Genomic DNA, 240160 nt, shown 5'->3' on the forward strand with positions numbered 1-240160 from the left:
GGAGACACTCATGTTAAATAACTCCAATTTGGAACTAGCACATGCAGCGTTTGTACAGCAACTGAAAAACTCCTCCCGTGATGTAGCAGGATGCCAGGGCACACACAGTGTGTTCAGTGGTCTGCTTGTTCTTAGCCTGAATGCTTGAAAGCCAAGGCCTCCCTAAAGAAACCCATTGGAGAACTGGAATTACAGCGCTGTTTGTAGCTCTAGCATCTTTTTATGTATTCAGGCTTGCAGGTCAGGTCATCATTAGCACAAGGCTCTGAGGTACATGGTGGGATTGTTGGGGTGTCTTGTGCAGGGCCAGGAATTGGACTCGATCCTTGTCGGTCCCTTCCATCTCTGGGTATTCTGTGATTCTGGGTGATAATTACATCTCCTGCCCGCAATCAAAGAGAGCTGGTGTGTGCACGTGGCATGGCCAGGACCCCGTGTGTTCTGCAGCTCCATTAGTGATATCAGTTTAAAAAGCAAACAATATGTACAAGGAAAAAGTGGCTTTGTTGTATAAATAGGTGGCTGAACGCTGGGCCATTGCCAGGCACTCTAAATTTACTCTTTTTACGGCTTCTTTCATTTGATTCAGTACTTTGTGTTTATTTTTATCGGTTCAGAGGAACCTGGCCTGGGTTTTTGGTTCAAAGGGGCACGATGTTTTCTTTTCGCATTTATTTAAGGTATTGCGCAGCACAGGGTCAACAGTGAGTTTGTCAAGACAAAGGCTATGCCAAATAACTTTGGCCTGATCTGCTCTGAAAGTAAGAAACGAGTAGGGAAATTAGAATCATAGGACTATGAAGGTTGGATTATGAAGGTTCGAAGAGGCCTTTAAGATCATCAAGTCCAACTGTCAACCCAGCAGCTGTAAGCCCTAAAGCACTAAAATGATATCACCCGGTGCCAGGTCCAGACGCCTCGTGAACACCTCCGGGGATGGTGACTCCACCACCTCCCTGGGCAGCCTATTCCAGTGCCTGACCACCCGATTGTCCCGGGCACGGTGGTGCAAATTCGTGCCGCCTGAATTTCGGTATTTCTTGATAAGAACAAAGCAGCAGCAGCAGCCAGCTGCCACCGCAGCCCTCGGTTTGCCCCGGGGCAGCCGCCCGAGCCCCCGGGCAGGCGGCGGGTCGGTCGGGGCTCGCTCGAACGGGGCGGCTCCGGCAGCAGCGTCTCTGGCGGCTCCCGGGCCCCCGGGAAGCGCAGCCCCCGGGCCGGGCGGTCCCCGAGCGCGGTCCCCGTGCCCGTCCGCCCGCGGGTGACGTGGTGCCCCGGCCGGGCGGTCCCCGCGCCCGCCCCGCCCGCCGCGGGGAGCGCCGGACGCGCCGGTCCGGAGGCAGCGCCGAGCGGGCGGAGCGGCCCCGCGGTGCAGCCATGGAGCGGCTCCGCCGCCGCCTCCTCCTCCTCCTCAGCCCGGCCGTGCTATTGTTGCTGCTGCTGCCGCCGAGGCCCGCGGTGAGTCCGGGCCCGCCGGGCCGGGGGAGGGCAGGGGCGGCCGGGGCACGGGGAGGGCCGGGGAGCGGGGCCGGGGGATCCTGCCGGGATTAACGAAGGATGGCCGTGGGTGCTGAGCCAACAGACCGCCCGGGTCACTGCCGGTAGTGCCGAGTGCTCCTGTGTGCGGGGTGAGGGGCTGCAGCCCCACAGCCTCATCCTGCCCCAGAGCCTGACCCAGCCCCACAGCTGTGTACCCGCAGCTGTGTCCTACCTTGCCACCCGTTGTGTCGTTATGGTACAAGTGTCCTAGTCTGAACATATATCTCATAATCCTCGAAATATAAAAATACAAGTAATTTCCCACAAAGTAGTTGGAAAAAGTAGTACAGAGAAACTTTTGAAACAGTAGTACAAAGAAACTTTTAAGAACTGAACCTATGTAGATTGGTATAGGAACCAGGGAGATGTTAGAAGGTCTTTGCTCTGCCTCTTTGTAATTAATGGGGCTTGTTTTCTTTCTGAAAAAAAACCCAACATTGTATATATATTGATAACCAAATGCAAATGATGGGTTACAGGCCCAGTCATGGCATTTTGGTTGCTCTGTTTCCAGAGCAAACGCAACAATGTGCATTAAATTTACATGTGGTTGGTTGGGATCCAAACCAGGCCACAGTTTTGAATTCAAAGGTGAAAGACAAAGTGCACGAGTCACTGCCCTACGAAACCTCTTAAGAAATAACCAGGTTGGTTGTAAGGTATTGCAATAGGTGGAGCAATAAAAGTGCATGAAATAGGGAAACTGGTGCAAAGCAGATGGAATGCTGAGCAGATTATTTTTACAGAGGTAATAATTTTAAACAGTGTACTTTACAGTGGGTGCTGTCTGTTGTGTGTGTACTGAGATGGAAAGCTAAGTTCAAAAATTCACTTCTGAAAGGTGCTCTTGTTTGCAAGTGCTCCAGATCAGGAGACAATGAAAAAGGCCACCTGGCATTTACTGTTTTCATTGTACTCGAATGTAGCAGAGGAAAGTTTGAGGTTCTGTTCTTTGACGGATTGTTCATTGTTACCTGAAAATACTGGAGTAAGATAGATATGGGGTTGTAGTTCGGGTTAAGCAAAGCTGAAGGCTTTGTTTTTCACCTGGGATATAATAGCTCCACTCCCCTTCTTTAAAAGTAAAGTAAACACATTAGCAGTGAAGCTGTGTAACATACCTACTGTTGTTACTTTGTTAGGAAACTGAAAAAAATTAAATGCAGGCTGTCAACAAAAATTACTTTAGAATCTTTATTGTACAGTGCTAATGTGTTTGTCTTAGTCTGGACTGTGAGGTTGAACTGAGGTCTCTCCAGATTTGGGCTTCAGATTTTGCAGGGAAAACAATGATTTTTAACTCTTGAATTTTTAAAAACAGTACTCAGTAAAAACAGTAATAAGTATTTTTAAATACTAAAAATACTTTTCAAATCAACAGATATTAATAAATTTTGTATATTTTTACTTGCACAGTCACAAAAAAATAGACTCATACCCTGGTAGAATTCAGCCCTTTTTCCTCTTGATTTCTCTCTCCCCTTGGTCTCCCTGCCCTGCCACCTCAACTTAATATCTGATCTCAGGTTCTCCATTTCTATTTCTTTTCTTGGCTCTCTCCCTGCTCTTTTTGCTCTGCCAGCTGTAGATTCTCACTGTGACTTCAAAGTTGAAATCTATTGCCCAACTCCAGTCCCTTTTCAGAACTAGTTTTAATTTCTGTGAACTCAGTCCCAGTCATCTCACCTGTGATTAACCCGTTTAACAGTGAAGGCTTATTTAAAACTATTCTTGTCGCTTGAGTAATAAATTCCCATGGAAAAGACTGGCATACAGTCCTTGGTGTTGAGGTAATGTAAAAACACCAGACTGCCTAAAGACTTTGCAGGTTGTTTTCTTTAGATTTCTTCTAAGAGTAGTGGTGGTGATCTGCTGCTCTGTATTTTCCTTGTCTGATAATTGTACTGTTGGTTACCTGACATCCACATTATGGAAGGGTGAAATCTCAGATACAGCAGTGAGAAATGCAGTAGAGCTGTCAGTAAATAACAGCCACCATCTATATAATACACTAATGATTTACAGCTCCCTTTACATTGAAAAGAACCTTGTTGTTGTGAGCCCTGGACCTTCCAAACTGTGCCTGTTTCTGTTTTAAGGTGGAGTCAGTGCAACTGGAAAATAACAACCTCTCTGGGATTAAAGTGGCATTTGGAACACGAGCCTGTCCCTCCTGCAGCCGGTGGGACAGGTTTCAGTGCTGGGTTTGTGTGCAGGCAGCACCTGACACGGGAAAATCCCCACCTCAGCCAGGTGTGTTTCCTTCTGGAAAGTTCTTTATCTCAGCACGAGGTGTTTGCCCAGGGAACTGATAGGTGTGAAACCCGGTGAAGGTTTACAGAGGACATGTTCAAGCACTGTGTTAACTAACACTGATGTGTTTTATCTGAGTTGCAGGTCTCCTTGGCTGCTCAAAAAAATAGTCTAATAGGGTCTGGGGATTTTTGAGGGTGGGGGATGTAAATTTGTCTTGCACATTTAAAATTAGCGTGGACAGCTCTGGCCTGGAGTGTAAATGATGTTTATAACTCTGCCCTTGGATTGCTGGTGTTCTTGTGGCTATTGATAAGTTTGGGTTTTACAGAGAGAATCAAGGGTGAAAGCTCATCTGGGAGGAGAGGACAGTTGGGGTGACCTCTTGTAGCCTTCAGTTTTTCCTGTTGCAGTAGGAGTGGGTGTATGAATGAGAACCCCCTGAACTGAACTGGGTTACAGCCTGATGAGAAATAGCTAATTGGAATGTAGTCTAAGATTAAAAGATCTGTACAATCGATTTAGCTTTCCAAAGAAGATAAAGTGTATTTTTGTCAGCTCTCTTTCATATATTAACTTCATTATTAGTTATGCTGGAAAACTCCCCCCAGTAGTTTTCTGAATTTCACAAAGACTTTCTTCATGGCCTGGTTTTATTATGCACAGGGAGTTTTAGGCTTTAGCCTGGCAGTGTAATGAGATAGCTGTCAAAACCAGGGTAATGAATCAGAGGCTATCTGGGATGAATATGCCAAGTGCTCGCAGTGTGTGCTAATGTCTAAAAATATTTTGCTTTGTGTCCTTGTTGGTTTTAGTTGTGGCTCCAGTAGCATAAATTATGGTGTAGGCCTTTTGGTATTGGGAGGAAAGTGTCTGGTGCTGTTAATGCTGAAGTTGGTTTAATGGTTTTTAGTAAAGTGCAAGTGTACAGCCTGATGAATATTAAGCTAATTATGGAGTGAGGAATATAGGGTTTTTTCCCTTGAGTGATTGTATATCTTGTCAATATTTTGGTTTGGTAAGCCAGGCATTGCCAAAGAAATCCTGAAGCTGTAAGTTAAGTTAGCAAACCATCTATCCTTTATCATCCATCAGCCCAGCACATTAAGTTTGGTGCATATGTGTTGCTACTTCAGACTTATAAAAGAGAAAATTATTTCCCTGGTAACACATGGCACCGATTTATTCACTGGTGGGCACTCAGTTACTTCTTTGAGGTCAGTACCAGTTCTTGCAGTCAGCACACACCATCAGAGTGTCACCGGGAAGCCTTTTCCTGTTCCTTGTTCATACTTGAGGAACCTCTTGTGGTGTCACCCCCAGAGCAAAACACATTTCTGGGTTGCAGAGCTGTGACCTCAAGGAACAGAGTGCCCTGGTTTTGTGTCTGCTCGTCCCCCTGACTGCAGCGGGGCTCGTGCCTGCGTGGTGACCTGCATTTCTGAGTGCTGGCTTTAACCAGATGAATTAATGGGGCAAGTTATTGCTGGGGGGGGATCTGTTTGCTTCGAAGACAATAAAACAAACTGGGGCATTGCTTTGCCAGCCCTTAGAAAAGTTGGTGCTGTGGGGGTGAAGGAAGATGTTATCACCTGGACACTGAACTGCACCACACACACCAGAACTTGTTCTACAGCTTTCACTGACCTGCCTTTGACTCCACGGGTCCTTCAGAATTGTTTTGAGTAATTTTGTTACTTGGCTTTCTAAAATGTTTTATCTAAAGATATGATGGATCTTGACTGAGAGCAAGGTTCTTATGCAAGGGTTGACAAGTATTTATAAAGTGCATTTCTATTAGACAATATCTTTCAATTCTAGCTTAAAAATTCTATTTTCTGTTTAGTCCCAAATTTTAGGTTGGTATGGATTATTAGCAGTCAGCACTTTAGAGCTTTTAGAGCTTTTGTCAAATTTAAATCCAATGGGAGCTTGAAAATTTGTCTTTTGAATGAAATTATTAAAAATTAATTCTAAAGCAGTCCCCAAGTAATTTCAAAATATTGTAAACCCTTTGCTTAACACGGCTGTTGATGTGGAAGATTGTTGTGAGTACAGACTGCCAAGGCAGTAGAAGCTCTCCCTGAATTCCAGAGAAGGCAGTTGTTAAAATAGACCTTATTGCACTTTCAGATGAAATGAAAGAAGAACCAAACCAGGTTTTCATTCTGTCTCATTTTCTTTGTTCACTAAATTATTTTTGCTTAGTTGTTTCATGTCTTGACATATTTTTCTTGTATTCAGTTGTTGCGTCTTCTCAGACATAAAATTGTAATGTGAAATAAAAATTTCTTTCAGGAACTTGCATTGCAACACAAGAGTTGAGACCCCACCCCTGCAGGGAGGGAGGACAGGATCTCTGATACCACTTTGTATAAAGAGTCTGTCTCAGGCCTGAGACTATGATTTTTGTGGTGGACAATGTTCTTACACACACAAAAATGAAAACAAGTTTGGCTTGTACATACAGGGTTTTATAATTTCCATAGCTTTTCATAACAGTGCTAATCCTAGGCTTTAATTAATCAATTAACCAATTAATTATAAAGCTTTGTGTTCAAAATAAAATCTGTTGGGTATTTGCAACCTTGATACCACAGTCTCCAGCCACTGATAAAAGTCACAAATAAAATCAGGAGAAAGTGGTTTTTTATTTCTGAGTCTGGGTGAAACACATGTAATTATTTAAATAATCTGTTCATTTTTATGGCCATTGTTTGATACAATTTGAAAGAATAAAACCTTTTTTCCATACTAATTCCCTAGCCTTCTCCAAGTGACTGCTGCAGACATTGGTCAAAATAAATGAGTGATATTGCATTGCAAAGTCTACAGTCATTGGTTTTTTTTAAATTTAGGTCATAAGCTTCAGCAGTGTCAGTGTGTTACTGAGCTGGGTGATCTCACTGCATGGTATCATGTGCTTTGAACAGTAGGAGTGAAAGGAAGGGTTTTAATGCATAGTATTTTATGTATTTCACCTGGGTTTAAATACAGCTTTAGAAGTAAGGAAGACCTAATGAAATTTGCCCTGTGTTCAGTCTTTCACCCACAGGAGATGATATCTGTGACACTCAGGGTTGCAGTGACCACATCAATGTGACTTTGATGGTTGAATAGAAGAAAGCCCTTGAGAAGCAGTAAAACTTAAACACAGAGCTCTGGGGGAGGTGAGGGAAAGCACTGGAAATTCGATGTATTTTAAAGGGAAACGATGCACACGTGTGGCAGAACCTTTCTGTGCCTCCTGCTGGTTTCACTGCCAGTGAGACTCCTCGGGCAGGGAGCAGAGCTGAGCCCAGGGCAGGTGGTTTCCCTGCCTTGGTGGACCTCCTGGCTCTTCCAGGGACCATTCCCTTCAGTCCTGCTGTCCCAGGAAAGGTTCACATCTCCCTGCTGTCCATGGAGCGATGTCAGGCACCGTGGGGTGGGAGGTGGGAGTGGTGCTTTTCCCCCACACCAAGGATCTTACTTAAAACAAAGCTTAAAAAAGCTGTTGTGATTTCATGATCTCAGTCATATCTGAGAACTCTCTGGGTCGTTCTGCCCGTGGCAACACTCAGGTGTTCATCTGGTTTTCAACAGGAACTTGCATGATTGGCTTCATCCCTCATGGTTTTCTTTCTTTGTAGTTCAGTTTGTAAGTGACTGAGGGAAGCACAGAAGTTTTCCTACTCAGAATGCAGAGTGTGCAGAGGAACCCTTGGCATGTTCTTACTTTCTGTTCGGTCCCAAATCCTACCAACCTTCTCAAATGTCACTAATCTGGAGCACAATACTGGCTACTGATGTTTTGATGAGAGTTTCAGAGCCCACATATAATTCCATCATTTCTGTAGCCTTGATGCCACAATAAATAGATATTCAAATGTTAAATCTACACATCTGCAGCAAGTAGTGTTCCATGTGCTACATGTTCCTGATGTGTGATACCCAACCACAATCATGGTGGTTATTTTAGAGATTACTTTTTGTGGAGATGACACACTTTTATTTCTCACTAAGAAGACAGGAAGAGAACATGCTTTGTGAAGAATATGCTGATTCTGTAAGATAAGAAGATAAAAGATAACACTTGTGCAGAGAATAAGGAGTAGCCTAGAAAAACAATCTTAGTCTCTATAAAGAGAAAATGGGGTGAATTTGCTCTGTGTGGTATTTTATTTGCAACTGAACTTCAATACTAGTCATTACATTCTGGGTCAAATTCCCACCTGCAATTTAAAGGAACTTCAATAATTTCAGTTTCTTGTCTTTAACAGCTGTATTTTCTTTTTGCCCTTGTTCTTACATCCAGTCAGGTCATTAAGCTTGAGAGATACTCTTTGTTCAGTTCTGCTTTGTAACATCTTGAGCTGCATATTTTGTTGGGCAGCATGAGAGGAACTGGTACTCACTGTCACTGTTTGAACAAAGTTTAATCCCAGTGCAGCTGTAAATATTTTATCTAAGTGCAGATGACTGGTCAGCCTGCATAATTTAACAATGTCAGGTAATGAAAATTATATTTATGTGTTAAGACACTTCTCCCATTTTTTCTGCAGTTATTCCTGATCTGTGGTTTGTGTAGTGTTGATTCATACTTTCATTTTTTTCTGCACTGTGTGTTTTACAATTGTCTGTTCCAGCTGATTATGACTGGAAAGAAACATGTGCAATATTTATAGGTGCAGCCTGAACATTGGGTAGTTATTACTGTGTTATATTATCCTTCTGGCTTTGTGCTTTACCTGAAAGTCTAATGCTTTACTTGAATTACACTAAAATGTATAGTTTTTCAAAGAAAGTTACTCTTATGTCCATGCATTTTCATTTAGCAATTAAGTATTTTGCTTTGCAGTAATTCTAACACAACCAATAATTGTTTTTTTACCATTTGAGTCATCAAAGATGTTGTTCATGATGTAAAATGAATACACTTTTGTTTCATGTGGTAGGTTAAGAATTATATTTAACTGTGAAACTTCTGAACTGTGGCAGGTGGCACGTTTGCAGATGAGCAATGCAGATACAGCCCAAAAATGACAAGTTACTTGAGTGAAAACTTGAGACTTGGGAAGTGGAAATTGGTAATTCTTAGAGTGTATGGGATCATCTTTAGTTAGGAAGAGAAGATAGGCATTAAATTAACATGTTTGTTCTGCTTTGTGTGATGAGACACCTTGCACTTGGCCTTGCTGTTCCCACAAGAACTGCACAGTTCTGAGTCCTCAATGTTTGTGTGATGCCCTTTTAATAAAATTCCACGCTCTGCAGTATCCAGGTCAAAAGCTGTTTGGGCTGGAGAAGGACAGGCAGCACCAAACTGTTCCATATCCCATAAATCCAGAGTGACATGTCCCAGGGTTAGAATGTCAAGTTGAGGTTTGAACCCTCAGCCTGCTGCTCTCTCAGGGGTGTCTGTGGATGTGTTCACACCCATGGACTTCCCTAAACAGTGTTATTTACTCTCTTCTGCAGAAATACAGTGTTGGGAGACATGAGGTGCAAAACTGCAGATGGAGGTGGAGTTAAAGCACGTCCCACTTTGTTTCTAGGGGAACTGAACACAGTAAGATCCACAGTGCTGACAGCAAACTAAACCAAACCAAACCAAACATCACCAAATTCAAAAAAAGTTGTTCAGTCTGTGCACTTAAAAGAAGGGAAGTTGTAGCCCATGTGCTGTTTGACAGTTATGAGTAAACTCTGTAGTAAATAATTACATTCAGCATCTGGGTTTTTGTTTTGCAGAACACCAACTCAGTAACTGTGCCAGAAACACTGCTGTTTGTCTCAACCCTGGATGGCAGTTTGCATGCTGTGAGCAAGAGGACAGGAGCCATCAAATGGACTTTAAAAGAAGGTGAGCAAGAGGTGTCCTGATGCCCTCAATAGCAGTAATAACAGACAAATTAATTGGCAATTCCAACAGTTGGAAATTGGAATTGGTAAATACTTTCTTTTCTTTCTTAATTTTACTCTTGTTCCAGAATTAAGCTACAGTGTTTCTGGAGTCATGTTCACCTTCATAATTTCACTTGCAGATATTTTCCAGGTTTGTGTGTGGTTTTTTTAGGTTTGTGGGGTTTTTTGTTTGTTTGTTTTTCCCCCCAGAATGTTTAAGCTGTAGTGGTATAATTGGTAGGTAACATGTTTTATGGGAATGAGCACAATAGATGTGTCAGCTTGTGGAGCTGATGGCAAAGGGATTGCATGATCCTGCCTCTGGAATACCCTGCATTCACTGCTACAGTGCAAATCTGTAAACCTTGGGGATTTTTCCTATAACAGATGTTTAGGAACAGCACAGATTTTTAAATAAAAGAATTGCACTTGTGTAAAGAAATTTAACATTGCTCAGTGACTGGAATGGATTTTGTAATTTTTGTTACTGAGCAGAGCTGTCTTCATGAAAAATTTGGTAGTTAATACATATTTGGTTTAGTGGGACTCATGACATATGGCAGAGATGATAGCAGCACTTTCTCTTCACTTCTGAAATAAATTAGATAGAAGGTCAAATGCAAGGAGTCAGTGATTGCATCATTCTGTCCTCTATTTTTAAACCTGCTCTGGGTTCAGCAGGTGAGCTGAAATGGTGGGAAATGGACTGTGCATATCTGATGTCTGCAGTACAAACCACCTGCTGTTCTTTGTGAAGCCACTCATATTGGAAAGCAAATCCAGCAGACAAAAAGTTAACCTCTTAAATGAGCAAAGAGGGCTTTTGTAGCTCCTCTTGGAGTAAAAAGGGGGTGAGCAAGTATTTTCTTGAAGGATCCTGGTTAATAGGTGTGATGACATTTTCTCCCCTGTCTCCTGTTTAAATTTAGACCCCTCCTTTCCCTGACCAACCTTGCTAAGGCAAGTTATCCCTCTCCTGCTTTGTTGTTGCTAGAGGCTACTGCAGTGCTAAGAAAAACTCATTCCACTGACACAAACATACCCTGCTTAGTCCTGGCCTAGAAAGGTGCCACAACTGGCATTAGTTTGCAGTTTTGAGGAAGGAATGATCCCACTTTGGTAACGACAAGGATCAACGAGGATCCTTGTCAGTGTGTTGCTCAAGGAACTTCCCTTGTTTAAAAAAAAAAAAAAGTTACAAAACTCTAGTTGGTACAGTAGAACTGCCAGACTGGATTATCCACTTTTATAGCACTCCTTGTGTTCTCTCTGTTGCTAACTATGAATTATTCTGCAACTTATGTACGTGAAGGGTGTTCACTTGATTTTTGGAAAGCACTTATTGCCCATTACTTTATTTCTGTGCAACAGAGCAACACACAAGGGTCAATGAAAAAAAAATTAGTGGTAGCTGTCATTGTTCCAAGATGCCTCCTGAGTTAACTTAGCTAAGTGGACATGGAACAAGGGCCTGTACATATAAATTGGTAAATTAATTTTTAATGGGAGGGGTTTTATTTATTTTTGCAAAACTTGCTCTGATTCTGCATGTGTGGTCGCTCTGTGGGTGGGAAGCCCAACAGCTGGAAACAAATAATTCATGAAAGTCCTCACCAACTTTCTGTGCTAAATCCCTGGAGAGATTTAATAGTGCAGGATTCAGTATTAATATTAGTGTGTGATACAGTTGCTGAGTGCACCCTCTCTGTCACCAATATCTGGCAGTGTTGCAGAGAATTACCAGTAGGAAGCTGCCTGCACTGCAGTGTTCTTGCAGCTGCCATTTTACCCTGATTACCAGAAAAATGAACCATGTGTTGTAGCTCACGTTTGAGGAGGTCACCTGAAGTGCTGCATTGGCATCCACCAGGAAGGGAACATTTTATTACTGCACTTAAGCAGCAAGGTATTTAACAAAGGGCAATTCAGGTACATTTTATTTTCATTGGGGGAAGAAACCAAGGCACTGTTCATTATCGGGCAGTGCTTAAACAAACATGAAAATCTTGCCCTGTGTGGCTTGTTTTAATTTAGTGCTGAAGCTTATCTTAGGTATGCAGAGTAAATGAGCCAGTGCTTATCACCACAATAACGGGTTTGGGTTTCCTGCCTTCACTTAGTGCTGGCAAGAAAGGCACTTGGAGTACTTGTGCTCCCCATGAAGCAAAAAATGGGTCACTTGGGAATAGGACTTTCCACTGAAATAAGGTGTGTCCCTTGTTGAGGGTGCTCAGTACTTTCATTTCCTCTATTGGCTTTGATGGGTCCTGCTCTCTGACAGCTCTCAGGATTTTTCAGTGACCAGGTAACTGCTGCTGCTCATTCCCTGGGCCTTGGAAAGCTGGAATATGGTTGGAAAGATTATAGAAAGAACTCACACCTTGTGTTGAAGGCACTCGTTGGAAAGGGCATTGAAAAACTGTGGCACATTTCAGGTCTGAGACTAAAAAGGCTTTTGGTGCCACCTCTGACCCACACAAGGAGCTGTCAGTGCCAGGTGACAGTGGGACAGGCTCCTGCAGGCTCCCTTGTTTTCTGCACTTGCCTCTAGCAAGATCCTTAGTGAACATCCTCAGTAAGGTTCCTCAGGAGGAAATATCTTCCCCAAAACTGCTGGAAATGAAACAACCTCTGTCATTTCCTATAGACCTCTTTGGAAGCCCTGTTGGCAAGGCAGAATCAGGAGAATGCTCTGGTGTCAGGCTTCATGTTCACAGTTCTGATTTCGGTGTGAGCTTTAAGAGTGTTTAGAGAGTCCTGTTCCCTCACATCTTTGTAAAACTCATCCTGTACGTCTCTGTTAACTCAAGGGCTTAGTTTAATGAATAGCATATTGAACTGGAGATGTTAAAGATGCAGTTGTTCTAAACTGTGCTCCTGGACAGGCTGTTTCTCTGTTCTGAGAGTCACTTCTGTGTGTCCTTCTGTACTGTTCAGAGATCTCTTTTCATTCAGCAGCTCCTTAAAAACTTTTCCTTTTACAACTGATTCAAAGTATTTTGCCAGAAGAATATATAATATATACAGATTTGGATCTAGATTTAGAATCAGCAGAAATTTTGTTACGACTTTCAGTTCTCTGTAGTAATCAAAAATTGATGGCCCACAATCAATTTAGAAGGTTTGGATTTCCAGTACCTTACTTATAACTTGTGGACTTCAGTGAACTCTGTGATAAGATAAAGATAGAAAGACTTTATCTATTAATGGGATGCCACATGTAGATTTTAAAAGGGAAAGTCTGAGATCTGTAGGTCCTGCTTTTGTAACAGTGGTTTTTCCCAGGCAAGAAGGAATATCTTTGTAAATAGTTAGCCCAAATATATGGAAATAGCATAATTGCAAATTAGTAAGGATTGTCAAAGCAAAACAACTGTAGGACAGGATGGTTTTCAGGAATTTCCAGAGCGTAGTTTGTACCTCTAACCTCATTTGCTGTGATTGCAACAGCAGGGAAGGCTGACATGGTTTGAAGTTGGCCCGTTAGCCCAAACCTTATGGTGTGGCCTCAGGCCAGGAAACCGTTTTTTCCAGCTCATTCCAACTCACTGTTTCAGAATCTCCCACTTCTCCTTTTGAGTCACTGGGCACGTTACAGTGATGAAAACAGGCAACTTTGTCTTGTACGTTAAAGAACACTCAGATTTTGGTCAAAGGACGAATTTTATCTCATCATCTCTTTGTGAAATATGGAGAAAAGTCAAATGCATTATATTTAGCAGTATGGGTATAGTTTCAGAAATTGTATATTTGGCTTTTTTCCATATATGTATGCAAAGTGTGGGTTAGAACAACCTGAAACGTGCTCTGCCCACTCACAAATATATTCTGGCCATGATGCAACCAAAACTTGACTGGGACATCTGCTGCTGCCAGGTGAAAACCTTCATTCTGGGGAAGTGTAACAATAATAATTTACCAAATATCTGCACAGTCATTATGTTACCAGGTTCCTAAGAACTGCTTGTAAATAAACTTTTGGAGTTCTAAAATAAATCTTTATAATCTAGGATCAATGTTGTTTTGGCATCTTTGTTTTCTTAGTCGAGAAGGTGGAAAGGTTTTCAGACAGGATTTCATACCAAAATCCATCTGTAGGACATTGCAAGAAGTTGGCTTTTCTGCTGCTACAGGGAATGGAAGCTTGAGGGAGAGAGAAATGCATTTTTATCAGAGTTTTATCATATTTTCTTTGGAAAGCTTTTGTTCTGATGCCGAATAGTTAGTGCTTTGTTCAGGGGTTATCACCCTGCTGGTGGCGTTGGAACAGATGGGGCTGTTGCAGTGACTGTACCTAATTACAGGGAACTGCAGTTCAGGGAAATTTTGAAAGCAGGATGACGTGGTTGCAGTCCCAGCATGTCAACACTTGAGTGGGCAGCAGCTGGAGAGGAGACCAGGCCTCACTCTGACTTTTGCAAGAACTCTGGGTTTGACCCGTTGTGGAGCAGAGGGTGACTTCAGTTCCAGCTCATCCTTTTACTGCTCTGTATTCAGGCATATAAAAACTATTGCAAAACCTGGCAGCAATTAATTAAACTCAAGATTCTCTTTTTATCTCAGAGCGAGTTCTTATTTCAAAACAAACTCTGACATAGGGTTGGAACACAGCCCAACCCACATGAAAGTGAACGTGAAGGGCTCATTGTCTGTCTCAAAGGATCTTTGCAGAGCTACGACCTGAGTTCAGGATCATAAAAGTGTTAAGAAAATGAGAAAATTTGCTTCACCCCAGTAACAAAAAATGTAGAGAAGTGGCTCTCCAAGGTCTTTCCAGGTGGAAGGTGCTAGTGAGAGAATTCCTTTCACTTCAGCAAATGAACCCTCCCTGGGTTTGTGTTCACTCCTCGTGAACAGCCCCATGTGATGGAAACGAATCAGATACCAGTAAATGCTTTCTGACAGTTCTTACACGACAGCCAGTGCTGCAGGAAGCCATCACAATAATCAGTATTTTGGTTCCTGTGCTAAAAAAATTCCTGCTGCTTTGTAATAATTTCTTAATCTGTTCCATCTCCCTCTTCTTTATCATTGCTCGTAAATCAGATTTCAGTTACTAAGAAAACAAGGAAAAGCAGGATTTTTTTCACTTCTGGTGAAGCACATGATGGTACTAAAGAGAAGTTCAAGGACTTTCTCATGAGAAAGATGCTTCTGTACACACTGAACAGCTTGGGATTTGCCACAAGGCTTTCCTTCATGTCACCTGATATCCAACAGTGCTCCAGAAAAACACACTGGAGGAGTTGAAGAGACATTCATGAGATTTCTGGCATCTTTTATTAGAGGAGACATTGGTTGATGAAATTGGAAATTGTTATAAGTGACATTTTTCCAATACGTTTCAGAAAGATAAGCTTGGGGGTAAGAGATTAATGCAAGTAAATACTGCACATGTGTGTGTGTGTGTTCTTTCACTTTTGTGGTACTATGTGCTCGATAAAACTATGCCAAAATTCTCAGATCTCTGAGATAACTGGAGCAGAGTGGAGCACTTTTTTTGGTAGATAAAAATAGATTGCTCAGTTTTAGAAAATTAAGTGAAAACAAATTATTAGTCCCAAAATGCTTTAGTGTGTTATTATTTTTCAGTGTATTTTTGAGGCAGACAGGGAACTGTAGGAAAGTATTATGAACCAGGCTGTCCTGCAAATGTCATGGACAAACCATCAGTTCCTAGAAATCATAATCTGCCTTTTGAAATTTCCTGTAATTGTTCAGGTTTTCCTGAGCATTCTTTGGAGAAACCCCTGGAATACTGATGAGCTTGAGGAACCCACACTCCTCCTGCTGAGGAGTGAGTTGTGTCAGGGCAGTAACAGAGCAGTGAGGGAGTTTGGGGCTGGATTCACATGGTAGTAGTTTTATACTGTAATTCCATAGAACAACTTCACCCCACCATTTCATTCCGAGAATAAGCAGTCCTTTTATTAAAATGAAAAGTTTCTGAAGTTAATTCCAACAAGAAACTATTTTCTTGTGTTTTGCTGACAAGAAGGTGTTCGAGTGCTCAAGTTCATCCACTTTGTATGATGGTCAGCAAATGCTTCTTTCTTACCTGCTTTTCTTTAGTAACAGAGACATGGATATCATAAAGCTTGTGGAATACTTGGAGCAAACACTGAGAAATAATTGACATTAAGTTTGGAGTGTGGAGTGTCTCTCCCAGCACATCCTGAAACCACTTTCTTCACACAAGGGATAGAAATGAATTGCTTGATGTAGTTAATGGAGTAAAGGTCTGACTAAGCAGCGTGGTCTGTAGAGACACAGAGAGAGCACTGAGTCACTGCTTTGTTTGAATGTTAATTATTCTTAGGGCCTTTGATGTGTGCTTGGGTTCTCAATTAATTCAATGGAGTTTATTTTGACACCTTGGAGAATGTACCTGGAGTGTTTTATAGGCTTAAAGAGAAAAAAATTACATCCATGTAGTTATGTTTTGAACAAAGCTGCTTTGAAAGAGTTTGCTGTTGTAAACAGAAATCAGTGAAGTAAGAATAATTGTACTGTTATCCCTCATAACTTGCTTTCTGTCTCTGATATTCTGTGTATATCTTTGGGTGAGTGCTATTTTCAGCTGTGCTGCAGCCAGGGATCTGCCTGGCTGGGGGGTTCTTACGTGTTTTTAATCTGTTCTGTAAAACCAGGACGTTGTTCTAGGTATTACCATCAAACCCAGCAGCTGCTGTGGGGCAGAGTGGGACAGACTTTGTAAGTCCTGTGTCATGGACCCTGAATTTCTTGTTCTTGTCTTGCTTAGCTCTGCAAATATCCCAGTGCTCTCTGGCTGCCCAGAATCTGTGCCAGTTTCCCAGTCAAAGGCTCTCAAAACATAGCTGTTTTTGTTCTTATTTCCCTCCTGTTGCATCATGATGTTTGCATGGAGACAGAAGGGGTGAAAAAACAGTGTTTGCCTGATCTTTCATCCTCTTACTCAGGCTTATTCCAGTGTAAGGGTTTGATTTTCCCTGTGGAAGTGCAGATACTTTGAGGATTGCTTCCTCTGGCCTTCTGAGGTACTGCCAATAGGCCCATTTCTCTTGGGAATTGCAGAGTATGTCTTATAAATCAGGGTATTTCTGTGGTGTTGGCATCATGACTCAGGATTTGCTAAGGTCTCAGATATTTTGAGGTGTATATTGTGGGTAAAGCTGAGCAATGACTTTCAGGAGGCTTAAAATTCCTCAGGTGCTTTGTAGTTTCCCGTTTTCTGAACCGAGTTCCAGGAGCACAGAGGTGACACTTCCAAACTGGGCATCAGCCTTTCAAAGAGGAGCAAGGTGTGCCAGTCTTGCCTTAACCCTGTACCTGGTGAGTTCAAGGATTGAATGGCCACTGTTATGACCTTTTCTTTTTCTGTGTGTGCAGATCCTGTGCTCCAGGTGCCGATACATGTGGAGGAGTAAGTGTTCCCTTTATCTCGTTTGCTGCTTGTTTGATTTTCACTGAGGTCTTAAGGTTTGGTTTATTTTGAACCCAGACAATCCGTGTTCTAGAGAAGTTGCCAACTTTGCAGCAGTCAATCTGAGGTGGTTTGGGAGCAGATACAGAAAGGATAGAATTAACTACCTGTAATAGCTAAGAGGAAACATGGTGTCTGCAGCCTGTTCTCTGGAGCCCTTGCTCAGTTTGGGGATCAGGGTGGTGACTGTGCCACAACTGAGAGCTGTGAAATGAGAAACAGCTCGGGAGGGACTCTGGGTTTGTACTTACTCCCCTCAAATAAAGACTAAAAATAGTGAAGCACAGGAAACCAACCACCACCACCACGACCAGAATCTGCAAATAGCACCCTCAAGCTGTAAATTCAGAGTGGTGCCTCCAGCAGTCTCACATTTAGCTTCTAGCTAAAATCCAGGTTTGGGGCTTTAACTTTATGCCTGTGAAGTCAGTGGTGACATCCTTTCTTTTGTGTGGTTTGGTTTTGATCATAGAACCTTAGACATCAGGGTTTGGGTTTATTTGTGTAGTTTGGGAGGGTTTGCCTTTATCTCTCAAATTTACTTAGTTCTGGCAACTCTTTTCTTGTTTCTTGCCTTCCTTATGCTTTCTGGGATTTTTTATTTGGTTTGGTTTTAATTCTGTGGCATTTTAAGAGCATATAAATCTTGTTTAAAAGCTTTCACTCAAGTCATTGCCTGCTGTGTTTGGGTCTTTGAATTTTCAAATGCATTAGTAATCTTAGATTATATCAGTTCTGCAGCTTCTTTATATTTTTAAATTTTCACATTAATAAATGAAACTCCAAAAACTGCATAATAAAAAGTAAAAAATTTAACATTGGATGAACTTGTCTGTAAAGCCAGTACTGACCACAGTTTCTTTCCTGTTCTCTGAGAAGCACAGTACAGTTTATCATTTATAATTGCTGCTTAAATCCCAGGCCAGCGTTCCTCCCGGACCCCAATGATGGCAGTTTGTACACACTCGGGGGCAAGAACAGTGAAGGCCTGACTGTGAGTATTTCAGTTCTCTGCTGGGAAGTGCCCCAGTCAGCCCCTCACCTCTGCAGAATGAAAACACACTGATTTTATTAGAGCAGAATGGGATGGTCAGGAAATGATTTCTGCTTGAAAATACCAACACCACGTCTTGTCCACTCCTGCAACTTTCCTGTAACTTGCTAAAATAAAATCGAGGTGGTATTATCCAAATGTTGAATAATCTCTGTGTGATTTGATGGGAAAGGTGTACCCAAAATAATACCAGATGTGTCACTCTCACCCAAATGCCTCATTTTCTAAAGCCATTTGCCAGAGGCAGGATTAATGTCTGTGCTGTGCTGACTCCTTTAGAAGGTGCCTTTGAAGATCCAGTAAGCAGACAAAAGTGCTGAACCTTTCAGAGTAGTCCCCAGTCCCTGTAGCCCACAACTGCTGGCAAATGTTTGACTTTTGTTTTTAAACTTTGTGGTGACACTCAGATAAAATGTTTGGCTTCCCACAGGTTTTTTTCTCTGGCAGCTGGATGATTTCCCTTCAGAACTTCAGTGTTGTTAAACATTTTAGTAAATATTTATTTACTCCCCATTTCCCCCACCTCCCAGAACAGCCAGAACAGAACTTGCAAAATGATTCCTGGTACCTTTCCTGGGTGAATCCAGGGAGCAGCAATCTCTTTGAATCTATTCCATTATTCTGATAATCTCTCTTTTTGAATTACAGTAATTTCTGCTTAAAATCCCTATTATAAAATAGTTGGAGATTCCTCTTCCCTGTCCCAACAGTTCCTTTTAGTTCCTGCTGAGTCCAAGGGGGAAGCATTTTATGCTCATTGTTGGTGAGGATTTAAACCACCCAGACAGTGTTGGTGCTGATGGGAGACCTTGGACCCCCAGTCTTGGCTCCAGGCAGCTCCTCCCTTCTCCCTGCATTTCTCCTGCTGTGAATTCCCCAGGACAGAATTCCCTCTGCTCTGGGTTTGCAGGGCTTTGACCTGACACTTTGAGTTCTCTGGTACTGCAATAATACAACCAACCAATAAAAACCTGTCACCCTTTTCTGTGAACAAGTGTGAGGACTGTCACATCAATGTGAAGAAGCTTTTATTGTTTGTTTGTTTTTCCTCTAGAAACTTCCATTTACTATCCCAGAGCTGGTGCAGGCATCTCCCTGTCGCAGTTCTGATGGGATCCTGTACATGGGTGAGCTCACATTTTATCTCCTTTAGACTGTAAGATGTTCAGTGACTACAAAATGTGGAGAATCCCAGACAGGGAAATAGGAAATAGGCTTTATTTTGGGTAGTAATTATGATTTTTCATAAGCCTTTCTGATGACAAAAAAATCTGATTAATACAGAATTCAATTACCCTTTGAAGATTAAAACCCAACTGCTTTTCCTGAAGGAGAAAACAGCTTTTCTAAGCAGTGAATAGCCTGTATGGGGATTTTTGTTTGTTTTTTATGTGACTTCTACTTAAAGTCTTCTTACAATAATAAATGACATTGACTGCCAGACAGTTAGAATTAAATAGAAATCCCATTGCCACACAGTCAGACATCCTCCTTTATCTGAGGCACAGTCACTTCATTTGTGCTACAAATGATAACATTTTGGCTCTCTGCCCTGACTCATTTTAATTGCAGATGGATTTGGGAGGAGAAGAGGAGAAAGAAGGACAGTTATTACTTATCACAACAGTAAAATATGTGAAGATCAGGATGAATTTAGCATTGTTTTTGTGAAATCTCCTAAAGGCCCAGTCTTACTTCTGCTTCTCCACTTTGGTGCCTTTCCAGTAAAGGAGTGAAAAATGTGTAAACATGTGTTGGTGTCAAAGACATTCTTAAGCTTGTGGGTGACGGATTCTTGCGTGGGATCTTTGGTTACAATCCTTAATCAATCTGAAAGGTGACCCTCACTTTTTTTTTTCCACCTACTGTCCTTCAGTATGAGCCCTTCAGTCTCCTCTGTGAGCTCGTGGGATCTGCACTCAGAGCTCTCTTAGATTTTATCAGTGTGAAAAATCATTCAGCCAAGTACTTCCTGTTCTAAATGCTGTATTTGGGTTTTTTTTTCATCAATATTTGGGATTGACCAGTGATGAAGCTAAGCCTGACTATGAGAAACTGTTTTATTAAAAACACTTCATTTGTGCTAAGTTCATGAGGCTGCTAAAGAAAAAAGAAGACTGAAAAGCTGGATGGAAGTGCAGTTTTTCCAACTGAATGGTAACATGGCTAAAATTATGATTTCAGGTAAAAAGCAGGATATTTGGTACGTGGTTGACCTCATGACTGGGGAGAAACAGCAGACCTTGACTTCCTCCTTCACAGAAAGTCTTTGCCCGTCAACATCCCTCCTGTATCTGGGCAGAACAGGTCATATGCTTTTTTTTCCTGTAGCTTATAAGAAAATTGTGTTTGTTAAAGTTTAGGCTTATAACAAATGACCTGATGTTCAGGTTCAAGTTTTTTTCTTAGGAAAGCTTCTGTAAATTATGATTTTAGACTGTACACAGAAGAATTGGTAATAGATGGAGCATATCCACTGACATTGCAAGTGTGTGCAGTAACTGTTGGAGTTACACCAACACCATGGAGGTGCTGACTGGGAAAAAGGAATAAGTGTTGCAGACTTGTTCTTTAACCCCTCTATCGGTGTGTTCCTTGAGTGAGATAGTGTTGGGAAAATGCAGTGAGAGAGCAGTGGGGGTGTGTGTGGTGACTGAGGAGTGGCTCAGATTTGAGGTGATTGATTCTGTTCTCTCATAGGTTTTTTTGCTTCACAGACTGTATATTTTTTAACAGAGTACACCATCACCATGTACGACACCAAGAAGAAGGAGCTGCGATGGAATGCCACCTATTTTGACTATGCAGCTACTCTGCCTGATGAAGACATAAAATACAGTAAGAATTTGATTGCTGTCTCCCCCTGCACTGGGGTTTTGTGTATAGGCAGAAATATTCTGATTTTTTCTGTAATTAACCGGTGAGACTATCTGTCTGATTTCTGTGCAGTTCATCTTCTGCCAGTTTTTATCCTTCACATACTGCAATATCTCACCCCTCTTAGGTGGCTCCAGGTTAAGTGAATCTAAGAAGGTGCAGCTCTTGAAGGGGTTTCCTTAAAATGTAGTGAGGAATGGCAGGAGAGGCAGCAGAGCTGAGCTGTGCTGCCCCTGACTGCGGGAGCAGCGGAGCGCTGTGCTCTGGGACGGCAGCTGAGCTGCTGTCGGCCCCCTCTGACAAATGCTCTCTGATGAGCTGCTCTGCCAGGGAAGGTTCCTGTTAACCTGAGGCATAACTGTTCTGTTGTTGAAGCTGCAGCAGTCCAGGTGCCCTGTGTGTGTGTGTTGCAGAGATGTCCCACTTCGTGTCCAACGGGGACGGGCTGGTGGTGACGGTGGACAGCGAGTCCGGGGACGTGCTGTGGATCCAGAACTACGCCTCCCCCGTGGTGGCCTTTTACATCTGGCAGAGGGAGGGGCTGAGGAAGGTCCTGCACACCAACGTGGGCATCGAGACCCTGCGCTACCTGACCTTCATGTCCGGGGAGGTGGGACACATCACCAAGTGGAAATACCCCTTCCCAAAGGAAACGGAGACCAAGAGCAAGCTGACGTGAGTGTGAAATTCCCGTTGTTCTCACTGGCCATGTGTCACTAAAACCTTGTCTACACACAAGTCAAGGGTTGTGCTCCAAGTTGCAACACAGTGAAAAGAATACATAAAATCAGCTCTAGTTCTTCAGCTGCTATGTCATATAATACTTGATGTGTTACTGTATAAAGTCTGAGACCAAACCAAAAAACTTATCAGAAACTTAGGTTATACACACATAAGTGTATATTCCTAAGTTTTATCAGATGTTCTCTGTTGAGTAGTTTCTCATAATGCGGAATTAAATTGTTTTTCCTAACGTGAAGCCTTTGACATTATAAAAATGGTGCACAACATTTTGGGAAATGCCAGTTATTGAAAAATACAGAACTAGGACATGAGTTACATCAAGTGAGTAAGTGCTGGGAGTGATGAACTAACAATGCTTTCATAATCAGAAAGAATGCCTTCATAGTTCAGCAATACCTCAAACAGTTTTACAGATCCTGGCTTTTCAGGACAACAAATCCTGATGATTTGGGAAAGCCATGCACTTGTTCTGCAGGATTGTGCTGCCCAGGTTTTAGCTAAGATGGTAAAACATCCATTTGCCTGTTGCTAACCCTGCCTGTCTCTCCCCAGCCCAACCCTGTACGTGGGGAAATACTCCACCAGCCTGTACGCGTCGCCCTCCATGGTGCACGAGGGGGTCACTGTCGTGGTGAGTTGGGTGGGCTTGGAAAAAGGGTTGAAATGGAAACACACATAAAAACATATTAAACTAAAAAGGAAAATAAACCACTGAAGACTGTACATCTACAGAAATGTGGGGTTATTGCAGATTGCTATCGAGAAATGCATAGCAAATTCAGTGTGTCCTGAAACAATTGTCAGCGAGCCCGAGGACACATGGCCATGCTTCAGGAATCATTTCAATGCGGCAGAGCAGGAACTGCCAGGCAGGCTCAGCAGGAGAGGACCTGAGGTTACTGCTCTTGGTGGTGCTTTGTGGTTCTTGTTAAAATTGCTGATTTGTTCATCAAAGTGACTCCCCACAGAGAGGAAACTGCATCATAGTTTTGTTTTTCTCACTGTGGCTGAAGAGGTAGGAAATACAGATCCTGTTTAGGAAAAAAAGTAGGGGGAGTAATCTCATCTCCCAGGCAACATATCCCTGAGGAGGTCCAATGTCCAAGGCTGTGGAAGCAGCTGCTGAGGGCAGAGTGGCCGTGTTTGCTCACGGTGACGGTGCTGCCAGTAATCTCTGCCTGCCCCCCCATTTGACCTCCATTTTTTTATTTTGCTGCCTATTTAAATAGTCCAAGGTCACAGGAGCAATAACTGTAACCATAATTTCTCCCCAGCCCCGAGGCAGTGCCATACCCCTGCTGGAGGGGCCAAAAACAGAGGGAGTCACCATCGAGGACAAGGGCGAGTGTGTCATCACCCCCAGCACGGATGTGAAGTTCTCGGGGAGGCTGAAGGACAAGCACAAGCTCAACTACTGGAACGACTGGCTGTTGATAGGTGTGGGAGGCCCTGCCTGGCCTTAATTACCCAGTTCTAGCCATAGTTTCTAATTCATCCTCATTTGCATATGAATTAATGTGTTTAAGTATCCACTGGTCACTGTTTTTCCCAAGGCTCCTGTGACTCAGTGACAGGGTGAAGAGGGCTTAGCTCTGTGTATGGAAAGTTGTTTGTTGTTTGTTTGCCCCCTCCCTCAGAGAGGGGCACAGGTTATTTATTATTTACTGTAAATACTGTATTCTTACTTTCATTCTCACCATATGGATCAGATGGTCATGTGTTCCCCATTTTATAAATGGATTAAAACACAGAAGCTGAAGAATATTAAGTCTCAGCCTGTCTTGTGAGTCCCAAATCTCCAAATTTTGGAATTGACTTTTCATGGTATCTATAGTTTTGCTTCCAAAATGAGGAACTGTCTGAAGTTCAGTTTTTAGTGATGCCTACATGATGTAGGAGCTCTGCTCAGTGTGCAGCTTTCAGCTTCTTTAAGTGCCACCTTTCTCTTCCCATGATCCCTTTCCTTGTTAATACTCTCACTCCTGCAGTACAACAGGCACTTCCTTAGTTTGTATTCCTGTGCAGCCCTCTGTGCTGAGGGACCTCTGCCCTCCATTTTCCCTTTTCCTCTCCTGCATCTTATTTTGTGGTGTTCTGAAACCTTTTGTAAATCAGCTTTATATCTGCTCTTCAGCAAAGATGTTGAAATCAAGGATATCTTTCCTAAAAAAAGGACAACTTTCAACATTTGTATTTTATTTAAAGGGCACCATGAAACACCATTATCTGCCCCTACAAAGATCCTGGAGAAATTCCCAAGCAACTTACCTAAGAGGCCTGAAAATGTGATTCCAGCTGACTCTGAGAAAGCCACTATTGAAGAGGTTTGTGATTAATAATTATATGAGAATAATATATTATATATATGTGACAATAAGATAATATATAATAGTTATATGAGAATAATTATCTTACTGGGTGGTAAAAGAATATAAAGGAGTAGAAGTTGGGGAAGGACATGGAAAGGAAGCTGTATGGAATTACTTCACATTTTTTGTGTCAGATTTCCATGTCCTCAGCACACAGAATCACTGGTGTATGCTGTGTCATTCCTTATTTCACAATTAAGGCTTTCAGCTGCTTTTTTTTCCCCCACATGCAGGGATGACTTCACTTTGACTTTGGCAGGTTTAGAAATGACTAAAAATGATGTGGCAGAAAGGCCGGATGTACTGAGCTAACAGAGCTTTCTTGGCCTCAGGTCATTGGCATCGTGGAAGGTTCCTCCACAGAAGGGCCTCCTGCTGCCCCCCAGGACATCGAGGAGGCTCCTGCCCGGCCCCTCCCGCGGCCGGAGGCTCCGGTGGACTCCATGCTGAAGGACATGGCCACCATCATCCTCAGCACCTTCCTGCTCGTGGGCTGGATGGCTTTTATCATCACCTACCCCATGGTAATGCTGACCTGGCTTCCTGTGCTTTTGCGTGGGGGGAGAGTCAGTAACACTGGACAGCCAAGAAGTGATACAGGAGTTAGTTACCCACTCCAGGGATTTTCCCTCCTCCCAGATGTGCACTGGGGAGCAAAGGCTACAAATCTGACTTAATAGTGATTTCTTTGAGCCAACTCTGGAGAGCTTTCTTCTTTCATCTACCAGTTGTGGTTCTTGTAGGTGTTACTCTTTTTAGATAAGATCTTAACACCATTTGCTTCACTCCTCTCTTCCTCACCTGAACCAGTCAGGTTTTCCAGGTTTTGGATCCAAGCCTTTATCCTTGTTTAAAGACACCTGGCCAACCTAGTAGCAGCTTTTGCCATAATAACCAACCCCTGGGATTTCTCAGCTTGGCAATGGAAGTTCAGAATGAGATTGAAACCCTGTGTGAATGTTCCCCAGCCTGCAGGGCTGGCAGGGACGCGGCAGGAGAGTTTTGCTCCCACCTTTCAGATGCAGCTCCCCAGTAGCTGTAGGGCTCCCCTGTGTGACCTGACTGTGCAGTCTTCACTGAGGTCTCTCTCACAGAGTGTCCATCACCAGCAGCAGAGGCAGCATCAGCTGGAGGAGAAGATCCAGCTCTTGCAGCAGCAGAAGCTGCCCTTTGGTGCCCCCAGTGACCTCACCCCCGAGGCGGATTTCCTGGACACGTCGTATGGGCGCACGGAGAGCTCAGCTGGCAGCACCCCAAACCTGTCCCCACGGGCCTCCAACCACTCTGCCTATTCCAGCATCTCCACATCCGACGGCGGGAGCTGCCTCTCCACTGAGCAAGAGGAGGGAGGTAAGGCTGACCCCGTGGGGTTTGTTGTGTCTCTGTTTCCCCAGTCTGTGCTGATACACTGAAGTAGTTACTGGTGATATTTTGTAGCTCAGCAAATGAAAAGAACCCATCCTCCTCATCCAGCCTGACCCTCTGCACACCCCAGGGCACTGACCCTGTGCAGGATTATTTGCATTACACAAATAGCTGAGAGGTTGTGCTGCCCATGGCAGTGTGTTCCTATAACCTGTAGCCATTCCAAGGAGAGGGGCATTTAAATAAAAACACATATTATGGTGATTAACTGGAATCAAGGACTAAGAATTGCACACACTGCCTGCCTTCGTGCCTGGTCTGCCTGTGCACTCACTTGTCCCCTCAAAGGCTGTTCAGGGGAACTGCTACTAAATCCACTTCCATAACTGTCAGTCAGCATTTCCTAAATTCAACATCTATAAACTTTTACAAAGAGCTTGGCTGCTGAGAACCACTCATCTCTCACTGCCCTGAGCCATCATCTTTGCAGACCCTCTGTCAGGTGTTGTGTGTGTGTTTTGACTCTCAGTGTGGGATCATTTGGTCAACAGAGTATTTCCCTCCTCAGGGTGAGTGCCAGTGTGGAGATGCTCATTTGCTTTCATTATCTATGTGTTAAATTTAAACATGAGCAAAGAGACTTTTCCAGACTGGCCCCAAAGGCTGTGCAGTTGTAAAAGGCTGCCTTGCCCCATCCTAAACCGGTCCTTGTTCCTCTTTTCTTGTTCAGATGAAGATGCAAACCGAGTGATGGTTGGCAAGATTTCCTTTAACCCCAAAGATGTACTGGGACACGGAGCTGAAGGGACAATTGTTTACAGGTAGAAGAGAATGTGTGCACTGAACAGACCAATGAATGTTGTGTTTGCATTAGGCCCTTTTAATTTATTTTTTATAAATGCCCTCACATACCTAATGTGAACAGAAGTGAAACTTTCTGCATGTGTCTGGAGTATTTTCACGCATTTTCTTCAGCAGCAAAAACTTTTACTGTACTTCCCTAAGAAGTGTTTAGTGCCCAGACATCCCTGATTCCTCTGGCCACGCTTTGTGCACAGTGTGAAGGTTGGTGTGGTTTCCCTCGCTGCCTGCAGGGGCACCTTTGACAACCGCGATGTGGCAGTGAAGAGGATCCTCCCCGAGTGCTTCAGCTTCGCAGACCGGGAGGTGCAGCTGCTGCGGGAGTCGGACGAGCACCCGAACGTGATCCGGTACTTCTGCACGGAGCGGGACCGGCAGTTCCAGTACATCGCCATCGAGCTCTGCGCGGCCACGCTGCAGGAGGTGACACGGGGAACTGCTCCCTGCAAGGCCCTCACTGCCCTCCAGCTTCAGCTGCTGAATGCCTGACACAGGGATGTTCCAGTTACTGCCACGTCACCTCTGTGACAATTCCACATTCCTGGGACAGGGGTGTTTTCAGACCATCAGGAAGACACCCCTAACCCTGGACTGATTTAAGGACAGACACTGTTGTCTTTTGATTTTTTTCTAGTCATTCTCCCCCTCCTACCACCCAGACTTTTGAAAGCTCTCTGCCCTTGTTGGTGGAGCACAGTGCTCTACAGAATTCTAGCCCTGAAATGACACTTAGAGATCAGCACCTTCAGCCAAAACAAAGCTCTTTTCCCTGTGTTACCAGCTGGCACAACGTACCCAGTTGAACCTTTCTGGGGGGGTGAAGTGCATGGATTTACCATTTATGCAGCTGCTGAGCAGTGTTGGGGCTGACTCTGCTTGTTCTCTGTTGCAGTACGTGGAGCAAAAGGCCTTCAGCCACCATGGCTTACAGCCCATCACTGTCCTGCAGCAGACGACGTCTGGGCTGGCGTACCTGCACTCCCTGAGCATTGGTGAGAGCCTCTCCTGGCAGGGCTGCATGAGGGGGACGTTCTCTGCACTGGAAAAAGAAGAGAAACTGCTCTGGTTCTGCTCTACCCATCTGGCCTAGTGGCAGGTGGCCCTGCCCATGGCAGGGGGGTTGGAATGAGATGGTCTTTAAAGGTCCCTTGAAACCCAAACCATTCTGTGATTTGACGCCAGCCTTGTCCCTGTAAGATTCTGCTGCCCTGGAGCACTGAAGCTAGTCCTTACTGTTAGTGCAGGGGGCTGCATTTCTTGGATAGAAGTCATATAGAATATGAGGACTAGTGGTGATGGAATAAAAAAGTGATGACAATCCTTTAAGTCAGCACTTCAGTTCAGCCCTGGGAAAGGTTCACTGAAAGAGATGCAAATATTGGGAGTGCCTGAGTGGTAAATGGGTGTTTGTAACAGTCCACAGGGACCTGAAGCCCCACAACATCCTGATCTCGATGCCCAATGCCCACGGGAAGGTCAAGGCCATGATTTCAGACTTTGGGCTGTGCAAGAAGCTGGCGGTGGGTCGGCACAGCTTCAGCCGCCGCTCGGGCGTGCCGGGCACCGAGGGCTGGATTGCTCCAGAGATGCTGAGTGAGGACTGCAAAGAGAACCCTGTAAGTCCTCACCCTTCCCCAGGAGCAACCCAGACCCTGCAATGCACAGGACTTGGTGCTTGGGCCTTCAGGCTCCCTTGCAGCTCAGTGTGCCATTCTGGAAATTTCCTTCTGCTCCGAGATGCAAAATAACCACCCTGTGATGATCAGAGTCTTCAGGGGGAAAAATATGTCCTTGCTCTTAAACGTTGTTTCTTTGCAGACCTACACCGTGGACATCTTCTCAGCTGGCTGTGTCTTCTATTACGTGGTGTCAGAAGGTGGCCACCCCTTTGGCAAGTCCCTGCAGCGACAAGCCAACATCCTGCTGGGAGCATACAGCCTGGAGGCCCTGGATGCAGGGAGACATGGTAAGGACATACCACAGAGATCAGGGAGTGTCCCACGGTGTTAAGTGCCAACAGAAATGAAAGAAATATGGCTCACAGGATTCCCAGCCTGGCAGCAGTGACAGTTTACTCCTCAGGTACTCCTGAAGTAAAGGACCTAAAGTTCTCATTTACAGTACCCCACAGCATCTCTGGGATACACATTTGGAATTCTGTGAAGTTATTTCCTGTAGTTAAAGGGTAGGAAGGAGCTGCACTGTGATATTCTTAGTCTCTGAGTCAACCCTTCTGCCTTCCTGCTGTTGCCCAGCATGTCTCTGAGGGCACGCCTGAGCTAGCAGGGCAGGAGGAAGTGGAGACCATGATGAATTTGTGAAGTTCAAAATACTGTAAAAGTACAAAATGCTACATTTCCCCACAGCCTAAGAGTGTAGGAAAAATGAAATAAAACCAAAGAAGTACCATAAATTTCCCTGCACCCTTTTCCTTGCAGAAGACATAGTTGCTCGTGATTTAATTGAGCAGATGATAAACATGGACCCTCAGAAACGGCCGTCTGCCAGCTGTGTGCTCAAACACCCCTTCTTCTGGAGTTTAGAGAAACAGCTCCAGTTCTTTCAGGTTTGTGGTGACCTTTTCTCTCCTTGAGTTCTCAGGACTCCTGCAGACTTTGTTCAAGTCTTGAATTCAGAAGCCACAGCCTTTCTGTGAGGAGTGAAGAGCCAAGCTGTAATACCTGGGAGTAGCTCCTAAGGAATTGGCTTAGTCACAGAGTCAAGGAGGTTGGAAAAGACCTTTGAGATCGAGTCCAACCTTTTACCCAGTACCACCTTTCTAGGAGGCCAAAACACGCTGTTATCAACTTCCCTTGGTGTGAGGAAGGTCTCCAGCAGTACAGGACTGAGGACATGGCCAGGGGGGTTTCAGGAACAGCAGTGAATATGCACTAAGTCCTGATCTGGGGTGGGAACTGGCTGAGGACCTGAGGCTTTATCTTCTCTGTGCTAAAAAGGCTTTGGCAGATGGTGAAACAAATCATCTCAGAAACTTCTGCATCCTATTCCCAAGCACTGTCAAGGAGTGAAGTGTAATTCTAACTTCATTACCAGGATAGGCTGTAATTGGCCAGAAGCAGCAATTTGAAATTGTTGTGAAAAACTCAGAAATAAAACTAGAAATAACCTGACTGTCTCCTCCAGGATGTCAGTGACCGGATAGAGAAAGAATCTTTAGATGGTCCAATAGTCAAGCAATTAGAAAGAGGTGGAAGAGAAGTGGTGAAAATGGACTGGAGAGAGCACATCACTGTTCCTCTTCAGACAGGTAATGGGCAGTGTTTTAACGAGGGGAAGGGAGTTAGATGCTGTTCCCAGTTTGCTGGGATGGGAAAGTAAGGATAACACTGTCTCTGTTTTGGCACATGACCTCGACTTGTCAGTAAAGTATTTCTTCAAACTCAAGTCCATGTTTATGTACTGAAACAGCCCTACAAGGATCTGTGGTGTGGGGACACACCCCAGCAGCTAAAACTGCATCACAGCACAAGAAGAAATCGTGTCATTTCTCTTGCAGATCTTCGAAAATTCAGATCGTATAAGGGAGGCTCAGTACGGGACCTTCTGAGGGCCATGAGAAATAAGGTAAAGGACTCCTTTCCCTCAGCACCACACCCCCCTGCTTGGTGCCAGCCTGTGCCATCCCTTGGTTTAGGCCCTGAGCTCCTTCACGACAGAATAGGAGGTTTCCTTGTCCAGGAAGACCAACAGCTCTACTTACAAGAGGCTCCTTGTACATAAACTGAGCTTTCCCATCTTCTCTTTTCCTCCCCAGAAGCACCATTACAGGGAACTGCCTCCCGAAGTGCAGGAGACCCTGGGCTCCATCCCAGAGGACTTTGTGTGTTACTTCACAGCTCGGTTCCCTCGCCTGCTCCTGCACACCTACCACGCCATGCACATCTGCTGCCAGGAGAGACTGTTCCAGCATTACTACCCCGAGGACTCTGCAGAGCTCAGCCTTGCAGGAGACACTGTTTGAGGACAGGGATGGAGCTTTCTTCTCTGGGACCAACATTCCAAGCACAGGCCTACCTTTAGCAGGGAAAAGTGGGATCAAAGAGCTGAATTCTCTCTCTTTGAAGAAACCAAGCTTCCAAAAAGTGCCTTGTCCCTCTGCCTGCACTGGATCAGGAGGTGGTGGGAGCCCAAGGAGCGAGAGGTAAAGTGGTGAACCCTGGGGATGGAGTTGTACTCCAGGGCAGTGTTCCAGACTGTGGAAGTGGAGAGCAAAAGCTGGATAAAACCATCACCCAACATCCCTGTACTGTATGTGATTTTGTAACTTATGTGTTTTACTACAAACAGAAAAAAAAATCAAAATACAGCGATTGAAATCATAATTACCGAGGACTGGGAACTGCAAAAGGAGCCCTTTGGTTGTAGCAAATCATCCAAACCTGCCATTGCACTGCTGCCCAGTGAGGTATTGGGCACACCAGTGATTGCAAAGGGAATCATCGCTCATCAGCCAAAACCAGTAGGAAAGAACCACTGCTGGTTAATCTGTACTGCCCCAGAAAATTAGTCCCTCGTACTTGAGCAGATACAACGAACTTCTAAAAAATACTGACTTGAAAAATCAGTTCAAGGTTTACCTTCATGGAAAACAAGCCTCACTGTTTAATATCAACCAGTATTCACAGAAGAGCTTGACCAGCCCTCGACTGAAATCACAGGGTCAGAACAGCCCTGCACAAGCCCGTGCAGGAAGCACAGCCCTGGCAGCCCAGAGCTGCTCGTGGTTCATCAGCTGTCCCTCAGCAGCAGGAAAACGCTGCCGAAACGGAGCCAGAGGTGAGAGAGGCCTGGGGAAAAGGAGCTAAAGAGGAAACAAGGAGAGCTGTCAGGAGCAGAGAAACCAGGGCAGTGCTCAAGGGGTGCCATGGAGCTCTTTGTGTGGGCTGGTGATTCCATGCCTGGCAGCCTGGGTGTGTAAGGATGCAGTATTTCTTTTCACTGGCCCTGAAGTTGTGACAAAGCATCATGTGTGCAAAGGATGAAGAAATGCTGAGTTCTGTAATGTAACTGGGGTGTTCTTTTACTATGTATTTATTTAAGGTATTTATATTTATTTAATTTTTACTACAAAGTGGTATCAAATACAAGTGGCACAGGTATGAAACATGCCAAATCAATCTTAATTGGGTTTGTGTTTGTATTTAATCACCTCATAGCAACTGGAAGAGGAAAGTGATACTGCATCTTTCAATGAACTAATTAAAGGAGAAATTACAGAGTGGGAATTTGTATGACTGTGCCATTGTGTCTTAAACTAATAAATTATTGCCAGTAATGTGTACGATTGGGTGCATAAAGCTACTTTAAAGGAAGCTTTTTTCCTAGTTTTATAATGTATGAGAGCAATTTACCTAAGATGCCAAACTGTGCAGGTTACATGTTTCTAAAGCTTGAAAAAAAATAATGGTAATTTTACCTAAGAAGATTCAAAGCCTATTTCATATTTTTGTACTTCTCATGTAAAGTTCTTTTATAAATCTACTAAATAAAGACTTGTACTCAGATTAAAACCCCACACCTCTTAGTGACAACGTGTGTCTGGGGTCTGCTGCCAGAACTGGGCTGGGGGCAGCGAGCAGGGAAGAGGCTCCTGCCTGAGCAGCCTGTCCTGCCTCCCTGGAAAACAGGCACATGCCTGATTTTTGAGTCTGCTCCAACCACTGCCTACCTGCTAATCCCAGATGGGGCTCCAGTGCAGGAACCACACCGAGCTGCTGGGGTGGTGAGCACTGAGCCTCCTGGAGGGCCTGGGGCACCTCACTGTGTTACTGTGACAGGCCCCAGGCACCATCACCTCCTGGAGGCTGAGGCAGGTGAGCAGGTAAGATAAAATGGCTGCAAGAATTTGCACTGCTGTGCAGTCCAGAGATAGCCATTAATTTTTTTGGTGCAACTGAGCTGGTGATCACGTGTTTTCCAGGAAGAAGAAAGCTGGCAAGACAAGGTTGTCTGCCACACACACCCTGACACGTACATGGCAGTGGGGCTCAGCTTGCTGTGCAAAGGTAGTACCACCCAGTAGCACCACCCTGCTCAGAACGGGGTGGAGACTTAGGGGCTCATCAGGACTCTCTCAAAAGTAGTTCCTTTTTTTATTCCTGGCCATCAAACCCACAGGAGCCCTGCAGAATACACACAGTGCTGGAATTGCTGCCCGTGCAGCTGAGACAGGCCCCCCGAGCCTGACACTGCAGCTTGGAGCACCTTCCCTCCCTCCTGTGGAGACATCCCGTTACCCGCGGGCTCTGCCAGGTAAGCCTCCAGCCCTCCCTGTGCCCAGGGGTCCTGCGGGGGATGGGGTATTCCCAGCCTGGCAGGTTACCTTCCCGGGAGCAGGCTTTAGGAAAAGCAAGGCTGTCCCTCCAGTGCCCCCAGCCCAGCTTTGCCCCCGACATCCCGCAGGGGTAAGAGCTGCTCGGCAGCACCAAGTGGGACTGTCGGAGCAGCTCAAGGAGGTGGGCACAGAGCCCTCTGCCCCTCGACACCTGCAGCTACATCCCCTCCCTGCCCGCCCAAGCCCCGCTGGAGCACACATGGGCTGCAGGGACCACGAACCCACCGCCGCCCCCGGCTGCTCTTAAACCCGGGGGGGGTCAGGGGCCCGCGGGCCCCTCAGTCCTGCCCCCCCTCCACTCCAGTTTCGATTCCCCGACAAGTTTCGTTTTCGATCCCTGACGTCGCTGTCACAGTGTCGCTGTGGCACAGAGACAGGCAGGGGAAGGGGGGGAGGATTCACCACAAGCCCCGCCCCGGGAGGTGACCAGAGGAACTAAAAGACCCGTATTTCAGGGACACTTTTTGCCCTCTTTCTCGGGGAAGGCTGCACCAAGTATCAATGGAAATGTCTCCCACCATTTTCCCAACCAGCCTGTTCACGCTGACTGAGAGGGATCCCCTCACACCCACAGCACACCAAGGCAGTCCAGTAACAGCCTCCCCTCAGAGCCACCTGCCCACACCAGAGCCTCTGCAGGGCTGACCAGGTGTTGACAGGCTAAATGTGACTTTTTTCTAGCATCCCTTATTCTACCAGACCCAAACCAGCACCTTCTGCCGCACTCACCTCGTGCCAGGCCGCGGTCCCAGGTTCCCTCAGTTACACCTCTGCAGACGAGTGTTGCTTGCACAGCACCGTGCACTGCCTTTGTGCTGCTCCTGCTGCCCCTCCAGAGCTGTGAGTGGCACTGCTGTAGCACCGTGAGCTGCAGGCAGGGAGCTGGCACAGCTCCTGCACCCGCTGAGCCAGCAGAGCTGAGGTTTCACACTGTGAGAGAAGGAACACCACCACCACCCCCCACCCTTGGCTGTGACCTGTGCTCGTGGGTGGCTGTGGCTGACGTGTGAATGTCCCGTGCTGGGATGCTGAGCAGGTGTATTTATCCCATTCCTCCAGCAGTACAGAGCCAGCTGTCACTGCTGTCCCTCTCTGAACCCCTGGCAATGGAGGTGAAGTCTCGGGTGAGGACACCGCACTGAACAGAAACCCTTCTGCTGGGTCAGGCACTGAGCTGAACTGCTTCATGGAAGTTTTGGTGAGCACCAGAACATGTGGAAAAAAGAGGGAGAGGGGGAGACTGTACCAGGAAAAAAAGGGAGTATGAGGGAACAAAAGGTAGGGAAAGGGAGAGTGAGAAAAAGTGCTAGAAAGCAAGGGATGGAACCTGGGGGATGCAGGGCCTCCTCTTTTCCAGTATCCAACAGAAGGAGCTGTCAGAAGGGCTCAGCTGGCAGCACAAGTTTCTCCAGCAGTTCCCATTTCTTTCACACCCACGTGTGTCAGGAGCACCAACAGCTGCCTTCCCACAGAACAGCTGTACAGAGGCAGTACAGCTGGCAAGGCCAGGCTTCCAGAGATACAGAAATGACCTGGGACCAAAAAAGAGGGGAGAAGACTGGGAGAACAAAGTCAGCTTGAACTAACACAGGAATGTTAACTGTAAATCTGAAGACAGTTATTTTTTCCCTCTCTAGGGTTTTGTGCATTAACAGCAGGATTTCCCTCACCCAAGACAATGGGTAAGTATTGCTTTCAGAAAAATTTGTACTTTATATGTAGCTATTTGTTTTTTAATATCTGCATTTTAAGGATTCATCTCTAGTGGGGAACTAATCAGTACTCTTAACATCATCTTAGGGTTTGTACTTTAACAGAAAATAATCAGCCTCAAGTGGGTAAATGATCTGCCCAAACCTCTCCAGTTAGACAATCCAGCCCTGTCAGTTCCCATAACCTTATCACATCATTCCTTCCCTGCAAAACATTTGGGTTATTTCCATGACTCCCCATCAGGATCACTTCCAAACCTCTTTCATAGTTTCCTGCTTTGCTGATTTATTAGTCTTGTACCATTGCCTAGGACTGCTGCTGATTAAGGTTAAGGATACTTTGTCATCAGAGCTGACAATCTTGAGAAGTTGAGATGTGCTCTCTCACTGACTGGTAGAAAGAAAACAATCTAGCATTCAGTGTGGCCAGTTCTGCCTTGTCAAGCACGTTGACATGTTTTTAGTTTATATTTCTAATACATAATTTCAACTTCTAGATTACCAAACATTACCTGTGAATGACTGGGATGAGAACCATGTCAAATGCTGGCTGGAATCTACTGGAATCAAGAAAGAGTATGTAGAAAAACTATACACAGAGGAAGTGACAGGTCCAGCACTAATGGAACTGGATGAGTCTTTCCTCAAAGACATGGGTATGAAGGGAGGCCAAATCCAGATCTTAATCCGCAAGAGAAATGAACTTAGGCAGCTCCAGGGCAATGCCCAGCAAGCCAAGAATTCCAGCAGCAAAGTGCCGGACAGAGGGGAGGCACAAAGAGCCCCGGTGAGTCCCAGCACTGCCCCTGCTCAGAGCACGGCTGGGGGAGGCAGCTCTGGGGCCACAGGAACAACCAGCACTGCCAACACAGCTCCTGCCTCTGGCAAGAGGCAAAGGAGGCGTGACAAGGCCCAGCTTCAGAGCCCTGAAGAGGTCCTGGAGCTCAGAAACTGCCGACCCTTTAGAAGTCAGGATGCTGACTTCAAGTACGTGAAAGACACAGTTCTTGCTCCAGAATCAGGAGTCACTGATTTAATCATTCCTTGCCATGAATACAAGTCTTTGGCCACTGCTGCAGAACTGAACAAAGAGCAACTGCAGTCAAAGTTTGCCTCTGAAGTGATCAGATTTGCTTCAGCCTGCATGAACATTCGAACAAACGGCACCATCCATTTTGGTGTCATGGACAGTGTTGAGGACAAGGGTTGGAAACACGGACAGATCGTTGGCATAAAGGTCAAAAAGCGAGAAGACTATGTTGATGCACTGGATTTATATATAGAAAAATGCTTTTGTGATAATTTACAGGAAACTGCAAGGAAATGCATTCACCCACCTGTTTTTGTTGAAGTGATTTCAAAAGACCCTCAGGAACAAAGGTTTGTGGTGGAGGTTGACATTGAACCAACATACACCTTAGTAAAGAAGAGCTGTTTTGAAGTGTGTTTGCCCAAATACAACGAAAGCAGCCACAAGGTGATCCTGACCAAAGAGCCAGCTCTCTACCAGAGAGTAGGAGCCAAGTCTGAACCTGTGCAGCGCAACAAACTCACTGCCTTTATTCAGGCTGTGCCAGACAGGGATGCTCAGAGAGAAAAAGCTGAGCTCTCCAGCACACAAGTGCACACAGAAATACCTCAAGATTTAGGAAGAAAGTTATCAATCCTGTTAAATGATGGCAAAAGCTATATGGATGATTCCCTGCGGTACATCCTTGTCACAAACAGATGTGAGCAGGATAATCTGAACTATATCAACTTTCTAATGCACCTGAACATTTTCTGTGTCTTTGACTTTGATGAACATTCCAATGTGTCAGGGCTGTGCAGCAAGTACAAAGAGCACCATGAAGCAAGTTCTTACTTTTTACAGGATTTTTTCAATGAAATTAAGACCGATACCCCTCCCTCTCAGAAGCTGTTTGATCAGACCAGCTGGATATTCTGCAATGGGCGCAGTGACTTCCTCGGGGATGAAAAACCTTGTGATGAAAACACATGGATTAGAACGAAAAAAAAATACCTTAAGAAAGTAATTACTTGTATCTGTGAGGAAATCCTGCCACAGAGGTCTTTCATTGTGCTTTTCCTATTGCTATCACCAGTGCAAAAACCACTTGTGGACACTTTTCAGGAATTCTATACAGAGATGAATGGCATGGAGTACATCATTTGCATTGCAGAGTCCAGAGAAAATTATGGAAGGTGGGCTAATCTGGCTCAGGCATCCTGCAGCATTGAGACACTGGAACAACGCAGTGTTGTGGGCATGAAACTCAGTCACATCGATGCCACTGTCCAGGCAATGCTGCCTTCCACAGCTCAGCCCAGACACCTGCCCGTGTCCACTGGAGGGGTGTGTATACTCCCCTCGAGGGAAGAAGAGAAACTCTACTCCCTTGAAATCCTTTGTGCTGACCAATGTGATGATATCAAACCAAACCACTGGACTGAAAAACAAATACAAGAAATAGAACAAAATTTTTACCGAGGGAGAAAAATCATCTGGGAAAACTTGTGGCTTGCTGATAAAAGGCTCTGTGGGGACATCATTGAACGGGAAGCGTGCAAGGACGCCAGCAAACTCCTGGATGGTATTTTACGAGGCACTGTCCTGAACTACCCTGTGGCCAAACTAAAGATATTTCACCACCCTGGAAGCGGTGGAAGCACAATAGCACGGCAAGTTCTGTGGAAAAGCAGAAAGCACTTCAGATGTGCTGTTATCAAGACCTTATATCCACCTTCAACTGTTTGTAACCACGTGCTTGCACTTAGAGATTATGAAGAAAGAGAAATCACTCACTGTTTTCCTGTGCTCCTCCTGATCGAAGATTACGATGATGAGTACTTTGAAGAACTACAGACTGTGTTATTGGAGGCTGCAGCAACCAGGAAAATGAACACCCCCAGACCTTACTTCATCCTCATATGCTGCAGACGATGCAATGACCCTGAAAGTCTCTGCAAGGCTTCTCCACTGGACACAGTCGCTGTCACTCACAAGCTGACAGAGTCTGAGAAAAGTCTGTTCAACACCAAACTTGAGAAACTGAAGCAGAAAGATGTCAAGCCAGAATTCATACTTACATTTGTCCTGATGTGCGAGGAGTTCAACGCCACGTACGTGTCAGACTTGGTAGCACACACACTGCACGGCATAGACCTTCACTCCCGGGACACCTGCCTGATGCGTTACGTGGCTTTGCTCAATTGCTACGTACCCAATTCCTATGTTTCCCTGTCACACTGTGAGGCCTTTCTGGGACTGGGGGCATATACAGAGAGAACATCAAGAGTATATGATTTCAAACATCGCTTGAGTGAACAAGCGAGAATGATTTTTATCGAGCTAAGGGAAAGTACCAGTTATATTTCATCTGTTCGGATAATACACTGCCTGGTTGCCAAAGAAATTCTCCATCAGCTTTCAGGAAATGAATCTCAAAGTCAACTTGCAATGAATCTTATTCAGGAAAAGACACTGTTTGAAAACAGATTTGGACGAGAAGAATTCATAAAGTTTATCAAACATCTCTTTATTCGACGAGATAAAAGAAGCAGGGGTGACAACACCGACACGCTCTTCTCCCCATTCATTGAACACGTCTGCGAAGCTGAAGACTGTGAAAAAGCTATTGCTGTTTTAAAAGCTGCATATGAACTCCTTGGAAAAGATCCTTTTTTTGCCCAGCAGCTTGCCAGGCTAAATTACATCAATGAAAAATTCGAAGACGCAAAACATTGGGCAGAGGTTGCAAAAGGTCATTTGCCAGATGATTCTTTTATTTTAGATACAGAAGGTCAAGTCTACAGGAAATGGTTTAATTTCACTGTGGATAAAATGACAGAGGAGGACACCCCTGAAATGGTCATTGAGAAGATACAGATTGCTCTTAAAGCTATGAAATGCTTCAGGGCTGCACAACAGGCTGCGAAAGCAGAACGTGAAATTATGAACAACGCTGGCTTTCACGGAGAAGTAGAAGTAGGTTGTCGACTCCTCCGGTTCCTGTCCACAGTCCCTGTATTCCGCAGAAGTCCAGAGGGGGAATACACTGAGCTTGTGAAGTACCTCACCACAGATTACATTCCTGAAGAGATAAAAAGAACATGGGGGAGGCTTCACTCCCGCCTGAAGGGCTTGCGCCAGAACCTGTACAATGCTCTGGAATGGATCTCAGAAGAACTAAGTTATTTCCAGACAGATAAAAACCAAGACAAGGATGATGAAAGTGATGAAAAGGAAGAACAAATTTATAATCCTAGAAAATGGCTGAAAAGACAGTCTGAGGTATATGCTAAATACTTCATTTCAGCATCACTTATTGAGGAGAGCAACAACGGCCCTGAAACCGAGCTGATCAGAAGCATGAGCATTTACAAGAATGGTGGAGGAAATGTCACCAACATCCTGTCGTTCTTAACAGATAAGAAAGAGAGCAGGTCAGCTGAAAAGCTAGAAAGGATCCTCAGTTTGTATCCAGACAACCCACTGAGGGACAGGTTGGAGGACAATGACCTGATCAATTATATTTTGTGCCACATCACCTTAGCCTGCTTAGCACCAGGATCAGCCAAACTTCTTCCACTGCAAACTCTTCGTGAGCTCAGTACAAGATTCTTCAAAGCAAAAAGACCATTTCCAGCAAGTGCCTATTTTTTGCTCACCTTGCTGTACTGGCCAGATGAGGCATTGGACAAAGATCATAATCCAGACAAAGATGAAATTCTAACTTCAGCCCTTCAAACCCTGAAACGTTTATATGACATCAAGATGAAAGATGTCCCTACCAGGAAGAGAAGAATCTACACCCATTTTTTTCTAGGAAAGGGTTATGGCCTAAGTAAGATTGTGCAGAAAGCTAAAATTGATAAATTAATTACAGGGCCCTTAGATGAGAGAAGAATGAAGTGGCTACATGGAACTGTGTGGAATATTCCCAGGATTCGTGACAGTCTCAAAAGAGTTTCTGGCTGGACAGAGGACAGGAATTTGTTTATATATGGCCACAAAAAGAAGCTCCCCATCCTGGCACTCCATCGTGAATCAGTGCCCCTTGGAAATGAAAATGTGACCTTTTATTTAGGCTTTTCATTTAATGGGCTTGTTGCTTTCAATATTGAGGTTGAAAACGATGCAGCCTGCAGCAGAACCTAAGGGGTGTAGCACTGTAACAACAGGCACTGTGCTCTGAGAACATACAGCACTGGAAGTGTCTGCCCTGGCTGAGCACCAGGGAGCAAGAAACCCACAATTAACTCCTTGAAACCTACTAGGAAAGTGTACCTTGAGACAAGCCTTTGACAGTTCTGGAGTCACAGAAAGCAAGATTTCAACCTTAAGACAGCAAGAATTGCTGCCAAAGACTCACTATTTCTCTTCCCCCAATATCTGGAGAACTGAGCTCTGGAATAAAACAGGTCTAGTGGGATCCCTTTTTTCTCAGCTCACATATTAGGATTTTAAGTTAATTTCTGGGTGGTCTTGATCAGTAACAGAATTTGTCCAGTGTAACATTTTTCTTCCTGAATCAGCAGCAGAGAAGTGAACTCACACCACACCCAGTGCTCTGGCTGTAACACACTCCCCTCACTGATACTGCCATGGATGAAGTGAGCCACCCATCAACTGCAAAGCCAACACCCAGCAGAGAAGCATTTTTAAAACAGACTTTGCAAACATCAGATATGATAAAAAACCAGGCCTCAAATTTTATCTGACTCCACTGCTTCTCTGGGTAAATATTACCTTATTAGATCTATCTGTACCTGGGGTGGGGTGCAGACACACAAGCAGTGAAGACGTGGATGACATAAAAGATTATTTGTAAGCACTGTTATGAGTCCATAGTCCAAACAATTCCTGCACTTGGTGAAATGTTTTTGCATTATCATCCAAGAAATGTATAGAGTACAAGTCTTAAATTTATACCCATTCTTTGAGAAATGCAAGGGAGTTTGTTTTTTAGCACTGTTTACAACGATCGTGTCACATTCAGTTTCTAATAATAAAGCTGTCTGATATGGCTGGAGTTTGGTATTGTTTGACAGAAGATATTGTGACTACAATTGCCAGAAAATCTGTCATATAACTTTTTTTATCTAATAAACATCCTTTATGAAGAATTACCATATCTACATGAGCTTTATTACCCTACCTGAAGATGTAGTTCTAACAGTAGCAAGGTATGATTTGCTTTTCCAACTTCAGACAAGATCTGGGCTCAGTCAAAAACTGTAAAAGGAATTGCAAGTCACTGTGAATTCAGAAGAAACAGGATGAAAACAAAGATTATTATCTAGTCCAAGCCTTCATCTTCTGGCCTCAGGGAGCAGAAACAATTGGCAGGAGCAAGAGAGCTGGAGGGCCAGAGAAAGCCCCCTCTGCCCCCCAGCCCTGATGCAGGAGACAGGGGTATGTTTGAAAATTTAGTTAGGCCAAGGCAGCTTTCCTAGTCTAGAATGGGGCATAAGGATGGCTTCAACCCAGAGCAGAAACAGGACATGCAAACTTACTGAAAAGCTGCTTAACAGATACACAACCTGCTCAAATGCTGTAGCAGAAGCACAGGTTTTGTTTACAAAAAGAAACTTACTATGATGAAAAATTAACACCAGCTTGCGTCTTGTACCTTGTTTCCTGCCTGCACACACTTAACTCTACTCTGCAGGTAGCAAAGCTTTGCTCTGTAGCCCCACCACTGAGATGCTCGAGTCTCTCCTTTGAGGAAGAAAAGACTTAGAGAAGTCTTTTCAAATATACCCATTTCTACCTCAAAGAAACTGAAAGCTTGGATGCAAACTCTTTACCTCACCCCCCACAGCCCACAGAAAAAACAAGATGTAAAGTCTAAACTTACAGATGAACTCTTGGGGTCCCACGTTGCACACACCAGTTGCAGAGGCTCCCAGGGCAGCAGGCACAGACCCCTCCTTCCCAGTCACATTCTCACTGGGAGGGCTTTAACCAGCCACACACCACCCCCCTTGCTCCAGCCAGCTTTTAGGACAAAGCAGTTCCCATCTTCCAAATGCCCCCTCAGATTTCCCTGGAGCCAAAAGGGCCAGAGGACAAAAAGAGCTTGTGCAGAGCAGCATCTTCCCTGAAGGCTCCTCTAACTCAGTGCTCATCACACATCCCCCGTTCAAAATGCCATCAATTGTTCCAGGCAGCATTAAAATATGGATTGATCTTCCTTTTAACACTCTCCTAGAAATTAATCTGTGAGTAGAGTGGTAGCTAAATGAGCCCAAACTAGCCCAGCCCAGCAATCCACTACACAAGGTACAAGGACACACACATTCCAAGCTACCTCATCTCTCCAGGGTTTTGCTAGGAAAGGGTTTAGAACAGAGCATCTCACAGAACACCTGCTCCACCAGCTGTTATGAAAAAAACACTGTTGCAAACTTTTCCTCCACATTCTCCCAACTCTTCCAACTTCAGTAGTCGAATTCCTTGTAAAGTCTGCTCAGCAAGACAGCAAACCAACAGCAAAAGGAAGTTACAGTTAAGAAGTCAGGATTCTCTTGCTTATCTCCATTTTGTTTAAAGATAACACTCACATAAGTGAGTCTTTGCAGCTTACACACATTTAAAAAGCTGGTATCAGGTTATTCACATGATAACATTTTTTGCAATAATACCTTACATAGGTTTGCAAGAGAAAAAATACCACACAGAAACAGTGGTTCACTTCTTTTAATCAGACACTGTTACAAAGTGGTTACACATTACAGATATGTGCAATGATCCATTGCTGAAGCACACAGTTCATAGAAGGTTCCCAGTGGATGCAAATATTTGCTCCATGTTTTCTTTGAATCTTCTTTGTAAACTGAATGCTATAAAATTAAGCTAGTTATGTTACTATTTGCATGCATTAAAGTGATGCACATACTTACCAGTCTCTCACTTTGTCCAATTAAATTCAACATCAGTATTTTGCCACCACCTGTCTTTTGAAAAAGATCAGTAATCCCAGCCCTTTCACACCACTTACACGAAAGCAGTATCAAGTGACAGAAAAAACCTTCACAACACATTCATTTCTGTGGCTGTACTGCTACTGAGAGGGGACAACTCACTCACGTGCTCTATGAAGGTACTAAAACCAGCTTGGAGTTTGCTCAGTTTGGGTTCACTGCACAGTGTCCAGAAACCCTGAAGGAGCAATTGGGAGTCAGCAAGAAGTCTAAGGAAACAGTGGGAAATGCCAACCTCTTCCATATATACTGTACCAGAACTGGGGAAGAAGAGTGCTGAACCACTTGAGACTGGACATCCCAGAGATGATGTTCCACCAGAGGCCTAGCAGGACCTACCCTGGACAGATGCACTTGGTTTTGGTTAAGACAGTCTGGAACACACTGTACCCGTTAGTTATCCCCATGGACTGCCAGGCTGGGGTACCAGCAGTGCAGGTGGCACCCAAGCACTGTGAAAACCAGGACTTCATGAGGTACCTGAGCAGCCAAGAGCCATCAGTTCCTCACCCCAGCTCAGTACTTAGCACTGAACTAGGGTCACCCCCAGAGGTTACAAGAAAGGTGGATACATCCTGTCACCAGGAGAAGGGCCTCACAGCAAGGGATCCCTACTGCTCACACACACCTGCCACCAAGGTGAAGCAAATACAGGTAAAGCTAAGTCAGAAATTTCACTATATAGGACTGCCCTATTTTTTTCCTGCTAGGGAGAAGCATCTGTGCAACATTAGTTTTGCAGACAAAGCAGTTTAGTGTGAAGTACTGAGAACTGGTGTAAAGAAGATGCCAGAGATGGGCTGCAAGTGTAACTCCCGTGAGCCTGGGAAGACACAATCCCCTTGAAAGTGTGTGTGGTGGTCTGAATTCTGCAGCACTGTGTAAGATTCCAGAATTCTAAAATAAACAGTATCACTGCAAGTGGTAAGACACTCATAAACCCACTCCAGCCCCTCCAGATGAGCTGCACAACTGAAGTGTCTGTTCAGCTCCCACTTTACTCTGACCCTCCCAGTACCTACTGCCCATGGAATTATCCACCTACAATGTCAAAAGTCCCTCAGAGTGTGATAACATGGCCTTAAAAAGTGAATTAAAGCACAGATCTACAGTCCATCCAGCTGTGGATCTATGCTTGGTGCTACAGCACAGAAAAAGTTTTTATCTTCTGTGCTGATATGTAGAAATGAGATACATAAAGTCTAAATAAAAATAGATGGATGCAGCCATTCTGGAGAAAGGTGCATATTCTATCCCATCACAAAGAACCTCTCCTGTTTTCTTTTAAGGTGTAAAATATTCTATAAAATAAAAATAAAATGCCAGAATATCTGAGAATATGGGATAGGGCAGAAGTAAAATAGAGGCACAGCAGTAACTCTGGAGTAAGATAAAACAGCTGGACAAAACCACATTTGTAGGTAGCCTCTGAAGTGCTGCAATGGACTAACAAAAATAATGATTAAAAAAGGCAGAGAAGAACAAGTTCCTGGCTCACAGGCCTAGCAAAGTAAAAATCTGTTGGTAGGAAATGGTAATTAGTAATAGCTAAAGAAAATCCAAGGATTACATTACTGCTATGGAGTTTACAAACAGAAATGCTTAATCCCCAACACAACAAACACAGGATCCTGTTGGTTTGCTGATAAAAAACAGCCTCATCGATAAAGGCATGTTACTGAAGTGATTTCAAAACTTTCCAGTAACATCAAAGGGTATTTGTTAAGGTTCTGTATTAAATTTTCCTTTAAGGTGCTTACAGGTATTTATTACCTGCCCACAAGCACAGTTAAATCCATTATAGATCTTCCAAAAAAAAAAAAAAAATCTAGATGTTCACTTACTACTGAAATCAGTAGTAGATAACAATCACAGTTCAGAGACCAAAATTCCCCTCATGTATTTAAGTGGTATCATTTGAACAAATTAATTCAAATAGGAACATCAGGTACTTACAGATTAAACTAACCTGTACTGGCAGTGCTGTGGAATTTTTCTTCTCTACCAGTAAGTAGCAAATGCTGAAATTCTGCTGCTAGTTAACAGAAACACAAATTGTATTAAACCAAGGTGTTTAACCCATAATTTAGTTTTTTATTTAAAAAAAAAAAAAAAAAAGAAAAAGCTGCCAAACTTCAATTATTGCAATTTGTTGCTTAAGAAAAGCATATGAAGTAAAGGCGACTATAAAATTCTTTTCAATTTGCCCTTACTCTTCTGGTATTTTTTCATACATAACCCATAAATTTAACAAGGTCATCCTATTGCCTACCACAAACATAAAGTACAATACTTACATTGCCAGGTTCCTTCATTTAAGTCTCATAAAGTGTGTTTTCTTATTCTGGACTTTACAAATGAAAGAGCAAAATGTATTTTCTTCCACTTAGATTTATGAGAAAGAAGCTAAAGAATTCAGTGCAAGTAACTCAATGAAAAAAGAGAAAGAAAAAAAGCTCTGCATGATACCCTGAACTCAAAGCTTTATGTAATTTTTAAGTTGGGAGACAGTGAAATAGCTTCCCCTGGTTGTATTGCACTAATTTCTGGTAATTCAAAATTACTGTCACCAAAAAACAGCTATTCATATTGGCTACTAAGGGCAGCAGCAGCTGAAATTCTACACAGCACCCCCACCCCCTTCTGAATAGCACCTGGGAACACGGTTAAGATTTAGACAAAATTCAAGGACAAAAAATTGAGATATCAGAAGCTTGTATCCCTTCTAAGGCAGTTAGACCTTGTTTAGCTGCCAACAAGAGAATTTTTAAGGAAGCTTTCAAGCTCTCAAAGTTTGTGCTTTCTCACTTTCAGTTAAGATGATACTGGCATTAAAATTCTGTTTTCTTAAAAAACCTTAAGTTCAAGACTGTATTTCTGGAGAAGTTAAATTCCCTGCCACTAAAACAGCCGTGTTGCTGACTGCAAACAAGCCCCTAAGAATGTCAGAGGTTCCTGAAAGCTTGTTCAGAAGGTGCCAGTGCCTCACTACTCACAGCAGGGACCAGGTATATAAATATAAATACCAACCCTCCAGCTATTTGCACCAGGGTCAGTCAGAACTGCCTCCCAGGATGCCCAGAACAAATCCCAAGGATAACCCCCTGGATCCTGCAGTCAGGACAGGACATGGCTGAGGCTCCAGTGCCCAGCTCCCTTGGGGCACAAAACTAAAGTAAAACTGCATTTCCTCCAGCCCAGCCTTCCCAGGAATGTGGGCTCTGCCAACCAAGGCTGCCCAGAGCTGCTGCTCACAGTGTGCAAGGAAACCCCACGTGTTCCTCAGGACCTCCAAAAGAATGTTATCACATTACACTGTAGAATCACCTGAATTCATCCTGATCCCTTCAACAGCTGCCCCAAAACCTCCCTTCCTCTGAACAACCTCCCCAGCCCAGCTACTGCAGACAATGTGGGAGTCACCAGCACTGCATTCCTACAGAACCCAGGCACTGTTTCACTGCTCTGAGTATTTTGATGGCAAGCACAGATTTTTTTGGAGTCCCTCATGTGTGGTGTGTACTTTATTTACCACATCTCCCATTCACTTCTCTTGTTTAACATGGGTGCAAATTTACCCAGTTTAGCAGAGTATCAGTAACTCCTGCCCCTTGAGTAAAAGTCATGTACTTCTACTTAAGCTTAAAAACCCCTGAACTCTGAGACCTACCTCTGTTAATATCTATAAAAGTCACTAAAATATTGCCATAATTAGAATATTCACAAACAGTGAGATGTACAACTTCGTGATACACAAGCTGCTGTAATACTGGAATGCAAGGAGGAGGAACACACTTCATCCCTCAAAATAAAACTACAAGTTATTTTAACTATCCCCCTTAGATCCACACGAGGAGGCAGGGAGGAAAATATCACTAAGGAAACGTCACAAAAAGAGCAAGACATGAACCATTTACACCAGATGAGACTTTTAGGAGTCATTTCAAAGAGATGAGAGGCCAGCTGGTCTAACAGCTGAGGAGATACTCCCAGCAAAAAGCACTTTATGCCACCCTGGGGACTACAAGGACAGCAGCACTTGCACATGTCACTTAAGGACAAAACACAAAGCAAAGGAAAGTCATTATTGCTGCCAATTTAAGGACAAACATCAGTCTGTGGTAACATCAGAATAACTCCAATGCCATCTGCCAATGCTACCAACTCCCAAAGAGGGAAGAAACAGGACCTGTCCCATCCAGTCCTTCAGTGACTTACAGAAAGGACAGGAATGCCCAGGGGAAGTGAAGGGGGTGAACTACCCACCAGAAACCACAAGCAGTGTTTGCAGTGGAGCAGGAAAATCCAGTCAGAAAACCTTTAATTCATACAGTAAAGCCCCACAGAACTGTCTTAATGTCAAATGCATCATTCAAAAGCAGGTAGTGTGAAATTAAACTGGAATTGCTTAAAAGCACCTTTAAGGAAAAAAATCCCACAGCAACGTGGTGCTGAAAAAATGTCATATTTTGCTCACAAAACATGCCAAAACACAAAGAAATGGTTCATTTGCTCTGAAGGATTAGTATACAGAGGTTAAACAATGACACAGTGAAAACACGAACTGCATTTTGGAGAACTGATTTGACATGTTCATGGGAAAAAAATTAACTTCAACAAAACCAGATAAAAGCAATCTCCCTGAACTGGGAAACTTTCAGCTCTCACCAGGGTATCAATTTATAAGGCATAACCCCAGTGTGGATCTAAGTGGGTACTTCACTGGACACAAGACAGCACATGTATCTGAATTTTAGCTTTGTGGGCTTGATGACAGGTTGAACATGAGGAGCTGGATAAAGTCCACCTAGTGCTGCATCAGTCTTAAATGGAAACTGGGAAAAAAGTTCAGGATCAGGCATTTGAAATTTGCCTATTTTTCGAGTCTCCACAAGATTCAGATACTTAAAGTAAGAAGTACAACCCACACTATTATTTTGGGTTAAACAGTTTCCTTAGACATTGTAGGGAAATAAGAATAAACCAAATACTCCTGTAAACTAAGAAAGTGAAACAAATCCTAGTTGAAGAGTTGTTCTCATCTTCACTGTTATTGGGAGAGCACCACAATGAGAATTAGAAAAGCAAGGCCATGCTCAGTAACCATTTTGGAACAGTCAAGAGGACAATTTTCCAGCCAGACTGGGTGACTTGGAGGGGCCTTTTCCAGGAAAAATGCAAAGGGCAGAGTACAAGCAAAGAAGGGCACAACAGGAATGTGCAATCACTCTTCTAAGTTAAGAATTACAACTCTGTCCTTGAATTCAAATTACTGAAAATCCCACTGGGGGCCATTATTTAGCAAATTCTTGAAGAAATGAGACAGAGTGTATGCTCATCAAAAACTACCATAAATTCTGAAAACCTTAAAAAAAATTTTAAACTAGACTCCTACATTTACTTTCTATTTCATTGTTGATAGGCTGCAAGACCTCCTTGGACAAAACCTGTTCTTCTGAAGCTGAAGCTGTCTTTAAGCAACCTCAAGCTTCAATGTATCTGCACCAGAGTGAGCAGCTTTTCCTTCACAAAGGGTACAATTTTTTGCTAGTCACTGTGTGAGAGAAGGAACTTCAAATAAGCATAACTAAGCAAATTTTGAATATGCAACAGAATTTCACAAAGTTTCAAAAAAACTGCTGTGACTTTCACTATTGTTGCAACAGTCAAAATACTGTTGAGTTTGGTGTATTGGAGAGGTTGAGGAAAAGGTTCTTCCAGAAACCCCAGAAGAAAAATCTGCAGCTTCCACTTCTCACTCTTCTATTCTGTGTTACCAACTTGGATCAAACCTCAGGTTCCTCCCAGGGCTCTACATTAATATTTGCTGAGGTGCAGCTCACGTATGCAGCAGGATTAACATCTCAACCTTCTGCAAAGAAACTGTTCTGGAATTTGGGCTACACAGTTTGGTGCCTATAAATGTCACCTGCTGGGCAAAACCTATTTTAAGCACTTCAACAGATACATCTCCCCAGAAGAGGAAACATTAGTACTTGGTATTTACATGCCACTAATTCAGAGACTACACAAAGTCAACACTACCAACCCCCAAAACAAATACAGCACAAATGCAATGCAGGGAAAGGTGGGGAGGGGCAGTGTGGCTGAAGGACCCCCTGAGCAGCCTCCAAGGAAATGCATTCCAAGAGAAAAGGTACCCAAACATCTTAAACAGCCTCCCTCCCCCTAAGACTCTTAAAATCACAATGATAATAAAAAGATAAATATTAATATAGAGCCCATCTACCAAAAGAGAATAAAAAACCTAAATTAAAATAAATTTAGGGGCCTTCACCAAACTTGCTGCAAGTTTGGGGACATAAATATCCAACAGCCATAAAGCTGTGAAAGCCCCCAGAATGAATAAAATAAATCCCACTTGCCTCAGACTGAACAGGGCAACACTGAGACTCTGCCTCAGCCTGTCCTATGGCAGGGCTATAGGAAGAAGAAAAATTTAAATTTTAGAAAAAACATGACCCAATTAAGTGAAAGACATGCATTCAAAAGTTAACAAAATTCCAGTGATCAAGCAAACAAAAGAAAATTACTGCAATAGCACCTCTTTGGTTAGGACCAAACAGTATTTTTTGAACTTGGTAGCTATTTCTGAATTGGACAGTTTGTTTTGCTTTGTATCTTGATCAATGGAACGTCAGTCAGTTCTCTTGGGGCATTTTTCCCATAACTGATAGTACTTACTGTACTAGTTCATGAAAAGTAAAGATTCCATCAGCCACTGGAAATGTTCACCCTTGTCTTTGTGTTTATGTAGAAACTAGACCAGTACAATTATTAAGACATTCACTATTAAGTGCCATCAGTTCCCATTTTAAATTGCAGCCCCAGCTCATGGACTGGTGTATCAGTCTCAATTTAACTGAAGGTCATAATGCCCTTCTTGCTGTTCCTACAACTAATGTAATCTTGGTATTTTATTTTTTTATCTTGTATGCAGAATTCTTTGATTCCTGTAAAATAACTGTGGGTTATAGATCCCCTTCAATTTTATCCAAGTTCTAATAAGTTACACAGTTCTGTGTAAGTGCTGTTCAAGAGCTCCACACATTAAACCAATGGCAGAAACCACAGAAGGCAGATGCAGCTGAATGTGTTTCTAGAAGCTTGTTTATATTCTCCTTTGCATGCACAGAGTGAGGAATTGTTATCCACTGTTATTACATATTCAGCCCAGCCTCAAATTTATTATCACCACCTAAAATCTCATCTGTGGAAAAAAAAAATAATCCAGAAGTTTCAGAAGAAATTTTTAGTCCACATAAGCCAGCTAAATGGTCAGTATTTTACTGGTTTGCCAAAGGCAGGAAGCCATTCTAAAGGCAGCATGAAAGTCACATCAAGTCTTCTGAAAAACTAGCCCAGGCTTTTTCAAGGTTCTCTCATGCCAGTCTCATCCCTTTTGCCCTAAAGGTCAGCTGCTCATAACAATATTATGAGACCATGCATAAAATAATTTAGAACCTTTCAAACAAGTTTTAAATGCCATAAATTCTGGCATGTTTTTTGCTAAACATTTTCCCGCCTCTGTCTGAGATTTTCTTGTAGTGTTATTTTTTTGTATTCAACATTTGCACTACACTGCAGTTCCAAGACTGGTCAAAATGCCCTTGCAAGTGTTAACTTTACTGTAAGATCTGCCGTGGCATATTTAGGCAACGACTGAAAAACAAAGCTTCTGCCTATGTAATTACAGGAGCAGAGTCCTGCAGCAGCACAAGAGATGCTTTTCTGTGATCATAAAGGCTTCTGTCATCTCTTTCCAGGGAGACATGAACTCCAGCAGAAGCCTGTTCCCATGGCTGTGTTACATGTGGGATTTTGCTGGCACAGTGCTGTTGGTTACACTTGGTACTGTAAACCAAGCCTTAGTCTTGACACAAGCCACTATTACATTCCAAGTAGTTTTCGGAACTCTTTTTGGGTAAATGCACCATAAATCCAACTCTCTGAACATTAAGAAGCAGTATCCAAAGAAATGAGGGCAGGGACCAGCAGACAACACAGGCACCGAAATACCTGCCTGTTTACAGAGGAGTCACACGAGAGACAAGAGTAACTAAAGGCAGCCACATCACAGCTCTTATAGCACAGGAATGACAGGAGCAGGAAAGGGAGTATCCACGTGGAAATCATGGAAAAAATTGTTCACCTGCTTCTATGTGAGTACCAATGAAAAATATGTGGCAGTACTTACTTGAGGGATTATCACAACATTACAACTAAGGAAAGCTCAATCTCAAAATGCATCCAAGCTTTAAGTCTATGCAGTATTAGCTACCAAACGGTACCATTACAAGAACAATGAGACATTCACTGTTTTAAAAGAGGGAAATTCTTAATTAATACAACTTGCAGAATATGCTGAGTTAACAGTACATGCAGTAAGGTTTGATCCCAGGAGGAGGAGGGGTCTGAAAACAACATACAGAAAGTTATGGAAAGACACCGAACGAAGAAGGGATTTACTCGACTGGGGCAGGAGGGCAAAGCATCCTTACAGCAGCAATATGATCTCCAGAAAAAGCAAGAAGTTCTACAGTTTTACAAGCAGTAGTTAAGATCACTTCATAAAGTACGAATTTTATGTGTAGTATTACAAAATGGATAAATATAAGACATTGTAATAATCTCTCCATTGTTGTGTAATTATCCTTATTAGGTAAACAGAAGAAAACCAGAGTATAAAAGCATTGCCTCAGCAAAACAGTTTTATCTGTTAGACTTATGTGTAAAGCAAGATGAAGAGCTAACAAAAGATCTGACATCAAGGCCCACTCAGCACATTTGCAAGCCAAATACTGCACATCTGACAGGTGATCAGCAGATACCAGTGATCAGAGAGGACTGCTTCTCAACAGAGGCTTGGAGTTATGGTCTTACAACTGCTAAACACTTCAGAGAAAGTGCCTGGCAATTCTTAATGGTTAAAATAAGGCCATTCAGCTGTAATTAGACTGCACTGGATGCTCTTGTGCTTTTAGGAGACATTCTGTGACCCCAGGTCAGAAGCTGAGACCATGTAGTGCTTTAGCTGTACTGTATTTTTGCACTTTTAAGAGACAGTACAAAGCCACAGGAAGTACTTACGTGCAGCTAAAAAACCCCAAGACTTGCAAGAAACAGAGCCATAATGCTCAGTAATATAATTTAAAAAAAATCCATCTACAAAAACATCTGTGAACAGTGACACAAAAATGCTGACAGTCTTTCTAACCTACCCTAAAAGAAGAGTTATCCCCATCAATTAAATTGCACAGATAAGGCTTGAGGCTGGAACATGTATTTAAAGTTGACCTGCAAATGAAAAAATTCACCACTCATTTTGTTTCCTCCTGTGATAAAGAGGCCAGAGAAGCTCTCGCTGCCCTCCCCTCCAAAAAGTCTCTCTCTGCATTCTCACTTTCAGCAGGAATATAGCACAGCAACACAGTGATGTCAGATACTCAGAGAACTACAATCTTGACAGGAATTTATGACTCTGCTCTTATAAACAGATAAATGACTAATTCATAGGGAAAAGCCTCTCTGATAAAAAGGTCTCTTACTCCAGACACTTTCACTGAATGGCTCAAGAAAGCAGCTCAGTCAACATCTCATCACACAACAGACGGTTACAGATAGTTCATGAAACTCTGAACAGTTAAAAATACAGCGTATAACACATTCCTCTTGCCTGCTCTGCCTCTTTCACACACTAATAAGGTCAAGCTACTATTTCTCTTTTGCAGGTCAACTTCAATACATCAACTGGGAGTCACTCACCCATGTGACATGCACCTGAGCTTCTAGAAAGATGAACCTGAAAGACTCCTGCAATTCCTATGCACTTGCACATTGAGAGGGGTCAGCTGAAGAGTGAACTAACAGGACACACCTGGCATGAGGATGTGTCTTAGAGCACTTTCACATCCTACAAGTAAGTGCCAGGACTAGAAATCAGTTAAAATTTATTGAGGACAAGAAAGCACAAATAAAGAAACATATGCATTAAGAGAAGTTACAACCAGAGTTAGGATGTGCCTCCTGCAGCCTCAGTTTTGAGGAGTCTGTTAATAAGTGTACAGGTCTTTGTCTACTCAGATGTACAGCTAGAGGAGTGACTTTTTAGAACAAGGAATTCAGATTTTATCAAAACAGCACCTATAACTGTGTTCATTACACCAATGGCTACCACAGCATGCATCTGTACAAACCTTTCAGGCAGTTGTCCACAGCTGGTCACGAATAAAAAGGCATATAAATTTTTCTCCTCTTTTATTACAATGAAGTTTATAACAGTACAGAAAAGTCACATGACCTCAGCGGGTCAGTTTACTTAAACCCTGAAACAGGAGCAACTCTAAATACATTAAATATTGTTACAAGTTCAGACTTTAATGTACAAGTAGTTGGGAGTAGTTACAGCCCTCACCAAACTATGTTGGGGACATGAAGTCCAACAGCACTTGAAGTGCTGTGAAGGCATCATTTCACAAAGAGCAACGTAACATCACAGAACTTGCCTTTAAGGTGGTATGTTCATGTAATTCCAGCGCCTTCACAATTTAACGAACCATATTTACTATACTTCACTTCTAAAAACCTAGATGAAACATGAAAAAGAAGCCATACAGTATAAATTGCAACATCAGGAAAAGTTCCTGTTATTATTCCAAATAATTTTTCCCATGTAAAATAAGAATGTCCAATAGCTCCTTGCATGTGGGAAGGTACTTATATTTTTAAAGTCACAATGAAGCCTTAATTGACGGAAGCTCTGCTATATTAACAGCACAAGATGAGAAAAGGTTTAATCTCCAAACCTATTAGAGCGTGAGTAGGAGCGTCAGTAGCGGCCACCTTGCGACATTACGGGGGGTCTCATTCCCATGGGAGGTCGAGGAGGTCCACTTTGGTACGGGGGCACCATCGGAGGTCCCTGACCGTATGGAGGCATGGCCCCAGGAAGATATCCTGGCATGCCCTGGTGATGAGCACCATACTGACCTATAAACAGAACATTTAAGATGCAAAGAATAATTTTTTTTATTTTTTTTTAAATAACGAGAAGTTGCCTTTTGTGAAAAGCTTCACCCCTCCCTGCCAGAATAGGCCACTTCAAAGTTTTAAAAAGGTTTATAGCAAAGACAAAGCTTTTCAGGAAAAGAAAGCTGGGAAACTTGTGATTACCATGAGGTGGCATGGGAGGTCTCATTCCTTGTTGCTGTGGAGGAATTCCTGGCTGTGGTGGCATCATACCTCCAATTGGTCCAACTGGTGGATTACCCAGGGCAGCCTGTCCTGGCCGAGGCAGATTGCGCTGGTACTTGGGCAACTGAGCCCTTCGCTCTTCCTAAAACCAGAACACACAACCACAGCAGTGTGTTAAAACTCTCCAAAAGCAAAGGAAAGAGAGGTTCAACAAAGCAGATTACAGGTACTAAACTATTTTTAACCACCTTACAAATTCAGAGACTACCAGTAACATTATACAGGAGCACCTGGATTTTCCCCTTTCCTGCAGTTACTGCATTAATATCAGCCAACGGAGCATTTTGCACACAACACAAATTCTGCCCCTCCCCAGCTCAACAAAGCCTTTTTCTCTTAAGCTCAGACAAAAAAGCTGAACACAAATCTAAAGATACCTGACCTGAAATTAAGGTTCATTTGTTTTATCCATAAATTCCATTTTCTGACAGCACCAAAACCACTTCAAACTGTTCAGTCTCTTGTTCTACACTACCTGTATGTATTAAACTTCAAGCTTAAGTCACATTGCAGGAAAAGTCCATAATTTGGACTTTTTGGGTTGAGTGATTTCCCATCACCAACAAAGCTAAGGCACAGAACTGCAGCAAGAGCACTGCCATATGCCAGTCATCTCAGTTACATTAATTCTGCACAGTTTGCACTCTCACCATTATTAAAATACACATAATACAGAGCGCAGAAGAAATTCCATTTAATCAGCCATACCAGCACAAATTGCATTTTTCAGTGAAACAATGAAAACATTTTAACTTACCAGTGATATATCCTCATCTGGATGGATCAACTTACTGGTTGCACTGGTTGTGGTGAGGGTAGCAGGCTTACTTGTTATAGATGTGGCTGGTTTAGCTGCAGTACTGTTGGTGGTGCTAGTGGTTGAGGCTGTGGACTGTGTGTAAGCAGGGAATGTAGGTTTTGGGGGTTCTGTTGTCGTTGCAGGTGTAGAATTCAAAGGTTTGAAATCAGTACCAACTGGCCCTGGCACAGCTGCTGCAGCCTGTGGAACACAGGGACAGGTCAATATTTGTATCTCAAAGCACAAGCAAACTTAAATAATGATGTCTCTTAGAGCTCTGAAACCTTCCAGTGAGATACATAATTATAACAAGCTTGACAAAAGTAAAGTTCAGCCTTATTGCATACTAGAGCAACTGAAAACAAACCAAAATAAACCCCAGGATATACACATATACACACACACATTGGAAAGTCTAAAATTTGCAGGTCAAAAGCCACAACTAGACAAAAGGAACAAACAAAAAAACCCCAAAACCCCACTATCAAAACCTTTATCTGAAATACTGAATTTGGTAGATGTCTGAATCTTTCCTGAACCACTGTTTTGTAAAGAGCTCTAAGTATAAATTCATTGTTCTCTCACTAATTAACATACTTTAGCAACCATTAGTTCAGAGTACAGCTCAAACTGTTAGTTTTCATTAAAATTTAGTAGTTAAGTAATATTTTAATCCAATATTTAAGAAAGCTCTATTGTGTCAGGGCTTTGAAGTGTTCTCTGCATAAAAACACTGAAGCATTGTCACAAAGTACTATGTCTATCTACAGAACTTTAATCTCATTTGAGAGTGAAGAATCAGCAGAAGCAGATATGAGGTTCACTACAGATTCCAGCAATCCACCTTTCCTACTTTTTTCTTTAAAAAACCCTGCAAATGTCTGCTTTACAAAGCTGTCTCATAAGACATAGCAATCTCCAAAGCAAGCCTTAGTTATGAGAGAATGCTTTTGTTTCTAGTCACTGTGTATTTACAATTATCTGAACCTCCCAATCAAAACAAAAAAAAAATCTAACATTTTGCACATAATGCAAACAAAAAATTCCCTACACATTGTGATGTACCATATTAAACAACATAAACTAAAAAGCCTTAACCATGCATCAAGCTAACCACTGCCCACTAAAATGCATTTAACTGCTTTCATGCTTTTTTAACCCTTTAGAACCAGGATGTAACATTCTTTCACACTAAAATCGGGCACTTTGACAAGCTTATTTCTAGTAAGATACAACTCCCAATCAAGGACTCTGCGGTTTTACCAGCTAAACATAATCAGGAAGGTAACAGAAGTGATCTGAAGATGTTTAGTCAATTTTAGATTTCACAGAACGGTCCAAAGGGTTAAGTTGCAAAGCAATTTGTTTTGAACTGTGACTTCCTGCGTACTTGTGCTGTGCTAGGAAACAGAGCGTTAGAGGACGCTGACAGACTTTCTGAATTGGAGGAAGCTGCACTTGAGCTTGTGACAGGTGTCCCCATCTGTAGCATAAAAGAAAGGAAACAGTGAAAAGTCTCCAAACAAATGGGTGGAAAGTATCCACATGAAAGGATTTCTTATGCTAAACCCTTTCTTATTAAAGGACTGGGCTTTTGTAAACAAGTATACCCTGCAGAAGTCCAAAATGCAAATAATACACTATGAAGGTTTCTGCAACATACTTGAAAGCAAGTAAAGACTTCAGGAGTTACACACAAGTGCATTCAAAGGGAAGAGGTCACAAGCCACAATCAATCCCCACTTCCCTCCCCAACACATTCAAATGAATTTTTTACTACCCTAACTTACTCCTAAACTTTCTGAAGTAAAGAACCTCCTAACTCAGGCAGTGTTTAAGCAGTTTAACAAGATGAGAGAATAAATCAGTCTATCAATTGGCAGAGAGCCCATTATGAGAACAGCTGAGAACAAGTCATGCCAAGACTCGTCATTTGTAAATCTCAGGTAGAGTTCTGTGCAATCAGACTCCTGGGGCTGACTAACACATCCCTTCACCCACCCAGAGCACCTTTATAAACAACAAACTAAAGGCATTACACAAAGAAGTGTTTTGCCTACTCCTCTCTTGCCCACATGCTTACAGAATTGTTTGGTTTCACAGCTGATGCAAGACAAAGAATCTCTTACAATTCACTCAAGCACTACACTGAATTAAACTTCAAAATCAACCCAAGCAAGAAACCAGTCATTTCTGGGGCCTCCTCAGTAATAAACAGCCACTGCTGACACTGTGGCAGTTTGATGGATATAAGAGCAGCTATTCCAGACTCTGGGATCCCTTACCTGCCCCGCACTTGGGAAGAGTGGTTTAGTGACTGGAGGCTGCGGGGTGGGTGCTGTTGCAGCAGGAGCTGGAGGCCGGTTAAGGATGCCTGGAGCTGTGACAGGCTGTGCTTGTGTCATTGGGGGCATGCCAGGCCGTGGCCCCACGGGGGGAGGCATACCTGCAACCACAAAGCATTGCCAACGGATCAGGCTCCAGGGGGAAAGAGTATTCCTTTAGAGAATTCTGCTCACAGCGTTCCTCAGAACCATCTCCCACAAGGAAGATGTATTTCTAAGGCAACAGTAAAACAAAACATGACACAGGGTAACGTCAGCAAACACCAAGCAGTAACACAGGCAGTAACCTCCAACCCTTCAGAGCAGTACTGAAATAAGTCACTTTTTTACTAAAGCTTCCATAATGAAGTTTATGCTCTCATTAAACCAATGCAATTAATGCAGTAACTGTTTCCAACACACTGTGCCCACCCTGCCACGAGTGTGGATGAGACTGGTACAAAATCCAAGAGCCTCAGCCCTTATGAACAGCACCAGGACTGTGACAAACACCGTCAGTGCTGCTGGGGGGCTTCAGCACAGTGACTTTTTGTAGTCTGTCATCCCAAAACCTGCACTTGGCATGCATGGGGCTCTAGGAGAGGGTCAGGTGGGAAGTTAACAGCTCCCAGGGGTTCCATCAAGCAAACCAGCAAATCTCAGCTCATTACCACACAGCTGCTGCTCAGGTGGAACACCCTGAGAACTCAAGGCTGCTCGAGAGCTGCACAAGCTCAAGAGACATCTCTTCCAGCTATGGTAAGAGACCAAAATTGCAGTTAAGTTTCTTCAAACAGAAGGCTCATTAGTTGGGTAAATCACCAGCATTATTCCTCACATTCCACATTTTCAATCATTACTATTTTCCAGCTGCAGCCACAGACATTAAAAAAAAGGGATGAGGCAACACAACAGTCAGAGGATATGCAATAAGAAAACTATATTCTATTTTTCACTTTAACAACAGAGTAAAACTCAAATAATTATTTATAATAAAAAGCCATAAATCAACCACCTCTGCACAAGAGTGGCTTCTGTGGCAATCAAACCACATCAAGGTGGTGGCACTTATATAAATCCTATAGCTTAGTGAAAATAAATAAATATAACTCTCACCATAGTACGAGTTCGACAACCCTGACCTACCTGGTGGCATACCAGGCATAAGAGGTGGGATTCCTGGCCCAGGAGGCATCATTCCACCCATTGGCATCATCCTATTAAACAGAAAACGAACACTGGTATGAACACTCGTGATAAACTGTTAAGACAATTGGTACATACCTGTATTAGACAAAAAAATCATGATAAATAATTCCAAGAAGCTCCCAACAGAGGCAATTCAAAACCAGCTGACTCCACAAGAAAAAAAAACCAAGAAACCCAACACCCAAAACCCCAAGAAAATTTGAACTTTAATTTCTTAAGATTTCACTTCCACTATTATGAAATTTCCAGAACTGGTGTCCCTCTTGAAATTTATTTCAGGCTCCCAGTTGCAGCAAAGTGTTCCAAGAACACTCAGGAAGTCTGAATGTAGGAAAACAGCCAGTTCAAATCACCCTTCAATCACTGTACATCTGCTGCTACTCCTCTGACACCACAAGTGAATGGCAGAGAACCCACATGTGTGCAACTATCCACAAAATATTGATAAAAGCAGAGGGTAAGAAAGCTGCTGGAGTTTCAATTACAGTAAATAATCCACATACTAATGATAAGGTGGATTTTTTTTTTAATATGACAAGTTCTCATTATAATATATCTTTCTCCATATTCAAAAGGGCTTTTCCCTAGATGAATATGTGTGATTGCTTTACAGGGAACAAACCAAGTGTAGCTTTAATTTGCTTAATTTTTTGCAGATGCTCGAAGCCAGATAAGGGAAACAAAATAAGGGAACACTCATTACTTTAGTGAGCAAGACAAACAGATGTGCAGCAACACCCCAAAAGCCCACTAAGAAGCAGTTTGTTTGTATGACAGTCAAGACACCTTCACCACTTGTGTTTCAGGATCAAAATAAATCACCATGAGGAGGTGAGCACTCATTCTGCAAAGCCTGAGTTCTATTCCCAACTCCTCTGCCACTGCTAAAGGGAACACCCAGTGCAGGAGCAGGAATGGCTGCAAACACAGCACCATTACCCCTTTTTGGGGTGATGGTCAGAGGAAGCAAAGTCAGTCCTGACACACACATCAGACACAAAAAAGTGCTGGGTGCTCCCTGCCTGCTGCCCCTAGAAAGGGAACTTCCCAAGGAACTGCAGAGACAGTGCTAGAAATATTGTCAAACTAAAAACAAAGTTGCTTTCTGTGTCCTAATTCCTCTTTCCTCATTTTTAGACACAGGACAATCACGTTAAGTAAGTAAAACTTTAGATTAAAATGAGTAAAAAGATAGTGCAACCTCTGCTCCCCAATGGAAATGCAGGGAAGGTTTGGCAAATCCAGTTGTGTTTTTACTGGGTGATGTAACAGTCACCTGACATTAACAAGGAGTTTAGTCAGGACTAAGCACCAGAAAACCTGATTAAATTCTGTTTAGTTTCCACTCAGAAAAGCTAAAGTCATGATGAGCATCCACACCACATTCGACTATGACATGATTTTTAAATTCAAAGATTGTTAAATCAATATTTATGCCCAAAAGACAACAACCTTCCACCTCAGTGAACTTTAAAACTTAAAAACTGAGTTCCTGCAGTATGTTCTGCAGTGTAAAGGACTGAGCACATCGAGCTCTACTCTGGTTCAAGAGACCCCTAAGGGTCTATTTTGTTAATATTATGTAGAGCACATGTCATACATAGTTTTGTAATATTTAGATAAAGCATAAAAACATATTATACAACAACAAAACCTAACTAGACATTTCCCCCAAATTCTCAGGCAATATTCAGAGGTTTTCAGTAAGACAATTTCAAGCTTATCAAAAACATGACATAAAATGGCATAATGAATGTACCTAGAATTACATTAATGAGATGCTTACATGTTTCCACCACAAAATGACTGCATGTATTTTCTCTGTTGATGTAATCTGTGAAAATTTATGACAAAATCAAAAATCTAACTGTGAATTTTCAAAACACATTGTGATAGGGTACGGTGTCAACCCCAAACAAGCATAAAAAACCAACACCTTTTGCCCAAAATACAAGAAAAATATAAACTATCCAGTATCTTTTTCCTGTAAGGTTGATGACTGATAAGCAGATGCACAACATATGTGCAGTGCACAAGGGAAGTGGCTCACAGAAGGCTCTAAACCAACACAGCAAAACTTTAAATTAATATACTACTATTTAATGAAGTTAAAAGAAAGGCAACATACTTTACACATAAACTCACAGCTTGGCCATATTTTACATGTTGGTTTACAGCCATCCAGTTCTCTAGTTAGTCTTAATATTTAGGTCACAGAGTTTACAATTTCCTAAACACATTTTTTTAATTAGCTTTACTTCTTCTGTGACGGTTTGAAATGCACAGTATTTATATGTAATATCAAGTCTTCCTTGCTACTCACCCAGGTGGCATTCCAGGCATAACTGGAGGCATTCCAGGCATCATAGGTGGAACACCTGCCATTAATGGTGGAATACCTTGAAAGAAAAATACATTTTCAGCAACTCTGACAATATACAGTTGCTAGGAAATGGCATCTAATAAATGTGGACTGGATAACTGCTTTACAGGAAGCTCTAAAAGGTTGCTTTTGAAATAACGTTGCTTACAAATAACACAATATAAAACACCTGCAAATCTGACTTGGATTTGTTGCTCTCAGTCCTGCAAGACTCCAAATTTTCTTAGTGGTCTCCAAAGAACACACCTTATTGCAAGGAGAAGAGACCATTTTTCACTCACTGAGCAAAATTCTTTCCTCACCATATTTGTGGCCTGTGTATAAACTGCCTGTTCTGTGTGAGCAGTCTCTACATACACAACAGCCTTTCTGCCCTGTTTCCAAAACCCCACAGACAAACATCTCTGGCAGATATCTCTTCGAAGCACTAAGCTGTCTTACTACCACATGCCTTCAATCTACACACCAGCTTTAGGTATCTTAATCTACTCCATGAAGGATATGCAGGGGAAGGACACAGAATGGGGGAACAAAATGAAGAAACTGCTTATCTGCACCTCACAGAACTATTTCGTGACCTCCCAGCCCCAGTGTTAAAAGGGCAGATTATTACTCAGCACACCAGCAGCAATTTGTGTAATTTCTACCCAGCTTTTCACACCCTCTCACCTGGAGGCATCCCTGGAGCACCTGGCACAGGAGGCAAACCCGGCTGTGCCATTGGGGGAATGTACCCCTGCTGTGGCTGAACTTGCTGGGGTTGAAATGAAGTTGAAGCCGCAGACTCGTCATCTTCATACTCATCAGAATCATCCTGTTGTTTCTTTTTCTGGCTCTCTGCAGACAGGACAGTGGATGGTCAGACAGAATGCAAATCACATTCTATGAAATTAACTTTATCTGGGGTGTTCTGGTTGGAACAAAACCAGTAAAATTCCCATCTGGAGCTGCCATTAGAGAACGTGTTAAAGCCAACCCTCACTGTGTCCACGGCTGAGCAAGGACCAGAGCAGGGAAATAACACTTAACCAACCACATTGCACCTTACCCTGAGTTTTTTGTTCAAGTAACCTCCTCCGTTCCTCCATATCTTTTTCTGGAATGCCCTCCATCCCATAGATTTCCAGTTCAATGTCTGTTCTTCCGGGAATAGCATTTGGAACAGCATCTATTGTTTCCTTATGTACCTAAAGAAAAAGAAAACCAAACAAATGCTGCTGACCACAATTCAGGTTCAATTCTCTGTATTCTTCGGCCAGTTTCAAGATAAAAAAGGAACATTCTTAATGGGAATAATCTCTCTGGCCAAGCATATCCTTGATTGTGCTTCCTAATCTCTGGTAACTACTATTAGCTCTAAAACCACTTTACAGACTTGTCTTAGAACAAGAAGACAACACAACTCCTTCACTCGTCCTCCAGAACTGAGGGCAGAGATCTCTGCTGCACAGTGTCCATCTGACTGCTGACACAGCAGGACTCCTGTGCTGGAAACAGGCCATTGCTGCCTTTTTTGCATCAGTCTTTAAGACCTGGAAGCCCCAAACGCCACCTTTTTAAGGTCACTATCCATTCAAATTTTAGATACTCTTAGAAAAAGCCCATATAAATCTAAGACTCCTTACCTGCATGCAATGTATAGCTAAACCAGGTCCTGTATACAGTTTCTTATGACATATATGGCATTTAAAGTGCTTTGCTTTCTGATGCTGTATAAGGATTTTTTCATCGTCAAAATCCCTATTACAATACCTATAGAAGACTGTTAAGGAAACATTTAACCCTGAAAGTGACCTCCTAGACAAAATCAACATAATTAGCACCAGGGTGATTTTTGCTGAAGTAAAAGACACAGGAAGCATCTCTGAGCATTCAAAGAGTAACAAATATTTCATGTATGTCTGAAATCACCACCCTCATGTGATCCAGTATTTCCCTCATCAGATAGGTATAAAACTGTGTGCAATAAGAATAATTTGATTCCATGTCCTTTGTCACATGGTTTTCAAGTCCTACTTCTTTTTAAGTGGACTCGTTCTTTCTCTTCAAGGGCGCAGATTAAAATGAAGTTGCAAAAGCATTAAAGGAGAAACAGACTGGAAAGCAGAAAAACGGAAGCCATGATAAAGACTCAAAGTGTCTCTTTAGTAACAAGTACCGATAACTAATAAACATAAAAGAGAACAAAGGTCTTAGTTAAAAATTCCTCTCCTAGCCAGCTATCAATTCTTCTGACACTGCATAATTTGCTGCAGTCATTAAAGAATTCTCTGCTTTTAAACAAAAGTATTTTAAACAAGGAACTTTCTGGATATCTATGTAACCGAAGAGGCAAAACTGCATTTCCTTCCTGCAGGTCAGCACTGGGATTTCAGCAAACACTCCACACACATCTTCCTCGGCAAGACAAATACACGTTTGCAATTCGTTATTAACACAATGTTAACATTGTTAACACAAAGTGTCTCTTGCTTCCGCCAAAACGTGAAATACATTAACATCTACAGAAGCATTCCAACATAAAATGGCAAAATATCTCAGAGGAGCTTGTAAATTCCTTTATTAAACAATCCTAGATTGGGCAGAAACATCTGAGAGAGAAAAAAGGTAAATTTGTAACCACTCCCCAATAGACAGCAGATTCTGAAGGAGGGACCGAAGAAAAACCCACCGGTATTTCAGGACACTGAGAAATTCCACCTGACGGTGATGCAGCAATTACGAATTTGAAAGCCTTCCCGGCCACAAAAAAAGAAAAAAAAAAAGGCAAAAAAAAAAAAGAAGTTTCCAAAAACTCTCTTTTAATCACATTCCCCTCCTTTAATAGCTGTGTATATTAGGAGTAGGATTTTCTCGCTAAAGACCGGGGGTTAAAGACCGTTTTCTTTTTTCCCCACGACGCCGGCAACCCCGCGGGCCCGGCCCGGCTTCACGGAGCGAGTGTGAGGCCGCGGCCTAGGCAGGAGCGGCCCTGAGAAGAAAAAGGGCACGGACCGGGGCCCATCCCGAGCAGCACTGGGATGGAACAGCGCCGAGCACCGAGACAAACCGTAACGGGGGTGAGGAGAGGGGGGAGCCCTGTCCCGGGGCAGGCCGAGGCCGAACGGCGACCGCGCCAGGCCGCTCCCCTCCCCCACCCAGCTCCCCGCACCCGCCGCGTCTCACACACAAGGATACCAGCACCAAGGCTTCAGCTGCTTCTTCTTCTTACGTCCCATGGCTGTGGTAGCGACCCCGAGCTACAGAGCAGGAGAGCCGAGCGCTCCCTCAGAACCGCAGCGCCCGCGCGACCGCCCCGGACCGAGCGAGGAGGTACAAAATGGCGGCCGCGCTCCCTCAGGCGCCACCGCCTCCGCGCTCCCAGCGTGCACCGCGCCGGGAGGGAGGGGAGGGGGGAGTGCCCACGTGACGCGCGCGCGGCCCCCTCGGGCTGTCCCGTGTCCCCTCACGGCGCCGCCGCCATTTTGTCTGGTGGAGGCTGGGCGTGCGCGGCCTGAGGCACTGACATGTGTCATAGAGTTATAGAGTCACAGGATGGTTGGGGTTGGGAGGGACCTTAAAGAGCATCTCGTTCCACCCCCTTGCCGTGAGCAGGGACACATTCTATTAGACCAGGTTGCTCAGAGCTCCATCCAGCTCACCACCCTCACAGCAAAGAACTTCCTCCTAAGATCTAATCTAAACTGTTTCTCGTCTTCATATTTAGTGGTGCAGAGAAACTGTGTTTTCCCTACGAAATCTGACAGGGCAAGAAGCCGGTGTTGCTTAGACTGTGCTGTGCAGTGCTGTGGTGCCAGCTGTGTCCATGTTACGTACGGGCTGCTGACAGTGAGGCCATGGGGTGTGGGGGAGCCTGGCCCTCTGAGAACACAATAAAACCAACTGAAACGTGTTGAGTTGTCACCCTCCTCAGCTTCCTGTGCCTGGCCAGGCTGGTCCCTCTGTTACACTGGCAACCCAATGCGGGGTGTGTCTGTGTTATCCCCACAGCTCTCCAGCTCCGGGCCGGTCCACTGGCTGCTTAGAATGTAATCACGGAATCACTGAGCTTGGAAAACACTTGTAAGATCATCAGGTCCAACCATCAGCCTCGTCCAAGGCTTTGCGGTGGCCCTGCTGCAGTTGGGGGTCAGAGCTGCTCCCCACGAGGCTTATCTGCAACACAAGGGAGGCTGTGGAGTCTCTGCCTCAGGAGACATTCCAAACCCACCTGGACACGTTCCTGTGTCACCTGCTGCAGGTGACCCTGCCTGGGCAGGGGGTTGGACTGGATGATCTCCAGAGGTCCCACCCAACCTGAATGATCCTGTGGTTCTGTAACTGCCGGGAGCTAACAAATGTGTTGCTTTAACACAGAAAGAGGTATTTCGGAGGCAGAGCTTTTTAAAACAGATAGCACGGCTAATCCTGTCAAATGCCCCATAGCAAGGTGTTGGAACGAGATCATCTTTAAGGTCTCTTTCAACCCAAACCATTCTATGATTCTGTGATTCTATGAAACTTGATTTGAGCGGGTCCTGCCGTTAGGTCAGTGAAGGATCGCCTGTACCGACACGGGCCCCGCGGGGTCTGTACTGCACTGTCCTGCACGCTGCGCAAACAGGAGCCGCGGCAGCCGGAGCCGTTCCAGCCTTGGTGAAACGCTGGGGCTCGGCGGGATCAGGATTCGGCCCGTGGCTCCTCCAGCGGCCCCGAACGCTCCTCCCAGCGCCGGGCCCGGGGCGGGCCCAGCGGGGCGGGTTCACCGCGCACCCACCGCGCCTCGGCGGCTCCGGGGCGGCTCCGCGGGGACAGGCGGGGCTCGGGGCTCGGGCCGCGATGCTGCCGGCGCTGCCGGACGGCGATGAGCGGGAGCTGGAGAGCAGCGAGGAGGGCGGCGGCGCGGGCGAGGAGCGGCGGCCGGAGCGGCACGGCAGCACCTACCACGGCCTCTACGGCTACCGCAGGTGAGGCGGCGGGTCCCCGTGGGGAGGCCGCCCCAGGCCTCGGCTGTTCCCAGCTCCCTGAATCCCCTGTGTTTTTTCCCCTCTTCCCTCTCCCGGATGAGATTCTTTCCCTCCCATAATGCACCGATTCCGTGCTGCTGCTTTGACTCGCCCTCGGGCCGTACCTTTCCCTATCGCGGTCCCTGTTCCGTGTCACGGGTGTAAAAATCAATCCTGGGAATCCCTTGGCTTTCAGGTCCGCGCAGGGAGCGGCCGGCGGGGATGGCGGGGCCGGGGCACACACCCCCTCCACCGAGGACTTCAGGTAAAGCCGACCTGCAGAATCACCTGCAACACGCTTTGAAGTCTCTGCCGAATTGCTGTCAGGTCATTGTTAGGTCCATTGCAGTGCTTTCAAAGCTCAAACCCCTGTGAAAGCAGACTGGAGTCCCCTGAGTGCTTCTTCTGGAATACCTGAGGAATGAACACAACTGCATAGCTCAAATAGTGTATTAAACATAAGTTACCATCTCTGAGTTTGAACTCTCTTTTCTTTGCTACTTCATATTTCTGTATTGACTTAGGTCTTTGTATAGGTAACAGATAACAAAAATTTATTCATTTTCAGTGGACATGTTTCCATAAGCTCTGTATCACAACTAGGAAAACATGGGAAGAAAGAGCTGCTGGGAAGGTCAGCATGAGCTGACACCATAACTCCAGAGTGCTGGGGAGGGGACAAATCACTGACTGCTCCTGATGGGCCACAAGTCAGAGACCTGTCAGCTGTCACCAGAGAGAGATCACAGGGGTCCCCCTGCTAGAGGCAGGTTCTGTACTTGGTGAAACAAAACGGTAACATTTGACTTTTGCTAACAATTTCTTCTTGTTTGTAAAGCCTCACCTTGCTGGACACGAACTTACCAGCTGAAGCGGAGACAGAACTGCGCGGTTTTATCGCCAAGCGCCTCACTAAGGGAGCCCTGTTTGAAGGGATGGGCAGTGTAGCCTCGGTGGGGCTCAGGTAAAATATTTAAGATTATTTGTGGATGAGAAGCTGTAGGGAACATTGGCAGCACTGCACATCTTGCCTGTCTGCTGCTGCTCTTTGGTCTAATCCTGGTTCCATGTTCTCAGTTTACTGCTGCTGTTAATAACAGCCTTACACAAAGGCACTTTCCTTTTTTATGTAGCTTCGAGAAATATATGGCAGTAAATAATTTAAAACAGTCCATGTGTTTATGATTATTTCCTTTTAAACTACTCTAATCACACCACAGAGGAAAAAAGAAGGTCTAAGAGCTTTATATACGACCATAGGAGCCACCAGTGCTAGTGGGTGAAAATTCTCTCAGAAATCATGTATGTCTGCTTTTTGCACCTATTTATTGTGATGTATCTGGAACAAAATAATTTTTTTCTTTTTTTTTTTTTCACAGCATACCAGAAAGCAAAGTTGGTTGTTACTACTGTCGTTTCCAACAAGAAAATCTTCTAGAAATGGGGACACTGGAATCGGACACCAATGCTCCAGAATATGTGGTCTGTTTCTTAGGTGGCTCAGAGAAAGGTCTGGAACTATATCCTTACCTCTGACTTCCTTTACATGGTGTGGAGAGGGAGATGATGTAAAAATTATCCTGTCGTTTTGTCTGTTTCTACCTGAAATCAGCTCGTTTGTGCACACCTTCCAGTAACTGAAAATGTCAGTGACAGCCATACACTGAAAGGGAAAAATGCAGGTCTTAACTGATGCACCTTATTTTCCTTAAGAAGATACTTTCAGACTTGAGCTGGACAAATACATTCAAAGTCTGAAGATAAACCTTGATTTGGAGGTAAGGCCTAACTCTTTCTTTAAGTGGTGAAAATGAGTATTTACCCAAATTAATTGCTAAGACAATCGGGAAGATTTAGTCTATAGAGCCAAAATAGGTGTTTTAAGTAGCAGTAAAACACTGTGAGAGATACTTGATTCACTGTAGTGACAATGAATGTCTAAAGTCCTCTCAACCACACAAGTCAAAAGGAAGAAAAAAGAGAAAGGAGAGATATTTTTTGTGCTAGTCATGAATCTCTTAAAGGTTACTTACAGTTAGATTTGGAGAGAAGAATGACTAATAAAAGATAATGGTCTACAAGGAAATCATTGATGTCCACCTCGATTCTTACCCCTTCTGAATGTTAAGGAAGGATTTTTTGTGGGTTTCTCGTCACATTTTTCTAGTGGAAACTCTTCCTCTTAAGTCTCTTTGTCATCCAGTCTGCTGTTGCATGGTCTTTGCTCAATATATACCATAATATTTCAGTTCTGGCTGTTCCTTAAAATGCAAAGCCTTTCATTGCTGATAAAGTCCGGCTTTAAATGTCAAACTCATTATTTTAGTTCTCTGTGGTTTAGGATTAAGAAGGCTCTGACATCCAAATATCTTAGGTTGAGTAGATTATTAATAGGCTTCTATTTGTGTAGAAATCTAATTTGTAGTTAAAGCTTTAACGTTTCAACCTGTCACAGCAAAAGAACTTGGAGAGCTGTGTGAGCCCCTACTTGAGGAGCTGGTTTGAGGATGCCATCTGCCCCATCCAGAGGGTGGTGCAGCTCTTCCAGGACAAACTGGCCTCTCTGTTACATGCTGTAAGTGTATTTAAAACTGGGTAACTAAAAAACCTTCAGAAGGCACCTCAGTGACTCCAACATAGTTAAAATGTTTCCAGCATTTGCTTTCCCAGCAGGAGGAAATGAAGAGCAGCTTTTTTCTTCTTTTTTTTTTTTTTCCCCTTTTAATTCAGCACAAGTACCTTTTCCCTCCTTTATTGCTAAGGAAACACATAACAATTTCTTCCATTAATTATTATAGTTAACTCATGTAAAATTACCTAACAGTGCCCACGTTGAAATTAGAATAAGAAAATTAGAAATAGCCTGAGCAGGCTGTCCCTGGTATAATTCCCCTGAACAAAAAGGGGTGTTATATTGTGTATGTGCCTCCTGTAATTCACTGGAAACAGAAAAGAAACTAATCCTAGCTCTAATCCCTGAGATTGAGGAGGCTTTGGATGGAATAGCTAACAGAGTGTAACTGCTGAATTTCTTCTGAGTGCAAAACCTGCTGCAATAACTAGAACATGGAGTACTGCCTTGAAAAGAACAATTTTTAAAGTACCACATTATGTATTTATTGCTCATAACTGCAATATAGCAACAGCAGTAATAGCAACGTTGCATCCAGCTTTTTTCTTTGTTTGTGTTCAGGCTTTGAGTTATACTCCTGTAGAAGTGAAAAATGCAGATGAAAGAACAGAAAAGGACATCAGCAGGTAAAGATACTTTGGGACCAAGGAACCTGTGAGTAACTTGGCTTCTGTGTGTGACAGCCTCCTCCCTGCTGTCCAGGAGCTGTAAAGAATCAAGCAGTTCACAAGAGCTCTCTGTGCCAGGTTCCTGGCAGCTGCCAGCCTGCAAGGACTGGTCCAGGAAGGCACAATGACCTCCCTGTGCATTGCCATGACCGAGGAACAGCACAAGTCCCTGGTTATAGACTGCAGTGCAGCTCAGCCCCAGTTACACAATGCAGGTGAGATCACAGCTGGGAATGCTTCGTGTGCCTCCCTGGGATCCTGCAGCTGCTGGGCATGGCAGAGGCTGTTGAGGATATTCAGAAACTTGTAGGCTCCTGCCCAGAAAGTTGGGATTCTGGCTGGAAACTACAACACCTGTCCTAGGAAGTACCAGGGTGGTTTGTTACCCCAGACACTGGAACTCTGGGTTGAAAATGCTTGATAATAACACCCATCATTCATCCCTATGAAAATACAATTCAGGGAATCTGCAAAACTTATTATTCCTGTTGTGATTTTAACAAATGCTGTGAAAAAGGGATTCAACAATCAGAGTGTCATGTAATCACTGTAGCTGTGTTAGCTTTTCTCTTCCACATATACTGTTTTTCCTTAAAACTTATTTCCTGGCCCAGGTATACGACTATCAGTTGTTACATGAGAGGGATTAAACCAGGTGAATGCAGCTGTATATTTCTGTGGAGCTCATTTACTCTTCTCCATGTTCCTGAACATGTAACAGGGAGCAACAGATTCTGTGAGGACTGGATGCAGGCTTTTGTGAACGGTGCAGAAGGTGGCAATCCATTTCTCTTCCGGCAGATTTTGGAAAACTTCAAACTGAAGGTACATGTTCATATATGTTAAAGACTTGAAGAAGACATGGGGGTTGCTGAGGGAGCAAATACTCTTCTTGCAGCAAAAAAAAGTTGCAGGTTATTTACAGTGTCTGTATGTCATTAACTGAGTAACCCTGAGGTTTAATTTGAGGCCTGGCTTACTGCAGTTGACCCCTATAAAGCAGTAGGGAAGTTTCCTCAGTGAATGTTCCAAAGGTGTTTTCTCATCTAAAATAAAACCCACCTTTTCTTTTTTTCTCCTTTCTTTAAATCCTGTTAATCTGAGCTGTGCACACACAGTATGGTGTAACTGGTGACACGGGTTCAGTAGTTAACACTTCTTAGGTGAGCTGCCAAGTTGTGTCCACAGTAACAGTGGTTATATACATCAGGGACAGTATTCCATGCTTACATTACTCTTGAGTAGTAACACAAAATTGCTATTGGAAATGCTTTTGCTTCTCCTGCTATTCATCCTTCATTTCCCACATGGTCATGTGTTTTCTTTCCACACAGAAGGATAAGAATATGCTCTGCTTGCTCTTTTAGGCCATCCAGGACATTAACAACCTGAAGAGGTTTATCCGCCAGGCTGAGATGAACCACTATGCCCTGTTCAAGTGCTACCTGTTCCTGAAGAACTGTGGCAGTGGAGACATCCTCCTGAAGATTGTCAAAGTGGAGCATGCAGAGATGCCAGAAGCCAGGAATGTAGTGACCGTCCTCGAGGAATTCATGAGAGAAACAGCGGTGGCTTAAAATTACCTTACGTATAAATCATTCATTTCTTCTGTGAAGCTATTGCAGAATTTTTAATTTATATTTAAAAGTATTACCCAAGTCAAACTTAAGTTGCAGCTTCACCTGCCTTTTGTCTTTTTCAGATGAAACTTTTTAATGTGTAAATATCAGATCATACAAACTCCGGCATAGTTTTTAGTGCTTACCAGATTGTCCAACTGACTTGCTCCTCTTGTGAGGAAATCATGATGTTTGTTTTTTACAGTCACTACATGAAAGAAAACCCAAACCCAAATCCCTTACCTGGCAAGCATTTCAGTGTTTTTAATATTTTAAATGTCTTCAAAATTATCATGTGTAATCATTAGGATCTGGCTACTTTGTTTTAATAAAGGAGCACAAACATCTGGATAGATTATAGTAAATGAATTAATCAGATTATATAAGAGAACATAGGTAACAAGTCTGTAGCTACTTTGTGCATTCTGCTTTCAAACTGACTATTCTGTCTCTGGATAAACAAGTCATTAAATGGTATGAGACAGAGCTGCCTAAAGACTGAACAGTTTCAGTGACACAGGACAGGCATCTGAAGTTCCCAAGCTATTTGATGAATCCCTTCTTTCTTAGTTTGTGGTGTGATCAGCACCTTTGTATGTTCTTAGTACCCATTTTGCTAACTGTAAATCATCATATGTTTTTTAATTAGGAAGAATTAAATCTGAAAATTTTATAGATTAAATATTAACTTTAAATTAGATGAAACTTCTTCAGAATTGAAGTAAATTAAGTTCCCAGGTTCAGACTTTAAAATATTTTGTTGTATTTCAGCAATGAATTCTTTCCCACGTCATAGGACAGGTGGGCAGCAGAATACCTGAAGGAAATCTTTGGCTACAGCTGGAATCCAAACTCACAAGGTCTCTGAGAGACCTCCTAAATGAGAATGATTTCTGCAAACCTGATAACAGCAAAACTCCTGTGGTTTCCCTTTGCAGCAGAAGGTGTTGGGAGAAGTCTCCCTGAAACAGTGACTGTGATGAACATGGTTCAGTGTGACTGTTGTGCCTCTGCTCTGTACTGTGATGACAGAAGTTTGGTGCTTTCCTGTGACACCACTGTGTGAAATAAAGTTTACAATAAACTCAAATCCTTAGTAGTGTGCCTGTAAATTGCAAATGAGTGTTGTCCTTGATGTCTTCTGTGTAAAACCCGTTATCACACAATGCAGAGGAGCTGCAAGTGTCATTCACAGCTCAGTGCTCAAAAGATAAGTGGGATGTGAAGAACAGGTAGCAAGAAAAATGACAGGTGCTCGTAGGCAGTGAGACTTCTTGTGTTACCTGAAAAACACCAACAAAACCCACCTCACCTTCTTGCTGGAAGTCCTCAGGTAATGAACAGAGAGATTGAAGTGTCTCCAGAGAGCTGCCAGGAAGAGCTGAGTCCCACACATAGCAGCAGTGATCTCCTCCCTTAGGAATAATACATCTAACAGGAGCTGCTGCTGGTCACATCTTCATCCCTGGAAGTTACACTTTAACCCACAAAATCCCAACAACAACATAAAATATTTTTCAAAATAAGCCTCCTGCTTTCACATTGGAACTTTCTGGATATGTTGTTTCCACTGTCGGTTCAAGAGACCAGAATGTGTTGGCTCTCAGATTTAAAGACACTCAATAGAGACTGATGTTAAAAGGGCACAACCCTCCTCCCCAATAACAACATTTAAACAGTTTCATGTTCTTGGTTGTCACCTTCCCTGCAGTGCTGAGGTCACTGCTGCACTGCAGTGGCAGCTGCCAAAACCTGGGACAAGACCTGAATTTCCATGCAAGTCCCAAGCTGGTTCTGCATCCTCATTATGTCCCAAAAGAAGTGAAGCTGCACTTTACTCTCCCCTTTATCTCCTAGACAGACATAAAAACGAGTTACCAATGTCATAGTTAGAAGATTCCATTGCAGAGCTCCAAACCAATTGCTTTTTTGTTAAATAATGTGTTAACTACAGACAAACTGACAAAACCGTCCTTGTAAGTTTTTTCTTGGTTGTTTTTTGGCACGTGATACAGAACAACTTAATTTTATTAAAAAAGAAAAGAAAAACGAAAGAGAAAACAAATAAACAAAAAAAACCACCAAAAAAAAAATTTAATGGATTCTGCACCCAAATAATATTGTTACAACAAAAATATACAGAATGTACACAATACAAAAATATTTGGAGACGTACCATAGCATCTTACCTTGCAAGTATCACTTTGTTTTACTAGCCCTTCACGGGAAAGTATCATTTGTTCAGTATTTTAAGGCAGAAAATCACTTAGTTTAGTGCTTTGTGTTTAACACTCAGATGTGTTGTTAACATTAGCAGTGTAAGCAAAAGAAAAGCTGCATAAATCTGGCTTTATTTGCAAACTAAACAGACACTGTGGGGGAGTCAGGAGAGAGTCAGTGACAACGTGTCTATCAAGCTCACTGAAAATAAGGTACTTTTGCTACTTAAGTCAGGCCTAGGGAATATTTTGTGCTCCTGTTGTAAAGTACCCTGAAACATAAATTTTCTGTACTCCTACTGGCATTTCAGAAATACCTCATTAGAAAGCTTTTTCCAATTAAAAGCCAATGATTAATGGTGACATTAAAAATACATTTACCCTTAAACAAGCTTGTTTCCTGTCTTAAGTATGATTCTTTTTTTATAGAGTGCAGAATGCACTGTTTTCCTTCATAACCAGCTCTTGGCATCAGTGATTGCAGGAGGAACCTCTGAGTTCTGTCCCAGAGCACTGCAGAGCAGCCACCTCTGTGAGGAAACAGGAGAGCAGCAGCATTCAGAGGTGCTGGCCTGGCTGCTCCAGGGCCCAGCTTGGCCCCAGAGGTGGCTGGTGTTGAAGTGCACCCACATTCTCCAGTTCCACTTTGGGTAAAGCCAGAGGATGGGGTTTCCAAAGTAATTGAGCTGAGCTGGAATCTGTGTAAACAGACTTTGAGCTCTTTACTCACTGAAGAATGTGTGAAAGTCCTGCCCACGGGAGATGCTGGGAGATGAAATATTGGCACAGAGCAGTAGCTGCCTCGAGGTCAGCACAGAGTCAGGTTAGTGCCAGCTGTAAAGTGTCAGGTTCATCCTTCCTAGCCCAGCTCAAACTGAAATGGTCTGATCTGATCTGAAACACATAGGCAGTGTAATCCATCAGAAGGAGCAAGGTCTTGGGATGCAGAATCCCCAAGCTTTATTTCTAGTAACAATTTCTTCAGCCTCCCCCTTCCCTGTTGATAACATACTTCCCACTGCCAAAGGAGCAAGTAGTGAAAAATCACAATATGCCATGTAAGTGCTAAGATTCCTCCTCGACTGATGGGGGAACAGTGACACAAGATGTTGTCTTAAAAACTCAGCAAACGTAAATTCATCAGCATATGTACAACTGCTACACCTCACTCAGAGACTGTTTCTGGTAACCTCCCTCCTCTCCCGTCACTGCACTACAACTCTCTCCCTCCTCCTTCCTGTGTTATCACCCTGTGCAAAATTAATCTTTACCTGTGGGAATAAAAGGTGCCATTTGGACTTTGATCTACCTGGTTCTCCTCCTTCCTCCTCCTGCTCCCCACGGCTGCCTGAGCCCCTTCTCCCGCCTGTCCTGGGGAAGGCAGGAGCCGGGTCCCGTCCTAGGGAAGGCAGGAGCTGGCTCCCGTCCTGGGGAAGAGGCAGGAGCCGGATCCCGTCCTAGGGAAGGCAGGAGCTGGCTCCCGTCCTGCCTCCGCGCTGCCGCCAGGTGTCCCTGGAAGCTCCACATCCCGCACTCCCGGCTCCCGGGTACCGCACTGCTCCTGCCCCATCCCGCTGGACCTGCAATGTGCTCTCTGCAAGGGAATCCCTGCACAGAAATGGCTGATTTTTTTTTAGGTGTTGTGTCCTCACTCAGGGACGCAGCACAAAATAACTCCCTCTCAGGTGCCCTGTTCAAACCTGTCCGTGGGTGACACTCCTGCTCTGGCACTGCACAGCCGGGAGGGTCAATAAAGTCACATTTTATGTGACTGATGTAAAATCCTGGCAGCAGCTGAAATAAAACCACAGGAATCACCAAAAACAGTCCCTCGGAGGACACTCCTTCAGGAACACGTTGCTGACTGGGAGAAGTTGGAACCACAAATGAGCAGGATGGGGAATATTCCGGCTCTGACACAAGCCAGCAGCTCCAAGGACATCTGGAGGTAACAGGAAAGCCTGGCTGCTCTCAGCTCTGTGGTGCTGCAGCACTGTGGCACTCCAGGGTGTGTGAGAAAACAACATAACCAGAACTCACAGTACTCTGTAGAAACATTACAAGTTTTCATACTGTAATTTTAGTGATTAAAAGAAATAATTACAAAAGCTTAAGCACTTGGTGCTGCTCCTGACTCCGTGGGCTGATCGATTCCCAGCAGACAACCTGCTCCATGTATGGGGGGAGATTTCAGCTCTGATGAGCAGGAATGTGAGAGGGTTTCATTGCTTCACTCCCAATAAATCTAGTACTGCTTTAAAGTCTGGCCTTTCTGGTCCCCAGGGCTGTTTGTAGACTTGCTCAGGCAGGGAATGGGGAGACAGAATGGAAGTCAGGAAGATGAACAACAGTTTAAAAGAACAAGTCATAGGCTCAACCTCAGAGCTGTTTTCAACCAGTTCATGTAGACTCCATTAATCTATGGATAAAGGACCAGAGAGGGGGGTCTGCATTACTCTGTTCAGCTCCTTCCCACTCCTGAGCAGACCAAAGGCATGTTGGCCATGCTCAGGCTGATGAAGAAACCGGTGGCTCTTGAATCTGCATCTTGCTCCTTCACTCCAGAGCACACGTTGGCAGGCACAGAAACCCTCACTGGGGAGAATCTGATGGGCATTAAGTAGCTTTCAGCTGAGAAACCAAAAATAAAAGCCAATTGGTGCATATTGTACTCTGGTAAATTACAGGCAAAATAGCTTGGAGTGGCTTTTTTTGCAATTGGAATTTTCTACCAACATTTTAAAAGTTTCCCTAAAACTTCAGGGGAACTCCCCATCCTGGTCACCTCTGTTTAAAGGCATCTTTGATGAGAAAGGCTTAGCAACAGGTGAGGGAAGGAATGTCCTCCTTACTTGTTAACCATGTCTCTGCCAGCACTCTCCCTGCTCTCCTGCTCCCCTGCAGCTCCACAAGGAGATGATCTCTGCTACAGCACTCCCTGGGCCAGCACCTGGAACAATCCATGGGAACTCTCGTGACTGCTTCCATCTGGATCTGAACTGCAGAGGGAACAGGGCACAGGGAACCTGAACAGAGCTCTGACCCTTCTCTCTTCCTCTTGCTCCTGGGTCTGAGGGCCCACAAGCATTGCACTGGCCATGCAGAACAACAAAGGTGCTGTCACCCTCAGAAATCCCATTTCTGTGCACAAGGGTGCCAAAATTGTTTCTTTTCAGGTAAGGCTTTTTTCACTTATTTTCTCCCCCCTCCCTTTCCCCGAGGCAACAGAAGTTTTTTTCCAGTGCATTCTGTGGGAGCAGAACGTCACCCCTCAAACCAGAGTTATTTTTCCCACAGGAGGCAAAGAAGGGGGCAGCTGAGAAGCACTTGTGAATATCCCCTCTAGAAGGATAGACCCCTACCAGCTTGTGGTATCATATGGCAGCACAGATAACACAACTGAGAGAATAAAGCCCACGACACAGAGACATTTTGCTACACAACTACCACAGTGCCTGTGAGATGTGCTGTGGAAGGCTCAGGGGGCTGTGCCTGGGCACCAGCAGGGAAAGGGAAAAAAGGAAAAGAGGAGCTTGTCTGGAGAGACTCTTCTGGCTGCTTTATCCAGACCATCCAATAGATGGGTAAAGGGGAGAGAAAAGGAGGGCACCCACATTCCTGGACTGTGGTTTGGCAGCTCTCTTAAGTGACAAGCAAGTTAAGCACCTTACAGACAGGAGTACCTGTAGGCACTGCTCGTGCCACAGATGTTCCCCTGTGGTCCCCAGGTCCCTGCAGGCAACTGTGTGGACTGTGCCACAGCCCAGTCACACTGCCTGGACCTGGCCTTGGCCAACGTTAAAGAAAAAGGCATCATTGCAACTAACTCTTGTTTGGAGCTCCTGAACATCCATTGCCTCAGGAAGAGGCACCCTCAAAATGCAGCAGTCACCTTAAAACCAGTTCTATCTGTTTGACAATGATCACTGTAGCACCATAACACCATTTTCACTTCTGTGGGAAACCAGTGCTGCACACAACCTGATTTAACTCCACTGCCTTCAGTGGGCCTGGCCCCAAATGGACTGTATGGCTGCAAAGGCTGGATAGTTCCCACCCTGGGCTGCTGTAGGTGATCCTGGTCCCACTTTTCTAGGAAGAACCTGCTGGAAGAGTTGAGATCCTTGCTAGGAGCTCACTGCAAGGCCAGGTGTTAGGTCAGCGTGGCCAGAAATACAGTGAGAAAAAAACAGCACCTGATTGTCCTCTGATAAACCCACAAATGAACATTTGCCCTCCTTTTCTTCATCCCTCAAAAAAGAAACCCCAGCCACACCCTCTTGCCACAGTAGGCTGGGGAGGGGGGGACTAATTAATTAAAATCAGGTGAAACATGCACAGTAGAAGTCACCTCTGCCTGGGTGTCCACAACACTCTAAAGATTCCCAATGTTTATAGTGCAATTTCATTTGACCTGTGGTTGAAGCCCAGTCTCCATCACTTTGTGTGAGCAAGTTCTGCTGATTCCTTTGAAAGTTGTGCAAGACAAGTTTCACCACAGGCTAAAATACCTTCAGAACCATTCAAGTAATTAGACAGTGGCACTGGTATGGCTGAACAGTCAGATGTGTCCATAGAGACCAGACTCAAGCTGCCCTGTGAGTACCATGTGAGTCTCTAATTAGTAAATGTCTGCTCTTTTTCCCTTTTAGTGTCCAGTAACAGTGAGGAGATTCACTCTGCAATTGGCCCTAATTCCAGCACTGACCTGGAAAATACAGATATCTCCTACAGAACGTTGATGTGTGCCAGCAGTCCAGGCAGTGAGTGCCCAGGGGCAGGGCACAAACCACAGGGCACGGCCAGCCAGGACTGCAGAACCTGCTGGGTTTGTGGACAAACTGATCAGCCCCTTCTTTCATGAGATCCTTAAGCATCTCCTCCAGCACACGCTTGTGTTGAGAAGAATCATCCTCCCCTAAGTTAAACACAAAAATAGATCCTCCATCTCCATTCATGCCACACAGCTGACAGATGATTTCCGCTCTCCAGTTCTCTGTCCCGTGGTTTCAGGGAGGGGGAGGTAGCTTTAGATCCAGCAGGCTGTAGGCAAAAATGTTCCAGAAGATGGCAAACAAGACAAAAATGACATAAATAGAAAGGAAGATCCACCATAAAGTCTGATCTTGGAGTCTCTGCTCATAGTTCCTCAGGATGACGACTCCCAGGGTGATTCCCACCATGACCCCTCCCAGGTGGGCCATGAAGCTGGGGTGGGGGCACGGCGGGTACGCCGAGGGGTGGAACCGCAGCCACACGGCTCTGCCGAATTCAAAGCTCACTGGAACAAGGAAGGAAAGATAAATTAATTGTCTGTCCCTTCTTGAGTCCATCTGGCAGGCAGCACTGAGTCCCCAGAGAGACAGAGAGGGAGAAATTGCGTGGCATGGTGAGCTCAGGGAAGCTGGGAAGCCTGAGCTGTGTCAGGACTGTGGTGCACAGACACGGGGTCTCCCCAGTGCTTGGTAAGTGGGAGTGTAGACAGGTGGGGGAATATTCACCTCCCAAAACTTATACCAAAACCATAAAAAAAAATGAGTTGGAATTTGAAGACAGCTGCCTGTGATGAACACATGGCTTAGTTTGTTGTGCCACCCTGGGGATATGGCCAGAAGATAATTCATTAGTGTGTGGATAATGCTGCTGCCACCCCAGATAGGAAGAGCCCCAGGAAACCCAAGTATTCTCATTACAAAAGCATTGCTTGTTTTAGGAATCCCAGGAGAAGGTGTTTAAGTCCCACATCTCCACAAACACAAGCTGGCTGATGACAAACCCTCGTTCACAAACCATGGTGTTGAAAGCCAAAATCTGCAGTTGGGAGCAATGTGGTTTGTGCTGCCAGAGGGTCCAGCTGCAAGTTCCTACCAAAACTGCTGCAAAGTCAAACTCCCTGAATCAGCATGAGCTGTTATGACAAGGACTAGCAAAGCAGGAGTCCTGCATGCCAAGGCCTGGGTGATACTCACTACAGATCAAGGCGACAGCCATGCGCAGCAGCTTGAACTGGCACTTCATCCCGGACCAGTTCTGGAAGAGAGACAAGGAAAACAAAGTGGTGCTGCATCCAAACCTGGCTGTTACACTCGGATCTATTCTCTCCACCCACCACTCCACACACAGATCTGTCAGTCCCAGAGGCCATGGCCATAAAGGATATTTGAAATTCTGCAGCTCAGACCTTTAGCTGAGCATACAGAAATAATAAAGACCTCAGTAAAAGCATATCAAGTAAACACTGCCGTAAGAAAGCCTGGATTCAGCCTCCTCTCTCTTCAGACTTGGTCATTAATCAATATAGTAGAAGAAGAATCTCTGAATGAGAATGTGATGGTTTCAGTCTAGGCCTTCCTGGAAACCAGCTTGTAACCAGGAAGGAACTGGGAAGGTGACCAAGGAAGTATTCCATGCTATTCCTTTACGTAACCTAGGGTATAAATAAGGCTTTGATAAGAGAGTTCGCTCTCTTCCTTTCCGGCGAGGTTCGAGAACGGCGGGTCCCTGTTTTGGTCTGGTTTATCTGGAGCCGAGGCCTACAGTGACTACCGTTATCTGCCACGCGTGAGGGGAGAGCCTTGGGCCGTGTCTAGCCATCCTGCCTGTTCGAAGGGAAGTGGTGAGATTTTTGCTAGCTTGCCTTCGGTCGGCTGGTTGGCTTGTTCGGTCCTTGCCCCTTTTTGTCCTTCTCCCTTCCCCTTCCCCCCCCCCCCCCCCCCCCCCCCCTTCTGTGTGTGGTATTCTCCTTTTGTGTATCTGTCTCATATGTAATATATATATATATATATATATTTGCTATAGCTTTGGCTGCTTGGTTTTTTTTTTTTTTTCCCTTTTCCCTCTCTGGGAGGCGGGTCCTTGTTGTCGAGTTTCGGGGACTTGGCGGGAAGCCAGCTCGAAACTTGCACAACATTTTTGGTGTCAGAAGTGGGATATTTTGGTTAAGTTTGGCTTGTTTTGATAAACGTTTTTCCAGGAAGACAGCCAAGCTCGGTGTTGTTTTGCAAAACCAATCTATTGTTTTGGGAACAGGTCTGGGAACACTGCCAGAGTCTGGGAAAGCAGCCAAGGAAACTTTGTTTATATAAACAAAGGTTTGTTTTGGGATCAAGAAGAAATAATAACAAAAAACAATGGCTATTTCATTAATTTGTCTTATAATTCTAGCCACCTTTACACCTGTGTTAGGCTACCGTATAGGGAGACGTCCAGACCTTGAGGATGGATGGAACGAGTTGCTTCCATCCTTTAATTTTGACATCGAAGGTTTGGTAAAGGAAATCCCCATGGTTAAAATCGGCTCTAATTACTATATAAATCTTATTGCAACAGTACTGTCATTGATAAAGGTACTGGAAGTGCTACTTAAACTTGGAAGAATGGGGTTCCGTTGCCTTCCCTCTTGTAGGAAAGATCACACCTCAAAGGGACTCGCTGGAACTTTGGAAAGGGCTGCAGACAGGCCAGTCCCCGGGTGGCATGGAGCTTGGGAAGATTTCGGTAGATTAGTAGGACATGTGTCACCCCCCATTAATTGGGAGTTCACACCAGAACAAATGTTTGATTCTGGTGAGATGACCCACTGTTTGGCAGAAGGGTGTTTTTCCTACAAAGATCCGAATATGCAATTCTCCGCTTTGTGCTGGGGCCTGGCTAATGCTTATCGAGCTGCCATAGACCACCTTCAAAGGGTTAAGGTCGACACAGAAACCCAAACCACGCCACTTGAAACCAGTGATGTCCCTATTAGGTCCACAGAAGTTGGGGTCCAAACACAACTTGAAGTCAATGCCATTTCTACTAAGCCCACTAGAACTGGGACTCAAGCTAAGAACCGGAAGGTCATCATTGCCCCTGTGAAGAAGAAGAAGACGTGGGTAAGAGAGATCAAGGAACTTACAGACTCATCTCCCCAACCAGAACGCACAGAAGAAAGAGAAGAAGAAGAAGAAGAAGAAGGAACAGAAGAACCTATCCAATTCACTCAAGATGTAGTGGACGAAGGAGCGGCAGCAATGGGAGAAGGAGCAACAGCAAGTGATGAAGGCGCGACTGCGAGAGAGGAAGTAGTGGTTGTGACTGAGGAAGGAGCGATTGGAAGAGAAGAAGCAGGTACCAGAGAGGAAGAAACGGTTACACGGGAAGGAGCACGTCCAAGAGAACTAGGGGCACGCCCAAAGGAATACAGAACAGCATCAAGAGAAAAGAAAGCAACAGTACAAACGGCCGGTGGTATATTGTCGCTTGATGATTTATATCCTGACTACACATTCAGTGTTACAAAAGACGCAAAGAAGGAGCCAAAGCATCCCCCTCAATTGGAGGGGGAATTATCCCTACCCCTCCAGACCCAACCTTCTCTTGGAGGTGTGAATGATTGGAGGAAGAGGCCCTTATCTCACCACGTGAAAGATTACTCACTACCTCCACCCGCTGGGTATCGCGAACGACGCAGGAGTCCATCCCCACAGCGTGAATGGCATAGAAGTCCATCTCCACGGTGTGAACGACGCAGAAGTCCATCTCCGTGGCGCGAACGGCGTAGGAGTCCATCCCCACGGCATGAACGACGTAGAAGTCCATCTCCGCGGCGTGAACGGCGTAGGAGTCCATCCCCACGGTATGAACGGCATAGGAAACCATCTCCGCGGCGTGAACAATATAGAAGCTTATCCCCACGGCATGCTCAGTCTCCACCTCCACATGAGAGATATAGGGAGGAAGTGGGAGCAGTCCCACGTAGGAGTGGAAGAGTAAAGAGAGAGGTGGAAAAGATTCTACGTGGGAGAGATGGACAAGAAATTATGCGAGAAAGCGAAATTACACAATCACTGACCACAAGAGAGCTTCGAGATTTACGGAGAGATTATATGCGCTTGCCTGGTGAAGAAGTCCTCACCTGGCTGGTGCGATGCTGGGACAAGGGAGCTGATAGTCATGTAATTGAAGGTGATGAAGCACGACAGTTGGGATCCATTGCTCGAGACCCTGTGATAGAGCAAGAAATGGGGAGGGAGAAAATGGCGTCCAGTCTTTGGCTCCGAATACTCCACGCGGTGAGAGTGAAATACCCATTTAAGGAGTCCCTGAAGAGTTCTTCAAGAAGGTGGAGGACTGCGGAAGAAGGCATCCAATACCTACGGGAATTGGCCATGCTGGAGATCATCTATTCTGATCCAGATTATTATGATATCCAAGTTCCTGAGAATGTTCCCTGCACGCAACCAATGTGGAAAAAGGTAATTCAAGGTGCCCCTAAACCATATGTTTCCTGCTTGATACCCGTATATAATCCAAAGATGGAGGAACCAAGCGTGGACACTATGTGTGCTTGGATAAGAACCATCGAGGAAAATATGGAAGACTCCTTCAATCCCCTGTACCGACGCACCTATGATAGGGAAAGAACGGAGAGAGATTATGAATATTCCAGATATGAGGACGACCTTAGAGACAGAGAGGACAGAAGGTATAGAGATTACCAAGAAAGGCCAATGGGAAGATCACGGCGGGACCGACAAAGACGACCTCGGCCTAGACCTCGATCCTGGTCTCGATCTTGCTCACGATCCCTGTCATTCACACGTCGAAGGAAAGAGAACTCTAAGCGTGGGTCACGTAACCAACTATGGGCATACCTTCGTAGTAAAGGAGAAAACATGAAGAAGTGGGATGGTGAACCCACTTCTAAGCTTGAAGCTAGAGTGAGGGAGCTGAAGCGAAAGAAGACTGACAAGAAAGTTGTCTATGTAGTAGATGGAGATTTCTTAGAAGAGAAACTGCGATCGCCGAAACACGAGAAGATGGAGGTCCACTTCGACAATGGCAAAAAGTCTAAGAAGTCAAAGTCAAACTCTGACGACGAATGCTCTGATCAAGACCAGTAGAGGGGCCCTGCCTTCTGCCAGGAGAAGGAGAGGGACCAAGAAGATAACCGGGTTTACTGGGCTGTGTGGGTCCGATGGCCTGGCACATCGGATCCTCAGAGATACCAGGCCTTGATAGATACTGGAGCCCAGTGTACTGTAATGCCTTCGGAGTATAAGAGTACCGAGACTGTTACTATTTCTGGAGTGACAGGAGGGTCTCAAGAATTGTCAGTAGTAGAGGCGGACATGAGCTTGACGGGAGACCAATGGGAAAAGCGTCCCATTGTGACGGGGCCAGAAGCCCCTTGCATCCTTGGTATGGACTACCTAAGAAGAGGATACTTCAAGGACCCGAAAGGGTACCGGTGGGCTTTTGGTGTAGCCACGGTGATTGAAGAGGGGTCCAAGCAATTGTCTGCCCTTCCTGGCCTTTCAGAAGACCCTTCCATTGTAGGATTACTACGAGTTAAAGATCAAGAAGTGCCAATAGCCACAACAACTGTACACAGACGACAGTATCGGACAAACCGAGATGCTGTGATCCCTATCCACAAAATGATCCGAAAGTTGGAGAGCCAAGGGGTGGTCAGCAGAACCCATTCACCCTTCAACAGCCCCATCTGGCCTGTGCGTAAATCCGATGGAGAGTGGAGACTGACTGTGGACTATCGTGGCTTAAATGAAGTTACGCCACCGTTGAGTGCTGCCGTGCCAGATATGTTGGAGCTCCAATATGAGTTGGAGTCCAAGACAGCAAAGTGGTACGCCACCATCGACATAGCCAACGCGTTTTTCTCCATTCCTTTAGCGGCAGAGTGCAGGCCACAGTTTGCTTTCACCTGGAGGGGCGTTCAATACACCTGGAATCGACTGCCCCAGGGGTGGAAACACAGTCCAACCATCTGCCATGGACTGATCCAGGTCACACTAGAGAAGGGTAAGGCTCCCGAACACATCCAGTACATCGATGACATCATTGTATGGGGGGATACAGCAGAAGAAGTTTTCAAAAAAGGACAGACGATCATCCAGATTCTCCTCGAGGCTGGTTTCGCTATCAAGAAGAGCAAAGTCAAGGGACCTGCCCGAGAGATCCAATTCCTAGGGGTGAAATGGCAAGATGGACGACGCCAGATACCAACAGACATAATCAACAAGATTGTAGCAATGGCTCCCCCCACAAACAAGAAAGAAACCCAAGCTTTTCTGGGAGCCATAGGCTTCTGGAGGATGCATATCCCAGAATACAGTCAGATTGTGAGCCCTCTTTACTTTGTGACCCGTAAAAAGAACAATTTCCAGTGGGGTCCTGAGCAACAACAAGCTTTCAGGCAGATCAAGCAAGAAATTGCACATGCCGTGGCTCTTGGACCAGTTAGAATGGGACCAGATGTAAAGAATGTGCTCTACTCTGCAGCTGGAGATAAAGGTCCCTCCTGGAGCCTCTGGCAAAAGGTGCCTGGCGAGACGCGAGGGCGACCACTGGGTTTCTGGAGCCGAAGCTACAGAGGTTCTGAGGCCAATTACACCCCTGTGGAAAAGGAAATCTTAGCGGCGTATGAAGGTATACGAGCAGCTTCAGAGGTAATTGGTACCGAAGCACAGCTCTTCCTGGCACCCCAGATGGGACAGAAATCACAGGAGAAATATTTAAATTCCTCCTTTCTCATTTGCACAACATTTGCAAGCAGAAAAAGAGATCAAATTTTGAGGAACTCAGAAGTATGACTGCACCATTATTATTATTCAGTGACTAAATGAAATTTCTCCCATTGAAAGCAGTCTGAGATCCCAAGATAATCAGGTCTCTTGTGAAAACCTCCCTGTTCATCACGCTGAAGAAATAATGATTTAAAAAAATACTTGTAAACTCTTCAGCCTAACTTTAATGGCACCCAGTGACTTCTCAGCCTGCTGAAGAAATATTTTGCAATATGTATTACATATATTCAAGGTTGATGTGGGATCTGTCTGTAAATCACTTCTGGGGCTGCAAAAATGCAATCTCTACAAAATAAGTAACTCATTTTCTCTCTCTCCACAGAGAAACCTAACCCAGTCAGAAAGCTCTGAGCTCATGCTGATTAATACTGTGCTGCTTCCTTCAGCTTTCATTTCCAGGTAGCTGCTTTGAATTCCTCCCCTCACTCTTTTCCTTGGGGTGACATGCTTTATTGCCTCCCCCTGTTGGTTATTTTGTGTATTTAATTCCAGTAATATTTCTTTTTACAAGCAGGAATGTTCCTATTTCCTTTCACTGTCAGGAGGCTCAGGGGAACAGAGGCTTCAAGAGACCCTCTCCAGACCAGCCCCTCCTCTCCCAGCACCCAAAGCACCTGTGCCAGGCAGTGCTTTGCCAGCAAACAGCCACAGTGTCCTTCAGCATCACATCTAGACAAGAAGTGAGCAAAGACAGAGCAGAGGGAGAAAGAAAAGCAAAAAAAACCCCTCCACCAGAACTGGAAAGGCAACAAAAGTAATTTCAGATGATAAGAGAGGCAGTGGATAATGGGGAAATATAGATGCTAAGGCTGCAATTGCTAAATAAATTTGGAGGAGGCCAATGAGCAGTGAAATCACAGACCACTTTGTGATGTTTGAAGAAGTCTGGGAAGGTAACTGCTGAAGACTTTCCACACACCTCTGGCAGAGCCTCTTCCTCTAAAGCAACCTTTGTTCCTGTGAATTGTAGTGTTAAAACCCCTGTGTCTGCATTCCCACCCTGGGAGGCAGAGGAAGCTCCCTCCTGCTTCTGTTGGCACCGTGGCAGGGAGCACAAATCATACTAAAAATAGCTGTGTCTAAGGAGGCAATTCCCCAGCAGAAACCCTGTGGTACAGGGTAGCCCCTCTCCTCCACTCCCTGCCTCTGCCAGCCCTCAAGTGTCCCAATTTGGACACCAGCCCCAGCTCATTCATGCTCTGAAAAGCTCGAAGATGGCAAAGGAGACCAGTTCTGCTCAGGAAATCACTCATTTCCCTGCTTCCAGCTGCTCCAAAGCCTGTCTGGAGCAGCACCATTGTGGGGCACAGCTGGAGCCTGCTGACTGCACTGCACACAAGCTTTAAGTACAAGGTTTTCTTTTAGGCTCGACTCCAGGACCACCACACACTCACATGTTTGCCAGCACCCATCCAACAGACCTTCTTTCTCTGCTGCAGCCAAACCATGTTATCTTCCCACTCAGAGCCAGGGGAGAAGGATTATCATCATTTTTATGGTTATTCTGCTCTGGCATTGTTGGCACAGGACAGACATGCACCCCTGTGGCACCACACACAGTCCTCTCTCAGCGAAGCCCTTTTTGCCAGTGTCAGCTGAGGAGACCCCCAGGCAGATGAGCTGGGCTCTGCCACCACCTAGGGAGGGCTGGGGTGGAGCTCCTGCTTCCAGCTTTAGAAGAATGATGCTGCTGCTGTTTACTGACCTTTGTGAAGTATTTCATTAGGTGAAACAGCCAAAAGAGGCATCACTAGATCACCCAGGGTTCAGCTCCAGGCTGGGTTTTACAAATGGAGATAAGGGACATTCTGCACACGAGTCCACTGAGCACTAAATTTCACTAGATACCCACTAAAATTACACAGCCCATGCAGACAGAAACACGTCTGCACCTTCTGCAGAGCCAGGCAGCTCCTTCTCCTCAAACACTTGGCAGCCCTTGCAAGGATAGCTGATAGCCTGGAGAACACTGGTAAGTCTTGGATTACCAGCACCTTTGGCTTCTCCTGGCGAGCTGCCAATCCTCAGGGGACCGAGCCACCAGCCCCAGTGTCACATTCCCATTGCAGGAGCACACCACTGAGACAAGACTTAACTCTGAATGACCAACAGCTGAGCCAGGCCTTATTTCCAAGCCCTTTGGGCCACCTGGCTCACTTTGGAGAGGTCAGACAGTCCTTCTGGTACTCACCATCACTATATTGGCCAAGTGAGCGGAGACAAGAGCATACACACCTCCAGAGGAGCCCACCACCGGCGCCCTCATGTCAGCCACTGACACTGCCAGGGACCCTGCAGAAAGAACAAGGGTTTGGGACAACTGCCAGCCAAAAAAACACACCCTCTCCTCCCCCACATCCCTGCTACTGCCTGGTTGTGCTAATTGCTGCAGGTCAGTAATACAGAAAGAGAAAGAGGGGGGAATCGATTGGCTTGTGGAGCCAACCCAGTCCTGTAGAACTGCCAAGACAGTGAGTGATTGATTCCTCTGCACCTACTTTAAAAGCAGCCAAGCAAGGCAGCAAAGTATCTTTAGACCTGTGCTACAAAAAGGCATTTATACCCTGACTGAAATAACAAGGAAGCAGGAGGCAGACAAATGTCTGTGTCCTGTTTCTCACCTGAAGATAAAATAGAAGGAGCTCCCATGTTGGCAAGACAAATATTTGCACGGGGAGAAGGAACTCTGGACTTGTAACTTAGCATAGGCGTCTGATCAAAGCACAGCTTGTTACTTGTAAAACTTCAGAGTAAAACCAGCTAAAAATATCCTGGATGGGGGTAGGAGACACATGACAGCAAAGTGACAGGTCAATCACATAAAGGCACCACTGGTAACAGTGCACCCAAACACAGACGCTGCTTCTCCTTATCCCAGCTGGAGGCTTGGATCTGCTCAAAGCTCCTTTCATTGCCAAATTTGAGAGTAATTTCAGAGCTAGAGAGACAAAGGCAGATTTGGTGTCACAAGACAGGGATAATGAAGATCTTTTTGATGAGCAGGAACAGGAAAAAGACACTCTGGTAAATCTTGAGAGAGTCCTCAGTAGTACATAATCTAACAAACTTCTGTGCTGATTGCTCAGCTGATTCTGGGTCAAGAAAGTGCTGAGGTTCCACCAGGCAACTGTGCTGACAGCTCCCTCCTTCACTGTATGGCCCTGAGACTCCTCAGCTCCTCAACACTGCCATTAAGGAAAATGTTAATGAGGAATAAAGGAAGGAGTAATGAGAACTTGCAGTTAAGTCTTCAGACACTGCACTGAGACTCAATTTCAGCTTCAACGTGTCTTCTTAGTCATGTCAGACAGATGAGAAAAAACCCATAAAATTGTGGCCCATGTCTACATTTTACTGTTTATTCCTGACTGTTTAGGAGCTGACTGATCCTTATATTGCCACATCCTCATCATGAGTATATCTACTTCTCTCTCTCCTGGCACATATCAAAGAATTAAGTACGTTTCACAACTGGCTAACAACTCCAATGGGTATCAAGGGATGCTTTTCTGCCTGGCACTGTCTGGTCTCATTTGTAGTTCCATTCTGCAGCAAGAAAGGAAGTTTTCCCTTTCCATTTGGCACTTTCTTCTAGAATTTATAGGTCATAAGGTGGGAAAGGCAAGCCCATGGCCTCAGGAAGGTGAGAGGCAGCTGGAAACTCCCAGTGCTCCCCTGGGCTCAACTGCAGCAGGTTCAGCGTTCCCCTGCCTCCCTCACCTGGCACAGGTGAGTGTATTTACACACACCAGTGAATCTCCAGGCTTTGGTGGATGTATCTATGCAGAAAAGCTGGGAAGTTGCAAATTGGGAACCACTTCAGTGAGTGCTTTTTAAAATCACAGTCCAGGGACAGTGGAGCTGGTCTGCTAATTCCTTTCTCTGCATTAAATAGTGTGGTGTTTGTACCGGGCCTCGTCCTGTGTCCTAGTCCAATTACTCTTTCCACAGTCTCTCTCCTGGAATGTAGGATTTATTAGTACCCAACACAGTCCATTTTACAAAGGCTTTATCTGCTCATTATGGAAAAAAAATAATTACGTAGCTGAGAAAATACACCCAACCAAACACCATAAATCTGGAACTGAGGCAGTCAGTCATTGTCTGAGTTCCACTGTGAAGCTTCTGGTTGTTCTCACACCCTCCTCCTGTTTTAATTAGATGTTGATCTATTGTCAGCTAACTTCCATCACCTCCAAACTGCTGGAAATTCCAAACATAAATAAAAGCAATACAGCACAAGCTGAAAATCAATCAAATCCTGTGGCTTCACGATCAGATGAATTTTCCAGACTGCTGTGCACTGCTCACAACCTACAACCAAATACTTCCTGCTTACTCAGGCTGTAGAAAGCTGATAGGACAAATGGAGGCAGATCTGGCACAGGACCAGCATCACCTCCACATTCAGCAAGACCATCTAAAATAAGGCTATTTTAAAGTAGCAGGTTGTTGGTGCTTTTTTAGGAGGTCTCCTAAACACAGAGCCTGTGGCTGGATAGAAATAGATGTCCAGCTGTACCATACTTCCCACTTCCAGCCCCCAGAAGGATTTCGATGCCCAGAAGATCAGTGACTGCTCTTCTCCTGATCCCAAACGTCACAAAACATTTCTCCTACACCAAAGTCAGCACAGGCCATTTTCAGCTGCTTCTCCACCCGGGGCATCCAGAGGTGGCACCTACCTGCCACAACTCCTGCGACGTACACGAAGCTGATCCTCGCCGCTCCGTGCACCATCTCCAGGGGAACCCCGACCAGGAGCTGAAGGACAACGTTGAGTCCAAGGTGTTCTATCCTGCAGCAAGGAAAAACAACAGCTGTCCTCTCTTCCAACTCTTTGTCTGCCCTTGAGGCAGAGATGTCTTGGAAAGAACAATCAAACAGCACCTGCTTCATGTAAGTAGATTGTAATCCTGGGAAAAACAATGGCTCCTGAAAAACTCAGGCCCAGAGCTCGGATTTTTCTTCCCTCCTTGCTGCTTTTATCTTTTTCACATCCACCCAGATCCTTTCAGCCAAAGACCTCATAGAATGTTTGGTTCTTAGTCAGAATTTTTTTTCTTTTTTTCTTTGTTTGAAGGAGTTAAATGACTTGTCAAAAAAAAGCAGCAAGATGGTAGCAGAGCCTGGAACAGAAGGGAGAAATGTGACCTGCTCTTCTCCTCTCCCCTCCTAATGACAGAGCCTTTCCCTGCACATCACAGTGCCATGATGTGGAGGGGGTGTTAAGTCAAGAATGAGGTGAGTCTGGAAGTTCCAAGGCAGTTGAACCATAATGCTGCTTAACAGTGTGTGCTGTTTGACTCTTTTCCGTGCCTAATTCCATGTGATCCTGGTCAGAATGGGAAGCACAGGGTGTTCTGATCTCTGGTCGGGGCCAGGTGTATTCACTGAAACTCTCTCTTCACCTACCCTTGTTCCCAGTACTGTCCATAGCAAAACTCCTGCTGAACACTAGGGGAAGAGCTGAGAGAACTCTTGGAGAACCCCCCCCGTCCCACTGTGCAGAGCCACCCGCAGCCTGGGGGCAGAGTGGGACAGCTCAGATGTGCACGTTGGGTAACGGCTCCAGTGCAGCAGCTTTGGCCTGAGCTGAATCAATAGTTTCAAAGCAAGTTCTTTGGTGCTCTAATCAATACAACTTAACAAAACTGTCCTGCCACTTTTCAAAGCTCTAAAAAAATATTTTCCGTCTGCAGGATCTTCCAGTGAGGTAAAAACAGCACCAGGGTCCTGAACAGGGTCCTCAACACCAAGGTAGTGCCTGAGATTTTGCCTGGGCTCACAGGGCTGTGACATCCCACTGGAGCCAGAGTATCCTGCTTTTTGTGTGGAGAGTACCTGAGTCTGCTCACAAAGCAGGTGGATCTAAATGACACAGTGGTACCTTAACACAGAAGGCCAATGTCTTTTGGGGAAAAAGAAAGCAAGGTAGCTAATGCTTTGATAACCTACGTCCCATTTTGCACAAGAAAAGGGTGGCTCACAGGCAGCCACCAGCAGTCTTTGGTTTAAGTTGTATGCATTTCCACTGTTTTGGTCTTTTTTTCATGTTACCATAGCAATTTCCCATATACATCAGGGAAAAACACTGCTGGTGAGATGCAGTAATGACAGAACAGTCTCACAAATGAGATTTTAAAGTTGGACCGGAAAAAACTGCTAGAAATGATACTGCAGGAAACAGTCCTTTCCTGACATCTTAATATTTTTGTTTGCATTGAATTTCTCTCCAAAGATAAATTTCTCTCCTGCACGAGACACTCAGCACTGCAATTTGTCATCATGGAAGCTGCTGCATGGAGCTGAGTTCTTTCACTCCCTTCCTCAAGGCTTTGGAAGCCACTGGACATGGTCATACTCTGGCACTTGTTCTGGTCCTGCATGTTCACAGAACTCAGGAATTGGATTAGGAACAACCAGCAAAGGTCAGACTGAGATCACAGAGAAGAGTCAAAGCATCCCAGTGCCCTTTCCCAGAGGGGAGGGCAGAAGCCTTGGCTGGCACACAACATCATGAGGTGCCACCTGACATTCTCACACAAAGCCCTGGGCCTGATTTTTCAAAGGAAGCTTTTGTAAGAGCTCAGCAAAGTTTATCCTGGACTCTAAAGAGACTGCTCTGATTCACAGCTGTTCTTAAAAGACTTCCCAGGAGCAATCCCATTCACTTCTCTTCCCCATCATGATAAGAGCTTTGAAGGCTCCACAGTCAATAAGAACCCATAAAATATAATTACCCTTTGCCAGTGCTGAATGTGTCATTCTTGAAATGACAATTTCATTGATTTATTAAAGACTTTCTCCTTCCCTGGGACCAAACAAATGGGACTGAGCATCAATGCAAGTCATTAGTTATGGCAGTGATACAAATGTGTGGGCTTCAGATAATCAACGTCTGCTTTTCATGAAAGCAGAAGGGCAGAATTTACAACTTTGCCTTTTCAGCCTTGGACAAAGCTGCCTCCACCAGGACCAACACACAGCCTGTACATTTTTGGAATCTTTCTAGAGGCACAGCCAGCCAAGCCTTAGCAACTGCTGCCTTCCCCAACACCTTCTGGCTGCCACTGGCTCTTCAAAAAAAGACCCAGTGCACTAAATTAAGGAGCAGTCCACATTTCCATTTAAAAGTCTCAGCTGGAAGCAGGATAACAATGGACCCATGGCATTGTGTTATCCTCCCGTTTGAAAGCGAGAGGAGAATGATGGGCATCCACTAAAAACATTATTACCTTTCCAAGATTTATTGTTTTTCCTCCCGAGAAAGGAGCTTCACACACAGAAGTCAGCAATAAAGGAACATTTAGCTTAACTCCACACACTGCAGATAAATCACAGGGTTTATTGCTCCAGGGGGACTCTCCATTGTTTTTCAGGCTGTGTAGCTAAAGGATTTGGAATCCATCAGCACAAGGAGTCCTCTGCTCAACACCTTCCCTGCTGCTCCACTCTGGGCCAGCCACAGGGGTGACATAAACCTGGGAGTGTGTGACACAAACCTGGGAGTGTGAGCAATGCCAGAGTCCTGCCTGCTCCAGGCAAGGGTCACCTGGCACAGCTGAGGGAAGCAGGACACAAAACCTGTCCCTGTGCAGGTGCTTCTCTGCAAACAGATCCCAAAGCAACCTGTGGTCGTGTGAGTGATGCAGTGAAACACCACCAGCAGCAGCAGAAAGCCCAAATACAAATCAACATTAGCTAAAATCACGTGTTCTTTCCTTTTCCAAGCCCAGTTTTCCCCCTATCCTCAGCAATGGAAATTCCCACTTCTCATGTTACAAAACCAGCCCCGTGTCTAAGCCCTGCAGTCTCCTCTTGCACATTGAAACCTGTGTCCAGTGCATTCCTTGGAGGGACTCAACACACCCAGTACAGATTTTGCCACGTTCAGAAGTTTCTTCTAAAAACTTTTTCCTACTCTGGAGTGGAATCTGTTCTGTCCTGTGATTTTTATCCAGAGATCTGGGGCACATTTTGTGCTTCAGGGCAATTACACCCCAAGGCAGTTATTCCATGGCAGAGAAGAGACATCAGCATGTCTTCCATCAGAAACATGGAAAAAGAAAAAGATCAGCTTGATCTTTCATAGAAGAACATTGACTGATGGGAAAGGCTTTCTATTTAAGAACAAAGGGTCCTTATGCAGTTTCAAACTCTAAACTACTGCTGAAAGGCTTGTTGCTGTAATTTTTTCAATGACAGAATTAAAGAAAATTGCAATTATCTGCCAGGAATGTGTGAAGATAATGATCTGAGAAACTGCTCTGAGGGGGTAGAGTGTTTTGTACAGGGATGAACTTTCCTGTGGCACTCACTCATCACCATGGCATCAGAAACATCACGCAGCTAAGTCTGTTGGAATTTTGGGAGGGCTAGAAGAGAGTTAGGATCCCATGCCTTGTATTCTTTTCCCAAGTCTGCTGCATATGAATGTAGGAGGAGTCATTTTACTGTGCACCTTTTGCATTTTGCATGAGATGGACCTTTCTCTGTCCATGTGGTCAGTGGATTGGCAGCTCTTTGGGAACACTGGTGTTTGTACAGTGTGGACCAACTGGGAGCTCAGTCTTGGCTTCCAGGCATTACCTCAGTCCCTGCAGGAGGGACATTCCTGAGTGATGACATATCACAGGCACATCTAAGTGACTTTTCCAACCCCAGCTAGGCAGTCTAGCAAGAACACATCCTTGGAGTCTTTAAATACCAGTCCAGCATCCTTGCAGACTTGTCCTACCACCTGCACAGCTCCTTTAGTGGGACACTGGGCTTGGGCCTGGTGAGTTTTGGGAAGTGTACAGCACGATGGTGCCAGCACTGCTGGGGAGAAGAGTAACATCTCTGAAGTTCCTTGTGTTGCCTTCTCCCTTCAGAGAGCTGCAAAGGGTTGCCCCCCATGGCTCAACACTCCACAACAGCTCCAGATTTTTACACACAATTTAGAATTGATTTTTAAAAATTTATTTCTGAGCTGATTCTGTCACTTCCTCCTCCTCCTCCTCCCTCTCTCTGGGGAACCTGGCCTGTGGGGAATCTCCAGTTTGTCAGTACTCACCCTGCATGCATGAATATGTAGGTTAGGTACCTCCAAGCCTGAGCACGGAGCTGGGGATGGTACAGCAGTGCATTCTTCAGGTACAAGGGGTGGCTGACTTGCAGCACAAATCTGTCTAATACCACTCCATTGTAAAGAAAAAAGGCAACCTAGAAGAGCAGAGCGATTCCTTGGTGAGCAAATGCCTTTTCTCACTGAAAAGCACTTTGTAGCTCAAAATCATTGAGAAATAAGTTGCATATGCAATAATTTTTCTCTCATTTGACAGCACCACATAGCATGAAAGTTCCTCATTTTGAGGAACCTGCAACACATTGAGATAACTCTATATATGGCCTCCTGTAATACACCAGCCACTGAGTCAGGAACTCAGCACCCTGCTGATCAGGCCCACGTTATATCCTCCTCTCTCCAGCACATTATTCAGCATGCTGAGATCTCATCTGGGCAATGGATGAGCAGGTCAGAATATTTAACCCAGTTTCTCTCCCCTCCTCTTTCTCTCCGTTCACGTAATAGAGGCAGCCATACAAAAATTTGTCTTCCAATTCCATTACTGAAATACCAGTTTCCTTAGAACTGTCCAGTTTTCACTCCTCAGAAAGTTTTGCTGTAGTTTCCCAAGTTCTGTCATACACAAGTTGTTTCAATGACAGGATCACAGCTCTACTTACACACACCCCGACAGGGAACCGAAGTGGCCACGAGCTTCATGTTTGTCCTTGCCGGGATCTAAATGAGTCCCACTCTAACCCTTGTTTGTGCCCCAGCAGAGCCTTTGGCAGCGTGGGGAGGGTTCCCAGAGGTTTCTGGGGTACTTGCCTCCACAATAGTGATGGTGATCATGAACCAGGGCGGGGGGCAGCAGGTGTAGCTGTCGTAGTACCACTTGCGGTCGATCTCCCGCGGCAGAGTCTCGTAGGCCACGTGCCGGATCAGCCTCTGCGAGAGGCTCAGCCCCGTCTCCTCCAGCAGGGCCTTGCTGCACAGCCTCCTGTTCCCCTGCAGGATGGCCTGGCGGAAACTGTTCGACCTCTTGTTGCTCATCTGGGTCAGAAAGAAAAGGAAGAAGCCATGAGGGCAAAGCAAGGCCTGGCACAACCACCCCGAGAGAACAGCGCCGGTTTGGCAGCAGAGAGACCCCACCAGGGTCTTTAGGAACTGAGCCGCAGGATGATCCTGGGTGATCAGTGGGGTGCAAGGAAAACCAGTACCAGGGGCTGCCATGATGATGCCAATAAATGAGGTCAGGGCACAACAGAGGCTGTTGATGCACCTGGCTGAGCTCCCTGGCCTGTTCTCCAGCCTTCACCATCAGTTATCACGATCCACATTCCTGTGTCCTCCATCCCTGCTCAATCTCACTTCCCTGCACTTGTCATCTCTTGGGGCAGAAAGTTTCTCTAGTGTAGCAGCAGGTACATTCACAGCACCTCTAATCCTCGTGGCAGGAGTTGGCTCTGGGCAAAGAAAATCATCTCTTTGTGTAGAACAAAACTGCACAAGCAACAGCAACAAAACAATAAATTAATCCTGTGTACAGGCTATCTTAGCTCCTGTAAGCCTGGAAGTCTTTACAAGGCTTCTTTTAAAAGTCATCCTCAGAGGGGGCAGGTTCTGAGATGGAGCAGGCTCACAGCTAATTGGTATATACATTATCATCTTACATGCATAGATTTAGCTGTCTATCTTTTTGAGCACACACTTTCCCAATTTGGATGCATAATTAAAGCAACTGCATTTGCAAATTAGGCAGATGGAATTTTATGCCGAGCCTGCTGGGGGCGGGGAACAAACCAGGTCTGAAAGAGCTTGCTCCAAGATTTGGATAATTGCTAATTAGCCCTGATGTCAAACAAACCTCCTGCATTACAGTCACTGTCTGTACTGGCTGAATCTTTGGCAGGAAGCTCCAAAGGCTCAGTGTGCACACAGACCTCTGCAGAGGGACCTTTTACAGTAAACAGGCAGCAAAGCAAACATGACAGCCTGGTCCTTCTTCTGAGAGAACTGCTAAATGCTCTCAGCAGCATCTCCAGCCTCCCAGAACTGAAGAAGAGATGACACTCACACCACTGCCTCCCAGTTGTCTTGGATCACGCTGGTTCCAGCTGATATCCCAAAGCCAGCAAAGCCCAGTGCCCAGTCAGATGGGGAATTGCTCCAAGCTGGACCAAGCTGCTTAAAACACAGTAATCACTGCAGGGAACCACCTCCTGTTAATCAGTGCAGGAAGGCCAGGGGCCATCTAAGGTGATGGCACTGCACCCACTCTCCCAGCAGCTTCCCATCCCTCCTCAGCTTCAGTTTGCAGCCTGTCCCTCCCATAGGAACACTGACAGGGAACTGATGTTCTTAATTTTTTAAAAACTTGGGAAAAATTTGTTGTTGTTGCTGTTCTCTTTGAGTGAGAAGATGGTTTACCCTAATGACTCTCTCCTTTTCTCTCTCTTTCCTTCGCTCATTCAGAAAACAGTTATAAAACAACATTTCTGGCAAAAGAAGCAGAAAAGGCAAAGAAGGAAAAAAGAAGGTCCACAAAGATCTTTCTTCCAGTCTTCTCAAGTCTATCACCCAAAAGCTTTTATTTAAAATTGGGGAAGATGAGGGGCAAATGAAGATGGTGACCTTCTGTTGCATTAAGAAAGGCCACTTATATTGAAAGACAATGTTGTCACAGAGAAACACCCACCAAGTGTAAGGCTTTCCTTAGATGTGTGAGATGCTTTTTGGTAGGTAACAGAGGTTTCAAAGGTACCTTTAGCCACCTGGTGAGCTCACTGTGTCTGCAGAAGAAAGCTTCACTCCAGGTCAGTTCTGAGCAGCCTGTGGGAGCTGTTCTGTGAGTGCTCCCTCACACAGTTCATTCTGTTCTCTCTGCCTTTGCTCCTCTTGTGGACAAGAATAAATCCAGACTGAAACTATAAACTGGCCTGAAGATACCAGACAGTTGACTGAAGCTGCTGATGTGCTTATTCTAATCACAGTGACATGTGTGATTTCCTGCCTTCCACCGAACAGTCAGTGCTTTTCCCTGCTGCAGCATTCAGTGGAAAATATAATTGTTTCCAAGGAAAAATCATTGTTGCAGCTCAGCATCCAGAAGTGCTGACCACCCTCAGCAGATCATCCCTACAGAGACTGCCAAGAGAGATGGGCAGGGAACTGCAAAGGCTGCTGATGTTCATGTCTGTGCTGAGCTCTTAACAACAATTTCCGTGTGTCTGTCGAGCAGAGGATCCAACACAGGCACTGCTGAACCCTCTGTTATTGCTGAGCAGACACAAAGGGACTGGCTCAGTTCAGTCACCTGGACTCAGCACTGCCCTGTCACCCCAGTGACCTCTCTGCAGTCCTGCTGACGAGCCCAGACAACAGCCAGGGCACTGCAAATTCATCAGCATGGTGTTTCTGAAGGTGTTCCTCAACATACTAAAAACAAATCAGGAGGGAAAGGTCTTCTTAGCTTTAAGAGCAAAATACTGCAGGATCGCTGTGGAAGTCACACCTTAGGTGAACAAAGCCTCTGGCTCCCCTGGGGAGGTGGGAATCTGGACCTCCCAACACTCAGTGACTTGCCCAAGGTTGTAAACTGGAGTTAGAATCCAAGTTGCACAATTTATCTGATCACTAGGCTGTACTGCTTTCAAGCCCTTCTGTTCAGCACAAAGCTCTGCCTTCCTCCTTCCAGAGAGGAAAAGAAACCACAGGATCTTCCACACCCCACATAGAAGCTGACATGAGAGCTGACTGCCAGGGCTCAAGGAAGCACCACAGTCCTGGCCCTACTCACAGAACCCCATCCCTTGGTACCAAATGAGGAGGAGATGGGCATGAGGAGAGACAAGAGGATTAAGTCACTACTGCTGCTCTCACCAGCTCTTAATCAGAAGCCTGTTTTGTTCCTCAGACTGACTTTGGAAGACTCAAGTCTTCCTAAACCGAGTCTCGCATATGGTCACAATTTGCTGACTTGATTTTGGAATTACATAATATTGGTATTTATGAGCCAAGTACTTAATCATCAGCTGAAAGAACACTGGGCCCATTGTTGGCCTGCACATTACTGCAGCTCCAGAAGCCCATGGCAGCCCATCCCACTTCTCTTCATGCAACTGGTCTGTGACTTCTGTAATGAGTGTGATGATAAAGCTGCAAGCAGATGGGCACAGCAAACTGTGTGTGGAGAGCGAAGGTAGAAGTGAGGAAACAACACATTCCCTCAGTCCTTCAGGCCTGCAAAATGTTATTATGCAGAGAGAAACTTCCCTTGCAGAACAGCCAAGCTGACCTGACTGGTGCCCAGGAGCTGCCACCTCTGCCCTTTGGCATTACCATAACCAAACAAAGCCAGGCTTAGAGCTCCAGCTCCACTCAAAGGCTGGGTTTGGTACCTCTGTCCAAAAGGAAAATATTTTCCTACATAGACCCAAATCCGTCTTCAACACTGAAAACATCAAAACTTAGGATGAGTCCTCGCTGTCTAATGTGGGACAGCACCAAACTTTGGGAAGGTGCAAAGTCTGGAATGGGGCTGGGCTAATCTGCAGCCTGCAATGGGAGCTGTCCATTCCCTCGGGCAGCCCAGCTCCTCTGTGTTCCTTGGCCACCTGTACTGCTGTGGCTCCCTCAGATAATCAGGCAGCATTTCCCCCATCTCCAGTTTCACAGCTTGTGTGGGGCACAGGACCCTTTTATGGCTTTCTTCAGCCTCCCTCAGGAGGTTTTGAAAAACCTGGATTTCTGCCCATTACGTATTGCACCTCTGAGGCTGGTCTGGAGCTATTTTTAAACACACCCAGCTCTGTGACAGGCCTTGCATTCAGCTCTGATCCTCCAAGACACAGAACACTAAATCAGAAGTTAGCACAAGCTTTTTAAAAGCCTCTGCCAGCTCCAGTTTTATAATCCACTTCACTTACAAATTCAACCTCTCCAATCAATTTTGCTTTCAAGATTCACATTTATTTCCTTCCCTCACTCCTCACTTCTACAAAATGCTAATGTGGGCAGAGCTGGCTTTTCCCAAAGCTCGTAGCTCAGCATCAAGTTCATCTGTCACAGATGTTCACATCCTCTGAGTCAACCTGGTGGCACTTTCCCAAACAATATCAACTGGGGAAAAAAGCAAATACCAACATCCTGATTTGGTCTGACCAAGCAGTGGTTACTCAAAAAAAAAGAGGCAGAAGAGACCTGCTCAGCAGCCTGTAGCACAAGACACCCTTCCACTAACACCTAATCATGTTCCAGCCTCTTCCATGAAGTAAGAAACTCCTGCAAAGATCCTCCTCTCGCCTTCTCTGGTGGCCAACAGACCTGCTCATCTGTCACTCATGAGGGGGAAGAGCAGAGGCTGCAGATTCCTTGCTGCCCTCTCCAGTTTTATTTCTTCACTTGAAGAGGCAGGATTTGCAGCCTGGCAGCACACTGAGCAAGTCAGAGGGAATCACAAAAACTAAGGGAAATCTTTCTCTGAAGGGTACAGTGTGCTGCCACCAGAACAGTTTGGATTAGGGTGACCTGAGTACTGTTACACAGTGCTACAAAAATGAGTGCTGATCACTGAAAATGAGGTAGAATCAGCCTGTCCCTAGGAGCCAGCAAGGCCAGGGAAAGCAAAGTGGGTGGTAACACTTGATCTGGAAAACAAAGGCTGTACATTTAATTAGCTAATACATTTTGTGCATTACTGAGGTGCTACATCAGCTTCAAGTTACTACAAAGCTACAGCTCCACATTTCTGTTGGAAGCAGCAGTGTTTTCTTTTTCCCAAGTCACATGAACTCTGTCTCAGAGCTTACTGCTGACTTCTTTAGCTCCATTCCAGTTCACAGGGTGTTCCGTGGAGTAGTCCAGGAGTGCCAACAGCAACTGCTGTTCAGCAAGGATCCAGCAAATAACATCTCAGCTGTAATTCCCTCCTGGCTTGTCTCCTCTCTAGAAGCAGCAAAGTTGGTTAAACACCTTGGTCCATTGTCTCCTCCTGTGGCCTGTGCTGCTCACAGCCAGAATGTTCTCTGTGCATTTTTAGTGTCTCTCTCCCAGACAGCAAAGAGGCACGAGATGCCCCCACTTGGACAGGAAACACTTTGTTATTCTGCACTGTCTCAGACACAGGATAAGAAGCCCCATCTGAAGCTGCTTTGTGCTGTTCTTGCAAGTCTCAGTGCAGAAACAGAAATGGGTATGATTGCAGCATTGTGTTTTACAACTACATGAGATGAATTTCATACATACAGAGGAGCAGGAATTTCCAATGAGTTGCCTATCTGATTTTTTTCAGGCTTTTCTGTTTGCAGATCACACCAGGAGCCTTCAGCTTCCCTGAATTTATTCATTACTCAATTTATTTCCAGAGTGATTTCCAGGGTCTATTCTCATATTGCAAAACTTCCAATTTCAGAGATTTAAGGTGTTTGCCTGAGCTGAGAGCAAGCACATGTGTGGACGTCCTTATTAAGGTCAGGAGTCCTATAATAACATTTTTTGTGCATCTAGAAGTTCACAAAGCATTTTGACATCCGAGGATAACAGAGCTTTGCTCAATAACAGTCCTTTAGCTGGGGATCACAGTGTTTGAGGGAGCAGGCAGAGTTCTTGGTGCTCATGACAATGCTGGAGAAAAGGAGATCAAGCACAAACATGCACCTAAACACCACCATACAGAGTTTCCAGGACTGACAGCTGTGAAGTGAAGGAAATCCCTAATTACACAGGGATTCTGGGTCAACTGTGCTGTTGCTTTCCATCAGGAAGTTTGAAAGGCAGGGAAAAGAGAAGGAGCCCTAAAAAAGTTTGGATGTTGGGAATCAATAGAAAGTAGAGGAGAAGTGAGGTGTCATTTGTAAGTAGTTTAATGTTCTGGCATTTGCATTGCTTATTGATTGGAAAGTGCAAAAAATGCAGACAAGGATGGAGGGGCTGATGACAGGAAAATCAATGGCTTCTTTACAGGAGTCATTCAATAGCAGTGAAGGAAATTTGCCATTTTGCAGAAATCCATCAGGTGGGTGTGAGCTGGCAGGATCCCCTATTCCCAAAGGAGCAGGATGTATAAGCATTTCACTCCCACCTGCCTCTCATCAGCTCATGCTGCTCCCGAGCCCAGTGGAGCAAGGAGAGAGGAAAAGGCTCCTGAGCCTGGTGCCAGTGTGTTGGCTGGCCCTGGACCACCATTTCTGCAAAATAAATGAGATGATATCTCATCCTGCTACCCAAGTGCAGTGCAGCCCAAGTAGTGAATGCCTGCATGGGACTTTGAATATCCCAAACTGTAGAACAAGCAGCTGTTGCTCTAAATACACTGCTGAGTACCACGGACCACACTGTTTGTTATGCTGGAGCTGAGGAAAACCTCACACCACTGTGATCTCTTTAATAGCTGCTGCATTTCTTCTACTGTGTCCCCAGGCAAGGGGCTACCAAGACAGCCTGGTTAGATACAGCAGGTCTGGGATTGCATCACTGTCACCTTGACAATGCCCGTGGCCTGACAGAGGCTGTGACCTGGATCCTTCAATGCTGGGCCCTGTAATCATACTTTTCTGATTGATGTGAAGTCAGGACATACGGAAGACACTTTCTTTCTAAACCCAAAGCACATGCATGAGTGACCACGACAAAGGAAGGGATCAAATCCCCACGCTGAGTGCAGCAACACACAGAGCAAATGACTACACTCTGCATCCAGAACACATCCAGCTTTCCAGTGAGACCTTAGGGACATCAGCTTCCATTGCTCAGTGACTTTGTCTCACCCAGGTTTGTCTCACTGCTGCACTAAAGCTGCTGGGACTCAGGTGTGCAAAGGCAAAGCCCCTGACTGGCCACTGCTCAAGACATCTTGCAAACAACATTTCTAGGCCATTCTGGACATCTGACAACACATGTCTACATTTGTGTTGACTCAACAAACTGCCTTGACAAGAAAGGGAGCCATCCCTTCACTAATTGACTCATTAGTAGAGATAGAGAGGCATCCAGATCATGACTCATGCAGTCTGAGGCGTCTCACCTGGGATAAAATGAACGTGACCTAGAAACAATTCCTCCCTGCTGCTGTTGATGCCTAGAGCAGTGCAATGTGATTCCACCCAGCACGTCAACACAACGTTATCTATACATTTTTGTCTGGAAGTGCTGAAATCTCTAGATAAAACAGGAGACATCCAGACTGACAGACGTCTGCTCGCAAACAAATGGCTCCTTGTTGCACCTAACAAGTGATATTGAGAGCAAAAGCCTCTACACCAGCAGCAGACATCGCTTCATGATCTTCTTACAATAGCTCCCACAGTCCCTTCCCATGCAAGTTTGTTTCCCTGGAAAAATCAGCAGCAACTCAGCTCTTAGCTTAAGAGTTCAGTCACCACTGAATGTTTCAGCAAGTCCAAGCAGAATGTGGTGCAGGCACACAGCAAACACTGGTGTTGATAGAGGGAGGGAGAGAGTCTGTCCCTGCACAGCCCCTGTTTGCAGCAGAGCAGGGGCTGACAGGCCCTGCCAGCCACACACTCACCAGGTTGACGAAGTCCTGGTAGCAGATCCTGCCCTCAGAGTTGCTGTCAGCCAGGGCCAGCAGCACCTCCAGCTTGTGGGGGTCCAGCTCCGAGCCGTGTCTCTGGAGGAGGGAGCGGAACTTCTCAGTGCTGATGTAGCCAGTGTTGTCAGGATCGAACTGGGACAGGAGGGGAAAGGGCCACAGTTAACCACTCCATGTTACACACACCTCCTGTGCATCCATCACCTGCTGCAGACCCCCAGGGGCTGCTCCAGGCTTTGGTGACACTGCCCTGCAGAGAGGGGTGAGCACAGGCACCATCGTCCACACCACCATCCCATCCCATCCCATCTCCACCCAAGTTTCAGCTACGTCCACTCCCTTCACCTTCCTTCCCTCTGCATCATCATTTCTCCTGTCTGTTTTTTACATCCCTCTCTATCTGGACTATCAAACAAACCAGAGATGCAGTCTGTGAGATAAAACATACTGAAAATGGTTTTACTCCTCTATTTCCTAACACGATTGCACCACATGAATATGCCACCCCTCCTCAAGCCCTTTCTGTGCTCAGTGTTTTTGACAGTCACCTTTCCAGATCACCTCTACAGATGCCATCACAATGGCAAGTGCTTTCACTGCTGAAGAGCTATTTTAAGATGTTTTGGAGGGAAAGTCTTTGGACAGGGAGCAAAGCAGGTGAGCATTATGTCAAACTAAAAATGACAAGGCAGCCACATGCCATTTTGAGAATGTAAACCAGAGTCCTTAGAAGGAAAGTCCCAGGTGAGGTCTGGAGGGACTCCCACTCTGACCAAAACCATCACTGTTTTCCCTCAGACTAAGTGGTTAATCTCCTAAAAATGCCACTGACTGAAGGGAGACACCTTTACAAGGCTGTCCAAACTGAGGGTGTTCAGCAGCCTCCGGCCATGCTGAGCTCCCCAGGGCCCTCTGTGAGGGGCTGCCGGCTCGCAGGGCACAGCCATGGCAAAGCCAGTGCTGGCACCACACCGAGCATGTTTCTTTGGTGCTTGGAAAACTGCTGCAAGCTGCCAGGCCAGCCCTCACTAGCCCTGTGCAGTCTGATCTCCACCAGCTCCCTGTTGCTGGGAGATTTGCCTTTGATTTCCCAAACTTGGCTGTGAGGACCCTGGTGCTCAGTGGCCTCCTTTTGTAGATAATGATATCAAGCTTGTTGGCTGGACTGAATGGCTGTCAGGGGGCAGGGTGGTCAGGAGGGAGTCTTTTCATGGAAACATTTGAGACATAATAGGGCCTTGGCAGAGCCAAAAAGGTCCCAACAATCCAGGCTCTTTCCTAATGGAGAACAAAAGCTGAGCAGGCGCCGGGCCCTCGATCAGACACTGCCTTGGCACGGGAGGAGGTGGGCAGGAGGAGGTGGCAGAGGGTGCAGCCTGCCAGCAGCAGGGCTGGCACCGGGAGCAGAACAGCTCTAAAACAGACCAGCCTCAGCCATGGGCAGCTTGTTTAGAGGATGCAGTGCCCGTGTGTGAGGATCTGGCTCCATCTCCTCCTGGCCCCAGCACCTTTGTGCTGCTGCTCCCGGGCACTCTGCTGGGCTGAGGAGGAGGTGTCTGACCTGAGGAGGGGAGATCACAGCTCCTGCTGGAGTAGGGCTGTCTGCCTTTTGGCAAAGCAGCAGCCCCTCTGTGAGGAACCTGGGGATTACACAAAGTGAGATAAACCAAGTGACCTGTGCACAGTCAGAGCTGGGCACTCTCCCCTGCTCTCTGCCAAAGGTTGTCCTGCCCTTGTGAAGTGTCCTGGATGCACCTCCCTGACAGCTGGCACCCAGAGCCAAAGGTGGATTTCATCAGCTGTTTACTGTTAAACAAGGGCTTAATAATAATCCCTGGAGAAGTTTAGCTCCCCTACTCTGGCCTACTCTGATGTTTTGAGTTAACAGACCAAACTCTAAAACTAAGCCCAGAAGTCAGGGCCTCTGCACTCAGGCTCAGCTCTGTTGCTTTTTGGCTCCTGCTGGGACTCCCAAGCCAGCCAAAATTTGCAGTGCCCAATCCCAGAGACACATCCCCAGGAAATACAGGATCATTAGCATAATACCTGAGGTGACCTTTCTCAGGGGGAATTTGCAGAAGCTGGGAGATGAGTCATTCAGTGAATGGATCTAAGACCTGCAATCCCATAAATACTGCTTCTTTGTTTCCTGCAAACATCTGACCTAACCAACATCTTATTTAACTGCACCACTTTATCTTAACATTTAAGGTGTCAGAACTTCTCTTGTCTAGGACAAAACCATTTGCTCCTTGAGGGTTTAAATCCCTCTCTACTTTGAGGGCCAGGGTCAGTGACTGAAGTGTGGGACTGTCTCCGTGCCCTGTGCTCACTGCTGGACTTTGCAGGAAAGACCAAACCACAGCCACAGGGAAGGTGGCTGTTCCTTCAAAGGCCAGAGGAGATACTGAGCTGGAGCACACAGGTCCCCAGAGCACAAAAGAGCTGCTCAGATCACAAACCACTTTTCCTAGACTTTGTTCTGCTTTAAAGCCTTCCAAAAAGAAAAATTTTGTAACCAAGAACAAGAATTACACAACTGCTTCAGAGCTTCAAACCAGCCCACAAAGGCACACTAATGACTCCAGACTCACTAGTGCTACAGCAGACAGATCCTGTCACTCAGGATGTCACTGTCACTGGCTGCTGGCTTTCCAAAGGCACAGTGAAGCCTGTTTGGTGGCCACAGATGAGCCTCTGCTCCAAGGATGCTTCTTTCTCATACCAGCAGGCCCCAGCATTCCTCCTCCAGCTCAGGTCTTGCTGCTTGTCCCACCCAAACCAAAGCAGTGGCAGAAGGCAGCTGGTGTTTTCAGTAGTGCAAACAGCCTAGGGAGCCTGCTCTTCTCTTCCACAATATTATGTATAATTATTTGTTGGCATTATGTTAATGATACTAATTATAAACAGGTTTGAAGTAAAACAGTGGATCTGAACAGCATGAAAGAGTAAGAGGGGAACAATAAACAACTGACATCCGAAATAAAAGGCCTCAGAGCAGGGCCAGAGCATGGCTTCCACAACCTGGAGCAGAACATTCTACTCTAAGACCCACCTGCAAAGGAGTTCTCTTATCTATGTTTAAACAATTTTTTAACCATATAACAATTCTTTTAGGACATAAAAATCTCATCTCTCACCACAGAGCTCAAAATCCACAACACTTTAAACTGCCTCAAACCCTGTTTCTGATATCAGCTGGCCACAAAAATCAAGGGGTTGAGCTGCTCCTGTGGATCCTGTGTCCACACACACAGCAAATCACCAATGTGCTGAGTTGGAAGGGACCCACAAGGATCATTGGGTCCAGCTCCTGGCTCTGCACAGGACCATCCCCAACAGCCACACCACGTGCCTGAGAGCATTGTGCAAATGCTTTTTGAACTCAGACAGGCCTGGTGCTGTGCCCACTGCCCTGGGCAGCCTGTTCAGTGCTCAACCACCCTCTGAGTGAAAAACGTTTCCTGATAGCCAACCTAAACCTCCCCGACTCAGCTTCATGCTGTTTTCTTTGAGAGTGAAGAGTGGAGGTACCTGCTCCTCCACTGCCCCTTGGGAGGATGCTGAAGAGTGCAATGAGGTCCCCCTTCAGTCTTCTCTTCTCCAAGCTGAACATACCAAGTGCCCTGAACATACCAAGCCTCCTAAGGCTTCCCCTCCAGATCCTTCACCGTCCTCGTTGCCCCCTTTGGACACTCTCTAATGCCTTTTTTCTCTTGTGGTGCCCAAAACTGCCCCCAGTGAGCAGTGGGCACTCAAGGTGAGGCTGCACCAGTGCAAAACATGAGACACCAGACTCAAAGCCCTCGGGTCCATCAGTTATAAAAGAGGCCACTGACCTTCACAAGCCGTTTCACGTGTCTGTCCATGAGGTCTCGTTAAGGGCCCGCTGTCCCGGGCCCAGCCCGGCACCTCTGTCTGCCCCAGGGACAGACAGACAGACAGACAGTGCCTGGGGCAGGAGCGGGGCTGCGCTGAGCGGGTCCGGCCCCACCGGGAGCGCTTCCCGGGCAGGGCTCCCACAGCACCGGCACACGGAGCTTTCCTCCAGCGCAGTCCCTCCTGCCTGTGCCCATCCACCGGGGCACACAAGTGCATCCCAACGTGCCGGGATGAGGAAGGCCCTTTGCCCCCCCTCGTCCCCCCAGACAATAGGACGCTAACGGCAATTTCATGCAAGGTTTCCTCCGCATTTCAATGACAATCATCCTTAACTCCCCTGATCCTCAACCAGGCTCTTAAGCAAAAATGTAAATATGTTAATGACCGTAGCAGCCATCTGACCCAGGATCTTAATTCCCTCGCCCCAAACAAGCTGTTTTTCTCCTGTTTCTTCCTTATATTAGAGCAACACACCACAAACTAAAGGCTCTATAGCAAAACCACAAGACGAAAATAAGGGGAGGGGGCATCACAAAATCTGACGAAAATAGGAAATTTGGTTGAGAAAAGAAAATGAAATCTCAAATTGTTCCTCCTCTTTAATTAAAGATACATCAGACACGGCTGAGTGAGCAAGTAGGGTGGAGGCTGGTGCTGCAGACAGACAATGGGTATCTTGGGAAAACTCAGACATCAGAGCACAGCCAGCTGCTCCTCTCCCCATGGCAAACAGCCCCCGGGGGCATCCGAGCAGCTGGAGAGTCAACAGCTGAACTGGGCACAACAGGAGCATTCTTGGATGTGCACAGGGATCACAGTGCACGGATTTTCTCCCTGCAGCAGCAAGCAGCATCTCTGAATTCTTCCCGGGTCACTTGACTTCCACTTGCGTGCTTCCACCGGGCACACACCTTCCTTTTTTGCCTTATTTCCCAGAGAAGATCCCTGCTCAGCCAAGCCGCCTTCTGCCTCGCCTGCCTGACTCCTGACACTGGGGAATTGCTGCTCCTGTGCCATTAGGAGGTGATGTTTGAAAAGGGACCAGCACTGACGGACCCCAGCATTCCCAAAAACATTTCTCCAGGGAATCTTACTCACTAATTCCCCGAGCTGCCTGAAGGATCCAGTCTGGGTTTTCCCCCATTCCAAGTCTCAGTCAGCCTGGGTTTTCCAGGACTCAGAAGCAGAGACTGTTTGTTTAAAAAAACCAAACCAAACCAAACCAAATTGTGGCAAGAGTATATTTAGCATTTGCTGCTTTGATGAAGATTAAAGGAATGACAAGGCAGAAGATGAAATTCTTATAATCCACATGAGAGGGCAAAAAGCAGGGGCTGTTTTAGCAGGAGCTGCATCACTGCCTGGTGGAGATGATCTTCCAGCAGCTCAATGATCCTGCTCTGTACCAACAGTGGGAGGTGCAGGTGGGAGGATAAAACCCTTATCCAGCAGAGAGGAAGGCCAGTCAAAGGTAAATGCCTTTCAATCCACACTGAAATGCAGCTCCTCACCTCGTCTGAGCTGCCTGAACACGTGTGGTAGAACATTAGTGCCCCAGTGACGCAGACTCCACTCCCCTGTAAATAATGAATTTACTCACCACTGCCCAGACAATATAAAGTGATTAAGGGCTGCCCAGCAGTACTTTTAGGGCATGTTAGATTGCTCTGACCTGAGGTGAACCCAGGGGCTGGAAACATCACCCAGCTCTCCAAAGCCAGATTGCACTTAAGCATAGGGGATGTTCCCTGACCAAGCAGGGCTCCCAGGCAGACCTGCTCCCTGGAAACCTGCAGTGGGAGAGCAGGGAGCTCCCCAGCTCAGCACTTGTTCCAGAGCAGATGGGCTGTCACCCGGATTTGGGTGAGTGTCTCATGCAGCACATGGCAAAGTGGAGATGGAGGGAGCTGGTATAAGATTCCCTTTTCCTTGAAGAGCAGAGTAGCCTGAAGCCCAGGTTCATGGCTAGCTGGCCAATCTGTAAAGACATTTCTGCTCTGATTTATTTCTCCTACCGTCTTAGGCATAAAGACAGGGAAGGGACCTACATTACTACCATCTGTTGTTACCTTCTGCAAAAGCACTTCATCTAAACAGACACTGAAAGCACAGATTCAACAAGAACGAGAGAATCAAAAGATTCAGGAGTGCACCACTGCTCAGTTCTTAGGCAGACAGGAAAGAGGACTTGGGATCAGATTTGATTCTTGGTATTGCCAAGGTGTAGCACCTTGACCTTCCCATCTCATGGGCACGAGCAGCACCCCTGTGTTTGTGTGAGCCAGCCCAGAGAGGGCTGTGCAGCACGCACAGAGCCTGGCTGGGTGATGGCTGCAGGGGCAAAGGGCCACCAGGCCACCAGCACAGGAGACTGTCACCAGAGCTGGCCTCCTGAGGAGATTTCAGACATAGAAACCTATCATAATTTTCAGAGCCAGTGACAGCTGGATGCCACACAGAACTCCTTGAGTCTGCAGAGGTTCAGACCCCTCGTCCATAACCACCACAGGCCAAGAAAATCCTGAGTTTGGAGACCCTGGGAATTTCTGAGCCACGGCTTGCTGGGGAAGCCTGTGACGCTCAGCCAGGTACCCAAACTCATGTCTCTGTCTCCATGCTCATTTTTAATGCACCTCTCTTCCCTATCCTTCCTCTGCCTGTAGGTTTCCTGCTGCAAGTCCTGCTAAGACACTAAGAAAGGGCAGAGCACTCACAGGACCTGCTGAGTGAGCCTTCAGTCCTCGGCCACCTCGATGTCCACCACTCTGGGTGATTCCAGTGCCTCTCTCCAGACCAGCCCTCCTGGCAGAACACTCCCAGAAATCAGCCTCCAGTCTCTACTGGGGAATGACACGCAGTGTTCAAGCCACCCAGAACTAAATTATTCAAAATATGCCACTGTGCTGGCTTTGAAACCAAAGCCACCCCCCAGAAAGAAGGCAGGGTAAATAGGAGCTCCATTATCAGCAGCATTGCCACAGAAGGAGATGCAGCACCACAAGTGAGGGAGATAATGACGTGATTAACGAGGCAGCACGGGTGGCAGGAGATGCCCTCCATTATGCCACAAGGCTTAATGCAAGGAGACATGTTTATAGACTGAGCCTTCTCCAGCTCTGCTTCTTCCTACTTTATTATTTATGTCAGTGCATTAAGACTAATGGAATAAAGCTGAGGCACTCTAAAAAGTGGCAGGGGATTTTTAGGCGCAAATACAATTTTTAATCTTGACCCAGCACCTTGCACCCTTCACTGTTTGTTGTCCTGAGCTGCAGCAACAGGCTGGGCAGGCCATGGCCCAGACTGGAGAGTCACTGCCTGACATCCCCAGCCCAGCTCTGGTGCTGCCTGTCCCTCATTTCTGAGGCTGGGGACAGGAGACCACCTAGAGATCATCATGACCAAACTCACATGGGCAGTTAGAAAGTTTTCTTAAGTCCTGAGACGAGAGGTTTGACGTTTTCCAGAACTGCTCAGCGCTGGCCCCGACACCGTTAATATGCAAATGCCCAATCTCTTGCTCTCCCTTTTGAATTCCTCTAGTTTTCAGAGCTCCACAGTCTCCTGAGGCAATGAGTTTTGCAGCCTAAACACTTTTCATCTGGATGGTGTAAGGCATTAAATATCCATAGTACCAGGACACATGATACTCTCATTTACCACCACAGAATTATTGTTTATGTGGTTTTAGACACGTCTTATTGGAGAATCTCAAAATCTTGTATTAATATTAATTACATTTCAGGGCTTCTACATTATGAAGAGACATAATATGCAAGTCTCTTCATTCAGAACTGAGATGCAATACACTCTGGGTGGGATTGCTGTGTTTATTGCTGTCTTCAAGAGAAGACACAAACATGCACAGTCAGTCTCACAGCCAGGAGACAGACAGGCTCTAATCACTATTGCTACAAGGAAAATATTAATAAAAACAAAGCAAACCAAAACCCAACACACAACAGGGAGCAGAGCTGTTCAGCTGGGGCTGTATTTCAGGCCAAGTTCCTGCAGTCAGATCTCTGCTTGCTCCCAGCTCAACTAATTGTACACAAAGTTTCTGACCAATTCTCTGCTGTGGACAACGTCTCCTGTCACAGCAGCATCTCTGCTGGTACAGATGAGGCAGACAAGTTCTTCTCATTCAAAACAGGGGTTGGGTCTGATACTACCTGGAAAGAGTTGCATAGGTGATACCAGCATGAAAGAGTCAGGGGAGTTGAAATGTTTCTGCTCTGTATGTGGACAAAAGCCCAAGGAACTATCTCCATTATAGGATGATGATGCACTTTCTGTCCCAGCAGTAACTCTGGAGAATGTTACACAGCAGCTGCTAAACTTAGATAGTCTTGAATCAGCAGGTCAAGGTAACTTTCATCCAAAAGATTTTGAAAAGTCATTACAAAAACTGATTTTCTGCAAGTCTGGGAATGCTGGAAGAACATCAAGATCTGCTTTTTACCTTTCTTCCAGTTTTGAATCAGCAATGCAGCCCTTCCAACCACAGTGACACCCACCTGCTCCCAAAGCTGCTGGGCAGGAATGTAATGGGACACTGCAGGGCTGTTGGTCTGACACAACCCACAGCAAAGGAAGAGATGACTGACAGTGAGTAACACATACCTGAAGGAGGATTGGTCTAATATCAGTCAGGGCAGGCAACAAAAATCAGGTTGTGTCCAGCTGATATTGCGTGGATGAGAACACGGCCTTGGTCAGGTCATGAGACAAGGTCAGGGGTGTAACTGCTCTCTGCAGGGTGTCTGACTGCACCACACAGCCCTGGCTCTGAGGACTTACTGTGACACAAACTCAGCCTGTCACACACTCAACGTGCTGAAGTCTGGCCATTTGACAGGTCTCAAAAATAAAACTAAGGCAGAGAGAGTTCCCATCACACGGCAATGCCACTAATGGGGTCCCATGAGAATTCCCTCTCGCTCCTACCGGATTCTCATTTGTGACTTAGCAGCAGTCTGCATCATACTCACAGATGAGTTAAAGCAGCAAGTTACTAAGCATGAGCTGGGTCTTTTGGTAAATCTGGATGCTTGCAAACAATACATATTACAATAAAAACAAAGAGACAGCCACCTGGCCCGGAGCCAAGACTGCCAGCCAGCTCACAGGACAGGGAATGCCGTCTTCAGCAGCAGCCACTGGGGGGAAAACAGCCTTGGTTGTTACAGTGACAGCGCTCAAGGTAACGATGCCTGCAGAAAAGGAACCGTGCAGGGTTGGAAATGAGGTGCCATCACCTCTTTGGCACTTGGTGACTGGTACATCTGACTGGCTGCACTGACGGGCTCAATTCATTATCTTGTGGAAGGGAAGGTAAAGCAATGACTTGATCACTGTCCAGAGTAACAGAAAATTGGCAGTACAGGAATCTCCTCTGAGACAAAGGTCAAAGAGGTCAGAACTGGGCAGCTTTAGATTAGAGTAAGTTGATTATTTTTTACTATTAACAAGTGAAATGTCTCACTAAAAGTTTAATAATTGAATTGCAGGTTTTCCTGGGAGATGAGGAATGGTCGAGGTCAAGCAGAAGATCACTCAGAAAATCCAGCCTTCATTATGAGAGAGTGGACAATCCAAACAGCTCCCTTCTGACCTGACTGCAGCTATTGGGGCTCAGAAAAACTTGAGCCAAACAGATGCTTTAAAGCCCCAACTAACAAGTGCCATAGCACAGGTACAGCCAGAATGACCCACCTCTGCTGGAAATCAAACCATGCTTCTGGTTAGAGCAACAGCCACAGAGCAAAACTCTTATTAAACAGACTGGGAAACATATTTAACTCATGCTGGTCTCACAGTTGGCTTTACTCAGTCAAGGGGACTAAGGAGCTGCCCAAGAAACTCCTCTGTTTTCCAAGCTGAACTGGAGCAGAAGGCAATATCAGCCTTGTGAAGAGGAGGCAGAGGTACCACATAATTCCCTTGAAGGCACCCCTGGTGTTACAGTGCAACGACACAACCATCCCAAAGGTATTGCAGGCAGGCTGCTTCCAAACTGAGCTGGCAGCATTAATTATTCTCTAACTTCTACCATTTAAATGCCTGAGAGCAAGAAATCCTGGCTTGCATCTTTCCAGGGTGATCACAGGGGCTCCAGCTGCAGAAAGGAGCCAGACTGCTGGAAGCTGTGGTGCTTTGCATTGCTCCTTAGGAGATCTACTCAAATCAGGGCTGGATGTCACCCAGACTGCAGGTTCCCTGCATGCAGGGCTGCATTGGTAATTTCTGCAGTGTTTGCACTTTCCCAGAGTCTGCTGTGTCAAATATACTTTGGTTTAAGGGTAGAACAGATTTGTCCAAGTGCCAAAATTACACAGCCACAAATCGGAAAAATCAAGCTGCATTTTGGATTTTTATATGCTCTTAGTGGATACAAGAGACAAATGCAAGGCAAGGCACAATGTTCATGGAGTTCTGTCTGCCACACGTTTTCAAATAGGCAGAAAATGTATCTGAAGTTTTAAAGCAAATCATGACTTAATAAACTCCACAACAGGAATGCAACTCCCTTCTTAGGGAGAAGTGCTGTCCATGCAGGGCTCCCAGCCCAAGCCTTGTTGGAGCACAGCAGTTCTCCCTGCAGGGGACCAAATGCAGGGCTGGCCTGGGGCTGGCTGTGCCCTGCAAGGTGCAATGTTTCTGTGGGGCACAAACACAGTGAACAGGGAATGCCTTTTAACAAACCCTGACAAAAAACAGAGCAGGATTTGAAATCCCTCTTTGAGACAGCAGAGAAAAGGGTCCTTCTTACAGGACTGACAGGTCCTCACAGAGCCTGGCCCTGCCTGGGTTGTATCAGGAGCTCCTCTTAGGCTCAGCAGACAGCAGTAGATAGTCCCTTCACAGCCTCCCACACGGCAGAGCTCATGCTGTCAGTCAGACCTGCACTCATTCGCACAGCCTGTGCCTCTTTCCACCTCATTCCTGCCTCCCTCCCTGCTCTGATCACATTTCCCACGTGTGCAGGGCTCACACAGGCTTTCAGAGCACCTGCTTCCTCCCACAGGCCTGTCCATCCACTCTTCCCAAGCTCTAATATTGCCCTTTTGCTTGAACAGACTGGTTTGAATGCAGTTTAACCCCTCAGAGCTGAAGCCCCCCATGGGCACCTGGGGGCCAGCAGCCCTCCCACCCCGTTTCCTGCCACACTGCTCCTTCCATAGCCCAGGGTGGTGTGTGCACACTGCCAGCACAGGGGAGCTGCAGGGGCACAGCAGCCCAGGGCAGCTTTGGCAGAGGCCTGTGGTCCTTATTTCCTGTGTCTGCATCACAGGCACAGGCTTGTGGCTGCACTGAGAAACAACGAGCCCTGGCTACTCCAATTCACAAGCTCTATTTCCTGGGTAACACTTAAAACACACATCCAAGTGCAGAGATGGTTTTCCAAAACTGATACAGCCTCAATGTGGATGATTTAAAAGAAGGAAGCAGAGAAGACACAGGCAACAACCATAATTACAGAGTCAGCATAATTAAGAGTATTCATGTTCCTCAGAAATGAGGAAATTAAAACAACCTCTGCAAAGAGTCACCTGAGAGCTGCAACTGCTGCAAACAAAGGGGAAACAAGGTAGGAGGGAGAGACAGAAACAGATGGAACAGGAAGGTTGGGGAGTCACAAACCTCCTCCTATTCCTGTGCATCAAGCTGCATCTCTGGGAAGTGTGAAGAGAGTGAGAAAAAAAAGTCTTCTCACCTGCAAGGTAATCAGAGAGACAAATCCACCCCAAACAGTCCCACCAGGATTCCACTGGGGATTAATCAGCCCATCAAGTGGGGCCAACTTCTAGCAGAGCATCCTCCCAGAGCACACTGCAGACTGCTGAGTGTGGCTGGTCACAGAGAAGGGAGTGCAGGGGCACAAAGGGAGGAGTGGGGAAGGGGCAGGAGGAGAGGGTAGCCCAGACTGGCTGGGAGGAAGCCCAGATGAATGGAGAAAGGCAAGCAGGGAGGTGAATGAGCAAGAGGTGATGAATGGTGGGGAGGGCATGGCAGTTTTACACAGGGCAGAGAGCAAAGACAGACCTGAATGGGGAAGACTGAAAGATGCCGCTTGAATGGAAGGGGAAAGAGGGGGAGAAGTGGGGCAGGGAGAGAGCTGAGCAGCACAAAGTGAAACAGTGCAGACAGAACAGCTTCCCACATGGACTTGACAAGGCCTTAGACAGAGAGACAAGTAACACAGTGTGAACTTTAATCCAGGAGCAGAAAAGCTGCCTCGAGCAGACAGTGCGACCGTCGTCTGTCCCGCAATAATCCCCCCACCATCGGGCACCTTCTTTGCCCCCAGACAGCAAATTCTCATGAACCCAGAGCAAATCCAAAGGCAGCCCCCCAAGGTCAGGCTGCCCCCATCAAAGGGAACTGTAGCAAAACTGAGCCAATGACATGGAAACAGCCCACGGGATAAAGCACCAAGATAATCACCAGCAGCAGCCCAAGGGACGCAACTGTAGCATTGTTCTAAAGACAGGACAAGGTGCAGTTTCTGTGTGTGGTATTGGTTATCAGCAGTGTTGTTTGCAGGGCTTGGCTCTCATTCATAAAGCCAAGAGAAACTTTTTCAAAACAAAACTTTTCCAAGCAAAGAGATCTCCTGAGATTTCACTCGTGCCAAGACTTTCCCGAGAATTTGCCTTAGCTTTGAACACTGATTGTAAGATGTTCCTTCAGATCCTACAAGGCCAAAACATGGACTGATCTGTCCCTCAACTTGAGACTCTGTTCTGCCTCTTCTTTTTTTGTGTTCCTTGCACCAAGCAAAGGTAACAATACCAGTGTGGGTGATTTCAGGCAAAAAATGTGAATGCTCTGGACTCAGAGCACAAGCAGCCCCTGATCTGAGAAAAACATAAGGATTTTTCCCCCTCCAGCCCCCCAAAGAAAGAGTAAAGGAATACCTGAGAAATCTGGACTGGATTATCAATCCCTCTTAGAGAGGTCCAAAAGCACAAGGACAGATATTTGAGATCTGGCCATTAGCAGTCAGGTCTCCAGCACACAGTGCACTGTGAAATGGTAATTTGTGCTCTTTATGATTCACAGTGGTACCACCTCCTAAGGAGTTCCACTTTTGAACTGGGAGACAGGCAAAGTAATTCACCCAATTACTGAGTTATGAATTACCAGCCCAATTCACACAAAGTAACTCACTCAAGGATGCAAGAAGCTTAAAATACTACTGTAGCTGAGATGAGCTGCCTGTGCTCCAGCCCCTGCATGACACACTCCTATATTGTCACCTAGTAACTAAATAATAACAATTCCTAACTGCCAAATACTAGAGGGGAGCTTTGAAGGAGGGGGGAAGATAAAGGTCAAAGGAAGCAGCTAAACTTGGTGATATCCACAGGCAACAAGGAAAGATGCCCAAGTGTGGGAGTGTCTCCTGGAAGCAGCAGGGAGATGAAGGGGTGGGTGTGGGTCTGTGCAGGCACACACAGCAGTGCCAGAGGGGCACAAAGGGTCTCCCCAAGGGCTGCTCTGCCAAAGCCTGAACATTGCAGCTTCACAGGCCAGCTGAGCCCATGAGAAACCACTGCTGCAAACAGAAGAGTGCCTTGGGTTTCCATCTGCCAGCCTGGGCACGGGGAGATTGTGTTACATGTGGCACTGGGGAGAATGGAGAGAGAATATGAGTAATTCTCAATTCAGTAAAAGGAGTGTGAACTGTGCAGCTGCTGCAGTGCAAGCAAGTCCTACCAGCACTAGCTATTGCTTTGGGTCAGGAGATCATACCATTGCAGCCTGCTTCCTGACTTCTGCTTCATCCCAGCTGCTCTCCTCTTGCTTTAGTGCCTGCCTGCAGGAACAGCTAGCTCTCTGGAAAAAATCCAAACACAGGGAGGAGAGGTTACGTGTGCCTGAGGGAAGTGACAACACAAGGCAGGTCACTGCTTAATCTAAAAGCATTCAAGGAGGGTCAACACCTACTAAAAATAAACACATAAATACACACACACACACTGTGCAGGAGAAGGATTTACTCAGATGGGACAGCCAGGCGTGCTCGGGGTTCCTGGAATTTGCATCTCTGGAAAACTGGCAGCTATTCCATTTTAATCAGACAGACTTGTGCTGCCAATGGCTGGGAGCTGACAAGTTATCCTCCTTCCAGGAAGGGCTGCTGTAGTAGGGACCAAAACTGCCCTCTCTTCTCCATGCCACAGCCAGCCTGGGGACTCCAGTTCTTTCCTGCTCCCCAAATCTAAATGTCCCCTATCAGACAGTCAAGGCAATGCCACTGCCACAGGCTGGTCAGTCTTCTTATGTAAATGAAGCCGGGGTAATTGGGACAGTTACAATCAGTCCCTGACAATGTTTGCTTTTGTGCACACCAGTGGTAAATACACACTGAGCTGCTTTCTAAGAACGGGGTGAGGGGAGAGCTGCAGGGAGGGACACAGCTCAGCTTCTCACAGGGCTGATGAGGAAATAAGAGCTGTTTAAACACAACAATGCTCTCAAAAGTGTCGAGCCGACGGGCAAGGCAGGAGGCAGATGCTGCAAATAAAAGTAATTGGCTGGAAGTCTCAGAAATATTCTGGGAAGCACAGCCACCGTGGCAGGTCTGTGGAGCTGTGCCCCTGCATTACAGTCTTCATTCCACAGACAGAAAACTTCTAGAGCATTTATCCCCCTCAGGATCCCAGCCACAAGATCCAGAGCTCCCAGCAGAGCCAAGGCTGGACAGGACACAAACAGCTCAGGCAGAGGAATTGCTGGGAGTCTCCAGGCTGCAGGAGCACAGGGGCTGGGCAGGATCAGTCACTCCTTTGCTGCAGCCCCATGAATTCCCAGATATGCTCTACTTTTGTTGTGCCCTTCAGGGCCCACTCAGCAGCCGGGGAAGAAACCTAAACAAAAAGCAACGGCCCCCTGAAATCCTGTCATGCAAACAAGACTCTTCCCACCCATTGCCACAAGGCCTGAATGGAGAGGGACTGAGCCCCCCCTGCCCAGCCCTGCCTGGTGGTCTTTTTGTCTCGTGACCTTCCCCACACAAACACAACCCCACAACAATCAGACAGGCAACAGAATGCGCCAGTCTCGCCTTTCCCAGCCCTTCAAGGCAAGCTGGGCAGGGAAGGGGGGAGAGCTGGGGAGGGCTGAAAGGATCTGGGGATGAAGAACTGATAGGATGGGCAAGGAAACACCAAGCAATGTTTTAATTTCTACTTGGACAGTCCCATGAGCCAGGATAAAAATGGTTTTAATGAAAGAAACAAAAGAAATGTCATCTCCAATGGCTTAAAGGGACATGGGAATACCAGCCAGAGGTATTTCCATACCCAAATAAATAAATAAATAAACAATGCTTCTAAACCCTGCGAACATCTTTTAATGTTCCCTCCAAGAGGCCCACAAAATCAAGCCCCTTGGTGCAAACTCTGCTGGCTTTACTTGGCTAGCTTTGAGATTTAAAGTCTGAGATGGATTAGATATAAAGGTTTCCCTTTAGGCTGGGGGAAGACTATTTTGCAATTGCTGTAGCTGTAGAAAGCACCAACACACATGGAAATCCTTCCTGGTGTGACACCTTCAAAGCACAGCTTGTCCTGAACAGGGAAAAAGAGAGTCCTCAGCTGTGGTACTGACAGCCAGGAGGAAATGTGCCCCCAGGCCCCAGAGTGCCCTTGTGAGGTAACAGACACCTTTTGGCTGCTGCAGGACATGTATCACCTTTGGGAATGAGCAGCAAGGGTTGCCAAGGACTTCTTAGGAGCAGATCAGGAGACCAACCCGGTAAGAGGAAACTCCTCACCCTCTGAAATGCCGAGGGATTCTCCCATGCTCCCTGGGCAGATGCTGGAAGAAATACAGACTCCACGGGCAAGCAAACCCAGAAAAATAAAATGAAACACAATCTCTCAGAGCCTGGATTCAGGGAGCTTAGCAGGGCCCTTGGCTATGCTTCAGGGCACTGAAATACATCCCAAGTACCTTTACAAGGAAAGGAGGCCGTGCTTTTGCCAAAAGCTGAGATCTGTGTCCCGTGAAATCCTGGCAGCTGAGGCAGTAACAGAAAGCAAAGCCATGGGGAAGCACTGGTGTGATTTACAGACACATTCAGCCACGTGGGGAGAGTGACACAGTGAGAAGTGACATCTCAACTCCCCCTGCCAGCCCCCCAGCGCTGGTATCGTTACCACAGCCTGAACCAAACCACTGCAACCACACAGCGAAACCACCCGAGCAGGTGTGAACTCACCTCCCTGGAAGGTGTAGGTGGTGTGAACACACAGAAGGTGCTGACAAAGGCCACGTGCAGCAGTTGGGTGCAGGAGGCCTCCCCCAAAGCCAGCACACAGTGCACAGGCCACATCTGGCCTGCTGTGCCCGGTGACAGGGCACGGGGCTGCAGCTGAGTCTTGCCCATGGCCTGACATGAACTGGAGTCAGTGGCAGAACAGCAGCACTGAGCTTGCACATGACTGGCAAACTTCCCACAGCAAGGATACTGCCTCCTGTCAATCCACTCCAGCCCTAATCCTCCATGGAAAGATCCCCTCAGCACCGTGCTAAGAGGCAATCTCTCAGGCCAGACGTTAACAATTAATGATAGTGGAGATGACAGAGGAAGGGACAGATGGAGAACAGATATAACCAGGCTCTGCTCAGCACAGTGAGTGACTTGGAGGAGCTGGACAGGAGATATAAAGACAAGATTTTTAGTTTTGGTTAGCCCTCAGTGAAGTACCACACATCAGCATGCTTGGGACAGCAGAAAGCAAGCCAGGCCAACTCCCATGGCCATCATCCTCTTCTCTCACCATTTCTATGCCAGCAAATCTCACTGCACAGACAAATATTTGTTGTAGTAAGTAGGGAAGCACAACATACTGGTTGCTTAGCTGAGGTTAATTCCTGTCCCATCCCATCCTATTTTATTGCATTAAAAAATTAATTATAATGTACCTTAGTCTTTATTATGTCAATGAAAATTATATGGACATTTTCATTGATCAGTGTTGCTTCCTCCAATTCTCACTCTACAGAGTTTGGAGGCACCTAAAGTAAAAATTATTTCAGAAACTGCCAGTTGGTGTCACCAGAAGAAGCAGGTCCTGGTGAACAGCTCCATTCACTCCTCCCTTCCCAGGCTTTGTGGTCCTGCTCTCAGACAAGCTGAAGTGAGAATCCCTCCCACACCAAGGAAATGGGGCAGTCTAGATAAGTTGGATCTGTGGTGGGGGCTGAGGGGAAGGAGGGGAATTTCAGATGGGAACACTGCTCAGCCTGACCCTGGCACACATCCCTGTGAGAACACATCAGGCAGAGGTGGGTGCAGCACCCACAGAGCTGCACATTGTTACAGCAACAACAGACTTCCCACAGCCAAACTCTACTGCACCGAAATCCCCAGCATCTGGTGGCCAAGGAAGACACTAGCAAAGACTTTTTGCCTGACATGAAAGATGTTGGCTGTTAGCAAGGCTTGGATCCAGCACTTCACCTTAGAAAATATTAAAATAAACCACAGAAGCCTCAGGGGAGAAGGTGATTTCAGCCTGGATGCTCCTTTCGCCTTGGCACAACTTTATGGTGCGTAGCACAATATTCTCCCGGTGTATCTGCTGCCTCCCCTTCAGCCCAGGCTGCCAGGAGTGAGGAAGAGCTGAAGGATTTGTCTCTCAGTGCTAAAGGGAAAAGCAAGAAGCACCAGTGTTTTCCCTCACAACCTCCCGTGCTTGAAAAATTAAATTTATCACACGAATGCTCTCCCATGGAAGGGGTGCACGTTGTGTGAGCTTCCTTTAATGAAACCCTCGGCGAAAGAAATTGAATATTTCTGTGTCTGCATGCTAAAAGAAACACTGTAAAATTAAAATCAGTAGAAGTCCTTTCCCTTCTGAAACCAGTAATGAAATTAGAGTGGGGCCTGAAGGAGGCAAACGAGGCCCCTTCAGAGGGACCAGGATTTCAGCTTGTGTTTAAAACCCCACAGTGGCAGATCTGTACTTATTTTAATGACCCACCAAATCCTTTTAGTCCTCTATATCCCTCAGTGAAAGCCTAATAATGAAAAATTATCTACTAGAACTTGGCTTTTCCTGAAAAACAGTATCTGAGCAGATCTCCAAAGACAGCTATTTCTGTGGATACCACAAATTGGGACTGCAATACTCTGTTTTCGGATATCATTGCGTTTCACATTTTCACAGCTTCCTTGGAATAACATTTGATACAGAAAAAGCTGAAATGATACTCACAGACAAGAGAGCAGCCAAGCCTCTGAAACCACAGGGCCTCTCCATTTGTATTGCTTTTGTAACAAATATAGCCTGAGTCACAAAATTCCAAGTAAGAGATCCTCAGGAGACCAAAGCAAACCAATGCCTTGCAACATTAAATGCATTCATTTTTATGAGCATCAAATTCTGCCTGCTAATGGCTCAGTCATCCTCTGCAGTTCCCAATTTCCATTCCCAGCCTGCAAGCTGCCCAGGAGCCAGGGGACACGAAATACAGGAATACATTAAATCTGAGAAAGGAACCTCATGTCCATCGTAATTCAGCTTAATGGCCATGTTTTCTTTGGGAGCAGCAGCTGAGCCCTCCCTGACCACCACACATCCCAGATGCAAAGGAGCCCTGAACCCTCTACTGTAACTGTGCTTCACACAAACGAATCCCATTCAAGCCCTGCACAAAGAGGGGATTCCTTGGAGTTACCTTTTTACCAAGCCACTAAAGCCCTTGCTATTTTACATGGACTAAATTCAAAGGCCTGAGCCTCACTGTGGAAGACAGTTTATCTGGACATACATTAAAATCCTGGAACACTTTGTCAGTCCTTTTGCCAAACCAGGCAGTATTACCAGCTGTAATGTAACAGCAGTTTTGATCTTGTAACAGCCAGAGTGGTGCCGGTACAGCAATTATTCCTCCTGGAACAGAACCACGGCCTGATATCACACCTACAATTCAGGCTTTTTTACAGGGGAGAGAGAGAGAGTTTCTCAGCAGCATGTGCCCCTTCATCACCCTCTCCAGTGCCCAATCCAGGATCCATTACAGCTCTGACAAGGAAAAAGGCTTCTATTTTAAGCTTGTTGAAGAGGCAACTGGGTGCTGCAGGATGGACATGGGGAAAAGACTCCTGTAAACTGGTTCTTCTTTTTCTCCACTGGGCACCACACAGGCAGACAACACCATGAGGAATGAGAGGCAATCTCATGATGAAATGGATTCAATTCCTTCTTTTTAGGTCTGTAGCAGCCTGTCCCCCATTGTAACGGGATATGGCCACTGATCTTCTTATTCCATGTTCCCACCTGTGAAACTAAACAAGCTGGTACTGGAGCACAAGCTTTGAAGTCCTGAAAGAGGAAGGGCTATTGCAGTGCTGAGTAAGGCCAATTCCCTACAACCCACAGCCATGGTGGTGGGACAAGCAAAAACCCTGAGGGGCAGAAGAACATGAAGGAAACTAAAAAGCTCAGAGAAAAGATGAAAGAAACTGAACGTGGGAAGTTAATCCTGCTTTGAACAGTTACTGAGCAGAAATCCTTCCCCAAAGTGACAGAACTGCAATTAGCAATCAGGGACTCTGGGTCTGGCATCCAGGCTCTCAGGCAAGGCCCACACCTCCCAGGAGATCCAACTGCAGGGCTTACTCAGAGCCATCTCACAGGCATCAGCAATATTTCAGAAAGGAAGGGCAGGAGCTGTTAGCTGAGCAGTGAGGAGGAAGCAAACACTGCTTGTTTATTCACAGGTCTTGCTACTTGAACCTTTTGCTTCCATCAGATGTCACAGTGATAAGTACCTGTTTAAGAAAAAAAAAATCAGGAACAAGAGCAAACCCACCCCCTGCAGCTAATCCAATTAAGACACGGGATAAAGTTGTAGAGGTTAATCAGATCTGAGCCTTTGGGTCTCTCTCTGCTGCTGCTTAGTGACATATCTGGTGAGCAACACCAGCGAGAGGAAGGCCAGCCAGGAACACCAAGGACCTGGCCAGCCCCAGGAGACAAGTGCTGCTGCTCCCCCCTTTTCTGCTCCATGGGGCAGCAGGCAGAGGAGCACAGGGCAGGGCAGGGCAGCCCCGTGGGAGGGCTGCTGGCTCAGAGTTTGGCTGTGCCCTTGAGCCTCCTCAGGTGCCAGGTGCTGTGACCGATGGGCCGCATTAGACACCCCCTGCAGCAGAGCAAGGTGTGTCTGCAGGGCTGTGCCAGGCTGGAACCAGGATGGAAACGTACTCAGCAAGGAAAGTTCTGCCTGTACAGCTGCAGGGAGCTCCTGTGACCTTGTGCTTCATTAGCTGGAACTCTGTGTGTGCCCAGCCTGCAGCAGGGCAGGGGAGGGCTGTCCCTGCTCGAGGGGCACCAGCACAGACACCATGTGGGCTGTCACGGGCAGCCAAAGGAAAGCTGAGCTGGGCTTTGCACTGAAGCAGCTCCACCAGTGCTGGAGGGACAGGGTTCAGTGCTGATATGGGAATGCTGCTCCTGGCACACTCCTGGCACATCCTGCCTGCTGTCTGGCCTGAAGCCTGGCCTAAAGCTACCTTGCAAAACTGCTTTCCCCAGCTCACGCCTTCCTGTACAGTCAGACCTGCTCTGCCCCTCTCCCTCCTCCTCCCTTTAAGGCAAAAGAAGCCTCAGCCCTTCTTGCTTAAAGCAGCACCTGCACCTTGGGGGTAACAACTTGCTGTCCCCACCACCACAGCCCTGGGTGCAGGACAGTCAGCAGGGAAGGATGGACCTGCTCTGGAAGGTGCCCTACCCCTTGGCCCACCAGCCTGGGCTCAGCACAGAAGGGCACCCACAGTGGGGAGAAGAAGAAACTTCTTCCATATCCATTTCTTGTGGGCAGGGAGCACACTTGGAGCAGAAATTCCCCTTCTCTCCTGGACAATCCCTGCCAGCCTGTCAGGAGGACAGATAGAGCAGGCACTCCCGTGGGATGGCAGAACTGGAGTGACAGCAAGATGATGAAAGGTGTGTAAGCACCATTCTGACAGTGATGCCAATCTCCCTGGCTGCCGGAAATAGTCTCAGGCAAGTGATTCCTAATCCATGACCACCATCCTCCCCCCAGAAGGGAATTGATACCACTCTACCACACTAGACTTTGCCAGCCCCCTTTGTTAAATTGTTCCTTCTTCTTGGTAAATTCCTTAATCCAAGGACAGTGATTGCCACTGTTCTTCAGTTTCTCAAGGGAACTAAGATCTGTTGCCCCCAAAATCAGAACTTTTGCCCTTCCTGAAGGAAGTTTTATCCTTCCTTTATAGACAAAAAGTTTTATAGCACTCAGCTATGAGGAGAAAAACTACATTTTCATTCTCTGGACTTGAAACACAGAACATTTTAGATTAAAAATAGCTCCCTTTTTCATTGTCTGCCAGATCTGGGAGGGAGGTGAAAATCCACAGGGACTTGATTTGATGCGTGAAAAGCAGAATTCTATAGCAGTGAGTATGCACACTCTTATTTTAGGTTAATAATAGCTCTGCAATAATACTTTGCTTTGTGGAGAAAACCAAAGCTTGGGATAGAGACACGCTGGCTGGGGCTCTGGTACTGAGTACCATGACAACCTAAGCACATCCCTCAGAAAAGGGGGGGGGGACACTTTAAAATAAATAAATAAATGAATAATTGACTCTAATAACAATAATTGACTCTAACAACACAGAGTTAAACATCCAGTACGAGAAGCTACTGAGTAATGCAGGAGGGATGGGAGAGAAGGAGGGTTACCTCAGTAATTTGATTAAGGGGGAAGGACAGCCAGTCATTCCCTTTCCCTGAATCAGTGTAGGATGACAGAGGCTGGATCATCTATCCAATGTTGATAAGTGCCTGGCCACTGGCAAGGAACACAACACCAGAGCACTCAGAAACATCCTTGCTCTGATGTCAACATCCCAGCTGGCACAGGCTGAGCAGCCTCAGCACAGGGGCAGGTCCTGAGCAGGGCTGACTGTTTGCCTGCTAACAGCACAAAACCACCTTGGGGCTCCCACTGGGAAAGAGCTCATTTAGCTGCACCTCCCAGGGAGCAGAGAATGACCTCAGCCAGGCTCCAGCACTGGCACTGCAGAGAGCACCTTCCCTTGAATGAACTGTGTGTGTAACTCAGGGAGGTTGGCCTACGAGAAACCACCCGATGCAGCTTTGTGTAAAACCTCCACCCACACAGCAGCTACATAATTAATAAGGATGAAGGAGAACAGTATCCCAGGCTGGTGTTCAGATCCTCAGGGATCAGCAGAGCTTGTTATATTCTGTTCAGCCTGAGAAGCCAGCAAAAGGGACACACTTCACACATGGCACTACATGCTTGGTCATTAAACACAGGCTTGGAACCCATAAAGTCACTGCTGCTTGCAAGTGTGGAGTAATTTTTTACATAAACTTGTTTGTTTTGCAGTAAGCACAAAAGTTAATTAGTTTTCATAGTTTTATTACTCCACATGGTCAAATAACAGCCTGGAGCTTCCAGTCAGCTGGAACTGCAGAAGGCCCAGAGAATTCTTACTGTGCTTTTCAGGACTGTTCGCTGCCTCATAAATCAGCAGCTGGCACATGGCTCCTCTGCCCCAGCTTTTCTTGGCCACCAGTACCAACACTAAAGGACCCCATAAATCAGTGCAGCAATGGCAGCTCTCAGCTCATGGGCCACAGAGGGAATAAAGGTGGAAGAAGCTGTTTCAGACACGAGACAATTCTTTGGGAGGCATTTTGGCTATCACCACCCTGGGGGAAGTCATCCAGTGCACCTGTTTTGTTAAAGGGGACTCTGGTTCATAGAGCCCTGGAGGAGTCAACACCAGAATATTTAACATGTGGAAGGCACAAGAGCAATCCTGCACACACACACATCTACCAAGGACCTGCCCAAACAGTTCCCAAGGCTGGCAAGTCCGAGAGTGATAAAGCAAACTTGCAGCTCAATAAAGAGTCTTCAGACACTTTATTTAGATTGGAAGGAAGTTATTCCTCCAGCCCTGGTCTCCAGGCACAGCTCAGAGACCAAAGACAGCAGCAGCAGCAGGACAATCTCCCCTGCTCTCAGAGCAGTCTCCTCCCAAAGGGGCTCCTTAATGCACAAATCAATGCAAAATAAATCTTTCTCTGAGACCCAAATATTATTGTCTGAGGACACAAGAAGGAAAAATGTTTGTGCCTTCCCTGCTGACGGGGAGGAGAACCCAGAGACATAAATCCAGGACTGTGTGCAAAAGCAACTCCTCCATCAGCAACCAGGGAGCTGAGGGAAGAGGCAGCAGCTCAAACAGAAGAAAGAACCACAACAAACACTGATTTTCCTCCCCAGTGCAAACGACCAGGCTGAAAACCAACATCCTTCCATGGAGGCCACTGCCTGCAGTGGGAAAAGATGCTCAAGGCCCACTTCCCATTATTTCTCAGTGTGAGGGTAAGTAAATATGTGAGAGGAGTGGCAGGAAGACATGCATTTGGCTCTGGTTCAGAGCCAAGGGGCAGAACTAAAAACCTACTTTGCTTTCTAAATCCCTTAGGGCACGTCCCCATTCTGGTACCAGCCCCAGCAAAACATACAATCCATGTCAGACACATAAAGCATTCAGGACAACAGGCACACTTGTTTTCAAGTGCTTTGCTAGACCAGGTCAGAGCACACAGCATCAGCTCCTCCAGTAGTTTTTGTGAAACTTTTTTCTGTTTTCCACCTTCTGTAATATTGATCCTCTCTCTGCCAAGGGTAACCATGGTCACATCTCACTGGCTTTAGCCTGCCACCACCAAACACTTCCATGCAGCTGTACATGACACACAAGTGCTACACAAACCATGGTCTCCATCATCACCTGTCCCTGTCGGTGAAGGACCACAGAGGCAGGGAGGTGCTTCCTCAGGGGACACTGCCCTGAAGAAGTGCATGAAACCAGAGGTTTGATGATCAATAGTCACAAACAGCTTTGCCTCCAGCAGCCTCATTTATCTTTTCCTCGTGCAACTCAGGACACTCCAGAGTATTCGCTCCTCACAGAGTACATTCAGTATCAAAGCACACAAAGAACAGTTTCTGGGGGTAAGATTGATCCTGCTTGTTTAACATCAGCTCCACACATCCTTACTCTTCTCACCAGCAACACAGGGTCACTGCAGACAGCTGTTCCTAAGCAACAGGACCATACACTTAGAACACATTCTCTGTGTCTTGCTAGCTCTGGGTTTTACTTCTGGAGCTGAAGGAATTAAAGGTCCAGGTGAGACTCGGTGTCATCACAAACATTTGGGACTTTCACTACACATTTCACCAAGACATGTTGACTCTGGTCAACAGAATATCCCTGGGGTCACCATGAGCAGCTGAATCAGGGTTGATGGCATCGCTCAGGAGTCTGGGAGAGAGAAAGGAGTGACTGTCCCGGGTGCTACAGCTAGAACAGGCAAACACTGCAGGGTTTGAGTCACATCAAAATCCAGAGCATCCAGAAATCAGCTTTCCTCAGCAGCCTGTATGTACAACGGTGCAGGAAAACAGCCCATCAGCTGTCTCACGGTACCAAAGTGATTTCAGACCAGCTCGTAGTACAGAGCCTAGTGAGGAGGAGAGAGGGATCACAGCTTCCTTGGCTGCTGTCAAACTCAAACCCACTGCTGCATTTCATTTGCAAACTTGCCCCAGTACATTTGCACTGACTCCAAATACCAGGAAGCAATGGGAACATCGTACTTCCTACTGCAGAGGAGAAATATTTGCCTTCTAGATTTGGTAGAGAGTAACTTTAAAAGCCCTGCAAATGTTACAGGCATAACTGATGGCGTAGAAAAGCACCTCCACACTGTTTCCCCTCGCTGAGCAGCTGGCTTGTTCCTCTGGAGACGGGATGATCTCTTCCCCTTCTCTGCCATGACAGCACACAACCACGGAGCACAATGCACCAGCTGATTTGCAAAACAGCATCAATCCACTCTGTGTTTACGGCTTTCTCTCCCCTTTCTTTTTAAACACGCAGGCTTAAATGTTTTTATTGCTTCACTGATTTTCTATGCGCAAGACAGGATTTGAGAACAATGCATCAGCAAGGATCTGTGTGCCTAAAGCTCATCCCGCACATTCAGCTGAAACGGCAGAGCGTGCGCTTCCCAAGCCTCCCGCTGGAGCCGGGATCAGGAAGCGGCGGAGACACCGCGTCCCTCTCGGACACTGCAGGTTTCCAGGCAGCTCACACGTGGAAGGTACACAAATGTGTAATGAGTAGGAAGCCTCCCGAGGCTTTTTACAAACCTAGAGACATCAAGCTGCCAGTAACTCATGAGCTGTGTAGGACTGACTCAGCCTCCATGTGCGTTTTGGTGTGTTTGTTGTGACTCCTTGAAACACTTCGGGAAATGCCTACTTTTACTAGCACAAACTTAATAGTGCTGTGTTTGCTACACTGCCAATATCTGGTTGGTATTGATGGCTCCTACTCCCAAATTTTCGTGCTAGGCAAAGCCAACAGTCTGTGTACAGGCTGATGGGACTGGAGAGAGGAACAATGAAGGAGCCAGGGAAAGGAGAAATGGGATAGCTGATCACAAATCTTTCATGCTGCAGGGAAGGTGCAAATACAGACAACCCAGAGACCCACATCCAGCTTAAGGGCTGGTTGGTGTTCACTGCACAGAGGCATTAGAAGACTAAGGAGGAATTGGGGCATTTTTGCTGTTCATCCTGCGAGAGGTGGGAAGATCACTAATGACCTCTGTGTAGTTTTTCCATGCTGAGCCATCAGCCCAGGGCATTGTGGCTAAAAGCCAAATCTGGGTATAAGCCTTGAAGTGCTGGGAGATTGCCATCCCCTGTAACAACACTGGGGATGGACACAGGCTAATCCAGGCACAGTAAAAGGCATCAGCCTGCAGAGGGAATAGTCTCTCAGACATCTATTCGCTGCTAAATGCCTCAGTTTCCCTCCCTGACTGAGGGAAGGATAAATTCCCCTCCCCTCTTTCCTGGGTGCTGCTGTATTCAAAAAAGCCTCTGGCAGAAGGCAGTGAGGAGCTGATAATCCGAAAAGCATCAGCAAACCAATCTCCTTCAGCAAAACCAGATCCTCTCCCGCCAGCCCATTCTTCCCTTCAAGGCTGTCCACAGGGCAATGAATTTGAAGGGACTCTCTTTTTTCCCCCAACCCCATAACCCAAAGTGGAGGAGTCAAAGGGTTAATGCTGCATGACAAAGGTCAGCCCAGATTGGGGAGGGAGGAGAAAGGGAAGCATTGTGGCCACAGACAGCAGCTCCCTGCACACAACGCCACTTGAGAAATGTAAAGTGATGGTGCTGCTCAGGGAAAAGGCCTGAGAGCCCGGCCTAAATCCCAGGGCTTTATGGCTCACAAAAGCCCAGCCCCCTGAGTCATTAATCGTGTGCTCCATGGCCGGGTGCCTCAAAGAGCAGCAGATGACACAAGCCCAGCTGCTGCCCCTGCCCCTCCTCAAGGTAGCGGGGCAGGGGCAGGTGCACTCCCCAGCCCTCTGCTCGGGACTAATCTATTCTCCAGCCTTGTCCTCTGCCTTTCATCTCCCCCAGCAGCCCACGCTGACAACTGTAAATGAGATTAGACTCCAAGGCGTGGGGCAGATGCAGAACCCCCTCTGAGCATTGCCAAGAGACCCTTGTAGCTTTTAAAATGTCTGTCCCCTTTACAAAGCACAGCTTGGCGGAGGGGGAGAAGGGGGCACATTTCTTGTCACACTCTCAGAAGCATCTGATGGAGCAGACAAGGCAGACCCTGCTTTGGGGACTGGATGCTCTTGTCACCATGGACAGTCTCCCACCAGCACCCCTGATTCTCCAGTTCACCTTAGGAGATGAAGTAACAACTCTATTATTATTTCCTAATTCCCATGACCTCTTTGCAGTACCACCCCACTTAAATATGGACATATCAACACCACTCTGAAAAGGCAGTGATAGCCCAAAGTTCAGGCAAGGACTTGCACACAACCCTGTGCTCAACCCCCCTGCCTGTACTTGCTGCTCTCACTGCCATCATTTCCTATTCTTCATCTTGCAGCCTGTGCTCCTGCTGCTCCCAGTGACCCACACAACCCAGCAGTGAGACACAAGGTATTTGCCAGAGAAAGAAGTAAAATCTCGAGTCACAAAGCACTGCCTACAGCTCAGCAAGACCTGCCTGCAGAGGTCCTGCACCCACAGCTGGCAGGGGTTTGCCAGCACCAATAGGCAGGGAAGCTTTTCCAAGGGAAGGGTGATGTTTAGCTCAACAGTGCCCCGGTAAACAAAATGGAATTTCTTTTACAGTGTGAGAAATAGTTTGTCCTGCCTGTGCTAAAGGCTGTCCAGAGAAAAGGAACACAGTTAACATAAAAGCTCATTGAGTTCAAAATAACTCCCTTTCTTGGTTACAACCAACCATGATAATAGCTGGCCTGATTTTATGGATTGCTTTGCAATTTCAGTCGTGCAGGAACCAGCCCTGGACTTAGGGCGGCTGCAAAGTCAGCATATTTTAAAACATATTTTAATGTTTATGAGACCATGGCAGAGCAGGTTCAGCTGCACCCACTGCTGGTAGTGTCAGCAACTGAACTCTCCCTGGCAAGTGCATATCTCTCCAGCCTTGTTTCTGAGCTCAAGTTTTCCATTAGCTGCCCACACAGGCTGGGTAACTTGGCATCTCTCTGCATTCCCCATAAATTCTGTTCATCTGTTGCCATCACGCCCACGTACAAGTCTCAGGAAGGAATCTAAGATTTCTAAAGCAGCTGCAACAAAACACAGGCTGGATTGACAAGCAACAGGATCAAGGTGGTGAGCCAGTGAGGAGGGTCTTTTTGGAGAGTTTTGTGTGTGTCTATTTAAAACAAGTTTGTTGTCATGACTACAAACCGGGGTATGGGTGAGAAGTGAGAACTCCAAGATGAGGGCTGATAATGTTAATTCACCCTCGAAATCTCAACAGCCATGGGGAAACAGAGAAGATGATACAAGCACTTGGCATTTAACAGGGCTGAAAGCCACTTTCAGAAGGCAGGTCTGTCCTAAGAACAAAGATCACCCTCCTGGACAGCCCCTTTCCCCCAGCACAGCCAAAGGCTGGATAATTCCGATTAGCTGCAGCCATGGCTAAAGCAGGGGCACTGGAGACACGGAGGCAAGGAAGGGCACTGAGGCCCTGGAAAGGACACAGCAAAGCTGGAACTGCCCCTCAGGAGACTCATCTGCAGACTCTCTCTAACCATGAACTTGGCTTCAGCAAGGACAGGGAGATGTTCCCATGTCTGTGCAAGGCAATTAACAGGGATCTTAATAGCACAGAGAAGTGTGAAACTATCAGGACCTGCTCCTGGGACTGTCACATTTGTAACTCTACCAGAAGATTAACAAAAAACTGGGGTTTTGGCCAGCAAAGGACAAATGAAGAAACCCCCCAAGTGATTGCAGAGGGATGGAGAGGCAATGCCTTGCTCTGCTCAGAGCTCAGATTCCAAAGGAGCCAGCGAGGAGCGCGCAGGGATGGCGCAGGCTCTGCAGAAGGCAGCAGATGTGTGTGTGTGGGTGGAGGGTGTTTATGAGCACAATAAATAAATGTATGAATCCCTATAAAAGTTCCCATATAAAAGTGAGTTAGAGCTGCCCGAGGGCCGCGGCCTCGTAATAAAAATCACATCTTGCAAGCCCAGTGTGAAGCAGCAGCTGAGCTGGAACTGCCTGGCTGCAGCACCACAAAGCTGCGAGGCTGCTGCTCCCAAACTCTCGGGGGAAGTGCTGACCCCACTAAATGCAGGAGGCATTTTGGTACTTGCTTCAGTGTAGTCAGGATTTTGCCCTGGGAGGGGCTTCACTGAACCTCAAAGAATAGGAAGTAGTTCTGGGCCTGACTTTTTGTCAAATTTAATCCTTTTTACTTCTTAAAGAGAATCAATGTGCAAGTGGCTGAAGATCTTGGCTTGAGCCACTGACAGTTCCCAGTGTGACAGATTAGAACTGAATCAAAACAAATAAAAAATTCCTCCAGAAAGCATGGTCAGTCTCTCCTCTCCCCCAAAATAACCAAGCAAAAAGTACTTCTTTATGGCTGAGCAGCAATTTCCATCAAAAAGTTTTGAATTTTTAATTAAGATGTTGGGAGGGGGGTGACATTAAAAAACCAAACCCTTTAATTTTGTATGTCTAAACAGAAACATGCTGCTTTCTTTTGGTCATGAAACTTAAATAAAAGTTTTTAAATTATCTCCCCACAGGAAAAAAAAAAGGAAGAAAAAAAGCATTAATAATAATTTTTTCCCCACTGAAAGGCTGGGGAGGGTGTGCTGACCTCTCCTTGACACTGTTTTCTGGGGTGATGGACTATGACAGCAACAAGGCACTTGCAGAGTCCCAGCCTGTGAATTCCCAACTGCTCTAACACTTTCTCCAGAGCCTCCTCTTGCTCTGCTGCTCTCCTGGGAGGTGATGAACACAGCCCCACGTGTTCCAGCTGAGAGGGGGCTCTCAAACCTCAGTCCCAGCCCATGAGTCACAAACACATGTGCACCTTCCACCACACATTCCCACTCCAAGTTCACACACAGCCAGGTCCCAGCTCCCAGGGAGGGCTGCAACTGTTCCCAGTTTGAACACACAGGCTTTCTCCAGTTATTAAGGCTGTCCTCATGTTTCACATGGATGCCAATCAGGGCTAAACAAAATGTTCCTAGAGCACACTGCTGCTGGGAATAGCAACCTTGTTCCCTGACAAACGGCATCTTGCACTGCACTGCAGGACTAATTGCACTGCTCTGAGGATGGAATGCTCAAGGAAGACGTCAGCTTTGCCTGGGGGCAACAAGGGGCAACAAGGACATCATTGATTTATTCAGGACTTACCACTGGTTGTCACAGGTTGCATTCTCTTTGATAATAAAGCCTTACAGACAAGGTTTAAAATTCAGCTGCAGCCCTAATTGAAACATAGCTAATTACTGGAGGTCTGCCTTTACAGCCAGTTCCATTGTCACTGGGTTAATGTTCTGTAAATCCAACAGTCAAACTCTCCCTTCCCTTAAAAAGAGAAAAAAAAAGAAGGAAAAGCCCCCATCTACTATTCAAGCAAGTCCAATGGGAAATTACAGATTCCTCTCTTTGAGCCTGAGGTAGCTGCCAGCCAACAGCCCCATCCCACAAGGGCTCAATGACTTCAAAGGATGCCTGTAGAATCAGCCTCCAGATTAAGGCCAGTGTTGGGGACAGGAGAATTCAAAGTGGCTGGAACAAACCTCCAGCCCAGACCACAAGCAATTCATTGTGCATCCACCTTTTCAGTGGCAGCAAACCCTCAGAGCCCCAGGAAATTCCAACAGACCATCACAGTTCCCCAGCTCCCGCCCACCAGCTGGCTGTGCTGCAGTGCAGGCACGTGGAGCAGCACTCGGTCACACTGACAGGGTGTGAACCAGCACTCACCACAACAGGCAGCCCAGGGATGGCTGGATGAGAACGGGACCCCCAGGGTACCAAGGACATCCCTTCACACACTGCACCACAGCTTTGGCTTTGCACTTCAGCCAGACACAGAGGCAAGATTAGCACCTCATAAAGCAGGGATGAAATCCCATCCCAACTTTATTGCCAGTCAGAGCAAGCTCCCTTACAGAAGGTGACATTTGCACGCACACACAACTGCACACAAGTTTATGACATCAAGAGATGGCTGCAGTTTAAAAGCCAGTCAACCCTAGAAAAATCCTCCAGTTTATAGCTGCTTCACATTCCAACCTGGCACGTGGAGGGAATGCCACAAAGCAAACACGTCAGTTAAAGCAGCTCAAAGCATCATTTACAAACTAGAGCCCACCACCCAAAATCTCTGCAGCTCCAGCTCAGAGCTCTGCAGAGCTGTGCTGATTTCAGCCAGCTACAGGTCTGACCCAAGGCATTTAACACGACCCAACTACAGTCTTGGGTACAGGAGCAGATACTTTGCTAATCCTTTGCTAATAGTTTCAAGGAGCAGGTGCTCCCTGGAGGATGTAACCCCACACAAGTCAGTTTAGCAGCGGGGGAGCCATTTCAAAGAGCACAGTGCTGGTTTTACAGGTCCTGGTCTGCCTGCCTGAAAGACTAGAACATCCTTTAATCCACAGGCAAGGACAGCACACAGAGCAGCACCTTGGCTCAGCCCCCGTGCCAGCAGGGATGGGCTCACTCCTGTCCCTGGCTACTCTGAAGAGGGGCTGAGAGAAAGGCCCAAAGCAGTCGTGATAATCATGATTTGCACATCAGCATCCTGGGAACTGGGAGCAGGGAACACATTCCTCCTAGGCTGTGTTTGAAAGGCAGGGAAAAGCTAGCACAGAGGGAATTCGCTGGAGGTTAGGCTCTTTGCTCACGAGACAGAGACAATACATCAGATGTTCACATACCTGATCAAACAGGGCTTTCCAGTGCTGAGAGGCAATGCATGAGGGAGGAAAAAGAAGAAAAAGAAGGTATAAGAGCAACGACATTAACATGCAGTAAACTGTAGAAGTACATTCTAACAGAGGAATAGCCAAATGATTTAATGCCATTTCCAGCATCCTTCTTCATCCCAGAATCACCTACCCTTCCGGGGGAGGAGGCAGGGGGAATCTACCAAACACAGGGAGGACAGTTTTCATTTACAAATCCAAATTAGGATGAACTCAGAACATTCATGTGTTAATTCTGTTTTCTCCCTCTTTGTCTACTTGCAGGCAAGCAAGGAATAAAAGGCTTTTTTACTCCCAGGGATCAAGAAAGCTTGGTGTATATTGAGGGGAGGGGGGAATTAGCAATGGTTTTTCAGATCACTCTCTCAGATCCTGTGGCCCAACCCTGACCCCTCGATTGCCTTGCTGGGTTGTCAGAGCCCTGTCTGCTGCCTGCCCCCGACTCTGGCAGGGATTTGCTGCAGGGTCTTTAACAGCCCACCAGTTTTCTGAACCTCACATGTCCACATTTGGAAAACAGGTAATTCCTCCCGTGCAAGGTGGGAGGGTGGAAGGCTGGAGAGAGCCCATTATATTACTCCATACCTTTTGTTCTAGCAGAACTGCCTTAAAAATGCTGTATAGAAGGAAGCTCTACTTCAACACACACAACCATGTGAACACTCCACAAGTCCTTGTCATTTGGGAACAGACAAAACCAGCTGGAGACTGGCTCTGATTTATGCTTTGTAGAAAGACTGATGTCAAGTCACCTCTCTAACCCAGACTTGCTGTCTCAGTGTCCCATGGAACAGAGGACATTCTTAATAAATTGTGTAAGGCTCTCTCATCTCTCCTGGATTTAGGGACCAGTTCAGAAGACAGTAACTTCCATGGGGCAGCATTGGGGTAACCACTGGCTTGGGATCTCCAGAAAACACCTTGCACATTTCCAGCTCTGCTGTCTGAAGTGCAGTTCAGCAAAACATTTTGTTTCTGCCTCATTCACTGCCCCATAAAAGCAAATAACAAATGTCAGACTCAAAGAAGCAAATCTCACTGTGCTGTAGGCAAAGCAGAACTCTGGGGAGAGTCTTATCTAGTCCTGGAAGAATATTTGCTTTCACATGGTAGGCAGATCTAAAGCAGAATTGACTGGAGTGACACTGGGATATCAGGCCACCGAATTCCTTTCCATTAGTTAAGTTGTTGGCTCCCCTCCTCCCCATCTCTCCCTCCATTTATAAACTCCCATTTATCATCATAAATCAGCCCAGCACTTTAAACAGAGCGTATTGGGACTGCCTGGATCCTGGCTTTGTGGAATGCTGCTCTGAGAGCTGCAATGACATCACAGCTGAGCTTTTACACCCTGCCAATGCTGTGGCAGCCAAACCTCCACTACGTAATATTTTTGTGGTTAATAACACATAAAGAACTGACCCTGTGTCAGTTCTTGTTGGCCAAGCCGAGAGCTCCCATCAAGCTTTCAGATGTAATACCAACAGAAAATCAGCCCCCAGTGAGGTCCCAGGGGGACACAGAGCAGTTGGAATTCTCAGAGATGATGCTCTGTAGCCTGCTTGTTTCAGCAGGAAATCTTGGCCGAGGAGGAGGAGGGCATTTACACCACTTCCTGCTCTTCTGACTTGCAGATGATACACGATACCTCAGGCTTCTGTCACATCATCCACTGCCAGGTCTCAGCAGCTTCCTGTAACCAATGCAACTGCAGCTCTGGGGCTGCTTTGTTGATGATAGAAAACAAGGTACCAGGGTCAGATAACAATGCAGATCCCACACCAGTAACAACACACTGCGAGCTGGGGCTGACCAGGCTGTCCTACCTCAAGGTCAAGCAGCAAATCACCAGCAGAACTGGGATGAGAATCTAGAGTTCACCAGGGAAAGCTTCTGTCCAAGGAGCCCAATCCTGCCAGGCACTCAGCACTTCAGCATCTCCTGGTTCCCTGGCAGGATGGAATTGCTAATGGCTCCGTTCATGTAGAGGCTGGAGGAACTCCAAGGGGCCCATGTGTGTCACAACAGGAAATCTTCCTTGGAGGACCATCCAGACAAGCACAAAATTTGTCAGAGAAGAAAAGGTCACAGGCTGACGCAAGCAAGCACTGGGACTTGGAAACCTGGACTGTGAAAGCTCCTGGAAAGCCACCCTTTCCAAGTCAAAGCTACACATACCCCTGGATCAGGCATCTCCTCCTAGGACTGCCTGGTAGTGTTGTAGCAGAGGTCAAACTGCATCACATGTTCCCTCCTGACTGCACAGCGCTCAGGGATACAGCCCGGGGAATGCAGCTCTACCAAGCAACTGCATTTCCTCCGCTACCCTCTGGGGGGAAAATCCAACAGCAACCGAATTCTAGGTGACTCAGAAGGAAGGGCTGGGGCATGAGGAGTGGGCTCTGTCCCTAAACATCCCCGGGCAGGTTCCTCCAGCAGCGTCGAAAGTAGAGAGCAAAGGGGATGCGCCGTTGCTGGAGGCTCATCCCCCAAGTGTCCCTCTCGTAGCCGTGCAAGAGCCGAGCCAGAGCCCGCTTCAGAAAGACGTTTAGTATCTCTGTTCATGTCTCATTGGAAGGAGCAGACCCTGCGCTTACCGCTGCAGACTGGGCAGACTCTTTGCAGTCCTCATCCCAGCCGAGTTTGCTGGGAAGGAGAGCTGTGAACAGTCCTGGGAAGCACCAGGAATGCAGGATCTCTCACGTTTGCTCCCTCCCAGACAGGTGCACAGCGAGCTCCTGCCTCCGGGACCGGCAGGCACAGAACAATCGCCTCAGCTCTGCAGTCTCTGCCGCTCAGCCTGGCAGGAGCAGACTCGGTGTCCTTCTGGGCTGCGTGAGCAGAGGCAGAACTCCGGTGCCAAGTTATCCCACTCTCAGGTGCAATCAGAGCTCGGAGGGTGGAGAGAAGCCATCAGCCCCGCCGAGCCGGGGAAAAAACTTCCTCGGTTGTTTGTTGCTCGGGGGCTGGAAGAGGGAGCAGCTCCCGGGAGCGGGAGCGTTTCGCATCTGTCACCCTCCGGGTGGCCGGGACTCTGGAGAAGCTCTCGGTCCCCCGGAAGCCCCTGGAGCCAAGGCGTCAGCCCCTCTCCGGGCTCCAGGGTCGCCTCGGTGCGCAGCCCGCTGCCCGTGCCCGGCAGCCGCAGCATCTCCGCGACGGTGGCGGGCACCGGGCGGACCGGCCGCCTGCCCGGCCCCCGGGGCAGGGAGCGGCGGGAGCGGCGGCCCCGGGGCCGGAGCCGGCCCGGAGGCTGCCGGAGCCCGCGGACAGCGGCGGCGGGAGGGCGGCGGGGACGGCGGCTTTCCCGAGCCCCGCAGGGTCACCAGCCCCGCTCCTGCCCCCATCCCGGGATGCAGCTATGAATAGCCTGAGCCGATTAACCTGGCAGAGGGGGGAAGACACCGGGCGAAGCAAACTTACATCCTCCGCGGCCATAGGTAGGACATCCTCGGAGTCCAGCACCTCGATTTCTTCCGCCTCCGCGCTGGCAGCCACAGCAGGGGAAGAGCTGGCGTGAGGCTCCGGCAGCTTGTCTCCCATGCTTGGAAACGGTCCCCCTTCAGCCCCCGCCCCCCCTTCTCCCCAGATCCTTAAAGAAATTAAACCTAGCTGCCGCTTGGCAAACTTTCAAGCGCAGCCGAGCCTGCCTTCATGACTCCCGCAGCCGGCAGGGGAGGAAATCCTCCATCCAGGGAACATCCAATTAGCGCGGGCAGCGCCGGCGGGCGGCATCATCCCGGCGGCCGAGCTCCGGCCGGGGCACTGACCCCTCCCCGCCCGCCGCCGCCCGCCCCCGCGGCCGGGCGGTGCCCCCGGCCCGGGCACGGCGGGCGCCTCCCCCGAGCCATCGCCCGGGGACGGGGGTCCGCCCTTCCCGGCGCGGGAGAGCCCCCGGGGGCTCTGGGAGACAGAGCCCGGAGCTGCGGCACGTCCGAGGATGCGGCTGGGCGGCGGCGGGGGAGCAGCGCCGGGGGTCCCTTCACCGCCTCCCCCGGGGCGACCCGCCGAGGATCGGCCGTGCCCAGCGCCGGGCAGCCCCTGGGCCGGTCCCGGGCCGGTCCCAGCCCGGTACTGCCCGCGGGCAGGTGACCAGGTAACTTCTCCCTCCCGGAGAGTCCCACCGTGAGGGGCTGGTGTGGGGTTTGACATCTTTTACCGTAACGACTCGTTCCTGTGTGCCAGGATGGGTAACTTAACCATCTGGAGCCCGGATTAGGAACTTGAGGAATGCCCTGACTGCAGGCAGAAATCCAGCAGTTTTAGCTTCTTCCAGTGAAGCACAGAAATAGCAGGTCGGCAAGGGGGAAGGGCGAGCAGAGCCGGGCTGAGCCACATGGTGCCAGTGCCTCTGCTTGCTGCTGCACCGACAGCCACAGCCAGACAGAGCCAGAACAGAGAGAGGGTCCAGCACCACAGCCCACGTTTTCTGGGTGCAAAGGTCCAAAACCAGCTCAGCCACAAGGACAGAACCAAGCTACAAGTCCATCTTTTCTATACAAATTTGTTTAAAAAACAGACAACAACAACAATTAAAACCAAATGCAGCTGGAATACCTCTGGAAAAGGAATAGGATTTTCCATCCCGCAGAAGCGAAGCAAAGAAGTAAAACCACGACCTTTGGACCCGAAGAGCAGAACTTTTCTACCTCAGGATTCAGGCAGGAAAATGACAACAAAGTAAAAGCTCTTCTGGGGTCTCCAGTGCAGCTGATGAACAGGAGAGGTTCTGACCCTTAAGGACCATCACCCTGAGCACAGCATCCACTTCTGCCTTGCTTTAGAGCCTGTCCAGCCTGCTCTCCCAAAGCATAAGAACAGGAGACCAAATCCAGCACTTCTGAGAAACACTAACCCACTTCACTCATACAACACCACCCCTGCCAAAATATTCCAGGCACTAAGCAGCTATTATAAAAACAATCTCTTTTTGACTCAAAAACTGAACCTCATCAAAACTTCAAAACAGATGGATAAGCAAAAATATGCTATGCCAACAGAGAGAAACAGCAATCATTTAAAGATGTCTGTAGGGAGGAGGGAAGCGAGTTTTTAAAGCAAAGAGAGAATAAATGAGCTGAATTTCAGGGGTAACAGGTTCCACACAGTTGGGGACTGTATTGTCTCTGATTCCAGATGCTGGTGGGAAAATGCCAACCATGAAGTGTAACATGAGTGCAATCAACAACAGGGAGAACCCCCAAACCCTTACCTTAACACCAAACTCCCACTAAACTGGAAAACTGCTGCAAAATTACAAGTTCATTTTTCTCCTCTAAGGAATGTTTTTCACTAGTGGTAATGATAGTTTGGGGTTTTTTTCAGGGAAATGTCTCTGCACATTGCACATATGAGCTAGTGCTGTGCTATAATCATCACAGAAAGGAAATTAACAGTATTCTAATGAGGAGTTTTGTTACAGACAAATTATCATCTTGCAAGTCTGTGAGAGCCTCTTAATTTAGAATGTCATTTCTCCCCACTGCATACCCTGGTGACTCTACCTTGGAAAACAGTAATTGCTAGAGAAACTGGGGAGCTGGGGGCACCCCAGAGCAGATGCAGACAGAACAGGGAAGGGCTTCAGAAGAAACTGAGACAGAAAGAACTTGAGATTATAAAACCTACTCCATTTTCACATTCAGTAATGTAGGCAACCTTTTATATTCCAAATACTACAAAGAAAATGTAGATATACATCCTTCCTGCATTGGAAGTGGCTAAAAAGGTCAGCTCATGAATATGCAATAAAAACCCCTCAAAGTAGGGACCCAGCCAACATCTGCTAGCTAAGCCTCCTGGAACAAACCTGAACAGTTTGTTCACAGGTCCTTTTTCCACTCAAAGTAGCCCCAAAGGGCTTTCACAAAACTGCCCAGCTCTCACAACTGGAGCTACAATGGAGCAACCTACCCAGCTTGATTTCCGTATCAGAGTTCAGCCCAGGCAGCCCTGGGAGGAAGGAAAATGAGGTATTTGGGATCAGAAACCCAAAATGCTGCACCCAAACACAACCCCAGGAAGAAATTAGGCAGCACATACACAGCTGGGACCGGATCAGACCTGTCAGATTAACCCCTTCAGGCTCATGAAAACGGCTAAAAATCTTTAAAAATCACGGATGGTTTGAGATTGGGGTTTAAACTGAGTCCAAAAGGTAACAGTGGCAAAGGGCTCTTTGAGCATCAGTGCTGGGACAACACAAGTTTAGAATCAATACGAATTAGACTCTGTGTGCTGCCTTTTGGCTTCTCTATGACTCATGGATACTTTCCCTCCTGAAGAGAAGGAATAGTGGGAAAAAATAACATCCAACCTCTTGTCTGATTTCTAACTTGTGTTGAAAGCCTGTCCTCCTGACCCTCCCTATTCCCCATGTTATACTTAGAGCTTTTTCAAGTCCAGCACTGAAAAGCAGGCTCTAGCCTTTCCACCTGCAGCTCTCTTCTGCCCCAGTAGCTGTTATTGGTTGCAGCTGGTTCTAATTGTCTTTTTGGTTATAGCTGGGGAAATAATTAAATCTGCTATTAGTCCTTTTTTGGGGTAGTTGTCTTAAAAGGGAGCCCTCCTTTTAAATACCCTTTAGGGGTATTTAAATAATACCTTTATTTAAATAATAACCTAATACCTTTAGGGTATTTAAAATGTGTCTCTGCCCCTTTTTAATGTTACCTGATGGGATCACAACACAGGTTCATTCTCAATCAAAAGAACTATTTGAAATGGAGACCAATTAGTAATTCAAGGTTAATTTCCAACATAAAATCAAGTCTTGCTTACTATAATTCCTGAACTGACAAGCTTTCGGACCAGAGGTCAAAGCTGAGGGGTGAAGGATGTGTCTCCAAGGAAGAATAATCAAGGTCTTTGTCCTCTGAGTGACTTTACATCATGACAAGGCAACTCATGCATCAGACTGAACTGAGATGGAGTCTGGTTGTGGAAAATACAATGAAAGAAGTTGTTTTAAACCCTACAGGACCAGAGGAAATAAAACAAATCACTGCTAAGAGTGAAGGGACTGGGCTGCTGCCCCTTCTCCCCAGCACTTAACAGCAACAGCTCGACTTTTTGGACTTTCTTCTTTATGCACTCCATGAGTAGAACAGTTTCCCTTACGGTGATTAGAACCCTCACAGGATCCGGGAGGGCTTGGCCAGCGGCACAGGGACATCGTGGCTCTTACCTGGGGCTGCCTCAGAGAACACCGCAGCAGAGCTGGACACCAAGACCTTCCCTAGGCAAATTCCTCACCCCAAACGCCTGGAGAAGGGCAGTTTTATCACCGCCGGCGGTGCCGCGCTCCGTGCCTCACCTGCGCGGGCGGGGCGCGGGGCCGTGAGGGCGGGCGGGGCGCGGGGCCGTGAGGGCGGGCGGGCGGGCGGGCGGCCCCTCAGGGCGGGGGCGGTTCCCGCGCCTCCCTCAGGGCCTCGTGGGGCGGCCCGGGCAGCCGCCGACCGGCAGAACCCGCTCCCCGCCGGGCTCCGAGCGCCGGTGCCGGGCTGATGGGGGTGCTCCGCGGGGCAGATCCCGATCCCGATCCCGCCGGTGTCCGGGAGGACGGGAGCGTTTCCCGCTCCCGCCGGGCCCGTTCTCTCGGCCGCAGCGCCCCCTGGCGGCCGCTCCCGGCTCCTCCTGGAGTCCCTGGGATCGATCCCTCGGGAAGGTCCCTCCGGAGAGTCCCGGGAATCCTCCCAGCTCCCCGGGAACGCGGCACTGCCGGCGCTTGTGGAATTGCAAATAACAAAGTTCACGGTCGACTTGGTCTGGTATAAATTAGAAATAAACCTCTAGTGGAGGCAGCACAGTCATGAGAAGGATCAGAGAAACCACAGAGCCGAGACGTGTCACCTCCAGGCACTGAGGGCACCGAGAGCCTCTCGCATAAAGGACAAAGTTTTGTTAAACTCCTCTTTTTAAGGGCAGAGGAAGGGAAAGAAAAAGAAGATACACACAAACACAGTACACAGTTATTTTATTGAAATACTTGAAAAGGCCAGCAATGGAAAAATAGGTTTGTCATGAGGAATTAATGTTTGTTTTACTTGATCGTTAAAAAAGCTGTGTCTCTATGTAATTCTAGCCCGGTACAGAATGCACTGTGATCCATGCAACTAATACCCTACAGTAGAATAGGCACTGTGTACTAGTGTGTTCTTTATACACAGCTTTCAAGGGCTATGACTGACAGATGCGAGAAATTAAACTGCAACACTTTCCGAATTAGAAACATTTAGAACATACAAATTTGCTCGTCTGATTCATAGGGGCTATAAAACACAACAGAGTGGGAAATGAAAAACAGATCACACACAGCAGATGAAGTTGATCTGGCAGTTTTTGAAGTTTATGTTTTTCCTTTTAAAAGAAAAACCAGACTCTAAACATGTCGCTGGTCATGTAAAATACAAAATCATAGGCCAGGACAGCAAAGGTGAGTTTTTCTTGAAATACATAATTAGAGGGGAAAATTTGTTCATCAGTTAAAAATATGAATGAAAATCACAAATTCTGCCTGGTATAGCTTATAGTCCAAAAAGATGAAGTCACCTCAGATGGATGTGAAATAAATAAGCAATCCTTGAGGAAGTCTGATCCTTGAGTTGACTCTACTCTACTGAAAATTAATTTCACCTATACACTAGAATGTCACCATGGTGGACATCTAAGAACAGTAGTTTGAATCGGTTTTTGGGAAGCAATGTCTTACTTGCTTTAATATATACAGGTTATTTACAACAAATTCCCTTTTGGCCTCACAAGTTAAGCCATTTGACCTGGCTGTTAAGATGCAATTCCTTTTTTTTTTCCACACATTATGCAATACTGTAGTTAGAGCTATAATTTAAAATAATCTTATGCAGGAATTACAAATATTAATAAAGTAACTCTGCATATATAAATATTTCTAGCAGAATTTAAAGCATTCAGAATGTACATAAAAGTGGTTTTTTTTAATTTATTTATTTGGTAGGGCCAGATGTGCTTCTTCTCAGATCATCGCTGCTTTAGTAGTGCTTTGTACATGGCAAACCCCAGAACTGCAAAGACAGTAGCACCAAAACTTGCTCGGAGCCAGAACGTGGAGCTCTTGAGGTCCGCTTGTGTCACGTGCCTAAAATTCAACACACACACACAAACCCAGGTTAATTCCTGACAGCACCACCAGACAACTCGTGCTAGACTACTCTGCTTTTGGAAATTCATCACTACACTTGTCACAGGCAGCCAGCTCACAGCTCAGCCTCACGAGCACAGGTGTTTGACCTGTGGGAAAGCTCCGGCTCTGATCTGCCCTGAGCACATTTCACAGTCACAGCACCCACACGGCTGAGGAGAACTGCAGGGGCAGATCACCAGTCATGGACGTGGGGAGGGCATGTGTCTCCTTTGGGAGGACCAGCAAGCATTCAGGAAAGGAAACCCAAAATAGCTACAAATAATTAGTAACCCACAGTGAGAACAACTCTGTCCAGGAAAACCCTTCTTTTTTAAACTTTGAATATTGCTGCTTTTCCGTGAAAAACTTCCCAGTCCTGTTGAATGTCTACTTATTATTCTTCTCCCAAAAAAGTTTACTGACAAGTAGCAAGTAATATTTTTCCAAAAGCTAGAATTAAAGGACCATTTGTAAATCCCTTTCTTTCCAGTAGTCACAAGACCAGCAACAGAAACAGTCATCCAACACCAAGCTGAAAGCTGAGAGAGTGTGAGTGAAACAAGCAGTGACCATGGCATGATCAGAAAAGGACAGTATGGAGTGACTGTATGACAGAAAAAGCCACATCTTGCATGACAGTAGAGACAGGCAATGACCCAACTCTCCCAAATGCTGAAGAGGTCTGTGAACATGCTCAGTTAAACACTGGCCACCCTCACAGCAGTCTCAAGTATGACAGCTTACCAGAGAGCAGGGGCTACTGTTTAAAACAAGTTATCATAAATGCCATCATTCAAAGCCCAGGAAGTTCCTAAACCACAGTAAAGTTGATTTTTTTGTTTGCTTTTAAGATAGAACAGAACTTCACTAGCCTACGTGTTTTAGCCTGTGTTAATCACCATGAGTTACTCAGTGAAGCTGCAGGAGGGTTTAGGGCAAGGAGCACAGAGATCCTGAGCACACACAGGAGTTCATGGAGTGAGAACTGCAGAGCTCACAAGCTGTTTAATAGAACAGGAATTGTTACTTGCTACCAAACTACACAAAACCAGTTTGGGATATTATTCAGTAGACACTGGCAGGAGCAGTATCAGCCATTTCGTTAATCAGGGTTCTGTCATACACATGCTGAAGAACAGGCTCTTTGGTGCACACACAGCACAACAGCTGCTCTCTAAAAAATCCTAATCTGATTTAAGAACGTCTTGCTGGGTTATGGAACAGACCAAATCCAAGAATTCCTGCAAGCATTAGTTTTTCTACAGCTAGTTTGGACAAACTAGATGTCAAGTGGTTTGCTGGGGGGAAGAAAGGGAGAAGGCAATGGCAAGGTCACCCCTGTCTGGGTGTTGTTACCTGTCTTCAAGCAAGCGTGGCCCAAGGGATGACTCCATGAAGATGGAATCTTCTAGAGAGCTGACGGCGTGCACCTGCTGCATAACACTGCTCTCCTGGTCTGCTACCAGCACGGCCCCCAGCTCAGCCAGGCAGGCTCTCAACCTTGTCACACACATGCACAGGGCACTTCACTGCAGGGCTCCACAACAGCAACTGCCTCAAATATCCTCAAATCACAAAGCCCAGAGAATTTAGGATTTTTAGCCACCCAGCCCCTGGTTTTCGTGCAGTTGTTTAAAACTTAGGGCTTGGGGGAAGAACAGAAACAATGGAGTTTGTTCTTTTGATGAGCTGGCAGCTACATGCCATTGCTTTAAGGACAAAGGAAACTGCTTCAAAAACTGAATCTCTCTCCCCACTCCACCTCCACAGCCTCAACTTTGTGGTGTCCACAGGACACTGCAACATTCCTGCACCATATGCAGGAGCACCTGTGCTAAAAACACTGGAATGACTCCAACATATCAGCCCCAAATCTGACAAGATCCCATACTGGGATAAAATGCTGTGCATGTATTTTATCACTATATGTGGTGGTCTGAGTTTCTTTTTTAGTAAAAGGCTGTACAATCCTCATCTTCAGATCTGTAAGTTATAAAGCTTATCTGTGTATGTAAAATAAATCACTTGTATGTAACATGATTTTAAGAGATTATGTGGCAAGCTCTGCTGGATGAGTATTTGTATAACCAACAAGTCTCCAGTTTAATTTGGTTAATTCAAATGCCCAGCCATTTGCATAATTTAAAAACCCTTCAATTTAAATGTGCAAATCAATGTTTAAATTGCAAATGAATGCTTTTGCATTGCTTCACAAAGCACTATCTCTCACAGGTAGATTTTCAGATTCCTATCTATAATTTGCCTTGTTCTGACTTCTGCACATGTCCATATTTAATGGCATGCAAGAAACTTGCTGAGCATGCTTTATCCTTCCAAAAGCAATTAATATATTCTCAGTCATGATAAAATGCTCTTGTAATGTCTAAAGAGAGAGCAAATTGGCTTTGATCCCTTTTCTAAGCCTGACAACAACAGACTCTTCCATTTAAATAAGGGACTAAATGGAGACAGGGACTTTCTTACAACCTCCAAGAAATCTACTGACTTCAGTAAGGAATGACTGGGGACCTCTGAACATCTCAGTCCAAAAATCCAAGTTCAGAACTGCTCACTGAAATTCAGAACACTCTGGATGTCTAACTGCTTCACAGCTTTGAAAAAACTCCAGTTTTTCTTCTTTCAGTGTTCCTTCTGCTGTCATAAAATCCATTTTTACAGTTTTGATCCCTAATATTGTTTAGCTGCCATTAAAGGAACACAACAAACCTGAGATAACAAAAAAAAAGGATCAATATTTGTTTCCAGCACAGGTTCTTTGACATGAAGGTGGTTACAATGCAGAAAAACTTTTTTCAATACACACTGAAAAATGCTACCTCTTCAAAAAATCATGTTCAAACTTTATTTCAGTCAGGAAATTATTTTTCACTGCTGGTAGAAACTGTTACTGCCTGGTTAGTGAGTAACTCTGAATTAGAAAAATTATTGTCTCTAAGGGTAAATCATATATATAGATGTGCAATTGTAGACACACAGAGCAGTAGTCAGAACTCTGTAAGTGAAGCTGTATTTGAAACTATTGCTTATTAGTAATAATAATGGGCTTCCCAGACAGATTGCTCTGTGTACTTAATCAAACAATGAGTTCCACAAATATAAGAAAGTCTAGAATTTTTGCCTCTGGTGTAAAATTCAGATTTTAATGCACATTTTTTGGGGAGGAAAAAAAAAGACATTTTTATTCAACCTACCCTTAACAGTGAGTCAAGTATCTTGTCACTTGTTGAATAAGATCTTTGAAATCTGAACAGTCTTTCACTCAAGAGACTTCACCAACTCCCAGTTAGTTTGCCACATGCACTGATTAAGAGGTTAATTAACTGAGCATGGCTGCCATAGGCACACACAGGAACTGCTGAGTTAGGGGTCAGCACTGACACTTTTCCCTGAGTCAGCAACAGAAGAATCCCAGGTCTGGGAAGGTTTATCCTCAACTACAGAAGTTCAGAACCATTCCTGTAGTAACTTCCAAAGCATTTCAGAAGCACAGAGGTGAGGCCAGCAGGCTGCTCACACCAAAACTAAAAGCCAGTTCATGCAGCAGCAGCAGCTCTGACAGACAAAGGGTCACAATAAAATATGAGCAACTGAATTCCAAAAGGCACCAGGTAACATGCACAGCCTGCTGCAGCTGCCCTCCAGGCACACATTTTCCTAGGATGCAAAGCAGCTCCAGCAGCCAGAATTCCCCCCCATGCATTAATCATCTAAAATATGAAAGGCTCCAAATGCATCTTATTATCTACAAAACCCCAAAAAGGATGTCAAATCCAATTCAATGAAGTCTATTCAGAAAGAAATTAGAGGATGCAGCTCTGCAAGTTCCTGCACAGGCTGGGGCATTGAACAGTTTGGAGCAGGAGGAAAACAGGTAAGAAAACATCATTATACTGTCCTAATTTGAGGGGCACCTCAGTGTAGGGAGAGATTTCTGCTATTAGATTTAATGGCAATATACACAGTTTTGAAAAATAATCTGCCTACACTGCACACAGTGAAAAATAAACCCCAGTTTATGCTCTGAGAACTTTCCCATTATTAATGGAAAATGAAAGGATTGTCTCAACTTTGATTTCACAGAATGAAGGGTTTCATAGAAAGCAAAACCTCACTAATAATTCCTGAAACAACCAGGTTTTATATGCAAGTAGAATTTCACTTCAATTCCACAGTGTTTTAAAAACTTTAGAAGAAAAGCATGCTCTGAGAAGTCTCCTCACTGAACAAAGCAACTCTCATGCATGAGGATTATTTTATTTTGAAATGAACTTAGCTGACAGAAAAATGCCACTACTGTACAAGCAAAAGGCAACATGAATGATTGGAAACCAAGGGAAAAAAAGGAAGACAAAAATCCAAGCTCATCATTAAAGAAAGGGTTAGAATGATAAAAGCAGAAACCTTGCTTTTAAAAAGAGGTAAAACAATGTAGTAAAAAGAGATTAAGTGCCAGCCAGACAAATACAAATGAACACCTAAAGGAAGGAACAAATGAAAGATATGAAAGTACTACAGGATAGTCCCAAGGCTCAGACATGCACGTGGAGTGCTCTGAATGCAGGGCCTTCCTGAGCCCCCAAGAACCAGCCAAGAGTGATCCTGGGCAGTTCAACCCAACAATGCCAGTCCTGCACAATGAACATCTCCAAGCTGGGCTGCCCTTCCTGAGCCTCCAAACCCTGGGAGAGCCTCTGTTTGTCCAGAGAGGAGGAACTGAGGGTGGGCAGGAACAGCTTGCTCAGATGCACAGAGACAATGTTCTTTCTTTAACTACTAAGGTGGGGCTATTCAAATATGATATCATATTTTGCCTTAATAGTGTTTAAGGGTTACTTAGCAACAAATAACTCAGGAAGGAGTCCAATGTGAAAAAATTCAGTTTACCTGAAAAGCTTCCACTGCTTCAAGCTTCAAAATAGGAAGGGACCAGAAGAATAAAGTACTCTTGAGAAACCTCCTTCACCCATCAGTTATCTAACATTTGTCCAACTACCTGACCTAGTGTAAGCACTTGTGAAAGCAAAATAAGAGAAGTTACAGAAAGTAACTGCATCAGAAAGTCCTTCTTGATCCAAATGCTTTCTCTAATCTAATCACACATCATTAGATTAAAAAAGTCTATCATTTTTAAACAAGAAATCCACCTCTACCCTCCTAAGTCTACAACTGGGAGCTATTCCCTCTTCTTTACAGTTATTTCAGCTCTACTATAAATGCAGCTGTGCAGCAGTTCATGTGCTGAATGGTGAATAACCTGCAGCAAGGTGTTGGTAAGAGCTGGTGAGATGAAGTGAGCGTGCTGGAAACCTGCCCCAAGCCCCAAGTGCCTGACTGAATGACTAGAGACAAAGGGAAGTGGCTGTGAGGAATTCTCTTTACTTTGAATTACAGACTTTTTAGGCAGTAGATTCCTGCATTTATTCCACACTCCCTAGTGATAAGGTGTGGAATGACAGCATCCCAAAGCTTCCCATTAAAAAGTTTCAGTACCTCCAGTCCCTGAGGAACAAAGTTCAGTGTCTAATGCAGGACTCAAAAACCCCACGGGCCCATAAAGAGAGAAACAAGCCATGACAGCCAATGGAGCAGCCCATAACCATTCCAAAAAATGGAGATGTGTTACAGAGGTGATCTCAGCCTCAGTAATGAAGAGTTGGCATTTCCTAGCAGTGACTGCCCAATGAAGTTTCAATATGCAAGGAGATGCTGTTCCAGGGGATTTCTGCCCATGGGATGACTGCTGGAGAAGAGGTGCAGCACCAACAGCCTCACTCATTCAGTCTTCTCCCAAGCTAGGAAGTTTTTCACCCTTCTTTGAATTCTCACTCTGTGGTTAACACTTTTATCTTGGATTAAAGCTGTATTTCACATACTCAGTCCTATAGGTGGGTGTATCAGCAGCCCTCCCACGTGTGTGTAACTTGAATTTAAAGGAGACAGACACTCTTATTTGGAGCAGCTACATCTGAAACCCATAAAAAGTAGTAACACACAAGGACCAGCAGCATGTCAGGATATTCTAACCACGGCCTTCAATACACACATTTACCATCTAAGCCTCCAAGAAGGTCATGGATAATGGAACCACTGCACTGCAACAATTGTTGGGTTTGAACTCCCATTTGCTGGGGTGTGATGGCAAGTGCTGAGTGTTAGTAAATCATGTGTCCAAAACTGCCTGCAGTACACACAGGACAAGCTATAGCACTGTTTTCAATGCTGAAAACCAGTTATCTCTCTTTACCCATTGTTTTTCCAAACTGTCTGGAAATGCAAATGTTTCAGCATTTACCACTTCTCACATGTTGCATTCCATTCAGACAGGATTTGGATGTTAAAAGATCTGGATTATTTAACACAAAATATTCACTCTTTGTGTAAATCAAGCATAACACACACACACACAGAAATTCTATGAATTCCCAAATATCAAACTAGCAATTATAAACATGTAATTAAAGTTACACGATGCTGCTGTAAGTCAAGCTGTGCCTTTATGAAAATATCTGTGTAATTGGTATCTAAAAGGCACTACCTCAATACTGAACAAACCTGTAATGTTTGTTTATTCTCAAGTGAGAATTCTCAAGTGAGAAACATTACACAGATTTGTAGACACTACTTAATGTCCATTAGCAGTTCCCTAAAGACACAGTCCTAATTCCTCCACAGTATTTTTGCAATCACTAAGAACCTGAATCAACTACCAGATTGGTAATGTTGAAAAAAAAAATCAAAAAAATCACTGGACTAAGCTCAAAAGTACCTTCAAGTTAAAGTCTGACAATTCTATGACCATTATTAAAGTATCTGCCTCTTCAGTGGATATGGAGTGAAAAACCTGCAGGATATAAGGTTCCCAACTGCTTTTTCGGAAAAAAAAAACCAACCAACAAACCCTTTATTTTTTTTCAAAGCACACCTGGTACCTAGTAAATAAAGTTAAGGACCTGTTAAGAACTGCAGTGAAGAGTTTGTTCTTTACAGATTGCAGCAAGTCTGAGTTGAGGAAGTTCTGACAGATGCAAAATGTACACCTGTTGCAGGCGCACATACAGCGTAACCGGGCATGGCTGCGGAGACACACAGAAGGACAGCAGGTGAAATCTTGCTCATCGAATCAGCTGCACATTAGGGCTGTGCCACAACCAAGAGAGAGTCAGGAATAAAAGGTACATTTGAATGAGGAAGGAGAGGAGGAGGGGGGAAAAAAATAAATACCCCGGGGAACAAAAGGGTACAACTACAGCTGTGCAGAGCTCGCGGGCAGAGGCTCCACGCCTCGGAGGATTTGGTGTCACCACCGTGCTCAGATCTCAGCCAGAGCACAAACATGGGGAGAATGTTGGTGAATTTATCCCAGGTTTGTAAGGAGAGCATTTAAAGGCTTCTGAGTATGTCTGCACAGCAATAGGTAACACCCCTTTTTCAAAGGAAAGGAAGCCACACTTTCTACCACTTTGCACACTTTACAAGGTGACAGTTGCCTCTATTTTTCCCACCCTAACAAACACAACATGCTTGAAAACTAAGGGAGAAGCAGGAATATTGATATGACAGACATTTGGGCAGTGCTACACTTTAGTGGTTTCCCAGTATTCCGGTGCTACAAAACAAATACAAGACAAAAAAAGCCCAAACTAAAGCTTTACAAGTCTAACTCAATAAATCCAGTTTCAAATAATTAAGAATACCATATTATTTTAGGTGAAAGAGACATTACTTCTATTTAATTTAAAGCAAATGTCAGCTGTCATACTAGACTCCATCTGCTGTAATAGTTATGTAGTTCATCACCATATTAAAAGCTCCACCCACCAAAAAAAAGAGATGCAAAGTGAGCTTAGCAACAGTGAGATGTGAAGGAGAATCTGCACTCAAGTATCTTGCATCTGAAGTCCAAAGGTGTTTATACAGAAATTCTATTAAAACTATAATATTTATTAGATTAATGAACTGAAGCACATAGCAATAAACACCCTGAAAATAAAAAATACTTGGAGCAGGGCAGTGGGGGAACTGTTGGGCACTAAGGTGACATTAGCTGTAATCAACTGTCAAGTTGGTCTATTAACAAGGATTACAGTACAACTCATTCATTAATATCTCAAATATACCCAGACAGAAAAATGATATCCTGAGTTTTGTATGCACATTAAGGACCAAAAAGAATCCTACACTGGAATTTGCAACGTGAGCTGGATGAACCAGTGTATTCCTCAAAAAACACCTTGGCAACAATAGCTGGGAGTGAATCGTGTGTTGGAAACGTGCCAGCTTTCGCAATTTGAGGTCATTTGAAGATTCTACTCAAGTCACTCTGTTGCTAAACCTGAGTGAGGCAGTTCCCTGCTGTGGCTCACGATGACATGCAGTGGTTGTGAGCGTGGCCCATGCACAGGGACAGCAGCACAGCCCCAGGACTTACGGATACATTGCCATCGTCGTCAGCTTCACAAAGATATCCTTACTGGGCACGTCAGCAGTGTTACACGTGAAGGCTTGAGGTGGAGGCATTTTGTGTTTTTTGCAGAATTCAGCAGGAGAAATACTATATTCCTGTCTAACTTCATGCAAGTCAGACTTGGCAGCTACCACTAAACATGGTATTCTGCTGTCCATGAAGTGCTGCTGCAAATGGAAAGGAAAACCAGTGAGAGACACTGTGTGACACACTCAGCCTGGAACAGGCTGCACTGAACTGGCTGCAGCAGCATGAAGATATATTACTTTTACTGAAATGAAGCATTTCTAGAAGCAGAACAGTTTACACAGACAAGTAGATTTAGCTTTGTATGAATAACTGAACTGCACCATTAATGCACAAACCAGCACTTGTAAATAAAATGTCTTTTAAGCACTAAAACCGGTGTACAGGACCAATAACTGACACTGAATATTTAGTCAGTGAGAAGATACAGAAATGTAAACTCTACAAACCTTAAAAATCCTGGCACAGTACTCAAAGGATTTGGGGTTACTGACATCATACACCAGGCAGACAGCGTCGCAGACGGTCTCAGCATCAGTTAAAAAGTCTGAGTCACTGACATCATGTAGCTGGAAGAAAAGATGGTTGCAGGGGGAGAAAAGCTTGTCATTATGCAGCTAAAGGAATTTTGTAACTTTTCTTCCTCTTAGTTTTTATGGCTCATTTTTATGTATCCTTAGAACTAATGGACTGACAATAGGAAGAGCCAGTGAAAAAGAGTAGCAGGAATTTGCCATGCAGGCAGCACATGCGAGCTGTCAACATCACATCTGCAGGCAATCCCAGCCTCAGCATGAAAAGTGAGATTTACTTTAACACAAAGTCTTAGACACCCATAGAAAAGGGCATTTATCCTACAGAGGAAAACCATAGAGGACTAGATCTTGGAAAACAAAGAGAGAGATCATATTATCATAAAGGAAAACTCGAGTGGAACAAGCTTTAAAGAACTTATTTCTCCCACTGAAAATTAACATTAGCCATCCTAATCACAGCACAAGAACAAGGCAAGTATTACTTACCAGCAAGTATTTTTCCTGTCCATATACATAGACTGTATTAATGGCATAGTAAGATTTGTGTTCTGCACGGATTTGCCTCTGTCTCTGAAAAGGCAGAATTTTGTGTTAGACCACAGCAACTTTTCCCTCTAAGTTAGACTTGAACAGCTGTTTTACTCCATTTATTAATGAGTGAAAATTACAGTATCTTTGGTTTATTTTGCATAGCTGTAATCCATGATGTACAAGTCATTATTGCATCAAACAGCCTCTGCCAAAAAAGAACAAAACCAAAAAAAACCCCAAATAACCCCCTCCCTAGTAATTCTATATTCCCTCAAAGAACTCTCCAAACTCAGTAATAACCAATAAAGCTTTAAGACCAATTGCTGTCTAGTCTCAGCTCCAGAACAGGGTTCTTACCATTAGATTTCTCCCAAGCAGAGCCTGGAGAACTCCACCCTTCCCACAGCCCTTCATCCCAACAACGTTGCAGCGGAAGACGTTTCGCTGAGTCTGTTTTTTCTGCAGGTCTATCTTTTTGTCTCTTGTCACTTTTGAAAAAACACAAACGTTTTTCACAAGATGTGCGTGCATGTGTATGTGAAAATGTGAAACAATAAAATGCACACAAAACAATCCTTCAAAAAATCAAATCAAGGGTTTCACTTGAGCAGAAAGAGAAGGAGAATAAGTGAAACCAGATGAACCATTACATGATTTACTCTTTAGCATATTTCTAAATTTAAATGTCTAAGTTGTATCAAATTTTTGTTACCTGTAATTGCTGATGCTTGAGATTCTTGTTCTGCAAGTATGGAGTACCCTAAATAACCCAGGTACTCCAGGCAACGCTGCACATCCAGGTACGTGGTTAGTCTGGCAGAGGGGACAGAAAGAGCCTTCAACTGCCAGCATCTGTGGGACCAATTCCTTCCTGAAACTAAATTTCCCTCCTATCTCCAGACTGACATAACACATTCCTGGCACCATGCAGAACTGAAGAACAAAAGCCTCTGAAGGTAAATGGTGACAACTTTACCAGCAGTACTGGTCACCAAGCACCACAAGGACAGTACTGATGAGGCCTATCAACCCACACTGTATTTTTTTTCCTCCCCAAACAATGTTTTCCTCATTTTCCCTGTTTTGGAGAAAAACCCTCATTACTGAACACCATTATTCAAACCACCTCTAAGGAGTAAACAACAGAAATAACACTTCAACAAGTGTCAGGGAGATTTCCACATCTTGGAGAGACACTTCTTCATTGTTAACACTAAATATTGGCCAAATCCTCAACAGGTTGTAACAATTATCTGAAGATCAGACCACTGGATGGCTATAAAAACTTGACTGCTTGTCAAAACTATTAAACTTACACTCTTTCTACTAGTTTTTTGAAGAGGAATCTACAAACCAAAATAATCATCTCTAAGTTTCTCAAGTACAAAATGTCGTGTGTCACACTCACGTCCACTGAGAGAGAAACCCTTGGTATGTGATCCATCCCCTCTCATTTGTACAAACTGTGTTGTTCACATCAGGGCCCCATGGCATGTAAGGGAAGACTTTGAACAAATCTTTCAGTTCATCAGGAGACAAAGCACAATCTCTGTCCTGAAACAAACCCACCACATCAGACATAATTCACTTAATTCATTAAACTGGGATTTTCTTGCCCTACACTTCCAAGAGTCAAGAAACTGGTTGTAAGGAACCGAGCTGCTTTCTTTTTAATCATTGTTCTTTCTTGTTTTTAAACAAAACTAGGCATCAGCTAGTTAAAAACCATTTGGTTGTACAGCTATAACTGCCAGCTAACACTCCCTGTAGACAATCATAAGCAGCAGGCTGGTTCTGCACAGCTCAAGCTAAAGCCAGTTTCTGAATAAAAGTACATCATGACAAATTTTTTGATAGCAAAACTGCTGGTAAAGTAAGGCTCTTAAGCACAAGGGCACACACAGAGTAAAATTAAAAGCTTACCAAGTCATGTTTATCAAAAATACTTTGAAGGAACAAGTATGCATGATGGTTTAGTTCTGTTGTGCAGTCCGGGGGAATTTTTAGGCTGTTTTTGAAAACAGAAACAAATACAAGAAGTGTTAATTGTGTTTATGAAATATAGAATATTAAAACTCAAAATTCATACTTTTTTAATAACACTTGGCCTCTGACCTTTGCATTTAACTTTAATACTTAGTCTTAAAAGAGACCAAAGCACAATGATGAGTGAGTGCCTTTATTATTACATGATACACAGATCTATAGTAATCACATTTTGGCTTGGTTTGCTTGTTTGTTGTATTTTGGGGTTTGGTTTTCTTTAGCAGAAAATGATGCAGTTACATTTTTGAGCAGAAGCCACAGAATTGGTCCATCTCAACTTTTTAATTTGGGCATTTTCAAAGGATCTCAAGCGCTGTGAAAATCCTGTCAAGTCCAATAAGCAGCTGCTCAGATTTATGTTCCAGTTTTGTACTAAGAACTTCTTCTGCCACCTTTCTTACAAAGAGACAGAGCAGTTCATGATGTGGCACCAGAGACACATCACTCATTGTAATGTTCAGTCACGTGGAGATTTTGGCTGGTGGGTCATGAACTAAGGGAGATACTCAACGTAACAATGTGTTAAATAAACACACTACAACAACCCTTTCCTCCTGCCAAGGCAGGAGCAGCTTAGATTAAATGCAAGTAAGTAAAAGAGAGCTGAAATAAGTGATACCTACGGAGGAAACAAGTATTCTGGGGTCAGCTCTAAGTCATCATCGTATCCGAAGCGACGCAGGACAGTCCACGTTGTTTCGTGCCTTCCTCGCTGGATGAAAAGGGTGTGTAGAAAAAGAAAACCTACAAATCAAATGAGGAAATCTTAAGGCCCCAAAGTGCTTTATCTGCTAAAGGTGTTTTTAATAGAAACGGTATCAGGCTTGAAAACAAAAGGAGCTTGAAAGGCAGAGTGAGATCTTAAAGCTCCTGGGTGACATTCCAGCGTTACAGACACACACTGAGGGCTCAGGAATGAGATTTGTGAAAGTGTTCTCCAAGGAACTGCTTCCCCCAAACAACCCAATTGGCTTTCTGTTGTTGTTTGCTTTTTTCAGCAGCAGCATTTTAGAAGAACTCAGCTGCATGGAAATAAACCCAGTGTTTTCACCAGTTCAAACCAGAGAGCTTCAGCAAGAGCGTGGAGAGGGGAAGGCTGAGCCAAAGAATGGAGAGCATTTTTGTTTGGTACATCCCAGGGCTTAAAGAACACTGAGATTCCACTGCTTAGGAAGCTCAGCTTTTGCAGATTAAAAGAATCATATTCCAAAGGACCAGCTTTTTTGCATAAGAATGATTATCAAATGTATAAAGACACATTTTTTTAAGAATTAACTAAGACTTACCTTTTAATGTCAGCCCATTATCTGCAACTCCATCACTTAGGTTTTTCCTGACTACATTCTTTACATCTTCCAAAGCTTGAGGAGCCAGTGGTGTATTAAAACAAATTCTCTAACAAAAAACCAAAAAGGGCATGTTAGAACCACTGGTTACTGAGCTGACAAACAGCATGTCCTGTCTGAAATACAGCCTTAAACCTTCTGATAAGCCAGTTAAGGACAATCCCATTTCTTAGGGGAAATAAAGGTGTACAAATTGTATTTTATTTTTAAGTACAAGTACTGGGGCTTGTACTTTTAATAGATTCTTTTATTTTGCTCTTGAGCTAAAACTTGAACAATGGTTAGAAATAAAAATAATACCATTTCTGTTTTTACAAATCTGCTTTTCTATGCTGCACTTGAGATTTAATACTTAGGCCTGATTCCCTTACAGGTCACCTTACTATTATTTCTTTTAAAAAAACCCCCACTTTTTTTCTGGAATTACATAGTTAAACTATAAAGTATCATGAAAAAATAAGCAGAAGAGGTACCTGGAAGAAGTTGAGCTCTGCATCATTGAGAGTGCCATCGTTATCCTGATCAGAAATTCTAAAAATGCGAGTGAGGGCTTTGATACAGGCAGGTTTCATCTAAGGAATAAAAGAAAGTTCAGTATCTTTCTAGGCTTGAATGTAAAAAGATCACACTGAATGATACCAGGCAGCCCAATCACATGGAAACTTTGTCTCCATTTACAGTTTTAGAATGGAGACATTCATACACATGTACACAAAAATTAAGAGGATATAAAAATCTGACACAGCAAATTTATATCCATAAATTTAAAGCAATTACTCCACATTAAATATCTTCCTATTCAATTATTAGAAGAGTCTCAAGCTCTTCACAAGATGAAGGTGGTACTACTTAGTCATTAAAAAAAAATTAAAAATCAGTTCTCTAAATTCAGTCTTACTGCTACAGCAAACTTTAAGAAACAACTAAATGAATTTTTTCCCCAAAAACATTTTTTGGTGGATGGGGGAAAAAAAAAGGCCTTGAAATCCCAGTGCTTTGCAAAACTAAATAAGCCTAAAACTACAGTGAACTCTTTCTAAACAAGCAGACTATCTCTATCCACCACCTCAGCAATGGCTTCAGAAGGCTTCAAATATCAAATACTGATAATTTTCACAGGCCTCATTCATCTACCAGGCAAAGCATTGAGCATATGGACTATCTCTAGGACAAAGGAACTGCTAGGATACCTTCCACTGAAGGAAAACAGACACTGGCAATTCTCTCCCAACAACTACTGTGATGATGGACTCTTCTCTTCACAGAGGTCACACAGAGATTGGGTTTGGGAAACCCAAAAGATTTCAGCACAACAATTTAATCACAACATTACTAACTCATAAAGGTGATTCTGATGGAAGAAATCAAAAGAGGGTTATTCTCTGGTTCTCTGCTTAACAAAGTATTTAGGGTTGAAGTAACTTTCCTACTGCCCAACACTACAGGGGGGATACATTTAGAGATTCTATTTGTATTTGCCCCAGAAACTGTTTCTTTCAAAATAATACTCTCAGCCAACCACCTTGATACCTCAAAATCAGCCACATCACTTGTTTCTTATCCCTTTTTACCAAAGTTTCACAAGATTCTCAGAGAAAAATTTTCCCTTAAGTCAGGCCAGGTCTGGAGTATTTTCCCTGCAATAAAGGGAGTTTCTGTGAAATGTATATCTAAAGGAGAACTGAATTGAAGGCATGATTTGGTTCACATTACATCTGGCTTAAAGCCATTAGCAAAGCTTCTCCTTTCACTCAGCAGTTCACAGGGGCAACAAAAAACTGTCCCCACTGCTTTGAACCAAGAGGAAAGACAGGTCAGATTAACAGAGAACAATCACCAGGGTTCTGGGACAGAATGCCTGACATTTGGGGGTGGGGTGGTGGTAACAGCACACCAAGAAATGCAAAATCCACTGAAAAGAAAAACCAGGAAAGTGATTAACTCCCCCCCAATTAACTGCTCTGAGAATCTCTGTATAAATACCTCTTTCTCCTCTGGGCAGTACAGAGGACCTGTAGGATGCAGAACAGCTTTCTGTGCATAATAAAATAGCTCAGATATATTCTTCAAGTTTTTGGCTGAACACTGGAAGAGAAATCCTCACATTGATTAGTTCAGTTTCTTGACTACTGGGTGAGTTCTTCTGAAATTTCAGTAAGCATCCATTTTTTAAAGACTGAGCCCCCTCTTGTGGGTACAGGGCTGGTTTAGAAAACAAACATCCAGCCCCTGTACCTGTTCAGGAATTAATAAATGAAGTTTCATTACAATTTGCTGTCACACAATCAATTTTTAATTTGCAGACATCTGTCTGGCTTAATATTAAATTAAAAACCCTTGCTAAAGGCAAGGATGTGAACAGGCTCTAAATATTAGAATCTGACAGTAGCATTTGATTATACAATAGTGTAATCTTCCCTAAAGAAAAAATAACATATAAACTCACTGTTATAATTACTTCTATTTGAAATATTTTATTTGGAAAAAAAATAAATCCCTTTTTCTGTTACAAAGTTGCCCTACATGCTTGGCAAGAATGCATTTTTTGTTACTTGTTCTAACTTGAGAAAGTCTTGCATACCTCTACACACGTTTCTATCTCTGTATATTGATTCATTATGGGAAGGATAGTTTCCATACTGCTATACTCCACTAGATCAGACTTGTTTCCAACTAATATAAGAGGCAACCTAAAACCAAAAAAATATGAAGAGCTTTAAAGACAGATGTATAAAAAGATCTATCTTGATTTAGCATTCTATCTCCCACCAGAAGCCATTATATTGTTTTCATGATGTCATTAAATAGCACTGGAGGCAAGAGGCAAAACTGAATGACAGCAGTTTTAAGGGAAGTGGCTTGATATACACTTTGAATTGTACTTCTTGTTGATAGAAACCCCACAACCCATCACATTGTTATTACACGAACCAGCATCAGCAGAAAAGCTGTGTAGCCAAAACTAGTTCTACCATACCAAATATAAACACAGCTGGTAAAAGCTGCCCATGAAAATCAAAACAAATAACTTTGCTGCCGCATGTAACAGACCCACATACTTCAAATCTCTTGCTGCTTGGCCTTCTTATATAAACTTTAAGTTTAGAATTTGATTTTCTTAAACAATTAACACTGTGCATGCCACCCATCGATGTGCAGCCTAATTGACACTTCTCATCTTTACTTAAGCACCTGCTATCTTTGTCTGTCCTTTCGTTGATGAGGGGGATCCAGCGACTTGTTACCTACAGGGGGATCAAAAACAAACATGAAAAATACATTTTCAAATGGAATGGGACTGAACTGTGCACAAGTTCCACTACAGTTGCTACTGCTTCTTTCCCAAGAAGGCACATATTTAGAAACAAAGGAGGAAACAAATAAAAATTGGAGTTAATTAATGAGCAACTTTCTCAGGTGAGTGAAATGACTGAAAAGTCAGATGTTGAAAGGGACCAGAAGCAATAACACATCTGTACATTCTCTTTACAACTTGATCTCAAACTCCATCCCAGGTATTTTGAATGTCTAATACAGATTTCAGCTTGGCATCAATTAACAGTGCACAAGTTACATCTAAAGCAATAATGGGATAAAATGTGCTACTGTACCTTATCAATAGAATTCTTGTTGTTAACAGCATATACTATACAAATCACATTTGCCTAAAATGAAAAAAAAAAAAAGGAAAGGCATGGAATTCCACTGCTCAGAGTCTCTGGAGCAACAGACACAGTAAAGATCCACACATAACATCAGAGTAAGAACAGCCCACCATTAGTCAAACACACTGTCCCTGACGTGTTTAAGTTCTTTGTAGCCCGAACAACAACTTAAACCAAATAATTTATAAGTGCCAAAAAGCCTGTCCTGCAGTGTGACATTCCCAGCTTGTGCCTGCAGAGACCCATCCTACCAGGAAACCTAAAGGAAGAGCCACAACGTGCAGCCTCCACTGAAGCACCCAAGTGAGTGCCAGAACTGGAACCCAGCACCACGACAGCCTGTGAGAACATGTGCAAAGGTGCTCAGAGAGAACTGAAAACAAGCAACAGAAGGAATGATAAAATTATCAAGACTCCTGTGCTATTCATAAATGCAACAGTACAGCGTGACAGGAAGAAGCAAAATGGATCTTTCCAGGGTAAAATTATTTCTTTACAAAACTGGCCTGCTGATTAAAAGACATTTAGGTTCTGTCATTTCCCTTGGAAGGACAAAGCTCAAGCTCAATTCACCAATGCTGTGCCAGTACCTACTTTTCTTAAATAAAGGAAGCTTTGCTACAGCACAGGGCACAAAACAAAACACTTACCTGTGATATTTCGTGGTAAAGTTGCTCATCACTTTGTTCTGCTTCTGCATTCAAGAGAACAAGCCACTCATTAATACCAACCATTTTTGCAAACAAAAATAAAACAACTTCTGAAGCTGAACCAGGGCATTTCATAAGCTCCTAAGGCAGCCTGGTCAAAGCCTTGCTTCTTTTTATAAAATGCTCTAATGAGTGCTTCTGCCAAAACAATAATGAAATTGGTCCATTAACTTGCAAGACAGAAACAGTCTGCTGCACACAAGTTTTTAGCTGCTATTTTGAATTACATTTGTAGAGAGGTTCTCTCTGGAATGAGTCACAGTTTGCATTCTCCTACATTTATCAACAGTCCCTTCCTTCTATAATGTAAACTTTTACATCAGAACATGGCACATTCAATTTTATTAGTGATGATGATTTTTTTCAGTGATACCAAGTTTCTGTGAACTGAATCTATGAAAAACTTCATCCAATAGGAAGAACAACTCACTCCACATAAATTTAAGCTCAAGTCCAACAAGAAAGATGTGCATTATTTCTTTTTCCAAGTAGGTCAGCACACCAAAGACGTTTCCTCAGCAGTGGTGGGAGGGAGAGGACAGGAAGGTCCCTGTTCACACGGCCTGACTTCCACAGTAAATGGCACAAGGGTTTTTCCAGCTGTGCAGCAGCTGCCTGGATTTATGATAACACATGAACCTTGACAGTGAACCTATTGATCTATTCACTAAAGATTAAAATATATGAAAAAATGCAACATAGGAAGCAATGGGGTGATCAAACTTAGTCTCTACTTTACTCTGGGCTTCTCCTCCCTGTAGCTCTGTTCCCATCCCTGCCTGAGTGTTCCAGGGGCTGTTGAGTCAGACAAACAATTCCCACCAAGTCAGTGCTGGTGCTGTGCAGTCCCTACCTGAGTAATCCACTATGTGGGTTGGCACTCGTTCAGGGGTGACATCAGCTGGAATGGTGATTTCCTCAGCTCGGGGGGGAACCTTGGGTTGTAAAGAAACAGCAAGAAAGAGCCTTGAAAGATAATCCAGATGGTGAAAAAAAGTCATATACTACAATATATCTGCCAATTAGTCAGCTTTAAATAAACCAACATATTGAGTTATTCAAGTACTTCTGATTTTTGTTTGTTTTGAGTTCTTTTAATGTACTGAAAGTCACTGTTACCTTCTCATTATTTATTAGTCAACTAAGGAACTTCCTGCAGAAAGGTAGTGCTGTTAAGGGATACATACAGTGACTGCTTCTATAAAACTCAAATTCACTCTACACAACACCTAAACAAACATGACAGACAAAATATAAGGCTCAATTTTAACACAGTCATAACCTGACAACTTCCTTGCTTCTCACAGTGCTAAATATTAGGTTCAGAAAACTTCTGCAAAGCAAAACATGATACTAATAAAAAGCATGTTCTGCAAAATGCTGTAAACCAGCTCTGATTGTCATTTTTTTCCAGAGAACACTAATCCACATTCAGGAACAATCAACTTGAAGCTAATTTTAATGAAAATCTCTTGCACAGCTACTTATTGCCTTTCACCTGTTGACACTGAACTTTCATGATACTTATTTTTTAGTAAACAAAGAAAAGCCAATTACCACAAGAATGGCTCTTTGTAAAGCTTCATGCTCTGCTCACATTGCCCTCAAGAATGATTACTGATAGCACCCTGTATATATATATAATATACTGTATATTGGACACTATTTCCAAGCCTGGAGTGCCTGTCACACACCCAATGACTGCTCTGCAGGAATTGTGCAGGTCTCTTCCAGTAGTTTTCATGGGATGTAGTATTTCTAAAAAAGTTGCTTCTGTAATTTCAGGCAGATTTTGTGCTATGTATTAATGATGTTTTATCTCTCCATGTGAATTTAGACAAATAGTCCAGGTTCTACTGCAGGAAGAAGCTGAGAAGTGGACAGAGGACAATAATTCATTAAATACACCCACAAATGACCTGCCAAAGGAACAGGCCCCTGAGCAGTTTAAGAACAGGAGCTGGACCTCTTTTTTACCTGCAAGGCTGGGAACTAAATTCAATTATGTTAACAAAATTCACTTATGCTAACAAAACTCAGTTATGTTAACAAAATTCAGCTATGTTAACAATCTAATCTTCACTCCTGCACCGTGGTAACCTCCTGATTTGCATTAAACAGCACAGAGCAGATTCAAAGAGCAGCACATGATGTCTATTTTAAGACCTGTGATCAGAAGAAATAAACATTCATGTTTATATGTAAAAAGCTTGACTATTTGCAGCAGCTGCTGTTCTTTTTGTGGCATACAGAGAACTATGTGCTGCTTTTTTAAAGGAATAATATGTAGGATTAGCTATACTTTTGTTTTGGAAGAAAGCTGGAAGAGTTGTTGGCATTTTTTACTTCAAGAGAGTCAGTAAAACATTCTTCAAAGGCAGAAGTGAAGGCAATGTCTTCCTTAGTTACAGATAAATGGCTAAAGATGAGTTAAACAATGTGACATTTTAATTCCTCATTCTCAATAACTTTTCAATCTTCTCGCTCTTTAAATACAACACCCCAAAAACCTGAGAGTTTTGCCTCTTTCAGCACCTTCCCTTCCTTCAGCACTTCATTTATGAGTCTCTCATGTTGAAATGTTTCAGCTGCTGAAAAAACCTAACATTCATCACATATGAAACAATTAGCTGAATTAACCATATGAAAAACGAGAACTTAGATAAAATTTAAATTTCTAATATTCTATATTTAAACTACATCTTTTATATTAAAACCTACATCACTCTTTCTGAAGTCATCATTGCAGTTGAAAACTTTAATTTTTTCTAAGCCTTACTTTAAAGCAGAGCCTATTAACCTACTCTTTGAAAAAAAATATACAACAGGATAGAAACAAAACTTAGAAAACAAATAAGAATGCTCTACCTCTTCTGGAAATTCTTCACTGACAAGAGACATAATTAGTGATGTCTTCCCCACTCTGGCTGCAAAAGCATTAAACACACAGATTAGATAATTGGTTTTGTTACACTCAGTAGTTGTATCCCATCTTGAAATGGGAAGATTTTAAAAACATTTTCCAACTGACCACATTAAAGGCTTTTTCTCTGTTGTTTCATCACACTAAACATGGGTGACAGCAAACAAATAAACAAAACAAACTAGAAACGCTTCAATGCAACTTCAGAAACAGAAACAAAGGTGGCACACAGAAAATAATTTAGAAATTAACTATTTTTATAGCATTCTTGATATGATGACTGTGCTCCAGTCCTAAACTACCAAGGATGAGAACTGGACAAAAAGACACAGCTCTGCTGTCAATGGACAAAGTCTCCAAGAGTTTGACTATTTGGAAGTGCAAGAGCATAATCTCCTTGACACAAATGAGCTGGCCCCCCAAAAAAGTGAAAAGAAACCCCCAAACCACCAACACTTCTAAAGTCACAGCTTGCTTATTCCCAGATGACCATCTCTGCTTCAATATCCAGCTCTATTCCATCAAAGAAATGACTTTGTTACCTGCAAGGTTCAGACTTCTGATACCACAGTTGAGCTGCTCGGGTTTGAGAAGCTTTAATGTGACCACTGAAAATGAAGAGTTGGTAACTTTTCTCAGGGTTCTCCTCTCTGAAAAACCCTCCAGCTGTGAACTCCCTATTCCTCTGGAAGCCTTGAAACACTATTACTGCTTTATTTGGTTTTGAGACATTAAAAAATAATATGCTCAGATTCAAATGTTAGCTGGGATTGGATATTTCCAACAGCTCTCAGTTCAGGGAAAAACCTGTTTGATCCTGGCTGTACCAGCCTCTGTGCCAGCACCTGTGTGTTACCAAGCCAGGCACTGCTCAGTATCAGCCAGAGCCTGTGTCACTGTTCCCACCAAAACCAACAGAAGTGTCACCAAGACACACAAGTTGTTTGGCTGCTCTCACTGCATTTACACTGCTCTGTGTAATTGTATATAATTCTGAATATGAAAGAAGAGATGGAATTGTACAACTGGTTGATTTTGTGCAGGAAATGGCATTACTGAACTGATGATCTAATCAGACTCCACCCAACTTATCCAAATCTATTTTTGGTACAGTAACAAAGGGCCTTCTGACCTCCAGAAATAAAACCCTCTCTTCAGTGTGGTAAGTTAAAGAGTAGTTGTTACAAAGCTATGAAAAGCAAAGAAAAGTTACTCTGGGGAGGAAGATTTCTGCTTTCCTTAGGGAGAACTGCCATAAACTTTTCCCTAGTGGTACTACCTGGAGATCAGCAAGTTGCAGGTTTCCTACCAGCAACGTGGGGGTGTTTGCATCAAAGATACTCCTAATGAGCTAAAATTCTAACTTACACTGCCAGGTGCCCTCCTGCATCAGCTGCATCTTAAATTTCATCCTGATAGAATCAGAAGAGCTTTGGAAGCTCTCCTGTTTGCATAGGATAAAAGGTAAGTAAAGTTATCAGACAATTAGTGAAAATAGTGCTGTGCATTTTGCACCTGACCAAGACAGTTCTAACCTAAAACACATTGGCTTTGCAGATAGAGAAACTCACTTCACAGGACTGAAAATAGAAGATTATATGTTGCTGGTTAGTAAATGCTCAGTGTTTATAAGCTCCTGATACACTTCCCAGTGTCCCAGAGTTTTATGAAAATCCATAGGTTGAAGTGCAGAGATTTGGTTTATTTTCTTTGAATCTAGGTCAGCCCTCTGCCTTTCCCAGTCTGTTTACAGTCTCAGGAATAACAGCCCAAACAGTACCAGCTGACTGGGATGAAGGAAATACAGCACCTCAGGGTAACTAAATCGTCTTTTTCCTCATATATAAGTTTATTAGATCATGCTGCATAAAACAACATGCTGAACATATTCTGAAAATTACTGGCTATTAAAAATTGATGTTTTCACCCTGGATACAAGGACTAAAACAACCTTAGACCTAAACTGTAGAAGACAAGGCATGAAAAGGCTGTTTTGGAACAGGCTTACAATAAGAGTTCTTCACACATTTCAGATCCTGAACCTGATGGTCTGCTGTTACCACCTAACAAGTTTTAGATGGTCTGGACTAACTTGTGGTTTCAGACTAACAAATATACATGAGACAAGGATACAAAGCAGCCCTGACACTATAACTGACAAGTTCTACTGATTTGTGAAACAAATCTCTCCCTTCTGTTTGCTGCAAGTCCACCAAAAACACAATACAGAGACGCTCACAATCTCTGATGTGTGCCATTGCTACATTTAAATTTACATTTTAAATTCCCACTTGGATACGTTGCTGTCAAAACAAAGCACCTGTTACACCTGTGCTGAAACCACTGCACAGAACCAGTTCAGCACCCAGGTAAATGAGGTAAATTAGGCACATACTCTAAAGAGGAATTAAACTGTGTATTCAAATGCACAAATACGTTCCTAAAAGAGGCATGTAAAACTAACCAAGTGCAATCTCAGTGAGTGAGCTCCTTCTGCACAGTGGCAGCTCCCTGAAGATTCCTCTCTGGAGAAGCCACAGAGAATCTTTCCAGGCAGCACAGACAGAGCCACCCTGCACTATAAAACTGTAAAAACTGCACTATAAATATATATATCTATATGGGGCATTCAGTACTTAGGAAAGCTTTGTCAGCAGCACCACATTCTCAGCATAATTAGCCAATTTTACTAATAACACTTGGTAATTACTCTCTATTCTTTCCCCGTGAGGAACTTAAGCTCACTTTGCAAACTGCCGGAGCAGAACCTCCTGGCTGCCGTGAGCACCGGTGAGCAGCGGTGTCTCCGCAAGCCTTGCCGGTGATTTGGGCACCTCAGTGAGAACTTAAGGACGTGATTTTGGGAGCACACGAGAAAATCCGGCCCCACGGTGCCTCCGGCATGCACACGTTCGTGCTGTTTATCCAAGGTCATACAGTGCGGGGAAGGCAGGAAAAGGGGATGAGGGGTCCCTGGGCACAAATCCACAGCGCATATATATATACATATATATATAACCGGCTGGAGAATGTCAGGCCACTGATTTCCAAAGGCAGTAAACAGGAAAGATGCGAGTTGGGTTTTCATCAGGGGGAAAAAAAAAAAAAAAAAAGAAAAGGAGAAAAAAAGGGGGCGGGGAAGGAAAAAAGAGAGAAGAAAAGGGAAAAATAAAGGGGAAAAGCGGGAAAAAAAAAAAGAAAATAACTTTGAACAGGCCAAATTCTTGCCAAACGCCGGTCAGGAACCTCTTCCCCCCGGTGTCATCTCCAGGGGCGTCCAAGCCGCACAGCTCCGCGAACTGCCCGGCTCGGGGAGCCGAGGGGCAGCTCCGAGCGGTCCCGGAGCCCCGACCCCCGCCCGCCCCTCAGGGCCGGCGCTGCTCTGCCCCGCAGCGCCCGGGCCGGGCTGAGCCCCGCGGCACTGATGTGACAGCCCGGCCGGCGGCCCCCGCCCCGCCCGGGCCCTGCCTCACTCACGTTCTCCCACCAGCAGGATCCGCACGTCCTTCTTCATGTCCGCGCTCGTTGCCCGGCCCGGGCCGCTCACCTCGGGCGGGGCGGCGGCGCCGCTGGGCCTCGGCTGCCCGGGCTCCCCTCACGGAGCTACGGCGGCTCGCGAGGGACCCGCGGCGGCGGCTGCGCGGCGGCTGCGCGGGGCGGGGGCGGCCGCCCCTCAGGGCGCCGCGGGGACCGCGGGAGGCGAGAGGCGGCTCCGGCCGGGGCTGCGCTCACCCGGCGGGGGCTGTGCGGGTTCTGTGTGCTGCTTCCTCCCGGGGCAGCGCTCCCTGGCTCGGTCTGTGGGGGCTCCGTGTGCTGGTTCCTCCCGGGGCAGCGCTGCCCCGGCTCGGTCTGTGCCCTCAGGGAGGTGCATGGTCCGTGTGCTGGTTGCCCCCGGTCTGTGCCCTCAGAGAGGGGAAGATGCCCTGTGTTGGTGCAGGAATCTGCTGTGAGGCGGAAGAAACTCCAACCACTTCTCCCTGTCACTCTGCAGTCGGATTTCCTGTTGTCTTTGTGAACTTAGAGGTTCACAAGGTGACAAGTGTCTCGTAAAATGCTCTTGGTGCAGCTGGCAGTGTTTGTTCAGTAAAACAGCCCAGCAAACAGCCGTGCTCACTTTTAATTTTCTAAAGAGATTTCCTGCAGATGACAGGTTGTTCTCTGAACTGTGACACTTCACACAGGGTAAAAACATATCCTTTAAAAAAAAAAAAACAACAACCAAACAAACCCCAGAGGCCGTGGGCCTTCATACCACAGAATACAGTGATAAAGAAGTCTGATAAAGCAGCGCTGCCCTCGCTCGGTGCCCTCAGAGAGATGAGGGTCCCGGGTGCTGTGAGGGACAGCCCAGCGCTCGGAGCACATCAGGAATCACAGAACTGTAGCACCAGTTCAGCTGGAAAAGCCCTCTGGGATCATGGGGTCCAATCCTGTCAACCAGACCTTGGCACTTGGAGTCATGTCCAGTCTCTGTCCTTGAGCACCTCCAGGGACACTGACTGCACCACCTCCCTGGGCAGCCCCTTCCAATGCCTCATCACTCTTTCGGTGAAAAAATCCTTCCTGATGTCCCGGGAGTGACACAAAGTGCTCCCATCCAAGCTGTGTGTTGTTATGTGTGTTATTACATGTGTTGTTGGGATCCAAACCGTAACAAATTGCTGCCCCTGGGCAGTGCAGTGTAACTTGTACGTGGGAAATTAGAGATGCCCAGTGAGTTCACGCTGTCACTGTTGCTTTTCCAGGTGGACCAGGAGAGGACATCTCAACCCTAATGAGGCAGTGGCATAAGCTACACTGGGAGAGCTGCCCCAGCCCTGGAAAAGCTGATACATGTGCCTTTGGGATCTTACCAATGTGCATTCTGCCCAAAGTGCTCTCAGAGTGTTCAGTGACAGCACAGAGTAACCCTCAACCCTCTGTCAATGGCTTTAAAAGCCATGGAGCTCCCCATTCCACTAAATGAGACAGTTGAATCCCACATGCTTTATTTCACAATAAACTACTCATTTTGTTCATTCTGGAATGCTCCTGTCTCCCTAAAAGAGCTTTTGCTTCTTGAGAATGCTGTTTTCAGCTTGCCTGCATGAAGCAGTGGATCTCTCAGAAATCCAGCTGTCAGTAGGTTTTCCAGGACCCCACAGGGACAACTGAGAACCTCTTGCCTTGTCTCAGGCTCCCTGGCAAGAAAAGATGGTCCTTTCCATGACACAGTCATGTTTGCTGGCCCCTTAAAAGAGCAATAAAGTGACTGTATGATTTATTAGCTGGTATAAACACACCTGAGCATCTGCTTCCACAACCATTCCTGTCATCACACCACCACCAGGACTGAAAAAAACCCTTTGGTGGGGGCAAGACTAAAATACAGTGCCAGTGAGATGATCTTCTGGGACCCAAAGTGGCAGGTCCTCAAATACAAAGCCTATTTCCTGTAGTTTAGTATCTAAAGAGAAAGATTTTCATGCCTGAGACCAGTAACATTCTTGCCCTCTGAGCATTCCTTACTCACTCAGATCTTTCCAAAGAAAGCTCACTTGACAGAAAGTAATGGCATCATCTGTTCTGTATTTTTTTAGATCAATGTAGGAAATATAAGGTCCATGAGCAAGGCTTATCCCCAGCCTTAGAGCTTCCTTGGTGCATTCCTTCCCAGGAATATCCTGGGGCTACTTAAAGATGCTTAAGAAATCCACCTGATCTCCACAGGGATGGTTCCTGCCTTCAGCAGACACTGGAATTGCTTTACTGAGGTATGGCTGGACCAGAGCCCAGCATGGAGAGAAGCAGAGCAGGCAAAAGCCAGCTGCTGATTCCCAGGAAATCCTGGGTAGCTACGCATTCCTTTGTAAATTCCTGTGCTAAACACTGAAGCTTGGATAGAAACTCTGCAGTCATTGGCAAAATGGTCCCTTTTCTGAATAGGCTTTATCTCCTGTTTGGGTGGCTTAGAGTTAAAGATCCATTTCTTTCCAGGCTGTACAGCCAGAAGGCAGGATAGAGAGGATGGGAGGTGCTGAGTTCAAAGGTGTGCAAGAGCATTTCCCTGTCAGTGATGGAGTAAAAGGACACTGTCTGCTTTTGTAGCTCCAGGAAAACCCCAACCCTCAGCGGTTTATCCTTGTGTAACAATGTTTCTTGATCCTTGTGCCAGGCTGACAGCTGCTTTTTGGAACCCAGCCATTCCACGCACCAGGAATGCTCTGTTCTTCCCAATTTGTCCCTCTTCCCAATCATTTCGTGAGCGACTCCAACAGCCCATCCATCACTGTCCCTGGTAATCACCTCCCAGTAGTGGCACCCCGTGGAGAAGCTCTGGGAACACATCACTTGGCTGATGCAGAATCTCCTGGGAGCTGGTTCATACCAGGTGGGGTGGCTGGAAACCACCACTCTGCTGTTCTGGGCTGTGAGGGCCAAGCGCTCGTTTGCTCTCCTGTGGTCAAAAGTCACGTCCTCTGCCCCTGGAAGGGAGAAAGGAAAATACTCTCAGCTGCAGGCAACAAGGTGGAACAGAAAGGAAACCCAACGAGCACACAATAAACCTGAATCAAAGCTCAGTCCTGCAGGTCAGCAAGAATTCTCAACCCAACACTCACAGCTGCATCCTGGGCTCACCGAAACATTTAACAGGCACAACTGGGGAAATATCCACAGCAGACTCAGGCACTCCAGTGGGAAGGCACCTTGCACCCTACAGGATGGGTCCTCTTCCTAAGCACAATCTTTTTAAAAAAATACCTTTTTGTCAGTAATAAGTGGGATGCTTACCTTAATAAAACTTAGAGTCATCTGTTCACTGGGACACGTTCCTGCATATTTTATCAGCAAAACATTTGTTTTCTGTTTTTAAGCTCCAGCTGTAGTACTGTGTGTTGGCTGTAAAAATATTTCTGTCAAAATGGTGCAGAATTGAGATAATAACTGGAGTCATTACAGCTTAACAGGAAGGACCAGTGAGGTGCAGGACCTGCCTGTACAAAACTCAGACTGTGCAGCCAGCACCAGCCACCACCCAGCTCACACACCTCCATCAAACAGCTCACACACCTCCAAAAAACAGCTTTCTTATCTTTTTTTTTATCTTGTATACACAGCCAGGTACAGTGTTGCTTTGTGCTCAGTAACTGATTTGTTCTGGCAACTTCACTGTTGCTGTGCTTCAGGGACACAGCCACATCTCCTGCCCATGGCTCTGAGAACAGTTTTTCTTCAGCAAATCCACAGCCTCAGAGTCACCTGAGAGTTGTCAATAAGAGTCCTGCTGGATACTTACACTGAGAAAACTGGCTTGGAATCACCAGGTCTGGAATCTCAGCTGCAGACTCTGGGGGTGATGAGCAGACACTTGTCTCCTGATATGAGTTTGGAGGTTGCACTTAATAAAAAAAAAAAAAAAAAGAGGTGTTAAGGCATTTCTTCAAAATGTGAATAGGAAGTGTTTATGCTTCTAAAGGAAAACACACCTTAAATAAACCCAGCTACTGGTTAAAGTACAAAACAAAGAGTTGATTTTTTAGGCTGTATAAATTATCAAAGGATGTCTAGGCAAACATTTTTACCCCAAATAAACAAAACACTGTACGCTGCTGCCCTGAGTGTCAGAATGGAGCAGCCAGAAGAGTGAATGGGTAAAGCAGTTGGATCTTTCTATGCAGATGCACCATTTTCTGTCACAAAAGTCTTTAAAGTGTTCTTAATTTTTTTCTGAGTATCACATGTTTCTTGTGTTACTTGCACGTGCATTTAATGAACACAAGACATTTCAAAATAAGGGAAACTCACCTGGTGGGAATTGCTGAGGGTATTTCTCCAAAAGTAACATTTCCAACTTTCTCTTAAGATCTTCTACAGCACTTTTGACAACATTAAGCTTCTCATCAAGTGTAATTTTATTCATTATTGAAAGTGAGCCTTCATAAGGTAAGTTACTCTAATAATGACAAAAGGATCGAGAGAAAGATGTAAACAACAGCAGTTATTTCATCTATCAGACCAGATTATATTCTAAAAGCAGAGTGGAAAAACAGCAGTGATCTCTCCAAAAATCTTATCCTTCGTATCAAGAGTTTCCTTTATAGGATAGTTACCTGAGAGAACTGACCTGAAATCTTACAGAAAATAGGGAAGGATAGTTTATTCTTATTAAAAAATAAGAAGACCTTGTTTTCCCTCAGAAAACTGAGAGTGAGCCCCACTCCAAATTCCTGCTGGCTGACCTGCATCACTGGCACTGTTGTTTTCAACATCAAAGCAGGCTCTGCAGAACCTCGAGTGCTTTAACTGCCTCTTTTGAGGGCCCTTGATGTGTTTTCCCCAAGAAAGTTGTTACAAAACACTTAAAACCCTGTGAGTTCTTTAACTTGCACACTTGGGTGTATAAACAAATTCTGGAAAACAAAAAAGTTGTGAAGGATCTTAACTTTAGATTTGACTGAGGACTGGATTTAAGCAATGTAGTCCCCACTTCACTCCAGCTCACCAAGGTCCTTGGAACAAATCTGGTTTGGAATTGCATCCCCAGCCTGTGCCCTTTTTTAGTACTATTCTCCCTCTGAATTCCTCACTCCAAACTCTCCCTGTAACAGCAATGTCCATGGATTGGCATCACTGTCTCCAGTGAGAACAGCACAGTGGGGACCCCAAAGTGCCCTGTTCATACTCAGCTATCCAAGATATTGAGCTTGAGAGTTTCCACTCATACCCTGCCACTCATTTCATCACTTACAGTTTGGGCTTTGCTGTCTGTGAGCTGGTGAATAGTCTCTTCAATCTTCTGTTGAGCAGCTTTTTGCTCTTGCTCAATGAACATCAATGTGTTTCTCTCTTGTCTTTCAACATATTCCTTCATGCAACAGAAATCTCGAGTAATCTGGCTTTTGATCTGAGATGTGTATTCCTGAAAGGCAGAAAACATGGAGTTCATTGTGTGGTTGGGAGAGATGTGTGGAATATGAGAATCTACTGCCCCATTTAATGTGCTCTTTGACTGACCGGCCCCTGCAGACCAGAAAACTTTATTCAAAGGAATAAAATACATTTGACACTATTCCTGCATTACCTGCAATGAGATTTTGGGCGTGTTAAGAATCTTGACTATTTTATGGCCAGTGGATTCTGTTTGACGAGTCAGAAAGATCAATATTCTCTCTTTGTGATTTGTATTTTGCATCTAAGAGTACCAGAAACACTCAGGGATAAGCAGAAAAAGGTAACAATGCACAACCCCAGAGGCCTTTGTGCCAGCCAGGACAGGAGTTAGTGCAGCTGGTGCCACAGTTCATTCTCATCCATAAAAGCAGAACTGTGACAGAAAAGAAGGAAACAAAAAGGCAGATTCCTGCTCTGGGCTGGAAAGCTGCCCTGGAGTCAGTCACATCTCCAGCCCAGAGCAGTGGAAGCAGAAGGTAACTGCAGGTGATGAATGTACAACATGTACCTTGGTTTTACTGAGATCTCTCCTCAACAGGGGGATGGTCTCTGCAGACATTTCTGGTTGCTTGGAGCTTTCCCATATCTCTTCCTCCTTTAAAGTGACACATTGGACCATTTATCCACATAACCCTCAAAGAAAGCATGACTAGGTTAAGCAGCAGGATAATAAACATTCCCAGATCACTGACATTAGTTAAGCACTGGACTGCTTGAGGAGGGGCCTGGAGGACACAATTCTGAGCAGGAATAATCACAATGAATTTAACATGCAACAGTTACCAATTGCATGTTCAAATATAATTGTGAGCTTCAGGTCTTTGCTTGACTGAAGAATGGTTTTTTTTAGATACATATGTGCTAAAATATTCTTCCCCATCGCCTCCAAGTCTGGTTGCTAAGTGGAGATCTAGATACTAAACCGGTCCTATTCTGTGCCACGAAGCTGGGTGGAGCTGTAGCACCGCGTAACAATGTTATGTGGCCTTTCAGGAGACTCCAGTGCAATGCTAATGCAGTCAGTAATGCTCAGAAACAAGAACGCTTATTACCACCGTACCTCAGCTGAATATACAGATATTGGTTCTTCTACTTCAGCTGTGCAGCCCTCAGTGTGTCAGACACACCAAAGAACCCCAAGCACTGTTTTAGTTAAACCCATCTGCTCAACGTACGGTGCTTGTTGCGTTACTGTGCCGGGGATGGAGTGGGACGGAGCCTCGGGCTGTACGGGGGCTGCAGGGGGATGGAGCCCCGGGCTATTCCGGGTTGTTGCGGGACGGAGCCCGAGGCTGTCCCGGGACGGAGCCCCGGGCTGTGGAGGGATGGAGCCCCGGGCTGTGGAGGGATGGAGCCCCGGGCTGTGGAGGGATGGAGCCCCGGACTGTGGAGGGATGGAGCCCCGGGCTGTGCAGGGATGGAGCCCCGGGCTGTGCAGGGATGGAGCCCCGGACTGTGGAGGGATGGAGCCCCGGGCGGTGCCGGGATGGAGCCCCGGGCTGTGCCGAGCTGTCCCGGGACGGAGCCCTGCGCTGCCTCGGGCCGTACCTTCTCCCCAGGTCGCCGCCCCGCCGAGCTCCGGTCGCCGAAGACAACAGCTCCAGAGGGTTCATCCTCGGTTTCCAGCTTCTCCTCGCTCAGCTCTGGCGGGATGAGGCTGAGCAGCGCGGCCAGCTCGCGGTTGGGCCGCAGGTCGCGGAGCTCGAAGCCCTCCCTGCAGAGCGGGCAGCCGGGCCCGGGCCGGCCCGCGCGGTACCGGCTGATGCAGCGCCGGCAGAAGCTGTGGCTGCAGCCCGCGATCCGCACCGGCTCCGAGAAGAACTGCAGGCACAAGGAGCACCTCAGCTCCACGGCGGCCAGGAGCCGCTCCAGCTCGATGGCAGCGGCCATGGCCCGGCCGGGGCGGAGCACAGGGGCCGCACGGTTTCGGTTTCCCCGGGAGCCTCCTCGGGGACGGGAGCGCCGGGGCGGAGCGGGCTGGGCTGGGCTGGGCTGGGCTCTGCCCTGTCTCCTCCTTTCCTCCGGTGTCAGCTCCGTCAGAGCTCCCGGGATCAGCCCAGCGCCAGTCAGCGCTTCCTCTGCTGCGACTCGTTCCCAGGATTGGGGTTGACTGTGGGAATGGGCTGTGATGCAGAGCTGTCCCGGGGCTGGCCTTGACTCATACTGACTGTCCAAAAAGTCCTTGTTATCGGCAGGGCTTCATTTTCAACGTGAATTTCCCGATTTTGTAGCAGTGAGCCGCTGACATGTGCAGTCTGCTGACCCAGCCGGGACAGCAAGGGCACAGCCCAGCCCAGCCCAGCCCGGCAGAGCCCCGCCCGTGGGAAGTTCAGGCCACTGGATGCACTGAACCCTTCTGAGGTCATCCTGGGCTGCTCAGGTCATCTCAAAATAACAATTAACACATGTCAGACCAAACGAAGACTGCCATTGTTCCTTGTACAAGTCAGAGGGTGCTTTCTATTGATTTCGGGAGCTGCAGGATTAGGCTGTTTAACAGATGTGCTGAACCAGCATGGGAACCAGACTGAATCAGGCTGCGTGGGGAGAGCAGGAGCATATCAGCAGGCAAAACTGCTGCAGATTGCTCAGAGCTGGCTGATGAGCTGGCTGAGACAGGCAGAGTGATGATCCAATTCAATTCTTTTGCACTATTAGGGGGGGGAAGAGAAGAATTAATCTCACTCAATCCTGCAAGTATTGGCACTTCCTCATTTCTGCAGAAGAGGAGAACTATTCTGAATGTCTCAGACGGGCTGGCAATAGTCAGCAAAAGGTGGAAGCCTCACCAGAAACTTGGTCTGCAAGACTTCCTCTTGATTTGCAAACTAAGGCTATCTGGAAAGAATTAAATATCTGAATGACGTGCTGCTTGGTAGAACCAGACCTCAGACTTGGTCTTGAGGAAAAAGTATCAGTCAGGGCAAGTGTCCATCAGCTCCTGCACAGAGTGGACACAAGGAGTACTCACCCCCAACACTGAGAACTGGTCCCCATTCAGCAAGTGTACTCAAGCAAGCCACTGAAGACAACTCTTTTAAAACTAGTTCCTGCCTTTCAGTGCTCAGACTAATCAAGCTCATTAAGCTTCATCTGGTTTTAGGCAAGACAGATCAGCACATGTTCATCCTGTACCCACAATGTGTTTGCTGGGGCACCGTGTGGGGTTGTGCTTTGGAAAAATTTCGTCTTCACGAGTTGGATTTGCCACTCATAAAAAAGCAAAACAGTGTAAAATGCTGAAAGCAAGAAACTGGGAGTATCTGTGTGATTCCATTAGAGTGGTTCCATTACAGCATCCTCCACAATTCAAACTTGACTTGTGTTTTTTTATTGTGCCAGGGTAAGAGACATTCAACCCACTCTGCTGAAAACAACCCTGTCCCTGCGTGGACAGGAGCTGCAGCCAGATGGGATGTAGCTGCCTGACTCTGCTCCTCCCTGTGGACATCAGTTCTGGGAGATGATTCCATCCAAGGCCTCAATCCACTCCTTCTGCTTCTCGTCGTTATCACATAAAAACACAAACTCTCTCCCTGGCGTGACCAGAATGATGCTTGGTTTCCTCTTCTTCAGACGGATTCCCTTGGGCAGCTCAGGTCGCACTTCATACCCCTCATCCCTCCTTCCAATAAAAATCTGGCCCCGTGCAAACTCATCCTGAAAAGAAGGAAGCAGAAGACAGCCATTAACCAGTGGACAGCACAGCTCCAGCAGACACTGCTCTGTCCTCTGACATGGAATGGGATCTGGGGATGCAGGAGGGGACACTGATTTGGTGACACCAGCAGGAAACACAACAGAGGTTGTTGGTAGGGCATTCAGAAGGAGCAGGGAAGGATATTCCCATGGCCAGAGCAGTGCCAGAAGGCAAGATGTTGGGCTGTTATTGGAATATTGCTCATCTTGCCTAAAGTTACAGGCACCAGGGCTGGGAGAGAGTGGGCATTAATGCTACAGGCAGTAGCAGCTACTTTTAAAAGACTTGGATCTTCCTCACAGCCACCAGATGGGCCAGAGCTCCAAACAGCTCAGAGGCATCCACTGACAAGGGAGATGGGCTCTTGAGGCCGAGCCTGCTCCAGTCTTGCACAGGCTCTGGAAGAACTGGATGAGAACAGACCCTTCCTCCCCACCCACTTCCCGAAGGGGATGTGGAACAGTGAAGAACACTCCTCTTACCAGCGGGTTTTTAAAGTACATCAGGTTCCTTTCTTGAGAATCCAGGCTGAACCAGCGTCCCTTAAAGGCCTCCTTGTGCTGCAAGGACATGGTAGAAGTTCTTTGAAGACCAAGTCCCAGAGAGGAGTTTGGTCTGTTCGGATCCCTGGACTGCTTAAATGACTTGGAGCTTGAGTTCAGTTTCCTTCACCCCCAAGACTGGTTCAGGTGAGTCACTGCTGTGCCCTCAGCCCTCTTCTCCCTGGGCTCAAACTACACATTTGCATTCAGTGACAATCCCTTGGGCAGGCAGGGAAGTTTGGTTCTACCAGTGATCAAATTAACAGGATTAACTTGCAGGAAATGCATTGAAAGCTCTGCAGAGAACAATCAACTTCAACAGTTTGGTCAGGGGGTTGCCCCTAGAATTTCAGGGTGCACAATACTGGGGTTTGTCTGTAAGTATTAATACCATTCACTACACTCATCTGACCATTCCTGAGCTATTCACTGCTCTGTGCTGAACTGAAGAGGCCTCTTCTAGGGCCCACTTCAGTTTGGGCAGAATTGAGGCCTCAGGAGAAAAACACACAACCTTTCATGCTCTGTGCAAGAACCTGCAGAAGAGGTCCTGGGGCACAGGCACGAGCTGGGCCAAACCTCAGCATATTCAGTATCAGCACTGCACCCCTGAGCTTTATAATGGGAGTTTGGCTCGTGGCTCACTCCAAGCAGAGCAAGGCAAGAAGTGGCTGTGTTCAAACAAGACCTCAGACCTTTATCTCCTCCTTCAGCAGTGCCCCAAGCCCTGCTCTCCTCTTCCAAGGAGCACTGGCCCAAATACTTTCCCACAATAAACCAAACCAAACCATTGTCTTCAGTGTGGAGAAATTTTCTCAATGGCACTTTGCTGCCCTAAGCAGATGTGACTGTAAGTGAAACAGAGAAGTAGGGGGGGGTCAGCATGTGATGTTCTGTTCTAGCAGGAGCTGCACTTGGCAGACACAGCAATCTATAGAGTGTTGTGCAACAGCACTTTGCATGTCCCACTGCCAGCTAATCCATCTTGCTTACTCTTCAAGGATTTGTCTTCCTGATCTCATTTTCCACACAAAATAAAACATGATCCCAAAGAACATGGCAGGCTTGAATATAATGTCTTCTATGGACCCAGGAAGCAGGTAGTCACTGAGCAAGCCCTGTACTAGGCAACATCATAGAATTACCAAATATTCTCTACCTAGAATGATCTTGTTTGTATACTGCCAAGTGTGCACTTACTTTTGGTCCTGTTTTCTCCATATATCCTTCTTTGACAAAATTTCTTGTGATCCTGGGTATGAGCTAGGAGAACACAAACACAAAAAAGTCTGTCTGTCCCAGCCAAAACCAGGACAGTATGTCTCATTCTAGACTGCTTTTCTGCTCTGTTTCTGCCAAACTTAATCACCATCAATTGTGGCTTTTGGGGTCTGGGTTCTTTTTGGCTGCTCAGTAAAGGGAAGTCTGAAGTAAGAAGGAACATAACACTTTTGAAAGATTGCACTTCATAAGGATCACATGGAGACTTTTAGGCCTTAAATGTTGACTAAGCTTTGGCATGTTATCCACTGTGGCCCTTCCTTCTACCTCTTCAGTCCATTCCCAAGACCCAAGTGCTGCTCTTTGAGCACCTGACTGGCAGAAGAAGTGAGAGCATGTTTTCCCATGCTGTGTTTGCCCAGCCTGCTTTGAGCCCTGCTCAGTTCTCACCTCGTGCTCGGGGGCATTTGGGAAGGCTGTTCTGAGGTAATGGTACCGCGCTGCCCGAATAGCGTTGAACCAGTCAACAATCTCCTGGGGAAAACAGCAAACACGAACAGAGGCAAGAATAACAAGGAGAGGAAGAGCAGTGCCTCTCCAGAATGCCTTTCTCCTTCCTTGTGACCTCTTTGCAAAGATGTGCTTTCTCCCCAAGGGGCAGAGAGACTCAGTGACTTGTCCCAGACACCTGAAAACCACTGACCCTTCAAAATAACTTAAAAATGCCCCTCCTGGGAGGCCCTAAACTTTCTCAGCGTGGACAGTCACCCATGCCTGTCCACACAGGCTTTTCAGTTGACTCAGTTATGGGTTGTTTAAAAACCTTTGCACCTGGAAAGACACGAGAACTCTGCCAAGGGAAGAAACAGAAATCTAACAAAACCTGTAGACACACTTCTTAAAATCATCATTGGTAGCTTAGAAATAATGCAGAACAATATTTCCTATGAGTGCCAAGAAGGCTTGCAAGAATATAACCATAGAATTGTTTAAAACCATGAGGCAGTTACCTTCAGAGATTTACATCAGTGCACCACTGAAGCCTTAAGACTATCCAGGATTTGAAGTTGAATATATGCCCCAAGAGAAGAGGAGCAAAGTTGTGCAGTTATTATTGTCAAATTCTGCCATTTTCTATCTTCTACAAATCTTAGTGACTTCAAATAAAACCAGATCCTGCAGAAACAGGGTACCTCTTCCAAAACCCAGATCCAACATCTAAGCATCTTGCTTATTCCAAAATTGCCAGGATATTCACCTTTCCACTTTCGTGATAGACAAACAGGTTCCTTGTTTGCCCATCTGTGCTGTAGGTGATCTGCAGCCCGTGGGAATGTCCTATTTTCCATTCCTGGAACATTGCATTCAGAGTCTCCACGCTGATAACAGCTTTGGGAACTGTGCTCTGCAAAATGAAAAGCATCACTGTAATAAAGTGCTTTCAGGGAAGGCAATGCAGGACAGATCAGCTGTATGAGGACCAGATCCCTGCTGAAGGGAAAGCAGACATCCTGAAATATCTGAATATTGGATATACCTGAAACAAAGCCTTAATTACATGCAACATAAAATGGCTTACAGAGTGATTCCCTTTCCTTGACAAGAGCTGGGTCACTATTCAAGGGGTGTGTCTGCATTGCAAGGGGTGGGTCTGTCTCCAGCCTTGTACTGGAGAACAGTTTGCTACTGTCTCCTGCAGAAGGGACACATGTGGAGGATGATGCTGCAGGAGTTGGTGAGAGAATATTTTGGTACTGTGAGAGGTAACAGCTGCTAACAGACCACGTCTTTGTCTTGCTATTCAACTGCCAGTATCCATTTCCTTTGTTCCCCAAGCAAAAGGAGGCTGTGGGGTTGAGATAAGGGATGAGGAAAGGGGCTGAATCCAAAAGATACCACATATGGTAATGGGGAAACATTTGGACTCCTACAAGCACAGCTGTCCTGGCTGCAAAACCAAGTTATTTGTGCTGGTTTTTTGCCTGCAAAGAGCAGGGTCTGAGGATGGATGTTGACCTGCTACTCTGGCTGAGAACTCACTTCTTTGCCGTAGTACTTCATCACCCCTTCCCTTGCTGACAGGAGAAATTTCCTCTTGTGGAATTGTCTGCGTCCCTGCCCAAGCTTCCAGAGGAATCCCTCACGGTTCCCTGCAGAGCAGACCAAGAGAAGTGTCAGAGAGCACAAGAGCACAAGAGCAGGACTGTTTAGCTAAAGGTGATGTGGACCAGTTTCAAGTCTCTTCTCCACCTGAGAATTTTGACCTCATATGAAAAAATCAGTGGAGAACTAGAGAACTGTAAGATCTGAATACACCTTGCACTTGTCTAAGTGCCTTTTCTTAGGAGCCTCTTCTCAAAGTTAGACCTAGAGAAATGACTGCACATCCAGCAGTTCAAATGTGACAAGCCAGCCTTGGAGATACTCAAAAGTTGTGAGAGAACACTGTGCTGTAGGGCTGACACCTTCTCCCTGACAATCCTTTTACCTGCAGAACAAGGATCTTGGCAGACTCGGGTGGCAACAAATTCCTCACGCTCATATTTAGCTCTAATCCATTGCTCTCTTAAAACCCTGAAAGAGGAAAACATGGATAAAGCTGATCTGCCTCTACCCTATTTTCACCAGCCAGCCAGAGAGACCTGCAGAGGGAAGAGTAGTTCAGCAGCTGTGAAAGTCTGAGCAGTGAATAACCATCAACTTACACACAGTCATCAGAGTGGGGGATGTAATAGTAGGGAGGGACTTTGGCCTCGTATTTAGCTTTGGCACAGAGGTTCCCATGACTCTTCATAAACTGAAATACAAAAGAAGTTACAGTCAGGTGTGCAGCTACAAATCAATACCATGTCAAGAACTTGTATCAGAGAGAGCACTGTGCTTTTTGCTGAGTAACTCTCAGTGTGTCCCTACATACATTTATAAATTCCCTTTAGCACTGGAGTTTGCAAATTTTAGGTGGCTGAGCTTCTTTCAGTATTTACAGTTCTGGACCAAATGGGAAGGAACACAAGACTGTGGTTGTTGATTAAAAGAACAAAAGAAAATTAGGAGAAAATTTATTTCTGATCTCCCTGTTCCTTCACCTTGTCCCAGACACTAATTGTGATTATATTATTAACACAATTCAACTGAACAATGAGAGACTGAACCAATATTTAAGAAGGGTATGTTGCTTTCTGAATAGAAAACACTACTTGGAAATATCTGTGGGCTTCTGAACCACAGTGAGAAGTAACTGTGCATATAAAAATACACACCAGACTGTTAGAAACACAGTCACCTATCAGTGCAATTGATTGAGCAGGTCATAAAAACACCCCTAAAGTTACCCATGGAGTTAACTTGGTTCTGTGTGGCTTTGTTCCTTTGTCCATGGTGTATGGCACAGGCATTAGGAGGTAGAGGAGGTTATGATGAAATGTGGAGAAAAGTAAGTGAATTACTGCTTTTTCCTCTGTACCTCTATCAGATCGTTCTCCCAGAAGTCCAGCACAAGGGATTTGACTCTGGTGATGCCAGGAAGATTGCGATGGATTCCAGAGCAATTCACACAAACGAGTATTCCAAGTTTGTAAGAAGCCCACTCTGGACCTAGATGCAAACACAAAGAATGAATTAATATGTAGGAAAAGGCACAGCCACTGGCAAGGGTGAAAAAGCACATCTGATGCACAGCCCAGGCTTCACATGTAATAAATACATCAAACCCCACCCCACTGTTTATGGCTGTCACTTCACTGTGTTCAGGGGAACAGCACCTGCTTTCCACAGTGAACAATGTGCATTTGTAGGTTCTTTTACTGACTGTTTGCTTTAAAAATTAATGTGACTCTGCAGGTGGGTGAGTGGTGATGGAAAAGCTCAGTGAATTGTCAGTCCTGCACAAAAAGCTGCTGTTGCTGAAGTAACAATGGAAGGATGTTGTGGGCAGTCAGTACTACTGAGAGTACAACCCAGCACAACCACCCACAGTGAGGGCTCATGTCCAGTGCCCACGAGGGCTCCTGCCCTTGCCTGCTGCTGCATCCCCGGAGTGGCCTCGACAGGTGCAGCCCAACAGGCATCGATGCTCCGGCAAGACCATTTCCTCGGTCTGCACCGCCCTCCACTTCTCCCTTATCACACCCGACAGAAGCTACTTGTCGCCTTCTTCCAGCTACAGTTGGCTCCCAGTGACCCGCCCGCCCGGGCTCTCCGAGGCTCCTCGGTGCCTTTCTCTGCCCCAGTCCCCGAGCAGTGACACCCCCGGGCTGGAAACCCACCCCGCGCACCCTCCTCCTCCTCCCGTGCCCCGTCCCCGAGTGACCCGGGGAGGCGGCGGGTGCCGAGGCCATTTCCTGACCCCGCTGCCCTGCCCTCGCTCCGCGTCCCCGGGCAGTGTCCCCGCGAACACCCCGTGCGGCCCCCCCGCTCCCTCCCCGCGGGACGCGGAGCGCGGGCGGAGCGGACGGAGCCGCGGGCCGGGCCGGGCAGCGCTGAGGGGCGGCGGGACCCTCCCGAGCGCCGCCCTGCCCTCAGCGCCGGGCGCGGCCCCGTACCTGACCGCCCGCGGCCCCGTACCTGACCGCCCGCGGCCCCGTACCTGGCCGCCCGCAGTCGGCGCAGCGGTCGTTGCCGGTGCCGCTCGCCCTCTGCAGCTCCCGCAGCAGCGCCTTGCTGCGCTCGTGGTCCATCGCCGCCCGGGGCCGGCGCGGAGCGCTGAGGGAAATGAGGAACCGGCGCGGCCCCGGCCCGTCCTGCCCCACAGCCCCGGCCCGGCGGGCGCGGCGGGGCCGCCCCCTGCAGGGGGACCCGGGGGGCGACGCCTCCGGACCGGCCCCGGCCCCGGCCCCGGCCCCGTCCCGCCGCCCCAAACGGCTCAGGAGTTCTCACGCGGCTCAACACCGGGACAACGGAGCATCTCAAGACTACTGAAAATCCCATTTCCTACTGAAATTCCTACTGGATTCCTGCGAGCTCCTCTTCCACGTTACAGCCAACGCCAAAAAGGCCGTGACTTAGTACTCACTTTAACCAAGAGAAAAACCTGAGGGAAAGATTTTCAAGGTTAATTAATTTCAGACATAGATGAAGGGGTATTCAAATATTTTTCATTTTACTAGTTTCAGGCTAAACTTAATTTGCGTTGCTCATTTGCATTGCTAGAGTACACTGCAATACGTGATGCCTCTTCAGTAAAGTTTATGTACAACCTTGTAAAAACGCTCTAATTTTGTAGATGACTAAATACTGCACATGTTAGCAGTTGAAAGTGCTGACACATTATACACTAAATACTACAGGTGTTATCAGTTGAAAGTTCTGACATGTGTTTTTTCCATCTTTTAGGTGCTAAGGAGCATTGCACCTTTTATTAGTTTGTAACTATTGTGAAGCTGAGAAACAAACGGCAGCAGAACATCTGAAAAGTTGAGTTGTTCAACCACTTGCACGGAATCTCTTTTCAGCACTTACCCTGTAGGAACTGGTGGGTACTGGAATATAAACACAGATTTCATTTTCCCCATGTTCTTGCAAGCCACGCACCAATTTTTGTGGTGTCCTTACAATTCCTATGGAATAAAAGAAAGAATCTGTATGATTTGCAAAGTGGTCATTTATATTATCTTTTACAAAGACTGAGGTAGTCTGCTTTTTTTCTTTGTTACTCATAGGATGGTAGAATAATGTCACCCTCATTTACACTCTGGAAAGCAATATTGGAATGACAGTAAAGGGAAAGAAAAGCTTGGAATTTGACTGAGATTTCAACAAGAACAACGGGGTTGTTGGTTTTCTGGTTTTTTCAGTTGCTGAACACCTACTAATAACTGCTGCTTAAAGGGGGGAGTCATTGTGAAACTCCAGGGTTGTTTTACTTCTGGTTTCACTGAATTCCACCCAAGACACACAAGGGAGCTCGAGGGGCAGTAGATAAAGGACTAAGCAGGGCCCAAACTGTTGCAGGAAACTATTTTGAATCAAAGGCAAGTGAATTCCACAGTACAAGGATGGAGCTCCCAAGTGCCAAAACCAGCCCCAGGGCCCTTTTCCTCGAGCCCATCCCTCCTGGAAACTTGTTTTACTCCAGCATACAAAAGATGTTCATACCTGATGCATAAAAATCCAAAGCTGATAATTTATCAGAACTCAAATAAATCATTACATGCAGATTATCTTCATTCAGAGTAGCTCGAGGTGATTTGATGTGGTGAGGATCTGATCAAGAAGTGAAATACTTGAATTCCACCTCACCTTTTGGACACCACAGGAGATTCTGTAAACAACTTAAGGCAGTTATTAAAACCTCAGAGTTGACTTCAAAAGGAGGTAAATTGTCTCCCACTGCTTTCTAATTTATAAAGCAGTGAACAGATTTGCTTTGTTATTAAAAAAAAAGTGTATTTATTTATTTTTACAAAAATGTACAGGAGGAGCACAGACCATCAATGCAACAAATCATCAACCCACTAAGATTTTAACAGCACCCACTTTGATTTTTGGATAATTCTGAACTGTGGAAAGAGTAAACTCTAAAGATTATCTACAATGTGAAAGCTTAAAATAATTTACCATTTTCATAAATATTTCTTATTCCTGAATATCTTTAAGGCATGAAAAATATGGGAAGAGAATGTACTAGGAAATGCCTTCCTTATTATTACAGAGACATTGAGGTAAGTGGAGCAGCACTGCATGGCAGGATCTGACTCAGTATGAGGAACAGGAACAGTCCAACTGCAATATAAAGGCAGAAAAGTACATGGCTGAACTAATTCCAGTTTTAAAACCCTCTAAAAATCATCTCTATGGCCTGAAAACGTTTTATAAATCTTACTTTTCATACAACAGAAACATCCAAAGTTGTAGCAAAGCCTCACAATTTATTGTCGTACAAAACCAGAATCAATCCAAATAATCAGGCTGAAGTCTTGTCCAATACAAAAAGAAGCATAAAAATAGAACACAATATATAAGGCTAGAAGTAGTTAAATATTCCTGAACCCACAGTAACACTGGAACAATTGTTATTTACAAAATCTTGCCTAAATCTCTGAGACCATCTTGAGCTACAGCGATAACTTCTCTACCTTTTTAGATTAACATGCAGATCTGACAGCTGTAAACGATGAAAGGAATATACAAATATCTGTACAGCGAGGCACTGAGTGCTTTGCAAGGACTTTGTTCCCTGTGGTTGTTGTGAGGAGTTGGGTTGAGTCATTCACACTTCAGAAGACTTGTTGCATCCTCTCCTGCCCCCTCCCACCCCGAGTCATTGAGCACTTCACTCACAGTCAGAAACAAACTGCTCTGAACAAAATGGTCTCCTTTGCTGTGGAAGTTGTGACACTTGGTTGCTACAAAAGGACTTCTTGCTGTCTGACACCCAAATTGAAGGATTCCCCATGGAATAGTCTGTGCATTTAATATTATAAATGCACTTATTGGACCAGCACCAAACAAACCCACATTTCAGCTGTGGAGAGCAATAGCACGACAATAGATATATACATTATTTTAAATACTTATAAAAATTTAATATACAAATGGCTCTGAATATACAATAATGTGGTAAAAAAAGATTTAAAAAACCCCAAAAACTATGGTGAGAATACCACCATTAGGCACAAAGTATTTCTGGTGTTAGCAATTCTAAGGGAAGTCCAAAGACAGACCATTTATCATTTGTCTGGGTATTTCGAGATGAATCCCTTCAAGATAATGCAAGAACCTATAAAAAAAAAAAAAAGAAAAGCAAAAATGATTGTAAGGGAACAAAGTTAATTGCTGAATGAGGCAACACTTCTGTTATTTTGAGAGACAAATGCCCACCTTTCTTGTCTGGAATTATTTTGACAAAATATTTTATTAAAATCTGTAACTACCTTGAATATTGAAATGTAGGAAGGTTTAGGAAAACCAAAACTTACCTTCTTTTAGTCTTCCCTTGCTCTTTAAGCTTCTCAGACCTACAGATCCCACGGAGCGTGGGGAGGTATTCCAGGATGCTGGCCTGCTTGTTCCCCAGGTTCAAAGGGCTTCTGGAAAACACAGTTCTGATGACAGCCAGCCTCTTCTGTGCCTTTCTGTGAATGCTGAAACAGAGAACGAAGCTTTATTGGGTCTTGTTCAAGAATGTCCTGATTTTGTTTCTTTAGGATCAAATGTACTGGTTTAAAACTCCATCAAACACATGGATGTTCAAAACTGCATCCCAAAGGATGAGATGTCTGCAACTCCTGGGTCTGCTTGGAACTCTGTTTGGTCTGCACCAACACTTACCAACACATTTAACACAGGTTCAACATGAGCAGGTGCTGGATGACAGATCTACATGTCCAGCACTTGCAGAATCCATTTTAGTCCATCTGTCTCTCTTGCAAAAGCCATTCCTTTGGGGGTTTGTTATTCTTTTAGGGGTGGGGGTGGTGTTTGTCCATTTTTAAATTAATTAGACTGAGGCTACCATTTCTGAGCAACATTATAGTCAGGCTATTCAAACAAAAAAAGTCACTTTTTGCAGATTAAGTAGTTAATTTAAGCTTATAAAACATATTCCAGTGTTTTGAGATATACTGACAACAGCCATAGTGGTATAAATGTGTACACATTAAATCTGAGACAGTCCTACTCCCTGTGAAATGCTTTTCTTGACAAAGAACTGCATTATATTCCAGGAATATTAGCAAAGCCTTACCTTGAGTCAGCTGACTCACTGAAGGACACACCATTCCTTGTGTTTGAGATATGCAAAGTAAGTCCCTCCAGCTGATCACTTGAAGGTGTTTTCCTGGTACTCAAAAAGGATTCCAAGTTTTGTGAAATATTAACAGAACACTTGTGAAAACTGAGTGCTTCAATAGCTGCCTTTACTTCACTGGAGCTCTGGGAACTCCACCAATCAGTATTTTCTATACTGAATTCATCACAAAGACCATTTCTGATTTTGGCATTTGTCCAATGAAATTCTTCCTCTCTGGAAAACTCCAGTGGTTCCTTGGTGTTGGTGCTTACACAGCAATCCAGGAAAGACATGTTTTCCACAAACTCAGTCAGTGAATTCAGACACTGAAAAACAAGAGCAGACCTTTCTTTATTTGCTGATGTTTTAGTTTTAACTCCTTTTTCTTCTCTATTCACCAACAATTCTGATTCCTTTTTATTCATTTCAGAACATGACACAGGACTATCCAATGGCAAAGTTACGAATTCAGATGAATAGTTCAGTTCAGTATCAAATAAATCACTGTCATCCAATATATCAAGCCTTTTCTGAGTCTTTGTCTTCTTAGACCTTTTTCCAGGGCTACTCTTCCCAGAGCAACTACTGTTGGTAGACCTGTTTTTTGAAGAAACTGTGGTAGTCCTTTCAAGTGTAGACTTAGGGGCTTCAGACTGGTTTGAAAGAACTTGCACTGGTAAGGGAAGGATAAGTTCAAGATTACTATATATAAAATCCACTTGCTTCATCTGGAATTCTGTGAGAAGCTGTATTAATTTATTCCATTCCTCCACGGTTGTGCTTTTGTGCTGTAAAATAAGAATCATGAGAGATTTATTAATAAAATTAATAAAAATATTATTACAGAAAATCTCTCACTTCTGGTTTTGTATTTATGAGGTGAGGAACTGTTCTGTTGGCAGGAGACTGCCCCCATACAGATTTTGCTTAATAACCACAGAACCCCCTAATTTCTACAACAAACCTTTGCAGAGATTTGCTTCTAAGAGGTTCCTAATGCTGGTTACACTCAATTATCTGGTATCATCCAAAGTATTAACTAAGCAACTCCAAAAATACCTTAAGAAATGTAAACAAGTCTTCTGAAGGCAGCAGGATGTTCCGAAGGCCAAGCAACGTCTCTACACAGCCTGTGTCACACTTTGGAAGCTCCTGCAGATGTGCATCAGCACCTGGAGGAGAATCCACCTTGGAATCATCATGTTCACAATGAATTACATCACCTGCTTCACTTGTCTCCTCTCCTCCTGCACAAAGATAACAGGTTTGACTTGAACAGAAACAACTGCACCACGAAATCGATTTTTCACCTCTTTGCCACAATTCCTTTTGTGAAGGAAACTGTAACTGTCGGCTCTTGCTGTGGTTCTCAATGAATGCAGTGACTGAAATGAGTCACTGCCACCCCAACTCCCTGCAGGCAGTGACACCAACCTGCCTGACCTCCCTGCTTTGCAAGTGACCTTTGAAGGGGGTTGTGCCTCATGGGTCTCTCCCTGTTGGTCACTCACCCCCCCAAACCTGTTGAGGATTCTCTTCCTGAATCCTTTGGGATCAAGTTCTTACCCATAAAACACCCAAACAGCCCTACCCAAATACTTAGGAGCCCTTCAAGAAGTTACCATTTATTTGTATGTGTCTGAGGATGGTTTAATTTAATCAAATTCCTGTTTAGATGGAGGTTTTTTTAAAGATGAAATCAAATCAACCTACCATGATGTGCCAGGCCTTTCTCCTTCAAGCATCCCCCTCCACTTCTAACCCAAAACTGTAAGTAGAGGACACATTTTCGGATGTCACAGTTATTTGTGGTCAGCAGAGCAGCCAAGTCTTTCCCATCTGCCCGGAGGTTCTCAGCCAGGCACAGGGTCTGGAGGTAACTGGTGGCATTTACCTGCACAAGGGTCAGACACAGAGCCCTGAAACAACTGCCAGTCACACTGCAGTGAGTCACACGGCAGCACATCATTCTACTTGTGTTTGCAATAAACTCTGCCTTTTAATACAGAGGATTAGTTTATTAAATTAGATTGAAGTTACATTAAAACCTTCTACAGAAAAGCAGAATACCAAATCTATGCAGTCCATGCCAGAGAATTAAGTTCAATTCAGAAGTTCAGCTCATTAAAAACAAACACACAAACACACTCTGCTCGTGGTCCTGAAACCACATACATCTTGTTTCTTATCACCACTGAGCAGCTGTTACTGAACTATATTCATTTTAAAGGGTTTTTTCATTCTTTCTTTTAACTCTGAACTGTCTGGAAATCCAACAGGTTTTTAGTGAGCGATTTCCCCTTCTGAAAAGTCAGTTCCTTCTGATTCTCATTTACTTATGGGTTTCAAATAATACATAGCTAAAAATACAACTATCTGCTATACAGAACACTGGTGTTTACATTCAAGGGATAACCCATAATATTTCTAAAATAGCTCCTATAATTTTAACCAATGAACATATATTGGCATAGTCAACCTTCAGATCAAAGCTATTAGATATATTATCTGTGAACTTATATATCTACATCCTAAAAACTACATTAAAAGTGATTAAGTGATGTGCTTATCATAATTCTCAGAACTACTAAATTGTTTAGAAAATATATATTCAATGCTAACAAAATAGCTTCTACATGTAGAGATAAATACATCCCACACATCCTTGCATAAACCCCATGAACAGTCTCCTGATGAAACAGGTACATGAGAAATATATAAACCTACACCAATATTTAAATTTCAAACTGAAATCAGCTGACAATTACTTGCTTAGGCTGTACCTGCATTTCCAAACACACTTACCAGGGAAGGGGTTCTAAAGTTGATCTCTTCAAAAGAGCCATCAAACATTAAGCTGAAAGTTGGATCTGCATAAAGAGATACCAGTGAACTGTCAGGACATTATGTTCCAAACTAGTTATTTTCTTTATCCATTACAGCAGACAGCATCTTTATTCAAACATTAAAATCCTTTAATTTTGCATTTAGGAGCTGTATTCAACCATCACCACTTAAACCAACTTATTAAAAGAGGCTCTTCTGCCTGGAAAGGCCAGTTACTGTCACAAACACTACTCACCATTGGTGGTCAGAATTACAGGTCTCTTTGCAGTTGCCATGAATGCCTTTATTGCACTTAGAAACCCTGCATCTTCATCAAATATTATATCCACCTACAGAAAACAAGTGCAAAATATCAACAGTTTTAACAACAGCTACAAGCTGTGAAGGCAGTCAGAGTGTATTCCACGTGAATTTTACCTCTTCAAATAGAATGAGGGACGTTGCACTTTTCCTGTTGTGTTCTCCCCCCTCTTCCTTGCTTATTGACTTAGTTTGAGCATCTTTCTTTTCTTCAAGTGAATTCTGAGTATTTCCTGCAGATGGATGAAGAATTGAGCAGGAAGGAGGACTGAAACCATTTAAAATGCATTCCAGGTTCAAAACCCCCCCAAGTATAAACTGCCTAAGAAAATCTACTCTTTTCTCCACACAGCCTCACACACACAGTGTAGCATTTCCATCTCCAAAGGTAACCAGTTATTAAACAGGGATACCCACCTCTATTTTTTTCCTCAGCTGTTACTTCTCCATCACTTCCTTTATGTTTGGAAGAGATTTTGAAGTAGTTTGCAAGAGTTTTAGGGGCCAAGTTTCGTTTTAAACCAGCTCCTTTTGGTGACAGGGGTGGTTTTCTTGGTGAAATAACTTTCTTTGGAGAATACATTTTTTCTGCAAGACATGTTTTATATTAAACTTCAGCTACAAATATAGTGTCAAACTGACATTTCTCAGGCAAACTTAAAGCAAGCCTCATTTTTTTTATCTAGTACAGGACAGGTTTACTGTGCTGATTTCTGCTCACTTTCCTTTTCTCTTGTTAAAAGGAATGCTTTCTGTTCAACTTTCTGCTAAAGTGCCACAGCCTTTACTCCACCACTACAGAAATAAGACAATCAAGAGTCGGTATTTTGGTAAAGTCATTATTTAATTTGGTGTGCAGTTGTGTTAGCCAACAGAGCATTTCTTACCATTATGGCCAGATGAGCTGAAATTTGTTATCCTTTTTAAAACACCTGATGTCTAAAATTTGTTTGGGGAATTCAGTTGCTAACACCCTCCTCCCCCTCCAAAAACCTCCGTTCCAAAACTCCAACCAAACAAAAAAACCCCAGATACAACCCCTTGAAAACTTACTTGGTGACTTGGCAGTGCTACAGCTGTTGAAAAAGCAAGGCTTGTGTGCATTGACACCTTTTTTGTCCACTTGATGAGACTGAGTAGCTTCTCTCAGCTGGGACAGGATCTGCCTGCCACTGCGCTGGCAGGAGGCATTCACCTCAAAGATCTGCAGTGGGGTTGGATGGAAGACATAAAAAACCCCTGGTAGGCATCCTGTATCACAAATGCTTTTGTATCACTAGTTATTAACAAGAAAAAAGCACTGAGGAAAGGTCTCCACCCACCTTAAAGCCAAGCTCCTGAGCACAGGCATACACTGCAGCAGTTTTCCCCACTCCTGGAGGGCCAGTTATCAGCACTGTGTTGCAAAGGCTTGTCTCTTCCTCAATGTCAGATTTATTATCTTTGAAGTCAAGGCTGCTCAGGGAATCTGTAGAATTATTTAAAAGAAAAGAAAGGATTATGTTATTTTTTTTGCCAACTTTTAACAAAAGAGGAGCTATATTATTTTTAATTCTATCAGCACCTTCATGCTCTTTGTCCTCTTTTTCCCCTTTCTGGTTTCTTTTTTCTTCCAAATCAGCTCTTTTTTTCCATTCTTTTAACCAACTACAAAAGGAAGAAACAGAACAAAAAATAAGAATTACTGCTGAATAAAATGAACGAAATTAAGATGGAATAGAACATAAAACATCAGCCACTTGTCATCCCTCACAAACTTATCAAGTCCTTTCAGATTTCAAAAAAAACATTGTTCAGGATTTTGTACAAAAGCATTCCTTTGTACAAAAGGATTCCTTCTTCATTCTCCAGTCTATAGGCTGGTTGGTGTAAAAACAAGTCACCTGGTGAATTACTTAGTCAGATGGATCTTTGAATTCTGCAGAACTTTTTGAGGCAAACCAAACCCAAGGCCACAAACACACCCCCTGTGTGGGTCATTCAAGCCTAGTGTTAAATAACTGACTCTGCATCTTTGAGCACAATCAAGGAACAGCAACTTCTGAGTTCTTTTAAGACTGGATCCACATTCCCACTTCTGACCTGTGCAGCCTTTCAATCTCTTTCTTGTTCCCTACGAGTTCACTGGAATCTTGAGGCTGGTATTTTTCTGTCCAGAGCGTGTCTTCCTTTTCAACACCTACAGAAAAAACATTATCCATTTTTCTATATGCAAAAGAGTTGATCAAGCCCAGAATGTTAAGACTAGACAGGATTTTTGCATCACAGTGGAAAGCTGACAAAATCATACACACACCACACTCCCTCAATGCACAGAGAATTAAAATGAGGCAGGAAATGCAGTTACCTGACAGTGCACTTGGCTCTGATAAACATCCAGTGTCTTCTGCTTTCTGGGTCTTGCTTCTCCCCAGATGTGTGGTTTGTCCTGTCTCTGCCTGTTTTTCTCCAGATACAGGAGAAATAAGGTTCCTGGAAACTCTTGATTTTATTTCACTCTCTGTACCTTCAATTTGTTTTCTTCTCTTTGATTTGCGCTCTTCTGTTTCTTTCCTTTTCCTCTTAGTTTCCTTGCTGTTGTCAGGATGTTTCTGATCTCCCTCAGAACTTGCAGTCCCATCTCTGCTTCCTAAGGAAAAAAAAGTTACATCCTTCTAAAATTTCAGGCTCTGCCCATTACCACTGTACAGTTGTTTCAACTGTATTTGTAGAATTTGGTCAAAACAGCCTAAAATGTGAGGACCAATTGACTTCCCACAACAGTATTTTCCTTCAGTGAGGTATTTCTGGCAATCCCAAGCTGGTTTTTTTATGCCAGACAGAGTGAGAGTGTTTTTCTCCCCCTACACAGATCACCAACCTTGCAGACTGTTTTCCAAACCCAAGTGCTCCGTTTGCTTTTTCAGGAACTTGTGGAAGTGTTTTTTCACAGGAAACTGAGAATTAGAAGACAGGATCTCATCCAGCAAATCCTTCCTGAATGGATCAGGGAAAACTGGTCGGTGGCCTGAAAGCTGTAACACACACACACACAAAAATTACCCACAAACATTACACAGAATGGCTGCTTTGCATAATTTAAACTGGCAGCTGTCTTGTTGAAGTCAGAGATTAACAAAAACTGAAGTTAAGAACTGTTGGGAACTGCCTAATGTTAAGATGCAAAATGAATAACTCACACACAGGGAAATAAAAGAAAAATTAAAATATTCCAGGACTGGAACAGATTCAAACTACAGGATTTTTTTAAAAAACAGAAGTCCAAACAACTACCAAAACAATTTAAATTTTGAAGTACTAACCACAGGTGCAGAACAATTTCCAGGTCGTTTTGAATTCACAGTGGAAAATTCACCAAGTGAGAGAGTGATTTTTGTGACATTGGTGACTTCAGCATTCAGCTCCCTCAGCTTAGTTAACAGAGGACAGGATGGTGACTGCAATTTCCACATTGGACAGCCTATGAAAGAACCCCCACCAAAAGCAAAACAACAGTTAACTTCTATTTTAGGGGCTGTTCTTCTCTCTTTTGTGAATTATTCTGCCTTTGTCAGGAGGAAATGGTTTCTGCCCCAATCAGTCCAACACAATCTTTATTCTCCAAATTGGAACTTGACAGACCAACCTTTTTGATTAAATATTCAGAATTTTGCATCCTCACCCATATATGTTTAGACTACTTTAGCATCAATTTAATCTGTACATTTTGAATTCAAAACCATCTCACTGGAAGCTTCTAAGTTTTGTTTTCTTACTGGGACACAACACAAGAGGAAACTCCCAGCTATTCCAGTCATAAGCTGTTCAACTTTTATCTTTTCTGTACAAATTTACTAGAAATTTAAACCAAAAAGCTTAACAAGAGCTTACAGTCATCCTTCTGCTGCACATGGACAACAGTCTTAAAGCAGGAACTTGCAAGAGAATAAGCTTCCATGGCTGCTGCTTTCTTTGCAATCTGTCTTTTCAGGGACTCTGGCAACCCACTCATCAGGAATTCCCGTTTTGCTCTGAACTGATCATCATCCTGAGAGTTTTCAGATGCATCTCGGCTTTAATGAAAACAGAAAGGAAAAGAAAATAGAATCATTAGAACTACCAGCTATGCAAGGCTGAATTTAGTCACATTCTCTTCTACATGAGTTAGAAACAGTCTGGGAGAACTGCTAAAATTTATTTCCATGGAGTAAGTTTATATTTCGTTTTAAATATTGTGTTAGAGATTTCAATTAAAACAAAAATCTGTTTGGTTTTGTATTTTTATATGTAATCTGGGATTTCTTTTTAATCACTCATCAATTACATTTTCAGCCATCTAAAAATGGAACAACAATGGCTGAGGAACTCTCAAAAACCTCCTAAAATTTTGGAAGCAGGTTAACATATTGATCAGTATAAAACCCATGAACATTTACATCACATTTCAATAAGTGTATTTAAATTTGTAAAATGAGAGAATGTTAAAGTAACTTTGAAACATGTTTTGGTTCTTAAGCAACTGGAATCTTGTGAACTGACCTGCTTTCATCAAAGATCACAATTGGTCCACCTGCAGAGTTCTGAGCATTCCTGCCCAGGCAGGAAGGTGGATATCCCAGTTTCCCTGTCAAAAGGAGAAGACATTATTAGATTAACACTGATGGAGGATTCTGACCTTGCTTTCCTGTTCACTACCTGCATGTTCCATTCAACAACAATCTCCTTTTCTTAAGGGAAAGCTGAGTATTTTAACAAAATTCATTATAGTTTTATTACTAATTATTTTATCACTCTATATTTTATTTTCTGTAACATTAGAGAAAAAAATCATAAATTAGAAGAGAACAGAACACAGTAAATTATCGACAGTTTTCCAAACATAGTTTGCCCTCAAAGAAGAAAAATCAAAGCAACATATGTAAATAACTTACACAAAAAGGAAATGTGTATATTGGAATACTGTACCAAAAAAATCAGAATAAAATATGAATGCACTGCAAAGGCAGCTTTATAAAACAAAGTTACAATAGTCAATAACTGTAACAAAACCAAACACATTCAGTAAAACCCAATTACCTTTTGAGTTCTTCACAACCTTCAAGTTTTTAGACTTCTTCCCCAAAACATCATTTAAGCTCCGAAGTTTCTTTGGCTTCACACTCTGCTCTGTAGTAGTGACACTACTCACAGTGGAATCTAAAATTATTACAGATTCCTAGAGGGAAAACAAACAAAATAAGAAAGGAAACACAACTTTTCCTCCTCAATTAACAACACATTGCACGGACATCTACCTTACTTGATTCTTTACAAGAAACACTTGCAAGCCAAGAATCATTTTTGCTGCTTAAATGAGTCCCAAACACATCAGAATAATTCCTGCCCTACGAAATATAAAGCCTTACATCACTGTCCTGGGATTTTCTCCTCTCAGCAAGAGCTCGCTGGCGAGACGAGCGTCTCACAGGAGCTGGGGAGTCCTCGTGCCCCTTTGATCTATTCTGCTGTATAGCCTTGGCTTTCTCAACCAGCTGCTTGGCTTTGGATCTGTTTTTAGAAGCAGAGTTTATCTGTTAACAAAGAACAGGAAAACCAAAAGAGCAATTAATGTCTTCGCTAAGTATTTAGCAAACGAATATAATTGTTCACGTTCACTGAAGTGTAATTTTAACAAAACGTCATTGCTGTCAAAAAGAAGGGGAAATAATTGAAAGGAGAAGCAAACCAAGATGGTATCAAGTTTTCAAAAGACAGTGAGAGCCCTACAAGGGCCCTTAGTCCACAGAACACATGAAATATGGGCAGTGACATTCTTTCTGCTGTGCCCAAACAGTGTCACAGGTTGGACAAGACCTCCAGGAGCATCAAAGTCCAATCACTGACCGACCTCCAACCACTCTGGCAACCAAACCACAGCACTGAGTGCCATGGCCAGTCATTCCTATGGCCCATCCTCAGATCCTGCAGCACAGCAACCTGCCATTTACTGGGTTTTTCTGTTATGAAAAGCAGATTTGTACTAATATAACATGTTTTAAAATCTAAGGGAGAAGAAGCTATCTGGAATTCTATCATAAATCAGATCTATCATAATGCTCCCTTTCCCCAGGGCAGCTGAGAACTGTTGCACTACATTCAACTGTTACACAATATGAGAAGAACACAGTTATACACACAGAGGAAATGATAAAATACTGAAACACAAACTGTTACATAAATCACCTTTGTATTTTTGGAGTGAAACTCTTCGTTTTTCGTTGCTCCAGCTTTGTTTGATTTTTTAGCCGCACTGATACGTGTGAACCTCATCCTAATTAGGGAAAAAGTATTATGACATTATTACTGTTTAATAAAGGGAAATGCTACTGTCCATCTCATGCTCAAAAGCCTTTAAAAATACTGTGCTGTAAACAGAAGCAACCCCCCAACTGGTTTTTTGTTGTTGTTGTTGTTTGGGTTTCTTAAATGTCTTTAGTGCAAACACACTGATAATCAGTTTTGGCTCTTCTCTATTATTTTCCACCATGATCAACCATGCAAGTTTATATAACTTTATTATAATTACATCTTACTTTCAAAATACTTGCATAAAATCAAAGGGCAAAAAGGTGGAATATACTCTACAAAGTTTACCTTATTGGGCTGTTTCCATCACAGGGCACAGTGATCACCTCAGCTCTGTACATGCTGCTTTTCTTGGAGGATTGCCTGCTTGCCTTTGGGGTAGAAGCCTGTAGTGGACTCAATTCATCTGCAGAAAGGGCAGTTCTAATCCTGGCTTTTTTAGGTGTAGTACTTGTGGATGTTTGGATTTTCTGCTGCCTTAAACTCCTCCTTAACTTATTCACTTTTGGACTTGATAAAATTATTACATCTGGGGTGTTTTCCACAGGAAGAAAGTCAGCACTCGAATCCCCTTCTCCCAGACAGTTGCTGGTGCTGGAGACAGGAGTTTCCTTAGTTTCTGAGGCCTTTCTTCTCCTGCTTCCTTTTTTCTGAACCTTTCTAGATCTTTTGGGTTTAGTTCTATTGCTTTTAGGGCTAGAATGTGTGTATCTGTCCACATGATCTTCTGGTATTCCACCCTCTAATTGTTTATTTGAAGGAATGGCATCTTCAGGTCCTTCTTTTTCTTTGGAAAGCTTTGCAGAGGCTTGCTTTTGTTTTCCAGGTGCCTTTTTAACTCCACTTTTTGTCCCATCTGATGTTGGTTGTCTAAAGGCCTTCATGAACTGATGCTTTTCTTCCAGGGTGCATTTTGGCTTCAAAGAATCCATCCCTGCAGTCTCTAGGACAGCCAACTCCAACTCCTCCTCCTCAATAACCACGTTAGATTTCCTTTTCTGAGTCACCTGTTCAGTTTGCTCACAGTCCAAGAGGGGTGGGCTGCTTTCTTTCTCCCCTCCACGTCCTTTCTGCTTCAAAAAAATGGAAGCTATTTTCCTGGAGCCTTTCTGCTCTTTGTGTGAGGGAGGTAACTTGGGGGGAATGGAGTGAACTTGTGCCAGGACAGTGACTGTTCTGAGTGGTGGCTGCTGAGACTCCTCACACTTTTCTGGCTCACAAACACCATCACTTTTGTCCACTTCATTTGCTGTAGCACCAGTGCCCACTGTTGGCTTTGTGTCTTCTTCAGCATTGTTTTCTCCCTGACTCTTCAAGAAGTCCTCAAATGACACTGTTATTATACAGTTATTTACCTGTGATGTCCCATCATCCGTAGGAACCTCAAAACTGGAATCACCAGGAGCAGCATCACTCTCTGCTACTGTATTTTTCTCCTCCTCAGTTTCCTTTTTACAAGTTTCATTCATCTGGTTTTCAGATGAAAAGCTTTCAGACAAATCCATATTTGCTTTGTGCTTCCTTTTCCTCGATTTTCTTATCCTATTTTTTGACCCATTTGTTTCAGAGCCAGCATTTTTAGCATTTTTCCTGGAGAGGACAGCATTTGAGAAGTTTTCCCTTTCCACATCATCTTCTGCCAATTCTCTTGCACATTTTTGGTCAACTAGAGTACAGGTAGCAATAAAGTCACTGCTGTCTTGTTGCAGTCTTGTTGCCACTCTGCTGTCATCACTACTAATTCCTATTTCATGGTCATTCTCAGGTTCTTTGAGTTTATGATTTAAATTAACTTTCTTCCCTTTTCTCTTTCGCTTCAAAGATGGTTTAAAAGCTGACTTACAGTCTTTGTCATCAGCATCCAGCACTGGTTTATCTTCTCCATCCCCAGCTGGCAATGTGGCTTTCTCAGTTACAGATGTCTTCTTAAAATAATCCAGGATATTGTTGGGTTTTGGTGATGACAAAGCTTTATCCACTGGTTTTGCTAATGGTGAAAAATACCTTGTGATGGTTTTGACAGAAGCATCTTCCTCTCGTCGTTTCTTGCATGGCTGTAAAAAGCACAACATGAATCTTGGTTTTAAAAAACTTCAGGTGACTTAGTATGGCAATATAAAGCTGTACAGTGATACAGATGAATGACACCGGTATTTTTTCAGAAGACAAAAACTTGTTAGTGTGATAAGACTGTGCATGCATCAACTTTATCTCCGTGTTTTCAAAAGCCATCTAAGCTTGAAATAAAGATTTTGCCATTTCAAATAAATAAAAATCCCATCCTGAAACCTCGAGATGGTCAAAACCAAGAGGGACCCCAAGGTCTTCAGAACAGCTCTGCAGAGATTCCACAGTGCTGGAGCTCTGAAAGTCTCCGTCACTTCAGCTGCTCGACCCATCGGTAACCTCGGGATGTTTCCCAGAGCTTTATGGGGTTTAGAAGGGAATTCCAATGTCTCTTAAAAATGTCTGATCCCACCCTGAACATCTGACTCATTTTAAGACGACCTTTCAAGTACTTAAAGAAAATGAATGAAAGAGAATTCTTATCTCGCATCGCAATTCAAACCCTCATGATCTCTTTAGGCAGAATTCCCTGTATTTTGATCTCTGATCAAAGAGCATTCACTTGTACGGCTCCAAGGGAGACTTTGGCTCACAAAGCCTTTTACAACCCTCCGTTTATTACAAACCGAAATCTCGAAATCCCACCCTGTGAGGGGGAAAACGCCCCTTCCCGGAGCCCCCGGGAGGCGATTCATGACAGCCCGGCCCGGGGAGGTTCTAACCCTGCCCCGGGGGCGCGGGCCGGGCACGGGCGGCCCCTCACACGCCGCGGGCACAGCGGGCGCGCCCTGTCAGGGGCCAGCAGCCAAGGGGCGAACGCCCAAAGGGGCGCCCCCGCCAGCCCGCCCTCACAGCGCGCCCCCCGGGCCCGCTCCCCCGTCCCCACCTGAGCGCCGCCGTCGTCGCCGGCGAGGAGCAGCGGCGGGGACGCGGCCGCGGCGGCCACGGCGACCCTGCCCACCATGTCCCCTCAGGGCCGGGGGGCGCGCGCGGCCGCCATGGACCCCCCTGCCCCGGGGGTGGCGCCGCCTCGCGGGCGCGCGCTCCGGGCAGGGAGGGAAAAAAGCGCGCGCGCGGGACCGCGTTCGGAGCGTCCGCGCGGAAACGGCGGGGGCGGGGCCTGCCCGCGCGCCCGGCACCACGTGACCCGCCCGCCCCGCGCGCGCGGCCCAACGGCCGCGGGCCCCGCCCCCGCCGGGACCACGTGACGCTCGGAAGGGCTGGCGCGCGCTGGCCACGCCCCTTCTCCGCCGAGGCCGCGCCCCTTCTTCCAGAGAACACGCCCATACTCGCCGAAGCCGCGCCCCTCCTCCCTTCCCGCTGTCAGCCGGGTTTTCCCGCCGCGGCCGTGACGTCACGCGGTACTGCACGCGGCCGACGTCACACCCTCTGACGTCACACAGTTGACTTCACTCTCCCCGTCCACGTCACACCCTCTGCTGATGTCACGCCCCGCTGACGTCACCCCGCCGGTCCGCGCCCCGCTCCCGTTTCCCGCCCCGCCCTTCCGGGGCCGATCCCCGCCCGTCCCGCCTGCCGGTGCCGCCGTGCCCATGGAGGCCGCCGGCGAGGCCGAGGCGCGGCTGCTGCTGCTGCAGGAGGCCCGGGAGAGCATCGAGGCGGCGCGGAGCTACCGCCGGGAGCTGCAGCAGCGCCTGCGGGGGCTGCACCAGGCGCGGCAGCAGGTGGGGAGCGGGGCGGGCTGTGCGGGGCTGCCCTGCCCGCGGCTCTGCCCGCACGGTGTCCCCGGGGGGGGTGGCGGCACCGGGGACTCCCCCGTGTGTTTTTCCATGACCCCGGAGCCGCCGGTGGGAGCCGGGGCTGGGGGAGCCCCGCGGGACCCGCGTGTGGATGCTGGAGCTGGGAGATGCGGGAATGGGAGATGTGGGAAGTGCCGGGAGGAAAGGGATGTGAGCTGGTATCTGTTACTGCGCTGAGCCTCGTTATCTGGGATTACAGGGAGGTTTCCCAGGCAAGGATAACGATGTATAAAGGAGTACTTTTTCTGAAGTAGCTGGGATGCTGAGTCTGATTTAATAGCAGTGTCACACCCATCGCCATCCCGTCACATCAGGTCCCTGCCGGGCAAGCTGCCCTCTGGCCGGGGTGCCCTCCAAGCTCTGCTGTCCCCATGCCCCGCTCTCCGTGGGTCACGTACTCCGTGGGTCCGGCACGAGCGCTGCCAACATTCCAGGTTGGCTGGTCCGTCTGCGGCTCTGCGCTGGAGCCGGGGCAGGGTTTTCCTTGGGACGGTACCAGCGGGAGATGCGGGATGAGATAGTCAGGTGTGGGCAGGGAGAGTCACACGGCAGGACTGGCTCCTCTGCCGAGGCACCCCTGAGCACTCTGGGGGTTGTAGACTAGCAGCAGTGCCTTACTATCTTTGAGTCAGCTCTGCAAGGAGTAAATTAAAAAAAAACAAACAAAACCAAGGTCAGAGAATGTTTCTGTGGCGCCCTGGTAGTTTTTCTGGAGCAGATTCCGTTAGTGTAGGAAGCTGCTGTGAGTCTGCTGGGGGAGTGCCCTGCCCCGGGTGCGTGTGGGTGCTCACTGTGCATTAAATTAGTCACTGTTCAAACCACAGGCTGCTTAAGAAAATGAATTGTGCATGGCTGTCTTTAATCCAGACCTTGTCCTCTCAAAGTGCTGCCTGATGGCTCAGAGGGAGCTGAGGGGGAGCCCTTTGTGCAGTGGCCATGAGTGTGCAGTTACCTCACCTTTCCCTTTCCTCTCAGGGGGAATTCCTTTGCCCTGTGCACCCTTCTGTTTTCTCTCTTTCCACCTTCAGGACCACGAGCTGTTTTGTCCACAAAGGATCACACATCCAGGAGTTCCCTGGGGTTCAGGCAGTGGGAGCTTTATCATCTGGGGGCCGATGTGAATGGGTCGCTTCCGTTGCATCCTTTTCCTCTGGACCAATGGGATGTGATTTTTCCACAGCTCTGTGTGTCCAGGGACTTGCATTTCCTCTTTTGCAGGGCGAGGAGTATCTAATTTTGAGGCTGAGCTGCCTGTAATGGGCTTAGAGAAGTGGCTGCTCTGCCTTCCTTCACCCCACCCCTTCACAAAGCTAAATACTTCCTTTTTTCCCCCCAAGCATTGAAATAACATGAGAAGGGAAACCGAGCTGTGTGGCAGCTGCAGAGCTTCGTGAATATTACTTGAAGAGGAAATTTATTTTACCTAACCAGAGAGTTTCCTGAGTTGGTTGTCTGTGCTTCTAAATTATGTGTAGTGAGATCTGAGCACGTTGCAGAATTTCCTTGTGTGTGGGACTTAGAAAAATCGTTCGTAGGGAGGTGTTTACCCCTGACTTTTGCATCTTTGGCTCAGGGACGTTCCGAGTGTGTTCTCTTCCCTAAAAGTCAGATTCAGCAAGTTTGCAACCATTTTAATAAGCACTTGTAGAACCTTCTGTGGTCTGGTTCTTCCGGAGTCAAACCAGGCTTGGTGTTCACCCAAAGGCAGATATTTGAACAAAATTGAAAAGAAGGCAGTTTTAGGAGGATTTTAAAAATTATAGGGCCTGGAAAAGTGCTCCTGGATAGTCTTCTAAAAGCCTGATACTGTTTTCTTTCCACGGAGTATGTGATGGCAGAGTGTAGGATTACAGCAGTGGGTTTTTTTGAGGGGCAGCAGGGAGAAGACCTACAGGGCATTTGGATTTTTTTGACAAGAAAAACTCCTTTGTTGAAGTTCCTGTGACCCAGTTTGTATTTTGCTTAGTTAATATGCTCTTCCCCTCCTCCAGGCTGGTTTCTTTGCCTCCCTCCCTGCTTTGTGTGTGTACTAAAAATGACTGCACTAATTTGTTAACTGCTAGTGGTCGTTTTTTTGAGCTGACTTCACTCAACAGCTTTTCTCCAGCAGATGTAGATGAGGTAGTTCAGGAAAAGATGTGTGTGGCCTTTGCCTTTTATCCTGAACCCCTCTCTCCTGTTATCTGAATTCAGATCAAAGAGAGTGCAACACTGACCAGGGACGTGCTCGAGCAACATTTTAACGATTTGAAAGGGACCCTGAAGAAGCTGCTGGATGAGAGGCTGCTGTCCCTGCTGCAGGAGGTGGATGTCATAGAGCAGGAGAGCATCAAGCCCTTGGATGAGTGCCAGAAGCTGATCGAGCACGGGGTGAGCACGGCCGATGATCTGCTCAGGGAAGGTAAGGCAGCACCTGGGGCTGGGCCTGAGCTCTGCTCCCAGTGTGTGTCTGTCAAAGGCTGGAATGTTCCCGTTGTTATCAGTGTATTTGGCTCATTTTGGATTTCTCTCAAACCAAATGTTGGGGAAAGGTTCAGGCTGGGTAGATGTGGTGAAGAGCTGATCAACGTTGTCTCCTACAAACCTGTATTTTAATGCTTCACTCCAGTCCTGGGGTGTACATGTGTCAGTGTAGCCTCTCCTGAAGGGCAGGAAGTTCTGGGGAAATGTCTCACTGCAGAGGGGTTCAGTGCCTCTCCAGGACAGACAGAGGATTCTGTCAGGCTACTTTGAAATAAAATACATCCTGGGTACCATTACAGTAAAGTGTCTCTGTTGGTGGATAAGTTGTTTCTGTCTTACTGAAACAAGCAGATTATCCTGCTGGGTGTGACTGCATTCACTGTGGATGGGGAACATCAGGAATGAAACAGCCACTGTATGGGGAAAATTCTTCCAAAAGGTCTGTGGATGAGGCAGACACAGATGGACATGTGGAATATTGCTGTCAGGGCCAGCCTGTGCCCTGCTGGTGCTGAATACCTCTGCAGAAAGGAATGTCACTGTTGCCTGTTTTCCCCACACTGCAGAACTTACTGGGAGCGTGTCTGAGCCATGAGTGTGTTGGCAGTTTCCTTGCATTGTTCTCGTGTCTCAACTTTAACTTTCTTTCAACATGAGCTCAGTCCTGGAGCTGAGGCACACTGAGCTGTGTCCCAGGGGTGGGAAAGCTCCCAGCTCCCCTCAGCCTCCAACTTTGTGTGTGCTGGCTTGGGAGCTCTGTGCCTGCTCACAGGAGTAGGGACAGCGTTTATGGATTAATTTGTTGGGGTTTTGTCCATCACCACAGCTCTGGGACAGCTGGGAGTCACCTCAGTTTTATTTTAAGTCTCAGGTTACTGAATCGGGGTGGTGGCAAAGATTGCTGGTGTTTTATGTGAGTTCTGTGAGGTCTCATGAGAACCTGACTGACTCTGCACTTCCATGCCCTGGTCCCCTGCACAGCACATCCCTGACCCTGTGGGCAGGACGAGCTCACACTGCAGCTGAGTCAGAAAGGAGTTAAACCTCCGTGGTTATTAAACCTCCTGCTGCCAACTGTGACGTGTGCTTTCCTTCAGAGCTTTGTAACGTGTGTAATCCTCCATCAGGAGAAGGACTGAGCTTGCTGATGTTGTGAATTACTGTAAACTCATCAGACTGGAGACTGGAGCACGTGTCTCTGTAAGCTGAGTGTGGGATGCTACTTTATATGGAAAGCTCAGGAAAATATTTCTGTTTATCCCCACGCTTTAATGCATGGATTACTCCCTTCACCATGACAATAGTTACCATTTTAATTCTAGCAAACAATGGTTGAAGCTATTCCTTGCTTTTAAGCACCTCTTTTTTATTTTCTGATCAGTGAAGGTGCTTTGCTTTTTTCTTCCTTTAAAGCAGGTGAAGGGATTAATAACCCTGATTTTTGGCATCTGACCCCAGTTCTGCTACCGTCTGAGACCTGAGGCAAATTATTACATCTGTTATGGGGTGTGTCTACAGGGAGCTTTGAGAGCTTCAAAAGTTGCTAGATAGGCTTTCTGTTGTTAACTATAATTGTATTTTCTAGCTAAGACTAGCAAAAGTGCTGAGGATGCTTCATGTTTAATTGGCTGCTCATGTCAGAACTGGTTATTCTTTGAAGCAAGGAATGCCTTTTGTGGCCGTTGTCTCATGAGGAATATTTTTGCTGTTTGGTTGCAGGGGAGAGTGCAGTCGATGGAGATGTGGGACAAGAGAATGAGAAACTTTGCAACTTCACAAAAAAAGCTTTACACATCCAGCTAGATAGGTAAGACACAACACCCTGAGGTGATCTGAGGCAGCAGCACGTGTGCCCTTCTTGTGCAGGGCATCTTTTCTCCTCTGCAACAAAAGCTTTCTGCTCCACTGCCTTCAAAGATTCACTGGAAGTGTTGCTGTCCCGTTCGTTTCACAGACTTTCAGTGGGGCCTGGCACTCACAGAATGGAGTGGGTTTCACCCTCCATATGCTCTGTAGAAATAGAGGCTGTTTATTTGGGAGCAGTGAAGCCACTCCTTGTGGAACAGCCTGTGTTGCAGAGTATTTACTGAGAAACAGACAGTCTGGTTGGGGCTCAGACACAGTGTTTGCTGAGTCTTTTAAGTTTGGACTGCACGAGCCAATTTCTGCAGCTGTTCTCTCTTTGCAAATCTGCCCAGATTCGAGTGCATGGATGAAATATGGATTTGCAGGAGCTGGCCCCTCTCATTACAGCAAACTTTCCTTTCTCAGCTTACCAGAAGTGCCCTCCTTGGTTGATGTGCCTTGTCTGTCTGCCCAGCTGGATGACTGCCTCCTTACCATACTGAAAAATCAGATATTCAGACATGGAACTGTGGCATCTCGCCCACCTGTGCAGCTGGAGGAGTTTGTGGAAAAGCCTGGGGGTATTTTAGTCCGCTGGTGTAAGGTAGGTAAAATATCCTGTGTGACAATCCTTTAGATTGACTCTTATTGAAAGAATGGAATAATCCACTTTCTTTCTGAATTCTCTACTGCTTTCCAAGGACTGGTCCACTCCATGTGTAGTTAGAAACTTCAAAAGAGTTTTTTATGGCAATGGTGTCATTTAAAGGCAAGGTGATGCAGTGCTGGTGTGGTTGGTGCTGGGGTTTGTGTCTGCCTGGCAGTGACACTTGTGGGTTGGACTCTTGCTCTTGGACTCCTCCTGTTCCCACCTGCAGGTAGAAAGGGCCAACGTGCTCCTCTGCCTCAGTGTCCTCCCTGTGAGTGGGAAGGTTGGGAGGGGCAGCTGAGATCCTGCTACCTCTGCTTGAGCAAGGGCCAGGTGCTGGACAAGCAGGAAACAACCCTTCCTGTGCTCTTCCCGCTAAACAAATAAACATTAGAGTGTAATCTGTGTGAGGCTGTTGTACAAACAAGAGCCAGAACTGCTGGGGGGTGTTTCTGGCAGGTGATTCCCACATTCCTGTTGTGCTGTGGGAGTGGTTGGTTTGTGTGGCAGGAACAACCAAGCACAGTGGGGCTGAACTCCACTGCTGAAGTGATGCTTTAGTTCCCTTTGAAGATGCTTCAGCAACCCAGGATGAGGCTGAACCTGTTCTGTTGTGCTTTTACACCTAAATTTGTTTGTGTTCTGTGGGAGGTGCAGTGGGTAGAAAGAGAAATAATATTGTGGTTAGTTAGTCCAGTAGCCTTTCTTTTCAACAGACAGACCATTTTTGAGTAAACCACTGCTGTGGTCTGATGTGGTTTGGTTGTTGTTGGACAGCTCTGTGTTCCTTGGCAGCATCAAACAAACTTTTGTTGTTCTAGCAACAGCCAGCCCTTGGTTGGCCACCCTTCATGTGTGAAGGATGTGGGCTCAGGTTATAAACCCACAGGCAGTGGGCACTGCTGTCACGTGGGGGGTGATTTTCTGTGCTGCAGAGGAGTTCCCTGAGTTTCTAGCCAGATGTATCTATATTTGAATGGTATCTGCATAACCTAGCCAGATGTATCTATATTTTAATGGTATCTGCAGAACCTAGCCAGATGTATCTCTATTTTAATGGTATCTGCAGAACCTAGCCAGATGTATCTCTATTTTAATGGTATCTGCAGAACCTAGCCAGATGTATCTCTATTTTAATGGTATCTGCAGAACCTAGCCAGATGTATCTCTATTTTAATGGTATCTGCATAATCTAGCCAGATGTATCTATATTTTAATGGTATCTGCAGAACCTAGCCAGATGTATCTATATTTTAATGGTATCTGCATAGTCTAGCCGGATATATAATAATATATCTTGCTAGATTGAAAAGTCTTCTTTTAAATGTTTCTTCTCCTGTAGATACTTTTAAACTGTAATTGAGTAATTGTGGTACTTCTTTTGGTATCAGTTGGTTGGGACACTGATGTTGTTTCCCGTAAGGCACTGAAACACCTCGTGGGTTGGTCCCCTGCAGCTCCACCCTCCGATGTGCCCCTCCAGGGGCAAAGGGCAGAGCCCAGGGGCCCTTTCTGAGGGCAGTGGCTGTTCTGCAGGTGGACGAGGACTTCACCCCCCAGGATTACCGGCTGCAGTTCCGCAAGGGCAGCGCCAGCCCCTTCGAGGACGTGTACGTGGGCTCGGAGACGGAGTTCATGGTGCTGCACCTGGACCCCCACGTGGATTACCAGTTCCGGGTGTGCGCCCGCGGGGACGGGCGGCAGGAGTGGAGCCCCTGGAGTGTCCCCCAGCTGGGCCGCACCACGCTGGTGCCACACGGTACTGCCCTGGGTGCTGCTCATCCCCAACCCTTGGAGAGCCAACTCCTGCAGGTCCTCAGCTGGACAGAGCTGCTTTTGGTGTGCTGAGGGGTGTCCTTGGCTGGGGGGGATGTGTGTAACACAATGGACTGTCCCTCTGTCCTGCAGTTCATTCTCTGCTTCCCACTGTGAGGGACACTCAGCGAGCCTTTCATTCACTGCTTAGCCTTTGAAAGCATCAGTGAGCCAGAAATAAAACATTATTTTTCCTTCTCCCCCCACCCCAACCTAAGTGTTTTTGATGACCTACAGCTCCCAACAAGCTCTTATCTTGGAGAGGGAAAAACCTAAATATTCTCTTCACTTGCAAGTTTTGAAGGGCAGTGGGTGACGAAGGTTTTCCTTTGCCTGCAGTATCACCTGGCAGGGATTGCAGCAAATTGAACTTCTGGCGAACTCTGAGCTGGGAAATACTTTTTGTAGCTGCAGTTTATTTGAAAAACAAATCTCTGCATCAGGAAAAGGCAAACCCAGCCCCTGTTTTTAGTGCAGCTTAAGCTGCATCCGAGGTGGGCTGAGTGGACGTTGTGATTGACTTGAGTTTGCACAGACAGGAGAGAGCTGAGTTGGGATTCACACTTCTCATGGGTTTTGTTTGTTTTCTTTGAAGAGTGGACAGCTGGTTTGGAGGGTTACAGCCTGAGCAGTCGGAGGAACATCGCGCTTCGGAACGATTCCCAGTCGTGTGGGGTCCTCTACTCCAAAGCTCCCACCTATTTCTGTGGGCAAACCTTGACCTTCAGGCAAGTACTTCTTGGCTGGCTGTTGTCTGGTGCACCCCCTGAGCTGTCACACCTGAGCTGTGTGTAGCCCTGGGCCGTGTTTGAGTTGTGCATCAGCTCAGCCCCGTCACGGTGGAGTGTCTGTGTGAAGGCTCAATTCCTTCTCCTGCCTGGCTTTGTAGGAAAACACCTGATGTTTGTGTAGGACTTGCACTTGTGTAAAACAGAGATGAGTGAACTCCTGAGGGATGGTAAAATACAGCCCGTGCTGAGCGAATGTCTGGAATGTTGAACTTCCTGGAGTTCGTAGCAGCTGTTCCTGGCTGAAGGCAGTGGAGCTTTGCTGTTTATCCTTGGGCCAGGCAGTGCTCTCCTTCCCAGACTGTCCACAGGCTTTGAAGGCTTTGGACATGAAAACCTTGGATGTGCTGTTGGGATGACAGTCTGGCACTGATGTCTTTAATATCTGAGATAATTAGTGCTGGTCAGGGCACTGCTTGAAACTGGCATTAGAAAATCCAGAGTGGGGAAGGGATCTTGTGAAATTTAGGCTTTCCATTTGACACAGAACATGATTAAAATCCTTGGCAGCTTTGCTGCCTGTCCTCCTGCCCCTGAGATGATGCTGTTTAACGGGGTATGAGGAATGTCCTTGTGGATATGTCAGTTGTAATTAGAGACCTCAGAGACTCTGAAGCTTTATTTCATCTTTCCCTGGTTAAATAAAACTACTTGCTGTACAGCAGGCAACCCCCAAAGGCAATTAGAAGGGGCTGTTCATGATATTTTTGTAACTTTTTCCGTGGTGTTTCATTTTGCCCTTCCTGATAATGGATTATCTGAACTTCAGGTGGTTGTAGTGTGAGGATGTGTTCAGTTGCCCTGTCTGAGATGAGATAAAAAGATCTAAAGCTTTCATTTGAAATCTGTTGCTAGATTTAACTTGTCTTGGCTCAGAAACGCCTGTGAAATTAAAGGCAGAACCTTGAGGTTTCCCTTGGTTCCCTCTCAGACCAGTGCCTTTTATCTTTTTTTATTGGTAGCACATGAAAATCTTTTGCTTCACATTTTGGTAACGTGGCCTTCCCTCCAAGGGGAGATTGTTTCAGGATGGCAGAGCACAAACAAGCAACTGTCCACAAGAACTGCTGTGACAGGAATCTTAAGATTGGAAATGGGTTGTGTTCCTCTTCCAAGGTCCAAGAGGAGCTCCTTGTGTGGAAGTGTGAGAGATTTTGCTGAGCAGGGAGATGCAGCACTCCGTGCTTGGCTTTCTCCATCTGCTGGGACACAGGGGAGTTACTCTGCAGGGATGAGGGGCTTGCAGAGCAGACCAGGAGAGTGAGGTTCTGCTCAGGTGTTTGTGGAGCAGCTGCATGTTCTCTGTGTTCAGGACCCAGGCACAGGGTGGAAAGTCAGTGGAAAGAGAAGCTGTGACAAACACAGTGCTTTGGATCTGCTTTTTAAAGCCAGACTGTGACAGTTGTCCCGAGGTGAAGCACTTGGAGGAGCTGTGGGAAAACATCCCTGCTTGAGGTCAAGTCTCATCCTGTTCCTTTGCAGCCTTCAGGGAGCTGCCCTTGGGAAGGGGAGTGTTTCTCCACAGTGATGTGCTCTGCATCTCTCTAAGGCTTTGTTTGCAGTGGCAGCCACAGTCCCTCTGTCCAGGCTGGTGGTTTGGGATCTCCCTGTGATCCCATTCCCACTGACTTTGTCAGGAGCCCCCCACAACCCTGCTGAGAGCTGACAGAGAAGGAGCCCCTGGATCCCCCCCAGGCTGACTTCTCTGTGCTCTGAGGCAAAGGCCAGCTGGGGGTGGGTGACTGGGTCAGTGCCTGTGCTGCAGTGACAGAGCCAGACCTTGTTGTGCAGCATTTGGGGCGGGAGAAGGGATTGAACCTTATCCCACTGAGCAGCATTCCCACAATGTATTCTGGGGACTCTTAAAAATTTTAACTGCCAGGGATCACAATCATAGTGGGTTTATGGTTATGCATTTTTGGTGATTCTTGTGACTGTGCAAACACTTATGTCCAACCCAAAACTCAGGAAATGCTCCTTTAACTAAGGGATGGAATGAATCAGTGTTACCTTATGCACAAAGTTTACAGATAAATGGCTGTTTATGAAGCTTCACCAGTAACTCAAGTTTAAAATCTAAAGCAGAGCAACAAAATGAATTTGAAATCTCATTTAAAGTTGCTCTGTGAAAACACTGTGGATCCCTTCCAAAGCAAAAGCTTCTTTGAGATTTCTTTTTCTTTTCTCTGCTTTTTTTTTTTTCTCTCTTAGTGACATTCCCAGGGGACTGAAAAACCTAATGGAGTGCAAAAGTAAAACATGGTTCCAATTTTATCGTCCCTGTTTGTCTCGAAGGAGTTAACCCCTTGTGTGCCAGTCCACTGCCCACTTTAACTGCTGGTTCTTGAAAGCTTTGCTGAAGTTTTCCTGTTGTTTGGCTACAACCACGTATCAGTGCCAGTCTCTCAAACTGCAGTGAAAATAACCACTGGTTTACTTTCTAGAAAAGACCACCTGAGTTTCCTGAGTCACTCAGGTTCTCTCCAAAGTAGGATTTAGCACCTTTGAGAGGTGGCAGTACAAGACAAAGGATTCAAATGCAGAAGAGCCCTTGGGTGTACAAACTGTGCAGCCCCTGGGGCCCAGAGGGAACTGAGTCCCTGCTCATTTGCACAACTTGTTTGCATTTTCTTCAGAGTCTTGCCCAGCATGCAATCCTAAATGCAGCTGAGCAGAAGCCAGACTTGTAAATGCTCTTCTAGGCATTGCTTTTAGCACACATCTGCATCGAGCTGATTTATTAAAAAAGCTCAACCCAACACCCTCATCCTATTATAGCAGAACATGGCAGGGCTCAAAAAACCTGTTTAAGTTGTGCTTAGTAAATCCTTGCTGAAACTCCAGCTGTCTGGCCATAATGTGTGATGCTGCCCAGTAACCTGGTGTAGCTGATTGCAGATTTGTGTGTATTGGTTCCTTCAGACAACTGGAAATCATTTCTGAAGATAATTTCTAAGCTGTGACAGTGGAAAAAATTATTAAGTAGCACTGAAAGTCTGCAGGAAGCATGTTTATGCTTTGTACAGATTAATATTGTGGCTCTGTGGAGCTGCTGGGAAAACTGGTAGGAATTTTGGTCATTTTGGCCAATCTCCCTGAAAGTTTGGATGAATTTGTTGAGCACACGGAACAGGGGTTTGGTGTGACAGTCTGGATGTCGGGGTATGTTTTGATTTAAAGCGTCAGGGTCTGATTTAACCTTTTGCTCAGCAGGATTGAAACTGTGGGTCAGCCAGACCGGCGGGACAGCCTGGGGGTGTGTGTGGAGCAGCAGAACGGCTTCGACTCCCTGCAGCGGGACAAAGCCGTGTGCATCAGCACCAATGGTGAGTCTGGAGCGTGGGACCCTGCCCAAAACACACAGCCCCGGGTTCTGTACATCCCTGGGGAACGGGCGAGCAGCTCCTAAGTAGATGCTGCTGGTGCAGTTAAAAATCTTGGGTGAGGTCACAGATCTCCTGCTCGCAGTTCTTGCAGCCTGCTCGATGTGTGGCACCAAATGCAGCGGGGTTACTCTGCCTGCAGAAAACAGGGAGAAAGTGAGGGATGCTGTTAGACGTGCTGACTGTTTCAGGGGCAGTGTTTGTGAACGGGAAGGAGATGACAAACCAGCTGCCTGCTGTCACCTCGGGCTCCACCGTGACGTTCGACATGGAAGTTGTGCAGTTGGGGCCCTGCAGCAACGAGGGAGGGAACTTCAAGCTCCGAGTGACCATCAGCTCCAACAACAGAGAAGTGGTCTTTGACTGGGTACTTGATCAGTGCTGTGGCTCCTTGTATTTTGGGTGTTCATTTTCATACCCAGGCTGGAAGGTTTTGGTGTTTTAGCAGCAACTAAAGGAGATTTTTTTGTTCTTGCTGTAAAGTGTAGGGTTAAAACCTGGGTTTCCAGCTGTTTGACAACAATCTGGTAACAAAAACCTGTCTTTATAGTACTTGAACTCCACTATATTGTACTTCCTACTGGATTCATTTAAACAATAATTGTGAAACATTGGATTTGTTACTCTGGAAAAAGCTAGAAGCAGGCATTTGCTTAGGCAAATTAATTTAAGCAGTCCATCAGACCTTTCCCTTTCTTCCTCCAGACTTGATTTGTGTCAGTATTTCATTGTACTCTCGTCTCAGGGTACGTGTGTTGTGTAGAGTTAACTTTGTGAGATGAGCATTTGGGGGTGGTAGTGGACCAAAGCTGTATTTATACCACCCAGAGAGAGCAGAGTATTTAGAGCAGAGTCCTGCAATGTTTCCTGTTACACGCTGCTGCCTTAGGAGGGAATGGACAGTGGGCTCTGCCTGCAGCCCTTTCCCCGCACGGTACCGCTCGTCCCTGGGGAGCAGGGACACTGAGCCAGCCTGTCCAGACATGGAGCCAGCCTGTTACTGAATCACTCAAGTGCCTTATTCTGGTATTTCTTGAACTGTTGTCTGTGTTGTCACTTGGAATATGTTTTCTAGAGTAGCTGCACGGTGATGCTCACGTTGCCTCAGCCAGAGCGATTCCCGGAGCAGGATGTGATCCTGATCTGCTCTGAAAGTCTTCCCTACTTACAATTCCTGTGCAGCCTCTGCCCCAGCAAGTGTCAGGGATTTGGTACCTGGGCTTGATGTGTGGATTGGCAGCTGTGATTCCTCAGAGCCCTCCTGACACTCAGCACAACCTTCTCTCTACTGTCCAGCTACAGAGACGCTGGCAGTGCCCGTTCTGAGGGGTGGGATTCCTGGCAATCCCAAATTGCTGCCTGGGAATGCCCTGCAGCCACGGGCAGGACTGCAGGTGTGTGGTCCAAGCTGGGACTGCTGCTGGAGATCCACCTGAGATGAGGGGCAGGGGCTTCAGGCAGACCCCACCTGCAGAGAGAACTGAACAGAGGGTGGTAATTCAGCTGTCCCCTCCATGGAGTAGGGTGGGATAAGGAAGTAGTATGAAATAAATGACTTTGAGTTCAGAAGTTATGTAAAGTTACACCTGTTTCCCTCCAAGGAGCAACTAAGATTGAGAATGAGCTTATCAAAGAGAGCCTATTCCTGGTCAAAAGACTGAATGTTACTGGATTTAAAGATTATATTAAAGTAACACTTACTGAGGGGCTTCTTACCTCAAGTTCAATTAAAATTAAATATATTTTATGTTAGAATAGCAATATTTTTATAAAGCCTAGACAATCATACTGCCCTTTTTCCTTCAGTGGCACTATGTTACACCCTCTGTGTTACACCATAACAAGCTTAAAGCATAAAAAGCTTATTTTACATTGAATTAACATCCCCCATCCTCACACTCTCAGTACAAAAAGATCAGCCACCCTGCCTGCATTTTTTCCCAGGCATCTGTAGCAGGGTACAAGAATTTCAGACAAAAATGGCTGTTGGTGTTTACACCATTTACAAGAAAATGTGTGTAGATTCAGATGGGTGCAAAGAACCTGCACGTGGCAGAGTTAGGTTGGAATTTGCTTTAAGACATGAAGTGAGGAAGACTGGACTCCCTTCAGGTCAGATTATCCAGTGTTAGCAACAAAAAGCCTGCAGTACTCTTAGTTTTTCAAGCTCAGCTATTTCAGTGTTAGGGATTGAGAGGATACTGGCTTATCCTGTGCTTTCAGTGTTCCTTTAATTCTCCTGTGAAGAGTATTTTCCATACTTTATTACTATTATAAGGTTTAGTAGATGAAACAGTGCCAGCCCTGCTCAGAGAGGGTTGGGCTGGCACTCCAGGTAGCAGCAGACTTAGATCTTGCTCCATGTAGTAGTGCTGGCAGTTTTACTTAACACACTTCAGGTATCAGGTACTAGTTGGAACTTAGTACTTTTACCACGTGGAAACTAAAATTGTGAATATCCACATTTGTGAGGTACCGCCGGGTCAGGTACCTTTGCATCTGCTTTTGGAGGGGCTGTAGATTCTGCAGGATATTTACTTACATATTAGAAAATAAAGCTTAATCCTTGAATTCAGGTACTTCCAGAGGTGGCAAGGCCGTGTCAGTTTGTTCAGAACACACATAAAAGCAGCTGAAATGACTGTGAAGGGCCATGAGAGGCCCCAGCTGCTGCCCTGGAGAGCTGAGGGCGGCTCAGAAGAGTTTTCTGCCTTCAGGCTTTAGCTGGATGTTGAACAAGGGCAGTTTGCCAGTGGTGGGTTCTTCTGTTGTTGTTCTTGTGGTTTTGTTTTTTATTTTAACTCAGCACAAGCCTCACTGTCCAAATTGCAAATGAGGTACTTGGAGCCACCTCTTGCAGCCGCACCTTGGGAACGGGGCAGGAGCCAAGAGTCTCAGGGCAAGAGAGCCAGCACTGAAGGAACAAAGTACTCAAGAAGTGGAAGAGGCTTGAACTAAAGGGTGCAAATCCCCTTCTTCCACAGCAGAGTTCAGCTGGATGGAAAACTTGACACTTGCTGTACAATTTGCACCTCTAGCTCTTGGAGCCCTGCAAGCAACAGAGTGTTAACGGCTTAGAAACCCGACCCTGAACGTTGTTTTCCTAAGCTAGTACAGTCACTTACCTCAACTAAGACTTATGTGTCAAGTGAAATTTGAATTTTTTTTTTAAATAAAGTTTTATCCCTTAACCGTGTCTGGTCTAGGAAGTTATTTATTGGGGCATAAAGCTGAGCATCACGGTGTTCTAACAATATAAGAACATGTTTCCTAGAGCACCGCACCCATCTTTAAGAGCTTCTCTCCATTAATTTTTTTTTCACATTTTTCTCATCTTCTGTCTCTCAGGAGTCCTGAACACTTTCTTTCCACATTTCTCACCTGTGCACTTCCCTTTATTTCCAGCCAAAGTTCAGATTCTGACTGACATTTCTCACAAAAATAATTTTCCCCTTCTTTTTATAAAATTTGTTACAGCATCTATAAAGTCCTTCCCTGAATATTCCATCAAAGCTGATCTGTCTCTTCTCCATTTTACTGTTTCCGTCCCTTCCTGGTGCATTCACTGGTGCAGCTCTTACCCAGCAGCAGTTTTGGCCAGTGTTACTGAGGGAGCAGCAGAGATACTTAATCACCTTCAAATAAAGTCCACGTTGGACTAACACACAGATTTACTTCATTCCCTTAGTTCTGCTTTACCTGGAGCCTGTTCCAGTTATTTGGTCCCTTTTAGAGGAAAAGTAACTTGTGAAAGCAGTAAGGAAAGTTGCTGACTTGGCAGCTCTCCCTCACAAACACATCACTCACATGAATTTTCCTCATGACGAGGGGCCGGCTGTTTCTCCTCAGGAGTTGCAGCTTCACTCTCAAATCAAGCAGGGTAAAGCAGGAAAGAGTCAGGGAAGGACTTACCTACTCCAAAGCCTGTGTTTTCCTCGATGTGAAAGCAGTGTCAGATCTGGAACAGGGTCTGGTCCCACGGGAACAGCTCCACCCAAGCACTGCTCCATGATGGCACCAAATTTCTGTGAATTAAGAAATACTTAACTTGGAACAGCATTGTCAAAACTGCCCTCACAGAATGGCTGCTGTATTGCCAAAGGTAAAATCAGACTGCTGGTTTGGGGGTTTGGTTTTGTTGATTAGGTAAATAATCAGAACAACTCAAATTGTTGGCAACTGCTTCATTCCAGGCAGGGAATCCTTACCCCACCCCCCAAAACTCAAGGACTACATTCAAGACACACTCCAAGCACTGTACACTGAAGGTGAACAACTCCAATCCATCTAACACCTCTGAATACAGTTTTTAATGCATTGAATTAAATATTCAAATCAGGTTAGGTTCCAGCTCAGGGTTCACAGACCCTTTGTGATCAGCAAATACAAACCATCAGTAAAACCTGCCATGGACACACCAAAGGCCAGATGAGAACCCTGACAACGTGAGAGATGGGAATGTACCAGCCTACAGCAGCCTCATCCTGCACTGAGTTATTCCCAACATAGGAGAAGGTTTCCAGGTCTGCCATTCCACAGTCACCACTTGGCCAAGCAATGCAATTCCTACCTTGTTTTGTCCCACAGCACCTGGAGAATCCGTCCTCTGCCGGCCCACAGAGGGGATATTTTAAGCCAACACCAATTCAAACTTTGCTCCATATAAACTATTTTATAAAATGTTTGAAACATTAACCACTTGCACGTAAAAATTACCCAAGTCTTGGCTCTGTAACTGCCATCCCAAGGGATGTGTTTCACTTGCAGTTCTATAAATCACAGTTCTAAACAGTAAAGCACAACTTAAAGACCCATCTCGGGTATTCAGCTCTACCCCAAGAAAGGAGAATGAAAGTTGTTATAATCTGGCTAAAAACCTGGAAATTTATGGAGGTACCTTAAATAAAGCTGGAACAATCTGGCAAAGAACATGTATCCAAAATCTTAGAAGTCAGGCAGAACAGAAGTTTGTGCAGGTGCTGCTCGAGGCCTCTGCACAGAATGACTGGACACCCATCATGGCAGGTTTCATATTACTGAACTTTATGTACAAAAGCTGATTTCAAATAAAACATTTAATGAAAAACAACAGTTCATTTAAACAACTGAACTTGTTTTGGTTGGGTTTTTTGTTTGTTTGTTTGGGGTTTGGTTTTGTTTTTACATCTACTGTACGGTTCAAATTCTTTTTAACCAGCTTACATGGCATCTGCAAAGGTACATATAGAAAAGGCATCTTTATAAATAGAAAACAAGGGGATTTTTTCAGCTTTTATTATAAATTGACATGACATACAAAGTTTACTGAACAGAAGTAATTTCATTACTATTTTTGGGGGGATCACCAACTTTTTGTGCAAACAATGCTAGCCTTCTTTTAAGCATTAAGAGCATAACTGCTTAAGAAATGACATAAGCAATAATTCTAGAACTACATCTCCCCTAAAATAATCTATTTTTTTACATATGTGCACAGCTTTAGCAAATTAAAGCCAGAGAGAAATGCATGATGTACTATCCAGAGGCGTAATTAGAGTTTGCTAAAACTCAGAGAGCTGGCAAATTCAAGAAGTTTGTAATGAAAGCTGCAGTTTCCCTCTTTCCTATTTTGTACACAAAATCAGTGACTAAGAACTTAATACTGGATGACAAATCACATCCACACCATTAGTTAAATAGTCTCACAGTTAAACACATCTTAAGGACCATCAAAATCAGTATTTACATTTTATAAATTTCTGAAGACACCATTAGAAAGCTTATATACCCCTTCAACAAATAGGGAACTGCATCTCATGGTGATGGAATGAAATAAAAAAACGAAAAAAAACCCAAAAAAACCAAACAAACCTGTATTTACAGCAGCATTGTTTCCTTTATAAATAAAGAATATGAAAAATGAAATATTTTAAGGATAATAAAAAATTGAGGTGATGTCACTCAACCACAGTGCTTGCTGGAATAAACCCTTCGGTGCTGATACTGTACCAGTAGTGAAACCACTTTCCATTGGAAAAAATCTGTAAACGTATGCATAAAATGTGTTAACAGCAGTGCAAAACTGCTCAAATATAGTCTAGTCAGCATCTTAGTATCTGTATTGAATACAATACATTACAGAGTACTTACATAAGAAGTGCAACACATTTTCTGGTCCAATTTTACAGTGCATTTTTCCCTCAAGAGTGGCATCTCGAAAGCCAAAGCTAAACCCACGGCCCGGCCTTGCAGTCTGTCCTCAGGCAAGAACTTCCCGGGAAGTTGGCGACGGAATGCCTGCAGAGGGACAGGAGCCTCCGGCCTTAGCATGGCACACCAGGATGTGCAACCCCCAGGCAAGAGGGGTTCCATCAGATCCTCGCTGTAGCTGTGTAAATGTGGCATTAAAAACTAGAAAGGAGCTAATGTTCAAGTTTCAAAATGGTACACTGGGCGATCGATACATCGGAATTATCCACCAAACCCAAACTGCTGGGAACCTCAAAAAAGCCAAGGGGGGACTTCACTGTGTCTGCAACGTGAAAAGCCAAGATCTTTCCAAACAGGCACAAGACAAAGGAAGTGCTAAGTTCGCCAACTTGGAGAATTTTTAGTGTAAAAAACAAAAAAAAAATTAATTGGTAATTTATGGTCGATTGATAAATGATTTCAAATACAAGGATCAAAGTTAAACTGTAAATAGTAAGACATTATTTTCACAAAAAGCTAACTGGAGAATTTCTAAATCAGAAAAGCAGAAACTGTATCCCAATCCCCTTTCCCTAATGTTTCACAACTTCATGGTAGGAAAAACAGCCAGATACAGATGCAAAAATCTTAATATAAAAACGGTTTTACATATACTTAAATTATGTAAATTCCATAAAGTTCTTAAGACACTAATTACTAAAATTACAAAAAGATTTTCATATTGCTCTTCATGCTCAAACTCTTAGAATATTGTCATTACATCACCAAAACCAATATACATGTAGTACTTGCATAAGTAACTGAATAAAAACCCTGTTTAAACAATATCCTTGTTGAAATCATTTATTTCCATCCAGCAGTGCCTGTTTGGAATCTCTGTACTTCTGTGTGTAATTCTTTCTGGAGCTCATGCACCCTTAGAATGTCACTTCAATGCTTTGTCCGTTGAATGACAGATTTTTTTTTACTTCAGAGCTTCTGTTTCTTGCTCTGTTTCGTGACACCTGAGATGCTTTCCACTTCTGAAATCCTCTCGCGCGCGGTATTTTCACTGTATCCATTTGTTGTCCCACTCTGTTCCTCGGAAGATTCCTCGTCCGTCGGGGAGGCCGATTCTCCCTTCTCCAGCTTCTGCTGCATCTCTCGGAGCCTGGCCACAGCTTTGTCTATGGACATGATGCTGATGAGGTTAAAGTCATGCATGCTGACCAGGTGGAGCATAAAGTTTCGACACAAGTTCTTCTTGATGATTTTCTGTCCATAGTTTTCCACAAACAGCATACAGGCATGATTCATTTGATTGTCAGCAATAAACCTGGCAAATGAAAAAGCTGTCACTATGCAGGTAGGACATTTTCAAAGACAAGAAGATACTCTATGTGATTTATTACACAACATCTCCAGTGGTTTTTTCTCTTCAAAGCTCAAGGCACAAGAACTTTAAAAGCTTAAACTCTCAAAAGCTTGTTACCAAATTATCCTTTAACGATCCTTTCTTAAACACCTGGGCTAACTGCATTTTAAGTATTTGGTGAACTGCAATGCAAAATGATCAACCACATCTGTAATTTATTTGCATCAAAGCTAAGCACAGTAACATACCCGTGCTTCATAACATGAAGATTCCATAATTTCATCACTTCTTTCTCTCCTTCGTTAACGTCAGAAAATTCTTCTATTTGCTGGAGAGAGAAAGGATTGGGAGGAAGGACAGGAGAAGAAACAAACACACCCATCAGAACTGCAGTGAGAGCATACCCAAAATTCAGCTTATGCACAGAAATATATATAGAAAACTCAGGCTCTGCAGTTAAAAAAGTTAGAAAAATGTAATCTCATGTAGAGATTTGGGATGATAAATTATATCCTTATCACATACACCCTGCACTGGGTACTCCTGATTCCAGCTTCTCCTCTCTGAAGGAGAAAACCAGCCCCAATGAAAACTTGTTTGAACACATGGGGACTGAACTGGCTTTACAACTGAAGGCATGCTTGAAAAAAAACCCCACCTTTGATTCCATGAATTTCCCTCTACAGTTGCTCAGCAAAATATTCTGCTCTTAAAATGCATCATTTTCAAAACAAATGCCTGACTGCCCCCTGAAACAACTGCAGCTCATCTTCAAAAACCACAACCCACTTAGAACAACAATTCTGTGTAAATGGGATAATTACAGTGATGGTTTTCTCCCGTAGCCACTCCGGGTCCTTTTCATCCTCACTGTCCACTTCCATCTCCTGGGGGCGGAGGGGCAGACACGTGTCACTGTGGAAGTACAGCCGGTTGTGCCCGCTGCTGTAGGTCCTCTGCTGCTCCACCTCCCCATCCTCAGACTCCAGGAATTCTGACATACTTGCTTTCGTACGCTTTGGCCTGGCAGGAGGGAAGGAAGAGATGCAAACACTGAGCAATTGGTTCATACAAATTATTTTAAGCTCTAGCCTGCAAAAATGTTGGGGGGGGGAAATCTCCAGCAGTGAAATAAACCCCATTAAAAAACCAACTTCTCCTTTTGGGGAAGAAAAGGTTTAGGATAAGGCAGTTAAGAAGAGTTACATCATTATGATTAGACATCTCAACTGAAAAGATGTAGGAAAATCATACCACGTCCTTCAGTCACATTTTTTTAGTCACAATAGTGACAAACTACACTGTTTATTTGCACCTACACATTTACAGCTCTCCAGGTGTCACAATCTGCTCTCTAGGCCATAGTGCATAAACAGGCCTTGTTTCCCAGCCCCACCTGCAAACCAGGATGTGTGTGATGGGGGTTCTCTTGACCGGCCCGTTGCGGCTGAAGGCGAAGCCGGGCTGGCGATGGATGTCCTGGGGGTTCCCCGCGTAGGAGCCGTCGTAGCACTCGTTGATGGACACGTCTATCCGAGCACCTTTGGGATGATACTGGGACAGAAGGGCAAATATTCTCAGCAGACAGCAATGACAGCACGTCAAGTAACCTTTTAAATTCGGAACAGCCTAAATATCACTTATCAAGAACCTGAAAGAGCTCCAGTTTCCTTTTACAGCACCCGAATGATTTTTATCCTCCAGAAACAAATTATACTAAAGCTCCCTTGCTCTGTACTATTTAACTGTTTTATATAAAATCACTCAGAACTAACTATAAAATGAAGGAAAATATCAGCTAACGAGAACCCTAGAAATGAGAACATTTCTAAATTTCCCAAAGCTTCAAGGGACTTCCAACCAAATGCAGATTTCGTTGTTTTCTACATCACAGAAAAGAGCACACTGATGCAAAAGCAGCAGCTGCAGTCAGAGTTCTTCCTCTAGTGATTAGAATTATTTTATATATATAAATAAAAAAAAAAAAAGAAAAAGAAAATCAACCCACTTTTTTCCCTCTGTAACACACATTAATTCGTGTTACACCCAAAGGAAGTGGTTTCTAACCTGCAGGTACAGCACTACCATTTCACAGGTTAGCAGCAGAATCCCTGCCCAGGGGATCTGTGACAGCCTGTACAGTGCTTCCCAGTGCTGAGCTACTACAAAATTACTTACAACATAATTAAAGATAAATCTGCTGTGGCAAAGTTTCAGATGTTTGAGTAAACTATAGAGCTTCCGACAGTTCAAGGTGCACCAGGGGCAGTGCAAGTCGTCTCTGGCCTCAGTCTGCTGCCTCGTGTTGTTGTTATACAGGAACTGAGGGAACAAAGGAACAGGCAGGGCAGGATTAGTTTCATCCATTCCCTTCCCAAACGAAGTGGGAATTGTTTCAGGAGACCTCCACAGCAAGAGGAACGTTTGGGAACACTCCACCCACTTGGTGTACTCAAACAGTGGTATTTGAGGAATTTTTTTCCCCACAGGAAGACCACCTGTCCCCTCCAGATGTCTAACAAGAGATGCCCTTTGTCTTTCAGAACATCAGACATGCCCCCAGGAAGGTTAGTTTGCTAAAATGCTTCCTGTAAAAAGTAGTATGTGGAATGGCTTTTAGTCTATGAATTTGAGACCCTTAAGGCATCCACTAAAGAGGTAAATGGGAATTTCCACCCAGCTTGAAAAGGAACATTTTAATTCCACACAATACTTAAGATTCTAGTTTTTCCCTCTAATTATTTTCAATACCTGGTAAAATATTCGCAACTTCTGTCGAGGTTCATTTAAAACATCTCTCTCTTTTCTCGTTTGAAGGTCTGTGGGCAAGGATTCTTTCACAGCTGAGAAAAAAGCACATGTAGATACAGATTTCTCTGGTACAGAGGAACAGCCAGACATTGTTTCTTCCCCAAGTGTGGAAGTTCTGAGAAGGGCACTGCTGCTGAAGGAAATGTGCTACTTGAGGGGACTCAACAGGTACTGCAAGACAACTGCACAGAAAGTGTTGGATGCTTATTTTTGCTTTTCCCTGTTGAGAATTCCCTGAAGCAGTTGCACCAGTGAGGCAGGAACCCCTCAGCACACAGGGGCCAAGCAGATGATTATTCAGCAGCAACCCCAAAGTTTGCTTACCTATAGTCTGAGTAGGTTTAACAGAGTTGGGCTTGTTTTCTTGAGGGAGGCTCTCAGAATTTCGTGTGGCAAGAGGCTTGGCTATAGGAGCTGTAGACTTGTCATTTGTGTCTCCTGTCCAACGAAGAGTAAACTGAAGTGTAGGTCCCTGAGAAAATGTTTCAAATGGAGGCAACCTCTGGGGGTGGAAATCAAAAACAAAACAGCAGAATTAGTGTCTTTCCACATACAAAATCAATCAGGAGAAGATATTCACAAAATGGAAGCAGATCTATTTTTTTAAATCCACATAAAGGCTAACAGGATAATAGAGCTTATAACTATATTTTTACTATATAATTTGGTTTATCTCTGCTTTTTTCATAATTATAATAATCATGTTGAAACACAAATACTTTGCAACCTGGAATCTTCATGTTCTTCTCTTCAGTCACAACTGATGCTCTCCCAGGACATGGGAGTATTTCACATGTGTACAGTCACCTGCATTCACTGTATCAGTGAGTTTTGATTCACTTCAGCCAACTATTTCTCTCTGCTCAACACTGTCTCCTACACTGATACACCTCCTTTGCATCACTAAATTTTATCAGCATTCTCCTCAGGTATGTAAGATCACACCTATGAAAGCTCTGGGTTCCTCTTTCTTTCCCTAAAATATTCTGCTTCTGCAGTTTGTTCTGTTTTGCTTTGTCCTCCTTGTTACCATAACAAACATTTAAACTGTTTGCTTTAATAAGACAGAAATTCACAAGTCATTGAAAGAGAATTATTTCCTGTTCAACTCAATCCATTTTCAGAGGAACAGCCACTGACTGCACTTCCAGCTGAGCTCCATCCTAATGCAGATCATTTGAAGACAGTTCTCTCAGCCACTCAAACAATCCATACCTTCCCATCAAGTATTGTTTCCCACGTTGCTCTTTTCTTGCTAATGGGACACTCTTCCATTTCCTGCATGGCCACTTCATATTCCCCATCCAGAAGTTGCAAACGTCTGTCAGGACAAAGTAGGTGTAAACCAGCTCATTTTTATTGTCTGCCTGTTCAAATGTACTGTTTAACAGTAACTGAGTCTCCATGAACCTAAAGGCAGATTTTCAGGCAAATTTATTTGACAGCTAGGTGTGAATCTTGACAAACGTCATCCACAACAAAGAAAAATGTTAAAGATTATAAAAAAAAAAGAAAGTAAGTTTTCATGCATGATTTGGTTCTGCTGCAGATCAGACATTCTCATTTATACAGTGCATGGCTGAGAATGTCCTTGCTTATGTCTCATCACTACAAAACCACCTCATGGTTCATATCATGTTTAGCATATTAAAGTTCTCCAGTGGAATTAGGTAAGAGAAAAGAACAAAACATTGTCAAGACTTCTAAGATGACACAGATTAAAGAAATTTCTTAAAAAACCAAACTCTTCTCAAAATATACAACTTCCAAAACCGTATTTGAATAAATACCCAATTTTTTCCAAATCCCTTTTAAGCAGCTTTTTCTTGAAGCTCTATTTTTATTGATAAAGAAACCATGTACCCATCTCTACCTGGGACCTGCATTTGCCATGGATAGAACTCTTATTTTCATATACTGTACACAGTCACTGAACAGGTCTCAGTGTAAAATGTGCATTATGAAACCTGTAATTTTTTTTTAAACCACAACAAGCCTAAGCTCTTATTGTAAATATCAACTAAAATGCAGCCAAAGACATCCTACACTGTAATTAAAAAACATGTTAAGTTTATTATTAAACAAATTTCCAATGATTAACAGAAACAATATTTATTTTGACTAACATTACCTGTTTTTATCAAACACAGTCATTTGTGCTACAAATGTCTTTTCCCCATCTTCACGGTTTGAAGAGTTCCTTTTTCTTCTGGCTGGGAGCTCCTCATTGACATCTGCACACAAGAAATATGGGATTCAACCATTGTATAAGCCCAGATTTAAAAGATCAAACAGTCTCTATGCAACTGCAAACTATAACTGGCTGTTCATTGGGTCAGGTGTGTCATACAACAGAAAAGGACAATGCAATGGAAAGGGCACTTAGCTTAAAAGTAATCATATTTTAGGTATGTTCTCATGTATTTATAGTTTCATCACATTATTCTGTCAGCATAAAGAATTTGGGATTTCATCTTCCTCCTCTTGTGGCTATAAAATAGTGAGAAATAAAGTTTTTCATTCTACATGCACTCTCTCCAAGGCTGTAACATTTGTGATGTAACATGTCTTAATAAGATTAAGAAAACAGCTTTTAAAAATTTGTTACTTAGATATTTTATCTACTGGTTTTTTTTTTGCTGAGAGACACTGATAGAAGCTACAGCTGGGTCAGCAGTGACCAGGGCTGGTGGAGGATTAATGATCCTCCCAGTGACCACAGGGCCCTCTTGCAACATTCACCTTCACCATCACATTAATAACAAGTGGTGTTAAATCTACGCAAAAATAGAAGCACAGTTTCCAGTTCCCAGCTGAATTCCAACCCCATTCCAAAAGAGACTGCAAACAAAGGCAAGCCCAATCAGTCACTGAGCTACTGCTGGCCCTTGTCAGTGTGCCCTACACTGCAGACATGTGCTGCAGACAGACCCTCAAAGGCAGATTCGAAGGCTGAAGTTACCGATGTTCTCGTTCGTCTCCCCGTTGAGGAGCCCGTTGAACTCTCTCCTGCCCGGGCGAGTGACTCGGAATAACAGCGAGTAGGACTTCACCATGTGGCTGTTGCTTGGCTCAAACTCATTGCTGGAAACTGCCAGGGAGGGGAAGTTGCCTGGTTTGATTTGGCTGAGGTCTGGGTTTAAAGGCACCTGCTTTTTACCTGTAGGAACCTGTCTTATGGGACAACTGACATCCTGCAGCAAAACAAGAAACAGAGCAATTGGGTCTTTGGACTGTAAAGACATCAAGTGTTAAAATTTGTATCATTTGTGAATTGTACTTGTTCTGCCAACTTTTTGAAAATAAGCCTTGTAACAGATACAAATCAAAAAAATCTGGCATGATCCCAGGTTGTAAATGCAAAACCAGATATTGGTTAAGTGTAAATAAAACTGGCATTCTACAAGCCCTTCTGGCAGCAGCCATCTTTCTCTAAGTGATTAAATTAACACTAACATGAGGCACTTAGAAAGATTGTAGAACAGCCATTAATACTAATTTAATTCTGTTTACTTAAAGAAATTAAATGTTTTGGTTATATATATACATTTCAAGGGCTTCCTGTCTACTCCTTGCAATATTACAAAGTGCACTTTGTGCTATCTGTGAGATAAAGAACCACTTACCTAGGATTTATTATATTCAGTACCTCTCAAACAGATCACTGAACATTGTGTAGTATTGGGAAAACAAGGCAAGATGGCCTAAATATGAAACTTGCAGCAAAACATTTGGGAAAACCATCAGCACCTCCTGATTTCACCATATTTATCCACACTGTAGCAATTAACAAAATTGGCTAGAAACAATATTAACTCTTAAAAACATGTCAAAACAGCTTAAGAGTCTTGAGGAAAATACACATAGTTCTGTCTGCAAATCTTTCCTTTCTGGTTAAAAATCACAGCATTCATTACTGAGCCTCCCATATTCCCAGAGCTGTGAAGATGATTTGCCAACTGGTGTGAAACAAACACAGATAAAACTGCAAGCAAATTCAAAGATGCTTTAAAAACAAAATAGAAAATTGTTTATGATTCACAGTAGATAAAATCTGCAATAATCAAAGTGATCAGAGTAAAAAGCACAGGTACAGAAAAGGCAAAAATCCAACAGAAAACAACTTGAATAGATCAGTTATTGAATTTAAAGACTAATTTCAACAGAGGCATCACTGTATGGTGATGTTAATCAGATAGTCCAGAAGCAGGTAAACATTTTGCTTTAACACATATTAACAGTTTGTCAAACGATTTTTACCTTTCGTTTCTTGTGGCAAACTTTCACCAGCAGAACTTCCAGGGTCACAGAATTTTGTTCATTCTCTGAGTTTTGTGATGGCTTATCTGAACAGAAAAACATCTTAAGTTCTGAACAAGTGAAGGTCCATTCAATGGCATAAATCCATCTATGATTACTTTTTAACCACAAGCACCTCCAGACACAAAGACCACCAGCCAAATTCTAAGTTTCAATTCTCCCCAAACCTACTGCAAATTCCCACCTAACATCTCCTACCTCTTCTCATCCTAGAGATTAAAAACCACAATTGATCTCTAATGTTTAAAAGGACAAGTTCACTACCTTGTTATGACAGAGGAAAAGGTTATGGGTAGATTTAAGGACAGTCAGAACATACTAATTACATGAGCCAAGTTATTTTCTCCATTTTTTTTTCTTTACACCTTGCACACCTAGAATTGGGTTTGCATCAAAACTTAAGATCCAGAAGCTATCAGATAAGAAAACAAAACAAAATTGAAAAAAGACAACCTTAAACATTATGCAAGTTTAAATATATGCACAATATGCTAAAGGACTCTGGAAAGAACCTGAAAAAAGTCTTGGAAAATAAGACTTGGCTTCAGATAAATCTCCTAGAGCCTGGAATCTCCAAGGCAGCTGCTGCCAGCAGTGTGATCAGCAATGCCAAACCAAAAGTTAAAAATAACATTTTATTTTAATGGACAAACAGCTCATTTTTTTTTCAGGAGAGTAAAAAGGCAGTGAATTTATCCAAGGCTATCCAGCCCAGAGCACATCACTTGTGCTTTCCTCAGAGGAACACAACTCTGGGTTCTGGTCTGTGTAGACCAATACTCCAATTTCGAGAGATAAATCCTTATGTGCTCAAAAGACACCATGGAAAAACTGAAAGTCACTAAAATATGATTTCCATGGCTTGTCTAATGGCTGACACAGCCTTTGCCTCATTTCTAGACTCAACGTGATAAAATTTATTCTTACACTTCTGTTTGAAATCAGAAACCACTGAATCTTCAAATTATTGGAAGGCTATGGGTTTTTTTAAAGCTACTTCAAACACCAAAGACACACTCCCAGAAAATCACTTTCTTCAGGAGCTCCTCGAGGTCTATTTTGGTTTGAATGGATGATGACTTGAAGTATTTCTCAAAATCACTGTTTTGACTAAAACTCGAGGCTGCTTAACATCACAATTACACCACAACATTTTTACAGCACTACTGATTTGGAACTAATGGGACAGGCTGAGCTTAAATAAGTTAAAATCTGCATCCAAACAGCAGAGATTAAAAACACTCAAATGTTCCCCTCACAGATCTCTGCTGACTTCAGAGGTGTTACACAAATTAACAGTGTAATGAAAGAATTGGCAAACATACCATTTTTATGGAAGAACCCAGTAAATGTAAGTTGCAAATGAGCAGACAAGCTAAACAGAAAAAAAAAAAAAGAAAGGAAATGTTAGAAGAACAAATGTTTTCTTCTCCCAGCAGCCACTTCACTCCATGCTCTGATGGTCAGGACAGGCCTGCACAGCAGGAGTCAGTCCATCCTTCTAACTTGGAACTGCCTGGGCACAGCAGCTGCAGCTGGTGCAGAGTGGTACCAGTCTCTCTTTTCAGATTCTCTCTGTGCACCCCATGACTTGATACATTAAAAAGAAAAGTTTAAACACCACAGCAGAAGGACATTGCCTGGAGACAGGAGATCTTGCCTTCTCAGGCAGGCAAACCCATTTGCCAGACATTCATCAGCAACAGAGATCAGTTTTGGTGGAAATTTTCCAGAACTTCCCCCTGAACCATGGACTTGGTGTAGATTTTTTTTTTTAAACCAAGTATTTTAAGTTTGGTAATGAGATTCTTTACAGGGGAACATGTAGCCTTAGAAGGAAACACTGCCAGTCACATCAAGTCCTTATCATCCATAATATATGTGATTAAAATAATAATACAACAACATAAACCCCAAAGAGTAAAACTTCATGGTATTTCCCCAAATCTGCCTCCTTTCTTACCTTTAATTCCAACACACACAGATTAGTTACTGACACAACTGGCAGTGTTGGAAGCAAAGTTAAGGTAAATAAGATAAATTAAGGTAAATACCTATTTGAGGTTTCTATAAACATTTTAAGAGATGCCACAACAAATGTAGAAAGTTTATCCCGACACTGCTTTTCTCCAAGTTAAGTGACCAGGACACATACACACATTTTAGGATCCTGGAAGCAACACTTCAAGCAGTAAGTACTTTGCTTCTAACAATGACTCTCACTTTCACCTTATTAATCAAAAATATTTTTGATTTAGGACACACATGTGCTCATTTGTACCCCCCCCCACAAATATAAGGCAGGACTGTACCTGTGAGATTCTTGTTCTCCCTTCATTTTCTCTACTTTTGATAACATGTCATCTACTTTGAATGTTTTCCTGTGAAGAAAGAGCAGAAAGAATGGTTTTACACAGCCACTATACCCCTAACATACAACAACAAAATTTATGCAGCCTGAACCTTGACTTGTTTTTCATCTAAAACTGTCTATATACATAATTTTAGCCTTCTCTTCAGAAAGCACTCTTTATATCTTATATCACACCCATGTTGTAGGGACACAACTGCTTCTCAAGCAGCAGCAAAAGAATGCAAGGAATTAAAACCAGACCTTTCAGCAATAATTCCACTGCTCATAAGAAGTTTCATTTAACAGCACCATATTGAAACCCTGCAATGAACATGCAGGGTTCATTTCACGTTTCATTTTCATTTCAGCTTTGTCAAAGAAAGTTCCTGCTTTAGTGACACTTGCACCTACTAGGAATGGATGTGTCAGCTCTTCAGCCATTTATATTTTAGTCATGATCACAATAATGAAAAACACTTAAAAGCTTATAGGACATAAGAGTTAAAAACCTAAATAAAAAACCAAACCCTTATTTCACCACACATTTCTATTACATGGAAAAGAGCAATGAATTCTGAGGCTACTTTTAGAGCACTCACAGGAAATGTGGGACAACGACAACAGTGTCACAGATAATAATCCCTTCAAATCATTCCTCTCTGGAATTCTGACATCAGGCTGTTCATGCTCATATGTTCAGCCTGTCCTGCCATACATATAATTTAATGGTCATTGCTAAATGAAGCTCACTCATGAATAGAAGTTATTCAACACTCTACAGAACAGTCTTTCCATTTTTCTTTAAAGGAAAGTTAAAGCTTGGACAGAGGTGTCCACAAAACTGGCCTAGAGAGAAGTGACAACTCAAGTGTGAGGGCACCTTATACCTTAGCAAAATGGAATAAGAACATCAGTTGGGGCCAAACACTGGATTACTTGTGGAGGGAAGAACAAGGAGGAGCTCTGGGGAGTGGGAAGCATTTGTCTCCAGAAATATCCTGATGTCACACAGTGCCCACAGTCAGCGCGGAACGCTCGGGAGTGACTGAGCTACAAATCACGGGGTGACTCAACAGTGACACTGGACAACAAACCCTGCACAAGCACAGGGCTGCAAAGAAATTATTATTGTAGAGCAAACAATCACTGATTCAAAGCTCTACTCAGCACAAGACTCACACATATGACAGACTTGAGAACTGACTCACCTACACTAAAATGTGGGATTATTGCAATGAACGTTGCAATGCTCAGCTTTAAAGCAAGGGATGTTAAGAACAGAGTAGGTTGTTAAAAATTTCAGATTCTAAGGTCAAAAAGCCTCTGTGTGCACTTTGCTCCAGCTCATGAAAATCAGCCAGAACAGAAGCAGGGCACTGATCTTCAGAGGGCTTCCTTCAGACTGAAGAACTGCTTAAAACAGCTTCAGAGCAAAGTTATGTCATGATTGGAATATGAGCCAGAAACCAGCTAAGAGACAAACATGATTCAGGGATGGGGAAAAGGTAATAATCTTTCATAAAACATACTAATATCTGACACAACTGGCATTTAATATGTGAGCATTACTGATCCAAAAAAACCCCAGTGGTGCGACCTTTGCTAAATCCAGGCTCAGATTAGTCAAAACAACAGAGTCCTCCAAAAAAAACCCAATCTTTCAGAGAAACTAAAAATAGCAAACAAGAAACTCATTACATCAAAATTGTTGCCTTTGAAGTTAACTTGTAAGAGTAGAAATTCCTCTAAACTGGATTACTATTTCTGTTACCACATTCCCATGCAAAACAGACAAAATTAAATGATTGTAACACCCATCCCTAACACCTGGGATTTTCAGGACAGTGTTTCCTGGTGTAACAAGTACATGCATCTTGTGCATTCCTTTCTCCACCCACTCCTATTCCAGTCAAGAAAAGTAATAATTAGCAAAGCATTAGAAGTCACATCAGAGCATGCCATTACTCTGATAATAAATAAAAGAATTATTCCTTTATCCAAATACTGTATGGGAAGCAATTTTATTTAGTAGCTTCTTTCCAACACCATCATTTGGTCTGATAATACAATAACACCTAAAGACAGACTCGGGCAAAAAGCCCATTTTCAGCTTCCATCAAGTACCCCCTGACCAAAGCCCATCACCTCTCTGATAATAGCCAGCAACTTCAGTACCTTTTTATTCCAAGTTGACACATTAACTATCCCCTATCACCATTCTTCTATACTCTAAGCATTCTAGTCTTTATGAAAACTTTCTCAGTATTAAACATATGGACCAATACCAAGAGATAATTTCATGGTAAAAATGCAGTTTTACTTCCCTAAGTGTTATATTTGCCTGGCATTTTTCTCAGACTACCAGGCAGCAGGAGGTAAAAAATATGGAGCTATAATTACTATTGTTTTATAAAGTTTGGACATTAGTTCTCTGTATTTTACTTATGATAGTGTTTACTGAAATGGCAACCAAAACAATTAACAGCAACTTAAAAACTGCAAAATTCAGGAGGAATAAAATTCTAGGGGAATAAATAAATAAACATACATCTGTAGTTCACACAAGCAGGTAACAATCATGCAGTTCCAAGAGACTTCTTCACAAACAGAACTCCACTAACACTCCTGTGTACTGAAGCCAGGACCACAGATTTTTCTCAACAGAAGCCTCAGGATGATCTTTCTTCTACTTTAGCTCAGATATTTTTCCTCTTTTAAAGCCCCTTTTTCACCAAACCAACAAGATCATGTACCTTAACTACTTCTGCTGACTGAAGAACAGTGATTAAGGCCTTGCAGGTATCTGAAGTGTTTACCAGCACAGATCAGCAAACAAGGACCCTGCTAATCCCCCCTGGGGAAGTTCAGTGGAGACTCTTGTGCCACCAGAGCAGAAGAGTCCAACCCACCTTTCAGCTACAGCTGCTGTGGTTTGAACTGGGCTGAAGGAGAAGGAGCAGGGACTGAGCATGGAAAGGTCAGAGGGGGAACCCAAGGGAGAAGAACACACTTCCCAATTACTTTCTGGTTTTCCCCCCTGAACTCTGTTAGTTCACTTCTGTTGCATTACTGTGGTTTTATAAAGAAAACCCACTGAAATGTTTTACTTAATCTTCCTAGACCTAACAGGCAGGATGATTTCAGTAAATCAGCAGAACTATTGAGTGAAACAGCTATTGATGTGTTTGTTACCAGAACACCACCCAACTAAAATCAGTTCTAAATCAAAGTGTTACAGGATCTAGTAAAAATCAGTACTTTTCAAAGAGAAACTAAGCATTGTTTGTGCAGCTCAATCTGAACTAGAAATTGGAACAGTGGATAACACAATATAAGCAAAGCACTATTTCTTGTTTCCCAGCAAGTAAAAACACCCAACAGAACAGTTTCAAGTAAAAAACATACACATTTCAGTCAACTATAAGTTAATTTAAGTTATAAGCAAGAACCTCCTGTTGCACAATTCTAGTTAAAAAACCAAACAACAAAACCCCAAAACAACCCGAAAATAATTTTTTAAAATTTGACTCTGACTTACTTTAAAATAAGCAAAAAACTCATTTTGGTAACTTTTGTAAGACAAAGTAAACAGTAACTTCAAATTTTAAAAAAATAAATAAATCTGATCATTACCTGTCCTAAGCACCTGAAGTTGTAGGTTATGGATTCAGTTTTAAGAAAAAGTTATATTGTAGCATTAAAACTCATGGCAAAGAACATGAAACAATATCCAAGAAATCCAAGAATGCCATATATAGCTTCTTTATTTAATAAAAATATGCAAGTTCTATTGATCAGCAGATCACACAAGTATTACCTTCCTTGGATAGAAAACCCAAGTTTAAATTAGAATTGCCTGCACAATAATCACATTCTGTTGCATATTTGTTGTATTTCAGTCCCACAGTAACTGTTTCCAAGCGCTAAGAACTTTAGTGCTAAAATATTTCAAAGGAAGTGTTCAGGTTACCCAAAAACTCCCAAGTGTAACAAAGGATTTTCAGTGAAGGGAGATTCTGCTAATAAATAATGTCCACTGCACTTGTCCCTCTGCAGTGTTTCCATGTTTCCAAGTCCACTGGCAGGCAGCTGTAACCCCTCACGTGACAGGAGTGACTGTTCTGCAATAGCAAAACCAAAGCCCATCTCTCAGGTGTATCCAGCTCAAAGCTCAAACCTTCTCAGAGTTTTTGTGAAATGCTATAAAGAGACCTCTTTATTTTGTCAGCTTTTAAAATAACTACAGAAATAATTACTGCATTCTTTCAGGGCTAATTAAGAAAGTAAATAGTTTTGTATTTGGGATTTGTTCTTTTAAAACAAGTGGTCAGGGTACAGTTTAAAAGAAAATGTTTCACACGATTATGACTAAGCACCACTGATTACAAGAGCTCAGATGTTACACAGCTTTGTTTGGTTTCTAAAGTTCTCCCTCAAACCAGAAAACAAATATGGGAGAATTAGTCAGGATTCTGCAGATAGTTCTCCACATCTGAGTACTCCCAGTATCAACACAAGTCACAAGCATAAAGCTACACACCCCCTTCACATGGCAGAAAATCTCTTAGGTCTCAGAAATCAACTGTACACTGATGTAGCATTTCTTAAGCTCTTCAAAGGGAAAAGTTTTGCACACCACGTGAAAAGAGCAGGTCACACACTGCTATTTTTTGGACCTCTGCTACTCGGTGAACATTTTAGGATTACTTTTCAAAAACAGTTTTACCTTTTGATATTTGTTCGGGAGTTTCTGTGGGACATGTAAGTGAGAGTTCTGTGCAAAAATATTGGCTGCAGGGGGGAAAAAAAAAGAAAAAGAAAAAGGTTAGGCTTTAATTGAAATTTCCTACAAGCCCAAAGTAAAGGAGTGATAAAACCGATTACTCACTGCTATGAGATTCCGGGTACGGAGAAATCTGTATATCTGTGTTGGTTCTAAGAAAGAGGAACAGGTGTTATCCAACATAAAAATATCCTTGTAATGATAAAAAGTATCTAACTTAGCATGGTGATTATTTGGAAACAATTACCACAAAAAGGCATCCCAGAGTCCAAATAACTACAAGTTAACACGTCAAAGGTTACTTCACCTGCTCTACAACACCAAGCACTTCTCCTTTAAGCTGCCATAAATCAGGGTCACAACTCAACCCTGACTGTTCCTGCTCCCACAAAATGTGCTTCTTACAGGCATGAGAGGGCAGGAAAAATACCTCTGCATGTCACAGCCTATTGTCAAATAGGTAAGTTTTCTTCATGAGGTTAATGAACACATCTGATCCCACACCAAAACAGCACAATAAATTGACACGGTTGGACAATGTGGCCTCTGTTTTATCCTTCTGGGAAGTCCCAAGGTCACTTGCAGCAGGTACAGTTGCCTGTGATCCAGTAGGGATCATTCTAAGCCGGGAAATTCATGTTGATTCTGGTAAAGCAACTCGAAGTGCAAACAGAGGGAGGATAATAGAGCTGTACCCAACATCGACATGAAAGCACAGCAGCACCTCAAAGAGGTGTAAGAACCAAAGCTCAAAGGATCAAGACTTGCCTACAGGCAAGAGGACCCTCAGATTAGTTGCAACCGATTCAGTTAAATCAAGACAAAAAAGGTTTTGTCTGGATCAGGTTGTACCTAACAAGAATTCCAAACTAAACTGAAATACACTCTATTTATGCTGAAATAAAAGCCAGCCTCATTAAGGAGCCTCAGCAAGAAACTTAGAAATGACTTGATAAAACACATCATGTGGAGAGAGAAGAGAGAATGAAGAACGTCTTGATGCCCATGCTGAGACTGCTAACACTGCCTCCATTTCCCACAGAAAGAAAACAAACTGTTTCTTTTTTAAGAAATATAAAATTTTATTTTCATATGACTGCAAAAAAATGTTTAGTTCTAATAGCTGGAAACTCTACTGCACGGAATTCTGCAATTAGAAGTGGAAAAGGACAGCTTTTTATATCCTTTACCTCTTTTTAAAGATATGATTCCACCTGATTTCTCCAGTTATGAATATAAGACCCCACAGAATCCGTTAATAGAGAGATGTACTATTGCTAGACAAGAAAATCTTAAAACTATCACATGTCCTTTTAGAAGCCTGATGAAAACCAGTAAAATTCTGCTAAATTCAAGTTATCATAATAAATCCATGTTTTTCAAATCAAGATAAAAGACAGAAAGGAAAGAAATTAAGAAACATGCACTTTGCTACCAAGTGAAAACACAGAGTAGTCACAACTTCTAAAGAAACATCCCAGGATTTTAGTCTCAAAAAGCCCATGACATAACTATAATTTAGAAAGGTATGAAAACAACAAATTATATTGACAAGGATGCAATTTAATTTAAAGGCAATGCACTGCTGCTTCAACTTTAGTTTTCCCGAGCAGAAAAATTCTGAAACACACTTTTCAACCTGCAGAGAGACATATGTTTCACAAGTCCACATTACCCAGCAAAAGCTTAAAATAAACCTTTATCTTTTTCTAGCATATGACCTTGAAAAGGGACAAAATCACCCAGGAGGAATGCGATTCAATACTCCACGTGTTGGGATTTTTTTAATCCGGTGTTTACTTATTGCAGTTTTCCCATGATAGTCCCACTGCAGGGTTAACATTTTGTGGTACATCCCCACTTTTCTCCTGGTCCCACCTGCCCCGCTCTGAGCTTCCCTTGTCTGATGCACAGAGCCACGGGCAGGAGGATTTGTTTCCACCACAGGCACTGACACCGAGCAAACCCCTCGCAACTCGCTTGCCACTTGACCCATTTGCAGCACAGTATTAACTGAACACAGAGCGCTGTTAACACGGCTGAGGCTCAAACAACGCTACATTATTCGAGACAACACCAAAAACTCCAGCTTTCTCCTAAACTGTCACCGTCTCCAGCGACAGAGAGCAGTGACAGCACCAATCCCAAACCAGGACCAAGTTTCTTAAGCAGGGCATTAAAAACTCCCTTCAAATCCTGAAAATCTCTCAGTACAAGGTAAGTTCACTGTTCCACCGCGCTTTTGAACCAGATTTCCATCGACAACTTTCTGGTGCATTCAGGGGGGTTTTCCTCCGCTCCGGAGCTGCCACAGGGGGATGCCTGGGTCGCAAAGGTCAACTTCCACTACGAAACCTCAACTAAGGGACAATTATTGCCAGACAAAGAAAAACCCAAGTACAGTAAAGTCTGAACCGCATCCTGCCCCTCAAAGGGGCTCGAACGGCAGAGGCCAGAGAGGAACGAGCCCCCTCGCCCCTCAGTGCCCGGGGGCTGCCGGCGGAGGGAAGGGAACCCGAGCGCCTGATGGGAAGTGCTGCCGAGCACCAAGTTCATCGCTGGGCGCGGGCACACACCCCCCACCCCCGCCCTCCGCCCCGCGGGCCCTCCCGCACCCCGGCCCCGCTCCCCGCGCTTCCGCCCGGCCCCCGCCTCCCCCGGCCCCGCTCCGCGGGCCCCGCTCCCTCCCGCGGGCCGTGTTTACCCCCGGAAGCCCCCGCTGCCCGCAGCCCTCCCCTCCTCCTCCTCCCGCCCTTTCCGCGGCGGCCCGGGCCGGTCCCGCCGGCTCGGCCGCCGCTCCCCTGGCCGGCCCCCGGTGCTCACTCTCGAAGGCCTGAAGAAAGAGGTCGTGGTCGGCCTGGATCTGCTCCATCTTCGGCTTCTTCACGGGGGGCAGCGCCGCCGCCGCCGCCGCTGCCGCCGAGGAGGCCGAGGAGCCGCCCGAGTACCCACCGCCCCCGCCGCCGCCGCCGCCGCCCGCGGCACCGCCGGATTTGCCGCCGGGAGCCGCCGCCGCGGCGGAGCCCCCGAACCCGCCGCCGCCGCCGCCGCCGCCTCCTCCTCCTCCTCCTCCTCCTCCTCCGGCGGCGCCGCCAGCGGAGCCCGAGCTGGGCCCCGCACCTCCACCGTGCTTCTGGGGAGCCATGGGGGTGGCCCCGGGCGGGCCCCGGTGGGACAGGGAGCGCGCGGGGCGGGCAGGGCCGGCCGGGGCGGGTGCGTGAGGCGGGGGGCGAGGGGGGGGCCGCGCCGCGCTCCAACTCCGCCAAGTCTCCTCCGCCCCGCTCCCTCAGCGCCGCGGCCGCCGAGCCCGCACCGCGCCGCGCGCCCGCCCCCCGCGCGCGCCCATTGGCCGCGGGGATGGCGCCGCGCGCCGCCATTGGCCGCCGCCGGCCCCGCCCCCCGGGTGACGCGCGGATGGTTCTGGAAGCGTTTGGTTGGTCCGCGCGCTCGGCGCGCGCCCCCTCCCCGGACCCCCCCCCCCTCCGCGTCCACCCCCCGCCTTTGAACTGAATTCGCGGGAAAGCGCCGCTCGCGCTCCGCCGCGCGGGGCATGATGGGAACGGGGGGGGCGCCGGAGCGCTGAGGAGGCGCTCGTCCGCCCCCCGCCCTGACACCCCGTCACGAGCCCCTCACAGCGCCCTCATAGTCCCCCTCACCGCCGCTCCGCCCCAATGCCCCCGGGCTGCCACAACCACCGGCTCTCCGTGCCCCCGCTGCGAAGCTGTTCCGACTCTGGGCTCTCCATGTCCCCGGCTCTCCGTCCCTCGGGCTCTCCGTGCCCCCTGTGCTTTCCAGACCCCCCCGGCTCTCCGTGCCCCAGACTCCCTGGACTCTCTGGCCCCCTTGTCACCGCCCGGTGGCCCCGCGGCCAGAAAGGTGCTGGTGCCAGTGCCCCCCTCGCTTCAGGGACCACTCAGCTGCCCCCAGGAGCTCCAGAGCTACATTTGTCAAAAAAGAGCTAAATTTTTGAAATAGAAGTTCGGGCATAAACCGGTAGCGGTACTGTGGTAGAAATGGTTATACTGGGTGGGCCATGAGGTCCTGCTGCTATCCCGCAGCTTTAACCTTATCTAACCGTGAGGTGCCCTCAGGGGAAGGCACGAGGAGCTGCCCACAGGTGCTGCGAGACTTGAAGTCTGAGGTAAAGCATTTCTGGGTTTATTCCCACCTTTCTCTGCTTGCTGAGGATGCACTGAATCCTCAGGGAAACCCAGGCTCAGTCCAGGGTCGGCCCTCGGGGCAGGATCTGGTGTGTGAGAAAACACCAGGGAGTCCAACTGGGCCACGGGGAAACTCAACCTCGGCTCTGTGTAATCAAGTCCTTAACACAGACGTGGCAACTCGCACTTAAAAGGCTTCGGCGGCCGTTCTGTTCTATTTGTGAAACTTCTCCAGAGCAGTTTTACAAAGCTGGGTAAGAATGGTTCATGTGTGAAACACAGCCTTGAATTCCGATACCAGACACAGCTGTGGGGCTGGCACTCCACCATCCCCACTGATCTTCTAATTTCTAGTGATAAGAAAAATCAACTCAATGATAAATATTCAGAGGAAAACCATATCTCAAAGTCAGCCGTGCTGTAAATGTGCCTTACATTATCAACACAGGGATTCCAATGTGATGCCTCAATTGTCTGGTATTAACCTTATTATGTTTAAAGAAAATATATGTATATACATTTACCCCACAAGCATTCAGATAAACAAGTCTTTATTCACTATTCCCCTCTTTTTGCTTTTTCTGCTGCACCATTTATCTCTCATGTTTGTTCTGGAACGATATTTTCTTCCCTTATCTTTTTTTCTTCCTTCCTTTCTCAGACATTGATGTTTTACCTGCAGGCTTTTCAGTATTTTGTTTCAACCTTAATTTTGTTACGTTAGAAATTCATTGCTGTCACAACTTTACCTACATTGTATTTTTCTTCCCTCTAAACAAAAAGTGATATTTCTAAAATATTGTTACACATTTTATCCTGCTTGTCATGATTGTCTCTGCTTAGTATTCCAGTCTTTTTATGTTCTATTCTTTATTCAATTTCTCTACAGTCACCTGTTGCTGAATATGTCTTTCATTACTGGAAGCAGCAATGTTTGAGGCACTGGCTGTTTCTGAGGACCTTACATGTAATTTCTTTGCTCATAATACCTGGGAATTCGTGGTGACGCTTCTGATATTGGGTGGTTGCCAGGCTGTTGGATTCAGGGGCCAGAGAGCAGCTGTACCCCAAATTATGGGGCATCTTTAGTCATCAGAGGTTGAGCTTGAGGTCAGTGATGCCCTGTTAAAAGTGACAAAAGGTATCAATATCACATTATGTGTGAGAAAGGCTCCTGAATGCTGTACAGCTGAAATTTTGTCCTTGGAAGTTGTTTGCTACCTAATTTATTCCTGTTTCCTCACAACTGTTTCCAAGTCTCTGCTGCTGCTGGTGGCTCATCCTTCTAAATTTCAAAACTGGGAGGAAGAGCCAGAGGGCAGCCTTCCAAGCAGGAGTAGGAAAGATAATTAAGCAATTAATGTCTGGCATTGGAGTTGGATCTGCCTGGGAACAGAGGAACCAGGGCTGCGACTCCTGCCCGGAGCGGGACAGGACAGTGGCAGGACCTGAGCCCTCTGCAAGGCAGGACTGGCTGACAAATAGTAGAGCTTTGGAGCTTGAGCCTGTTCCCCTTAGTTGTCCTTTCATGTCCCTTCCAACTCAAACCATTCTGTGATTCCATAATTCATTCTGTATTTGGGGCTTCATAGAATGGATTGGTAGAAATAGCAAAAAAACTTCTGTTTATTTTGCACAGTTACAAGCAAGAAAACAAAGGCTCCTTTTAAGAAAGGTGGAGGTCATTATGGTTTCTTCAGAAGAAAAATGAGCTGTAGCACGAGACCGTTGTGTCCTTGACCTTCCTGGTAATATAGACCCCTATAGATTTTACAGATGCATTCATTAAAAAATAAATAACTTAAACATTTGTCTTGTATACATATATCAGGTAACAGAAAACTGGTCATATTAAGCCAATGACAAGGTACCTACAAAGCCAGTGAAAATGTGTTTTCAAATAAAGTGGTTTAAAAAAGAAGCAGTGAAACATTAGTGTACCTTACTGAAATCGATAAAACTAAAAAGAATCTAAAAAACCTAAAAAAGTTTAAGATTATGGTAGTGTATCTTTTCCCTATAAAGATAAATAATATCCTAACATAATGCAAAAAAAAAAAAAAAGAAAAAAAAAAAAGAAAAAGAGCAGTTTAATAAGTTTAAGATGATAAATGGAAGAAACAATCAATTCCAAACCAGGAGTGCTGTTGGAATAAACCCCTGAAATGAAAGCAGAAGTAGGTGGTAGAGGTGCTTCTATATGTCAGATTTTATGTCTTGAGATGGCCAATCCATTCTTGTTTTCACATCCTGTTAGTGGGATTTGCATTTGATATCCAGAAGATCAGATTTGTTTCCTGCAGATTGGAAGCACATGCCACTTGTAAATCTCCTTTTCCTGTGGCTTTTCGCAGCCTGTGCGTGCCCAGCATTCCTGTCCTCCTGAACAGCTGAACTGCAGCAATTTTTGCCTCTTCACACATATATGTAAAAGTACATGCATATTTTAGAGCTTTGTGGATTTGTTTTTTTCATTTCATAGTTACCTGATTTTGTTGGTTGGCTGTAGTGCCCCTATAGCCACACTAAACTTTCCAGCTTGAGTCCTCCAAATTACTGTGTCTTTGCATAGGAATATTTACAAAGTAAATCCTTATTTAAAGGGGAAATAAATACCTGTAAACTCAGAGCTCAGCCTAAATGAAGGTTTTGTCAATATAACTATACTGTTTTCCTCCCATCTTTAAACATGGGTCTGTCTATAGTCTATAGAGATTGTTAGTAACTAACTAAACACTCTTGCAGACCAGCTTATCTCCTGAGAATTTAATTTTACATGTAACTTTGGAAGGAAAGAGTAATTCTCATTAGCTGAATGTAAACTTTTGGTCAGTCTTTTTAAAGCTTGGTTACAGATTGGGGCCATCATGAAAGCCAGAGTCAGGATTTATTAGGGAGCATTGTTGTACCCCTTGGTAAGGCACTGGAGCTGCTGAGAGTAACAAACCTCAGTGAGTGTCCTGGGTCCCTGCATTTCTTTACCTTGACCTTGAGCTCACAAGCACATTCCATTTGTGTGGTTACATCCACACCTTGCTTCTTGCTGTTTTCATGCTTCCAGGTTCTCCTCCTCACAATCTGTCCGGCCCCCAAACCCAGGTTTTCCATGAGAGAAGTGAGGAAGCAAAAATGCTCCAGAACTGAGAGAAACAAAAGCACTTCCTGCGTGGATGGGAAGGTCCCACAGCTGTGTCACTGTGCTCCAACCCCAGAGCCATTTCAGTGGCCCCCTCACACAAATAAACTTCACTACACGCTGAGTTAACCTCGTCTGCAATAGATACTAATTCATTCTTCACTTCATATTCTATATTTTCAGTCTGATTTGATGTTAATCAACAATAATTGGCCATGGAAATTATTAGACAAGCTACTCTTCCCTACCTATTTGGAAAACAAAAGACAACTCCCACTTATTGTTTTCCCAGCCTCTTGTAAAGAGAGGCTACACAATATTGCAGCTGGAGAAAGGGAGCAGCTCCAGATCTGTGGATATGAAAATTTCCAGATTTGTGGATAACAGCACAGCAGGAGGCAGGGGGAATGCTGGGTGTATTTGGGATGGCAGGATCATGTTGCTGTTGGGGTGGAAGCTCTCAGTTTCAGTTTGGTTTTCTGCATGTTAATGTACAGAGCTGCCCTGTTTTCATAAGCAGGGAACTGAGAAAAGAGAAAATAAACTTTGCTGTAAGGGAAGCCCTGTGCTGGAGCCCGGGGAAGGGAAGAGCACAGATCCTACACAGCAATCCAAGTGTTCCCAAGTATTCCCATGAATGCTGAGGGGGGGGAGATTGACAGAGCAGCCACTTGTGATTCTCATTCATGTGTTTGCCAGGGACTGCTTTTGTACAGAGCTGTTCAAATGTATTCCAGGAGCACAGCACTCCAGGAACGTGGCCCTCAGGGAATCTTAATGCCCCCACAATGCACAGCTTTCAGCCACAGGTTCCTTACATGTCTTGAGTTATTGCAGAGAGTGGAGAGGGAATGCACAGGATATTTTGCACCACGGAATCACCTGTCTCCTGCATTCCCACGGGGAACAATCAGTGATTAAAGTTATTAGTCAGTATTGCTGAGCAGAAATGTATGCTCAGGACTTGTCTCTTGGAGTTCTCTTGGTGATGTTTTAACATACTCTTCATGATTCTTCTACAGTGAAATTTATTTCCTGCCTTTCATTTAATGATTTCTTTCTGTTTGGTGGCTTTTTAGCAGTAGTCTTTGTCTTTAGAGTCTAGGTAGTGGACTAAAAATACCAGAATTGTTTCAAAAGCATTGTGAAGAGCCTGGGCCCAGTAGATTAATTTGCTCTAGAAAGG

At 45.0% G+C, this 240160-nt stretch overlaps 11 protein-coding genes and 1 long non-coding RNA gene across 33 annotated transcripts; 5 read left to right on the top strand and 7 right to left on the bottom strand.

The window, feature by feature from the left end:
* The first annotated feature begins 1255 nt into the window (after positions 1–1255).
* ERN1 (endoplasmic reticulum to nucleus signaling 1) lies at positions 1256–31949 on the top strand. 4 transcript variants are annotated; one of them, XM_051797645.1, is made up of 23 exons: positions 1302–1458; positions 9526–9637; positions 9765–9829; positions 17050–17083; positions 18065–18137; positions 19252–19324; positions 20382–20504; positions 20934–21035; positions 21488–21749; positions 22371–22449; positions 23093–23255; positions 24024–24142; positions 24520–24711; positions 25282–25537; positions 26283–26373; positions 26647–26836; positions 27306–27405; positions 27830–28029; positions 28232–28379; positions 28852–28979; positions 29558–29681; positions 29931–29998; positions 30189–31949. In XM_051797645.1, exons 2-23 carry the CDS (start codon positions 9621–9623, stop codon positions 30393–30395), a joined length of 2814 nt encoding a protein of 937 aa, XP_051653605.1. In that variant the 5' UTR covers positions 1302–1458; positions 9526–9620; the 3' UTR covers positions 30396–31949. The 4 variants fall into 4 exon arrangements, with proteins under 4 accessions (XP_051653606.1, XP_051653605.1, XP_051653608.1 ...); XM_051797646.1 differs by lacking the exon at positions 9765–9829 and having other exon boundaries at positions 1256–1458; XM_051797648.1 differs by lacking the exons at positions 1302–1458; positions 9526–9637; positions 9765–9829; ... (1 more) ...; positions 18065–18137; positions 19252–19324 and adding an exon at positions 19341–20034.
* Positions 31950–33754: 1805 nt separating this feature from the next.
* On the top strand, positions 33755–40628 carry LOC127475647 (sterile alpha motif domain-containing protein 9-like). Its single transcript, XM_051797636.1, has 3 exons — positions 33755–33966; positions 34406–34450; positions 34978–40628. The coding sequence occupies exons 2-3, from the start codon at positions 34447–34449 to the stop codon at positions 39639–39641; spliced, it is 4668 nt and encodes a 1555-aa protein (XP_051653596.1). The 5' UTR covers positions 33755–33966; positions 34406–34446; the 3' UTR covers positions 39642–40628.
* Positions 40629–42167: 1539 nt separating this feature from the next.
* ZNF207 (zinc finger protein 207) lies at positions 42168–63829 on the bottom strand. Of its 10 annotated transcripts, XR_007906272.1 has the most exons (14): positions 63636–63829; positions 62084–62210; positions 61507–61645; positions 61128–61295; positions 60399–60474; positions 59862–59909; positions 57983–58083; positions 56828–56988; positions 55933–56025; positions 54501–54743; positions 53663–53825; positions 53296–53479; positions 52996–53075; positions 42168–48910 (listed from the first exon to the last, which is right to left on the bottom strand). XR_007906272.1 is itself a non-coding variant. In XM_051797680.1 (13 exons), the coding sequence occupies exons 1-12, from the start codon at positions 63674–63676 to the stop codon at positions 53319–53321; spliced, it is 1521 nt and encodes a 506-aa protein (XP_051653640.1). In that variant the 5' UTR covers positions 63677–63829; the 3' UTR covers positions 52424–53075; positions 53296–53318. The 10 variants fall into 10 exon arrangements, 9 of the variants coding, with proteins under 9 accessions (XP_051653640.1, XP_051653639.1, XP_051653641.1 ...); XM_051797680.1 differs by lacking the exon at positions 42168–48910 and having other exon boundaries at positions 52424–53075; XM_051797679.1 differs by lacking the exon at positions 42168–48910 and having other exon boundaries at positions 52424–53479.
* Positions 63830–65203: 1374 nt separating this feature from the next.
* CUNH17orf75 (chromosome unknown C17orf75 homolog) lies at positions 65204–71452 on the top strand. The gene is made up of 10 exons (XM_051797693.1): positions 65204–65404; positions 65640–65708; positions 66282–66407; positions 66823–66963; positions 67164–67221; positions 67899–68018; positions 68637–68701; positions 68822–68958; positions 69465–69568; positions 70111–71452. The coding sequence occupies exons 1-10, from the start codon at positions 65277–65279 to the stop codon at positions 70318–70320; spliced, it is 1158 nt and encodes a 385-aa protein (XP_051653653.1). The 5' UTR covers positions 65204–65276; the 3' UTR covers positions 70321–71452.
* A 997-nt stretch (positions 71453–72449) lies between these two features.
* Positions 72450–136638, bottom strand: RHBDL3 (rhomboid like 3). The gene is made up of 9 exons (XM_051797599.1): positions 136500–136638; positions 133032–133055; positions 101749–101907; positions 94050–94274; positions 93228–93376; positions 88855–88967; positions 86361–86461; positions 78551–78611; positions 72450–77862 (listed from the first exon to the last, which is right to left on the bottom strand). The coding sequence occupies exons 1-9, from the start codon at positions 136617–136619 to the stop codon at positions 77591–77593; spliced, it is 1224 nt and encodes a 407-aa protein (XP_051653559.1). The 5' UTR covers positions 136620–136638; the 3' UTR covers positions 72450–77590.
* A 4396-nt stretch (positions 136639–141034) lies between these two features.
* On the bottom strand, positions 141035–166139 carry RHOT1 (ras homolog family member T1). 6 transcript variants are annotated; one of them, XM_051797291.1, is made up of 21 exons: positions 165983–166139; positions 162451–162509; positions 160436–160517; positions 159523–159566; positions 158819–158872; positions 158400–158452; positions 157789–157897; positions 157191–157292; positions 155681–155779; positions 155148–155256; positions 154485–154605; positions 153739–153823; positions 153224–153369; positions 152528–152628; positions 152173–152303; positions 151771–151854; positions 151198–151317; positions 150686–150888; positions 149208–149330; positions 143593–143736; positions 141035–142191 (listed from the first exon to the last, which is right to left on the bottom strand). In XM_051797291.1, the coding sequence occupies exons 1-21, from the start codon at positions 166017–166019 to the stop codon at positions 142074–142076; spliced, it is 2124 nt and encodes a 707-aa protein (XP_051653251.1). In that variant the 5' UTR covers positions 166020–166139; the 3' UTR covers positions 141035–142073. The 6 variants fall into 6 exon arrangements, with proteins under 6 accessions (XP_051653251.1, XP_051653246.1, XP_051653245.1 ...); XM_051797286.1 differs by lacking the exon at positions 143593–143736 and having other exon boundaries at positions 150686–150885; XM_051797285.1 differs by lacking the exon at positions 143593–143736.
* A 159-nt stretch (positions 166140–166298) lies between these two features.
* On the bottom strand, positions 166299–173404 carry RNF135 (ring finger protein 135). Its single transcript, XM_051797292.1, has 6 exons — positions 172985–173404; positions 171945–172031; positions 171234–171404; positions 170291–170438; positions 169782–169883; positions 166299–168969 (listed from the first exon to the last, which is right to left on the bottom strand). The coding sequence occupies exons 1-6, from the start codon at positions 173324–173326 to the stop codon at positions 168434–168436; spliced, it is 1386 nt and encodes a 461-aa protein (XP_051653252.1). The 5' UTR covers positions 173327–173404; the 3' UTR covers positions 166299–168433.
* A 1357-nt stretch (positions 173405–174761) lies between these two features.
* ADAP2 (ArfGAP with dual PH domains 2) lies at positions 174762–181660 on the bottom strand. 5 transcript variants are annotated; one of them, XM_051797295.1, is made up of 10 exons: positions 181485–181660; positions 180363–180493; positions 179605–179696; positions 179388–179473; positions 178940–179049; positions 178158–178304; positions 177350–177433; positions 176879–176941; positions 175619–175696; positions 174764–175096 (listed from the first exon to the last, which is right to left on the bottom strand). In XM_051797295.1, exons 1-10 carry the CDS (start codon positions 181573–181575, stop codon positions 174887–174889), a joined length of 1092 nt encoding a protein of 363 aa, XP_051653255.1. In that variant the 5' UTR covers positions 181576–181660; the 3' UTR covers positions 174764–174886. The 5 variants fall into 5 exon arrangements, with proteins under 5 accessions (XP_051653254.1, XP_051653255.1, XP_051653253.1 ...); XM_051797293.1 differs by lacking the exon at positions 181485–181660 and adding an exon at positions 181209–181288; XM_051797296.1 differs by lacking the exon at positions 181485–181660 and adding an exon at positions 181165–181278.
* Positions 181661–181672: 12 nt separating this feature from the next.
* On the bottom strand, positions 181673–198276 carry ATAD5 (ATPase family AAA domain containing 5). Its single transcript, XM_051797284.1, has 24 exons — positions 198052–198276; positions 195387–197152; positions 194976–195063; positions 194159–194323; positions 193830–193968; positions 193293–193377; positions 192645–192826; positions 192077–192234; positions 191635–191788; positions 191122–191403; positions 190857–190953; positions 190339–190421; positions 190097–190242; positions 189828–189978; positions 189192–189362; positions 188892–189007; positions 188710–188803; positions 188433–188497; positions 187341–187521; positions 186687–186874; positions 185583–186415; positions 184816–184980; positions 182357–184616; positions 181673–181928 (listed from the first exon to the last, which is right to left on the bottom strand). The coding sequence occupies exons 1-23, from the start codon at positions 198127–198129 to the stop codon at positions 184538–184540; spliced, it is 5466 nt and encodes a 1821-aa protein (XP_051653244.1). The 5' UTR covers positions 198130–198276; the 3' UTR covers positions 181673–181928; positions 182357–184537.
* Positions 198277–198689: 413 nt separating this feature from the next.
* CRLF3 (cytokine receptor like factor 3) lies at positions 198690–213064 on the top strand. The gene is made up of 8 exons (XM_051797945.1): positions 198690–198850; positions 201119–201326; positions 203108–203195; positions 203660–203837; positions 205419–205641; positions 206293–206425; positions 209699–209811; positions 210060–213064. Exons 1-8 carry the CDS (start codon positions 198719–198721, stop codon positions 210311–210313), a joined length of 1329 nt encoding a protein of 442 aa, XP_051653905.1. The 5' UTR covers positions 198690–198718; the 3' UTR covers positions 210314–213064.
* Positions 213065–213190: 126 nt separating this feature from the next.
* On the bottom strand, positions 213191–235039 carry SUZ12 (SUZ12 polycomb repressive complex 2 subunit). Its single transcript, XM_051797930.1, is given in 18 exon segments — positions 213191–217372; positions 217660–217739; positions 218236–218434; positions 218808–218965; positions 219590–219733; positions 220163–220254; positions 220547–220724; positions 221438–221543; positions 222354–222456; positions 223185–223416; positions 224483–224568; positions 225868–225917; positions 226855–226923; positions 231622–231686; positions 231784–231830; positions 234502–234839; positions 234841–234997; positions 235000–235039. Coding segments are annotated over 18 exon segments (2475 nt in total). The 5' UTR covers positions 235025–235039; the 3' UTR covers positions 213191–217026.
* A 199-nt stretch (positions 235040–235238) lies between these two features.
* Positions 235239–237924, top strand: LOC127475811 (uncharacterized). The gene is made up of 2 exons (XR_007906344.1): positions 235239–236948; positions 237478–237924. It is a non-coding gene; the product is annotated as an uncharacterized LOC127475811 (long non-coding RNA).
* The last annotated feature ends 2236 nt before the right edge of the window (positions 237925–240160 follow it).

This window comes from Manacus candei, unplaced genomic scaffold (genome assembly GCF_025592945.1).
Source record: "Manacus candei isolate 608988 ecotype Guabito, Panama unplaced genomic scaffold, ASM2559294v1 h1tg000047l, whole genome shotgun sequence".
In the NCBI taxonomy this organism is placed as follows: domain Eukaryota; kingdom Metazoa; phylum Chordata; class Aves; order Passeriformes; family Pipridae; genus Manacus; species Manacus candei.

Excerpts from the sequence above, each read along its gene's own strand:
- RHBDL3 (XM_051797599.1), bottom strand. The coding sequence starts at position 136,619 with ATGGGAGACAAGCTGCCGGAGCCTCACGCCAGCTCTTCCCCTGCTGTG. Across the intron at positions 94,275-101,748 it reads ACCAGGACTTCGTCAACCTG|ATGAGCAACAAGAGGTCGAA; the intron begins GTGAGTGTGTGG and ends TTTCTGACCCAG. Across the intron at positions 93,377-94,049 it reads TCACCATCACTATTGTGGAG|GTTGCCTTTTTTCTTTACAA; the intron begins GCAAGTACCCCA and ends CTGCTCTTCTAG.
- ZNF207 (XM_051797680.1), bottom strand. The coding sequence starts at position 63,676 with ATGGGACGTAAGAAGAAGAAGCAGCTGAAGCCTTGGTGCTG. Across the intron at positions 61,646-62,083 it reads TAGCTATACATTGCATGCAG|GTACATAAGGAAACAATAGA; the intron begins GTAAGGAGTCTT and ends CTTTTTCTTTAG. Across the intron at positions 60,475-61,127 it reads TGCTCCAGGGATGCCTCCAG|GTATTCCACCATTAATGGCA; the intron begins GTGAGAGGGTGT and ends TTTTCTTTCAAG.
- CRLF3 (XM_051797945.1), top strand. The coding sequence starts at position 198,719 with ATGGAGGCCGCCGGCGAGGCCGAGGCGCGGCTGCTGCTGCTGCAGGAG. Across the intron at positions 201,327-203,107 it reads CGATGATCTGCTCAGGGAAG|GGGAGAGTGCAGTCGATGGA; the intron begins GTAAGGCAGCAC and ends GTTTGGTTGCAG. Across the intron at positions 203,838-205,418 it reads TTTTAGTCCGCTGGTGTAAG|GTGGACGAGGACTTCACCCC; the intron begins GTAGGTAAAATA and ends GCTGTTCTGCAG.
- ADAP2 (XM_051797295.1), bottom strand. The coding sequence starts at position 181,575 with ATGGACCACGAGCGCAGCAAGGCGCTGCTGCGGGAGCTGCAGAGGGCG. Across the intron at positions 179,050-179,387 it reads CCAAGATCCTTGTTCTGCAG|GGAACCGTGAGGGATTCCTC; the intron begins GTAAAAGGATTG and ends TCTGCTCTGCAG. Across the intron at positions 176,942-177,349 it reads CAAATGCCCCCGAGCACGAG|CTCATACCCAGGATCACAAG; the intron begins GTGAGAACTGAG and ends GTGTTCTCCTAG.
- ERN1 (XM_051797646.1), top strand. The coding sequence starts at position 1,378 with ATGGAGCGGCTCCGCCGCCGCCTCCTCCTCCTCCTCAGCCCGGCCGTG. Across the intron at positions 19,325-20,381 it reads TGATGGGATCCTGTACATGG|GTAAAAAGCAGGATATTTGG; the intron begins GTGAGCTCACAT and ends TTATGATTTCAG. Across the intron at positions 21,750-22,370 it reads GAGACCAAGAGCAAGCTGAC|CCCAACCCTGTACGTGGGGA; the intron begins GTGAGTGTGAAA and ends GTCTCTCCCCAG.
- ATAD5 (XM_051797284.1), bottom strand. The coding sequence starts at position 198,129 with ATGGTGGGCAGGGTCGCCGTGGCCGCCGCGGCCGCGTCCCCGCCGCTG. Across the intron at positions 190,954-191,121 it reads AGAGCCAAGTGCACTGTCAG|GTGTTGAAAAGGAAGACACG; the intron begins GTAACTGCATTT and ends TTTTTTCTGTAG. Across the intron at positions 186,875-187,340 it reads GAAAGGCCTGGCACATCATG|GAGGAGAGGAGACAAGTGAA; the intron begins GTAGGTTGATTT and ends ATCTTTGTGCAG.
- RHOT1 (XM_051797291.1), bottom strand. The coding sequence starts at position 166,019 with ATGAAGAAGGACGTGCGGATCCTGCTGGTGGGAGAAC. Across the intron at positions 155,257-155,680 it reads CAGAGCTCAACTTCTTCCAG|AGAATTTGTTTTAATACACC; the intron begins GTACCTCTTCTG and ends GTTTTTTGTTAG. Across the intron at positions 153,824-154,484 it reads CCAGAATACTTGTTTCCTCC|CCTAAAAATTCCCCCGGACT; the intron begins GTAGGTATCACT and ends TTTCAAAAACAG.
- CUNH17orf75 (XM_051797693.1), top strand. The coding sequence starts at position 65,277 with ATGCTGCCGGCGCTGCCGGACGGCGATGAGCGGGAGCTGGAGAGCAGC. Across the intron at positions 65,709-66,281 it reads CCCTCCACCGAGGACTTCAG|CCTCACCTTGCTGGACACGA; the intron begins GTAAAGCCGACC and ends TTGTTTGTAAAG. Across the intron at positions 66,964-67,163 it reads TCAGAGAAAGGTCTGGAACT|TTTCAGACTTGAGCTGGACA; the intron begins ATATCCTTACCT and ends TTAAGAAGATAC.
- RNF135 (XM_051797292.1), bottom strand. The coding sequence starts at position 173,326 with ATGGCCGCTGCCATCGAGCTGGAGCGGCTCCTGGCCGCCGTGGAGCTG. Across the intron at positions 170,439-171,233 it reads CAGACAGCAAAGCCCAAACT|AGTAACTTACCTTATGAAGG; the intron begins GTAAGTGATGAA and ends TGTCATTATTAG. Across the intron at positions 169,884-170,290 it reads CCCTCAGCAATTCCCACCAG|TGCAACCTCCAAACTCATAT; the intron begins GTGAGTTTCCCT and ends TTTTTTATTAAG.